Below are 261,681 nucleotides of genomic sequence, written 5' to 3'. Positions count from 1 at the left end.
TGTGTAACTATGGCAATGATTGATGTTACAGATGCACACATGAAAGTAGGGTAAAACATCATGAAGGCCACAGATTCAATCTCATGCATGTGGAATGTGTGCACCAGGATTCTGAATATCTTCCATTTAGACTGTGCTGTTCACAGTTTCAAAGATGACTGAATGTGTTCCATCTACCCCTGGCCAAGGAGCATTTACTGTCAGCTTTTCATTCAGCTTTTTGCCCCTTCAATTTCAGTAGTATTTCAAAGTAATTGAAATTGTGCATTTATAACATTACTTTCCCTTGCTAGCACCTATTTTATGCCCTGTCTCTTTTAAGTCTAGTTTTATATACCGGTAGGTTTCCTGTACGTGTTGTGACCTGTGGAATGAGGCCAGGTTAAGCAGTGACTGTCACTGTTGTAGTTGTCAAGACAGTTCATACTATACAGATTACTATAATCAAAGACTACAGTATTCAGTTTTCATTTACACAGCATGTACTGTCATAATGGTGTTTTATTGGCATCTGAAGGGGATTGGGAATGGGGGCTCAGAAAAGTAGTATACAGCTGAAGGATGATCAATATGACAGATATCATGCTTAAAATGTGATAAAGACTACAAATATGGCTGCTTTGTATGCTTTTTGTGTGTCAGCCTGTCACCATGGTAACAGCCCTGCCTGCCATGTTAAACTCAGAGGAGAGCTTTGAGCTTTGAGAGCCTGGTGTGCGGAAACGATTCAGAATTAGAAAATTCTGAATACAAGTTTGATAGAGCAGCAACTAATGAGCGTTTTAAGACTAAACTGGAGTCTGTAGCTTGAAATAGCTTGACGGAAGAAGAAGAAGAAGATACAGGAAAGTTTAATTCAGATTGCAGATTCTCCAGCAATTCAGAGCAATCCTTCACATCAGCATTCAAAGCAATGCTTCAGCTGCAGGAATCAGACTTTTTTCTTCAGGAAATGCTTTTCTAGTATCTGATAAAATTTCAAAATATACATAATGAGATGCTCAGAGTTTATGTTTAGCATGTATAAAGGTATAAAGGTATAAAAATATGTTCAGCATTAGTTTAGCATCTTGAAAACAAAGTACTTAATACGCTAATATTACTAATGTCATTTTGCATTTTTACATACTAGTGATCCGTGTCATAAACTGTTTGCTTCTCTCTCTCTCTCTCTCTCTGTCTAGACCTGCATGCTGACCTGCAGCCCGGTCCCTGATCATTCCAATGCTTATTGACACACTAAAGAATGTTTTTTTTTAGTTTTTTTTTTTACTTTGAAATACTTTAATAATCCCAGAAGGGAAATCGCGACTTGACACTGTCACGATTGACGGCGTGGCCGCATGGCTCTGCAGCGCCCCCTAAAGTGTCAAAATATTCACCGCAACTGCAACAAACTTGAAACTTGGTACACTGATGTATCGCCTTGTGACCAAAAAAAGGCTCTTGGGGGAAAATTCCACGACGTACAGGAAGTCCGTCATTTTGAAAAAACCTCGCCATGTTCCATTTTGCACTCCCTGCACTTTTGTGAACTCCTCCTAGGGGAATTGCTTTATAGAGCTGAAAATTGGTGCCCTTGCCCTTAAGGAGTGAGGGACCAAAAGTTGACAAAAACGCCGCACTTCGTCACACAGTCTGCCTGTGGCGCCGCCACGAAGTTGACCCTTCGCCAGCGCACAGGAAATTGATGTTTTTGTGTCTGTATCTCCCACATACTTCATCCTATCTGGATGAAACTTTACAGTCATGCTGACAGTCACTGCGCCACCTACTGGCCGGAGGACCTGTCTTTTGTATTTGTGTGTTTTGGTGTTCTCTTCTGCCCTGCAGACCACAGCTTGTGCTGGGATTGGGGACGAGAGGATGTGGGACGATAGGGGCCTGTCATTGCTGCTTGCAGCTTTCATTTTATCTTATTTTTTATCTTTGATGCTTGGATGAGGTTCTGCTGCTGAATGGACTGTAGGAACTGAATTGCCCTTTGGGGACTGACTTGTTTTTCATTCATCGCCCCAGAGATGGCACCAGCAAACAGGCAACGTCATGTTTAGGTGTGCATGTCACACACTGCTCTGTGTCACACTCTGGGTAGCCCTAGCATTAACAGGAATAATGTGTCTTGTGTTGGATTAGAAGGAAACACTCTTTTCAGCAGCTCACAGAATAACACTGGCCTGGATCGAGGGGAGGGGCGACACACACACACACACACATCTGTTGCTCATCCATGTGTCACATACCAAAGCTGACATCAAACACTGGTCAATAGTATGCCTCACCAGTGCATTCCAGTGTTACACTGACTGGGCCAAGGGCAAACTGTGGTCACAGCTCCAAATAAAGTGTTATATTTGTTAGGGACTGGTTTGGGTGAGGATATTTTTGACAGGTCTGTATTTATTTACTGTGTTGTGCTGGACTGTGTGTGAGTACCATGAAGACACAAATACAAATGTCAAGTGTTGGTGCTCCCTCTTTTTGTCATTTTTATCTTGTTTACCTTCCCATAAGGAGCTGGTTTGACACGTGGTTCCCTCTCCTGTGAGGCAGAGATTTAATATGTTTTTTCTCAGCTGCTGTTGGCACACACTTTAACACGTGTTGCTGAGAGTTTATATGGCTGCTGGGAAAGCTGTTATTTGCATCCTGCCAGTGTGTTTCAGTGTTATTTGTTTGAGTGTGCCAGCCATTACTTAAAGGTTAATGTCACATCACAGGTTGCTAAATGTTGAGTGTAATCCATGAAGTCTTCAGTTTTTACAAAAGAACTGTTTAGTTCCTGGGTTTTATCCACCCTGCTGCATATTAGACTTATATTACATGTTGTCACTTCCTCGTGGTTAGGTATTTGCTCCATCATTTCCTCCTTTCTTTGACTATTGTTGAGTTTTATGTATGAAGACAAAGGCAGCTTTGACTTTAAACAGGGATGTTGGTGTCTGTTATCATGATGGTAAAAAAAACATTGCTTAGAGAGGTGAGTCAAATTCTTTGGCTGTATGCAAATAGACGTTGATGGCCACAGGTTGTACTGAAGCAGTAGCTTTTGAGTCTACACTTAATTCCCATACAGCACATTAGTTCAGAATATATCACTGTTATGTCTGCAGGCCTACAGTACAGTACAGAGAGCAGGGAAATGGTGCAGCGTGGGGTAAACAACAGCTTCTATTTAGCATTCCGTGATGTAATTTTGGGGCTGCTCCTGTTACAAAAAGCACATAATTCCACGGAGCCAGGGTACATTCCTTATTTACTCAGCGTGTGGAAAAACTAGTCGGTGCTAGCTAGCTCTCAAATGCAAGATAGCTTAGCTCTGGTAAGTGTCCTCTATTTTCCCCAATATTTATTTATTATGCTAAGCTAAGCTAAGCTTTCCATCTCCTGTCTCCTGCTGTTACAGACAGATATTAGCGTGGTCTTATTATCTAACTCTTTGGTAAAAGCAAATGTATTTCCCAAAGTGTGAGGTGACCACATCTGTCGTCAATGAGTCAAATAAATATGTCTTTATATTTAAATGTTTTATATCTGCCCTCTTTCTAAACTCAGTCACCGCTCTGATGCCCTTGTTTTTGACCTCATCGGCTTCTTATAATATGGAGAAAGTTCTAGTAAACTCTCTCATTAGTTAAAGTTATATCCACGATTTTCAGTTTTTTTACCAAGAAGCCCTATGTGGCAGCAGTATATGTGAAACTAATGCTTAACCATACATTAATGGATACACAGATGTTTGTCCGTCAAAACAGTTAATACAACACACAGGCACAGCCTTTAACCTTAAAATGAGAGCACAAACAGCCCCTGGCATCTCAGAGCAGTGGAATAGTACGTTTCAGTGCCCCTGTTACCTGCATGGTTGGCCATTTGGTTGTATACTGTTCAGGGTTTACACATAACCCTGACACATTGTCCTGTTCATTTGTAGCTAGTAAATTCATATGTCAATGTATAGCCTTATTTTAGTTTAGATTTGATTTTTCTGATTTATTTTTCTTATTTTTTACCTTCATTTACATGGCAATAAACACAATTCTAATTCTGATTTTATGATTTGAAACAAACCTAAGCTAAAGCTAACCTTGGTGTAAAATAATCAGTTGGAAGAGCTGAGGATGCAGGATTGGATGCTCTATATACATTTGCTGCCTTTAAGATGTAGAGGTGTAGTCTGTTATCTGCCCTGTTATACTAATGGCTCTAAAATGTAGCTCTATGGCAGTCAGGAAGAGCTTGTGTGTGACCCAGACTCCTGAACAAGATAAAGGTGTATGATAAAGGACAAACACAGCTGGACAACTGAGCAATTGGAGACTGTCTTATCTTTCACTGCCTTGCACTTGCTGTACCCAAGGCCAGACATAGTGATAGAAGGCTCACTACAGGCTCTTCTGGCAGTGGAGTACTTTTCCATTACACACTGCCTGAGGAGAATCGCTGTGCCAGTGACAATACACTAGACAACGGCAAGGGAGACGTGGGCACACCTAAACATTTGGTCTAGAAAAGGCAGAGAAACTTTGGTATCATAACAAAGTATTTTCTTGCTGACTGAACAGAGGTAGTTTGTGAAGGACTGGTAGTCAGGCAGTTAGTCAAGGACACTGACTTCCATACTTGGCTGCCATGTGATGTAGTTTTCCCCAGTATGTGAGAGGGTCACGTCTCTGCACCTTGGGGTTAGGGAGAGGTCTCTCACTGTGGTTTCGGCCTATAGACCTTCTTACAGTCTCTGGGAGGAGTGCTGAATGGTGCTTTGACTGGGGACTCTGTCATCTTGCTGGGGGACTTTAATGTCTACGTGGGCAACAACAGTAACACCTGGGGAACCTGAGTGGTGTCTTGTTATTGGACTTCTGTGCTAGTCACAGTTTGTCCATAACGAACACCATGTTCGAGCAGAAGGTTGCCCACCGGTGCACCTGGCACCAGGACACCCTAGGCTGGGTGTCTTGTACAGTTGGATCCATTGGCGGAGGAAGAAGCTGTACAGACCTGGCAGGCCCAAACGTATTGTGCAGATCTGTTGGGAACATTTGGCCAACCCAACCAGATTCCGAGGGAGGTTGGGGACATTGAGTCTGAGTGGACTATGTTCTCTGCCTCCATTGTCGATGCGGCTGTCCGAACCTGTGGCTGCAAAGCCTCCGGTGCCGGTTGTGGCAGCAATCCCCATTTCTCGGGGTAGTTCCCTTACATTGTGTGTCTCAGTTTGTTTTGCTCTGTCATTTACCCTCCTCTGTGATTGCCTGCCTCATTGTTTCCATCTGTGTCTAATAAATATTGTGCATGTCACCTGCTTCAACCTGACATGTTTCCTAGTTTGTTGATCGCACCTTATTCTCACAGCTAGCTGTGTAAATATCTCAGTTTAGCACAAGAAACTGACACATATGTATATGTGTCACCCCAAAAGGTTCTATGTATTTAGGCATGTTTTGGGATATGTGTGTGCATTATCTCCTAGTGTATAGAGTATCCCAAATTTCCATGTGCCTGTGTGGGTTTATTGTATAGGTACTCCAGCTTTCTCCCACAGACCAAAGACATGCAATATCTAAAAACATATCCAGGGTACATTTCTTCCAGCTGAACAACATGACGTTGTGAGCTTTTGTACAGTGACACATCTTCATGATCAGGGGTTTGTCTCTGCCAGATTTCACATGTTGTGTAGTTTTCCATCCATCCATCATCTGAACCCACTTTGTCCTGCAGTGCAGGGTCACAGGTGCTCTGTAGTATACCATAGTAACATTTCAAATATAAAACTGTTGTTGTATATAGTATCTAGGGCATTTTTGTGTCCTGTGAGTGCTGCGCTGCACCTTGTTGGGTGTTTTCTATATCATGAGAAACTAGAAACTAAAATATGGGTCACAGTTAGATACCACACAATATGACAAGCACATGCTCTGTGGTGTGAAAGAGCATGTTTTGCTCTTCTTTTAGCCTGGGCCTGTGGGCAACAGACAACATTAACACACTGACAAGCCTTAGTACATCTCTAACACTCACAGCCTAGACCATCACCTGCAGGGACACCCAGTATAAGCGCAGAATAAAAGGTCTGACACTTCTAAAAACAAACACATTGCTTTCTGTGCTACCATTTGTGTCATTTGAAGGCTTCCAGGGACTGCAGCCATAAGCTCATCACAGCTAATGTGACAGAGACAAAAGTGCCACTGGAAGCATTGTGGTGTAACATTTCCTGCTAACAGTCACAATAACTGGAAACTTCAAAAGCCAGCTCACTATTCATGGATCCATTCAGCTCTCTACATAAACAGCCCATAAAACATCTCAATTATTCTGTGCTGTATTAACCACTGAGGAATCCAACAGCAATAATGATGCTTTTGTCTGCAAGCAGAGAAAGTGAGAAAACCAAAGGGAAGGCTGGGAAGCAGTAGGTCACTGAGCTCACCTTACACCTCACGTTCCCACAATGCTTTGGCAGTCTTTCCACATCACACACTTTTCTCTCCTCAGCTCCAGAGGGGGAAAACAAGTAAGCTGTTATTCTTCACTTTAAATCTCAACTGGCCTCTATTATTCGACACCGTAATTTTGTGATCACAGGACGAACACGAGTTGACTGTGTCAACATGAGTGCAGAGCTCCCTCCTGAGTCCTCAATGCAAAGAATATTTCCCAAGAGCCAACGACTGGGAACTGGAACACTTGGAAAGCTGAGGGTTCCCATCAGCCTACTGTTCATGTTTCCTCCCACAAAAATGTTGTTGTTTCCTTCTTCAAGGAAACTGCTCTGGTGGAATGCTCACTGTAGATTAGATCCCAAAATCATCTCATTAGTTGTGAAAGATCACTTCGTGGAGGAAGACACATCCCACAACATCAACTTGTCCATGCTTTTGTTACTTCTTGACTGAGTACTGTAACTCACTATTGTCAGGATGTCCACATTACTTCATTAACAGCCTGCAGCTGATCCAGAATGCAGCAGCTAGAGTTCTAAAAGGGATCATATAGCCCCCATTTTAGCTTCCCTTCACTGGCTCCCAGTGGGCTCAAGAATACTCTTCAAAATCCTTCTCCTTACCTACAAGGCTCCACATGGACTAGCTCCATTATATCTGCAGGACCTGATAGTACCATATGTTCCTAATAGATGTATATAATAAACACTCAGATCTCAAAGGGCAGGTTTACTTGTAGTCCCCAGTGTTGGGGAGTAATGGATTACATGTACCAGTGTTACGTAATTAGAATACAAAATATGAGTTACTGTATTCCATTACAGTTACAGACTTATGAAATCAGTGGATTACACAATGGTACTTTCATATGTTTATTCACTCTGCTGGATAAAACAAGTCACATAAAAAGCATTGCGTTGCATGCTTAGAATGCTCCTCGAACATAATGCCGGTACGCTGTTAGCCACACTTGAATGAATGAACTCATTAGCTATTAGCTGCTAGCTAACTCTGTCCAAAACTGAGGCTGATTAACATTTAAGTAGGAACATGTGGCTGCAGTCAGTAGCTTTATACATGGTAAAATGAAGAACCTCTGTTCCATGTTTGCATTCAAACACTGTTTCTGTGTGTAAAATGACCTTTGGTTTAATGTTTGAAAACATATATTATTGTGGCATCATTACGTTCTCTTTCTGCTTCTCTAAATAGAATAACATTGATGTGAATGCAGTCAGATGTAACAACCTTGACATGTTTTATTGAACGTTTTATACCGCCCTTTGTAGTAAGCAGGGGCTGACTGCTGCATTCAATCACTGCAATTCGATGTGTGAGTAATCCAAGTATTCAGAATGCGTTACTCAGATCGAGTAATGTAATGGAATGTAACACAATCTTCTTCTTCACCACGACAGACTGGTAGAGCGACCGCATTACTGCAGAAGCTGCACCAACTGCCTGTCAATCTCCCACTTCATTTTTCCCCTCACTTGTGAACGAGACCCCGAGAAACACAAACTCCTCCACTTGGGGCAGGAGCTCTCCTCCCACCCAGAGAGGACAAGCCATCTTTCTCCGGTCGAGAACCATGGCCTCAGACTTGGAAGTGCTGATTCTCATCCCCTCCACTTCACACTCGGCTGCAAACCGTCCCAGTGCGCACTGGAGGTCCTCGCTGCTTCTGACCACAAAAATTATGAACAGAACCAGTGTTAAAGGGCAGCCCTGCCGGAGTCCAACATACACCGGGAAAAGGTCTGGCTTACTGCCGGCTATGGGAACCAAGCTCCTCCTCCGGTCATACAGGGACTGGACAGCCTTTAGCAGAGGGCCTTGGCCCCTCATACTCCCAGAGCACCCCCCCCCCCCCCACAGACTGCCATGAGGGACACGGTCGAATGCCTTCTCCAAAGAATCCACAAAACCCATGAACCCTCTAGTACTCTACAGAGAGTATAGAGCTGGTCCAGTGTTCTGCAGCCAGGATGAAAACCAAATTGTTCCAAGATTCAACTATAGGTCAAATTTTCCTCTCCAGTACCCTGGCATAGACTTTCCCAGGAAGGCTGGCTTCACAACTGCTCTAGCCACAGCAGGCTTGTCCTGCCGAAACCTATCAGTTGCTTCAGGAGTCCCACGTGGTTTGTTTAGGTAATCATATCTAGTCTCAGGAATTGTGTGAAAATCTGCTGATATTATAGGTCATTGTTATGGCGTTCATGTTCTTTAACTTTTGCCTTTAAAACAGGGCTCCGCTTCCTTGACTCACACACGTTCCAGAAATGACAAACTGAAGCTCGGCTCAATCCATTGTTTTATTTGGCTTCAATTTGATTCCACAAAATTAAATAAAATTTACGTGAGGTCAAAAACCGTGTCGATGCCCCATCCTCCACAATGTCTTTCCCCGAGCAAACAAAGGATCTGTTCCACCCTCCTCACCTGGTGATAAAACAGCTGATCCTAATTTGACGTCACTTTGCCAATTACTAGACTTCATTTTATCGATATGGAAAACGTAAATAAAGAACATAAAGAAATGGCTCTAACACTCCAGCCCCTAATTGCTTAGTCTATGGCAATTACAATATCAAAAAATAAATAGAGCCAATGCTAATACCTAAAACAATATTTCATTTTCATGATACCAAAATATAAGTCCATAAATCAAAGTCCATTTTTGTCATATCTCTATTCTTCGGCCTCCAGAAGCAGGCATACTTTGTTGATAGGTCTTTGCAGCACGCTTGTTTTTGTTTTCACTAAGACACTGCGGACTAGTCCTTTACGTCCAGGTTGGGTCTTAAGAATTCGTCCGAGCACCCAGGAATTCCTGGGAGCCATCTCATCCACAATGATGACAAGGTCTCCAGGTAGGAAGTTTCTTTTGGTATTATTCCACTTGTTTCGCTGTTGCATGATTGGGAGGTATTCTCTAACCCACCTTCTCCAAAATAGGTCTGCTATATACTGTACTTGTCTCCATCTTCTTCTAGAGTATATGTCCTCCCTCTTGAACAGTCCCGGTGGCATGACAGGATTAGTTTTTAGTAAAAGTAGATGGTTTGGTGTCAGAGGTTCCAAGTCATTTAAATCATTGGTTACTGTGGTGATTGGTCTGTCATTTAATATTGCTTCTACTTCGCATAATGCAGTTTGCAGGGCTTCATCATCCAGAACCTGTTCTTTTACCACAGAGCACAAAATCTTTTTGAGTGACTTAATAAGTCTTTCCCATACTCCTCCATGGTGAGCACCTGCCGCAGGATTAAATGTCCATTCAATTCCTTCTTGAAGCAATTTTTTTTGTATTATGTCATGATTCAGTTCTTTTAGAGATTGTTTAAGCTCCTTTTGTGCACTGATGAAGTTTGTACCTTGGTCAGATCTAATCATCTTTACAGAGCCTCTGCGGCACATGAAACGACGTACAGCATTAATGCAGGAATTGGTGTCCAAACTACTCGCCACTTCAAGATGGACTGCCCGACTAGTCAGACAAGTAAAGATTACTCCCCACCGTTTCACAGTTGTTCTGCCTCGTTTTATTTCAAAAGGGCCGAAATAGTCCATGCCAACTGAAGTGAAAGGTGGCAAATCTGGAGTCACACGATCCTGGGGGAGATCAGCCATTTTTTGCTCTCCCACCTTAGATTGCATTCTTCTGCAAAAAATGCAGTTTCTGATTACCTTACGTGCTGTGGAATTAGCAGAAGGCATCCAAAATTTTTGTCCTAATTTGGAAAGCATGTAGTTTCTTCCAGAATGACCTACTTCCTTATGTATGTGTCTTAGAATGATATTTGATATGTGGGATTTTTTTGACAATATCATAGGATTCTTAATGCTTGATGGCATAGCTGATTTGTTAATCCTTCCCCCAACTCTCAATATCCCGTGATCTAGGATTGGATCCATCTTCATAATGGGGCTGTCCTTTCGGCAGGGTTTACCCCTTTCCAGGAGGGCGATATCCAGTGGGAAGTATCGCTGCTGCTCATGTGCCACTATGGCTTTTTCAGCCTTTTCTATGTCATCCAAAGTCAGATTTTTACTGAGTGTCACATTTAGCTTTGCAACCCGTTCCTTTAGTGCCTTTCCATTGCACTGCCGTGCATCAAAGGGTGTCATCTTTTGTCTTCCAGCAATTTCCAAGAGAAGCTGTTTTAGCTTCAGCATCCATGCTACAGTCCGTTTGAGGCTGTTCCAATCCGAGTAATGCTCAATCAGTTTGCTAGTTGGATCCTTTTCTTCAATATTAATCATGTTTACAGTTACATCCTTTCTCACTTCAGGATCATCCGGAGACAGAAGACTTTGTGATGTTTGGTCTGGGTTCTGTGGCCACTGAGATACTTCCTCTTTTAGAAATTCTGGTCCGTGGAGCCATCTTTTTGACTTTAGGAAGGCCTCAATGTTTAATCCACGAGAAGCATCATCTGCTGGGTTTTGTTTCGAGTTAACATACCTCCACTGGGTCACATTTGATAGATCATGGATTACAGCGAGTCTGTTAGCTACAAAGGTGTGGAATCTTCTGGTTTGATTAGCAATGTATTTAAGTACAGACTGGCTGTCAGTCCAAAAAATGGATGGTTGAAGTTGCACCTGTAATTCTGATTGTAACATCCTATCAATTCGCACTGCCAAGGTAGCTGCTGTCAGTTCAAGACGGGGAATAGTCATCCTTTTAAGGGGTGTAACCCTGGACTTTCCCATCACCAGAGCAGCATGAACTGTTCCGCAACCATTTACCAATCTAAGATAGCTGGCAGTGCCATAACCTTGCTCACTGGCATCACAGAAGTGATGCAACTGGGCTTCTTCTACTTGGCCAAAATCCACTGGTTTCCAACATCTTTTGATTTGCAGGTTTTTTAACAGATTGAGTTCAGACAGCCATCTTTCATATGGTTTGGAAAATTCACTGGGAATTATTTTATCCCATCCACATTTAGCCTGACAGAGAGCTTGGAGGATCTGTTTAGCTTTCAATATAAAGGGAGCAACAAACCCTAGTGGATCATATACTGAGCTAACAGTTGAAAGTACAGCTCGTCTGGTGAGAGATCTAGTCTTGATTGCAATCTGGAATCCAAATGAATCATTTTCAATGTTCCAGTGCATCCCAAGAGCTCTTTCTACAGGCAGTTTTTCTCTGTCGAGGTCAAGTTCTTTGATCTGCTTGGCCTTGTGTTCATCTGGAATGGCAGCCAAAACAGCACGGTTATTGCTAACCCATTTCGTTAGCTTGAAGCCTCCTTTGGCACACAATGCACTGAGATTTTTAACAAGATTGATAGCTTGTTCTTCGGTTGAGATTGATTTAAGACAGTCATCAACATAAAAGTTTGAGATGATAGTGCTGACTGTCAGTGCATCAAATTTGTCCTTATTGTCATTTGCTGTCTTTTGCAGAGCAAGGTTAGCACAGCTTGGAGAGGAGATGGCTCCGAACAGATGAACTGTCATTCTGTATTGCTCTAACCTTTGGCTTGTGTCCCCTTCAGGCCACCACAGAAATCGGAGAAGGTTTGAGTCCTCTTCATTTACACGAACTTGGTGGAACATACCTTCAATGTCTGCCATAATAGCAATGTATTCCTGGCGGAATCTTAGCAGTACACCCAGCAGTGAGTTGGAAAGGTCAGGCCCTTGAAGGAGCTGATTGTTGAGTGATGTTCCTTTATATGAAGCTGTGCAATCAAACACCACTCTGATTGTTTTTTTGCGTTTGTGGTAAACCCCATGGTGGGGTATGTACCACACCTTGCCATTATTTTGGTGGAGATCCTTCAATGGCACCTTCTCAGCATAGCCCTTAGCAATTACGTCATTCATGAAGGTCTTGTATTCCTCTGCATAAGCAGCATCTTTCTTGAATTTCTTAGCAAGGTAATGTGCTCGTTGCTCAGCCACTTGGTAGTTGTTTGGCATAGTAACATCTCTATTACGAAGTGGCAGTGGTAAGTAATAGTGATCATTTTTGAGCGTGGCTGCACTTGATACTAGCTGCATGAATTTGCGGTCTTCGGCTGACATTTGGGGTTTTTCCTCATACTCCTTCTCTGGGAAGTCATGGTGATACTGAGTTACAAGAAGGCTCTCTAGTTTTTCCAGTCCAATGCGATTTACTGATGCCACCGGCCTACCATATTTATCCACAGCTGAAGATGCAGTGAGTGGTCCATTTACCACCCATCCTAAAAGAGTTCTCACAGCATAGGGACCATTGCCTTGACTATTTATAATTTGCCAGGGCTCCATTGCCTTGGGAACATCTACTCCAATTAGGAGTTCCACGTCTGCATCAATTTCTTGTAGCTGTATCTCCTTCAGGTAAGGCCACCTGCTGAGATCCTTTTGTGAAAGAATGTTTTCCTTTGTCACTGGTATCCTTATTTGAGTGTACGTTTTAGGTAAATCAATAAACTTGTTTCCATCCAAATTGCCAACCTGTAGCCCAGTTATTTCAAAACTATTGACTGGTTTATTTTGACCCATTGTTTGCAGGATAACTTTGGTCTTTCTGCCTGTGGAATTTAGTTGCCTCATAAGATTCTCCGTACAAAACGTTGCTGTGCTACCTGGGTCAAGAAAAGCATAGGTTAGGATTGTTTTGTTGCCTTTAGCCATTTTCACCTGTACAGGAACTATTGATAATTTACAATCTTTACCAGCCCCAATATCTTCTTCCTTTCCCATGGCTACACAGCTTCTGCTGACAGTTTGCTTATCTTCAGCAGGTTTTTCGATGTGTAGTATGCTGGGGTGTTTTCCTTGGCAATGCTGGCATGTCATCCTCCTTTTACAGGTTTTGCTCATGTGACCTCTGTTTAGACAGCCAAAGCAGATCCCATTTTTCCTCAGCAATTCCACCTTAGCATCATGTGGCTGAGTCTTCAACATTTCACATTCATCCATCTGGTGACTGCCTGTATTGCAAATGCAACAGTTGTTATTATGTGCTTTGGTTAACTGTTTGTTGGGGTGCTGGTTCATTTCTTGACTTAAAACGTTACCATTCTTCATTCCGATTGCTATGGCAAAGCTGCTACTTTTACCTTTGAATTTAGCTTGTTGTTTGAACTCTGTTGTTTGTTGCTGCTGGTTACCCTTTGCAGTGGTTCTTTTAGGCCCAGAATCTTGAATGTCGCCAAAAATGGGGTCTTGTAGAATATGGGCTTGCCTTTCAATGAAGGTGACAAGGTCAGAGAATGTAGCCCTTTGTTGATTTTTCTCCAAGAGTTCGTAGGCTGTAGTCCTCCACCTTTCCTTTAATTTGTATGGCAGCTTTGATATAATAAGCTTTAGATTTGATGCGAGGTTCAGTTCTTCCATACTTTTCAATTCTTTCATAACATTACAACATCCTCTGAGGTAAAGTGCATAGGCATGTAGTGCATGTCCATCATCAGATTTAATAGTGTTCCAGCCAAGAGCTTTCTCTATGTAGGCATTTGCAATTTTTGCTCCATCTCCAAAATGCATTTTCAATAGTTTCTGTGCTTCAGCATATCCTTCATTTGTTTTCATATGGAAACAGCTCCTCACTAATTCTCTAGGATAGCCACTAGTATATTGCTCAAGATAATAAAGTCTGTCTTCATTGTTACTGGTTTTATTTTCAATGCCGTGTTTAAATGCCCGCATAAAAGTCTGAAAGCTTAAGGGATCACCATCAAATACTGGAACTTGTCTGGAGGGGAGAGAGGAATGTTTATGCTGTAACATCAATAAATCAGCAATATCATTTTGTTTCTGGATCACCGTCAATAGCTCTTTGGAATGAGTAGTCGAGTCAGTGTCTTCAGAACTGACACTCCTTGAAGGATCCGGTCCTCTCAGTTCCTGTGCTGGAGCTGAATCAGAGCCACTTGGTTTGGTTGGCTGAATCAGTAACCTCTGAAGAGGTGTTTTAGGTATAGCTCCTAATTCTTGGTATTGTACAGGGGATTCAGCTTCCTCTGAAGCACCTACTGCTTTCATGTAGGAATCCATATATTTATTCATGCCATCCTGTCCTGTCGGTTGAATTCCAGAACTTCCACAAAAACTATCCAAAACTTTTAATTTGGCATCAGATGCAGCTATGTCTGTTTCTAATTCCATTCTTTCCAATTTGGCTTGTAGCATATTTTTTTCCATTTCCACTGCTTGTCTCTGTTTTAAAGCAGACATTCGGGCTTGTAATGCAGCTTTCTCTGCAGCTATCTTTAAACGAGCTGAAGATATTGATGAAGATGCTGACTGTTTTGAACATTTGGACTGTTTAGAGTTTTCAGACACATTGGATATACTATCTTGAGGTGCCACAAGCATCTGAGGATCTAATGTATCAGCTTTCCATGTATCCACTTCCTGCAGAAATTTCTCAAATATTTCCATTTTGGGCTGATACCAGTCTATTTTTTCATTATCTTTTATGTCAGCAGGCAGAAGTGCCTGGACAGCAGCATGCGCTTCTTTAAATTCATTGAGTGACATTTTAAATTGTTCCACACAACTCAAAATCCTCCCAGTGTCTCCACCTTCAGCAATCAGCGCTCTGGCTTCATTCATTTTGCGCGTGCATGCGCCCAACTTCCCTCTGCGGGATGCGCTCAGTGTCTTTAGCTCATTGTCCATTTCAACTCTCTCGTGTTCAGCCGTCATTCTGTATCTTCACGATTACAGTTCATAACTCATCATGCCTTAATTATCTTCTCTTTTGTTTACTCACTGCCCTCTGCGGCTGGCTCCTCCCGTCTGCTGGTTGCGTTCCTACGTTCAAAGCGCGCGGCCGTTTCCAAACTTTCATTCATAAAATCCAGGCGTAGATTCATCCATGCGTTGTCGCTCCACAGTTCATCCATTACCAGTACCAATTCCAGCGATCATCTCAGCGGATCGAAGGTTTTTGACGATGTTATGGCGTTCATGTTCTTTAACTTTTGCCTTTAAAACAGGGCTCCGCTTCCTTGACTCACACACGTTCCAGAAATGACAAACTGAAGCTCGGCTCAATCCATTGTTTTATTTGGCTTCAATTTGATTCCACAAAATTAAATAAAATTTACGTGAGGTCAAAAACCGTGTCGATGCCCCATCCTCCACAATGTCTTTCCCCGAGCAAACAAAGGATCTGTTCCACCCTCCTCACCTGGTGATAAAACAGCTGATCCTAATTTGACGTCACTTTGCCAATTACTAGACTTCATTTTATCGATATGGAAAACGTAAATAAAGAACATAAAGAAATGGCTCTAACAGTCATATCTATGCAGAAATTTGCAAAGTTCCGAACACTAATTGCAAATGCCGCCATAGACGTCTTTTCTGTTAAATGTGTTTTTTACAGGTTAAACAACAGTAAACACTCTTTCATCTTTTCCCATCTATCACTCTTTCATCTTTTCCTCTTATATTGACATTGTTAGCAGCTGAAGACAAACGTATGGAAACTCACTGTGCTGTTCCATTAATCTGTGTTTTTTTTATCTTTTAATATCCTGTGGTTTTGTTTTAATGTGAAATGCCAATGGGATCTTTACAAAAGTTCAAATCCAACTTCAAACTAAACCAAAAAAAGTGTTCCTACAAGTCATATAAATCTGGCAGTCGTGGTCGTTTCCACTTCAGTGGCTTTCTACAAAAGAAACAGTCCCTATTAAAATTCCTGAGAATGGGTTCTGTGGATTATCTGGACTAACATGGATGTTGTTTCTGGAAAAACGTATTCATTGTTATGGAATTCACAGACACGTATATTTGTTTGAACCACAGTTTGGCATTGTGTACATATGCTATATATCACAACTTTAGGGTTTGTGACTTCTTAGAAACAGCTTAACAATAAAGACTTGGTCAGACAGAGCTGTGAAGGGTCTATACTGCACCCCTTGTTGTCTGACATGAAACGAGGCAACTGTTTTTGTCCCCGAGTGAGAGCAGCAAGAGCAGGCAGAGGCTCCCTAAAATAAACAGGCTATCTGTGCAGCCCCGGGGCTGGGTCAGGGTCACACTGCATGGTGCTCACTCGCTTGGTCTCTCTGCCCTCATCCAAACACAGCACCTCACTTTTCACTGCTGAGAAAAAATGTACTTGAGATAAAATACATAAAGTACAGTCCCTACCTTTATGAGGAAGATATAATATAAGATAAGATACAATGAAGATGTAAAGTGTTTGAAATTAAATTAACATGGCTGTATACAGATACCTATATATTTATGGAGTAGAGCAGTGCTTGTTTCAAAACATGCCTGTTCGTAGGGGCCTCTCCAATGAGAGAAGTCATTTGTCCCAGGTGTTGTGATTCCATGAACCTGTGTTCTGGTTCCCTGTTTTCTGTTACATCCTCAGTGTTGATGAAGATTTCAGTCGTAGAGAAGATTGAAGCAAGGCGCCTGGACTTTTTCTTGTAGCGTTTTCTTGAAGATGTTTCGCTGCTCATCCAAGCAGCTTCATCAGTTCTTGTTTGGTGGGGAAACATGGTTTATATGTGGTTACAGACCTCAGTGGGTGGGTCTGAATAAAACTGTGTGTAGTGTGTGTGTCTCATGTTTCCTGTTTTATTTTGAAAGTCCATGTTCCTCTTGTATTCCTGTGGGTTTTACTTCCTTCTTTTGGATTGCTTGCCCCACCCTGATGTGTCTTACCTCTGTCTTGTATCTCTATTTAAGTCCTGTGCTCCCCTTTGTTCTTGTCAGTTCATCTATGTTTCCATGCTGTTTACCCACTCCGTCATGTTCTCTGTGCTACCACGTCCCCCTGTGTGTTCTAGTCCTCCAGTTATAAAGCTCTTAGTGCATGTTCAATCAGGAAGACTCTGTTCTCTTCATCATTGATTAAAGCACAGGATTCACCAATCTTCTCTCTATCCGCCTCCCTGATCTCTCGCTCTCCAACCTTCTCTCACTCTCTTTCTCTCTCTCTCTGCACCCTTGCTCCCCCTCTCTTTAAATCATACTCTGGCCAGGTGATTAGTAGAGAGCACCTCCCTCACCAATCACCTGTCTGTCTGTCCATCCCTCACCTACCCAATCACGGCTTGGCAGGAAATTTAAAAGTCTTTCGTCTCCCCTCCAGCTGCCTTTCTGATCAACTCTGGCAACCCTCCTCCACCCCAGGTACCTCCTCTCTTCTGCTCTCCAGCCTTCTTCACCAACACCAGGTCTAGACCCGGAGGGGGCATCTGAATCTAGCGGCCTCTGCTCCTGCTTTTTCCCCCTTTAGATGTGGTCATTGTGTCAGGGTCTAAAATGCCAAAGCACATGCCAATTCATTGTATCACAATAAATTCACTCTTGTTCATTATTTGTGTTTTTGAACTTTGGCTTTTTAGTTGAAGCTCACCTGTTTTTAAATTTAAGTTTTGCGTCTTTTTTGAACCACACATAAAGGCAGGGGTAACGGGGCGAGGAGCAGAGTTAACATATGTTACTATCTTGACAAGAGGACAGTTATAATAATACCCTTACACAGCATTGTGAAAGCTACAAACTATTATCTATCATGGCAGCGGAGCAACTTTTCCAAAGGGCTCAGACAGCTTTGTTGTCATACAGATCGTTGCAGGAAATCTTTCCTGCCTCATGCCACACGACTGTATAATAACTCATCTCTGTGCCAGAGATAACACAGGCTGACTGCTGTAACTGACAGGTTTTGGCAGATATTGGCAGTGTCAGGAACTGGTAGCATAGCTGCTGTCTGCTCATGTCAACATGTCTGCATTGGAATTCCTTTTACATTTTAATACAACATGTAATAAGTGAATGTCACTACAGTACAGGTTTGATGTTCTCTGCACTTGATGAAAAATATGTGAATATATAGGTGTTGGCCAAAGGGGCTGAACAATATTAGCATAGAACTAACCAGAACTGAATAACAAAACATTCAATATTGCACATTTCTATTCAGTTTTTAATCAAAATGCATTTGTATCAGCAGCAGCAACATGAGAAATACTAAAAGAACAGTAATATATGTATATATATATATATATATATAAACACAGTATATGTATATGTATATATATATATGCATATACATATACTGTATATATATATATATATATATATATATATATATATATATATATATATATATATATACATACAGTATATATATATATATATATATATATATATATATATATATATATATATATATTACAGTGGCCTCTGCCTCTGAGAAGCTGGTATTGTGGGGGGATGGCAACATCCACTACTTAATCCAAACTCAGCAGTTTTGCTGCTACTGGATGTATCATTGACGACCCTATGTCCTTTAGGACTGACTGGCCAGGAGCAACATCTCCTCCACTCATAGTCTCTACTGTACAAAATATGTTCATCACAAGAATTTTTATTTATTTATTTATTTTGTCTATTTTTAGTAAGTTTTGCAATATACAGACACATTGTGCTCTTTTAAGTGTTAATAGCCAACACATACACATTCTGTTAAATACAGAAACTTTTTTAATCAGAGCTTAAATCCTTCTGTTCTATTGTGCTTTGCTCTCATAAATGTATACTTAGCTCTTAATTATATGGTGTCTAACTGCAGACTCCAGACAAAACTGTGGCTCCTCCCATAAACTCTAATTACAGCCAGTGTGAGTACTGTTCTGAAAGGATCACTTTTCATCTGACCGTAATGAAAACGTGTTGGAGGCAAGAGAGGATGGAGCAGTACAATATACCTCCTTGTGTTTTCCATTGCAGGAAGGAGCTTTCCACCACAGGGACAGTGGGTTTTCTAAGGGCAAGAGGCCTCTGAAGGCGTGCGGCTCGCCACTGGCCACTGGCTCAGGGGACAGCTGTGTAATGCTGTGGTGTCTGGCCCAGTTCCCTGAGACAGCAGCTGCCATAAACAAACAGTGCTGAAAGCCATTGGCCCAGTCCCCAGCTCTTTTCAAGACGGTCCCAAGAGCTTGCTGACCTTCAACCAGCTCACTCGATTAAGTTTGAATAGATCTGGAGAGTCCAGCTGGTCAAGAAGTTAAACACAAGTGGAGTGAGAATGAGAGCAACACTTTGTTTGCCAGTATTTGCTCTGTTCCTACTTAGGCTGACAGGCCATGAGATGGTTCTTGGGGAAAATAGATTTTATACATAAAAGTTCACAGAAAAGTTAGCCTTTATGTCCTGACAGGAAGCCGGTGTAAATTTAGCCAGGATAAAATACGAAGTAAAAAGCTATAAACATGGTCACATGACTACGCACAACCAATAAGTTTACTTCTCATTCCTAGGTTTATCCCATAACATTAGGTAATTTTGAACTTGTGTGTGATATTTGCACCTTCTGCCTGTGATCTGGCTTCCTCCTACGCTCCAAAGGCCCTAATGTTAGGTTAATTGTGAACAAGTTGGTTGTAGGTGTGAGAATGACTGTTTGTCTTTCTAGACTGGCAATCTATCTAGGGTATAGCCTGTTTTTGAATGCCTTACCCCAGCCACAGGAGAAAACCAGATGGAAGTGATGGTCAGAGCAGTCATCAAACCAACTTTCTCCTAAATGCATTTTCACTCAGGCTTCACACTGTGACAAGACAGAAGTGGATGATTCATGTATAATGAACAATAAAAATGTGACCATTGACCTTAACATTTGTTAGTTATATTTTGTTGCATTTGGCCGTTTTCTCATGTCCTCAGCTTTGTGTTGTGGCAGTATCAAACAGTGTTAGGTTCACCTCTGGCCAAAGGAACTGTTGATGTCATTATGGCTGAGTTTATCCTCCCTGCATATTTATGTCTATGTTCTCACATAGCTACATCATCCATTCTCACTCAATCATTGTATTCAATAACCTCAAGGCTCATTTTGCATTGCGCTTGAAACTAAACACAATAAAATGTTACTTTAAATACACAATGCTTTTCACATTTCCAAACAGTATGTGAATTTTGAAAACACTGGGATATTGCCCAACTGAACAAGACACCAATAAAGAACACAAAGACCCAAAGTTGAAGCAGGTGGGATACACTTTATTGTTTGCACAGCTCAGAGACATCCTTGCATTACTCCCAAATGTGGTAATCACTGATTACTTTTATCAGCATGGAGGCTGGTGCACTGTGTCTTCCACCACGAGCACCATATCATCATATGAGTTTGTTTAGGAAAGCCACATTGACATGCTGCCAAGAGGCTTCCTGTTCCTCCACAACTAAATAAAATGCTTAAATCTGTCCAAAGTGTTGGGTGGAGCCCAAATCCCCCAGTATGCCTGCTGTGTTGATGTTGGCTGATATGTGAATCTGCATGCGAGACTAATAAAAACTGTGGTTATTCAGGCATATTGTACAAGCCTGTGGTTGATCCTTTTATTAAAAGAAAATACATCAATGAAAACATGAACCAAATCAGGTATGTATGGTAATATGGCTTTGCTTAAATGAAGGCATTAATATGTATGAAAACCCTTTATGGATGTTATGAATGTATACAAATCTCCTTACAAGTTTATAAATTTTCAAAATCACAGTCAAAGTCTGTCATTCTGCACAGGATGTACTTCCACTGGCGATCTCTGAAACAAAAAGCAACATACCATCCTGTTAGTTCCACAGTCCACCAAACTGTGTTTCTTCAGCTTTTGTTGTCTGCTCCAATAGCCCTCGTAAAATTCACAATGCTTGAGTAGATCCTAGTTTCTAAACTCCTGCTGCATGAGATCACAGGTTTTACAAGTTTTAGATAAATAAACATATGTTTCGGACAAACCTTAGCACTCCACTGAAAGTGGTCTGGGCACCTCGGATGAAGTAACCATAACTTGGAACCACCAGCTCTCCCTCTTCTCTGAAGTAGTCAGGAATGTCTGTGGTCTTCCTGTGTAGCACAGAAAAAAAAGTTGCTTAATATGTTAGTGAATTTGATATTAGCGATTTTTTCATCTAAATGCATTTCTGTTCCTTTACTGAAAGAACGTACATGCAGGAGTATGGACAGCGGCGTTTGAAGTAGCAACAGTAGAACTGCCATTCACGGTCAAGAACGGATTCAAAGTACTTGCTTTGAACACCTGCCACCAGGCCATTGCGGGTGCACGTTGAAGTCCTGCAAAGAGACACGATTGTTTAAGTGATTTACTTAAGCACAATTTATACACTGTACACTTTCTCCTTGAAGTTGGGAGTTAAAATGATATGACTGTCTAGATTTTTGTTGGTGTTAATTCTAGTTTAATAATGGTGCAGTTTGTTTATGGCCCATACACTTCACTGTCACCATAACACATCCAAGAATACCAGGTCAAAGCAGCAGGGGATGCAGCATGAGTAGACCTTTGTCATGGCAACCTGGACGCAGCCTTCAGCCATTCAGCCAATGGGGTGGTTTCCCTGCAGGGTAATGTCCTACCCAGTGTAATTCAAACAGACAGCTGTGTAAAGGAGAGGCAAGTGTGGCTGTGATGAAGAGGTTCACCGTGTTTGCTGTTGAATCAGAGGGCAGCCAAGCCTAACTGGAAATACATTTAAAAGGCAACAATGTGTTCTGCTCTCCAAAGCAGAAAAGGTCATCTGAATGAGATCAGAGTCAGGGACCTGTTTTGTTGTATGGTTCAAGCTGCTTGATACACAGAGATGCCAGGCCACAACACTTCCTCCAAACACATCTTCTCAAAGTTAGTCCGAGTCCTTTAATTAGATCAACCTGTCGGTGTTGGTCAGTAACACATGTGGGGGTAAAGCATGCACAATGAGGTCAAATTCCAAGCCATGAGAAGGAAAGGTTTCTGTTCTTCCTTTTCAGTGGATGTGCACTCACTGGCTGTATTCTGGATCATCGTTGCTAAGTCTGTTTTGACTATCTGGTTTTTATGGACGACATGTTGCTGGAGTTCAGAAAAATGCTCTAACATGTGGCCTACAAAATACATTGTGATATCTCTGAAGGACCATTGACACAGCCTGTTGGATGGAGCTTGTTGAAATTCACTGGAGGAAGCGTTGTTCCCAGCAACTGTCAGCTGAAGACACATATGGTTGTTCTGGAGTGAGGCAGTGATTCATACAGGCCCCGGAGGGCCTGGCATTGTTCCTCTGAATGAGACAAGAGTGGGCAGACACAAAAGTAACACAAAAGATGCACATGTGGAAAGTATGAGGTGAAACTTTGTTTAGAGGAGACCAGCTGAAAGTTCTGGCAGGTTTTTATCACATCTGGCAAGCTGTTCAAAATGAATGGTAAACAGATATGTGTGTTTTTGTTTTCATCTGAAGTTCTGACTGGAACTGAATCCATCAACTGGTTTTGTTGATATCTGAAGTTCCTGTAATGTGCAGCATATGATTACCCATAAACTCTTCATGGTGAACAAAGTGCAGGAAGTCATTTTAAACTTTAGAATAGTAGAAACATTCTTTTTGATTCTATTCTGTTCTATATTTTATTGGTAGTCTATTTTATCATGTATATATCTTTCCTAACTTTGCTGTCTGTATCTGCTGTTGCAAAAATGCAACTTCCCCATTGTGGGACTAATAAAGGTTTCTTAATCTTAATCTTAATCTTAAATATCAATGGCTGTATCTAAAGAGTTGGATATTATACTTTACACACTTTACATAACTTTCTCTATTTGTTATCCTCAAACTTCTTAACTTGCTATTTTGAGTACATTTACAGTGTCAGGTATGGTGACGTATTACTCTGAGTTTAGTGTGTAATGAGAAGCACTTCTTATCATCTGTGGTTACCATTGGCTACGTAGCAGAATGAATAGGACCACAAAGCTATTTTTAAATGTGCTAAATTAGCGGCAGAATCAGCTGATGCAGTTGAAACAATACACGCTGTACCACAACATTAAACATGGCTGTGCAGTGTTTATCTTTCAATGAGGCCTACTACTCAGAAGCCATCCTTGTGTTTACAGGGTTAATTTACCTGATGCACTATGCACTGCACTGAAGACGGTGAAAACTGAGGAGTGCAAAATGCTTTACTCAACTGAACTAACCAGCAGCTACTGGGGTAAATTTCCACTTCCTTACTTCCTGCGTTTAGGTAACAGTGTGAAGTTGTAAAGGTGGTGACATGCTGAATCCTTTGCCAGGTCAATTCCACTCTGGATATACATTATATAAAAAAGAAATAAATCCCATTAGTGTCACCGTCCTCATTAAATTAATATGCACAGACAAGATACTTGTCTGTCAGCTGTCTTAGACATTCTCAGGTCACAGATATGGACTTCTTATTTCAGTGCATTTAGAACGCATTTATATTTTACTTATTCACATATAGCTGCAAACAGCTGGTTCAATCCCTGTTTGGCCAATGTGGTGTCAGACTGTCTGCAGTAAAATTATAACCTGAAGAAAAACCTACAGCAACACATCACTGAATTAAATCCTGTGTGTCTCTCACAAACTAGACATCCTTCAAGTAAAACTGCTGCAAATATGCGTAAACATTTTTTTATTGTTACTGTTTGTTCTGGACAGGTGTGAGGCACACACCCTTTTTCTCTTCTAACATACCTCAGCTCACAGCTGTAAATGAAAGTAGATAACAGGTATTAACAAGAGAGTAAAACACTGATATGTAACAGAGGACCTACCACTCCATCCCAGCACGGTTTATGTCATCCCACCAGCAGTCAGTGGGCTCCCCAAGTCCCTCAGGTGGGGGTTGGCACTCAAATGTCCACAAGCGATCAGAGCCATCCTTCTCACTATAGTAGCTCCTGATGGCCACAAGGACCTCTCGGTGTGGACACTGGAAGTTGAAGCTCTGGCGGTAGCCATTGACCCAGCCCATGTCATGGTGGTCTTGAGACTGAGCTGCCACTGTGGCCAGCAGTGACCATGCCAACAACAGCAGAGCGGGGTTCATGTTGAAGAGATCAGTCTTTCTGCTGCACTTCCTCACAGCTGCCTCGGTTTATACTGCTCGGAGCCTTTTGTGCTCCAGATGTTTTGTTTCCAGGAGTGATGTGTAATTTGCTGCTCACAGGACAAATCCAAGATTTGACCTGACTGCACATTTTAAGGTAGACTCTTAGACAGAGCACTGACACAGTCTTAATACAGATAAGGGTTTACCTTAAAAGACAGAACTTTCAGGCCACATATAATTCAGTATTTATGTGATGCTGTGAGGGGATTCATGTTTTAACCATCAGAACCCTCATATCAACTTTACAGTGTGATGATTTATGGAATTATATATTGTATAAGTTGGGTAGCATGGGAGTAGCAGAAAATTGTAGAGAAATATTTAGAAATATTTGACATGAAATTTTATTAAATCATGCTTAGCCCTGTGTCACTTTAAACCGGATGCCTCTGTATGACACAATGGAGTACACAGTAAACTAGGCCCAGAGAACTTCCATGTGTTTATGTTGTTCGTGATTTTCATGTTGCCAAGTGTGAAGCTCCCAGTTTGTCTGCAGGACATTGTGGCTAAATACAACCTTACATGCCTATTTGCACAGAAATTGGTGTCCAAGTCAAGGCTTTCCTCCTCAGATCTCAATACAAAAAAAAACTTGTGCCATATAATTCAGGAAAATGCATAACACACACACAATGTGTTCATCAAGGTTAAGGAATGCTCCAAAACTGCATTTCTAGGATTCTGCATCATCTAATTCCACAGAGGGATTAAATTCTACTTAAGGAAATGAGAAAACAATGAGAATGTTGCAATATAATGTACATGTGGATGTATGTAAATGGATTTAAATCACATACTCTTGCAAAAGTTTCAGACTAGTACTAGTACTAGAAAGGGGGTCCTGGCAGCCCAGGTCTGGAGTTTTACCACTAAAAGCACTTTGATTCATGATTTCACTTTAATTACTGCATCTTTAATTAGAAAGGTAAACGATATTTTAATGTGCTTGTCCACCCATTGGCACAGAAATGTGAATATTTACAGTCATGCACTTAAATGTGTGAATTTGTCATCTATCTATTTACGGTTACTTCTCCGCCTTCAGGGAACACTGGACAAGTGGTTAGTTACACTCAACATACATCGTATTGACATGACCAGCTGCGAAACATTGACACCAGGCAAAGTTGTAGATGTTTCAAAACAGACCCAAGAACACATTGGCATGCAGCCAGACCTGAAACCGGACCTCATGCTTAGTGGTCAACTAACTCTTTGTGCTTTTCCATTTATAAAAGGAGCCTCTGGTTTGGCCTTCCTCTGGTTAGAAATGTATATCTAATGTGCTGAATGTGCCACGGTCTGTGTGTGGCCTCCTTGATGGCAATTAAGACAGCTGAGTCCGTGGAGCACAGCTGTGTGGTTTGATGACTGAGAATCCTCACAAACAATAATATCGCTGTCTTGTTTTATGAATTTGGAATTCTAATTTCCGCTTCTGTCGCCTCACAGCAAGAAGGTTCCCGGTTCGATTCTGACTAGGGCCTTTCTGTGTGGAGTTTCATGACATCACCACGGACAGCTCTTCAGGAGTTCAAAGCATGGTGCGACAGCTCACATTTAGAACTGAACGTCAGTAAAACCAAGGAGTTGGTGTTGACTTATTCCAAGAAGCAGAGGGACCTGACTACAGCAGCCACCACCACCATCCACGGAGACCTAGTGGAGCTGGTCGAGGAGGTCAGACGTCTGGGCACCATCTTTGATAACCTGCTGAAATTCTCCTCCAACACTGAAGAGACTCTCAGCTGTAAGGTCTGATACAGACAGGTGTGTGTCTTTCCTAATCAAGTCCAATCAGTATAATCAAACACAGCTGGACTCAGATGAAGGTGTAGAACCATCAAGGATGATCAGAAGAAATGGACGCACCTGAGTTCAATATATGAGAGTCACAGCAAAGGCTCTGAATACTGAGGACCATGTGAGATTTCACTTTTTCTTTTTTAATACATCTGCAAAATGTCAACAACTCTGTGTTTTTCTGTCAATATGGGGTGCTGTGTGTACATGAATGAGGAAAAGAATGAACTTAAATGATTTTAGCAAATGGCTGCAATTAATTAAGAAAGGAGTTGGGATTGAACCACCAACCTTCAGGTTATTGGACAACCCCGCTATACCACTGAGCCACTGCTGCCCACAATATGTTCAATATAACAAAGAGTGAAACATTTAAGGGTCTGAATACTTTCCCTGTAACTACTGTTTACTGTTTACATTTGCACTTTAGTCACTTTATTTATACAGCCTGTTTACATTGTCCATGGACATTTATGGCATGGTAACTTTTACATTCTTTTGTATTTGTATCTTACCGAGATATATCCAACAACAATATCAAAGCAGATCAGTGCTGATCCATTTTCTTCACTGTATCACAGGTTAACAAAAGTTTTCCACAGCCTCACTTGTTCCCGTGAAACAGCTGGCTGCCAAGTAATTCAGACTCTGTTAGAAAATGTGCTCGTATTATTTATGGAGTGTGATGTTAGAATAATTTGTGCAGATGCAATTCAACTGCTGTCAATGTTGGACTTAGTGCATAAAGCAGTCTGTGAAAACACTAGTAGCCCTCTCTTACAGAACAGTGAAGAATGAGTTGTTAAATGTTTTCTATTTGATCAGAACAGACATTATAATTAAATAATACACCGTGACACATTCTACTTTGCGGACTGTGATTGTTATAAATACTTTCTGTTGTACTTTGATTAGTGCCAGTGTGAAATCTATCCTACCACTGTGTGCCTGAGAATCTGATCCCATGTAAGAGATCATCCTCAAAGCATCTAAAAATAAATAACAGCACATGCTCACGGACAGTGTGCGAGACGCTGCGAGAGGAGTTCCGCAAAAGTCAAAATGGAGCACATCTGTGAGCTATTTATAGACGCCACCATCTATTTAAAAATCTCTATTTAGATCAGTACTGATGGTGCTTTGAAAATGTAGGGCTTCATTCACAATACTTTGATCTGACTGTGACATAGGATCACACAGTGGAGAAAGCCAGGCCTCTGACTCTGAATGCCACATCACACAATGTCAGAGTGTGAGTCAAGATCTGAACTGCTTCTGTCACCTGATCCCCTGTTGATGATCTGGCAAACGGAACATTTTGTTGTTCTAATAAACTGCAGAAAGAGGAACATGAGAACAGGTTGACAAGCACTCCATTGATGAGTAAGTGTAAAAAAACATCTTTGTGTCAGATGTGCACAGATGAATACCAGTCCTTTCTAAGGTAAATATTTGGAAGCTACAGTGCACATCTGCTTTTCATCAGATCTCAACCCACTGTTCATATACTCCTAGAACATTGCTAACACTGCCTCGGCCCCATTCAACCTTCTTTTATCAACTTTGTGTAAAAGCACAAAAAAAAGCTTCCCTCTGATTGAAGCACATTGACTACTAACACTGGACAGTACAGAACCCCCTAACCCCCTTAAGCTCTTGTGAAATGCTCACAGTGACAATCTTACATGCTAATATCAGCTTTATTGTTCACCATACATGTTAGGCAAGTTGCATGCATATCCAAGGTGGTGATGTCTCAGGTGGCAGCTAGAAGTATTTTGCTGCTAATTAAATAATAAAACATAAGTAAACTCATCGTAGAAGTGTTTTTAATCAGATATTGTATCCTATGATGTCTGTAGTACTTAGAAATACTTTAACAGGATGTTTTTTTCTGCATATTAAACATTGGGTAGCCTATGTCGGGTTAGGTAGCTAGCTTTAGCCTTAGCATAATTAGCCACTTCACTGGCCATAGCTGGGTCATACCATGAAACATCGGTCAGTGATGCGGGGTTTCTTCAGAACTGAGGGACCAGTAGTTAAGGTGAATTGAACTCCAGCATGATTCTGATCTCTTGTCTGTTTGTTTTCTTGCTGTGGTGTATCTGAATCATGGCAAGTGAACAAGAGTAGAAGAGCAACTGGATTCTGTTCAGTCTGAATTTGATGTTCGGGGTGAAGCTGAAGATGGACTCATTGAAGGTTTTGACGTCGAAGCGATCCAAATAAACCAATACCCTAAATAAAATGAATAAAATAAGAACCCTCTGTCTCCTTATTGGTGATACATAGCTAAGGGTAAGATTTTGATCAAATATTTGAGCTAATCAATAAGACCTAATATAATGGTGGGATCCTTTTAAAGCAGCGAAAGCATTCAGATGCTTCGCTCCTTTTGACTTAACTTTGGAAAGGCTGATTTTTTTTAAGCATGCTAGAGCGTTCCCAGCAATGCAGCTAAAAAACAGCTGTTCCATTGTTAAGTCAATGGGGGAGCGAGGCGTCCAAATGCTTTCCTCGCTCTAGTGGAATCTGCCCACATAGGTCATTATTACGTCGGGTTAACATGTTCAGCCATCGTTCCAATCAATCCACACAAGATGAGGCACTTATATCTAGCAGGCACCCCTTACTCCATCGTCAGCAAGATCTAATTTGTCGTCTCTAGTGTGCCTGTGTGTACGTCTACTTTTGTTCTTGTTTTGTCTCTAGCTGTTTTTTTTCCAACCTACCAACCTACAAAGTATTCAAACAACATGATTTCGTGGTTTGGATACTTTTACTGCACAGACTGATACTGGCCTTGAATGTGACGATCACTGGCTTTCACACAGTGCGAGCGGACCATGACACCACTGCGGCTGGTAAGATGAATGGATGGGGGCTCGCTGTACTCGTAAACAACAGGTGGTGCAAACGGAGCATATCTACGTCAAGAAGCGCAGGTGCAGTCCCAACGTAGAACTTATTGCTGTCTGACTCCATCCATATTATTTGCCACAGGAGTTCACCAATAATATTGCCTATATTCCTCTGACTGGTAAAGCAGACGTCTGTGACATCATCCAAGCTGTCACATCCCGATGCTTCATCTTCATCACAGAGGACTTCAATCACGCCTGTCTCTCCTACATTCTCCCTACATTACATCAGTATGTCCAGTTCACAACAGACTATAAGACTTTGGATGTGTTATTTGCTAATGTCACCAGTGCATACACCTCACCTGCTCTTCCTCCACTGGGCAAGTCTGACCACAACCTCGTCCTGCTCTCCCCATCATACACACCTGTGGTTCAGCAGCAACCAGTCACTGTGAGGACTGTTAGGAAATGGTCTGATGGTGCCATGGACTGTCTGCCTGATGCCCTGGAAACCACCAACTGGTCAGTTCTGTATGAACCACATGGTGACGACCTGGATGGACTAAGGACTGTGTTTCTTATTACATCAAGTTCTGCACAGACAACTCCATCCCCACCAAGAAGGTGCGCTGTTACCCTAACAACAAACCATGGGTGAAATACGTTGTTAACCAAGATGAATGTTATCAGTCAGCATACAGACCGAAAAAGAAAAATGTTCCAGAGTGTTGTCCCTTTAAAATAAGAGTACTGTTTGATTTGAGAAAAAAAAGAAACAGAAAACTGTGATATTTTCATAGATAGACATGTTTCAACAGTAAACCCAAGGGAAGAATGACAGGTTTATGAGAGGAGTTGTGGTGCGGACACAAGCGCTCGACAGGAGGCAGTAGTAGAATTCAAAGACAAAGTCCATTACAGGCGGGGTTCGGTACACAGGAAGGCAGAGGACAGGCAGCAGTGCTGAAGGGGCTATGCTAAGGCTACTCAGACACTCTAAGGTCATGCATGGAAAAACACAAGGCTGGGGTACAAAAGAGGGCTAGGCTAAGGCTACTCAGACACCCCAAGGTCATGCACAAAAACACAAAATAAAAGCCCTGGCTCAGAGCTGACACCCTGACAGTTTATGATTACTTCTCACTGGCTTCCCTGAGAATGCAGGTGATCTATCAGTTGAAAGGTAATAGAGGGCAGTTTTTTGTGATGATTAAACAACAAACATCTAAAGCTTTGTGTGGGAGGCTGGGGTGTGAGCCTCATGGAAGATCAGGTGCCTGGTCAACTGTTTAAGGTGCATAGCATGACCCACAACATCTGGCCCATGGTACAGTCATTTCTAAACATCTCTATCTCAATTTATTGTCTAAAATTTCACTACTGATTACAGCATAAAATACTCAACACGATTGGATGGCTAACTGGGAGGCCTTCAGACAGCCACTTCAAAGCATCGGGAATCATCAACATAATTATCTTTAATTTTAAAGTGATTTTATATCAAAACATAGCATCAAAGCAGTTTAAACCTTAAGCAATGAATGAATTGCATGATACTTCACTTCTAAAAACACAAGTATCTCTGGTATGCAGGGTTACACAACTGCCACTGTGAGGATGTCAAAAGGTCCCTCAGCATAGTCCATTTTCCCATAAGCCCTTTGCTGTTTAATAGTGCTTCACTGATGAAATTAAGAGGCCAGCCAAAAGGCCACCATAATAACGTCTACAAAACAAATCACTTTGCTTCAGGCTGTAACTTCATTAGAACAATGCGTCGTGGTTGCTTGGAGGATGTGTCTGAGCCATGGCTGGCAAGGCAGGCAGGCAGAGATAAACCTCACTGACAGTAGTGATAATAGAGAGCAGGAATGATTGCCTAGAGAATAATCATTGCCCAAGCATTTCAGGCGCATGATACCCTGCTCTAATTTATTTGGCTACACTCTGATGCCAGAGTGTTCCCCTTTAAGATTATCTAGGAGATGACATGGTCACAGTGTTTAACAGATTGTTACAGAAAGTCACACTGCTGTGTTTTTTATTTACACTAAACAAACAGAAATGTCACATAATCACTACAGGCTGAACCTATCTTGTAATGATGCACAACTGCTCAAATCTGTGTTTTGTATCCACAGTTGAGGCTGCTGCTCACAGACTTAGTGATATATTAGTTATGCTTGAAAACCCATAACGGTTCCACAACTCTCGTCTTCTTTGACAGACCCTGGAAAGTCAGAGCTACCAAACTGAGGACAAAGGTATTTCACAAATGCCATGATCTCAGTAATGTGCATTAAAGTCCAATAAACATTCTAAACCTGTTCACTTTTTGTGTCTGAATAAAAGAGAACAAGGCACACCAGAAAAATAGCAGCTAAAGTATAAAACTGTTGATTTGAATTAAAACCTGTCCACTTGGTCCAGAATTTTCTAACTGTGATACAAACCATGCCTGTCCCATAATCATTGCACAATGTTGACTGTTTTTCTGTTTTTTTACTAGGCAAAGGAACTACTGGTAATTACAACCAACATTGGCAGAAAGCAGCAAAACCTACTGCAAAACACCCGAATGGCTAAAAGTGAGCGTGTAATAATGTTTACAGCCGAGTACAGAAAAGTCTTAGTCGACCTATTTTCCCTTCATAACGTCTGTTCAGTATGTCTTTTTTACAGTAAATAAATAATCAGTTTTTAGGAATTATATTAAAGATTAAGATATAACAAATGCTGCAAATAATCAAACTTAACTTCTTCTGTGCCATGGTGAAGCATAACTTTAGCATATATTTACAGATTCAAATATCAAAAGGTTCAGCTAAACATAACAGGTCAAATATATTCTATTTTAACATGTAAAATATTAAGCATTTCCATTTTTTTAAGTCACCTTTCAAATATAAGTAGTTCCATACAGTTCCATATAACTCTTCATAATTCTAAAATATATTCTAAGAACAAAAATGATAGTTAAAAAAATAAAAATATATATAAATATATAAAAAAATTATTTATTATTATGTTAATACATTTCCTGACCTTGTATTTGCACAGTGTAACCGGGATCCTCAGTTTAAGAGAAAGTCCCTGCCACTGACTCATAGACTCCCATATAAAATGAAATAAAGGTTTTCTTAAGAAAGCCAGATGTCACCTTTTTTAATCTTGCACTCAGCTTGACATATTTTACACTAGGAACATGAAATGGCATAGGTTTTAAGAGCCTTCAGAATCAGAAATACTTTATTAATCCCAGGGAGAAACTGTTTACATTCCAGGTGCTCCATGCAAACATGTAAAATAGCAAGTAGCCTAATACAGTAAAAGTAAATTCTAAATAAATTCTAAACAATAATAAACATTCTAGTCATTGTGGATTCATACATTTTTAAAATGATGAACGAAGGTATGGTTTGTTTCATAAGAGGTGGTTCAGGAGGTTGCCAAACCTAAAACCTCATTTCATCTGGCTTAGGAGTGATAAGGATGCGCTGCAGTCCCACCTGCAGGAGAATTTACACACACACACACATGGTGGCAGAGGCATGCACATACAGACACACACACACACACAGTAGCCTTACCTGCATATTGCATTTCATCCTAAATATCCCTCATACTTGCAACATTTTTTTCTTCTTCTCTTTTGAACATTCAAGCTCCATCTTTTTAGATTCTTCAGTGTTTTTCAGCAAATTCAGTTCAGGTTCCAGCTTCAATGCAGCAATCAAACTGGCATTGCCTTCAGGAAATGCTTTTCTAATTGGATTAGTTAGAAGCTAGCCAGACTTGGAGAAGATGGTAACACTCAGCCTTCACAATGTAGAAGGGGAGGGCAAATCAAATTATACTACAGATATCATCAGCTAATAGACAATCTGTGTAAGTGAGTTGAAAATGTGGAAAGTGACACTTACTTTGCTAATGGGGTTTTATTTTTCAGTCTCTATTGGTGTTCAAACGGGAGGGGATCACAGAGCAGGAACTATTTCACTGATAATTATTAATGACACCAGTTCTAGCAGACTAAGAAAAAGGGAAGGAAAGAAAATCTAGTTCGCTTCTAATTTTACCAATCCTGCTCATACATCCCAACATGCATCCCATTTTCAATTTACACACATAAGCTGTACATTCATGCCTGGGCTGGGTTTGAAGATCAAGGTAAGTGGATGCTGACTGAGACTGGATGATGGAGCTGCATGTCAACTCACTGCAGAAGGTGACTCTTATGTTGCACATGAATGTGACGTTAACTAGGTAGGTTAAGGTCAACACCATGATTTCCAATTCAGTTTAATTCAGTTTTATTTATACAGCACATTTTACAATCCGAATTGTCTCAAGGCACTTCACAGAGACCCAGAGCCTGAACCCCCTTAAGAGCAACAGTGGCAGGAAAAACTCACTTTTAACAGGAAGAAACCTTGAACAGGACCCGGCTCATAAGGAAGAACCTTCTTGCTGACAGTCAGCCGGGTAGAGGAGGAGAAGAAGAGGGAGACAGGAGAGAGAGGATGAAGGATTCTCATCATAAAAAACTTTGATCACCGCAGGGTTCAAGGTCAGTTTCAGAGAGATCCAGGATCGCTCCTCTGGAACGTAACCTTCCCAATCTACCAAGTACTGAAAACCCCGACCCCGGTGCCAAGCTTCAAATACTTCCCGAACCATGTAAGCTGAGTGTCCATGGATTTGTGGTATTGTGGAGATCCACCAACACTGTGTAGTGTCTCCATTACTTCCTGGAAGCATTGAGTGCCTTGGAAATGAGTCTGGATCAACTGGGTTGATAGCTTGGCTGGATTATCCTTTTACTACTACTACTACAGTTACTTTATTAGGGCCCGAGCACGAAACATGCGAGAGCCCTATTGAAATGCAAGCGTTTATTATTCCTTATTCTTGTTCCAATTCAAATTTGGCACAAAATTGTCCCCCGACGAAAATCGTGACTTGACACTGTCGCGTGGCTGCATGGCTCTGCAGCGCCCCCTAAAGTGTGAAAAATCTGGCATGCTGAGCCTGTCATTGTGAACAGATTGATATAACCATATGCATATGTGGGTGTGGCCACATGGCTCGGCAGCGCCCCCTAGGATTAAATATGGATGAAACTTTACAGTCATGCTGATTTTGCTGACATCTGACTGCACGCATTGATATGCTGATAAGCTACAGTCATTGTGCCCCCTACTGGCCGGAGGACCTGTCTTTTGTATATGTATATTCTGGTGTACTCTTCTGCAGACCACAGCTGGTGCCAGTACCAGGGTAGAGGGGGCGTGGGACGATAGGGGAGGTGGCGGCTGCTGGTCCCACATACCGCAGCGAGGGCCCGTCATGTCTTTTGCATGAACTGCACTATTAAGCAGGGCCTTTAAAACAATTTTAATAAGGCTTGTTTGAAAGATCCAGGCATGACAGTAGCACATGTTCATTCAGTATTGTTTCCAAACTGAGCCTGCTTGCTCTGTGTGGCTTTACTTTTTACCTTTTTTAACCATTATTTTACTTCTATCTCTGTGTTTTGACACACTGTTGTCAAACTACCTGCTAGTCAAGATTTCCTGTTATTCCAGTTACTGTAGGGTAACTTTGTCTGTTCCTGTAGTTTTACCTGTACCAGAATCCCTGTCAAGGAACAACCTACCTCAAAGACATTTTTGATTTGTTGCTTGTTCTTATTTTTTTCCTGATCTTAATCTAAATTTCTACTGTGTCCTGCAATTGGGTCCTTTTTCTGAATTGCTAAAGACAGATGAAAGCCTTATTAGAAACATTCCAGTGATGATTGTCAGGACTTGGATTCTGTTTCAGCTTGTCTTACTGTTTTTATGTTGTCCTCTTAGGTTTGGTCTCTGTGTTAACCTGTGTTTGTTATTGTGTCATTGTTAGCTGTAGGTAATGTCTCGTACTGTTTTACCTTGGTTGGTGTTTCCCTGTGTGTCCCTGTGAGTTTGATTCCCTTGTGTTTCTGGTGATTACCTGCTCCTCCCTAATGTGTGCCACCTGCGTCTCATTGTCTTCCCTGATCCTCTGTACATCTTGTGTGTCTTCCTTTCACTCGGTGTCAGTGTGTTTTGTGTCTTCGTGGATTTGTGTCGCCTCACGTCTTGCCAGCCTTTACGGCTTTTGTCCTTTTGTCTGGTAAATCCTTCTTTGTTTTTGTACTACCTTGAAATCCATGCTATGAAGAACTTTTGTGTTTGCCTTGAATTCTTAGTAAAGCCAAGCCATGAAGAACTTGTACTTTTCAATTAACTCCAAGTTCAGGAATTATCTTTGTTTCTTCACTCCGCCTGGAGAAAATAAAGACTTTGTAGACTGTGAACCACTCCTGTCCTGCACCTGTGTCCTCACCTCGCCGCTGAACCCCGACAATGATGTGACCTTTGACCAGCACTTTAATAATAATAAGCATATAGATATTCAGTTCATATTACATTATTATTATTATTTTATTTAGGGGCATGAAATCAGCCAGAAAACAAACTCATATAATATTTGTCATAACAAGTTATACTAAACACAGTTAGTAGAGCCGACCTGTGAAGTGACACAGAGTTGAACATTATTGCAGGAACTCTAATGATGATAAACGCAGACGAGCTCTTGCTGTGGTCACTGTATGGAAAATAATGTGACGTGCAGTTTATTGATTTTTGCTGTGTAACTCAGACAGCCCTGCAGGGCATACTCTCCTTCAATGCCCTCTACAGCAAACATCCTCCCGACACTGGCTCTTCCCTATGTAATTATAATAGTGAGATTTCATATAGCAAACATGTAGCATCCTGTTCTTTAGACACCTCTTCAGTCTTTTGCTTCTGGTTGGTTATTGAGAAATAAAAAGGAAAGCATTAGAATTATTTTAGCTTTTTTGTTGATTATTGTGAGCACAGTGTGGTCATGTGGTATGGCTTACTTATTCACCTGTGGAACAGTATAACGGGGAGGTCACCACACAGCGAGAGGGTTAACCCATTGGTGTAAAAGTCATGTGGCCCCAAAGTGCCCATGTGTTGCTGAGGAACACTTAGGGCCTTCCAGGAAACAATCCTGGAAATAATAAACTCATGACACCTTTAATGTGGAAGGTTGTGTAGAATGTCAAAAAGTTAAGTTGTATGTATTTATAGATTAGAAGGTTAGCTGAAGCTTTGTATGTATTTTGTTATCTTTGTAATCTTGAAGACTATGTTTCAACAGTCTATGAAAATGTGACGTACAGCTGCTAAAAGATGAAATACAGAAGCCTGAAACTCCAGAGCACAACTGCTGCGGTAAAACACATTCACAAAGCTTTTGTTTTGTTTTGTTTTGTTTTTTTGTTCTTGTGCATCTGATGTGATTACTGAATCCAGATAAGAAGAACACTTTCAGTCAGGCTGAAATAGATTGGCCTTCCACCTTAAATGACAATTCAACAGCTCCTTTTTTTCACACTTCAGGAACTGGAATGAAAGTAATGTGAATGTGACATATGCTGAAGAAACTGTAGAGCAGACAAAGAAAAAAAGATGTAAATGTTCTTCACTGACAGGTTTCTACTTTACACATATAATTTAAGGACATATTCATGTTTCATCTTGCTTTCTACAAGAAGGTCACATTTTTTGTTGACATTGTTAAAAATTAAAAAATAATATTTTAGGCTATTATGAATTCCTGTCAAAAACAGACACTAACTAAGACAGCCTGTTGAAATGTTAAATATTTTCCCTAAACCACACCACAGAAGAAGTGGGTGTCTGTGTGGCATTATTTTATAAATACACACTTGAGTGGTATGATGCATTTAAAAAAAAACACAATTTGCCAAACACTTGATCACACATTTAGAAAATCTAACCTTTTTAAATAATGTCAAGTGTTCAGTAGTCTGAGAACATTTTCGCCTGTTTCTTGCCTTGACTGTTTTGAATGGAGTTGTTTTGCTTCAGTGTCAGTAGGCTACAGATCCTCTGTCAAAGAGCCAGTCCAGGAGGCCGTTGGTCCTCCAGCCTGCTGCATAGACACACTATTGTTGATGAGCTCAGGTCCTGCTCACACGCTGCATACCAGATTCCATCCACAGCCTATCTCAGAATGCTGCACCTCCTGGTAATCTTGGCAAACCCTTGATCTATGTAAATAGTGGACTGCTATGTTATCATTGTAAAATCAATAGTCTCACCAAGGAGTGTATTACATTGTTTACTTTCAATAGTATGAAAGAGGACCAGACGAAAAAACACCAGCAGCTTTACCTTTTCACGCCGAATATCCCTTTTTTAAACAAAACTACTGAATTTTTCTTCATAAAACACTGCAATGTGCTTCCAACACTTAGAAATGTAACAGTAATCAGTACTGTCACACCTTATGACCTCTGCACATAATACATGTTTGTGTGTGTATATGTTTCTTTTTGTTTTGTTTTTTCACGGCTGCTAAGTATAGTTATGGTGGCTGCTGGGTTTGTAACTTTTTCTGTTACTGCTGTTTTTGTAAACAGAGGCAGAGTTGGGTCTTGCAAAATCTGATGAAAACCACTAGGCACTGACAAAGTGTGTGGACTGTAATTCTATGAACTAATCTGTACAAACTATTACAGTTTAATGGCCTAATGGCACTGAATCAGTTAATCATATCAATATTTACTGAGAAACGCTGCCAGCAGGACAGTCATTGGTCTGCGTAACATCCAGCACTACATCCAACATGGACTTCAATGTGGAATTCACATTGTTGGTTCATGATTTTTAAATAAATATCTGTGGGTATTTTATAATATTTGAGCCAGGCTTTTGTTAAATGTTTTTATCAAATGCAAAATAAAGTATTCATTAACAAACACAGTTAGTGCTTTGTGTGTGCAATCATGAAGCCGCCCTCTGACTTCCCAGCAGAGTGTCATCATCATTTAGTGACTCATTGCCAAGTGACCATGAGTTATAGTGCCAGAGCTGGTGATGAATAATGAAATGTTGCATTCAGCTACTAACAACAACAAAAGTCTATATGATACTTGCATGTTTTGTTCAGCAAGATAATCTTTGGAAATACACAGTACCATTATTATTTATGCCTAAACAATCGCTATAGAGATAAAACAGTTACATTATCCTAAAAAGATAAGATAAGATAAAACTTATCTGTGAATAGGACTTTTAAACACTGTGCAATAGTGACTCTAGTTCGTCAGTATTATGTTTTATAAATATGTGTGTGTGTGCGTGCGCGTTTGTATACCTATATATGACTTGGTATCAACAAAAATTTGTAAAATGTAAACTTTTAAATGTAATAATAATCTTTATATTAGTTTCAATATATATATTTACAAACTATGTAATATTGTATGTATATTTTTGGAGGTTTACTTCTAACATTGCAAACTTGCTACATCCAGTGCTGTAGGTTTAAGTTGTCACTTGGTGGCCTTGGCACTTGCCTGAGTGTCTGTCTGTTAGTAAGTATTCAATATGACAGTGTTACCTGTTAGCTATTTTACAAAGTCAACACATGTAGCACACATACACATGTATGTAGCACACATGTATGTGTGCTACATCAGCTGTTGCAACATTCAGCAAAGAATGAATAATTGTGCAAGAACTGTCAGGAGGTAAGCAGCATGGCACGTGTGCAGTTATTGAATGTGAATGTGTTGACTTTGTAAAATAGCTTCACTTTACTTATTCATAGTTTATATTTTATGTTTACTTTTTCATTTTCACAATGCCTGTTTTAATAAATTCCTTAACCCTTTCATGGCATTCAGCCCTGACAGCGGAGTAAGAATGTCATTGTACAGGGAACCTGTTTCCGTACTGTGCATATGACAATGAATGCTTTGAATCTGGGATTGTCATTGTTATATATATATATATATATATATATATATATATATATATTTAATGTGGTTTGAAAAATGTTCATATGCATGTTTATTAGCCACAAATTGATTTTAAAACACGGTGACAGAAACTAATTCCAAGTGAAACAACAGTTTTGTCAACCATACCGGTGCTACTACACTAACAGATGATACAAAGCCTCCATATCTGAGGCCTTCTCTCATTTACAGAGACAAAACACTGGCAAATCTCCCTCATGTCCACCTGATAGAGTTTCCCCGTCATCACTCACCTCAGCAATAGAACTTCCTCCACTGGCCCGACATGATGGCCCTGCCTCTGACTCACTGTCAGTACCAACCTCAAATATCAAGAGATGGAGAGACTGTGCTTTACTTTTCAATTAACAACCAATATAAGTGAGCTTTAAATATATATTTATCATCAATGAAATAACAACAGCATATGTTGATTTAACACAGTTCTCATCATCTGAGTTTCAAAAAGTTGTTGGACCATGAACCAAACTTAATGCAGATGATACTGAAACACTAAAAATATTACCAAAAAAATGCATGTCTTTATTTTTACTTGCTTATAAAATTCACAACAAACCTTGTGGATGTGTTTATAATGATTCGCTGCCTCATCTGCTGCATCAGTGTTTCCCTGTTCATATAATGCTCCACTGTGTCCTGACGTCCATCACGTTTATTTTACTCTTGCTGATAAGAATAGGAGCAGGTGGCTGTGCACTGACAAGGTGAGGCTGAAGCTAGCAGGCTGACAGGAGCTAACCTGCCTTATTACAATATGGGTTAATGCTGAAAACAACTCTAACTCTCCGTGTCTTTGTTGGAATCTCCTCATGTCCACTGTGTGTGGGGAGGCAGCAGAAAAGACAAATAAAACTACTGTAACTGAAGTAAACAGCAGCTTCCTCCCAACCTTTCTAAGTTGATTTAACATCAATTCACCGTCACCTGGGGCCACGTCACAAACAGTCAGGACTTTGTGGGATGACACTGACGTCACCTCCTCCAGCGTCGCCCAGCACTGACGGCTCTCTTTGAGGGCTCGCCAGAAGAAAGCCACTGGCTCTGTTAGCTCCGTTACTATAGTAACGGTGTTGCAGCGCTGCGGTAACCCGGTCAGGTTGTTCTCTTATTCTCGGGTGGAACGGACTTTTTCACGAGCGATCGAGACGGCGTTAGGTGGAGTTTCCTGCTCTGTGGATGTGGAGGGACCCGTTTGTTGCGGTGTTTACAGCAGCTTCCTTAAAACTTCAGAACTTTTCAGAGACCTCGGTAGTCCACGCTGCGATAACACATTTGCAGCAACTGTTGGACGCCTCCTGTCAGCGCCACCCGTGGACCAGCGTGACTGCCTGTGGAAGCCCCCCCCCCCCCCCCCCTTATTCCGCCTGTTACGCGCGGAGGGGGAAGGTTGTGATTTGCTGAGCCCCGCCCCCCCCCCGCCGGGCCAACTTATTAGGGAGTTTGCAGGCGGGGCCGCGCGCGGAGAGATAAGTGCCGTGGTACAAGTGGGGAGCTCGGCCACGAAGCTGTCTTTTCGTGTTTCCTGTGAGGGACAGTCAACAGTCTTGACTCAAAGTGCCCCAGACCAGCCGCTCAATCAAAGCACCGAGACAAGGGGGGACATCACCAGGGAGTTAATATGTCGGGAAACAAGGACAGTGACGGCGGGTGGAGGACATTTCTGTGGAATTCCGAGAAGAGGGAGTTTCTAGGACGAACAGGCTGCAGTTGGCGTAAGTACCTTTCCTTTCTTTCACCTGACTAACGGGGAACAGCAGGGTGCAGACGCGGGGTCAGTGCGGCAGTGTCGCAGGTGAATGTGAGCGGAAAGTCGCGGCTCCGTGGGGACTTGTCTCCGCAGACAGCACCTGTTGGAGCTCACCGCCTTCGACACGCTGAGTCGTGACTGGGTCTGTCACAGTGTGAATGCTGCTGTGTGAATAAAGTCGGCTGTGGATGAGCTTCCTCTCAGAGTGAACCCAGCAGACGAGGGAGACGTGGTGACAACATGAAGCTAATTAACGAGGACCACAGACCAATTAAGCCGCGGTATAAATGAACGGTCGCTCCGTCTGCGTGTCCTCAGGTGAGGACATGATATGAAGCAGTTATTACACCGTCATAACTCCAGCTGCGCCAGTCACTGACAGTTGTCCTTTATGAAAAGGTCACGGTGAAGGACGCTGTGCTGGGCCGGGACTCTGCTGGACCCAGCGGGTCAAGTGGGGTTTGGTTGAGCCCCCACTTTTTTATTTGAGCCCATCACGGAGAGATGACGGAGGACATTTTATCCCTCCATGAATAAGCCGCTAATCTGTGCTCCTGTATCCAGGCCCGGGTCTACTTTCACTCCAGCCCAAGATTAATGGATCCAGTTCTAATCCACTGTTTCCAATACTTTAAGACGGGGGGTGCTCGCCTAATGCGGTCAGCAGGCTGTTGATTTGATGGGATAATTACCTTGGATTATATAGTGCTCATTAAGCTGCCTACGCCTCGTTGTGAATAAGGTTCTGCTCCGGTGTCTGCCGGGTTCGTCCAGACTCTGCTCGGTAACGCGGAGCTGTGTCGGAGCGGATCACGACTCGCTCCTGTCAGCGGCCCTCCCCTTTCCATCTCACAGTTATTCATTTATTTCTTCTTCCCTGAACGAAAGGAGACAATTGTTGGTCTGTGTGTTGTTGCGTGAACCCTCCCCCAGTCCGCGCAGCTTCAAGTAAAGAGGAAGGAGGATGTTTCTGCCATGAAGTCACAGCGATGACTGAGCGCTGCGTAAATGGCGACATCAGAGGAGCTGCTGCAGCTTCATGTGGAAAATGTAAATGAGCACAGGGTGTTATTGTTCTAATGTTAGCAGCTTCTAAATACAGTCATGCCGAACAGACGTCCCCTTGTCCTTGGTGTGAGGAGAGTGATGTCGCACTCTCTAAAAGTGAGCCGTGTTGCTCTGAACGCAACAGGTATGTTGAATGTTGCGTTTGTGACGCAACGTGCTAAAAAGTTTCTTTAGATCACCGTGTGTGTTCGGCTGAGTTCTGCCGACGTCTCTGTGGTTCATGTGAACACGTGAACAACAGGAAATGGGCCGTGACAGTCACACGGGGCTCGTTTCCCGCTTCCATGAGTTGGCGTCGACATTTTGGTTTTTAGCGTTAGAAGGTTCAGCAGGCTCCGACAAACACGTCAGTAGGAGCCGAGGCGTGGGGACGGTCCCTGCAGCAGCAGCAGGCTGGTGGGGGAGGTGCTCCCATTCAAACCGCTCTCTGTCTGCGCGGCTGACTTCAAGCTTTAAACTCACACAACTGATGCACAGGTAACTAGCCATGAATTTAACAATGAACACAAAGACCCTATCCCCATCCTCACCAGCTTGTGATACAGTAAATGAAGTCACATGACTCAAATAGAATAAACAGCCTGACACTCCTATGTGCTTGAATTTCCCCAGGAAGAAGCAGAATGTTGCAAACGCTGCACACTTAAACTACAGCTGCTTCTTCCAACATTTTCTCTACTTCAGATGGCAAATCACTGCACATAATTGTAACCCTATACGTGTGTCAGTGTCTGACATGGCAATCCGTCCGTGGTTTCCTCTGAACAGGTGCTTTGCAGAGTAATCCTGCTACACGATCAGAAGAAAATAACTTGCCATGTGTGTATATTAGGAGCAGGTGGCTCGCAGACGTACAGCCACGATGGAACATTCAGACGCCCATGATCCAGGCTGTACGTTACATTTGTATTGGGAAACATTTCCTTGCTCTTGCAGGATGTTGCTGCCTGTATTACATGCACAGTGCCACTGATACAGTAATGTTGCTCTTGATCACATGTGTTGGAAATCGTCTTAACCACTGAAACAATATCTAGTTAACACAAAGTGGGGAAGGGCCAGTTAAATGCTGCACAGACCTCTCAGGCCTCATTCTGTAGGCAGGAGATAAGGTTTGTCGGGTTGAACCTCTAAACAGGCCGCCAAACTGTTTTTTGTGGTCATATGTTTGAACTGAGACTTATAGGTCTAAGAGGAGCGTGTAAAACTAGATAAATCCACAAGAATGTTATTGTTGTTATTGGTATGATCAGAATGTGAAAATACACCCTAAGATGTTTCAATTTCTTACTATGTCATCAACACAAACACATCACAGCCACAGAGGTACATTAGTACAGTGTAAGTATAAAAACGCATGTTCACAGAACATATAAAGCATTGCCTCGTGTCTTTCTTGGTTAACTAACTAAATTAAGCAGTGACTCATCCTGTTGTACTGGAAATGCAGCCCCCTGCCAGGGCATAATTGGGGTACATTTGAATTAGGTGGAGTGAAAAAGCCACAATGGCTTCCATGATCTGAAAAGAAGGGATCACAGTTAGTGGCAGCAGCGTGTGCACGAGCCATTAACTCCTGTTCTTAAGGTTTTCTTTACTTCTGTAGGTTGTAGAGACCAATGACAACAAACCTATTACACTTTTAAAATCTTAATCCTCCAGTTGAAGATTACTAACCTTTTTTGTGTCAAAATGTTAACTTTAAATGTCTTAAATGTCCTATTTTCTAACAAAACATCAAGATATTCAGGCAGCTTTTCAGATTATGTTGCAGCTTCATCAGTTGTTCTTATTATTTAATGTTGCACCATGATTAACATTGACTTTTTTCCCCCACTACAGTTAAAATCTTCTTGTTCTATGTGATATTCTATGGATGCTTGGCGGGTATATTTATCGGGACCATTCAGGCCATGCTGCTCACATTAAGTGACTACAAACCCACCTATCAGGACAGAGTTGCTCCACCAGGTAAATGTTGTTCCACACCGTTTTACTTTTGGACTTACAGTGTTACTATGCTGAATTAATAGATGCTTTATCGGTGAAAACCTGGGTCACTGTCACACAAATCAGAAATATCTGTAGCTGAGTGTCTGTGTGCAGCTGTCAGCATTTCATGTAGTTAAAAGTGACTGTTGGGGTGTGCCTTTAAGCCGCTACTCTATCAGGAGTCTTTCTGACCTTAAATAGGATCAGCCATTTTGTCCTTCACTCCTCTGAGCCAGTCAATGTTTCCCCCCTCAGGCTGCAGGGGAACTAAAACAATTCATGTGCGCTATGATCATGCATTACAACATGTTTATATGGAGTTTTCAGTTCAGGAAAAAGAGATTTTACAGTTAAGAAGCTTCTAAGCTTGTTTTTTTCCTGGAGAAGAATTCTAATCTGTAATCTTGTGAGAACATACTCAGCGTCACCAAACCCTGCTGCAGTCACACTACGGGCATTTTGAAATTTTCTGTGAGCTTAGAGACAGATTTGAAATACTCAACCTGTTTTTCTGCACCAGTACTTGTTTGCAAATCATAATGTAGCCGTGCCATATTTTTAGCAAGCATTGGAGATGACTGGTTTCCAGCGCCTGCTGCTCAGTCTACCACTCTTGATAATCAAAGATTAGGTCGGCAAAGCAACTAAGTGTGGAGAGCCGCAGAGAGTTTCCAGTAGTGGCATGATCAAGGAAGCAGAGAGTCGTTTTTTTTTTTAGAGCTCAAGCCCGCCTCTCACTCCGGGGCTAAAAGTTTCCATTGTGAGAGGGACACACGTGAGAGTGGATGGGTGGGGGCAGGGAATTGGTGAACTTTCACAAGGCCCTACTGAAAGTAAAACGTTACTTCTCTGTCTCTGTTGCACCAACAACGTGCCATCTCTTCATGTCTATGGCAGCAAATAAACAGTTCCAACAGTAAGGCTGGGTTCATGAATGTCATGTTTCCTTTCAGTCCTCTTTACGCATCTCATTCTCCTCATGCCACGCCTCTCTTAGGCCTTGTGTGCAAGGTCTGTGGAAAATTACTGCAGTTAAAGAGCTGACAGAGACTAGCTAAGGAAATCCCCAAGACCCCACATTGTCCTGAGATAATAGACCACAAACTCACAGAAGCCTGCATGACACAAGAGTGTTGCCTCTGTTAAGAATTTTACTGTTTGTAGTTTTCTTACCCAAACATTCTGTTTTTCAGGTCTGTCACACACCCCGCGTTCAGACAAATCTGAAATCTCTTTTAGCAAGAGTGATCCAGAGTCATATTCGAAGTACATCAACAGCATGAAGCATTTCCTTACTATCTATGATGACGGACTGCAGGCTGATGACACTAAATTTGAGGATTGTGGAGGCAAGTATAAGCCAATCATACTTCGTTTGTCATACTCTGGCTGATGGGTATGTAGTGATCCTCATTCAAATTGAGATTTGTCAGTGTTTCTAAAATATATATTTTAGCAAATGCAAGAATATGCTTTGATAAATAATGAAACTCTGTGTATGGATACTTCTCATTTATATTTCCATGTTTAACGGGTCTTTTTGTTGAGCAGGTGCAACTCCTCAGTCGTACAAGGAACGCCCTACAGAAAATGAAAAAAGCCAGAAAAAAGCTTGCAAGTTCTACAGGTCCTGGCTTGGAAGCTGCTCAGGGGAGAATGACCCCACTTTTGGCTTCATGTCTGGAAAGCCATGCATAATTGTCAAGCTCAACAGGATTGTCAACTTCAGACCAAAGGTAGGTTTGTAGCACAGTGGAAAGCACGTTTTCTGTAGCTCATACATCTCAAAGCTTTATGTAAGTTTTCTCCATGACGTGAAACTTTGCCAGCAGAATAGAGTACAGTGGTCCCTCGTCACTCGTGGTAGTTACATTCTAAAAATAACCTGCAATAGGCAAAATCCACCAAGTAGTCAGATTCATTTTTTACAATTATTATAGATGTTTAAAGGCTGTAAAAAGCCCTGACTACACACTTTATACACTTTTCTCAGACATTAACATTTTCACACGTTTCTCTCAACTCTTAAAGTTCCTTTGTACAAAGTCCAGTATTATACAATGAAACCAAAGCTGAATACATTCTGTACAGACATTGATTGACAATGCTCTACAGCCAATCAGGATGCAGAACACAATGCACTGTAAAAAAAAACAATATCAGTGAAATTGTGAGGCTGTGAAAGGTGAACCGCGTTATAGCGTGGGACCACTGTATAGCATAATCTTACTGTCAAAGATTTTGAATAAAAAGTACAAAATCTTTCAAAATCTTTCATGCAGTAACTTATACTCTTAACGTCATTATTAGAAAAGAACCAGGTAAAAATCTGTAGAGATCTCATTACTGTGAGAAATCTGCTACATCCGAGGTATCATGATGTTCATGAACCAGCTTCTCTTTTCATAGGCTCCGTCTAACAATCAGTCACTCCCAGAAGCTCTGCAGGCCAAATCCCTCTCCAACCTGATCCCTATTCACTGCAAGCACAAGGTATGTTTTAAACCTGTTAGGCATACTGGGAGAGCTTGTCTACAGCGCTGATGGTGTAAAAGTGACTCACATTAAACTGGTGTATCTGCAGAGAGAAGAGGATGAGGGCAAGATTGGAGAAATCAAGTACTTCCCTGTTGGAGGCTTCCCTCTTCAGTACTACCCATACTATGGCAAACTGCTGCACCCCCAGTACCTGCAGCCTCTGGTGGCCATTCAGTTTACCAACCTCACCTTGAACGAGGACCTGCGTGTCGAGTGCAGAGCATATGGAGAGAACATCGACTACAGTGAGAAAGACCGCTATCAAGGACGTTTTGACATAAAGATCAAAATTAGCTCGTGACCTTAGCCACAATGAGCACTCTCATTTTGAAAACACAAAATGTCGAGAGAATAAGAGTTCAGATAAAACACCACTAGTCTTTGAACATTCATAATATACAGGACCTACACTTAATCTGTGTGCTTTACACTAGCTTTTCTGTGTTGTCAAGGTTTAGAATGTAAAATACAAGAGTAGCAATAGCAAGTATTTATTCTACTGTAAATGAAAATATTCCTTGAGCCATGGGATGTGTTCATCTATTACTGTAAAACTGCAATTCCTCTACTGATGTGTAGCGAGTTGTGTGTTCTGTCCCCAAGGTATTTCATCCTCACGTGGTTTCTATATATTTTTGGAGTGTCCAGTGCTGTAGTCTAGTTCATGTTGTAATAATCCCTTTTGTCTTGTCAGCTTTAGTGGTCCAAGGTGTGTGTGTGTGTGTGTGTGTGTGTGTGTGCACGCTTGTGTCTGTTTGTAGGCGTGTTCATTTATGTGAGTGTGTAGTGTGTGTGTGTGTGTGTGTGTGGAAATATGCCCTGACTAACTGAAATACTAGCATGGTACTCTGAACCTTTAAGACCCCGTTATGAGTAAATAACTTCTCTTCATGGAATCTCTCTTTTTCTTCTTTTGTTTGTTTCTTTATCCAAGTTGGCTATGGAAGGATACATTTGTACACATTTTGTTCACCTTAGCTGTTAGATATGGTTTGATGACATTTCTGTTTGATACTCCTACATCTGTTCATTCTTGATTCATAGTTCGAGCTTTGTGGGTCCAGCCTAGAAGACTGTCACCTTCATGGAAATGGTGGCAACTCAGTGCTTTGAAATCTGTTTTGCTGGAGACATCACATGATGTGTGATGCAACTTAATATTGAATGTTTTAGCCATCTTCATGGTGGAAGAATTTTATATTTATGCAGTTGTACATTTTTTTTTCAAAGTGTAATGTATGAATCCAATACCAAAGTCACTGGTCAAAAAAAGTTAGAGAATATCAGAGGCAATGCAGTATCCCGCCTAATAAGATGTTTAGATGTCAAAATACTTAATTCTATGTTGAAAAACAAACACTTGTCAGGAGTCTGCTCTTGTCACTTTATTTAATCTGCATAAGGCTGAACCAATAAAAAGAAAAATGAGACAACTGTGAAGTCTTTGTAGTTTGCAGTTTAACATGTTTTTATCTATCCAAAATCTTGAAGAAGTACTCCACCTGGAAAGTAAAAGAAAGTATTAGATTATGTACTGGATTACTGTCTATCAAGTGTCAGCTTGACCTTCCTCCCTAGATATGAGAACAGTTCACACAGTAAAACCTCTGCACAAGCCCTTTCTTGGCCACTATGTTCCAGTCTTGTGAAAATGGCAGCTCAGTCAGTCACAGGCTAATGTTTAACAAGGAGGCATTTGTCCAGACTACAGATCAGGAGTTTTTCCTGAACAATGACGCTCAATGGGTCAGACCCACTCCCTGCAAAAACAATGGTTGTGTTTCAAATTCCTCTGCCATTCTTGTTCTCTTCAAAACCAGTGTGATCTAAGGTTGCCTTGGCCCACAGAGTGGAGTCACAAGACCAGACTAAGGACACGGCTTCACAGAGTCTGGGTTTTGTTCTTGGCCAAACACAAGGTACTTATATATGCATGGGCCAAAAGTCAATAAGTAAACCTATTTGTAGAATGAGAAGATTCATACAGATGAAACCATGTGGAGCGTGTGTGGAGCGCGTAATGTGCACGTGTCACCCACCTCCAGAATACCATCTTCAGGGAGGTCTGTGCAGTGTACTCCACTTTTTACTTTGTCTTTGCCGTACAGAGCACGCAGCGTGGTTGGACGAAGGTGTCGTGCAATTTCCTGTTGGATCAAAACATGACACTATTAAATTATTAAAATCTCAATGTTCAACTAAAGACAACAAAAGAACATATTATTCATTGAAACGTCTGGGATGGACGATAAAGCAGAGAAACTGAACATCCTGTTCTGTCGTGCGTTACAAAGACTGATTGCTCAGCTACTGAACATGTGATCCTTTAGAGGAAGTAACACTCAGCAGACATTTCACTCTAGACACAGATTATTGCTACACTTTTAGAGGGAGGATTGCCTCCACAGATGTACATTCAGCTAGAAATGTGGTCACACAATCATCATTCAGAAACAATTCCCACGGCGTCAAAGATGTTCTCATTTTAGGAAACGTTTCAAGCTTTAAGTCCCTTTTTTATTGCTCAAAAACAGTAGGCACTTTTTACAGGAAGCACATTTATCTTGAGCCCCTGTCTATTTCCTTTTAACATCAGACACTCCCAAGGTCATAGCGGGGCTCTGTTGCCCTCTGCGCCTCCAGGAAATGCAACCCTCCCACAGGTTCTGCCATCAGGGGAGGGAGCAACATCTGAATAATTAATTCACCACAACTATTCAATCAAAATGTTGCACAGCATCCACTGATATCTGATATGTTAGGAAGTCATGTGCGTGTGATAATATGGCGAGGTAGGAACACAAAGGTCGGTTTTGTCTTGTGTCGGGTACATCTCCTATGACAAGTCCTCTACCCTGCAGTGTTTATGAGGGAGCACACAAAAGGCAGGAACAAGTTTCAAGGTCATAACTCAACCCAGGCCTCTCCACAAACACCTTCATTGTCTTTTGAAACAAAACACTTGCTGAAAAACAAGTCTCTCAACTCAAATGATTCAACTGCCTAACACTCAACTGACTTTGATATAAACAAGGAAAAGCTGCAGTTTACTTGCCACTCTGTAAGACTAAGACTAAAAACACGTACTTTCAGTAATGTTTGCTGCTGACAGCATTCACAGGATTCAATTTAGAACAATTAACAGTATATACAATAAATAATTTTTAGATTTTTCCCCCAACATTTTGTCAACGTGAGATTCAAAAAGAGGTCAAAAAGCAATACCAAAACTGAACTGGACTGGGATGTATCACACATGAATTAACTTGGGCTGATGATGGGCAATTACAGGCTAAAATGCCATTAACTTTGGTGTGGTCCATTTGTGGATGAATGACCACAAATGGACCACACCAATAACTATGTTGGCTAATTTGTAACTCTGTTTCAAGAGCTGGCTAACCTATACACTCCTGATCATAATCCCCAGCCTCCTGGAAACACTTGCATAAAGCACGCCTAAATTCATTCATTGAATAACAATGGTGGGCCTGCTCTAACCTGAGCTCTGTTCCACACGTTGTAGATCTGTTTTTGATCTTTATAGGCTATAAGCCTAACATCAGCTGCTAAACAACCGCTTTCAGTTTTGATTACATACAAGTAAATTGCCTGCTAAAAATTGTCTGTCTCTTGCTCCTGTTTCTTCTTTTTGCGTTGTGAAGCTCTAATTACAATCTGGTTTTGATCCACCAGCAAACAAATTTGAATACTTGACAGTGTTGTATTATACAGTGTTTTATATATATATATATATATATATATATATATATATATATATATATATATATATATACATACTAGTGTTATATTTGTAAGGCAAACACTAAAAAGGAGAAATATCAATATCTACTTTCAGTATCGCCATTACATACTACAGAGTGTACTATAATGCAGTAAATGTAGCCCAGTGGCCAACATAGACATAGAAATCCATCTTTTTAAAACATCATGGGTCAATAATCAACATAAAAAGCAGGAGAGCAGGGCAAGAGTCTCAGGCCTGTTTGATTTTATTTTACAGTGTTTATGTGACCACAATGTACCGCTAATGTCTTGCACAGGGCTTAATTAAGTTTCCAATTTAGACACAGGGGTGTGTACTAAATAAAGTTTAATTGAAACGGGTACAGGCTGACAGAGAACTGCTGTGTCTGTCCAGTAATATCAGGACACACCACAAGACAGGGCACAGTCTCATGACTGGGTGAGTGTAGCTGAATGTGCGGAGGTGTGAATATGTCCTTTACTGTATGATACGCGATGCCCAGTTAAAGGCATTGTATGACCCACACTGTAAATCTGTTGCTCAGTGCAATTAGAAAAGACTGGATTAAATCTACCATCAGCTCCAGCCTGAAGAAGTGTGTTGTCAGGTCACTGAATCCAGCTGTACAGTCATGTGTTTATTCACACTAGACCTGAGTTGTTTATAGATTAGTCAGCTGGAGTTAATCAATGGTCTATTCTTACCACAAAATGACCTTACCTAATTATAGACACTATGTCTGGGGTTACATGGTTGTGTGTTCCAATCAGTCAGCCTGATAATGATGTCTGGAATGTCTTAAAACACACACTGTTCTTGACAAGAAAATGTCTCTGAGAGCTGCAGTGACGTTCTGCTAATCTCCTGGATCAAACAGCTGAACTCCACTCAGGAGGAGCAGTTCTAATGTGTAGGTAACTGTCAGATAATGCTGAGGTGAGTCTGAGGTCATGGAGTGATGAAACTGCTTGACCTCCCCTCAGTAAAGAAGCAATCAGAGATGTTGCTAAGACCTGTAAGGGGAAGGACGGCTGAAAAGAAGTGAAAATAGCTTCTGAAAGGGATAAAGTCTGAACATATCAAATATTAATAAAATGACTCCCTTAAAAGACACCATGGAATAACATAGTACATATTGAAATGGGAAAACATACAAATGCCTGGGCAGCTACTGAACATGTGATCCTGGGTTAAAAATAAAAAAACTAAAAAACCTAGCTCTCTTTGCTGCCACCATGACCTATAAATTCCTAGTTCCCAGGCAAATTAGACAGCAGTGAAATAAACGGATTAAAGTCATATGTGCTTGAGGTTGCAAGTTCTTGAGTAGCAGTGCACGAAGAGTCATCGGCACTGCAGTATGATGTTTTGGGAAATTTTTAAAACGATGTTAAGGACATCAAATTTAATTTCATAGGGACTGACATTGTTTCTTGCAAGAAACCACAGCAAAGGCACATGTGACCAAGGTACCCAAATGAAGGGCAGCTGCCAAGACTTCATTATTTTTGCATCAATGAGCAGTGTTGTGGTGTCATGTGACCTGAAAATCATTAGTTAATTAAATAACAATTTCCCTGCACTGTGGCTCAGTAAAATTTGGAGAATGGCCTGAAGGACTGATGCATGCTTACACAATGTAAAACAAGTCTGCATCAGAAAAATGAGACTAAAAGCATCTCACCCTTTGATATTTTTAACATCATCCAGGCTGAATCACAGGCTACTGCAGGTGTGTAGTTCCTCATTCTTTTGGTCACCAAGCTCATTAGATTTCACAAAACATCCTAGCACGGTACCCTGGAACCCTGAAACATGTGTTCACACAAACACATGTATGCAAGTTTTTTGTTTTTCCAGGCCAAGACATTGATCTTATCATAAAAATCTACAAACACTATGTCACTCAAAGGTCAAACAGTGACAGCTAATTTTTCATGTGGACATCTTTGCACCGATCAGAGAGTAACCTCTGAACTGCAAACCTGAATTACTTCTCAGCAGATGGATTCCAGACTTTACGACCTCTAGACACAGAATGTTTAGGATAAACAAACTTAATAACCACACTTAAGCAGCACCAAATATTTCCTCTCACCTCTAAATATTAAAAACACCTCACTGAGTTATGTTGAAAATCTCATAACAGCAGGATCTTTTTCAGAGCTGTTGCTTTACTTTAGGCTGGTTGGATATGATACATGTGAGGGTGGGATTTTCTGTGGCAAACTCCACAATAAGTAGGTTGATGGATGGATTTAGTGCATATCGATTTTCATCCCATTAAAACCAGCTTTTGACATTTTTCTTGCCGAGCAGCCTTTTAGTATTGAATAGAACGAGGTGGACTCACTGGATCTGTGGGCCCACAGAATTCTCTGAAGCTCTTTGGTGTGTCAGTACCATGGATCTCTAAGACCATGCAGGGTCCAGAGCACAGTTCTGTCACCATACTCTGCAGGGAGAGAATAAAAATACATTCAAAACTGTAAGAATGAATTGACTTTAAATATAATAAATATTCAGAAACTTAACTTTAGACATTGGACAATTGACACAATTAGTGGCATCTTTTTCCAGGCCTGTATTATACAAGGCAGTGCATATGTGCTGTAACATGGATGGATTGATTGATTGATTGAAAGTACTGTGTCAGAAAAATGTAGTGTTATACTCACAGGATATTCTTGAACAACACCTTTGTAAACTTCATAGAACTCTTCTGCGTTGGCCCGGTCAACGTTGAACTGTGGAAACAAATGATTGCTTATAAAAACTAAATATGCAATACTCATCAAATGAAACGCTTTAATGTGATGTAAATCATGACAGCAACTATTATTACAAAAATAGAATCTAAATAAAATATGACTAATGTATTTTCTAGAACACAGAGGACGTGAAACCACATCTGGGCAATGAATGTTAATATGTACTTATTTTATTCCTGTTAATGCACAACATGCTCTGCATGCGCTACAGTGGTGAGACATTGATTTATTGTATCCTGCTGCATCACCTCTAATGAGTGGACTGTGAGGGTCACTGGCCCTGAGTTGAATTATGATGTCAGGGAAGATCAGAGAAAACCAATACACTGAACATATGACACAGTAAAGCTCACACATATGGGCATAAGAGAAAGGATATCAAAGGATGTGACAGGCTTTACAAAACTATTGCACAATGGAAGGAGAGAATACATACCATCTGAAGGGCTGAGATTTCAAATCCAGCTGCAGATATGGAGTTGAGGATCTTCCCCATCAGGCCTGTAACATATTAAACATGTTCATATGTATCAGATTTTAGGAGCTTTCCTTTGAGTGTAAATAGATTGACTAGTACGTTGTTTATTGGTACAACTCTGCGTCCATAAAACCATAAAACAGTAGCAACAAACTAAACACAGGCTCATAGCAGATGTTAAAATAGATATATAATTACTACACATCGTATGCTGTACAGAGAGATTGTCTTGCAGATGCTTATGTATAAGAGGAGACATTATTTTTGCCTAGTCAACCCAGAAAACAAGCCAGACAGGGTAGTGTTACGGTAAAAGAGCTGCAGTGACAAAGGTGCAGCAGCGACAGCGAAGGTCAGACTGCTGCAGACACCAAATTAAATGAGGCTGACAGGCTCATAATCTCAGTCTGCCATCCTGATAAAAAAGGGGCATGTGTACTCATCAGACAGGACATTTTCCATCATTTCTAAATGCTGCAGTGTGCAGTCATGACTCTCACTTTGGTCTACTGACTATTTCATTTGTTTCTTCTTCAGTTACAGTCCAGTTGTGTATTAGGTAAGGAACAACCTCTTAAGTGTCCTGGCCCTCCCTAGGCAGCAGCAGCCAGCAACCTGCCTATGATAGGCACACACTCAACACAGCTCCCATAAGCAGCTGGTGCTGTTGCTAGGAGATCCTATTCTGGGTGCCTGGCAACAGTGGCTTCTCTATTCCAGTCATGTCTGGGTGCATTTCCAATTGCAACATGCTTTATCGTAATTGTGATTGGCTGCATCCTGTACACGTAGCCGTCACGTAAATTAGCCTCTTAAGTGATCCTCTCGGGAAATCAGAGCAAGCTACTGGGCACTTGTCTTTAAAATGACAGGCAACTCCAGTTTGGCCTTAGCCGGACAAACCAGCTTCTATTCTTAGTTCAGACCAAATATGTCACTTCACGTCTGAACGTAAACATTGTGTGGTGAAACAGTGAGTGTTGTCTTATGCGACAACTGTGAAGACTAAAAATGCACACTCAGTGTTCGGGGTAATGGAGCACACCATCAGTTGAGCATGACAGTTGCTCAAGAATTCAGCACAGGCAAACGAAGCCTGAGCATGCGTATGTTTGTTTGCTTCTTATCACAAGTCCTCTCCCATAGATTTTAGAAGGACAAACACGTTACTGCAAGAACAAGCACAATAAAGAATCATTCATGTTTGTAAAACCAAAGTCCTAATAAAACTATTTCTGCTACAACTCCGGATCTACACGATTCACGTAGCTCTCCTATTTTGGATTCAAAACAGCGAATTTCACAGAAAGGTGAGCGATTATCATGCCTGAATGATGGCTCCATTCCATTTAGGTGTGGCAGGACGTTATGCCAGAGAGCAGCATGCTCAGTACCCAGCTCCAGGCACACAGACATGTTAAACCATATACAGGAACTATTATCATATCTTTAGGTGAATGTCCTCCCTGAGAAAGGTCTGTACATGGAAGTAAAACAAGCCTTAATAAACAGACACTTCTTCTGCTCCCATTGGAAGCTATGATGCAACTCTTCAATCAAAATGTCATCTCAGCTCATAACATTCCAGGCTGTCTGTCACTTGTGATGGTCCCATGACGTTATGTAGGTAGGTGCTAACAGCACTGTGAGGCTGTGTTATGAGCTCAGTGCCAGCATGGTAACGTGCTTAAAATAAAAAGCTGACAATGTTCACCAGGGATTTAAATGCTGTCTAGGTATTTAGATATTTATTATATATTTCTATTTCATATTTCAATTATCTTTTCTTTTATTTGTCTGTAACAAACAAGAATTTCCCCTCGGGGATAAATAAAGTACATTTCTGATTCTGATTCTTCTTAGTTTGGCATGATATCATGTTGACTGTAATATCAAACGGATGACCGCAGAATGAATATTTGATAAATTATTATTTATCAATTAATCAAACCATTATTATTATTATAAAGTGATATATGATTTGTTTATTCCACATCTATACTTTGGTTTATATAGAGCACCAAGCCCAGGTCACTTCTCAGTCAACAGCTTTCTGTGTGCATACTTTGGCTCTGCCCAGAGAATTTCACATTTCACAGGTCAGAGCTCTAGTGGCATGCTCTGTGAACAGGGATCAGACCAGGGATTTGGAAAAATCCAAAAGCAAGTTTGGTAAACCAGTAGTGTCTGTGTGACACAAGCACAATAACAGCTATACATGGAAATTCACCAAACAGCAAAGATGTACATAGCTATTGATAAGGAAGACAGATCTCAGTTTCATTTGTAGGTGCTCTTTACCTTCTGATATGGCATGTGGTTTGATGATGCAACATGTGCAGTCTGTAAAGATGGCTGTGTTGGAGGGACCAAGACCAATTGTGGAAGGGAAGAAAAATTCGAGCTCCTAGCAAAACAAACAGAATAAAACTTGAACAGGAATAATAATTCAAGGAAGAGCAGAGGGTACACGTGGATATAAATATGAGGATTGAGAAGTAGCTTAACATCCTCACTCTTGCTGCTGCAGCAAGTGAATCAGAGCCATGCCCAACATTTTTGATGCCATCTGTTCCAAACTGGGCACGGACACTCTGCGGTGCCTCCCTCCGCGCCACAGCAGAGTCTGCAGGTCCCAGGAGCCTCCTCCAGATAGACATGGCCTCATCACCCATCAGCTCCATGGCAACCACAGGGCCCGACGACACAAACTGCACTAAGTTACTGCAAAATTCAGCAACATAAAGCAATGGTTAAATGAAAAGCCGTCCTCACATGTAATTGCAGTGTCTCTAGGATTATTGCTACATTCTCAGGCAAATCATTTACACAAGCACTCACTTGAAGAATGGCTTTGATTGATGTTCCATATAAAAGTCTGCGGCCTGGCTCCTGTAGTGTGAGATAACCAAAACTTAAAGAGATTAATGGTGGTGATATAGCACTAACAGTGAACTTTGTTTTGCTCTATTGACAAAACAGAACTCAATGACATTTCTGTGTTTCAATTAAAAAAACAAAGCAAAACAAACACAAAACACCCTTGGTTTTTTCCTCTTTTCCGCTTCTGTATTTTTCATACTCCTAACAACAACAATAAATGAAAAATAACTCATTTATGGGTGTAATGACAAATAGATGATATTGTGAAAGCGGCATGCATCTGAGATGACTTGAGTGTGTAGAAAACAAAACCCTTCTGCTTTCTCCCATTAAACTGTTCAAGACAGTGGAGAAATTATGAAATGTTTATTCAAATGCTTACAAAATAAGTGAGTTTATTGAATGTTCAGTGTTTTAAATCTAATGTTAAAATATCAAGCCGAGATTGGTTTGATAATATGATTACATAAATGAGCACCTGATAGGAAAATCTGTAGGTAATTAAATACCACCCTTGGTTGCCCCTTGGCATGCCATATGTTCCTAATGTGTGTGAGAAAGCTCAGCCATCCATCTGGAGCCTGTGCTTCTCTGTTTGGCAAGGGTCTGTCTGATACTTTGTGTGCTGTGTGCTGACCTTGGCCTTACCATGTCAGTGTTGTCATTTTAGCTTTGGTAACAATCAGGCTGGAGGAGTAAATCAGCTCAAGGATGTCTCCAATCTTGGTAACAACGTCTGGCTTTATCAAGGCAAGTGTTCTGGAGAAACAGCAAGAGAAAGGGAATGTTTCTGCAATGTTTGCACACCTGAATTTGGTCTCTACACAGAGGTTTTCTGGGGTTTAAATTTGGACATGGACTACTTAAGAAGAGACAGAGACTTGTCTCAATGGCCTCTACTCATCCCCTCAGTCCAGTCCCTCACTCCATGCAGCTGAATAGCATGATGCAGCATGAACGCTGCTAAGAAGACTCTAGTTCAACCTCATGACACCAGCCCTCTTACTCAGTTACTCAATTTGACCAGCTAACCAGGAAGAGCCCATGTGTCTCTAAACTTCTTTCATTTTTCAAGTGGTGAACTCAAAACTTTAGTAATTCCGTGCCCTGATCTTTACATACAAATTCTGATCAATTTGCAAAAAAAGGTATAAACATGGTTTCACATTACGTTATAAAATATTAGTAATACCAATATGAGTGCAACAACAACACTAAAGTACTATTGTTTGCTCAAATCTGAACCCAGTATTTAGAAAAATAAAATTTTTACCTTGTTAATATGGAGCTTGAGCTGTGAGGTACAGTATATAAGAGGAGGGGGTACAGTTTCATACCTTTCTTTTTTGCTGCCAAGTTTGTTTGCTGTGTACTGATCCCCATATTCTATCAGATTTAGCTGCCTTGAGAACACGTTCACTCGATTTCCCACAAACAAGTCCTCAGGATGTATGTCTTCATATTTGATCCGACGTAAAAAGATTCGCTGGTTCTTTACATCAAACTGCACAGTAAAAATAAAACATTTTTTACTAGTTTACAAAAACAACATCAAAGATTTTAAGAAACACAAAAGCTCAAGCAGCTATGAATATTATTATTACTGTATTAATACCATTTCCACAGAGCCATCGTCGGGGTAGTAGAACAGTTGGTAGCGCCGCAGGAGAGCAGCAGTAGGGTCATGCCACTCAGCAAGGAAGGCATAGCGGTCTTCCTGATAAAGTCAAGACATAGACAAGTTCAGATGTTTGCCACAGAATAACCCATACTGAGCTACAAAAAGGTCATCAGGCTATACATCACCTGATGTACAGGTATTATAATACTAGTACTTGAGTAAACCTTGTCTGAATTGCACGTTGTTTCATGCATCTTTTCAAACCCTTTCTGTAATTGTTTTGATTGTGAGCTCGATTCACAGAGGACTCACACGTTTGGCTCAGCTAACGCATTAATATATTACTGTTTTGTTATATTACTGGAGCAAAGTAATGCAGTGCATATTTCAAAATCTGACACACTACACCAAGCAAGTTTTAAGTCACTGTAAGTTGGATCCTTGTAAAGTAATTATGTTTCCATATTCAGCAGCTCACAGCAGATTATAAGGCCAAAACACATAGCAGAGGACACTACACTGGCCTTTTTGCCTGATAGCAATAAATAGCATCTGTGTTTGGCTTCCAGCACCCACTATGCAGATGGTCTCCACGGGGGCTGTGATTTTCTCCTACAGCCCAACCATACGAGCCAGGTGAAGGGGAAGAGTCACCTAACCACCAGTGGAAAAGACAATTTGACTTTCAATGTTACTGTTGGTGCTTTTTGTGTAAGAAAAGCCACAAGTAGTCTCCATAAAACACTGACCCGAGTATTCTCTGACATTAAATAGTCGCAAATTCGCTAGAAAAACTCATCCCATCATAACCCATGTGACTGAACAGCCCTGATCGATAGCCCTGCGTCTGTCTACTCTGCCGCAGCTCGTGGTCGCCTACACACATGCTATCACTTCATCTAAACTGGTGTGGGTCAGAGAATTTCTGAGTTTTTTTCTGGCAAAATTGCTTATTTATATTACTCCCCCTCTTCTTCCGGGTCTGTGTTTTTTTTCTAATACGCAGCCGCACAGTTACTTAGTACCTGAGGCGGCGCTGTTTACAGGCATCAGCAAGCGAGCATCAAAACACAACACGCTTAAACACACACCCGGACGTGGACGCACATTTTACATGTGAAATAAAACACGCTGCGTTGACGCTAGTGTGTTTACCAGTGTTTGGCTCTACACTGGCTAGAACCTAGCTGCAGCTTTAGCTAGCCGGAAACGAGCGAAACCGTTCAGTAGTAAACAGACGACGGCTTCCTATCAGTTGTTGTCAGCCTAGTTAGCTCACTGTTAGCTCACTGTTAGCTCACTGTTAGCTCACTGTTTGGTTCGCTCAAGCGTTTCGCACTATTGTTATAAAAAAGGCGAATGTTAACTTACCATTTTACCGGGTTAGGCTCTACATAAACACACACTGTTGTTAGGAAGCAATTATTTACTCTCCCGGGCTTAGTTGCGTTTCTATAGTAACTACAGTCACATGGCGTGGTACGTTCACGGGAAGTTGTACGGATTCTCTGCGGAAATTTAGTCAACTTATCCGTCATAAGGATTTTAAATGCGAAAATACATGAAAATACACATTTACACAATTTGTGATGTGCAATTTGTATATTTTACAAAAGATACATTTAAAGTATTCTTTTAATACCATACATTGATAATAGTTCACTCTGCACAATGCATAGCATAGATTATAGATGTGTTTTATAATAAAGAATGATTACAATACATTTCAGCGTTTTAGTCTTCTTACTAATGTTAACTATAACCACTTTATTACTTATTACTCCACCATTCTGCAGAAATTAAATATTCATTTAGCGCAAATGCCACCTTGGCTCTATTGATAGTATCTCATTTTAAACTCTAAACTCTAATTGTTATATTCAAAAAATGTAAATACCCAGCGTTACAGTATATTCTATGTTGTTTTTTTAACCTGATAAATAAATCGTAATATGTAATAATTACACATCTCTTCATTAGAAATTATGCAAAATGTTTATCAATATTATAAATCCGCAGTTTATTCGCCCCATTTGACCAAACCTACTACCCTTCATAGTCGTGCATCCAAAGTCCTCTTCGTGGCTGGCTTGGCCGAGTTTCTGCAACTGAGGGATTGTGTTATACGCCATCTAGTGGTTTCTATGCGGTACAGTAGTAAGTATATTGTTAAAATTCCGAGGGGCAGTAAACGCAACCTCTGACTTCTCTGTCACCCGGAACAGTAACACTCGAAATGAACTTGGAACGGTCGCATGATGTGAAGTGAGCTGGTTAGTGTTTGTCAGTTTTATTTCATGTAAACCTTGAGCAGCCTTTTCGTCATGGGTTCCTCTGTTGGCCTGAGACATTTTATTCGTGAGAATGGGCCATTGATTTTGGATGGTGGACTAGCAACTGACCTGGAGACGCAGGGAATCAAATTGCAGGTGAAACATCATAAACACTATTTAAACAAAGTCACACACTTCATCAAGTGTCTCCGTTCTACCTGTCAGAGTCACATTCAGTTTCCCAATATTACAGCATAGGCTTAAACTGCACAGCAAAAAAAGGTCAAGTCAAAGGAAAAGAACTTTTCTTTTTGACTTGAGTTATTGCTGCCCACTACGATCAGAGGAGTTTTAGTGTTTTTACACAACTTGGACTGCAGGAACCAGAAACGATCTTTCAGTTGAACATTTTTAAGTTCTGCATGGGCTGTGTGTCACAGGGGGATCCTTTGTGGAGTGCCAGACTTTTACATACTGATCCCCAGGCCATAAGAGATTGTCATTACAGGTAGGTCCATGCAAAATATCAGACCTTACATTATGATACAGAAGATACAGTGGTGCCAAAAATTTCAGGAAATGATCCAGTTTTACAGATCTGAGTGGTAAAAGTATGTATTAGTATGTCTTATTTGTTTAATCGGGTTCTTTTTGACTACCTTCAGAACATCTGATGCTTTGGGACATACACTGCTGCAAAAAATAAAGGGAACACTTACACAATACAACGTAACTCCAAGTCAATCAGACTTCTGTGAAATCGCTACCTCCTCCTTTGTACAAGGAGGAACAGGAGGAGCACTGCCAGAGCCCTGCACCATGACCTGCAGCAGCACCACCACTAATTTGCATGTTTCTGCTCAGACTGTCAGAAACAGACTCCATGAGGGTGGTATGAGGGCCCAATGTCCACAAGTGGGGCTTGTGCTTACAGCCCAACACCATGCAGGGCGATTGGCATTTGCCAGAGAACACCAAGATTGGCAGATTCACCACTGGCGTGCTGTGCTCTTGTGCCTCATGTGGCCTAGCATTGGCCTCACTGGCCTGCCCGTTCTCTAGACCTGAATCCAGTCGAGCACATCTGGGACATCATGTCTCGTTCCATCCACCACAGACTGTCCAGGAGTTGACTGATGCTTTAATCCAGGTCTGGGAGGAGATCCCTCAGGAGCATGTCCAAGCGTTGTAGGGAGGTCATACAGGCACGTGGAGGCCACACATGCTATTTTGAGTATGGTTCCAAATCCAGACCTCATGCGATAATAATTTTGATTTACATTGATCATTTTTATGTTGTTTTGTTCTCAACATATATACCACCATGTGACGAATGAAGACTTTCAACTTGCGCTCTAGGAGGTGTTTTGGTGTTTATACCTTTATTTTTTGGAGCAGTGTATTTATGCAGAAATGTAGAAAATAAGGGGGCCCACTAAGCACCACTGCAATGATGTATGTGTTGAATCAGTGTGGTCACACTTACACATTACGCGTCGGTCCAAAATCAATAGGTTCCTCCTCAGTGGTGCTGATATCATCACGACCGCCACATACCAGGCAAGTATTCCAGGATTTGTCAGGCACCTGGATGTGACCGCAGACCGTGCCAGAGAGCTGCTGATGTCAGGAGTCCTTCTGGCCAAAGACACAGTGAAGAGATTTGAGACGGGTAAGAAGCGATAAACTGAGCTGACAGTGTCTCTAAATGGTTATGCCACTTTCTTGTTTCTCTATAAAGGCCAGAGATGTCCCTTGGTAGCAGGCTCTGTTGGACCGTATGGGGCCTCTCTGCATGATGGCTCAGAGTACACTGGGGCTTATGCACAGGAGATGAGTATTGAAGTGAGTGCCTCCCTCCTGCATAGAGTAGTTTTAGCCAAGTTATGAGAAAGCCACTCACATTCAAAGCATGGCTCCTGGATTTGGCTTGATTATCTTTTTTCACATGTTGGTTATGGTGTTAGTATCCCTGTATTTGTATCGATTCCTTTATTGTGAAACTGATCTCAGACATCATTTGTCTTTAGGAGCTCAAAGCTTGGCATCGACCGCAGGTTGACTGCTTGGAAGCAGCAGGAGCTGATCTCATTGCTTTTGAGACCATCCCCAGTCTCAAAGAGGCAGAGGCTGTGGTAGAGCTGCTCAGAGAGTTCCCCAACTGCAAAGCCTGGCTGTCCTTCTCCTGTAAGGTAACAACTGCTGCTAAACAGTTCATTTTAAATCAAAGTTTACTGCTGTCACAAAACCACTCACCCACCCTCAGGATGACAGGTGCATATCAGACGGCAGCCCATTCTGCAGCGCTGTGCAGGTCGCCAAAACGTCCACGCAGCTGCTTGCTGTAGGGGTCAACTGCTGTTCACCCGCTGTGGTGGAGCCACTCCTGCACTCCGCCAGGTCCCAACTGAGCCCGGACATCAGCTGGGTAGTGTATCCCAACAGCGGAGAGGAGTGGGACACCGAGAGAGGGTGAGTCTGGACTGCTTGCTCAGGCTGGGTTTCAGTTCAGGGTTAAAAGACACTATCCAAAAGAAACTGAATTAACTCTGCAGCTAAGGCCCAAAAGTGTTTTCATCAAGATATTTTATGTTAACCTTTCTTGGAGCACACTTTAAATATCCACACAACAAAAAGCATGTTTCCTTTTCATTCAAAGTTGGCAAACATCCAGAAAGTCGTCAGCATCAATACCTGAGCTGAGTCACACATGGCTAAAGCAGGGTGCTGCTCTGATAGGTAAGAACTCCTGCTGTGTTGTTTGTTTTGCTCCTGTTTACAGCATGTTCTCTGAAGGACTGTCTTTGTGTCTGCTAGGAGGATGCTGCCGTATCAGTCCTGCTCACATAGCAGAGATAAGACAACAGTTAAAAGGATGTTTCAGAACAGCCCAAGGCCAAGGACAGCACGAGTGAGAAAATGAGAAGTGGCGACACTGGACAAGTGTTATAAATAAATGACTATCATGGGAGTTTATTAAAAAAAAAATTGTATTTTATTGTGAAATAAATAAATAAACAACTACATCAAATCCACTTGAGTACACAATCACGTCTGTGTTGGGTTGGGTCCAAACAAAAGTGTCAGGAACAGTTTATGTCTGCACATAAACAGGAAAACAAACCATGCAGTCTCCACTCTCAGGTTCACATTTGAAAGGTTCAGCTCCCATCTTTTTTTTAAAAAAAGCACTGGGACCATCTACACAGCGGGAGGTTTCACAAAGCACAACATGTCAGCTTCCACAGTTACAGTTTGACTGGACAGCATTTCCACTGAACTAACCACTGTACGCCAAAACAAGCCCATCTACTGCAACATGTAATGACTTATGGAGGCGTCATCTTTCAGCAAGTGTGTGTGTGTGTGTGTGTGTGTGTGTGTGTGTGTGTCCTAAGCAGAGTAAGTGGGATATAATCTGCATGTTTAAGATGATATGACAGAACTGTAATTGAAGGTATGTGCATGTGATACAGTAAATAAACATAATGCTGCAGTGTGGTTTTAGCACATGAAAACACCTCATCCTTTTCGACATACAGGGAAGGACTTTCATATCTAACGTTTCCTTTTTACAACTCTACGAGGTGTTGATACAACTGTTTGAGGCTGTGGTTGATGTGCTGGTAGAACGTGCTCTGTCAGGTCCTTTGGCATTATATGACTTTATTTTTGTGCTTGCTACATGTTCATCAGGACCTGGTGGTAAAACAACTGTCAGGTGCACATTTAACCATTGTTTTAATTCCTCCTGTTCACATTAACCATTTAAACATCTGTAAAATTACTCTCCACAGTTGAACCCAAGCAAACATCTACTACACAGTGTGCAGAGGCAGAGCTGTAGTGGAGCTCCAGGATACTCACAAACCATTTTTACATACGAATGTGAAGCAAAGATAGATGAGATACATTAGAGTCCATTGCCTATAGTTCTAACTCCTTGCACTCCACTGGACTCTGAGCATTTTCACATTTAAAGTGGAGTATGCATTACAGCAGTGCATTCATCTTGATGGTTGCTCCATCAAGGAGAAAATAACAAACTACAGAGAGAACATTAGTGTATGCATTTGCCTAATCACTGAAATATTCACTTTTGTCTAAAGCCTGCTGTGATGTTTAAATGAACACCTGACCGCTGTGTTACTAGAACACTACTACTACTAGAGGAACCGATTAAAATGACAAATGCTGCTACAGGGCTCGGTAATCTAAAGTGTCTTAATGGTATAGCTGCCAGGGGAATATAAGGTAGCTGAAACACACATGGACACTACTGAAGTACAGGAAAATGTGTCAGGAATCTAAAGAATATATGAATAATACATATAGACACTATGTGTCACTAGAACTGATATTTACTTCAGAGCACTAAAATGGCCTCAAAATGAGTTGAATCAACATGAGACAGCCTTAAAAAGTATCAAAGAAGAAGTCGTGCTTTTTGCTGTCAACCAATCCCATGAATAACAAAAAACACTGATGCACTGTTTGACATGTTCCTTCAGTTCACCCCACACCGTCCTGCTGCTGCAGGTACCCTCAATTGCACCAAAAGTATAGAAACTGGCAGCAGAAAATATTTCTTCTGTTAGATGTTTGCTAAAAACTACATTGCCTGGACACCTATCACTAACAAAATGTTTTTTTGGTTCATGGCATTTGTTGATGTCAAAACACCAGCAGACTTCTCCTTCAGTTGCACCTGTTCTGTGCTATTGTTAGTCCTCTCCCTGTATGCCCCCCCCCCCGAACCTTTTCAGTCTGTGACGTCCTCTTCGAGGTCGCTGTCAGGGGAGCTCCTCTGTCTGTACTCTGTGGTGTTGGACAGGTGTTTCCAGCTGGTGTCTTTCTGGCTGCCCATACTGTGTGAACGCCCTAAATGAGCGAGCCGCTTAGATGACGTTCTTTCCTCTGTGTCGTCTGTGACGCTCCCGTGGATCCGCTCTGTACCAGAGTGGTGGAAGTCGTGCCGCAGGTTCTCCAGATTTAGAGCCCAGGGGCCGAGCTTCTGCCAGTTCACCCTCTGGAAGGCCATGATGCAGTGCAGGTTGCCACCAACCTGAGAGGCAGAAATCACCTATTAGTCATGCAGCATCCAGGATACAGAGGCAGTAAAACCTGAAATGAAAGGGAACCTTTTTGGTTTTACGACGCTGAATCCCCCTCTCTGTGTGGCGGATGTCTAGGTATTCTGGATTTTGTGTGTTAAGGTCAGTGACAATGTCCAGCCATCTATTAAAAAAGAGTTTCTGTCAAACAGCTCATGGCAGTAGAGGATAAACTGTGGAAACACCTGAACAGTGACCTACTTTTTACAGTGAATAGCTGGATGCTTTCTGCTGGGTTCACCGATTAAGATCCAGTATTCCATTTCATTTGTGGGCAGGGGGCCCCTGTGCAGACAGGAGAACATTCTGATCAACAAATAGCTAAATAATCAATGAATCAATAAACAGTTGCATTCCTCTTCTCAGGGTGTGTAATATGTCAGTGAACGTTTTTGTAGAACATTAACTTCCTGCCGTCACTTTATAGCATGTCAGCTATTGACTGCAGCACTGCGGCGCTGCGACCTACCTATAAGCCTTTGCTGCTTTGAGTGGCGTGGCCTCAAAGCCCACTGGGCAGAAGTAGTGGTTCTGACAGTGGTAAATGTAGGCCATCGACTCATCCTTTAGCCCTTGTGTCAGTTTCATCAGCGCTCCCTCAGCTGAAAATGAGGAAGAGGCTATGAGCAGTCGTGCGGTGTGGGTGGGACAGCCTCGGGGCAGGGGCTCACCTGTCTCTCCTGCAGTCTTGTGTTTTCCATGAGGTTTGTACAGAATGTAGGAGCATCCTCGCACTCGGAAGTTGTCATTAATTTGTCTGAACCACCTGAAGGTAATTACACAGATGACAGATGCATTTCATCTGTGTACATTTGAAAGAAATCTGACAGAGCAGTGTGTATACCTCATCAGTGTAGCATTGCCCGTGAAGGGACCAAACTTGATTTCTTCAAAAGGCGGCTGAAACCCCAGAATATGCAGAGCCTCTTCCTGAGAGATAGGTGGAAGACTAGCAGGGGAAACACACAGCAAATGACTCCGGCTTTAGCCATCATTGTAAAGAGCTGTACAGACCAAAGAAGTATGGCTCACCTCCCTGCACCTAGAGTGCTGTATAAGAAGTTCCAGCAGGACACCAAAGAGGAAATCCCACAAGACGTCTTATACTGTGGCCGGCTGATGCAGTACCTGAAGGAAACAGTTCCACATCCTCCAGCAGTTAGCAGAACGGCTCTACAGGTTACTCATTTCTGAGTTAGAATAAGTAAGTAAAGATGTTTGTGCTTGTCGTTAAGCTTGTATATTTTGTGTTCTCTTGAACTTCCACAATGGAGCTGGAGTAAAACACACTTGTAATAATGACCTATATTGTTTAACAGTATTTAATAAGTAAACTTATTAAACTGAGCATTACTGTGTGGACAGAGGGAGCAAAGCTTTGTAAATGTATATCTGTACTTTTAGTTTCTGCACTACCTGTAAGGCTGATGTTACTGTGCTTTCCTGAGGCAGTAATATAACTTTACCATCTTCGGAGGTCGAGCACTTTTCTCTGTTTGATCTCCTCCAGCGAGGCATGAGGGGGGATGTCTTGCAGATTCCGGCTGGGTCTATCTAATGACTTCATCTTCTTGGTGGTGCTTTTCTTTCCATTGCCTAAAACAGAGTGTTTAACAACTGAGTCTGTGCAACGTGACTCTTAAGAAATGTGATTTAACACAGAATGAATAGTGTAGTTGAAGCATGTTCTTACTCGTTCTTATTTTTCTGGTAAACACGGTGTTGAAATCAGCTGTATCAATCTCCCAGGCTAAAACAGGCTTGCTGTGTCCAGAGGACACCTCCTCCATGTCACAGTCTCCATCCGAGCCCACATGGGCCCCACTAGTTTGAGCACTGCTTAAGGGTTTAGGCTTTACAAACAGGGGCCCACCATCCTGCGTGTTCGGGGTGCCGTCCCTTGCTGAGTTCGGGGGACAGTACACAGAGGCAGCCTGGTTCAGAAGGGCGTAATCTGAACAGACTGTGTAGAACTTCTCTCGGGAGTGTGTAACAGGGCAGGTCCAGGGCAGGTGCAGCTCTGCGCTGGAAGCCCGCCTCACTCTGGCGGCATCCCGGGTGATGGAGCTGAGCAGAGGGTGGTCCTCCTCCCCATCTGAAGGCCTCTGCAGGCCTGAGGGCTCAGCTGGTCTAGACAGGTTTGCCCCTTGACCTTCTGCTGTGTTAGGCATTAGACGGCCAGTTGTATGACTGAGGGGAGAGGTGTGGTGATGAAGAGGCGTCTCTGCGGAGGATGAAATGACAGGCTTCAGAAAAAGATGCAAGAGCAATGCCTGCACAGCGTGACGCTGTTTATTCACCCATTACAGCATCACACCTTTCACCTTCAACAAGTCACCTATCACCAGAACAGCCTGTAGTGGCTCTGAGCCCCGGAGGTTTCCTCTGCGCCTTCAAACTTACGTTTCAGCCGTGAAGCCAGCCTCTGCTGCGGGGTGAACGTTAGCCACACACGCCCAGCCGCTACGTTCGATGTCTCTTCATGGCTTGACGGTGTTCTTAGAGCCAGGCGGGCCGGGGAGCCGACGACACACCACACTAACCATATGTCAGTAAGACTAGCCACTCAATACCCGGGGACATGTCCACATTAATCGTTAACCATCCCGAAACACAAGCCGTCCTCCTGACCCGTGTTCACTTCCTGTGCAGGCTGCTGGACTGTACCATTCTGCGTCTCAGGAGGGGGGGGTCCACAATTGGACCGAATACATACCTGTGTTTGTATTCAAGTATTTATAGAACCTGTGTCCCTGAAACGATCGTACAGACCAAAGCGTCCACTGAAGTGACAGAAGGTGAGCTGCACGTTACTGAGTTTTTACGGTAAACAATGGTGGAGCTTCTTCTTACAACTTAAAGTGCAGCGGGTCAATATAGACCGTGGTGTTGAACCACAAACAACCACATTATTTAGTAGAACGTTGTGTAACTTTGTCGTTTAGACCGGTGGCCTGACGTTAAGGCATTTATGTAAATCATTAATCAAGCGATTCACGCTTCATAACAGGAAGCTGTGGAACTTCAGGGAGTTGTGATAAAGTGTGATCCAGTGTTTGACCCGCTGACAGAACAGCATGGCCAAGAAGCTGGTGGTCATTGACACGGACTGTGGCATCGACGACGCTCAGGCCATAATGATGGCCTTGGCAGCGCCTCACATCCAGGTCCTGGGCGTCACCTGTGTGTTCGGGAACGCAGCGGTGGAGAGTGTGTGTCAGAACGTTCTGAGGGTTCTCTCCGTCTGTGAGTGTGAGGGGGTAGGTTCTGCTGCAGCGGTACGAACAGCAGCATTTGACCTCTGTGCTGAACCTGCACACTGTTTGCTTACAGATCCCTGTGTTCGGAGGCTCAGCCGCTCCTCTGGTTGGATCTAGTAACTCTTTGAGTGACCACTTTGGAGGTGATGGACTCGGAGATGTGATCAAGGACAAGGTTCCACAGTGGGAGCAGAAAATCCAGAAAGAACATGCAGTCAATGCAATGATTAGACTGGTGTCTGAAAACCAGGAGCAGGTAAGATGTGTGCCTGTGGCCTGTCTGTAATGCCTGGCTGCTCTTACCATTCTTTGGTTGCACAGGTCTCCTTAGTGGCCCTGGGCCCGCTTACTAATCTGGCACTGGCTGTCAGACTGGATCCACATTTTCCCAAAAAACTCAGGGACTTGTATATAATGGGTGGCAACATGGAAGGTAATACGGCTTCCTGATTCCAGGTGTTTATGTTTTAAGGGGTGTGGGCTGAAGGACAGTGTTGTGTTTGCAGGAAAAGGGAATATGACACCATGTGCAGAGTTTAACTTTGTGATGGATCCAGAGTCTGCCTACATTGTTTTAGAAGAATACCTCTGCCCTACTTATATCGCGTCCTGGGAATACTCATGCAGAAATTCACTGACATGGGTAAGACATTTGGTCTACATACATTTGGTACCAAAGTCCTAGAGCACAATGAAGTCACACATTTCCCTTGTGCAGGAGTTCTTTGAGGAGCTGGTCAACCAGGATGCTGCTGCTGCTCGCTTCATGAAGATGATAACGTCCAAATGCTGGGCCTACTCCAAAGAGGCTATGGTGAATAAAAGAGATGTGTATTTTGGTCCAGGCTTTGTCTCTTATGATGCCTATGCAATGGCAGCCTGTGTGGACGGCAGCTTGGTGACAGAGAGCATCAAGTGTCCCGTCCGCGTGGAGCTGCAGGGCTCCATCGCTCGAGGCATGATGGTACTGGACCAGACGAATCAGCTGAAGAAGAGCCACTCTGTGTTTGTTCTGACCAAATGTGATGCAGCCAAGTTCAGTCAGCTTCTAATGGAATCCCTCAGACAACCTTGCAAAAAATAGAATAAAACAAAAAACATATATAGTGTACACATGTTTTTTGATAAAGCATATCAAATAAAACTGCTACGAGATCACAGCTATCGATGCAAAGGGGCAGCAGGAACATGTGATGAGCTTAGGAATGCCAGTTGCTATCCTATTAATTCTAGTAACTAGAAAACAAATCTCAACAGGTCCCTGCCGAGTCAGCGGATAAAGTTAGTAAATCACTATTAATTTATTATTTGCATTTGTAATAAAGTACTGAGCAGGCTTGTGTATTAGATTTGCATTGTTAATTACTCTGACATGAAGTCCTCACTGTGCAATGACAATAAGATGTATTCTACTGTATTTTATTCAGATCCATAATTACAGTAAAGTCAAAGTCAACAAAACCTTGTGTTGTGTGTGTAACTTTAACGTCACCCAACAGAGAGCAGCAGATATCTCTCCATGCCACAGCTGAAGGTGGTGCTTTTCATGAAGTACAGGCAGCTCTTTGGAAAGAGAACAAAGTCAACTTTGCTAAGAGGAGTGTGCGTAGAACCCTGTAGTGATATGACATAATAAACTGAGACAGTCCTGGAAGCTATGATGAGTCCTGAGGGCAGAGCTTTATGATCTGATTTATGCCAGATGATTTAAGAACAGTGACGTGGATGAACAAGGAAGTCTCTAATGTGTGATCACACATTGTATTTATGCAGAGGGAGTGTGTGCATCATTTACTGTAGACCCTATAGATTCTATAGATGCTCAAACTGCAATGAAAATTGTATTTTATTTTTTAAATGACCCCAAAACTCATACGCTAAAGAAATGCACAGGGAATGACACAAGCCAGCCAAAAGAGAGGAAGCAGTAACACAAGTCTCTGTGTAGGTCAGCAATCAAAATGATGCAAATGTGATCACTGACCATGGCATTCAAACCTGCTCTGAAAACATGGTCCAGCTTTGTTTAGACAGACGAACTTCAGCACAGAACACACAACAAAACCCAGTTAAAGATGGCTGCCTAGCAGTGACCAGACGTTTGGTTGCACTGAGACGTACCATGAATGGAGGAGACACCAACAACAACACAAAATAAAAATAAAATGACACAAAATATTTTGCTGAAATCCTTTATTTAAATTTGCTGACAAATAGAGGTGATGTACAATACAAACCTCAAACTTAAATATTCTTTGATCAGTCGACCAATTTATTCTCACACTGGGCTTTGATACTTGTAAGGCGGAGCCCACTTCTTAAAAAGGGGAACGCGAGCATTCTTAAACCTTTTGGGGCTGTTGGTGGAAAAATATTCAGATTAGAAAAGACCCTGCTGACAAATAAAAGCCAGGTGCCACCAACCTTTAGGATCAACCAATAAGAATCAAAACAAGACACATGACTTCAAAATAAGTCTATTCCAACATTAATACTGAACTTTAGAGATTCTGCGCCATGTACCAGCCTTTCTAAAACAGCAAACTGTCTGCAATGGCACCAGCATATACCATGCTATCAGCATTTTTTAATTTGGGGCACTTGTTAAAACAAATCCAAATAAAAGTTAGCATTTCTGTCCCCCATGAATAAAAAGCAGCAAAGAACTATATGCAGGGTTGGTGACCTACAGCACTGGGCTACCAGGTGCTCCAGATGACATTGCTTTCTGTTGGGATCCTCTCATTATAAAAAGTGCTTTAACTGCCATTGTCAGAGGAGCTTGGCCAGGGCTCAGAGCTGCGCCTGCTCAGGGTGGGGCGCCACATGTTCCATGGATTGTAGGTCCGGTTCATCTCAGTGGTAGCTGGTGGTGAAGGGGCAGGACTGTTGACCAAATCAGTCAGAGCTGTTGTGTTGGTTGCTGAAGGAAACGGGTGTAAGGTAGACTCTGCACTTGTTGACCATATGGAGCTGCCGAAGGGTGCGGTGGCAGACCATGGGTTTCGGGCGTTTCCCAGGAGTGACTAAAATAAAAAATATATAATAATATATATATAAAATATATGTGTGCGCTGCATGAATGTCACATTAGTTACTCTTACTGCAGTTGGGGCAGTCGGTGAGTTGGAGCTGTTGGGCCAGGGGGGCAGAGTATCACTGCTTGGTATGTCCCAGATGGAGGAAGGAACAGAGGGGACTTCGGCCCAACTTTGCTGAGGCTCAGACGACTTGGGAAGATTCATTCCACTGAAAACTAAAACCACCACACATAATTTAGTTTGAAGGCAGTGCGTGATACATTCAACATTCTTCTGTCTGTGTAACCAGTGTTACCTCCTGTCAGGTTGAATGAATTGTTGGGTCCAAAAGCAGAGAATGAGTTGGTAGAATGGTAGTTTGGGCTAATGGTTTGGTCAACTGGACTCCATAATCCGGAGCTTAAAGAGAGAATATTGAATATCAGAATGTCAGAATGAATATTCTCAACTACAACTCAGTGTTCAGCCCGGATGAAATGGTGGTCTTTCCCTCATTACCTGTCAGAGCTGTCACTTTCCACAGATGTCATGTGTGCCAGAACCTTGCCTTGGGGGTCGGTTTTTCCTGGACCAGAGCCACCTGATAAGAACATGAAATATTAGGTCCTCTCATAAGAACAGCAGTCACACTGGTTCATAGAGACATATTCACCTGGGCTTTTGTCATAACCAGCAGCTACAGCAGCAAAGGTGGGGTTCCCATTTTTACCCGGGAGTGGAGTGGCTGCAGACAATTTATTTCCTGGGGCCTTCTTCTGGTTTACATCACTGTGAAAAAAGAGAGATAATTACATAATTATATATAAATACATAATTTGTATTTGTGCAACCTCCACAAACTGTTTTGCACTGCACTGTAGATAGCAAGCAGATGTGCTACAAACCTGCTGACCATCAAGGACCACTAGAGAGTTTAAAGTCCTATGATTCTAGTTTTTAATTTCCTCCTGCTAGACATTGTTTAGCCACAGAACATGTTCATTAACGTGTTCTGACATTTTGGGAGGTCAGTTGTAAAGACTTAACACAGTTCTGTTTCGTTGACCTCTTTTAAAAACCAACTTGTCTTACTACTAAGAACAACTTGAAGTCTAAAATGTCAATGGAGGTCTAACATGCTATGTTTTAAATTAAGTTTCTTCATTTGAGCAAGTGTGTACCTGCAACTGTTGAGCACACTGCTGTAGGTGCCTCTGGACAGTAAGCTCGGGGAAGTTGGTGGAGGGGAGCAGGTTCCAGCAGTGACGGATCTCTTTAGGTAAGGGTCTGCGTTTATTGTCTGTTGTGAGATCAGCTGAAGACTATCTGCCTCTGCTTGTGAAGACAAAAGCAGCTCACATAAGAATCATCAGTGAGTGCTATGCACTGAAACACACACCAACAGATCAGTACTTACGGATGCTGTTTTTGGAAATCGGGACATCCCACTCCGGAGCAGCAAACTCCTTCTCACCTTCAGAGCTGCTGCTGTGGCCCAGCTCCGGCACTGAGCTGCTGGACAGCAGCTTGGCCAAAAGGGAGGGGCGCCCGTCCTCCAGCTTCCCATCTACTGCCAAAAAAAACACATGTCACAAACATGTCTGGTGCTGGAAACAAAGTGATGACATTTAAGTGAAGAAACTCACATCTCTGTTTCTGCATGGGCCTTGTCTTTGGGATGTTGTTGAGAGGGTGAAGAGCTTTGGACGTGAAGCTCTTACGTTGTTTGTTTTCCAGTGGTGTTACATATGGCAGCTCCAGGGAACTAAGAACAATACAGATTTGTTAAAAAAAAAAAAAAAAAAAAAAAAAAAAAAGCCGTGACTCGTAGTTCAAGAAACAAACCTGGACTTTTCTGCTTGGCCATCTTTCTTTGTGATTCCTTGTTTCTTGGTCTTGGGTTTGAGGAGAATATTGGAAGTGTCTTCCTTCACTTTTCCAGTGGCTACTGTCCTTCCTTTCTTTTTTACTGGCTCCTAGAAGGAGTGATGCATATTTTTAGTGGGCAGAATGGAGAGAAAATCTGAGGAGTGACAGAGGATTTGTTATTGTATGCACCTCTTTGATATTTGTCTCCACATCTGGATTAGAGGTCTCTGTAGTGGTGGAGGAGCTGTCGTCGTTGTCGGCCAGGTTATCTTTTAGCTCGTCTCCCTGAGTCTTCACAGTTGGTTTTTTCTCTTTGTCTTCCTTCTTTCTCTGGGCTTTTGTTTTACCGCGCAGCTTCCCTTTGGATTCTACGACTGCAAACAACATGAACACTCAATCACCCTATAACTCATAACGGAGCATTGTGAATGCTGTGTATTAAAACAGAAGTTGTACCTTTGCTTTGTATGGACTGAGAGCTTTGCTCCTGTAGAGCTTCGGCACTGACTGGCTCTGGACGGTCAAGGTCGTTATCCATGGCTCCTAACAAGTTGGCATATTCTGCGTCCTCGGTGCAGAGGCCTCTTTGAGGCAGGGATGACCCACCTAAACTTTGACCCTGAAGGTCCAGCTGTTTGGTGCTTCGAGCTTTCCGGTTTGTTAGCTGGCAGGCAGCAGGAAGGCCTTCTTGGCCTGATGAACTTCCTTTGGTAAACTGGGAGGAAGTAGCTTGCATAGATGGGCGGCTGAAGCCGATCCTGGACCTCTTATCTTGGGTGTCTGATTCTGATAAGGTGCGGCTGGTGGCCTGTCGGGCTCCAACCTGTGCTGTTCCATTGCTGGATGTGTATAATCCTCTGGAGGTCTGCGTTGAGTCACTGTAGTCATTCAACCTGAGAGTTGACAGAGTGTGTGCTCAGTTACATTGTAGATGCTGCACCTGCTCTCTGTGCACAAATGTCAAATGTGATTAAGAGTATGTCTTATTTATTTATTTACCCTTTTCCCATTAAAAAAACATCTAAAGCCATGTTTTGTCCAGTGCTTCAAATATTTCGTATATAGTTGTACGTGGCTTCAATAACCATGACACAAGTTCTTGTTACACTTACTTTGAATCACTGTGAATTTGCACCACATCCCTGAGATTGAAGGGTCTCCCAGTCTCTAAGGTGGAGTTGGATTCCCCGAACACGCGTCTCTTAAATGGCTCCCATATGCTCTGGGCCTCCAGGTAGGCGGTACCAATCACCAACAGAAACATAAAACTGCAAAGACAAAACAATTCTAAGTACACAATCAAAGCAACATGGAGTATGTCCTGGGTTTTAATTCTTGTGGTAGGACTTACCTCATAATAAGAGACACAATGACGTAGAGCTGTCGCTCCCAGCTGGGTCTGGGCAGGGTCTCTGCACAAGCAGCTAACATGTGGTAGGGCAAGGAGGCGTTCAGAACAAACACAAACTCCGAGCCCCCACATGTCACCAGCTTCAGCTCCCGGATGACTCGAGATGAAGTGAAGTCAGGTGTAAACCTGAAGGGGGAGGACATATAGTGAGGAGCCAGTGACTGGAATACCTGGGAGGTATCACAATCACAATCAGAATTCCTTTATTTAGCCCAGAGGGGAAATTCTTTGACTTGATTCCAGCCTTGAATGAGCTGTTTGGATGCATGATTCTAAAATGACAGGGTGTGGTTGGTTTCAAAGTCTTTTGTCTGGAATAATGAAGTCACACCACTCATCAGTGCCTCTGACATATAAAACCTCAGCAGGTGTCTGTCAGCATGTGAATATGTAAATATATCCTTTTTAAATACAGATTAAACATTACTAGGTTACGATTAATGTTCAGTACTTTTAGTATTACTGAACAGTATTGAGCTCTGCACTCCTTTGAGGTGTGTCAGTATAAGGGTGTTGCTACTGTACAGACTGACATGTCTAACTGGTCAAACCTCTTGAACCTCAAACCTCAACCACTATATATAATTATATAATAATAATTATTATATAATTATAATTATAATTTAAGTATCACTTAAATGAATGTGCTGTATATTTAACCTGTATGCTGAGAATACTTGTGCACAGAATTACTAATGCCTGCCTTACAATTTGGTTTTGAATGGAGATATCCAGATCCTAAATTTACTATGAAGAGTAATGTCAGCTCAGATGTTAAGTTAACCTTCAGGAAATATAGACAATTAGATGAAGGTATCCTCCTCTCCTATGCACACCCACAGATGAATCAGAGTCCCATTTTAGGAAGTGCGAGGCTCACAGATATAACTTTAGATTTCTCCTGTTATTTACCTGTAACTCAAATCTGACATGTGCCCTATAAAAAGGTTTGTGCACTAACAGGTGCATGTAATCCGTTCACATCACACCCATACAGTTCTAAAAAGAGCTCCGATGCAAAGTAAGTAAGAACACCTGTGCAGCATGTGCTTAAAAGGACGTTTTTGAACATTTAGACGTCTACAATGAATTTGAGTTACTAGAAAGAGTTACAAAGAACAGAACTGTGATTACTAGAATTTATCGAGCACAAAACTATGACGGAACTGCTGGCCTTAAAAGTAAAGCTTGACACACAACCTTTGTTTTATTTGCAGAAAGTGGTACTGGGATAAGTGCAAGTGTGTGTCTACTCATGTTAAAATGGGACTTGAACTTTAAGAGATGATTAAAAAAAATGAGACCTTGCGGCAGAAGCTACACAGAGAGCCAATTCTTCCTATACTAAAGGCTTACTCAGCAAGAGAGGTGAACAACAATTATTCATGAGTTTGTGGTTGAATAAGAACATACACCCGAATAAAAATTAGATTTGTGAAGAGAGACAAAAATCACAAATGGCAGTTTGTGCACTTACAGTATGATGAGGTCTTTTGAAGCATTTGGCTTGAGTGAAAACTCCTGACAGTTGAGAACTTTAAATCCATATCCTTCACAAGCTTGTCCATTGATTTCTGCTGATTTGATGGTGATTGGGAGCAAGCCTGTGTTCTCCACTCTAAAGGTTCTTTTGAGAGTGAAGTTTGGCTCTTTCACCTTTGTTTCTGTAGATAAAGAGACATTAAGAAATAAAAGTTAGTAAGAGAAACACAGAGACACACAGATATATGTGGCTTTAGCAGACTTATCTTGATGGGCAGGTTCTAGAATATTTACATTTCTGGAGTACATAATACATACTAATAAATAATAAATATAATTTACACACCCTCTATAAATAATGTAGTACATTCTGTGTTTTATTTCTCAAATGAAACTTTCTAATTTTGTTCTATACTTTTCTCTGAGAGAAATGTTTGACACTGTGGTATCTGTGGAAAGAGTGGTCCTGCTCATGCAGACAGAGCCCCTGTGAATGTTCCTTTTATACAGAATTGTGGCTTTGTGGACAATTATTTCTCTTTCTAATGCTATTTTAGTTCAATAAAAACTGCATTATGTCCTTCTACTTACATTGGGACTTGCCCAAGGGAGGGCACAGACAGCACTTACGCAAGAGAGAACTGTGAATGCTTTGTTACTGCAGGGAACTCCTGGCAAGTTCAAGCTGATGCATTGCAATTAAGCTCATAAAAACACTACAACACTAGACAACAAAGTCAGGCTGCCTACTTGTGCACAAGCAAATATTGGTGGGGAATGAATTGTCAATACATCAAAGGTGGAAGGAGCTCTAATATTCCACAGATATTGTTACTAGCTAATAAACAGAAATACACAAAATGCATGAACATGTGACCTTTTGGCTAATGTACATTTATATTGCCATAGAGAAATGTGAAAAAGTGGATGCAGCAATGTCAACACACAATAATGCAGAATGTTGTGCAGCAGGTGTTTATAGCACGGTAGCAGTTATTACTAAATGATCAATGCTTTGTTTCTTGTTTGTGCTTTAGATATTATTAACGATGCTCTGGCCAGGGTTAGGACTGATCAGCATAAATTGCACGTAGAGTTTATCTAGATATGAAGTGGAAACATGGCCCACTTTCACACTGAGCAGCACACACTCACTTTCTGTGCAGTCTTTTAGAAGGGCCTCAGTCATCTTGAACCGCAGCGAGCTGCCTTGTCCAGGAGGCTTCCCTGCAACTTTCAGGCTCTCTGTTGCACCTCGTCCATGAAGTATAATTGTGTCAATGACAGTCAGGTTATTCCTAAAAAGTTAGAGCACAACTTTAGAAGATGAGCACATGTTTATTACATTTTAAAAATGATTACAATTAATTAAAAACTGGGTTACCTGACTATGAGGAGGGAGGAGATGCTGTGGTTGCTGATGGGAGTGAACCTCACGTTGAATGACTTGACTTCTCCGGGCAGCAAGAGGAGGTTATACACAAAAGGTTTGGTGGAGCCCTCTACAAATCCTGTACTGCTCCTAATTAGAGAGGTCTGCCAAACAGAAAGCCTGTTAAGTGACAGCTTCCACATGTTGCCTCAAGCACAGACAAGAGGGCAGTAATAAGCATTGCAACAACTAGCTGATTTCTGTGAATTCCCATGAAGTCAGACTTTGCTTGTGGAGCACTCACTTGATTTCTGTGCACCTGGAACTCTAAGGTGTTTATATTAATGTTGATGTTGGACAAGTTTCCTAACGCCAACCTGTAAAAAAAAGGAGAAAATGAGTGTCAGAGGAGAATGAGGAATAACATGCAAAGCATATTTATTTATATAGCACATTTCATACACAAAGGTAGCTCAATGTGCTGCACAAAAATAAAAGCACCAGAAAATGATCAAAATAATACATTTATACAGAAAATTATTAAAAATAAGAACACAGAGGATAAAATACAATCAAATTAAAGGCATAAGATGATTAAATAAAAATGAAAGTGTACAGAATATAAAAGACACATATTGATTATAGTGAATCTTTTAGCAGAACGCATCTGAGAACAGCTTTAAGTCTGAACTTGAAATTGCCAACAGTAGGTGCATTTATGATCTTTTGTTGGTTGGTTCCAGAGCTGAACAGCATAGAATCTGAAAGCCGTTTCACCACATTTTGTTTTCACTTCACGTTTTACCAACAAGTTTTTCTCCTGTGACCTCAGAGGCCTAGGCTGTGTGTATTGCTGAAACATGTCAGATAGGTAATTGGGTCCTGTCCCATTTAGTGATTTTAACACACACACACGGAGCTCCTTCAGGGTTTCTTACCGATCAGACAGCTTCCCAGAAAACACAGATGGGTTGGGTAATAGTGCTAAGGGAAGAATTTGGACATAGACGGGGACGTCTGCAGGGTTCTGTAGAACCACCTCCTCATCCTGTGGAGAAACAGTTTTAAAGACACAACCTAAACAACAGCTGTACTCTCTCCTGCACATGCCTGTCTACATGTGCTAACACGAAGCATGTGGCTTCTACTTACAGAGGAGCTGTTTGTGTTGGTTAGACGGAACATGATTCGTTGTGATGAGTTAACAAGTGAAGGCCAGGTCAAATGTGCTGTTATTTTGGCCTGCACGTTTTTCTGGAGGTCTGTGTTGACTTCAAAGACAGCTTCGATCCTTCAGTAAGAAAAAAATACATACTTGTGATGTTCTGTAAATAGTCTAATAGATCCATACCTTTTAAGACTGTAGAAATGATCGCTGAATCACTGATATGCATACTTGTGTCCTGAGTGCTCCTTCAGGTCTTTCCATCGTCTGAGGAGTTTCTGGTAAAGATCTACATCAGCGTCCCAGATATCCTCCTGTAATGCTAGCCCATGAGGTTTGGACTCAGCTGAAGAAGAAAAACCTATATTAGCCATTTTTATTTGAATACATAGGTCCCATTCAGATGAGACTGACACAACTGGAGGAAGAGAAGGAGAATAAAATGAAGCAGCTTTCCTGAAGAAGGCCTATAAGCCATATAGCAATGTGAAAATACTGCACCTGATCATGACCAGTAATTGGCAAGTCAATAAGAGGTTGTGGTGGGATAGAGAAAATACTATATATAATATATACTATTACTTAAAATATAAATATATGTAGATGAATATATAGGTCCAGCAACAGAACAGCAGCACCTGTCTATCAACAGAATATTTGGTGAGCTTTTATAGGTCTCTATTATTTGATAGATATGGCTCGCTTCACGTTCAGATTGACCAATTAAAAAAACACATTCATCCTGAGAGGTACGGATGCTGCTCCTACAGGATGAAACTACAAGCTGCTAACAATCTTTAAAGGCTTAAAGTATCTGTTAGCAAATTAGTACTTTTCACTGTCGTCAGCCCTAAAACACACACTGCCGGTACTTCTTCACAGGAAGTTTGTCCAACCTACCACAAGCACATTGCTTGGAGTCTGCCCATAGGGAGTTGTGTAATTTGTATCTAAATGTTATTCTTGAGCGAATCCTCATACAGAAGGTAATCCCATAACTCCATATAGTTAGAAAAATCTAAACCCATCGTGGCATAAGTTATGTGACAAACACACACACAAACTTACATTTAAGCACAAACGGCAGGCCCACATAACAGTGATCACCACACTGCAAGCTGGCGTCAAAGTAAATATTTGCCACCTGAAAAACACAGAAATGAAAGTAAGTTTATGCCCGAGTGTCTCACTTTTTAAATTCCCTTAGAGGTTTTCCGACCTTAGATTTACGCCTGGGCTCCAGCTCATCTTTGTTGTTGCGGAGCCGTTTGTAATAAAACCTAATGTCTTCTGTCAGAGAGCGGATCTGCTGCAGCCTCACTTTCTGTGTAAAGGAACTCTGAATGCTGAAGCTTTGATGGACAACCTTTCCCTAAAGAAAAAAAACATACAAACATGTCTTTAAATAAAACACCACAGGAAGTATAGTTATCTCAACTTCTTCATGTTCCCCTTGCAGGGCAATGTGAAAGCTTAGCCATGGATTTAAATCACTTACTGGAAACGAAGGTGGCAAAATGATGTGTTTGGGAGAGCTGTTTAATGTGCCCACTGCGATGAGAGCTTTCACTGGAATGGTCAATATCTGAGGGTGGAAAACCAAGTCAAGGCATCATTAGATGTAATGCATGTCATGATTTCCTTTGAAATAGCTGCCTGAAAACCATGTACCTCATAATCTGTGGTAATGTGTATGGCTCCATCATATGTTCCCTCCAGTGCGTTGGCCACCAGTGTCACTCTGAATGCTGCATAATAGCCAGATGCTAATATAACCTGCAGAGGCAAAAATAAATACACAAATTATCCAATGAATGTGTCTTTAGTTGGGTAAAAACAAAGACGTTTATTGCATACATCAACAAATTTATGAACTTAGAATAACATTTTATCAGTAATCTGCATCGTTGAGACATTGATCCCTTTAGGTCATCATTGTCTTGATAAAATTAGTAACAATAAAACCAGACCATTTTACCATTAACAAGAACAGTTTAAGACAATCAATGGCACAACATTCACAACATTATTTATGATACAGTTCTTCAGGGTTGTTAAAGCTAGATTCCTGCTAACAGACATCAAGATGCCGTCTTCCTAATATTATCAAACTACAATGGTTGCTTTTAAAGAAGATGGAAAGATGGCCCAGTGTTGTGTAGAATCTGGAATCATCCGTTATAAGGGTGTCAAAACACTCGCATGTACAGATACATGGATAAGGACATTTCAGCTCTTCAGCTCCTCCATTAAAGAATGGATGCATCAGACTAAATAACTCAACGGCAAGAAAACATGGTAAAGGACGGAACATGGAATTGACACAAGAGAACTTGATATAATACTGTAAAGATCTAAAGTGCCAAAAGATTACACCTGTTAATGTGACCAGCACATAAAGCCTAACAAAGGTCCCACCCTCTGTCCCAATGAATGGGTGTGTGCCTTGCACAAGACTGCAATAGAAACAATACGTCGCTACAGTCGGATGTAGAACTTACTGTTCTGTGATGGGTAGCTGAAGTGTTCTGAAGCTCCCGCAGACAACTCAAGGCCACTGTTGTGTTTCCTTTCTCTGTCTTTAGCAACTCCATGGAAAGACTTTCTCCTGTAACTAACCAGGACTTAATCTCCAGCTAGAGAACAAAACAGACAACATTGTATCATTCTTGTTGGACTTGTAGTTTTTTTGTCCTTTGGCTGAACAATATCCAACTGTACTTCAAATCATTCACATTGTCAAGAACTACGTTGGAGATCTGTATATTGTCTGAGTGTGGCTTACACAAACATTTATATCATTGCAGACTGTGCCCAATTACTTATTAAAATCAAGTTAATTCCTGGAAAATGTTTCATTACGTCAGAGCTTCTCACCTCTATAGGGTTACTGTTCACCACCACAAATATGATGCTGCTGGTGTCGATTGCACTGCGGACACCAAAGTCTAGGAGGTTTTCCTTCAGACTGGGAGGCAGGACCAAGGGCTGTACCAGGCGGCAAAAAACACATTACACATGTGCACACTAACCCATGTTTACACATGTTTACACAACTCGAACAGATGTTTCTTTAACACTGAAAAATAAACAAGCAATGCATTTGTCTCTAGCACATGTTGTATAGTTACAACAAGTCAAGTTTGCGTACCTCCAAAAAGCCTGTGTAAGCCCTAACAGGCAGATGAAACTTTGATGCATTTGTGAGTAGCAGAATATTGCTGTCTATGTGAATGGATGGTCGGACTGGCCGGAAGAGGAGGGAGAAGATGTAACGTGACTCATGTGGAGGGATGAGGATAGGTGTGCTGAAGTTCTGCACCTGAAAACAGACGGAGAAAACGCAAATGTCATTTTCTTCTTGTGCCAAGCAGACTCTCCACGGGGTAACCCGATTCCGCTGACACTAACATTAAACATAGTTTTGGCCTCGTCAGGCAGGGACACATCGTGTATGCGGATTGCAAAGTTGAAGGCATTTGTGAGGAAGATGGCTCGTTCCACTGGGTCCACCGGGCTGTCCCTGATGTGGAACAATGTAGCAGTGTGGTCAAAACCCAGATAGCTGCCAAAAAAGAAATCCATGTCAAACTTCAAATATACCATCACAGGAACGTGCATGCATTTGGACAAAATAACTCACCCTTCTAAAACCTCTGCCTGGTATGGGATTTCCAGCTTGGAATAACTCTTCTCTTTTGCTTTAACAGTTATTTTACCAGAGATCTGATATGGTCTTCTTGCTTTTGAGGCTGCAACAAAAACACAAGATTGAAAGAGTGAATAAGTAAGCTGCAAAAAGATAAGGCCCTGCAAGGACAAGTTGTGCAACTGTGAAGCAAAATGTTTAAGAAATTTGAGGTTATGACCGAAGCCACTGACTAGCATGAGTGAGCGCCTCACTTTAGGAATGTCACCTGGGAGATCTCAACAGAAGCTCTGAAACACTACACCTGCCTACTGGGCTGGCATTAGTGACATCTATGTCTGTCAGGGTGGACCATGACCCTCCTCTTTAATATGATGACATAGTGTTAGTGGCCATTCAAACCAGCTCACCTCTTATTACGTTTCCATTGCAAGAAGGATGCTCATGCTCACTCATGCATATCAGAGAACCATGGTTGTGGTCATAACCTCAAGTTCTCTTTTATAGCACGTGTTTTGGGGCTCACTGTGGGTGAAATGCTGACTCCCAGCTTGCTAGAAATGCCTGTAAGAATGACACCTGTCCCTAGGGGGACCTCACATGCTCTGTGAAGACGCTACACAAAGGACTGAATGCGCCAGGGTTGGAGCTGTACCTTTTAAAACCTAGCAAAGGTGTTACAAATCTTATCTTTCCTGGAGAAAGGGCAAAAATAAGACAACATTGGTGAATCCCACATGTGTTTGGGTACGAACAAAGATAAGAGACAATGTAGAATAGGACCAAACGTAAGAAAAAAAATCCCAATTGTTTTGAGAAAGGTATGCCCACATGGGGCTTCCCACTGAAGCAAAGCAACTGGTCACCCTGTCAGAAAACAGAACTCTTGTCCAGATAGGTTTAAAGTGTGGACACAGCATATGTACGTGCCATTGTTCCTCAGGACAACTTACCATCAAAACTAATACTTGCAACTTTAGTATATCTGTTCTCTCCAGCTTTGAGTGTAACTGCTTTAAAGTCTATTGTGACGGCTTCATTGGATGGGGTTGTACGCACACTCTGAAAAGCCAAGCAAAAAATAATCAATTACATTGAGATGGGTATAAGTATTTGGATTTAAAACATGCTTAGGGTACGCACTGTGATAGGAACGTCTTTAGAGCCTGAATTTAAAAGGTGTAGATTCAGCATCTTTGGACGATCTGTAAAGAAAGGACAATGAAAGGCCAGTCAGGGGGTTACTTATGAAATACTTCAGAATGCAGCATTTTAATATGGCATACCTTGTGATCGCAGCGTACCAAAGTCAAGCATCTCTGTAGAGGAGTATATACCTGGGGCTGCAGACAATGAGTGAAATTCAAATGTTCAAATGTCCTGTTTGCGGTGATCTACAAAAAATACCAGTGGTTTAGTAGCAGACCTGATGTGACTTCCACCTCTACGGGGAGAATGATGAACTGGTCCTCATTGGGAGCATTGGTTTTGATTCTGATGAAAGCTGTGTGGTTGTCTACATCCCTGGATGAGAAGCTGGCTCTCATCACCCCCTTTGTCTCGAACGGAGGAATCTCCTGATGAGGCAGTGTCAGTTTTGATGACTAAAATGAGACTTGATACAAACACCTGGAGCAAACAAAGTACCTACCCATAATTTTCCAGTGCCTCCTTGTTGGCCTGTGGGAAGCTCTAGATGTAGATCCCCACCACTAGAGTACATCTCAACCACCTGGATTGAAGACAGAACAGGAAAAAAAAAACAAAACAAATCAATCACCAACAAACATGCACAAATATAAAAGTCAATTCATTATATTTACCTGCAAAGGCTCACTATAGGGGTTGTGAATGTTTATTAGAGGTGAGAAGCTGCTGTTTACTGGAACTCTTGCCCCAATGAAGGGCCTCAATCTGTAAGGGTTTGGGATGCCGACCCCGAAAACCTTCAAGGCAGAGATGGAAAAGGAACATTAGTCCTCTTTCCCTTTGCTTACACACAGACAGTGTTGTTTATTTGGTCTTTACCTGGTATGTAAACACTCCATGATGTGATGTATTAATAAATAAAGTGTTTTCTACATTCCCAACTACTCGAGCCAAAAACACGACATCAAATGATGTGTTCCCTCCTGGTGGAATAATCTGTTAAAAATGGCAGATAATAAAACCCATTAGCAGAAGCACAACAAAAAAGAGAGGACCCACAAAGAGATGGGCTAATAACCTCAAAGATCGTAATGCTCACTTCCACAACACCTGACCTTTGAGGTCAGGACATTACAGCTACATGCTAACTTTGGCATTTTGGTGGTGACTGCCACCAAATCCACAGAACTGGGAATTGTTCTGTGGATTTTTGGCTCCTCCTGCCACATTTACAGTAAAATAAGCAATCCACACAAGAGCATTTATACACGGAGAATGTACCGTTTATGTGTATAGGCTAGGACGACATGCATTAAAAAGACAGCACAGACTAACACAGATCTTCTGTAAGTGCTGTAGCAAAACCTTCAGAGAGTCTTGACAAGCAGGGAGATTTAATAAAATAACAGCTCATTTCATTTTTAAAATCTCCCTAAGCTCACCAAATAAAGGATTGGTGGAAATGTTAATTACCGGTAGGTAGGCTCTGTCAGAAGGAAATAAGTGAACAACCTTCAATATCAAGATATTTACTTTACTGTATCCTATGCAAAAAAATAACAGTTTTATGTTTTTATTTACCAAATATCACCATCACCGTCTTCTATACCAGGTTTACCTCATTACATTTTTGTTTATGCTCCCTACTATTGTGTGGTTATGCTTTTTAGAAAGTCTCTTTACTCTCTTCTACTCATCTATGCACTGATTCTAAACAGCTGGAAATAAGCCCCCAGATGTTCCATATGTTGTGTCAGTGCTGTTAAGTTGTTTACTGATGATGCCTGAAAAAGCAAAAACAACAAATAGAAAATGTCATCTGGGAGACAAGAACAGTATGACTTGTACTGAAGCTGCCACACTGATTTATTAACCAGTTAAATTGCCTCATGAAGCATAAAGTTCAAATAACATAGTGAGATCAACACAAAGCCACGTGACTGAACACTGAGGGAACTGTTCTCTTCTTTAATGGCGGGATGATTGAATTTTGAAGTACTAGATTTGTCATGACAAAAATTAAATCTGTGTCTCCGAAATTATTTTAAAATGAAAAGTACTTACCCTATTCTGGAAAAAGGACGCATGAAAATGTGCTGTTGTTGCTGATATTGATATCAAACTAATTTCCTCTGAACTAGGATTATGTAAATAAACTTTTTCCATTTTTGGCATTCCCACCGGCCTGCAAAGGAAGCAGAGAAGGCTTTTCAGACCAGTTGAGTAGACAGAGGAAAAGTGACTTGAAAGTATCAACAACTTTGGGCAGAAAGTTACTAGAAAAACTGACAGCAAGAGCGATTTTCCCGTTTAGCCAGCCATGAAAGTTATAGAGAGTCTAAAATCACATAACCATTCTGTGGAGACAATATTAAGTCATATCTCCACATATCCAAAGCACTCCATAAAGTGTTTTGATTCCTACCTCCCAGGCAGACTGTGGTTACTTTTATTACAGTATGGTATGGAAATGAACTCAGACGAAAAAAAGTTTGAAAAAACTGAATAATTTTATAGAAAAAAAAAGAAAATCTACACCTTTGGCTACTGTATATTTCAAGACCACAATAAATTCATGTGATATTTTTTTAGATGGAGTATAAGAATTTCAGATTGTTTCATTTTCAATGGAAATGGTCCAGTGGGAGGACAGGCTGAGGCAGCTGGGTGTTATGGCGTGACCTCACTCCTCTGAGGGCTAATGGGCGCCCTGGTCACACTGCATGGGTGTGCACACACAGTCAGTATGGAATGCAATCTAATAAGCCCAGTCAAGGTAAAGCTAGGTGCTGGCTATCCTGCTAAAGAATATGTTGTTTTGTTAAGAGCATTCCACAGATAGCTACAATGCTTCCTTAGCAATCCATTTATTGTTGACAGGCTGAGGTCTGTCCCCTTTACAGGAAGTTTCACTTGACAAGTTATAGAGAGGTATATATTACATGTTTACTCAGCATCTGTAAACTGCATTTAGGATAAAGGGTTTTTTTACAACTAAGAAAAAAACAACTCTCAAACAATGTCAGAACAAAAGCCTAGATCACACAAAACACAAAGGTGATTTCAAGAGTAAGATACTCACTGTTCATGAAAGTCCAACATTGGAGGTTCAAACCGTATAGGTCGACAGTTCCCACGGTGCGGGGATGTGCTGTAGAAGACAGGAAGCTGTGACAGCAGCAAACACAAGCTAGCACAAATAGCACCCATGTCGTGCATGTTTTAAACAACCGAGAGACTAAAGACTAAACAAGCACAGGCACACCACAATCTGTGTCAGGCATTTGTCTGCAATAGGAGCACTCTAATCTGTAGCACTCTATTTCCATATGTAAAGTCTCCATGAAAATCCTTTGACACAAAAAGGGCAAGAAAGTAGAAAAGTATGTGTGTCAGCCTTGGTGTGTGGCGTGTCTCTTACACAGCCAACAAGTTTTGAGCACTGGTTGCACAGCGCCTAGTCAAATAACTTACCAAACCTGTTTAACAACAGGTGTATCTTAACAATAGACAAGGCCCACCCCACACAGAGTCAACTCTTCTTTTGCACAGGTAATACACAACAGAAGTGTGTAATGAGAGCCTTCATGTAAACTCCACACAAAGAGAAGTTCATGTCATGACACATGAAAACGACATGCGATGAGAGCTGTGAGGAAATTACAAGCTGAAAATGTTTTATCATTATATGTACCGGTCTTGATACAAACACCATTCATTAATACACTACTCAAATGTAATTACTTTAACACCCTCCTGGAGTCAGACAACTTACAGGAGATCCATTTCACCCATTTACTACCAAGGCTGCATGTTCAGAAGCAGACAATAGTCATGGCAGTGCACTCCAACAGCTAGGCTCACTAGAGATGGGTGAATTTCCACCCCTGAGGCACAGTGATCCATCGTGTTACTTTGGGATAATCTGTCATCTGCAGCCTGTCCTCACTTCCCCCATTAATGTAACAACTACTGACAAAATTCTTCTGGGATTAGGGATTCAAATGGATCCTGGCTGTGAATTCTGCACCACCTTTCGCTTAGTGCTTCAGAGCTAATGTGTTGAATGTGTGAAATTGGAGTAGCCTGAAGAGGTCATGAGGATGGTTGTGTCTCTTGGCCTCAGATGTGTATAAATCCAGTGTCAGGCTAACCTTAAGATGACAAGTGCATATAAAAGAAATGTACAGACTTTGAAGAGCTCTTCAAAGTTCTTTTTCCTGTGGAAGGGATGATGACTTTAGATATAACAAATAAGAATTCCCTACACACTCAGTGTGATCAAAAAGGAGAAGTTAGATAATAATAAAACAGCAAAATACCTCCCCCCTCACAGAACTCTGCTGAGGGAGTGGCCATGCTATGTCCCTGAAAGATATCCTTTTTATGGATTAGAACACAGTGTACAAACAGCACAGGCTGACTGTATGCTGCAATCAGATAAAAACCACATGCGAAAGGTATAGACCAAAACATGATGTGTCAAGTCAACTTTTACATGCTTCCTGCCGCAGACAGTGTTTATTTGTTTAACAAGTTCTGTCTGTTGAACATTCCAGTTACACAAACTGCAAAAGCTTGTGCAGTGTTAAAGCATTCACTTTTAAACTACTGCGTTAGTCTGTGACTGATGCTAGAAAGCAAACTACAACTTCCCCAAGAACCTTCAGTCAGTTATGCTAGTGTCTACATTCACTTGGGCAATCCTGTCTTTTTCTTTGTGCGGGTTTTCACAATCAAGCCGACACCTGTGGTCTGCTATGTTAAATTTGACTCATTCTAGAAGCTGCAGTAATAGAGGGGCCACAGTGGCCATAACGCATGGGCAGCTGTGAACGTGTTAATACAACCGCTCGTTGGTTTGCCTTGAGGCCCCTGGCAGCTTCTGATTATAAAGGTGAAACTTTTATTATATCTGTTTCTTTCCTGACACTTTACAGGTGCAACAGAAACTAAGTGAGTCTTGAAAAAAGCTGTTTGTATTTGCTTCTTCGTATGACTGCAGAAGCTAACAACGCATTTGTTGCTGTAACGTTTCAGTAGCATATTTGCTTTTTTCATCAACGTGTGCTGCATAAAACCACTGATTCAAGTCAGTTCTTGCTCTTCAGGCTAAACTACTATCTTAAAAACAGCAACATTTGTAATCTGAGTTTTTACTATATAGCAGAAGAAATATTTTCATACCTTTGTTGATGATATAAACTAAAATTGATGTCAGAGTCCGCCTGCAAAAAAACAACAAATAAAAAAATAAGTGGATATTACATTCAAAGGCACTTTAGGCTACACTATTAACTGGTAATGGTGGGAATTTCAGTCTTCATATGGCGTAATGACACACTTTTTATGGTGACAACAGAGAAAACGTAAGGCCCTTACCTGTAAAAGGCTTCCCTCACCAAAATGCAGAACCTCTAGAATTGTGTCTGACTGAATGAATGCTACAAAAGAAACAAGAGGAAGATCTTATAAGTATCTATATTACCATCATATAAATAACCAGCTTTCAAAAGATGCAAGGAGATGTATCAGATAAAAAAATCTATATATGATGACAACTTCTGCCTCCATCGTTGCAGTACTTTGCATGGCAAATCACCTTTCACTACCAGTGAAAATGCAGAGATGATTCCAAATGCTACACTTTGATCATTCAAGGTGGGCAGCAGTAGTTAACTCTACATTAACCCATGATTAATATTTACTTTCTTGTACTGTAGAGCAGAAGAGAGACAAGGGAAGTGTTCAGGGTTTTTCAGGAAGTTATAAGGTGTCAGGTTGTAAAAAGGGTTGCAAATCCTTAGCATCAACTGCCACATGACTCACTCTAGCCTAAAATTAAACTGAAATTCACCAGATACAATTGAAAGCCTACAGCTTGTGCACCAAGATTGAACTTTCACACTGCATCTTCTGCAGGGATACCTCTTGTGTGCTGTAAAACATGATTTAGATTTCCTGAATTCCTCCTCAGGGATCAATAAAGTATCCATCTAAATGACTGAGCAGCTTCAGGTAATCTAAGCAAAACAATTCACATTCTTGTCTTCGCCTAGTGACACTGACATTGTGCAACAGCTAACATCTTCCCTCTCATGTCAAGCATCTGGTCAGAGGTGTCAGGGTTTATAAGGGATCATTTCCTACTGTGTTTAAGTATGCCTAAACAGGGCTAAACTTATATACTGAAGGTTATAGTGGTGTGTGGTTGGAAAACATACAATAAACATAAAACAAACTTCCTTAAATTTACATCCCCACTACTCACAACAAAGATAACACAAGTCAACATTTACAGTAGCTCTTTTGGTCAAATAAGTTTCTGTGATTCCTAATCACTAGTCTAAAAACTTCTATCCCTGATATCACATGTTAGACCTGTGTAAACCTACACAGATATTTAAATATTGTAGCCCAGTCTGCACCGATTAAGCACGGCTTGTTGACATGGGGCATGACAAACTGATTCCCCACTATCTGCAGACCAACCTGTGCAATGCTTTACATTGCAGCTTTCAGTTAGATCCACGTTTGGCTTGTGTTGCAAGAACTCAGAACCAGTGGTCACAATTCACAAGTCACGTTTCCAAGCTGAGTTTATCTTGTTGGTGGATGACAGCTGCCCCCTTGTCACTGTGACCTGACAGCGGGGCATTTGGCCCGTCAACTGAGAGGTGCCAAGCTGAAGACGACCAAGGGTCAAAATCTGAACGCTCAGCCACGTTTACAAACAGCCCTCTGCAGACTGAGTCAAACATTTCCTCCATGGAGCCCAGTATGAGGAAGTTATGTTCGGTGGTTGGCCTTCAATAGAGAAACAATGTTCCCATTAACGTTGCCAATGTGACACCTCTTCATTCCAGTGCATTAAGATCATACAGTGGCTGATGGAAGCTAACATAATACTAGCCACAACAACATGCTAACACTACGTTTCTACCTTGTGCTGCCTTACGTGTTTGAGAGGAAAGTAAGTTAGGCTTTGCTAACTTAGCCATATATGGGAGGGATGACAACATAACAACAAGCTATACACGAAGCTAACTGTAGCGTTTAATGCTACATACTAAGCTAACTCAGGGACTTCTTTCATTATGAGCTTGGTTTTTCAATTCAAATGTGGTTTAGCTCCTGTTCTTAACAGGCGCTTGTTCTAGTCAAAGAGACGATTATAATGCAGCAGTGTTAGAGAATATATCTTAGCAGGGTAGCTGGCTAGCGCTGACAAAGTTGGCCCATGAAGGTAACGTTTACCTCAAGCCACACTTCGCAGAAATGTCTACGGAAGTTAGCGCTAGCTAATGCGGACGTAGCCAGCTAAGTTACAAACCTTGTTTATTTGCCCGCGCCGTGTGAATAAAAGCAATAAATAACATCTTCAATAATCCGATACATGGCGTTCTTGTTCTCGTGTGTGAGCGGCGACAGCTCCGGGCTCTTTCTTCGCCGGCCATGCTGCAGACCTCTCTGTTAGGATAACAACCGAGCGAGTGTGCGGACATGCCCGTGTAAACCTCTGCTGACTCTGTCAATCATAGCCGTGAAGAAAAAACTCCAACTCAACTGAGCAGCAGCAGCTAACTACTGAGCAGGACGTCGGCCTGTCTTCTGTCTCCTCTTCCTGTTCCGCTCGCGGTGACGCGTCACCGGTTGCCACACGCAGCGGTCTGCTGCGGAGCGAACAGCTGGGTGCACAGCCCCGTTCATCCCTTTTTAGGATTTGCAGGCTGTGAACAGGAGCATTAAACTACTAATGGTAAATGTTTAAATGAGATGAATCCAGATGATTGCTGACAACTAATGTTTGCACACATAATAGGAGGAAACCTAAGATAAGAGAAGCCTCAGAGTATGATGAGTATGATAAGACCGTCCCCTTTGCATGGTACTGGAGGTTGCTGTTGACACCCTGTGTACTGTTTGTCTGTGCAGTTCACTGTTGAGCCTAAAAAACTTCCTACTAATGTCTTCAAAACTTCAATTTGGGTTCAAGGACCATATCCCTAAATAGCACTGCTGAGAACAGCACTAATAAACATGATTATTTGTTTGATACGGGTGACAAAGGTTGGCTTCTCTCCTGGCTGCTGTACCTCCTCCCATCCTCCCATTATCAGTACAACAGTCCATGTGTTCCATGTGCCTCTCAGCTGTTACAGCCCCATTGCACATGGTTACATGGTTAGAGATAAATTTAGCCGGTGTTGTATACAAACTGTGTGGCTTTGCTTAGTTTACATGTCAGCAGGGCTTTCTAATTTGGGTGTTTTTTCTCTGGGCGATGCAAACTGGGTGTGCCCATAAAACACTGTCAACTGCACATGACAGACAATCGTTTCAAGATCTGACCCAAGGGTCAGGGGTACTCATGATTTATTTACAGTCCAAATCAAGTAAGACTGAAAGTAAAATCTATTTGTGATGCTGTCTACAAGACAGCAAGAGCTATCTCTCTCTCTAATGGTTGGCTGTAGCATAGTTTCATGTACTATTCATTTTTTTCATTTAGCAAAACACAGGCCGGCAAACCGTCTGTAGTATGTTCAGTGGGACCATGATCATGGCCTGTTCTGCTTGGTACTGGCCAGTCCTTACACACAGTATAGTACTGTCTATTCATGCCACACTTCTTTCGTTAAAAATAAATAAGCAATAAAAAATATCTATGGCAATTGTGCTAGAGAAATTTATCAGTAGGAAATCAGTGTAACGTCCAAGTTTACCATTTAGTAGCATACTGGGATTTTAATGTGTGGCACAATGTTTGGACATGAACTTCAACATTTGCCATTGAATTATCTTTCACCAAACTAGGCGATTACTCTAGCTAAGTTAGTTAGTAAACTATTTTCTGTTTTCTTAGGAGGTCCTGGGGTTAGCAAGAGTCTATTAGCACAGCTTTCCCCGTGGGCTCTGGGGCCCTGGCTGTGCACGTGTAAGTGCTGAGAGTGTTGAAGCAATGAGCCAGAGAACAGGAGGTCTTTGCCTGCAGGGCAGAAACCCAGAGAGAATCAGTCAAAGCTGCCCTTTATGAACTTTTACGCAAACATGTGAAGATTATTTTACAGCATAGAGGGATGTTCACTTTGCTTCTGTGAAGCATGTCTGGGGGCAGGATGTGTTCATTTCAAAGCTGCTGCAGGAGCTATTTTTTATGTTGGGCTATTGTTTATTCGAATAATTTGTTTATTTTTGGGTTAGTTTTTTATTATTCAGCATGTTTATTTAATGTAAATTTGTTATTGATTAGTTTACTTTATTTAATTTATTGCTGCAGTTTAGCATCACCAGGGGGCACCACGGTTAAGCAGGTAGACCAAGGTAGACCAGAGTGCACCTGGGTGGGCTAATGGTTTTTACCAGTGCAGGAGAGACAGCAGGGACAAAGTTTGTCTGTTTGTTTGCCTGAGCATGCACAAAATAAACCCGCCACCAAAATTATTTTTAAGAATGAACACTGAGTTTTTTCTGCCTGTGTAAACAATACCCATGGTGCATATAAGTGATTGTTTGATTTCAGTTATTTTTTGACCACAGCTGCTTTATCACTGTCTGTTACTTCTAGAACAAGCTTCGCTTTAGTCATAATCGGGTCAGAGTGCTTAGAATATTTAGCAGGCACGCTACAAAAAAAGCGAGGTGTGAATACAGTTGTCTTGACAGCTGGTACACTGCATACAGTACTGTCTGGATGTCCCAGTGCAGACTGACACCAGCACATTTGTCATAACTGACAGTTATACAGTCTGCGTTGTTATGACTGGGAACACTGCATGCTGCTCATAGTTTCATAACACCTTGATGCATTGACACAACTACCAGGCTTCCTTTTGCTCTCAAAAACGATTGCTTCACCACATGATTCCACAACATGTTGAAGACGTTGCTCTGAACTTTTGGTACATGATGACTTTGGTTGTTAAGTTAAGTTGTCTTTCCTGTTTTACACCTGTGGAGGCCACAGCTGTCCACTGTCCTGTTCATGAAACCAGTTTGAGATGCATAATGTAATCACATTACCTTAGTGCAGATTCCTGGCACTAAGAGTAGCCCTTGATGACGAAATTCTAAAAAAGCATTGGAACGAAGACATTTTCTTTCACTTTGAAATTAGGAGAGGATTGACAAAGTATCACAGGCCTAAACAGAGCTTTGATGAGAGTCTGACAGGAGAAAATGGTGGAAACTTACGGACTGACAGCACATGAATTAATGACCTTTGGGCTCTATGGTTTAGATGATTTAAAATTAGTTGTTTTTATTTAGATATTATTTTCTATTTCCCTTGTGTTTTAACTAGTTCCTGACAAAATGTTGCCTAAAAAAGTTTGGATGACTAAATCACAAGTAAAATATGTGATTTTAAGACATTTTGAGCAGAATTATTATTGTTGGAGTGGAGGATTATGTGCTGAGCCTTTTCTGGTGGCACACGTTTTATTTGGCTTTTTGGAAGTATATGGATGAGAAAATATGTGGACCTAGTAATCAGAATCAGAACCAGAATTATTTATTTATCCCCAAGGGGAAATTATTTTTTGTTACAGACAAATAGAAATTAAAGATAAATTGAAGTATGACATTGAAATATATAATAAATATCTAAATACCTAGACAGCATTTAAATCCCTGAGTTGTATCTAAAGAACATATTTACTGCTGTATAAAAACCTTTACACAGTAAAGAGCCTGACATGAATGTACCAGCATGAATGTACAGTGTCTGAGTGACTGTGACAGTTCAGAGTTCAGTAGTTTGATTGAGACAGGCAGGAATGACTTCCTGTGTCTCCCAGTGGTGCATCGTGGGAGTCGGAGTCTGTTGCTGAACGAGCTCCTGTAGCTGGTCAGCACAGTGTGGAGTGGGTGGGAGGGACAGTCCAGTAGTCTTTATTTTGGACAACATCCTCAGTCCAGGTCCTCTCCTACATCATAGTAAGTGTATATTCACACTGCTTGAATTAGTATGACAACATGCAGTACTACAAACACACTCTGTGTACTAACAAAAGACAGAAATCATTTGTAGGTTGCAGCACAGCACCATGTACACACCTGCCACTATGATTTTGCATACAGATCTGCAGACACACCTGTAATAAACAGCTCTTTTTGTCGGGACGTGGTTGGTGTTCTGGGTGTAGTGTCAAAAGTTTCCTACAGAGGGCAGACATGTAATGGCACCCTGGCCTACAGCACACAACTGAGATAACTCTGACCACAATCCTGTTGTATTGGAGGTATTCAATAAAAAAGTAATCTGGTTAAAAAAGTATGGACATGGTGAAAAAGGCTAAAGCATTGTAGTTGTAAGTTTATTCAGATGATGACTCATGTGGGGCTCAACCAATGTTTTATATTATAGCATATTTCTGTGATAAAGGAGTGACAGTTATGAACATACAAGTCCCAAATTGAAACTGTTCTGTTGTATTCAAAGTTATGAGACTAACTGTATTTCAGGGATTGTTTACTGCAATTCAGCTTGAGGCTCTGGTTTGATGAAAGTAGATAATATAGAAGAAAGAAATCTTAACTGCTGCCCTCTGCTTTCTAAAACAGCACTCAAGTGTCAATGTTTGTGTTTTGCATTACATAGTTTTAATTACATAGTTACCCCTTATATCAACTGTGACATTAAAATGAGGAACCTAGAGAGACTTGACTACAGTGTAATTGCAGGTGAATCATCTCACAGTGAGAGCAGCTCTGTCCTCTTTTTGTCAATGGACTGTGTTTTGCAACAAAGATGTAAGATGGACCCAAATGAGCGAGAACAGTGCAACAGAAGAACAAGCAGCCAATGTTAAAATCCTGTCATCCACAAGTGTACAAAAACACACACACAAGAGCTGTTACAGTGTGGTCAACTGATTGCGAGTAGGATCAGAATAAATTGCCGTTGATTACAAAACAGATAAAATGATGGCATTTAAGAGGGTTACGAAACAAAATAAATACATGGAAAGCTAAAACCACACTGTGGCTGCTTTGTTTTGTTTAGATGTCTGTGGCCATTAACTTTGTCCTTGAGGTTGTTATAGCAACCATGTGTAAGTGTTTGGCGGGGGATAAATCATCTCCGCCATTTGGAATAAAACAATGACAAGGTATAAGTAATCATCCCCAGCATCCAGTGAACAGGCTGCAACTCATCAGCACAAGAGGACTTAGAGCACTTAAACTGATATTGGCTGCCAAGACACATCTGAGGGCCTGCTCATTATGGAGCTTGTGCACTAATTTACATCTCAGGCATGTATGGGCTGCTGATGAATATAATGTCGATGGGTTTCTTTTGTTCAGTATATATATTAAATCTGATACATACCCAAACTCACTGCTGTATCTGACTATCTACACACCGACAGTGTACACAGACCCATTTGTAGCTGTGATGTAACTCACAAATACTGATTCTTTTCCCTTTTGTCAGCAATAATTTGATACCACTAATAAAACTTGGCAGCCAAAGCGTTGTATATTTCCTTTAAGAGATAGTGTTGCCCAAAACAGAGTTCATAGGACAGTGACTATCAGATTTCCAATTGCAGAAACCAGAAAACAGTATTTGTGTGTTACATCACAGCTACAAATGGGTCTGTGTACACTGTCGGTGTGTAGATAGTCAGATACAGCAGTGAACAAAAATATAAACGCAACACTTTTGTTTTTGCTCCCATGTTTCATGAGATGGACTTGAAGATCTAAACTTCATTCCAGATACACAATATTACCATTCCTCTCAAACATTGTTCACAAATCTGTCTAAATGTGTGATAGTGAGCACTTCTGCTTTGCTGAGATAATCCATCCCACCTCACAGGTGTGCCACATCAAGATGCTGATCTGACATCATGATTAGTGCACAGGTGTACCTTAAACTGCCCACAATAAAAGGCCACCCTGAAATGTGCATTTTGTTTCTGCTTTATTGGCGGTCTGGGGACTCAGAACCAGTCAGTATCTGGTGTGACCACCATTTGCCTCATGCAGTGCAACACATCTTCTTCGCATAGAGTTTATCAGATTGTCTATTGTGGCCTGTGGAATGTTGGTCCACTCCTCTTCAATGGCTGTGCGAAGTTGCTAGATATTAGTGGGAACTGGTGCACGCTGTCGTATACGCCGGTCAAGCACATCCCAAACGTGTTCAATGGGTGACATGTCCGGTGAGTATGCTGGCCATGCAAGAACTGGGACATTTTCAGCTTCCAAGAATTGTGTACAGATCCTTGCAACATGGGGCCGTGCATTATCTTGCTGAAACATGAGGTGATGTTCATGGATGTATGGCACAACAATGGGCCTCAGGATCTCATCACGGTATCTCTGTGCATTCAAAATGCCATCAATAAAATGCACCTGTGTTCTTCGTCCATAACAGATGCCTGCCCATACCATGACCCCACCACCACCATGGGCCACTCGATCCACAACATTGACATCAGCAAAGCGCTCACCCACACGACGCCACACACGCTGTCTGCCATCTGCCCTGAACAATGTAAACCGAGATTCATCCGTGAAGAGAACACCTCTCCAACGTGCTAGACGCCATCGAATGTGAGCATTTGCCCACTCAAGTCTGTTACGGCGACGATCTGGAGTCAGGTTAAGACCCCGATGAGGACGACGAGCATACAGTTGAGCTTCCCTGAGACGGTTTCTGACAGTTTGTGCAGAAATTGTTTGGTTATGCAAACCAATTGTTTCAGCAGCTGTCTGAGTGGCTGGTCTCAGACGATCTCGGAGGTGAACCTGCTGGATGTGGAGGTCCTGGGCTGGTGTGGTTACTCGTGGTCTGCGGTTGTGAGGCCGGTTGGATGTACTGCCATATTCTCTGAAACGCCTTTGGAGACGGCTTATGGTGGAGAAATGAACATTCAATGCACGAGCAACAGATCTGGTTGACATTCCTGCTGTCAGCATGCCAATTGCACGCTCCCTCAATGCTTGTGGCATCTGTGGCATTTTGCTGTGAGACAAAACTGCACATTTCAGGGTGGCCTTTTATTGTGGGCAGTTTGAGGTACACCTGTGCACTAATCATGATGTCAGATCAGCATCTTGATGTGGCACACCTGTGAGGTGGGATGGATTATCTCAGCAAAGCAGAAGTGCTCACTATCACACATTTAGACAGATTTGTGAACAATGTTTGAGAGGAATGGTAATATTGTGTATCTGGAATGAAGTTTAGATCTTCAAGTCCATCTCATGAAACATGGGAGCAAAAACAAAAGTGTTGCGAAATACTATATTGATAATGAATACAGCTACAACTGTGGAACATTAGCATTTAGCTCGCAGCACATTTATCTCATGTTATAGTGGTTTACAGGACTGCTAAGATGGACTTGTTGGTATCCCATACAGTTCTCTGAATTGCTCCTCATGGATTGTATTTTTCATTGAATAATTCGAAAACAAAAAGACCATTGAGTCAAACTGTCACACACACACACAGCCCTTTGCTGCTGTGTGCACTTATTGTTCACCTGCTCCCTGATTAAGACCACATTTTGGCCTCATGCCATTGGAAGAGCGTTTCCTTGCTGCCACAGTGCTGTGCATCTTCTGCAGCAGTCATGCTCCAAACTATAAAGCTACTCTCTTGCTTTGACTCTGATCATGATCATGGATATAATTACTCCAGACATTCAAAGTCCACGGGCTGTTAGCTCCACTTTGCATTGGTGTATCTTCAGCACCTGTGCATTTAATGTGGGATACATGAACAAGCAAAAGGATTTCTTGAGACAATGTTGTAGGCAGCAGTTGCCAGGGGTGATGTGAAAACCGTGGAGTTGCTCAACTAGGTAAAATATAAATGAATATTATGATTGAATGCATTTAAATTGTACATAGGTTGATTTAAATTGTGTTTAGAAGAAAAACAGCCAAACAAATAGCCATGGTACTATCATTTACAAATATCTGGTCATAATGATCTGTAAACATGCTGAGGATGCACGACACACCCCCACCAGCCCAGTGCAGCAAAGCTAGAACAAACTGTTGGAATAATTAGAAGCAGAAGTAATGATCATGATCAACAACAGTTTACTGTTACAATGTTAATGGTTTTACTCATTTGTTAAAAGTAATTAGTAAACAGGTAGCAGCCAGGGAAAAAAGATGATTAAAGTGTCAACGGATTGGAAAAAAAGATGAAGGCGATAAATTGTCAGCTAAAATGAATAGATAAACGTGTTAAATACATAGCTTATAATTGCAATAATGTTTTAATAATGGTGAGAAGCTTGCTGAAAGAAAATAGTAATAGCTTAACCGATGATTAACTGAAGTTTAAAATGGTAAAATGTCAGGGTTGCAGAGAGGACTCGGATTCTGTTTATAAAATCCAGATTTAATGCAGAGGTCCCACAGGCAAAGGTACAAAGGGGCAGGCTAACAGGCAAGGGTCATACACAACTAGTCAAAAGGCTCGGAAAAAAAACAACAACAAGAAAAACATCTGAGACACAGTAGAATGGGGCAGGTAACCCGCCAGGAGGAAAGAACACTGACACAGTCGCAACAGGCCCGTCAAACAAAAAAGAAACACAGGATATCAAGGGTGCAATCAAAAACACCCTGAAAAACCTAATCACACCAAAATAAACAAGAAACGAAGGAATAAATCTGAAACAAAGCACAGGATCATGACATAAAAGGATTATAATCAACAAACCTATGAAATGTCATCTAATGTGGGGCAGTCAGACATGGGGCTGACGACGAAGCACCCATCTGATCATGAGGAACTGGCATCTTCTTCCAGCTCACAGTGTGTCCTGCCAGCTGGTTATCAGGCCTGCTTAGAGAGTCATCATATCAGTGAGGATTCAGCTCATGTTGAATGGCTGAGAGTTATAAATAAAGGGGATGCAGACGCTGATTGACTTGGAAATGCACAGTCAAGCCATCATGAGACAAGAGACAATTATACTCTAGTAAAGCCATGGTTTACGATGCAGTAATTACCATCTGCCTTCTGGCAGAGACGTAAAGACGCTTTCAATAGATCTCTATGCACCTGGAGGCTAACGCTAATGAGGTTTGTGGGGGGGCGGGAGGATTATTCATATCATTCATAAAAACATCCTTGATTGTTTTTAACGGCATCAAATGGAAATAATGCGGTGTAAAAACAGTGAGTGCATGTTAGGTGTCTGACAGCTGGTTTGAGTGATGAGGCCGTTGTCTGTGTACGGTAGTCTCTAAGAACCCTCTTCTGAATACCTGGATTGCCTTAAGCCCACTGTCAGTGAGGACAACCTTAAAGTCTGTTACATAGCTAATTCCCTTCAGTTCAAGATGGAAATAAAGGCAAAACAAATCAAACCTTATGACATTCTGCGGGTGTAATGTCCCAAACTAAATTACAGAAGAAAGGTTTTTTTTCGTTTTTACGATTTTTTTTCTGATGACAGCTACAGCATCTATGAGCGTACAGCACACAGCCTGTATGGGTAGTCAGACACTATATGCCAAGTGATCAAATATGACAAATCAGCAGGATTCTGACTCTGCTTGCATCTGGTGTAATATTTACACAAAAGGAAGATTTTCTACTGCTTTAAGTAAGAGGGCATTAGCTGGCTGAAATAGGTACTCAAGTCTAAGCTGGGATTAGTGCTGCAGCTCCATATATTGCCAAGGGATTTCTTCTTTAACCTTATGCTTTGCAAGGAATGGTGTAGTGAGCCTAATGCTTCTTCACTCTCTAATCACCCAAATTATTACTGATCAAGCCACAGACCATTCAAAAACCATATTACTATGAGTGGGTAAAATACTATACTGACAAACATGTTGGCCTAGGACTACAGAGCTGACAGTCTGTGGCCTTATGGCTTTAAATGCCTGGTGTGAAGCATGATGAAGAAATGCTTTCACTGTGAAAGGTAGCACTGTTCATCTTACTGGAGACCTTTTCTCTGTTGTGTGTACATTTCATTTAAATGCCTCTCTCAATGGCAATTATTTAAAACAGGAAAACATGGATTAAAGTGAAAGGACATTTTGACCATGGTGAAGTGCCCCAGATTAGAAGATACAGCCTAATAAAACCTTTTTGGTGTTTTTACTGTGCAAAGTGATTGTAAGGTCTGCAGAACGATTGCTTATCACTAGCTACCGTCCTATTGTTAGATTATGCAGCATCCTGTGTTACAGATGTTTGATGCAGAGCACAGTGTTCATGCCATTTGTGGGGTTATCAATAGTAATATCTACCCAGTTACCCAGTGCGAGCCCACCTGAAGCCAGAATCCACGGGTTGATGTGCTGTAGCAGCCACATATTAGTGACACATCTCATGTTATAGCATGGCTTTGTTTTTAGCTGCTTTCAATGACAATATACCCAACGTGTCTATTATAAAAAGTAAAAAGTCTTGAGACACTTGTATTTCAGTGGTGGACAAACTAATAATAATAATCAGTGAATTATTTGGAGGCTGGTTTATTTAAGAAAGCAGAATAAATTAAACCCTACAAAAAAAGAGTGATTTATCCTGTGACCTTGTAGCCTAATATATTTTAGGCTACTATAACGTGTTCATTATGTTTCTCCAGCACAGGAACTGCTGCTAACATCCCTGCGTATCGAATGTGTAACACAGCAACAATTAAACACAATGTGTGGATCATTCCGTGTGTGTGTGTGTGTGTGTGTGTGTGTGTGTGTGTGTGTGTGTGTGTGTGTGTGTGTGTGTGTGTGGACCGTGCAGTGACGGTAGGTGAATCCGTGGGCAGGACTCCTCCCCTTTGTCTGATGTGGGACCTGTCAGCTCGCTCCTCTGTCTTGCAGAAGAGCCTCTGCCTCTAATTATGGACTGGCTGGATCTCTATCTTTGGTGAATGCACTCTAGGACAAAGCTATTGGACAAATTTACCAGGAAAAACTAACAAAAAACATTTACAGCAGTGTCTGCAACAATGGGATTATACTGGAGGAGTCAGAGGAGTGTTGTTGTGATGAGCTCGCTAAATTGAAAAAGCTTCAAACAGGTGGGGGCTGATTTTATCCTGTATGTAGTTTGAAAGGTGTTTAGTAGACTATGTAGAGTCTTTACATAGCATGAATTTAAATGTATGATAATGTGAAAAGGCAATTAGCTTTTAGAAGCTTATCATCATCCACTCATCAAGTTAATGGACATGTTTGCATTTGAAGGCAACATCTATGATACACTTGATTTAAATGTGATTTTTGAAGAGCCACAAGACACAGCCATCATGTTCAGATGTCAGGCATGAGCAGATATGAGTGTACAGTGGTGTATTCTGTTGTTTTTCTTAATGAACTCTTATCTTGCCTGTATCTTCTCCTCCACTGTGTATGTATTGTGATCAACACAAAGAGACAGCATTCAATTCTGCTCTAGAACAAGAAAACATTCACATTTCATTTACATTTCTCTCTGATTTCTTATGATATTTGCTCTCCATGCAACACTTCATAAATCCAAATCTACAAAAGCACTGCGAGGTTGGCAGGTGAAGCTGACGATGACATTCAGTGCCCAGACAACACTGCTGCTTTTACCTTTTGTTACCCTTCAGGCACTCAGCTTCTTGGTGATTCTGCCAGTGTGATTTAATTTAGTGGTGTAGCTTAACTCTGTGGTATTAGCACTAATCTACACGAGTGCACATGTTACAACCATTGGTGTTACCCAGAGATCAGTGAGTCCTTATTTGCAGAATAAATAAACACATAAACAAACAAAAAAATCATGTAAAAATACATTCTATCATTATAAAGAAAAAACCCTCTATGGGGCAATTTATGAGTCCAAATTTCATAGAAATATGTAAAAATCCTAAAGTCTGTCTGTGTCTGTCTCAAATGTGCACAGGTTGGGTTTTTAATGCACATCTTAAAGCAGAATTGTATATTTTTCTAGACCCTGCCTTCAGCTACACACAGTCAGACCTGTTCTTTAAGTGTTGCCCTAATAGACTTAACCTGCTGTATGCTCCCCTTAACATAGCAACTACTGTCCACCTGTAAGCCATAGCTTAGTTATTTTAGAAGCCAGCTGATGGTTCACAGAGAGAAGGCTCTGATCCTGTTTAGTGTTTAAGGACATAATCAGGACGTATTTTTAGTCACTGCAGCAGCCAGACAAGGAAAAGTGGCATTCAGTAAACACATCAACAGCTCTCGTGGATCAGATGTTCGATGTTTTCAGGTTGATATAAATACCATCATGTTCCACTCTGACCGTGTGTTTTCCCTTCGTCTGTGTGCTTCAGGCCAGCAGACCTGGACACGACAAAATGGCAAAAGTATGCAGTGAAATATCATTTTCAGCCAGACAGCGGCTGTCCACCAACACATCTGACGAGCTCGCCGTCATTGAAAATGGAGACAGCAGGTCAGGACACCATTGTTGGTGGTGGGATCTCAGGGACAAACTGTACACTCACAGTGCTCTAATCGTTTTGTAACAAACTGAAATGAATTCTTTGGATAAACACGTTATTTTCTGCTCTCCTACAGAGCCCACTCTATTTGTGAAGACAATGCTGGGAGAGCTCTGTCCTCTGAGTCCCGCACAGAATCTTTCACAGGTGCTGGGGCCATGGCCAGGTAAACATTTGTATTATACTTCAAAGTTAATGTATATCTGTACAGTAGCTTTCTAAACTACTCTCTGTAGAAATATACTGCAGAAAGCAATACAGTGGTTATCAACCCCAAATGCAATATTATTTCTGCTACCATGAAGTGTCTTATGACCCTTTGAGGCATCCTGGTGCCTAGGTTGAGGACCACTGATAGCTAAACTGCCTGTGTGTGTTCTACCAGCCCTTATTCCCTGTATTCTCACTAAGATAACAACTCAAAGTTATATATATATATATATATATATATATATATATATATATATATATATATATATAGAGAGAGAGAGAGAGAGAGAGAGAGAGAGAGAGCTATAGCATTTATACCGTTCAAAAGTTTGGGGTCACCAGGCCAGTTCTACAGCTTCTCTGATCATCACAACAGTTCAGCTGTGCTAACATAACTTCACAGGAGTATTTTAATCATCAATTAGCCTTTTTAACATGATTAGCTAACACAATGTAGCATTAGAACACAGGAGTGATGGCTGCTGTAACGGGCCTCTGTACCTTTGAATATATTCCATTAAAACTAGAACAGTCATTTACCACATTTACAATGTCTGGACTGTAGTCTGATTACTTTAATGTTATCTTCATTGAAAAAAACACAACATTTAAAAAAAATAAAATAAAGACATTTCCAAGTGACCCCAAACTTTTAAATGGTAGTGTATATATATCACGAATACTATAGCTCCAGAGAGGCATAATGCCTAAAAAACTGTTGTCCCTATTCAAAATAGACTAGTGAACATATGTGGATTATATATGCACCTCTGTTCCTAGCCTAGACGGGTGTCACTTTGTGCTGTTTTACCTCCCACTGACCCTCTAGAGTGTCTTACTTCTTCTTCATGCTGCGGACCTGGGTATCTCACAGAATGAACCCTGAAGAAGAGAGGCATGATTCATTCCTTGAACGCTTTAGAGGCCCTGCGCTTCAAGATGAGTCCAGGCGAGAAAGCAACACCCAGTCTGGGGGTCATAACAACACACTCTGCAAGGGAAAGTAAGCACCGTGTGGCTCCACTTACAGTGGTCGGTTTCTTGAGAACTTTTCTTTTGTTTGATAACTTGCAAACAAACCTATAACAAGCAACCTACATTATATTATACAACCATTCCTACACTAACACATGGAATCTGTCTGTATGGATCCTGAAACAGTAGAACAGGAGTAAGCATCTTTATCTTTAGTAATGTGACATACTCACTCCTACATCCTCACCTGCCGAAGAAACAGAAGAAGGTGTACAATCACGTTAGGTTACAGTCAACTTAAATCCAAACAACTCCCTTAATAATAAGCACCTCAAATCAACAGCAAGGTCTCTCCTGATGTCAAGACGAGAAGTCAACAGGTTTCTAGGGCTGACTGTACCGTTTTACTCTTTTTCTCTCAAAAGTCTTTTTAATAAGTGGCCACTCGCCACTTACAACATGAATAACTCCAACAACACAGACGAGTAAGTACATGCAAATATACATCAGAAAGTAGCACAAACATTTGCCATAATAGACTTTCTTAGCATCTTATTTTGTGGCTTAAGTAGTAAATAGTGCCAAGTGTGTAGTGTTCCTGGATTAGACAGAATAAAACCCTCAATGGTTTATTAGAGGTAACTTAACTGTAGTATGATGCCCTCTGGTGGACACCAGACCTTCTAATAAAGCCTTAAAATCTACACCTCTAAGTAGCCCCTTAGCCCCCCTAAATGTAGACTGATAGCTTTTTGACAGTCCCTAATACCTCCATTCATTTTAACCCCCTAAAAACTAAACTTATGGTCCATAGCAAAAAAGAGGACAAAAAAGAGGAAATTAAAAAAGAGGAGAAAAAAGAAGATAAGAAGGATGATGACAAGAAGGAAGAAGACAAGAAGGATGAGAAGAAAGATGAGAAGAAGGAAGAAGAAAAGAAAGATGAGAAGAAAGATGAGAAGAAGGATGAGAAGAAAGATGATAAAAAAGATGATAAAAAAGATGATAAAAAGAAGGAAGAGCCTCCGTAAGTACGGATGTGCACTAACTGTTGAAACCGCAAAGACAATACATGTCTGTCTTTTAAAATTTGTGTAAAAAATATGGTTTTTGTTGAAATGTTTTCAGGAAAGAAATCTGGATTATGGATCCTGCCACAGACCAGTACTACAGATGGCTGACCGTAATTGCAGGGCCAGTATTTTATAACCTGATGATGCTTGTAACGAGGTAATGCCCACTTCACATATTACCAATACATTCTTTGCTCAGTTGGGTGAGAGAGTTTTGTCTCCTTGCTTTCTAGGGCCTGCTTTAATGAACTCCAGAACACATACACAAAACTCTGGATTGTCTTGGACTACACCTCGGACTTTATCTACTACGCAGACACATTTGTCAGATCAAGAACAGGTCAGATTCTTAAAAATATTTGAAGAAAGATTTTTTTATGTAGAGACTATTAAAGCAAGGCATCTGGACTTGTAGTTTTCTAGAAGACAATGCTTCAATCGTCTCTATGAATATGACCTGGATGACTGAGAATCCTCATCAACATCTCATATCTTACTTGTATTCATTACAGCTGGGATATTACTTTTTGTCTCTTCCCCAGGTTACCTGGAACAAGGCCTGCTCGTAAAAGATTCAAAAAAACTGAGAGATAAATACAGAACAACACCTCAATTTAAATATGACATGATTTCAATGATACCCACTGATCTACTGTTTCTGAGATTTGGATACAACAACCCTGAGTTCAGATTCAACCGTCTGTGTAAAATGGCAAGGCTCTTTGAGTTCTTCGAGCGGACTGAAACCAGAACCAGCTTCCCTAACATGTTTCGAATCAGCAACCTCGTGCTTTACATCCTTGTTATTATCCACTGGAATGCTTGTCTGTTCTTTGCACTTTCAAAAACCATTGGTTTTGGCACAGACACTTGGGTGTACCCTAATATCAGCCACCCAGAGCATGGACGCTTGGCAAGAAAATACATCTACTCTCTATACTGGTCTACACTGACCCTCACCACCATTGGAGAGACGCCTCCACCAGTCAAGGATATTGAATTCCTCTTTGTGATTGCTGACTTCCTTACTGGTGTGCTGATTTTTGCTAGTATTGTCGGTAACGTTGGTGCCATGATCTCTAACATGAATGCCTCTCGTGCCGAGTTCCAGGCCAAGATTGACTCCATTAAGCAGTACATGCAGTTCCGAAAGGTCTCCAAAGACCTGGAAGCCAGGGTCATCAAGTGGTTTGACTACCTCTGGTCTGAGAAGAAGACTTGTGATGAGAAGGAAGTCTTGAAAAACCTTCCAGACAAGCTCAAGGCTGAAATTGCCATCAATGTCCATTTGGATACACTGAAGAAAGTGCGGATTTTCCAGGATTGTGAAGCTGGTCTGCTGATTGAATTGGTGCTCAAGTTGCAACCACAAGTGTTCAGCCCTGGAGATTACATCTGTAAGAAAGGGGATATTGGCAGGGAGATGTACATTATCAAGGAGGGAAAGCTGGCAGTGGTGGCTGATGATGGAGTCACTCAGTTTGTAGTCTTAAGTGACGGTGCATACTTTGGTGAAATCAGTATCTTAGGTATCAAGGGCAGTAAAGCAGGCAACAGAAGAACCGCCAACATCAGAAGTGTAGGTTACTCCGATCTCTTTGCCCTGTCCAAAGACGACTTGGTAGAAGCCCTCACTGAGTATCCAGAAGCCAAGAAGGCTCTGGAGGAAAAAGGTAAAGCCATCTTGATGAAAGATAACTTGATTGACGAGGCTGTTGCAAATGCCAGCGCTGACCCCAAAGACTTGGAGGAGAAGATTGTCAAACTCCAAAGCAACTTGGATGAAATGCAGGTCAAATTTGCCCGGCTGATGGCGGAGTTCACATCCAGTCAAACAAGGATGAAACAGAGGGTCACTGAGATGGAGACCAAAGTGAAATCCATCCGACCAGAAGACCTCTGTGAAGTGGTGGCTGACAAAGACAAAAAAGTCCAGTAATATGATAACTTACAGAAGATAGAGAAGCAACACTTTTTAAAGGCCGTGTTTTATTTATACATCATGTTTATTATCCTCATAATGTGTCAAATTGTGTACAGTGTATGCAGCAAATTACATTTTTGCGTATGCTATGACAGCTAATTTCAAGTTGTCATGAAACATCTTGTGTATTTGAATAAAAGCAAATGTGTACGCAAACAATGGCTGTTCATAGCCTTAGAGTACTATGAGTAATACTGAGATTTCCCATTGAGATACACTGAGCACTTGCAATTTCCATTTGATACTGTGAGAATGTACATAATAAACCAAAATGCCAGTTCTGTTTATAAGTTACTGTCAGCGTGTAAATCTTATTTATGTGAATAAACATTAAACTGTTCCTACAACATACACTGTTTGGGTCTGTCTGTTGTAGGTAATAGATAGTGGATAGCTGATTGGTGAAAAGACCAAGACTTGATTTTCTTTAATAATGGCAACCTGTTCTGGCACATATGAAACAAAACAGGTCCAAACCATAACACTACCGCCACCGTTTTACAGATGGGATGGTTCTTCTGCTGGAATGCATTCTTTCCTTTCACCAAACATAACACTTCACATTCAAACCTAATACAAATGATATTTTGGTTTCATTTGTCCACAGAAAGTTCCCCAGCAGCCATCTTGTCTGTGAATAACCCAATTTATATTTTGCCTTCTTAAGAAGACAGCCCTGATAAATGATTATGCTGTTATTTTTACAGCATGTTTGCATCCTGGTTTAAGCTTATATTGTCTTATATATATTGTCTGGAGTTCCGCTAATAACAGAAACAGTATGGTGATGGCAAGAAACGGGCAGAGTATTAAAGCGGGAATGTTTCATGTATTAGCAACCCTCCGAAGAGGCACAAGGTTCGTATTTGTTGATATTGTATGTGTCTTAAGTTAAATTTGAACTTTCTTAATGATTGTTTAGTTAAGTTAGCATTCGCTAAATATGAGCTGTTGTTCAGCTATGTTTATGCAGTGAGACTGAGGAAAGTAGCTGATGTATCATATGTTGTTGTTTTGTGTTTGTAAGCAGCTCTTACGTTGGTTTTGGGATTTTCATTAAACCCTGAGATCATCAGTTCAAGTGAGAGACCATCTTTCGTGGGATATGCTACATGCTCCACATGATCTTCAGTGTTTTGGAGAGCAGTAACTTTCTCCTTGCAGCAGTGTTCTCCTGATGCAGGGTCCATGAACATTATCTGATGTGTCTCACTTGTTTTTAAGTGTAATCTTTGCTAGTCAGCCATTTTTGGGAGGGTAGCAATGGACTTTAATTTTCTCCATTTGTACACAGTCTGTCTTTTTTTGTGGAGTCTTCTGTAACCTTGTCCAGCTTCAGCAATAACACCCTTTTTTGAGCACCTCAGAATTTCCCTTTCATTCTACACCTTCACAAACGTGTTGTGACCATCACACTTGACAGTATACACAGATACCGCCTTATCCCAGAAGTTCACCTACTGTTACCTCCGACAGACATGTAACTTCATATTTTTGAATAAACAAAAGACCAAGAATATTACTTATTGTTATTCTAACGGGAGTTTGTTTAATTAGGTTCTTTTTGTCTACTTTTAGGTCTTAACGTTATCTTTACTGGTGGAGATGAACTACACAGGCACAAAGACTAAGTATATCATGCCCTACTAAATCAACAAAACCTCTACAATGTTTAATAGATGCATCCTGTCTTTGCAACAACTGGCTGCTATAGCCAGTGGTGTAGAGCTGAGGCACCCCCTGGTGTTGAAAAATGGCTCTGCAGGTGTCTTGCCCAAGGACACACAACAGTGACTAGGGAGGAGTTGGGATTGAACCACCAACCTTCTGGTTACGGGACAACCCTGCTATACCACTGAGCCACTGCTGCCCACATATATATAAATATATATATAAATATCCATGACATTTTGTAGACTGCCATGTTTGGGCCATGGGGTGAAGAAATGGATACCTTTAGTCATTTTAAAATCATTTCATCTTCAATGTGTATTGGCCAATCAGATTTGACTTGTTGATGCAATTGCAATTCATCCCATTGCATTGTCTGCATCTGCCTGGTTTTATAACACACTTATTGGGGGCACATGATTGGAAGGGTGGATGAAGTCAAGTGTGATCCACAAAGATGAAAAGAACTAGTCATGTGGTAACTCTCTGTGGTGACTTGTTCATCTTTATTTAGTTTGCATAATAGTAGCTTTACAGAAGATTTTCACATTCTTTATGTACCTGAGATATTTGGCCAGATAAAGCATTTCACTAGGACTCCTTCATGAATAGGTATTGCACATTTGTCGAATGAACTCACAAGCGTGCCATCTGTAACTCTTGGGAAACAAACCAAGAGGAAAGAAACGCTGCTTTTCAAGAGATTCTGAACTGACAAATTAGTGTATTCTAAGTGCTGCATGCTGCTGAAACCAAACTAACCAGCAGGTCACAATAAAAGTTTTCATTTCATTGAACACAGAAGGCACAACACAAAAATAAAACTTCTGAAAGGAAACAGTTATATAGCTGAATTTGCAGTCATATAAAAGGCATCCCTTCATTATACTAAATTAACAATCGTACCCTAGGAGCACCATTAAGCCCAGTGCACTTGTGTGTAAGGACTGAATACTGCTACGTTTTCACAACAAAATGAGTAAAGTCAAATAAAACACATAAATAAGCTGTGCTTTGTGTAAGTGCACTTTCACAGTATCAAAATTCAAACACTGCTCTAAAAACAAAACACACGTAAAAAGTTACTGTTTCAGTGCTGTCTTAACTCTTTGGGGAATTTGGGAAAGTGGCTAATTGGAGCAAGGCCTCGTGTGAAAGGCCAACAGAGTTTCAATGCAAGAGCTTAGTAATTAGGCACAGGGTTATTGCAGCATTATTTCATGGCCAACTGTAGTTTCCCTTTTTTATTCAATTAGTTTTTTTTTGTCACAGCATCCCAAACCCTTTGGCATACATGATGGCCTTAAGGAGTCTCTCTCTCAGTTTTTCCTTTGAGGAGTATTCAGGGAGCAGCAGTGCATTGAAGCAGGTGTGGGATGTTGGAAGCCTGCAAAAAGGGAACACAAGTGGGCAAATATGAATGAAGACATACAGGAAACTCCAAAACGTATGTGTCTGGTTCAGATTGCTTCATACCTGTCTGTGTCAGAACCATTCTTAGCTATGATCATTTTTAATTTTCCAAGGCCACCTACTGGTGCTCTGTCTGTGCCAGTGGTAAACTGAAGAAACAGCCTCTTCTGTTCCTCTCCAAAGGAGTGTAAAGTTTCCCAGAAATCTCTGTGAACCAAATAAAGATTTTGTAAAGTCACATTATGAACTGACAGTTCATTATTTTGTTAGCTTCATCAAAGTTCTACTTTTCTCCATTATGGAAACGTGTACCTGCAGCTGACAGAAAAGACATGAAACATTTTTTATACCTACTTGATTATTTGACTGTCTTTGCTATAACCTCCGTCATATTCTGTTGCCTTTTCCAGTGCTTCAAAGTCAAGTTTCTGTGAAGATAGAAGATGATGTAAACCTTTAAGGAAACACAGGCCAAGACTGAGAAATCAGTGTCTAGAATAGGCGTTTTCTCACCCTGCTTCCGCAGATGAGCAGCTCTACTTCCTCTGGTCTGAACAAATATTTCAGTGGTGACTCATTTGTGACCATCAGAAAACCTTTTTTGAAGGCATTAAACTGTCTCTCCACGCTCTTGTTTAGGATGTAGTCAACATAAAGATCCACAAACTCCTGTGATTTACAGATGTGAGCAGTAGAAACAATGTTGAAATAAATAATAATCTTTAACATTCTTTGTTTAACAAATATTCTGCAGTTAAAAAAGTCAGTTATTCATAAGATTCCTGTTGACACACTTGTGAGATGTACATTTCAGTCAAGAGGAACAAAGGAACATTTATTCTGCCCTACCTCAGTGCTTTTAAAACTCAACACTGAATATCTGTATATCTGTATAATGAAAATAGGCACACAACGTAATAACTAAGCCAGGCAGCAGAGGGTCACACGTTAATGCATAATATTTCCATCACAACTGAACAGACTGGATAACAGTGGCTGTTAGGGGTGAAACGGTTCACAAAATCCACAGTTCGGTTTGTATCATGGTTCGGAGGTCACAGTTTTTGGTTTGGTTTACAGTGTTGAGGTATTAACACAACAAGTAACCACATATCAGCATAAAAATATATAGCTTAATTATCCAACATTTACCAGATCTAGGACTCAGTTATTACAATGTGTTGCTGCTGCCCCTCTGAAGTTTCCATTCTATCGCTGCTTGTGCTTCAGAGAGATGCTCCAGTGTTGCAAACAAAACACACGGCTCTACCTGAGATACCGACTGAACTGTTCAGTTTTTTCCTGAACCATCCCTTGGGTAGTGGATGTACATCAGAATATGACTGATTACTTTATTACTCATTGCGTTAGCATTTATTTTGGGCACCTGTCAGCTAAGGTGCTTGGGCTCACAACTCACCTGTCTGTTCTCCTTAGTAACAGGAATCTGGTCCCCCTGGTCCTTCAGGTCATACAATACTGGGTTTCCAAAAAGGTCTGTGTGTGATATCTGGAAGGTGAGCATCATGTCTTCTTCCACATTGCCAGTATATTCAAACAATCCCTTAAGACTTTGATAGAGATCCTGCAACAGGAGAAATGTGTAAAGAATGAAGGGGAACATACAGCAAGTCAATCATTGGCTTTAATTAATAGTTCTAACCTAATAATGTGTTTGTAAAGCTTTACTCTACACATTGATATGAGCAGTTAAAAACATGCTCAGACAGACAGCTGTGTGCAAGGAATTATTAAAAAAAACCTGCTCTTTAATATTGTTTTTTTTACTGTGTTTTGAATTCATTAGGAGAAAGTTACTGTACTGGGTGTGAGTCTGACAGGTCCAAGAAAGTCCCTTTTTTTCCCATGAGTTTCCTGTAGACCACCATGGGGAAATGGACATCCAGGATACAGTTGTTATAAATTGCAAGTCCAAGGACAAGTCCAATGAGAGTGTACTGCGCTTCAGTCTCCAGCGAGGACGAATTAAACCAGAAAAGTTTTGTGTCATCATCATAAGTGAACATACCTGTTTAGAAAGTCATTTACAGAAAGAAAACACAAAGGAAAAATGAGTTCATCAATCTCTTGCCAGGAGCTAAATGACTGAGATCAGTAATATAATGTAATAAATATGAAGCTACATCTATTAGCTATCTGCCATTTTGCAAAGGTGTTAAATATTTGTACATGCTACAAAAACAGCATCACCTATGTCAAGATTAAAGATTTCCTCAAGAACCAACTGAAAGAACTCCTTTGAAACTCCTCCTTCATCTACACCTTGCTCCCCCTCAAATTCAACAAACAGCTGCTTCTTCAGGTCAGATGGGTTCTCCATGCAGATCATCTCCAGCTACAACACAGAGGAGATTCAATAACACTCACTCTCATGACATTTCTGTCATGCAAGACATAAAATGGAGTTCTGCGACTTACTCTAACTAGAGCGTCATCAATGATGTGGTCTCTTCGGACTTTAAGTTTGAGATAGGGGTTGGGCTGCTGGCCCTGGACCATGCTGTAGAGGGCTGTGAGGCGACGCTCGCTGTACATCCGGATCCTGTTGTCATAGTACAGTCCTTGGTTCTTGGTGATGACATCGAGGATAAAAGGGCAGGTCTGAAAAGAAAACTTTGTTTCGGCATCGACCTTGAAGAAGGTGAAATCTTTGTCCATCTCCACCACCTCGTTCAGTGAATCATTAATAAAATCCTCAAAAGGGATGAGGGGTTTTATACTATCTAAAGTACGGATGTTCAGTTCTTTCTCCAGTGGGTCTATGCGGGGGCCCTTCTTGTAGAGCCGCTCCTCACCTAACAACTCGTGAAGTGTGAGCTCGTCTGAATCTGGGTCTTCCTCATCCTCCTCATTGTGCTCTACATCCACATCACCTCCCAGGATACTTGCATAGAAAATGATCTTTAAACACTGGGTTGCAGCCACCACAGTCTCATCGTCATTTACCAGATTTTCCGCATCATATTCGTTGCTAACAACTGTAAAAGTTATGAGCTGCTGGAAGGTCTCCATCATACGACGGATGTGTGGGAGACCATACATTGACCAAAGCCTTGATAGCCTACCAAGCGCTGAAACTGGCAGTTTGCTCATGGCCTTGCAGAACTGAGGTAATGCCACTTCAAGGTACTCAGGGCTGTGAAGGTTTGTGTTTTCCATCACAATGATAAAGATATTCAGGTAATCTGGGTTTGTTTCATACACATCAAGATATTCCAGGTCAAGTTCCACGTTTGGAGTGAGGTAAATAAGAGCATTTACAAGAACTGCCTCCACCTGTTCAATGGACAGAAGTCTGTTGTAGACTCTCCTCACGGCGTTGACGTCCACCGTTATATCGCAGAAGTCCGTTTCACTCTGAGACTCGTCGGGTAAAGCAGCTGCAGAGGAGGCACTCGTCTTCTCTAAAGTTTTAGAGTCCACATCTGTTGGCTTACAAGAGTCAAGGTTTTCAGTAGCTTTTGGTTCATCCTTTCTGAAACTCTTTATCAGGGCGTCTGCATTGGAGAAAATCCTTCCGATGACACGGACGAGAGCAGAGTAATCCCCTTCTCCTTCACAGAACGTCAGGATCATACACACTGTGTTTTCTGTTAGGAAATGGACATCTGTAACAGAACAAAGGAAAATTAAAGCTGCAAGCAGCATTGCGGGCCCTCGCGCACCTTGCGATCTGCGGGGTCATCGCAGTCTTCTCTCCTATGCTCTCGTCTCCTATACTCTCCTGTGCTATGCTCTCCTCCTCTCATTTCCACAGATATACAACAAACACATGTTTACAACCAAACTTTCCTGCTACCAGTAGGTGGCGCTATGACCGTATCATCCTATTAGCATATATATCTGTTCAGACTCGGGTCCATAGCAGTAGTGTAAGATTTTGTCCACATTGCATAAAGTATATCGGTAGTACTGCATAAAACACAGCGAGTTCCTTTGTAATGGCGAATGGTCAACTTTGAGGCCACTCCCCCACCACACGGTAATACTTTTGAAAGAGTTTTGGAATGCGTCTATTCCCTATGGTGTCCTGAGTGGACACAGTGAATTTCAGCTCAATTGCATGAAGTATGCGAGGCATGAAAAGTTTTATAGCAGGGTCAGAAAACGGTAAAAATTACAAAAAAAAATCAAAATGGTGGACTTCCTGTTGGGTTTGGAGGGGGGGTCCAAGAGACTTTTTTGTGCGTCTTGGGGTGATACACATGTGTGCTAATTCTCATGATCCTGTGTCAAACTGGCCAGCGGGGCTACGCATTAGGGCAATAAATACAGGGAGTTCCTTTGTAATGGCGAATGGTCAACTTTGAGGCCACGCCCCCACCACACCGTCAGACTTTTGTAAGAGTTTTGGAATGCGTCTATTCCCTAAGGTGTCCTGAGTTGACACAGTGAGTTTTAGCTCAATTGGATGAAGTATGCGAGGCGTGAAAAGTTTTGTAGCAGGGTCACAAATTGCCAAAAATTAACAGCAATTTCAAAATGGCGGACTTCCTGTTGGGTTTGGAGGGGGGGTCCAAGAGACTTTTTTGTGCATCTTGGGGTGATACACATGTGTGCCAATTTTCATGACCCTACTCAAAACAGGCCAGGGGGGCAGGTAGAAAAACCTATGAAAACACAACATTTTGTGTAGCCAGTAGGTGGCGCTCTGTCAAAGCCTCAATATTGTTGTATAGATGTGTTTAGGGTCAGACTCTGATCATACATGTGACATTTCGTACAGATCGGACAGAAAACGAAGAAGTTATAGAGACTTTCTGTGTCCTCAGAAATGGTCAAACTTTGAGGCCACGCCCCGGCCACACCGTCAGATTTTGTAAGAGTTTTGGAATGCGTCTATTCCCTATGGTGTCCTGAGTGGACACAGTGAATTTCAGCTCAATTCTATGAAGTATGCGAGGCGTGAAAAGTTTGGCAGCAGGGTCACACATCGCCAAAAATGGCCACAAACCTTCAAATGGCGGACTTCCTGTTGGGTTTGGAGGGGGGGTCCAAGAGACTTTTTTGTGCGTCTTGAGGTGATACATATGTGTACCAATTTTCATAATCCTGTGTCAAACTGGCCAGAGGGGCTACACGTTGGGGGCGCTATAGAGTCATTTTCCTATGTGCGTTTCAAACGTCAGCAAATTTCAAAATTTTTCGGGCGAATGAATTTTTCTACCAAGTTTGGTGAGTTTTTGGGCATGTTAAGGCCCCCAAAAATGCGATCTAAGGGGGGGAAAGAAAAAAAAAAATAATAATCCTAAGGGTTTCAATGGGGCTCTTGCACCATTCGGTGCTCGGGCCCTAAAAATCAAGTCAGGATTAAGACCAGGTTCAAAGTGAGCACCTGTAAATGTGAAGTTAGTTTTACAGTACCTGAAAAGTCTTCCTTTGAGGAAGACGGGTCTTTATTGCTCATGTCACTGTCCAGCTGAGTGTTCGGGGCAGTGCCGGATGTGATGGAGGGGTGATAATCACAGAGTTTGGCATTAACCTTAAACAACTCAAGAGCTTTGGCAGCTGCTGAGTTGTTATCCAAAGGACGAAAATCACAACAAGATGCGCAAAACTCATTTGTGCAGTTGCGATTTCCACAGCCTTCAGTTAACTGCCTAAAGTAGCGCTCAATAAGATGCTTTGCAGTCACTCTGTTCCTGTAAAACAGAAAATCAAGTGTCTGCAATAAAAAAGCTTGAGACATACATAAAGTTTTATATACAATAAACTTTATCTATATAGAACATGGGATATTTAATTCATTGATTTTTATTATTCATTTTCATTCTGAGAAGCTATAGCCACATATGGTAAAAGCGATGGTGCAACTTTTTGTTTGTGTCAGTGCAAGTATAGATCATGTAACTTACATTCGGCTGGATTCAGGTGCAGCTCTACAGGTCTGGAGGAGTTCTCTGAAAGAATGATAGGACAGAACTGTAGCTAAACTCATAAAGTCTATTGTAAACTATTGTTACAACCGGCCTAGGGGAAACCTACACACTATAATAGTTTGACCCATATAATATAGTATTTTCTTGCTTTGGGGAAGATGGCCCTGGCCTGTTAATTACATATATAGCATATAACAGCATAACACCCACATAACAATACTAAGTTAATAGTAATAAGAATCACAGTGTTATATATTTGATGTTTTGTATTTCATGGCTGGATCGAGCCCTGCCACAGTATGATTACACCATCTACTGCAAATAGCCCACTTGACAGCGGACCGTCGCAAGCTGTGGTCGTTCTGTGGGCTAATTCACGCCAGTGTCACCATCAGCATACAAGCTCCAAGCAAGCTAACAAAGCGGACCCGACACGGAGCAGCGTTACACTCAGCGACATGTCCCGTCTCACTGCACTTCTGTCTCTTCCATGCACCAACCTGTGATTTGACGGTCAGTCCTGCGTGTCCGTCGGTCAGTGACAGTGCAAAAAACCCTCCTCGGTCAGTTTGAGCTGCTGTTGAGGCGACATTCACTGCAGCAGAGGCTGCTCCGTAAATAATGATGTACGAATATTTCTAAGACGCATAAATACCACTTTCAGCGTGACTGTACAATTAAGAAATGTGTTTTGTCACAGCAACATTCCCCCCTCTACCATCTTGTAAACAAGAGCGCGATATATCCCAGCATGCAGCGCGAACACTCCCCTCCCCCGAGAATAAACAGCATACTGGGCGAAGTTTACTCTGTCCGCCATGTTTGTAGGGGCCGTGATTTATGGTAATGCACTGATTTCAAGGGACTGTTTATTCTTAGACTACTCCTGGTACAATTTAGAGAGTACACTGTATGTTTGTGGTTTATACACGTGTTTACCAATATCAAAAATAAAATATTGATAACTCAGTGAATTTAAAATGATGCTTGCTATTGGCAGGCGTTATGAGAAAATACAGTTTTATTATGCTCTTCCTCCTAACTGGGGTAAAATCCTTGAAATAATCTGACTAGCTGCCAGTCCAGTCAGATCTAATGATTGAACCGTACTGCAGTAAGCCCACCATATATTGCCTACCCTTTAGTTCCTGTATGCTGAGTTACCCATAATGTTGTAGTTTTGAATTCAGTGATTTGTAATGATATAATGAGACTATAATATTTATTTTGAATTTAAATAACCAAATCAAAAACTATCTCCTATTTGGAAAAACATTCAGTCCCTTTGTTGAGGCCCTCTAGACTGTAATCAGATTCATGTTGTTTGCTTTTACTGTTGTCGTCGAGATGACTGAATGGAGTCAAGAGAGATTAAGCCAATTAGACGTAAACTGTAAAAGACATTTACTAAATTCCTAATGAAGTTCAAACTAAAAAACTCAAAACTGTATAAAAACAGTTCAAAGCAGCTGATTATTCAGGTCAAGATCATCAGAAACTCAATCCACCTGAAAAACACACGAGATGAACACACCGGCCTCCCTGTAGTATTAATGGAGGACACTCATTCATAACCTTTAAATCATATTCATAAACCATAAATCAAACCCGACACACAAAGCAGGTACTTCAGTGGCACCGTGTAAATTATGTATGATCTAATCCGTGCATTGTTATTCTGTCAGCATTCAGGCCTGATACAGGCTTTCAGACTTTACACTGTGTGTTACTATCAGAGGAAAGCTGCACATGGAAAGTAGCTCAGAAAGACAGACTGAATATTTGTACATTCTTATCAGGACTTTGTGCTTTCAGAGCATGTAACTAAGAGCTATAAGCTACCCTCTGCCTAAGCCTTAGGATTGATGAGGATTCCATAAAAGTATGCAATGTAGAAAAATAAAAAAGCATGCAAATTATTAATTGCTGTACTTGGTCTTTCTTCAAATACAAGGGTTTAACGTAAGGACTGCAGTAATCATTTTAAACACTGGGAGTCACTGTAGGCACACAAATCATCAAACATGCCCTGCATCAGCACAGACGTATTTCTATACTGTAGAACAGGAAACATTGTTCTTTTAATGCACTGCATATATTTGACAGCTTTAGATGCTTGTTGATAATAGATTCAAACGATTTCAGATCTCAAAAAATCTGTATTACTTAATGCTGTTTTAATATTAATGGTGCTTTACCTAGATCTCATACAGCTTTATTTTATAGGAAAGTAAAACTTTGTATTACTTTATATTACAGGATATTTCTGTTGTTGGTCTACCATTGTGTGACTTGGGTGTTTTAACACATTCCTTTGGATGAGAACTAACATATTAACACACTGGTCACACACTGGTCATACAAACACAATATGATCCATCAAAGCTGCAGTAAACCTATAGCTCGGAGTTCTGTGGGGTACAATTGTAGTTTTTGTCAAAGGAATCTGCTTGGTTTAACAATAGGCCTATATAATGGCTTCTCTATAGCAAAATACAACAACTTGGTCCACTTTTCTTGTGCAGTGAGTTAAAGTGTCTTTTATTGCTCTGGTTATGTTTCAAAGGAATGAATGGGGATCTAACATTTTAACATTTTCTACTATAAATGATCATCTAAGACATAATCATTTTGCTTCCAGCTATCTGATATAGATTAAGTGTGCCTAAAATGGACATAATCAAGGTGTGGCTTTTTCCCTTTAATGTATCAATTAGCCTCAGCAATAGTATTAGCAGCCTGGGACTGTGACTGCAGGGTGGTGCAGAGTTCAGGAGAGGACACTGAAGGTTGCATGTAGGACAGGCCTGTAGGATTATTTTTATCATGGCTGTTAAGCGATTGCTGGAAGTGTGCCATACAATACAACACGGGGGTCACTCAGGCAATCAAGACAGAGCTGATGTCTTCTATGATCAGGACACTTCAGAGACATCCTCACATCTGGCTCATAACCCTAGATTCTCAGCCCAGGGGATTTTCAACACTTCAGCACAATGTGAATGTAAGCATCATCACAACAAGCAGGCGAATGGTGCAATGAAATGTTTATGAGGCAAAAACAGGAAATAGGCTTAGACGAAGGTTTATGGCTCACAAGGTTTTCACAGGAGGAGGGTTCTCCTATAAGGTGCCCCTATTCTTTTTAGTCTAGACAGTTAATAGGAGATAAGAAATAGGCTTGTAGTGGATAACATCGTGTATACACATCTGACAATATACTTACAGGGTTTTGATTGACTATGACTCCTTATCTGGGACGACTACTGACAATATACCATATCTCATGGTTCAAAGGTTTTTTGATTATATTTTGTTTTTGTTTTGTTTTTATTCAGAATGATGTATTCACATAATCACATCAAAGATATTGTGGTGCAAAATAGTCAAAAGAGTTTTACACTATTACAACGAACTGAAAATAAAAACAGAATGTTTAACGTTATGTACAACAGGTCAGCCAAAGAGCCCTGAGACCTCAAGTGGTGTTCATTGCATAACATGACCTGAATGAATGAGAGCATCCACTGAAACGGAAAAGTACACTGCTCAAAGAAATAAAGGGAACACTAAAATAACACCTCCTAGATCTCAATGAATGAAATAATGAAAATCTTCATTCATTACATAGTGATATACATTAAGAATAAAATAACAAAATTATTAACCCATGGAGGTCTGGATTTGGAACTATACTCAAAATAAAAGCAGAAACTCACATTACAGGCTGATCCAACCTGAGTGGAAGTTCCTCAAGACAAGTCAGAATGAGGCTCAGTGGTGTGTGTGGCCTCCACGTGCCTGTATGACCTCCCTACAATGCCTGGGCATGCTCCTGATGAGGCAGTGGATGTGTTCCTGAGGGATCTCTGGAGCAAAGCAGAACTTAACACTGGAGTCAAAGAAGGCATCAAACACACATTGAAGACAAATCATTCTATGAAAGTTTGACAAGTCAAGCCAACCTTCAGTTGCAGAGTGAATTTGTTCATTGCAATACCATAAGTGACCACTAGGACAAAATAGCATCAAGACTGTAAAACCTTTTTTCTTGGTGTCATCATGCTAAACTGATATAGTGGATTTGGTAAACATAACTAAACCTCAATATTCTTACAAGAATATTAGGCCTGTTTTGTTTCTCTTTCCTCCCACAGACAACCATCCGGTAAAACAAAGACCCCAAATCACCTGTAGGTGTTTGCCTTTTTGTGTTATTTGTTCAGCATGTGTCCCTGCTGTCTCTGTTGGCTGGCAGCCTGTGTCAGTGGGAAGTTAGACTGAAAAGTGCAATACTGATTTGTCTAAGCCTCTCCTACGTGATGGAGCAGAATGGAGCCTTACAATGCCTCCACCAACTGAAGACAGATGGCCCTGGCTCACAGGGGGAGAAAAGCCTTGAGTTATCATTGGGAATCAAGTGATGCAACGCACATCTCTACTGGTGTAAATGAGATAAACGAAAGTCTACTCAGCAAAACGCTAAAATTTAGAACAGGTGAGGATGCAAGGTTTGTGAAACAAACACTTCACCACGCAGCTATGTGGTGGCTTTAGTGGCTTAAGGCAGCTTATAAAACATCCTGATTTAAGCTTGTGTCACAATGGGTCATGAAGCAGCTCATTGAAAAAATGTAAATTAAAGTCCATTAACTTGTGCCGATTTAGTCTCCTGTCTGTCTGTAGACTGTGTGGTCATCCAAAAAGTAATTACAGGATAATCGGAGACAACTGTGAGGATTTCTTTCTTTTCTTTTTTTTGCTGGAGCCTGTTCAATTATATCATCAATCTTTTACATAATTTCTCATAATAGAAAAATCTGTATGCATGTGCTGCTTCTCTACTGTACACATTGTAAGCCCATACATAGAACACAGCGTGCATAGAATAAAGCACTTTAGTGTAGACTAAAGTGCGTGACTTTGTGTGTACTTGTGTAGACTACAGCGTACACACCGTATGCAGAAAAAACAGCTGATCAGTCCGGCTGCTTTGCACTCTTTGAAAGAGATGGAGCGAGCAGCCCTGCAAGGGAAAAGGAGTCATCATTATTCTGGTGTTCGGACAACAAAGCTCTACATGCAACGTGCACTGCTGATCAGTAATTTGAGGGTGAAAAGAGCTGAATGTATGCAGACACTGTGCTCTAAAGTGTGGACACAGGGGCGACAACTGGCCGGAGCCAGAGCTAACCCATGAAGCGGTCAAAGGGTTAGGCCATGTGGAATAATAAGTCACCCTGCAGTTGCAAAGTGCTGTTTGTTTTTGTCCCAGGTACATTAAAGCAGTGTGAGGAGTTACATTTTTAGCATGTTAGCCGCTGTGGGAATAAGGCTCCTAACTGTGACTGATGATCTACCTACTGGGCAACACACAACTGTGGGGCTGACTTTGAAACTAATCCAAAGATGTCAATGTCCTATTCTAATAACAGTCAGTCAGTCAAGAACAGTCTGCTCGATGCTTTCCAGTCTGGATTCAGAGCCCATCACAGCACAGAAACAGCACTGCTTAAAGTCACCAATGACATCCTCATGGCATCGGACCGTGGACTCGTCTCTGTACTCGTTCTACTGGATCTCAGTGCTGCCTTCGACACCGTAGATCATCGCATCCTGTTACACAGATTAGACCACGAGATCAGGATTACAGGAACAGCACTGCGCTGGTTTAAATCATATTTATCTGACAGATTTCATTTTGTTCACACTAACGATGTGTCTTCCACAGGTACAAGGGTTAATCACGGTGTTCCACAGGGTTCTGTGCTCGGACCGATCCTGTTCACCCTCTACATGCTCCCTCTAGGAAACATCATCCAGAAGCACGGCATAAACTTTCATTGTTATGCTGATGATACCCAGCTGTATTTATCCATGAAGCCTGAGGAAACGCTAGTCAGACTACAGGCGTGTCTAAAGGACATAAAGGACTGGATGTCCTTCAACTTTTTACTATTAAACTCGGACAAGACTGAGGTCATTGTTTTTGGACCTAAACATCTCCGATCTAGTTTACCAGATAATACTTTCTGTCTGGATGGCATTACTTTGGCCTCCAGTACGACTGTGAGGAACCTTGGAGTTATCTTTGATCAAGACATGTCGTTTGTCTCTCATATTAAGCGTCCTCTCTCAGAGTGATGCTGAAAAGCTCATCCATGCTTTTGTCACTTCAAGACTGGACTACTGCAACTCTTTATTGTCAGGATGTCCACATTACTCCATCAACAGTCTGCAGCTGATCCAGAACGCAGCAGCTAGAGTTCTGACAGGAAGCAGCCAAAGGGATCATGTCTCCTGTTCTAGCGTCTCTTCACTGGCTCCCAGTGGACTCAAGAATACACTTCAAGATCCTTCTTCTAACCTACAAGGCTCTTCATGGACTTGCTCCATTATATCTGCAGGACCTGATTGTACCATATGTTCCTAATAGGACACTCAGATCTCTGAGTGCAGGTTTACTTGTAGTTCCTAGGATTCATAGAAGTAGAATGGGAGGACGAGCTTTCAGCTATCAGGCACCGCTATTATGGAACCAGTTACCAATCTGGGTCCGAGAGACAGACACTGCCTCCACCTTTAAGACTAGACTTAAAACTTTTCTGTTTAGTAAGGCGTACAGTTAGCCTTAGACCTAGTGTGTAGCACAGCTATGCTGCTCTAGGCCTACGTTGTCGGGGGGCACAAACATGATCCACTGAGCAGTTTCCCTCTCACCCTCTAACCTCTCCTTTTCTCTCCTTAGTCTGGCTCACACTGGTCTCAAGACCTGCATGCTGACCTGCAGTCCGGCCCGTGAAGTCTCTCTTGCTCTACGCTGTCGGGGGCACAAACATGATCCTCTGAACACCCTCTGACCTCTCCTCCACTCTCCTTAGTCTGGATCATACTGGGTAATATCGTCTCATAATCTGTGTTAACTGTCTTCCTTGTAGTTCTGTGCCTCGCTCTCGCTCTCTCTCTTTGCAGGTCTCAAGACCTACCTACTGACCTGCAGTCTCTCCTGTGCTCATCGACTTCACTAGCCCCTGCTGCTCATCTTTGCTACCAAATTACTATTCCTACTTATGGACCGACGATATATATAGATATCTATTGCAATATAATCACTGTTTCATCTTGCTGTCATGTTTGCTCTGTACTGTATCATGTTTGTATCATGTTTGCTCCTCTTTCTCTCTCTCTCTCCTTCATCCTCTCTCTCTCTCTCTCTCTCTCTCTCCCCTTCATCCTCTCTCTCTCCTCTCTCTCTCTCTCTCTCTCCTTCATCCTCTCTGACTAGCAGCAGGACTGGTTCCCCCTTAAGTTGACGGGTCCTGCTCAAGGTTTCTTCCTCTTAAAGGGAGTTTTTCCTTGCCACAGTGCTCTTAGGGGGGTTCCTGTGAAGCACTTTGAGACAATGTCTGATTGTAATATGCGCTATATAAATAAAACTGAATTGAATTGAATTGAATTAATAAGAAACACAAGTATAGTCAACCAGTACTGTAATATTACATTTAAACTTTAAATAAGACAATAATGCAAAACTAACGAAGGTCATTTGTTCAAAGGTCAAAGGTCAACAGTGAGTGAAGGTCAACTGTCTTTAAACTTGTTTCCCCTCTCAACCTTTAATGTGATCAAATGTTCTGCTATTAAACTTTCATGTGGATGATACATACCATACACAATGTTGGAGAGCATGTTCACACTTTAATATAATGGCTGTGGATTGATCACGACCAAGTTTATTTTAGCTGCTGTGATTAAATAGTATGTGTTCTGCATGCTGGAATACTTGAAGAGAGAGAGCAACTGTAAATGTTAATGCTACACATGTTTCCAATTATGACAGAGGACGCGTACAATTCCAGACAAAATGTGCAAACTGTATTGCATGTAACTGCTTTAGGAGGGATTTTATTTGAATTTTTTAAAGCTAATGTGTCAAACTTTTAAAAAAGTACCGGTAGCTAAAAGAGGATTCATATTTTTGTTTCACACCTGCTTTAAATTACTACTAGAATTCAAATGAAGTCCACAGAATATACATGGATGGGCCCGAGACATTTATCAGACAGACAGATAGCAAAGGATATAGGAATACTTTATTATCATTTTTATTTTGATCACAAGAAGCCATGATACAACAAATTACTCAAAGGACAAAGGACTGATACAAAATTTAAAACAGGGTTTCTAAACTCCAGCATTCCCCCTCTCTACAACAGATTTCCTTAAAGACGAACTTGGTTCCATTAGGTATATAAACCTTCACATACACTCATTTGAAGAGCAGAATATTTTCCTCTTTTAATGTTAAAATGTGGAACTTGCAGAAGGCCAACCTTGTAAGCAAAAGATAAATGAAGAGCGAACAGAATGAGCTGAAATATGTTCAAGGTTGTGTGCAGTGACATTAGTGAAGGTTGTTGCGAGGAATGTTGGAAAGCACCAGTGAAAAGGCTTGTGCTTCATCCTGACACACAAAGTGTGATGGTAAAAGCACAGAACAGAGAAGTTAACCAAACGCAGCGTCAGAATGTGAACAGCATGCCAGATTAAAGGCACCGTGCAAAAAACAAAAACAAAAATTAAATAATACACAACAATAAAAAAAAGTCAGGAGGCAGGAGGGTCCAAAATCCACACACAAGCATGCAGGCTCCTAAATAATATACATAAACACAAAACGCAAAGATGTTCAGCCATCTTTAAACAAATATATTCAGCTGCATGAGCAGATTTGTAATTTCTTATTCCAGTGTTAAGGCACAAACTATTGCTTAGAAAATACAGAAATATAAATGATCTTTGGTAAAAACATACTGTAATGGAAACGTGATATAACAATCATAACACGGTCAAGGTGCTGCTGCTTTAAATCTTACAATAAACAAGCATGTTTCCAATTTTCCAAACGTGTGCATGATAATGAATACAACATATTGTTTGCAAAGGTACAAACAGAACGCAGCCGCCCACTCTTTGCATCTCAGCATTGAGCAAGTCCCACAATACTCTGACAGCTCTGACATCATGCTTTCAAAGTGCAAATGTAGACATGTAAGCTGCATTTTTTTGTATTTGGAACAGGCCTTCAGCATTTGGTTTAAAGCTGAACAAGGGCAGAAAAAAGTTGATAAGTCACCTTCAAGTAAAGTTTGTTTCTGAAACCAGATGGTAGCTTGTTGTCAACACAGTGTACAGTGCTCAAAGGAGTAGTTAGATAAGGTTGTTGATGACTTCTACATTTGAGACAGCTAGCTTAGTGTAAAAATCTGCCAGCCTCTCTAAATCTAACCCCAGTTAACATGCTAAAGGAGATATGTTTAATGCCTATGTTTAAGGGGTCATATGCTATGCTTGTTAATCTCAGTGACAGGATTTGAAACAAGTCATGAGTAAGCTACTATCAGCTTTGATGTGGACTAAACTGATGCTAAGATCAAGCCAAACAATGGTTAGTTCAGCATAAAGACCGACAAACTTTGTCACATTTGGAGTTTTTGCCTCATAGATAAACAAACAATGATCAGAAATGTATCATGAATTTGATTTTTGGTGTGCTGGCAAGGAAAGCGAAAAAAGGTTCAAAATGCCAATCCATGTCTTCAAAGCCTGGCTCTGTGAAAAGAAACACCGAACACAGACGACAGACAAACACACATCAAACAGCATAATACCTGGTAGATTCTTAGTGTATACAGACTGTAATGAAATACATGAATGCATAATTACAGCTCTTATACTTGTAATGTATTGTGCAATGGGAGAGCTATAAATAAACCATCTTTCTTTAAGATTGAACAAAAATGTATATAGATCCAGCTAACAGATGTGCACCAAGCCAATGCCACTGTTTCTGCCGCATGTGACTATAAAACTTTAAGAGTCTGTCCCTACACATGAACCGAAACACATTTCTGCGGGAACATATAAAACAACTCTTCTCAAGAGAAATACCAGCAGTGGCATCTGATCTAGGACTTGATGCATTTACAGGCCAAGAATCGACAGGGTACCATATCAGAGTAACCCAGCAGTGGAATGTCTACACTCTGCTCCTCCTCACATTAAAACCTAAACAAGTACTGAGATGCTTCTTTGTGAAAGATTTCCCAAAAATAAACTTCCAACACTCTAAAATGCTTTACATCCAAAGTATAAAGTACCATTTTGTATCTTATATAAAAAAATCTCCCCAAAAGGTACAATAAAATTACAATTTTAAAAAACTATTGTGCAAATTGAAGTTTGAGTAAGACATGTCATAAAACGGTGTGCAGTGACTGCTCAGCCACATGCTCTGTCCTTTGTGCTGGGTAAATGGTGGGCTCAGGTTTAAGTCTCTCCTCTGAGTTCCTTGTGTATTTGACACACTGTGAAGCAGTGTCAGGGGGAAGGTTCAGCTGGACACAGTCTGCCTGAGTGAGCAGGGGTGTGGAGGTGATCCAACTGGACAGACTCAGATCTGATGGCTCCGAAGTCTTATCAAGACCCTCCAAGTTTTTGGTCAAAGGGGGCTGCGGCTCCATTGACAGCGAAGCAGCATCTTTGGTGTAGGGAAGAGTGTCTATTTCTGAAGGAGCTGGAGTGTAGAGACCTGAGAGACTCTTCTCACTGTCTATGGGCCCCAGTGGTCTTTGCTGGCCCTTGTCCTCCTCCGTTTGTAAGATGGGGCCCTGGTTGTCTTTTTTATTGCAAGCACGCGGTGAGGGCTTTCTGTGGGACAGGAAGGGATTGAGTGGTGACCCCAGCTTGACCCCGCTCAGGCTGAGGATGTTTCTGCGGGTGTCAGCGGGGAGTTTATCCAACTGGCTTCCCATTTGGACTGGGCTTGGAAAGAGCGTGCCTTGACACGCCCTGTACAAATATCTGCAAAACAGGACAGGATGAATGCCAGGCACTTCAGATAAAAATGAAAGGCATCTGGTATTAATAACAGACACAACACATATCATAAATATTTAAGAAGCTGGTTTGTGCATTCCGTCAGCTACAAATCAAACGTTGTGTACCGGGGCAGCAGTGCAGCTACAGGCGTGATGATGCAGAGCAGGTAGAAGAGAGGGTCCTGCAGCAGCCTCTGCATGGTCCAGTAAGGGTTGGAGGGGGAGTAGCAGGTGGGGCAGGAGGCATTGTAGCACAGAGCTACAGTGAAGAACAAGACTATACTAAATGTGATTGATAGCCAGTTCATCCAGGTCTACAGGAGAGGGAAACAAGGACAAGCAATATCAGGACAAGCAGTGACTTTTTGTTGTTGTCAAGTCTAAACCATCAAAATAGAAAAACACTAAAACTACTTGATGCACTGCAGCTGGTAACTGGAGGATTCTTGTAAATGAATCACACTGTGAACAAGCCTTTATTTGGTCAAACAACCTGATGGAACTCCAGTAGTAAACAAATAATGCTGAAAAACTAAAGCTGTAAAAAAGCGTTTTTGCTGCTAATACTATAAAGGGGGGCTTTTTGTCGCCATGTTGCATTGATTATTGTCAGGGATTGGGGGTGTGTGGAGTGACCCTCTTCAGCATGAAAGTACCAGGACAGAAAAAGAACAGCAGGACCAACTTTATGCCACTGACTGGAATGTGCTGCAGGGGCTTCCTGCATAACCCAAAGACTGAAGACAGGGTTAGTAGCTAGCAGCTAACCAGAAAAAACACACTGAATGCCACAGGAGGACCACATGTTGTGCCAAAGGCTATGGTCTGCCCACACACACACACACACACATCACAGCTGAGGTAGCAGTAAACCCATGTGTCTGTGACCATAGTCACACAAACTTTCAGAGCTTTTCAGAAACATGTATTTTCTCAGAGTGGGGTGTCCAAGTCACTTTCACCGTTTTTATATATATAATGTTGCAATATACAGTTTGTGTATGTACAATTGTGTACAGAAACACAATTAGCTTGACCCAATATAGCAACGTTTTGGGACCTTCTGAGGAAGCTTGGAACGCTTCACACAAATGATGTTTGTGTGTCTAACGTTTGGCTCACAAAGCGATGTAATAAGTCAATACTTCAATATGCCTCTGACTTCATAAACAACATAATAAGCTGATGGACTTTTAGATAATAAGCTTGGACTTCCATGTTGTGTTTTTTTCACCTTTATCTTTTCCTCACTGTCACTTATCACAGATACACATGTGGGCTTAGACATGGACTTAGACACAGATAAGGTAATGTATGTCTATATCACTATGAGAAGTCTGAATTCAAACCTGCACACACATGTTTCATCCCTTTGTTGACTGGCTAATCTGGCATCTGAGTGGAGCATTGTCCTGACACACATAATTAATTACAACCTCACAGTACAGTATAGGAGATGAGACAGGCTGTCTGCCCTCGCATCACATACCTTTAATTGACTTTCATAGCCGATCATGTGTGCATTATCTTCCTGAGCAACAAGAGAATAAAGTACCTGCCAGCAGAGCATGTGAAAGTGTTTACCTTTGGTCGATGTTGTTAACACTCCTCTGCACGAGCGGCAATCGTGCCCAGGAAGGCACTTCCTGAAAGGCCATTCTTTATGTATTAAAAAAACTTGTCAGGCTAAATTTACAGCCTGGACATAATGGAAAAGACTGATTCAACACAAGATCATAAATTCTCAATGGCTTGTGACCAAGACCGGTCTGCCATTTATCAGAACCACAAAAGGATACCTGAGAATAAAAGTAAGGCAGTCGGGGGAAAGCGGCCTTTTTAAGTTTTCTGTGCTGTAATACAGACTATTTGTAAACTGTAAACTGCATTCTTACCCAGGTTTTGGTCTCAATGCCCAAATGCAGCAGAATGGTGAATAAGGTGAGGGTGGTGATGGGAGTTCCCCACGTAAACAGATCCACCTCAGAGTCAGCATAAGTCTGAGTGAAAGCGAGGGGGGGACAACAGGGTAGACAGGGAAAATGTGAATCAGTAACAACTACAAAGACCCACTGAGTGAAGATGATGGGAATGAAAAGCAGACTCACAAAGTAAGGAATGAAGAAACAGATCAGACTTTGGTAGAAGGCATCAATCATGTTCATCCAGAACATATATGGCTTATACTCCTAAAAGAGAAATCCAGATATTTACAGTGAGTGGGGCTGGACACAGGAGACATCAAAAACATTGAAATCAAATCAAAGTGGACTTTTCTGTTGATTTCAACATGTGGTGTTATCAATCTACAGCTTATGATTACTATTAAAGTTCAGAAACTTTGACGTAATTATGGTACTACAGGACCAGTCGGGAGATTATTGTTAGAAATAAGACTGTGCCATTTCAAATGGATACATTTTAATATATGGAAGCCTGGTGGCACTTCAAAAAAAAAGTTCAATTGCCTAACATACAAATGTGTAAGAAAACCAACTATTTATGTATAATAATGATCAAATTTAACAGAGGAAGTGGTGATAAATAAATATCAGTCACACTATGAATGGCGGTACTAGATGTTTCTAAGGGACAAATAAATAAGCAGACTAGACCTCAGAGTTCTGGCCGTTTACATAGAGCTGAGGTAGTTGTTGGAGAGTCTCTCCTGACACGTCCTTGTCTAGAGTGCCAGTGATGAGTTGTGGGAAGGCCGAAAACATCAGGTTGAAGAAGATGAGATACCACTGGTCAATCATGGCTGAACCTGAGAATCCACAGTAGAACTGATACCAGAAGATGAGCGTCACGAACATCTGTGGTAACACGAGAGATGGATTCACACCGACAGAAGACGCCCACGTACACTGGACGGGATCAGTATGAACAGTAGATTAAAGCGGCTTACAGCATTCTTGTAAAAGAAATAGAGGATCATGTTAGCCAGACGAGAGTAGCACCAGTGCCCATGTACCAGCAGGAGCTTCTGGAGATAGCGGAAACGTGGGAGAGCAAAGTCGCTTGCCATCACTGCCTGTAAAACACCAGAAGCACCCAAGACTCATTCTTCTCCTTCCTCCACAACGTCTCTCACTTTGGACACATTCGCATCACACAGGCTGTCATGTAAATTAGACAGCATGTGATGTGTGGAACTGTGTTGAAAACAGCTTATACTTGTGTGCAGAGTGAACCTGTACCCTTTTATGATACATGCTTTAATGTGTGTGTATTACACATTTATGACCATGTTAAAACCAATCTTGCCATAAATAGCTGTAATATCAAACCATCTTGCACTGCCTCTGTTTAATGAATCTTTAGTGGCCTTGATCTCTCCAACATAATAACCTGTAAATGAGTTGTTTATCTTTTGGGATTACTGTTTCAGCGGTGGGAAGCTGTTAAGCTCATCTATTAACATCTAAAACCATCCAGGCAGTCAGGAAAATAGTCCTGCAGACCCCCCTGTGACATGTCTTGCTGTCAATGTTATCTGTCAACATGACAAATAACAGGGGGCACCTCATTTTGTTTCCTCTGCACCCTAATACCAGCCTATTAATGACTACATGGGGAATGCACTCCTAATGGAGGAAAGGTGCTTTTTCATAATGCAGCATGTGCTGGCCTGAGTGCACAAATGTGCATCTCAGCAAACTGTGGAATCCCAGGGAGTGACCACTGTCTCATTAGGAGCAGATTTGATTAAGAGTGATTAATTCAGCAGTTCAGTAAAGACAGGATACTGAGGCTTTAACAGATGTGCTACACAGCAGTGCACAGGTGGAGCTTCCCCTGAAAGTTAATTGGGATCTCCATCATTTCCACATAAGATCATAGTTCTGGAACAGGGTGCCACAGGTAAAGCACAGAGGCGGAGGGGGGCAGAGGTTTCTTTTTTCTGACAATCAAAGATGTTTTTGGTTGTGATCTTACATCAGGGACAGATGTTGGTGCGGATGGAGTCCAAACTAAAGCACCCATAAAGTGTGCTGGTACATTGCAGGACACAGGATGAGTTCCCCGACTCAGCAAAATCCAGGCAATCCTATTTAGAGGATATGTAAGGTTGTGGGCTATAACTTGCACTTAAGACTAATGAAAAGCCATTAACTATGCTAAAGGATGCTAGTGAAGGACTCGGGACCTCTGGTAACTCGCAGGATCTCTGAGCTGATTTTTTTATAACCACTGTAAATCACCATCCCGACTCCACCCCCCCCCTGTTTGTGTGTCACTCTCTCCATGTGTCCAGCCCACATATCTCCTTACCTGCATGCCCTCCTGTCCTGAAATCCCAACACCCACATCCGCTACCTGGATCATGCTGACATCATTAGCCCCATCACCTGTGATCAGCGTGGTAAAGAAAGAAACGATTAGGCACATTTTTTCTTTATATTCAGTTTGGCTCCACATTTTGTCACTACAGGTGGTGGAGTGGGTGCTGATGAGTTGGTGGGCACCGAGCAGAGAGGGTTTTTTTTTGTCTCAATGGCTAAGACACTGCAGTGGGTGTGCAAGCTAGGTGGTGGTAGAATAACACATTGACAAAGCTTAAAGAAAGCTTAAAGAAACCACAACATTGCAGAAATGCTGCTGAATATTTTACACAGTATTATTACATATCTATAATTAGCATGTAATCCCCATTCGTCCTATTATTATATTGGTGTACATGCCATGACATTGCGAGCATTCAGTGTATATGGGAAAGACAGTTGTAAGTCACCCTGACATTCTCATATCACCTCTGTTATGCTACGGCTTCATTATGCCTTAGTGTGTTATTACCAAGAATAACACTGCTTCAACTGCAGAGGTGTAGAGGGAATGTGCTGTGTGATAAATGGAGCATGTCACCTGCATAAATCTCAGAGTTTGTACATATTGACACTACAGGACGAGGGACACCCTGGAGCTTCATTACATCTGTGTTATTTTTATTTTAGGTATTCATGATGAAAGAGAAGTGATTTAGGAATACATGTAAATTAGGGGGTAATATGTTCATGAGGTCTAAATACAGGCCTGTGACTGTATGAACTCACTTAAATATTTGATGCCAAAACAGATGGTAAATAAAACAACATCACAGAACTGACAGGTTCGGATAAGGAGGGCACAATTACTTTTAGGAGAGCCATCTTATCTTATATTACTTTCCAGTTTAAATTCAGCCTGGTACTGGACAAGTTTGCTCAGCATCCTTGTGAAGTGGAGTCTGTGTAAAATGACGGGCCTCAGGCTGTGTGTGAGGGCTCAGGTGGGATCTGCTCTGTTTGGATGTTGCAGGATCTTATATGCTGGTGAGGCCTAAAGGTTTACTATATTACATGCTAAGAAACATTTATTCACAAATTCGGGTCCTAGTAGGCTCTTTTGTGTTTACAACCTAAATCACATGCTGGATGAGCCTAACGTTCATCTTTGGATAGATAACTGACACTGGACACAGCTAGGTCTAGAGACCAAATAAACAGGGATGTTGTGTCTAATACTGTACTTACCTATGGCCAGAGTCATAACCTTCAGCTTGTTTCGCACTAGTTTGACCACCATGCTCTTCTGCAGCGGTGTGGAGCGGCAGCAGAGCACAGAGCGGCAGCTCCGTGCAACAGCCAGAAACTTATCTTCCAAGCTTTTATCCAGGGCATAGGCCAAGGTCCGCCCATCAATTACCAGGCCCAGACGGTGCACCAAGAAGGGAGAGGTGTGAGAAGAGGAGGAGGAGGATGGTGATGAAGATGAATAGATCTCAAAAGGTACAAAGTTAGGGTGGAAGGCTTTGGCAGCTTGATCTGTGGAGTTGCAGAGGAATTTGGCCTGGATGTAGTGTAAACTCTCCTCCAGCAACAGCGCACAGGCCTCCTGGTTCAGAGACAGGCACAGAGTGGGCTGAAGTTCAACATCAGAACAGTACAATATTTAATAATCAAAACTGACCTGCCTTACACCTGGCAACCAGATGCTCCTCAAATGACCACCTGACCCTATTGCTTTTACTAAAGGGATTTTCAAGATATCCACACTTCAAGTGATAGTTTTTCATTTTAGAACATTATTTGTTTTGTGGGTCAATACAACTCAGGGAACTCTGCATTTTAGATACATTTCAAACAACTTCTTTGTGCCTGTAGGCCCAGACATTATGTTAGTTTATTATGATACTGTATGCTGGAGAGATAACAAAAGAGCAAATGAGCATATTAACTGACTATATTTCAGTAGTTAACCCAGGTGTTTTTAACCATGTCAGGACTTCAGTGTAGTGGGTTAGTCAGAGGAGTATTAAAGTCTGGCTGTTGATGCTAACCTGAGAATCAGCATTTAGTGTCAGGATCTCCTCCTCAGGGTCCAGTAGCTTACAGGCATACGCAATGTTGACGGCTGTTTCCTGTTTGTCCCCCGTCAGCACCCATATCTGCAAGCCAGCTTTCCGAAGAGACGCTATAGTTTCAGGCACTCCGTCCTGCAGCCGATCCTCAATGCCAGTTGCTCCTGTAGGTGAAGATACATGTCACAAAGCATTCAATATTATTGTTCTCTAAATAGGTATAAATAAAAAAAATCTAAAGAGGCTGATGTGATGAATGTAACAATTACCCAGTAGTTGGAGGTTTGTCTCTAGTCGCAGGGCCGACTCAAAGAGCAGCTCCTCTCTGCCCTGAATGGCAGTCTCAGCCTCCAAGTGACGCTGCAGCCAGCAGGCATACTCTTCTTTGCTCAGAATCTGGCACATAAACACAAAAGTTCACACACACGTACACAGTCATCTGTTAAAGTACTGGGGTAAAACCGAAGTGTGGAGCAGCTTCTTCTTTTGTGTATTAAGCCAATGAGGAGCCACTAGAGAATGTGAGACCTTGAAAAGGTGTTTTAATACTTCACTTCAGTGATGGGCTTTGCACAAGCAGGAATATAATGAGCCCAGTATAAATTAACAGCCTTGGAAAGAGGCACAGATTGCAGTTGAGTCACAGAGAACGTCACTTTTGGAAGAGCCAGCACATGTTATATCTGTTCAGATATACAACACAACCTACCCAAAAGCCAGTGAAACACAGCATCTATTTCACCTTCTGAAGCACTTAAATGCAGGTGGCAGTTCAGAGGTTTATGGATGCGTGCTTACTCACCTTTTTTGCAATACACAGTGTGCGAAGGCCATCTGCTGCATACAGGTTCAGGTAGTTTTGGGTCCTGCAGACAATCTTTTTTTGACGTTTCCCTTTCGAGTTACCTTAAAACAAGCAAAAGGCAGAAAATAATGAGGAATGTGTGGTTTAATATCTTAGTTCCAAATTACCAAATTATAAAGACAACTTCCAACGGGTACATGAGAGCCATCTGTCTGCACATAAATAAACTATGTCATTTACCATGTTCCCTTATCATACATTGCATTTGGATCACATTATAAAATGGTTTGCTGTTTTGTCTTACAATCAAACAACACAATTTCAATTATCGGTGTATAGAATATGAATATGTTAAAGATTTTCTTAAAGTATTATTGTGCTTGTAATAGAAACTCGCTGAAGTGTCTCTTGGTGCAGCATCTTGGCTGTCTTTCTGGCAGGGGGACAGCACACAAACAGATTGGCTTTATGGGTCTCCAGACACAGATGCACCAGCCAACACTTTGATTGCCAGCCATGTAATCTCACTAATAACACAACAGCTTGGCAGGCACAGCTACACATGCATTACCACATAGAGTTATTTTTACTGAGAAGAACAAGTTAACACAAAACTACCAGAGATCAGAATCCACAGAAAACAGGATGTCTTCCTAGTCATGATAAAGTATAGATGGTCAAACTGCCTGTTTATTAAAAACAATTCTTCTATTCAAAAGTACTTAGTTGTTGCATAAAAGAAGTTTACATGAGTAGTCTCTTTTGCTATATAAAAAGCACAGCATGAGTTGTTCCTGCTTGCACCACACAGCCTTACAGAAACAGGTGGAACTTTGGAAAAATAAACACTGAGCAAAGCCCTGAAAAATGGGAAAATCCAGCATAAATAGAAAGTTGGTGTTGAGTGTTAAAGCTTTCCAATGTTTTGACCGCTAATAACACCAAGCACCATCCTCATGATTGGCTTCCTGTTGTGTTACATATTTTTACAACCAATGGAATTCATGGCAGTATGAAAAACATGACAGTACACAATATACCTGATGCTAAATGCTACAATGTACAACATGTCTGTTGATAACTAATGTGTTAGCAAACAGCTGCCTTTTCAATCTTAGAACAAATACAGCCTTCATTAGAACTGTGTGACAACTGTAAGTCCAATATTCAGTATGTGAGGCTCTATAAAGTAATAAGTAATGTTATACAACAGCATGCAAACTGCTGCCTACATCCACTGAAACACTACCATTGAAGTAAACCAAGATTGTAAAGACATGAACCAAAAATCAAAATGCTGCTCTGGTGGATTCATTATTTCAGAGTCATTTGACCCAATTCTTCTTTGATTTAGTTTTGTTGCACAAGCAACCTGCAGCAGGAGAGAGACTGGAGTCACATCATGAGACACTCTTTTTCCTTCTGCAGTCCAAGTCCAGGCCCTCCACATGCATAGAGAACAACTCCCTTATTGCCTGAATGGAGTCATTATGGAGGTTGGTGTTATGAGGAGGCGCGACTCATACTCCGCATTAATTAGCTGCTTGTATCCAGTAGCACCAAGTTGTTTCAATGAAGACACAGCTAGGGAGCTATTAAAGCTGCTGGAAACACAAGGTGAAGGTGGAAGTGGGGGGTGCATATGACATCTGTCCTGATGTTTCTCCTCTAGTGAGCAGCATTGCTCTGAAATCTAAGTAAGTGAAAAAACTACTGAACTAAACTGGCACACTGTGGCAGCTCAATGCAGCTAAACGTAATGCATTGCCCAGCCCCCATAATGGAAAAATCAATACCAAAATCTGATTCAGAATTCCTTCGAAGAACAGGAGTGGGTGTCAGCAAGAAAACATGGCAAAACACGATGGGTGCTGATATGTTGCAGTTAACAAGTTGTCATTCAGTGTAGGAGGATCATTTGGAGACCCATTTATGCACAAAGCTGAACTGCCCTGTTAAGATTAACTACCTGCCTCTAATGAATAGGAGGGAAATAAATGAAATGTACCTGAGAGGAAGTCAAGACAGCTCTGCAGGTGATTGAGTCTATGCAAAAATAAATATGTAGATTATATATAGGGCTACCCAACTAGCTATCAGCAGGATGGTTCCCTCATATGAGCAGGATCCTGCACAAGGTTTCTTCCTGTTAAAGGGGAGTTTTTCATTGCCACTGTTGACTTCTCAGGGGCCAGGCTCTGGCCTTCTGTTGTGTGCCCAGTAGAGACAATTGTAATTGTAAAAGATACTATACAAATAAAATCGAATTAAATTAAGAAGTAGATTATAGGCATTTACACCAAAGAGAAGGTTATGAAAAGAAATTTGCATATTACTAAATCTTGGCTGGTATGTAAGGGAGGACACCAGTGATTAAGCATTGCACTTAAAAACACAACACTGACCCCCATGTAGATATACAGTCACCGATTTAACAAAACACAATATTTGATTTGTAATGAAAGAGTGCGATCTTGTTATTTACAAACACTGATGTCCTGTAGTTGCCTACAGTTATGGTGCATACAGTGATGGGAACATGTGATGCCAAGCAGCTGTATTAAGTTACAGCAACAATTTAGAGTTACAGTTACATTCTTTAAACCAATAGACTACAGAAGAGGTTTAGATTTACAGCTGACAGCCTGTAACAGACAAGTCCTTCAGAAAAATCAAATCACTTAAGGTTTCCTAATCTGGTTTGCTCTGATCCATTTCACACATTTTCTTTGGGATGTGGATTATTATTATCATTATTTTTTCAGCATTTTTATACTGAAGGTTTATAAACAAAATAATGGAAATAGTAATTAACTGCAGCCACACAAACAGCACATTGTGCCAAGGTTTCATGTGGGCTGAAACTGTCCTTGCTAAGCACCAGTGGACAAATGTCTACTGACTGTGTACAAAGCATTAGTGAAAAGTGCCTGTGTAGCTCTTTGTGTGCCTAGACTACTAACAGCCTGCTACACCTTTGCCATTACAACATGAAAGAACATGTAGAATATGGACCAAGGAAGTTTTTAAGAAGCCAGTCAAGGCATTTACTTTGGTGTAAAGTTTGGAGGTAACCTTGATTGCTCTTAAAAGACAAAGACCACCTCCCTCTGCTGGCATTCATAGACATCACAGCCGTAAATTAATCTAATCTAATGAGAGCAACCACATTTAGGAGCATGTCACCACTTAATACAAATTCCTAGCTGCACATGACAATCAAATAAATAAAAAAGTGTTTTTTCTACCTGTGTCGGGGGGTCTGATGAGGTCCATGATGACAGAGTCTGCTCCTTTAGTGTAGACAGTGATCTGATCTGTCAGAGGATGTCTGACCACCACAGACATGCGTTTCCTGGTGGAGTCAAAGCCCAGAGTGTGTAGCAGCTCAAAGTTCAATTTCCCTAGGTGAGGCAGCTCCACAGTCACCTGGTCAGGCAGGCGTCCCACGAGAGAGCACTTGTAGGCCCTGGCAGCATAGACCAGTGCCGCCTCATCCGGAGACTCTGCCTCGTAACGCAGCTCTCCTTCCTCGAGATTCCACGAGGCTTTCCCGGCGAAGCAGGGTGGGACAGGGCTGAAGGCATGCCGCACATCTCCAGAGGGCTGCTCCTCATGCAGTTTGGTCAGTGTGCTCTCAGCTGAAGGTGAAGAGAGCAGGCTGGAGCATCCCTTGTTGGAGGAGCGGTTGGTGATGAGGCTGGAGGAGCTGCTACTGTTAGAGCCTGAAGTTAACCGGCTAGGGGTGAAGCGTTTGATGAAGTCCTCAATGGTCTTAACTGGTGATTTAAGCTCAAACCTCATCCGGACCTGGAGGAAAAGGTGAAGATAGTCAATGCCACCCTGAGCATAAGGTAGCAGAGCAGAGGATTTCAGACCAGATACTGATATATTTTGCTGCTTTTTTTCTTAAGTTTAAATTCACAAGATGGATTTTATCATCATTTTATTTTATCTTGTTTTATTCCAGCTCTCCTGGTAGAGAAGACTTTTTATCTGATGAAAATGCCCCTTTTGGCCATAGGCCTGAAACTAATCCTGTATCTCAAGGTGGTGCTGTACAACAGCAGAAAGAGTGACTCACTTTGAGGTTTCTTGGCAGCAGGAGCACAGGTTTTCACATATTTACAAGTATAAATCATTCTGCTGCCCTGTTAACCACAAGGGCATCATAATAAAATGTGAACAATTACTGTAAAACAAAGGACAAAGCAGCAAAAAAAGAAAAATAATAATATAAGAAAAGTGGAAGGAGACTGCATCCAAGCCAGTGCTGTTTACATTTCCCTTCATCTTATCAGATAACCTACAAAGAAAAACAGACTCACATAAATAATGTGTCACTGTGTATAGTTTATTCTGAGCAGATTTGTGCCTCTGACTGGCAGGACGGCCAGCAAGCTGGTGTGAGCTGTGTGTGGTAGGGAGAGGATATCACCTCTGAACAGGACAACCACACCCAGGCTCACAGAAGAGAAAAACAAAACACGGATACACAGCTGTGACTGGACCGAGTACATCAAAGATGCAGGCAGCACAACAGTGAAAGCTACGTGCAAATAGTGTTGTATTTTTGACTTTTGAAAACTGTGCACCATGCAACTTGAATTTGAATTCTTGTTTTCAAAAGATGGAAACTACTCCCATTTGTTCAAAAAAAGATAAACACAAATCTCAGCATTAAAAAGGCTCTCCTGTTTGGAGTGTTTTGGAAGGATATCAGATAAAATGTGATGTTCAAACTTTAGAGATACTTATCTTGTTTTAGATTAAAAAGGAATAGAAAAAAACAAAAAACAAAACATAGCTTCTACCATGGCTTTATGGGAGACTGCATTGTTTAGAGTCAGTGCATCTTTATCAACCACTGTTACCATGTGTAAATACATTAATCAAAGATAAAATACATAATATATATATACATATATATATACATATATATATATATATATATATATATATATATATACACATATATATATATATATATATATATATATATATATATATATATATATAGTATATATATATACTATATATATATATACGTATATATATACATATATATACATATATATATATACGTATATATATACATATATATACATATATATATATATATGTATATATATATATATATATATACACTCAACAAAAATATAAACGCAACACTTTTGTTTTTGCTCCCATGTTTCATGAGATGGACTTGAAGATCTAAACTTCATTCCAGATACACAATATTACCATTCCTCTCAAACATTGTTCACAAATCTGTCTAAATGTGTGATAGTGAGCACTTCTGCTTTGCTGAGATAATCCATCCCACCTCACAGGTGTGCCACATCAAGATGCTGATCTGACATCATGATTAGTGCACAGGTGTACCTCAAACTGCCCACAATAAAAGGCCACCCTGAAATGTGCATTTTGTTTTCTGCTTTATTGGCGGTCTGGGGACTCAGAACCAGTCAGTATCTGGTGTGACCACCATTTGCCTCATGCAGTGCAACACATCTTCTTCGCATAGAGTTTATCAGATTGTCTATTGTGGCCTGTGGAATGTTGGTCCACTCCTCTTCAATGGCTGTGCGAAGTTGCTGGATATTAGTGGGAACTGGTGCACGCTGTCGTATACGCCGGTCAAGCACATCCCAAACATGTTCAATGGGTGACATGTCCGGTGAGTATGCTGGCCATGCAAGAACTGGGACATTTTCAGCTTCCAAGAATTGTGTACAGATCCTTGCAACATGGGGCCGTGCATTATCTTGCTGAAACATGAGGTGATGTTCATGGATGTATGGCACAACAATGGGCCTCAGGATCTCATCACGGTATCTCTGTGCATTCAAAATGCCATCAATAAAATGCACCTGTGTTCTTCGTCCATAACAGATGCCTGCCCATACCATGACCCCACCACCACCATGGGCCACTCGATCCACAACATTGACATCAGCAAAGCGCTCACCCACACGACGCCACACATGCTGTCTGCCATCTGCCCTGAACAATGTAAACCGAGATTCATCCGTGAAGAGAACACCTCTCCAACGTGCTAGACGCCATCGAATGTGAGCATTTGCCCACTCAAGTCTGTTACGGCGACGATCTGGAGTCAGGTTAAGACCCCGATGAGGACGACGAGCATGCAGTTGAGCTTCCTGAGACGGTTTCTGACAGTTTGTGCAGAAATTGTTTGGTTATGCAAACCAATTGTTTCAGCAGCTGTCTGAGTGGCTGGTCTCAGACGATCTCGGAGGTGAACCTGCTGGATGTGGAGGTCCTGGGCTGGTGTGGTTACTCGTGGTCTGCGGTTGTGAGGCCGGTTGGATGTACTGCCATATTCTCTGAAACGCTTTTGGAGACGGCTTATGGTGGAGAAATGAACATTCAATGCACGAGCAACAGATCTGGTTGACATTCCTGCTGTCAGCATGCCAATTGCACGCTCCCTCAATGCTTGTGGCATCTGTGCATTTTGCTGTGAGACAAATCTGCACATTTCAGGGTGGCCTTTATTGTGGGCAGTTTAAGGTACACCTGTGCACTAATCATGATGTCAGATCAGCATCTTGATGTGGCACACCTGTGAGGTGGGATGGATTATCTCAGCAAAGCAGAAGTGCTCACTATCACACATTTAGACAGATTTGTGAACAATGTTTGAGAGGAATGGTAATATTGTGTATCTGGAATGAAGTTTAGATCTTCAAGTCCATCTCATGAAACATGGGAGCAAAAAACAAAAGTGTTGCGTTTATATTTTTGTTGAGTGTATATATATATATATATATATACGTATATATATACATATATATATATACGTATATATATACATATATATACATATATATATATATATGTATATATATATATATACATACATACATATATATATATATATATATATATATATATATATGTATGTGTGTATATATATATATATATATATATATATATATATATATATATATATATATATATATATATATATATATATATATATAGTATATATATATATATATATATATATGTATATATATATATATATATATAGAGAGAGAGAGAGAGAGATATTTTACAGGTATCCTGCACACACAGCAGGATACCTGTAAAATACATAAATAATACACATATATATATCTTATGTATTTTATCTTTATATCTTTGTATTTATACATGGTTGTATTCTTCAATCGATATATCTATATTCTTGTGTATTTTTTCTTATGCATCAACCAGATCACATGCAACAGTACATATTCTCAGCTAAAGATGGACTCATGCAGAGAGAACTGTGTAAGTTGTATAAGTTGTATTTACACTACCAAGGCAGCACCTACTCACCCACTGAGCTAAACAGCATCACTGATCACTGATATGATGTTAACACTACATTACCAGCTTAGCTTCTTCACTAGTCAAACAAACATGTCTATTACTGTAATGTCAACACAATTTGTACTTAGCCACAGACACATGCATGTTTGAGAAAGGCAAGAGAAGTATGAAATATAGTTAACAGAAAATCAATATAATAAAGGTCGCATTGCAGTAACTATTGTGGCCACATCTAAAGGTAATCCCTTTCTAGCCTGGAGAAGATTTGACTGACTTAGTTAAGGTGAGTTTTACCTTGTGCCTGGGCTGGTTGGGAGAGGACACCACTACTGTGTTGCAGATGGTGAGAGCGATGAGGAAATCAATGATGTCAGAGAGGTCAGAGGGCAGCTGGGACATGGGCTGGCTGTGGAAGCGCATAAAGTCCATCTGACTGCTGCATTCATTGACTTTGTCCACGAGCTGAGGGTCAGGTGTGATATCTTTCTCCTGCAGGACAGAAGGGGTATATTATCAGAGCGAGGACAGCATGAAAAAGAGTATCAGGATGTTGTGCCACTGAAGCAGGCTGACCATGGGGCTACTGAAGGCTGTATGCTTCGACAGAATGCTGGCTCTCTTGGCCTCGGCTCTGCTGCCTGTCCTGCGGTGTGACTTGGTGCTCTGGGAGCGCAGCACCACACGGGCACTCTGGTGACTGGTCACACTATCCCGTCTAGGGAGGGTGCCACCATGAGATGTACACTCTTCTTCCTCTGAATCCATTTCCTGATACATGGCAATTCTTTTAGCTTGATACACACAAACACACAAACCATTAAGAACAACTTGCAACAACAATGCCTTCTAAACTTATTTCTGACGGGGGGTGCATTTGCTAGCTTGTCTCACCATTGGCATCATGGGAGTACTCCACCCCTGCCACAGTGCAGCGTCGGAACACCATCTTGTTCTCTGTCAGTGTGCCTGTCTTGTCAGAGAAGATGTATTGCATCTGGCCCAGATCCTCAGTGATATTAAGTGCTCTGCACTGCAGGTGAGAGTCTGTCTCCTCATCGTACAGATCCATGTCTTGATGGATGAAGTACACTTGGCAGATCTTAACAATCTCAATGGACACAAATAGGGAAATGGGTATCAGCACCTAAGAGGAAAGAGTGTTATAAAACAGAGTTAGAGCTGCTTAGAGCTGGATGGATAGGTAATAGGTACAAAAAATACTTAGCTAAAAGATAGGAATAAAGCATTATATATATATATATATATATATATATATATATATATAGTTAATAACAAACACAGGTAGGTAAATAATAATAATGACGTGAGATAAATGGCTGAGAGCACGAACAGCACTCGATAAAGGATGAAATAAACTGATAAAAAGAACAAACAGCAGTGAAACTCACTGTTTTCACTGCTTTAGTGAAAACTGCACTGCTGCCCTCCAATGTCTTACTAAACACAACTTATAGGTGTTTTGGGCATATGTTTGGTTGTTGAAAAGTCATGGTGTATTCTGGAGCAGGACAATTCCAGGCAACATTCCTGGAAAATAGTTCTGGAGAAATGAGTCAGCTTTTGGAAGGCTATTATGTCTGCAGCCTCTCCTCGTGATTCTGAACAGTCATGTGTATCGAAAGTGTATCAAGACCAGTGCACCACTGGTAGTTCTCCAACAACACAAATATTTACTGTGTCTACAGTACAGACCAACCAAACTCTGCCACCCTCACTGGCCAAAGACTACTATAAGGGCAACTTTACTGCTAAAATGGCTGACATAGGACATTGTGACATTTTTACTGATAAATATGCCTGCCAGCAAAACAACCTTACACAGATCAGAACATCAGTTGTCTTTTCGTCTCGGATCCTGTTTTGCAGAGATGTTTACTCAGTGTAAAGCATCTACTTTCTGCTTGCTTCCAGACCTAATGTGAGGATAAAGATCTAGAGGTCACATGTCCCGCAGAGTTGAAAATCTACTGCAGCTGTGCTTGTGTTCCGTCAGATACAATATTTCAAACTCTGAATCTTCTTTTTATCTCTCTCTGCCTTTGTTTCTTTAAGTTTCTCTCCATTTTGTACCTGAAAGACGATGATCATTGTGAGGAAGAGATAAATGGCTGACATAACGGGTGACAAGTCTGTCCCCTCTGGACTAAGAACGTCAAACACGGGTCTCTTATCTCCATACTGAAACATCCACAGCCCATGACCTGGAACAAGAACATCACACGGTCAACACGTACAAACACAGCAATGAGAAGATAGAAATAAACATTGCAGTAAATTTAATAGAAAAATTTGATCCAATCCAAGAAAAGTAAATAATTGAGGCATCTCAACTGGACAACAAGGCTGCCAAGCAGCTCTTTATATAACTCAAATTGTTACATACCAACAGCAGCAAACAGGCACATGACCAGCAGGATGATGACACACCAGAACACATCTACATTCATCTGTCTCTCCAGTTTGCTGCGTTTGTAACGAGGGCCGTTGTTGTTAAGCATGGCTTTGGTCTCATGACCTGCAAAGATACATGGCACTTTAGTCAAGAGGTCAAATATGGACTGTGACAGCTGCCAACACGATTATTTTGGGGGCTGACCTGCGTAAATGACTATCCCCACAGCCTCCTCTGTGTTGCGGATAGTGCAGCCTCGCAGCAGCAGGTTTTCTTTGTAAAGTGCATCTCTCCTGCCACTTCGATGGATTCTGTCACATCAGAAAAAAGATGAATAAAAATGACTCAATGTGCCGGCAAAATGGCCATGGCTATACTGGGGTGAGAAATACTTATGTTCTGAGAGAAATATAGTGTCTCTATACAAAAGCCCAAAGACAACAGTTTATTCTGCTAGGCACCTCAATCAATCATGTTTTAAAGCATTACGGTCCTGTTTCACAAGGACCCCTTATCTCAGCACAAATTCCAACGATATAGAACCAGTGACTGTGCTACTGCTGCACAGTAAAACCCCTGGGCTTAGAGTCAGACAATTCACTGCCTCATTGCTGACCCTCAGACCTTACTCAAGACCTGGCTGTTGGAAGCTCATCAAGCTCTTTAACAGCATCAATGTTCAGCAAAGAAACTTCTGCACTAAGAACGCCCACCGACACACTTCACCACTATAATAGATTAATAGTAGCATTTCAGAGCTTGGAGCAGTTCACACAGTTTGTCTTAGTTCACAGTTCGCCCTGTTCACCCTCTGAGACACGGAGTGCTTTCTCTCCCAGAAGGGGAGTTAGATTAGACCTGGTGTCACTGGCCGTAATGTAATAAAACACTGCTGAGACAAGGTCCTGTGCTCTTCTGTAGCCTGGCAACTGAATACCTGCAGCATCTGGTCTCCTTCTGAGTAAAGAATACAAGTCATAATCATGGGCTGCTTACTTCTCATCCTCTGTCCCACACTCTTATCCAACATGCCTGTAAGGATGGCATGTAGACACAATTGGCATAAATCCACGGTTCACATGGTGCCAGAAAATAGGTCGCATACTACTAACACATTTAAATAGTTAGTAGTTAAAGAATAGTTACATTTTTGTTTGCTTTGTTGCTGACAATAGCAAAACAGGGCTACATGTAGGATGGCTTCAGCCGTCAAAAAGCAGATGTAGGTTTGATTTAATCTGGTCTTAAGGAAGGATGTGCATCTTCAAATGTGCCCCATCAAAGCCCTGAAACCACATCCCAAGAAGGCAAATCGTAATCTTGACTTGGAAAAACTGTTTAAATCATAATTATATGTTGGAAACTCCTGGCTTGTCAACAAACCACAGTTCCACATTATTTCCAGTCTGAAGCTCAGAATTACTTCAGATGTCACTGCATTTATTTACAGTAAAATGAAAATCAAACCTGAAACCCATAAAGTGAGTTAACACGTAAGAAAGCAAGGTGGTACTCACATATAGCCTCGGAATCTGTTCAGGTCATTGTTTGGCTTTTCACATTCAATTATGCTGTTGTACTTTAATGGGTCAAAGTCGCAGTCCTGCAGACAGAAAACAGGGTTTAGAGACTTATCCTGACAAGTGTTTGCACTATTCAGCCCAACCCACTGATATGGCTGAGGTAGACAACATTTAGAAATATCACTAAATATAGTGTATTATTTTTACACAGCATCATCACATCAGCATCAAAAATGCATTTTAATCAAAGATCAAGCTGTAAAAAAGTATCAGGTAAATGATGTTTATCAACAGCAGAAACTAACAACCCATTTAGGGCAGTTCAGAGTCACATCTTTTTGCATGATAAATGCCCCAGTAAGGAAATGTCTCAGAGCAGTGTAGTAAAGTTTACCATTACACTTCTGTCATCATTTTAGTACTACTGCCCATAAAAAATGTCGACAGTTATTAATGTTAATTAACTATAAACCCATGCCTTCATGAAAACACAGATAAAAATAACCACAAACACACAGATCACAAAGAACTTCTGCTCTACTTAAGAACTCAAAGTTTCCTTTTGACAGCTAGAATCCCTGTTAAATAACCAAGGTTCTGTAAACTGTTGCTTCACATTTTCTGAGTGAGGCAGAGTAGAAGTGGGGAGACTCTCTCTCACCAGGTCAAAGAAGCTGCGGACGACCTGCCTCTGCTTGAGGTTGGTCTCTCCATCCAGTGTGGCGGTCTCAATGTGGCACAGGCGGTCTGGGTCACTGGAGCTCAGCAGCAGGACGTCAGCGGGGAGGATCTCATTACATCTCAGCCTGATGAAGTCTCCCACCCGCACCTCTTTCCAGTACTTCTCCACATAGCGTCTCTCCACTCTTTCAAAACAATTGAGAAAAAATGGCTGTAAGCCGCAGGATGAATGATGTGGAGCTATTGTTTTCAACAACTGCAGCTACTATATACAGAAACTTCAGCCCACCAGCCATAAATCTGCATGGGACAGCAAATATGTACTGCACCAAAGACGACAGGCTGTTTGTTGATGCTAAAGCTGGTGGGACCAACTCCTGCGTTCTACTCAGCAGAACATATCAACCTAATTTCTTCATTGTGTCCATCAAGCTACACATAGCGTACACGATGCCAAGTCTCAGACAGTGATAACAGGTAACAGTCCTGGCATCAAATATGCTAAATAATGCATACCAGCTATAAACAGTCCAGACGTGAAAGGTAAACACTCAATTATTCATTCATAACTCCCCTACCCTTAACAATAACAACTTAAAGCATAAAAACATTCCTATGAGCACCAATCAGTCAGTTCAGCGTGGACTTTGTATTTAAGATCTGGGAAGCTAAAATAACTAAATCTCAATAACAAAGCAAAGTCCTGGGGGCAATGAATAAAGTTAGAACCAAAGTGCAGGTTGCATCTTGTGGCATCATCCTTAATCAATCAATACATTTCATGGGTAAATTCATCAATGACAGTAGTTATTAGCAACTGCCCAAAGCAGTGTAGCAGCAGCTAACAGATAACTGATTAATCTATTAAAGAACTAAATATATCTATATATATATATATAAATATTTTTAAAGGTTTTGATCACTTAAATATATTTGTTTGCTTTGTCTTAAATAACTGAGTATTTCTTCATGTCTTCTGGTTGCAGGACATAAAAATAAACATATTTCTGGGCTATTAATCAAAAGGAAATGAAACTGAAGCAGTTCACCATAGGAACATTTTAAAAATGAAAAGATTTTTGTAATAAAAAAAATCTATCAGGACCTTTACATTGAACAGTACGTAGCAAAAACACACTGTTAAAATAAACAAATACTCGTTAGAACATGGCTCATGGTGTAGCCCACATTACAGCTTACTGTATCCATGACAATACTACATACTACTTAGTCCTGCATCAAATACTGCATCAGAAACTCCACGTCATCCTCAACAATATCACATTTTAAAAATAGAATGTTAAAGTGGAATTGATTAATTAATTACAGAAAGAATGTACGTCTGACAGATGAAGACCATGGGGTCCTCTGAAAAAAGCCCACAACCTTAAACTACTGATAGCCAAAAGGTGTCATTGTGAATGGAAATCACTTCCACAACAAGACCTGAAACATGTTTACAAGAAGAAAGCTCACACATATGGAGGCTCAGGAAGTGAACTGACATCATAATGTGTGTTTCTGAAGGACAGACTTCACACCTGTTTAAATGCTCCTGGTTGACAGATTCCATGAGACACAGAGACAGACTGTGCATACTGTGTGTTGGACACAGCCAGGAGCACCTAGAGATGTTTGTTTAGAAGCTCACAGCTACTGCTAAAACTGTAAATACTGTATAACAGCAGACTCTTTTCCTTTGAATAAGGATTTTCTATACATTCATTTTCAAATCAAAGTCTTTGCTCAGAGATTAATTTATAACTAGTTGATGTATTCTAAGTAAAAAAGTATGACAAAACAAAGACAGTGTAGAATTGCCCTCTCCCTTTGTACATGACACTCCACTCTAGTTAATGAAGAATACACCAGGTTCCACAGACAAGAACAACTAATGTGGCCCGGCTGTTCAGAGACCACAGCAGATGTTGTTAAATGTAAAGCAGCAGATTCAGTGCAAACTATTCACATTCCATGACTGACAAAGGTTGAGTACATCTTAGTAGAAAAGCCATGTTAATTTGCATAATGTGTAGCTGTATGAACATTCCAACAGTGGATTAAAATCTGCAGAGTAAAGGTGTCATTTATCCAGATACAGTACTCTTAGATCGTGTGCGTGACATGCCAGCCATTCTTAGAGAAGAATAAAACTGAATCAGCTGGAACTCAGGACAGAAAGGTGATGTTTTTCACAATACTGCCACAGCAGAAGAAAATTCAATTACGTCCAACCTTGATAGAACAACTCTGGTCAAGACTTTGCTTAAAAAGTGTGGAGCCACTAAACACAGAGCCTTTTGATAACCGTGAATTATGCTCTGTGCACGGGCGACAGTGCTGCTTTTCATTAGGAAAATACAGTCTGTGCACACAGGCTGGGGAAATGGTCAGCAGCAGGTCATCAGATCACACACTGAGTCGCAGTGACAGCAGAGAAGTCATAGGTGTACTATCAGTGAAAGTGTTTGACATGTGTGTGACAGACCGGCGGCCAGGAAGATGTTTCTGGACGGTTTGTCTGAATTCCTCATTCTCCTCATGTGTTTAACTGTGCGGGCTAAACTTCTCTGTCCACAGTCAGGACTCAGAGGGGACAGCTGGGTGTATGCAACATGGCCACTGTATGGCAAAAACCCAACCTAATGTGTTTTCATTGTTGTTTTTCAGCTGCCAGTGTGTGTGATGCAGAGGACGCCATGTACATTTACCAGGTGAGCTGCTGCTGCTCACAGCTTTAGAGAACAGCTGGACACTAAGGTTAGACCTGGGGCCCAGCTTACCTGCTGTAGACCAGACAGTCCATGTGATTGATTTCTTTGTCGGACCTGTGTCTTCTGTAGTCCTCCCACAGGTCTTTGATGGCTGTGACAGACAGGATGAAAACTACAGGAGCCAGAGCAAGTTCTGGCTGAAAAGCGTTGACAACAGGAACAAAGTTCAGCAAAGCGATGAAAACAAAGTAAACATTAGCAAATCTGTGAAACTGTTCAAAAAGGTTCTTTGGCAGGAATGACAGCACAGTGTATTTGGTCGTCTTAATCTTGTTGTTTGCATAGAGTCGGTTTGGGTTCTCCTCCCCTTTGGCGCAGTCATACAGCATGTTTGCGTGGACAGTCCTGGTTTTGTTCTCCTTACTTTTCTTCTTTTTTTGCCGTTTGCTTTTTGGAACTTTGGAAATCCCGGCGTCTTCGCCCTGTCGCGCCATAGTCAGCCCTGCTTCAAACTTTCCCACAGTTCAGCTTTTCACGTCCTCTCACACAAAACGCCGCCCAAACCGCGAGCTAAGTGATCATTCTTCTACCGTGTGAAGAGAGTGTCCTCGCTGCTGCTTCTGCACTCACACAAACAGCTCCTTTCCATCCATGTCGACCCTCTTTCCGCGACTCAGAGGAAAACTTTTGCTTGTTTAGCTTCTTTTTTTCTGCTGCTGGGAAGGATGCTGAGGTAGTGGGGAGGGATAACTTGGACTTCCCGCAGCTCCTCCGACGATCTACACATGATGCGGATGGGACGCTAACAGCGGCCGCGCACCGCTGCGCTGCGCGGGGATCAGCGGCTGCGCGCAGCCTGAGCACAACTAGGATGTTGGCCAGGGGCCCACGGGTCGCGCTGCGCTGGAAACCTGACCCGGAGGCCCCTCCTCGCTCCAATCTGGGCTTTTTGTCTCTAAGTGCCACGCGGTATTACTGAGTTTACGCTGGGCCGCAGGAAGCAGCCAGATATTCAGTGTGTGACGATGAAGCGCTGTGATAATAATAAAAATCAAAGGATAGACAGATTTCAAACTACTGAATGACCCCTTATTACCTCCAGTTTATTTATTTATTTTTTATTTAATATTATTGTCTTTATCCAGTTGTATTTAATTTTTGCATTTCTCTGCATATCTTTTGTTACGTACCTATTAACTATTTTTTAGACCTATTAAGCCACATTTTTAATTGAATTGAATTAGGATTTTGATTTTGAGAGCCTAACATCAATAATTTGCAACATGTAGTCCTATGAGCCCACTACTGATACTATACTCACCAAAGCATCAGCTTGTTTTTCAGATTACTAAAACTCGATGACATGCTAATGTTGTTTTGTGTCTGCTGGATGTGTTTGGTAACATGTTGGCCACATGTCACATTGTTCTCTGACCCATTTTAATCCTAACAGTGTAACTCGGGCTCCTGAAATGAAACCATATGTTTATCATGTAGGCTAATGATGAAGTTATGTAAATATAACACACATGAATATGCTGTGGCTGTAGCTATAGGCTCAGTGCAATAGACCTTTTAAAACATTCCTACAATGTTTCTTGCGACGCTAATAATAAACATGAGATTTGAAGCACTGAAGTATAAGCAGTCTAGCATCTCCAGAGGCTCACAGGTTTCTAAACAGCAGGTTCCCTGCAGGTCATAAATCAAAGGCCTATTCCAGAACACTCTACTACAATTTTGTACAGGAGCATCCAGCTGTTGGTCTAAAAACTAATGGCTGCCTGTACACTGTGACATCTTGGCATGAAGAACAATTCAATTTCCACATGATGAATCACCTGAAAGGTAGATGTGGAACAAAAAGCCAACAGCGGTTCCAGAAATTTAGCTACAGCTCTTAGAAAACAACAAGAAAAAAGCAAACTAGGTTTGTTTTCTTAATAAAATAAAATACAATATTTTTCTTTCATTTTAGAAAATTAGATTTTGTGTTCCAGGTCCAATGTGGCAAAAGAAAATCTGCTCTCATATTTGTGCCACTGACAGAATTGTGTGTGTATATACTTATTGTATATATACTGTATATGTGCACATCTTAAATTACTCTGTACGTTGCACATACCTTCTACCTTCTAGTGTTTATATTGCATATAGTAAAAACCTCATATATTTTTGCACATCTGATGCTGGCACCCAGAATCCAACAGCAGTTTATTCCCCACCCATTCGCCTATGTGTAGTTCATCCTGTACATACACTGATTTGCTTTTTATTTTAAGTACTTTATGTATAGTAGTATACCCTTATGCATGCTATGCTGTCTGTTCCAGTGTTGCTACTGGGATCAATATAGTCTGTCTGTCTGTCTGTCTTGTGCATGGAACACAGTGTGCAGACTGGAGGTTAACACATCCAGTTGCAGTTCATCCTCACAGCCAGCAAGCTACTTGCCAGAAGAGGGCATGATACTCCAAACAGTCCACTGCTGCACTTTGCTTCAACTGTGCTTCAAAGGGGCAGACTGTAGGAACTACCATACATGGATCTGCCACTTTTTTTTTTTTTTTTTTTTACATCTGTTTTAATTTGATCAAAACTCTAATAGGTCATACAGAGCACGTACACATTTCTGTGCTCATTTGATTTTGAAAAAGTCAAATGTGTTTCCACTGTGAAGGTAAGTGGAAGCCCTGGGAAATCAGTCGGTCTGTACTGAGACAGCATAGTTGTGTTGCCTAGAGACAGTGAGATGTTTAACACTTGGTAGGTGTTCAGACTGCACAGCTAAGTCATCAGCGTAAAAACACAGACAAATGCAGGATCAGCTCCAACTTCTTTTATATTGGATGAGGAAAAGATGCTAACCTTTGCAGTAGAGTTGCTGTGGGACACACTAGAAAAACAAAATATACATCAACTTGTCACAGTCTTTCTATAAATCAATGCAAATGTGCCAGCAAAACTCCAAAGGCCTGTCATATTAAGTGGTTACATGTCAGTGTATGAAAATATTAAGTCTTATGTTACCAGCAAAACAAAGCAGCTCCCTGCAGACTGATGAACACAAATACACATATGCACACCCACACAGGTAAAAAAATGTAAATGAACCCCTATATCATTGACTGCAAATAACCATGTTCACCCCATCTCAAAATGAATCCACAAGATGAATATTGTGTTTGTCACAAGGAAAAGCAATAGTTGCAGAGCCCAGTGATTTCCAGGTGTGCCAGGAGTAAATCTGCTGATGCTGTTGAAAATGCAGATCAATCTGTTGGGATGATGTACGGTGGCTCAGGACCACTGTAACAATGATAATCAGTTACTCCTGATATCATGCACAGCCCAGGACCACACACACACATGCGCACCTTCTTGTGAACACAGCTCTGCTGCAGAAACTGCAGATCTGAGAGTGTGTCTACATAGGCTGCAGTGATCCTGCTTCAATCACATAATAAAATGATCAAATGCACTGTATGCTATGAAAATGCATAACATGATGGCAGAGACCCTGTGACCCTGTACAGGACAAAGAGGGTTCAGAAGATGGATGGATGATGCCGGAGAGGGTTGAGTCAAGCTTTTAGATGTTGTCCACCAAAATGATAAATAGCAGGGCTGTATATTTGCCAGGATAGCTCAAAACAATGACAATCAACTGACTCTTCAGCCACTCCCCTTGGTCCATTACAACCCAAATCTCACTCCAGAAGAACAGCTTCTTTTGTTATGTCTATAAGTTAACATTGTTTTCACTGTGTCCTTTTAACCACTGGATGTAGGCTGAAAAAAAGACCCATGAATTGGAATGGTTCACAGAACACATTAACACAGTGGACAACAACATTAAGCTCACTCAGGAGGACACCAGGGACAACAATCTGGCCTTCTTGGACTGCACAGTCCACATTAAGGAGAAAAGAGTTTCACACAGCTCCACCCACTGAGATCCTCCACCTCATATAAACCATGTTTCCCCACCAATCAGTCCAGAGAACTGATGAAGCTGCTTGGAGGAGCAGAGAAACGTCTTCAACAAAACTCTACAAGTCCAGAGGGCTTGCTTCAATCTTCTTCTTCATCAACACTCGAAGCACTGGTCAGTGCTACGGGTTGGTAGTGGGGCTTCTTTAGTATTGATATTATTGTGGTGGCTTTGAAACACTTGGGAACAACTAGGAGATGTTGAAGCTGTCCCCCCCAACAACAAACAACAATTTAATGAGTAAGACATGAATTCATCATTTGATGTAAACTTTAATATGTGCAACCAATGTACATATTTTTTCATGTGACTGTAACCTAAAATAGCTGTGAGACAATGGAGAAGCGTGTTTGTGGAGTCTTGGTGGGGAAGGTCTGATTAATGGCTGGACATTACCTTTATTAAAGTCAGTAAGGTTCTTCATGTTAAAGCTGCCGCAACATGCTTTCATAAACTGAAAAGCAAAAAGTAAGAGTCTGTGCAACAAGCACAGTGAGTGATCAGTGTTGAGAAAGGTCATTGAGACATTTCTCTGTAGAGTTCTGGAGAAGAATCTGTTTTACTTAAAAACACGCTGCCATTTTGATGAAGATGTGTGTAAAATGAGTTCCTTAGCTGTACTTAAGCATCCTAACTATGAATTCTGCTGCTTTACTTTTGATTGATTCGTGGAAAACATCACTGGCAGAGAATAGGAGGGTTAACGTGTATGTGACACATGAGGGAGTCCAACCATGGGTAAGAATACTAATGAGTACTACATGTACTTGAACGATCACTGCCACAGACCATGGGTGTGGATAGCTTTGGCCATGCTAAAGCAACCAACGTCTGTATAATACTGAAATACTTTAACTGTCCAAATGTTGCTTTGTTTTCCAACACAAGCTTCACACATAAGGATTTGAAGGCTAACTCAACTGCATTTCAATCAGGCTCATCATTTTGGCCTCTTATCCTACACCTTCTTCAAATAATACAGATATTAATAGAAACATTCCTCTCATTCTTAGCTGTACTTTGTGCTGTGTAATCGTTCACACTAGTTATTTACAATGCCTCTTGTTTGTTATCTCTGTTGATCTATGGTACCAAAATAACACCAGCTCCTCTGTGCTCTGCATGCATGATGTGGTTATCAAAGGATTTAGCTGACTGCCTCTTGAATGTATAATGTTCACTGTGCAGAGGCCCGAAAAAGTCATTAACTCAATAATTGATCTGATCATTTTCTCTGTGAAATGGGGATAGTTTTACAAAATCTGCAGCTCAGCGAAATCACTCACAGATGTATAAACAAGTGGCACATTGTGCCAGAGGGTAAGGCACTTTTAATTACCAGACACTAGAACGTGCAGCTACAGTTTGACCCTTTAATCTGTGACTGGTCCGGGATGGATGCATTGCCAGAAAGATGTAAAAATGAAAGATGATCTACAGATTGGACAGCACTTCCTGTCAAGCAGATAATAAGAAATGAAGCCTCCGTTCATGATTATCACTGTAGCATGCTGCAAGCTAATAAAGCATTATAACAATGTGTTTTATTATAGAAATGCTTCAGACTGGGCTGAAAAAAAATGATTGTGGCCACCACCTAGCACCTAACCTAAAACCTGGAGCAGATGGAATGTGATGTGTGAAGTGTTAAATAAATTACTGCTTTCAAATAAAATCTTGTTTCCCTGCTGTTCTTTTTTCCATCATATCTCCCATTCACATCTGTTCTTTGCTTTTCTTCTTATTCATCTTCCTTCTATGTCCTTCCATCATATGTACGATCTAGCTAGTGTTTGTTATGCAGTTCATAGTAATCCATTGGTCACCTAATGCACTCATTTGTGAAAGGTCATATCTACTAACTGAAAAGAAGAATCACCCAAAGCTCTCCCTTTTTAACCTGATCACTGGTGTCAGAAGTTATGCAGGTCTCGCAAACACAGGTGAACAAAATGTAGGTACTGATATTTCATTTATTTAAAAGGTTTCTGGGCATCCTGCCAACATCGGCACAGTGTATGCCAAGGTAGTGGAGCATCACAAGATCAGAGCTGATATTATTTAGAGATGGTACAATGATCTACAGTAAGCCTCATTAAATGCTAAGTGTTGTACAGGCACTACTTACTTTTGTGTTGCTGAAACTCCTAGGGAGACATCTGTGTATCTGCAGTGTTAATGTGTTCATTATTTGATTCAAAAATCATTAAAACATACAGTGAGAGGGTTGAACATTTCAAGGTTCAAGAAGTTTATTGTCAAATGCACTTCACAGTTACACCGAGCAATGAAATTCTTACTCTGCGAGTTCCCTTCATATGACTTTATACACAACTAAACTAAGATAAAAAACAGTAGACTTGTTTTAGGCATAAAAATAAATAAAAATACGAATAAGCAATAAGAAAAATAAAATAAGCAAAATGTGCAGTTCTATGTACAGAGGGTAAAGTGTGATCAGTGTTTAAGGTGCATTGTTTATGCATTATTGTCAGAGGTGTTTAGAATGTGCACATATGTTTACAGATTGTACAGCAAAAACAAATATGTGCAATTTTTGCATTGTAGCATTGATGTTACCTGATCGGTCAGTGTTCAGCAGCCTGATGGCCTGCGGATAGAAAGTGTTTTTCTATCCGCATGATGTTGTGGGCCCTCTTTGTGACCCGGGCATTGTAGATGTCCTGTAGAGGTGGGAGGTGAAGGTTTTCACCCTCTCTACCTGGGCCTTGTTGATGAAGAGTGGGGCGTGCTGGTCTCTCCTCTTCCGTGGGTCAATAATCATCTCCTTATCCATTCAGCAAATAAAAGTACATCTGTCCCATTATAGACTCAATATTTGTATCAGACCTATGATGAGACACAGTGCTGTGAGTAATTGAAGTCATTGTGCACTTCTGGCTTCATGATTGACATACACTTGACTGATTACATTCATTTTCTACAGCTTCAGCAAACACACACATAAACATCTTGGGAAAACCCACTTAGCTATTAGTGCTGTAAAAATGACTGAGTCCCCCGATGCAAAGTCAGTGAGGATGCTGTGAAAAGTTCAGACCTTGACCATGTCCAAACACTGCTGCCAATAGTAGCACGTCAATATCAAAGAGGACAATGGGATTTTCCAGAATATTGTCACTACATTCATTCTAATCTATTAAAATGCATTTAGACACCTGAGTGGAAGGCATGCTTCCTCATCACTGGACTCATTATACTTCTAATTAAAAATCGAATTGCTGTGATGGTTACTGACCTACTGCCCTTTTTCAAATGGGTGTTAATTTCAAAAACCACTGATATTTAGTTGTCATGCCAGACTACTCAAAAACATTCAAACACAAATAAACAAACAATGCCCCAAGCTACCTGTACTGTACTTTCCCTCATACATAGCATACAGTGGCACTGACATCCATCCCAAGTCACACTTACGTTAAATTTCACCACCACAGCTTCCTACAGTCTCATAGTAATTAGCCAGCTTGGAGCCTTAACAAACAAACAGAATAACCAACATAGGTAAGTATGGAGACTTTTAGAGCTATTAACTGACCTGGATGACTGAAAAAACCTACATGGAGCTAATCATTTATTCACTATTTAATCTGTGTATTAACTGTTCTATATGACTACTCTGCTCTATAAGACTACTCTCATTAAAAATAAGCTATGGTACTTAAAGATGAATTCTCTAATGTATGTGCAACCAAGTGACATATTTGTATGTTATAAAGATAGAGCTATCATCCACTGTATCAGTTTCAGATTGTGTGTACGATGAAAGACAGTTCAAGATGAAGAGCCCTTATGTATTGTCTTTTTGATTGCAGGATACCATTTGCATATAGATATCAGCTGACAGACAAAAATGCAAAGACACAGAGAAACTAACCTCACATTCAAACTGTACTGACCTAATTACAATGGAGACCCTTGGAAAAAGTCTGAGATTCCATATGAAGCTAGCTGAGTCACAAGTCTCCTAGCAACAGTAGTGGGTGTGATGGACGTCTTTTGGAGGGTTTGTTGAATGTGAAGATACCAACACATCCTCATCAAAAAAAAAAAACATCTAAATATAAAAACCAGGCACAAAAGAGGCACCAGAAGCATCTTTTTAACTATTCTCCGCCGTGAAGAGCCAGACACTTTGTTCTGTTTGGTGCATAATGTTTTTGAATTTTTCCCCATTACAAAATGGCCCATTGAACATGCAGCATGAGGCTGATATCATACATCTTCTTTGCTGAGAGCTCACTCTCTGCTGGTTGATAAAGAGCTTCTTTGATGAACCTGGAGAATTAATTTGTGTGGGCAACCTTGGCATGTAGATATGAGTCCACCTGCTGTGAGGGGATTATTCACACTACAGCTGCTGCTGCTGCCACCTCCGATTGCATTATCAAATTTAGATGTATTATCCTGTATGAACAAATAGACATTTCAGCTGTCTGTCTCATATAAGATAGAAATGTGTTACTGCCTTTGTCTAATTATCTTCCCACAGAAGCCCGATCAAGCCTCTGATTAGTTTTTATTACTGTGTGCACCCTCCGGTTTATTATTGGAAACTCTAGGGAGGTGAGAATTTTTTTTATGCAATAACAATTTCCTGGATTTTAGGTTTTTTGGTGAAAAAATATGTGGTGTCATCAGCTGTCTCACTTAACTGCAGAACAGCAGTTTTAGTAGCATCAAAGCTTAACTTTGCTATTTTTTCTCTATACACTGAGTGATTTCCTGTTACTTATTAAGATTACTTGACACCAATAGTTAGTATTAATTACCAGACCTCACAGAGTGCTGCTGAGACCCAAGTTCTCCTGATTCATTAAGCTGAAAAATGTTGGTATCACAATGCCAGACGATGTACAACTTGTGACAAAATACTACAGGTGTTGGGCGGTGGTGCTGACTGGGACCTTTCTGTGTGGAGTTTGCACGTTTTCCTTGTGTGGGTTTTCTCCGGGTACTCCAGGTTCTTCCCACATTCTAAAGACGTGCTTGTTAGGTCACTTGGTTACTCTAAATTGCTCATAGGTGTGAGTGTGAATAGCTGTTTTTCTGTTGCCCTGCGATGGACTGGTGACCTGTCCCGGGTGTACCCCGTCTCTCACCTGTATAGGTGGGATAGGCTCCACCCACCCGTGACCTTGCACTGCAGGACAAAGTGGGTTCAGATGACTGATTTCAGGTGTTACTGTATTTTTTAATTCTTTGAACAAGCACATAAACCAGAAACTGGTTCACTAAAAGTAATTCAGCAGCAATGGTAATTAATGTCTGTGTCAAAATAAAACAGCTGAGGAAATTCAGCCATCAGGACTTCACTATAAAGATCGTATGTGCAATTTGCCCTGATGAGGAGTGTTACCAAGAAGACACATTCTGAGGTGGGCTAACTTTGCTTTGGATTCTGCCATGTGTGCCATGGAAACCTGGGTAACTGCCAATGTCAAAAAGCTATAAAACCACATATCACAAACACAATCTCACGCACAAGCATTAGTAAAGTGTTGCATAAACATTGGGTGGTAGATAGGGCCAGTTTTACAAATGTAACTCTCAAGAAGATTGCAAACCTCATTGTTGTAGAATTTGTTGAGTACACTTCCTAAAATGTCATTATATGAATATGATGAGGAAATGAAAGGGAAGTGTTTAGTGTGCAATATCCCTTTTTCATTCAATCATTATTAGTCATTAGAGCCAAGAACAGTTCCAGAGGTTTGATTAATCTCATGTGTCACCAGAACAGAGCCATTTAATCAGAGTGCAAGAGACTGTGGGCTGCACAGTTCTGATTTCATGCTAATGAAAGTGTGAAACTTTAACCTGAAAAAAATGTGTGGCCTCTGTGTCACATTATCATAATGTACAGCACACAGCCAAATGCACACCTGCTGTCCATTTATCTAAACCGCAGCACTATCAATCAGCTGTAATTTACAGATTGAATTATTGCAGCTCTGGCATATCCCACAGCCCAGTTCTCCAAACAATTCATCCCACAGTACACCAATCATAACACTGACACAAACCAGGGAATAAGGAGCTAACAGTGACAAAGATGAGATTAGAAAGACCCAGTGAGTACAGCTGAAACAGAGCAGACAATGCACTGGGAGGGTAAATGATGAATGCAGATGACTAATGAATGATTAAAAGCCTAGTTACAGTTGTCTTGCAGGTTATGAAAATGACATCAGTGTTGCTCACGAGAGAGGAAGTCACTGGTGTTGACAGACATGCAAAGATATGTTGTGGCTATAGTTTCAGTCCTGTTAGTGCCTACAACGTTGCTACAGACCAACCTTACTGCTTTGGCTTTATTGAAATGTAACATAAAATTAAAGCTGCAAGCAGCGCACTATCGTCCAACGACCTCTCTCCCCTGGTACTGGCACGAGCTGTGGTCTGCAGGGCAGAAGAGAACACCAAAACACACACATATATAGAAGACATGTCCTCCAGCCAGTAGGTGGCGCAGTGACTGTAGCATATCAGCATATCAATCTGTGCAGAGTCAGATGTTCAGCATGACTGTAAAGTTTCATCCACATAGAATGAAGTATGTGGGAGATACAGCCACAAAAACATCTATTTCCTGTGCGTCGGTGAAGGGTCGTGGCGGTGCCACAGCCAGACTGTGTTTTTTAAAAATGGCGGACTTCCTGTACGTTGTGGAATTTTCGTCCAAGAGGCTTTTTTTCTTGTCATGAGGTGATACATCAGTGTACCTGAGCACCTTCTTTCATCAGAATATTTGCTGAATCTAAAGGGGGGTTCTCCTGAATTAATAAATACCCAAGTCTAATACAATGCTCAAAGAAATAAAGGGAGGCGGTGAATGTTGTCCTAAGGGATCTCCTCCCAGACCTGGATTAAAGCATCAGTCAACCCCTGGACAGTCTTTGGTGCAACGTAGCGTTGGTGGATGGAACGAGACAGGGCCCACTGCACCAGCATATGGTCTCACAATAGGTCTGAGGATCTCACCTTGTACCTAATGGCAGTCAGGGTACCTCTGGCTAGCACATGAAGGGCTGTGTGGCCCTCCAAAGAAATGCCTCCCCACACCATCACTGACCCACTACCAAACCGGTCATGCTGGAGGATGTTGCAAGTAGCAGCATGTTCTCCATGGCGTCTCCAGACACTGTCACGTCTGTCACATGTGCTCAGTGTGAACCTGGTGAAATGGTGAATCTGCCAATCGCCCTGCACGGTGTTGGGCTGTAAGCACAAGCCCCACTTGTGGACGTCAGGCCCTCATACCACCCTCATGGAGTCTGTTTCTGACAGTTTGAGCAGAAACATGCATATTAGTGGTGGTGCTGCTGGAGGTCATGTTGCACACAGCTCTCATTGATGTTCCATCCTGGATGAGCTGCACTACCTGAGCAGCTTGTGTGGGTTGTAGACACCGCCTCATGCTACCTCTAGGGGTGAGAGCACTGACAAAATGCAAAAGTGATCAAACACCAGGCAGAAAGGATGAGAGCAGAGAAATGGTCTGTGGTCAGCACCTGCAGAACCTCTCCTTTATAGGGCTGTCTTGATAACTGCCTCTCATTTCCACCTGTTGTCTGTTCCATTTGCACAACAGCAGCTGAAACTGATTCACAATCAGTGTTGATCCTACCTGGACAGGCTGATTTCACAGTGTGTGTTCAAGTGTTCCCTTTTTTTGAGCAGTGTATTTCCATCTCATCTTTTCGATGCTTCTGCATCTGCTTAAAGTGCATTTACAATGTGTAAGGAGAGTTTGTTAAACACAAGTCTGTCTTGTGTGCCATACCTCTAATGTCAGTAAAGCCAAATGAAATTCATGTTAAAGGAAACTCTAGTACAATAAACCTTTCATGGCCTTTAACTGAAAAAGTGTTTCTGTGAAATTAGTTATGCGTTGTTCTTTGATGTGTTGGGCTCTGTCAGGCGGGTGCGGACGGGTGTTGCTGAGCTGCGTGGACTTCTGACAGGTGGTGTCACTCCTACGCGCTGCACCAGCAAGCAGTGCAGATGGTGCGCTGCAAGCTGTGTCTTTTTTTCCCAAGCTACTACATACCCCCCAGTTCTTTCTTCATTGGACAATTTCACATGCTTCCCTTTGGGAAAGAATGTAAATGATCACAAGCAGTGACATAATGATTTATATCTTCAATCACAAATAGGAAATTTACAATGTTGTGCAAAGACTAACAAAACAAAACACCCAGGTGAAAAATCACTGAGCAAAGTACTGTTGACAACACAGCCATGCAATTAATGTGTGTTACAGTTAATGTGAGCATACAGAGTTACAGTATGTACATCATGAGCATGAAGAGTGGAGGTGAGAGCTGCAAAAAATCACTCAGTCCCCAAACCACATGGTGTTTGAAAAAGAAAGTTCCATATAAATTTGTGCAGAATGCCTCTTTCAAAAAAACCTATAAAAGTTTGTGATGGCAGTACAGAAAGCACAATGACAATAACAGAGTAAACAGGTATTGTACAAGTTTACTTATGAACCTTGGTTGAAGATTATTTTGAATACTGGCATAGCAGAAGCAGATGGGCTGATGTTCATATTTAAGAAACAGTTTGATATTTTAAGAAGAGTGAGTGTGAATAAGAATGTCCTAAGCAGTGAATGAGACAGTGAGGATTTTCATAAGACGCTGGTATGGATTCCATCAGCCTCTCACTTGATAGTTAAAACATGACATCTTTACACAGTGTTTTAGCCCTGGTTAGACACAGGTGCCAGGTCAAAGCACTTCCAGTGAGCACTTCAAAACAGCAAGAGAAAAGTGACATCAAGTCCAAGGCAAATTAAAGGAATCCTCTGGGAAATACACTTGGCTGTTTACCCCTGTTTATACTCAACTTTGGACCAGAATTGTGATAACTAAACTAAAGCAGTGCAAATAATATTTTGCAGTCTGTGCTTCAGCCTAGGCAATGCAGTGTCCTGGGTGTTCAGTGGTGCAGAGATTATTGGACAGTACATATGAGTCTTTGTAAAATGGATGGTCAGTAGATAAATCCTTGCAACTGTGCACAGGCACAGTTCTGCACGCGCTCAGTTAAAAAAAGGTAAGCATTTACCATTTCAAGTTTGTCAATTACAGGGGTCCTCTCTCATTCAAAAAGCAGAATGAGACAGAGATGGATTTAAAAAAAATACAGCGCATTAATTGACGTAGTAAAGCCAGTAAACAAGGTTGAAAAAGGAGAAGGTGAAGGGGAATATAATCCGTGACCATCTGTCAATGGCGTTCACGTCGGTGAGGTCTGGGATTTTAATTTTGAGCTGCGAGGATCGTCTACGCAGGTGGGTTTTCTTAACATGTGCATTCCTGTCCAGGCTAAGGCGGCCGATTTCACGCGGTGCACTCGGCTTCCTGTACTGGACCCCTGTGCTGTCGAACACCATGGACGAGGAATTGTGTGTCTCACTCACAGTGGTTGTGATCTCATTTCCTCCCACCTCATTGTGGATCTCCAAGGTTGTCAGCAAAATGTTCCCCTGGGAGTCAACCTAGGAACAACAGACAGCAGCAGAGTTAAAAATGGGCTGTGAGCCGAGGCTTTAGTGACTGATGACACAGGACCAGCCTCTTCCAGCACACTGACAGATTACTGCCTAGGAAGCAGAGAGGAGCCTTCAAAAGCAAGTTTTTCGGTCCCAAAGTTAAATCACTTCTCACAAATCAGCTCAAGGTTGGACTGGATAGCTCTATTACTAATATCATGACAACTATTGCTTCGCACACAAAAACATATAAATCAATCTGGCCTGTGTGACAAAAATAGAGGCACAAGGCGAACACAGTCATATAGGGATAACGTTACAACACATAAGAGGGAGTGACAAGGTGAGTATTTATTTTCTTACTCAACACAAGCAGATCTTAACTTATTTTGCAATGTAAATATAAAATATTCTGAATCACCCAAGACCTAAAAAAGTATCACACAAGAGTACTAACTTTACTAGCATGCTATGGTTGAAAGACAACAACTGGTGCATCAACATGTTCTGGTTTTGTTCCATTTAAGAGTTGCACGGCCCATGCTGCTGTAAATACTTTGTAGAAAATTAAAAATAATTTTTATCACAGTCTGTGTGGTGGAGAATAAACAGTACATGTGCCCACATTTCATTTGTGCCTTGGACCTCATGAAGACAATGAAACAATGCTGGTACTCTGATAAACAGGCTGCTCACTGGACACAGTTTTTATTAATGAGTTAAATAGTTAGGTTCCTAATGACAATGAAGAACAATTTGGAGCTGCAGGCAATCACCTTAGTGATATGTATAAAAGAAGTGTATCATTGTTCTAATACCATGTGACCTTTTTGCAGCTCTGTTGTAAACTCTTTTTGTTAGCTGTTCAAGCTGTTACTTAGCTAATCTGAATTGCTCTTTTTTGACCTGCAGGACCTCATCTATCCCTCTTTTACAGCTCGTTTACAGCTTGCTAAGAGGACGACAGAATGCTTACACATTGTTGTATGTAACGTCAGGGAATCATTAAGTAGCTGTGCTCCATGATTTTATGTATTGGTGTTTCTGCGTGCCTCTCTTTAAATATTTAAACGTACAATGATAGGTAGAGTGGTCTAGTTGTACATATAATGTAGGACATGACAAACACATGGAAAAGAATACAAAGGTGAACCACAGAAGGTAAAGCAGTGTTGGGAGGAATATAGGCCACATACGAAGGGTTAAGGGAAGTGTTCCTTTGTTAAATTACGCGGTCAAACTGCACTGCAGCAGCAAAGTTTCAGCAGAGGTTTCACAGATGTGACCAAAACAGGCAGTCACAGACACTCACCTGTTGTGAGTGACGATGCCCTTGTACCTGATTGGACTGTTTTAGAGATGCAGACTTGCAATTGCCTCCTTCCAGAAAGGACTAGCCGGGAGAAACACAAACACAGAACCCTTTGTCTGAGCTTTGGTTGGAAGTCACAGTCCGTTCTGTGTGGACTGTAAATGTGACTAATGTCCTGTTTGTTTCCATGTCTGAAAACATATCATAATCGAACTGCTCAGATCAAAACCTTCAGATAATGACCATGCCTAGTTATTGGACTTCTTATACAAATGTAGCTCAGATTAGCTTGTAATGCATTTAACAGCATTCAGTTTTGAGTATTTCTATAAATAGCTTGTGATTCTTACCTTGGGCCTTTCAACCTTAATGCGGTCATTATTTGCCTTCTGTGCCCTCTCAGCCAGTTTCTTCTGCATCTGAGGACCTCGTCCAAAGAAGATATAGTTGACAAAGGCATATTCCAGCAGAGCCAGGAAGACGAAGACAAAGCAGCCCATTAGATACATGTCTATAGCTTTGACATAGGGGATCTTGGGAAGTGTCTCTCTCAAGTGGGTGTTGATGGTTGTCATGGTCAGCACAGTGGTGATCCCTAGAAGGGAAAAAAATCCATTTCATAAGAATACTACAAGGTCTGTGAAGGTCCAGTGACAATTGGTACAGTAAGGAAGAGTCACAAAAACAAAAAAAAAGCTGGTGAGCTTGACTTCTCTTTGTTTGAATAATCATAAAACCCTCCACACTGTGTATGGTTTACAGCTCATCGCAGCACATGAGCAAACAGACTCAGCAAATATACAACAAACAGCAGTGTAGCCATTCTCTCAATGATATGCACCATCAACAATATCCTGTGCTGCTTTCGTGTCTCCAGGCTCACCGACCTGGACGATGTGCCTATTTCTGTTGATTCAGGCTTACATAATTAAAATAAAACTGTTATTCTGTATAGTGTGTGTGTGTGGGAAACTCAAGACAGCTGTGGGTACTTGGCATCGATTTCTGCATAACAAAGGGACAAGCCCGAATCTAAACTCTCAGAGCTCTGTGGAGATGGTTACTCAACAAACACTTCAATACACCATGCAGCACTGAGGTGATGGTTCATGGCTGCACAATATGTGCAAAACATATTTTGAAAGTAAACCGAACTAAAGTAGTTACATACTGATAGAATTTAGAAAACATGCACATAAATACATTTGGCAGCATTCTGTTTGTTTGTAGTCTTGCTTTGACGACACCGACGACAAAGAGTTGTTGAAATACTCACCACAGCTGCATTTTAGCTGCAGTCACTGCTTATATACAAAGCCTGATAGGGCTACCTGCAATGTTAGTTTGTCACACAGCACTTTCACACCACCATAATCGCAGCGAAAGGAAACCTTTAACTAATCATCATATAGACAGTGATTAATTATGTACAAGACAGTTGTGAAAATGCTTATGATGGCACAAAGCCTTGGACAGTGGTCTTTTCAGTGAGGAGGCATTATGGCAGATATCCATGTGCAATGAAATGTTAATACTTGTAATGAATGCTCTTTCTTTCTTACAGGTTTATTTACAAAATAGATCAAAATAGATAAAATAGACCTTCCACACATGTGACAGCAGGGAAAGGCACAGCCGATCACATGGCCATATGTGTTATAAGCCCTTGATATGACCCAATCAGAATCAAAATATCAAGGGCTTTGGGACAGGAGGACATCTATTGGTAGGACGCCGCAAAAGAACGGAATTTAACCCTTCCTGCACCCAATGAGAATCAGTTTTTTTGGAGGGGAGCAAATTATTGGTGGGGACGCGTCCCTTCCGTCCATGCTAAAACTACGCCCTGGATTGCGTTGTTTCTAGCCCCTTTGATCAGTGGGAAGCGTGAGTCTCCTGTTACAATACAAGACACATCCTTGTTTATATTTCACAAAAGAAGTGACTTTTCCAGATTCACTGACACACAGAGGTGCTCACACATCATTTTACTGTATGTGTCTGTCCTTCAATAGTTAGCTGCAGCAACCATAACACCATATCAAGACTGTAGCGTACGTTTTATGACCTAGACATTATTTCACAGCAAACTGTGCAGCCTCTCTGAAGGAGGGAGAGGCCATCAGTCACAGATATATCCCATATAACAAAAACAGTGACATTTTCTGCTGTGTACAACATCCTCATTGCCTCCACTTACATGCCTTCTATGTGTCTTACTCCCTGTGTGAGTAAGACAGGGTACAACGTGAAGTGCCTTCACATAAGTAATTTAAATTTTAATAAAAGCTAGATGTCTATGTAGGTGGTGTTATATTTTTCTCCTGAGACATGGCATGCACTACCATATCATTTGAGTGAAATCCTCCAGATGTAACCAATAATACAGCAGAAACTGATCAAATGTAATGCATTATTCAGCTTTAAAGCATTTTATTTATTGTAGCATGAAGGCATATAAAGACTGATGCCACATTTCAAGCCACATTCTCTATCAATACCAACTCCCTGCCAGCCCAATCTATAAAACACAAAAGTCATTCGCATCATTCATCTTTGACCAAACTAAACCCTGGGGTCAACTAACTGCATGGGACACATCATACCTAATGCAACTCTGGCAGCTGAGGCGTCATAATTTATCCAGAATGACACCCAGGATAAGATAGTGATGAGGATGGAGGGCATGTACGTCTGCAGAATGAAGTACCCGATGTTTCGCTTCAGCTTGAAGCTCAGTGACAGTCGAGGGTAGGCACCTGCAGGACAAGACAGAGACAAAGAGTCACCCCTTTTATTCATTTCTAGGAAACATAGGGATACCACTTTATTTGGTTCCTTTGGTGATGGGCTCATGAACTGATTTCATCTCCATGGAAACAAGAAAAGATGGTTGCAAATCACAGGTGGAATTAGTCTTGAGAAAATGAGTTCTGAAAGTAATCGGTGAAACTGTATGTTTATGTGTACTGTGAACATGTTGACAATGATCTTAGTAAGTTCTATTTATTTGTTTTTTCAGAAATGTTTGACCAGTATTCAACCAACACATGATCATTTCAGCACACAAAAATCATTGTTTAGGTGCCTCAGAGTGGGGGCATCATTAGAGAATAATCCAAGCTGCCTCTGTGCTGCCTCATGTATACATTACACCACTTTATGTACAGCCCCCATTCTTTATCAAGACACAAACAACCAAATGTGGAGAGGTAATTGCTTCTCCATTATTACTGAAGTAGGATGAATGTTGTAATTAAGAATGCTAACACTGTACATAGAAGACCCACATTAAAAGAAATGTAATGATATTTGTAACTCTGGAGGTGATGATGCTACGTTGTTTATCAATATGAGATCTGGACAGGGCTCAGGAGAAGAAAGGGGGAATTTATTGTTATCTGTATGCAGTATAGAAACAGCAAACAGCAACAGTCAACAGTCAATAACACTTGTGCAACATTATTTATAATTAAGTATATATCAAGTAAAAACAACTTGTTAATAGTAATTAACACAATATCTACGCAGCTGACAAAGCAACAAGCCTGTAAAGGAGCACCCAGAGCACAGTGCTAATGGCAAAAGGTGCAAAAGAGGAAGATGAGAATAGATTCATATATATATATATATATATATATATATATGAGAATCTATTCTCATATATATATATATATATAATTTCAGGTCATGAAACTAGAAATGAGCATCGACCCTTCTGTTGTGCTCTGTTCTTCTCACCTGTGGAAAAGACCACATTCCTGGAAACTAGTTTGTAGTCCACTATGGAGAACTGCGGGAGCTCAATGCGTGTGACCCCAGTCACCGCAGCATCTCCTCCTTTCCAGTAGAACTCAATATCATCTGTAGTGTAGCCATCTGTAAGAAAACAAGACGGAAAAGCGCTGAAAAGTGCTGCCATCAAACTTTTGGATTTAATGAAATTAATCTTAATCTTATGAAATCTGAATTCTAAAAAAAACAAATAACACTGCAGATCGTATGAAATGTAAACCTCAATGGAAATGTGTGTCAGCCACACTTAAATCAAACACTTGGCATCTGTAACTGTTAATGGTTTTATGACAGTATGGATGGACAAACATGAGGCTGATGAAATCAAATTCATTATCACTGTGCTCTACTATGGAAACACTTTCTGCTTCAAATCTTGTGCACACACAGCTGTTCTAACTGAAAAGGGTGCAGTGAGCAATCTCAGAGATACGACAGGTTAATAAATCCAGAGCAATTCAGCTGTCCGTGCACTTTCTGTCTCCACAAGATGAGAAGAGCAGAACTATTTTTCTATGAGAATCACAGTGCTGCTCATATTTTTAAGTGATGAAAAAGTAGAGCTGTCTGCTGTTATTCTCCACTAAGCACAAGATGCAGGGCTTAAACTTACAACTCTCAATTTCCAGAGTGCAGTTCTGCTCGTCCAGAGGGTATCGCCTCAGATCCATCATACAGGCTGCTGTCGTTGTGATTCTGAAACAAAGGAGGACCAAAAGACTAGTATAACACAGCTTTTGCTAATTAATTTAATAATAATTTGTTTTAACTTTCAAGCAAACATATCAGCTATGAGCTGCTGTGTTTACATTATAGACCACATACTACACAGAATGTGGAGTGAATTAACATACAGTATCTGAATCTTATCAGAATGACTGACAAATGGCAGACGAGGTTTAACCTTAATGCTCTATCAGGAACACTCATATAAAACCATGTTTTCAAATACTAAATCTCTCTTTCTACAGCATTACATGCGTTCATATTTTCTGCTGTAGTCTTGAGCAATGCAAACACTTGCTCAGGGAGGCTGTCTTCTAGCTCTGTATGTTATATTGCTTGTTGGTGTGGTGCTTTCTTGGACATTGTTCCTTTTATATTGAAAGTATGTAATTCTTTGTTTACAGTATTTTACATTTGAAACCTTTCCTGTATAGTAGCTTAGCATTTTAATGGACAATGTGCTGATATTTAACAGCAGTGCTTACCTGAGGCCGTACAGAACAGTCCCATCTGGATGGAGCCGAATCATGCGGTTCTTAACAGTGACACCATGCACAAAGGACTTCTTGTCATTAAGGAAGTACGTGTCTGGAACCCAGAGCTGGTCAGCCACTCTGTTGTCCAGTGTGAGGTTGAGAGGGATCCCTGCGTAGGCCAGCCTCTTATCTCTCCAATATTGTTGGAAGTACATAGTCAGTGTATAGTCCTGTTAAAAAGAACAGAACAGAAAGATTTAGTGCAAATAATATGATTTTGGTTCAGACATTTGCAGTTTCTCATTCTCTCTATCTAAACTGAACCAACACATGTTATAAGGTTATCCAGTTCAGCACTCAATACTTGCTGCCTGAAGCTCTATATGGATTTTGTGTAGCAAAGGTGACATTTATAGAATTGTCAGCCTGCCCCGGGTGACCATATTTCAAGAACGAACTTCCAAGCTGTTCTCTATACTAGCCCTCAAACCATGATCACTGCAGGCACAGGACATCAACACAATACTTTAGCAACCGAGCACTAACAAATAGATAGATATCATTACGTATTAGCAGCCATACATGCAATGACATTAATCATTTATTATGCCTTCATTCGCAGCTTTCTCCACAAACCAATCCATCAAACACTAAAGCTTTTCCGGCCCTTTAATGGAGCTCTTTACCAGTTCACTTAGCTTTGTTTTGCTGACTGTTCTCTTAAATAAATAATACATACAGAAATAAACAAAAACTTGACTGTGCTGAAAATGTCTAGCAGTGGCATGTCCAGTAATAAAGTGTTCAAAATACCTAGCTTGAAAATCAATCCTGGCATTTCTCTTTCCGACTGTACTAATTGCTGAATCTGTGTATGTGGTTCCATCTTAGAAACTGCAGACCTGACTGAGCATCATTTCAGTTGATTTTCTCATTGCTCTTTACAGAAACCCAGAGCCTCAACCCCGTGTCAGGAAAAACTCCATTTAACAGGAAGAAACCTTGAACAGAAAGTGTCTCAACTGCCAAATGACATCACATACACATTTACATACTGACATGCTAACATAATAGCATACATTGCAATTTCATTCTTACTGTACTGAGTGTACAGTGGGAGCATTGGCAAAAGTAATTGGGATTCATAATGGAACCATGAATGGCCATATATTATTTAAATGCCTCCAAAAGTTGCTTAGTGGTGGATTTAACTAGTCAGCAACAAAAGCTCATTGTTTTCTTTTAGCTTCAAAAGCTTGAAGCTCAGCAACTGGAACTGTGATGCATAAACAAGTCCAGGTGCCTTGCTTCATAACCTAGGTGATTGAGAATCATGTTTTCCTACTAAAATCTTTGCGTGAAAGTCGATTTGAACTTTCAAAAGCTATTCCATATGAACCACACTAGCTCACTATACATCTGAAAAAACATTGCTGAGCAATTAAGATTTAGAAAAGGAAGACAACCTTTATTTGTCCCACAATGGGGAAATTGTGTTGTTGAGGTACGGTAGCAGTAAAAATAAGACACACATGATAACACTAGTGACTTAAGTAATAGTTTTAGCTGTCCTCACTGGACTCGTCATAAAATAATGTCTGTTAGCATCGTTGCTGTCTGCTTGTGATAACTCTGCACTGGTATTCCTTTAACACAACTCAGTTTAAATAGATTACTGAAGCTATTTTTTCTACAGGAAAAACATGTAATTACATATATGGGCTTTGAGCAACACATCCTTGTTGCACATCCATGAACGTGTCTTCAGACACCTAAATGTCATCATTTTACAGTGTATTATATTTGCTTTGAAATGCTTTAAAAGGGGCACCCAAAGGAGTCAGGCAGCAACACAGATTCTCATGTGAAGATCATTATATGGATGGTTACAATCAGTGAAGCCTCTGATTTGAGAACCCATTCTAAAAATACCTGTGCTGCTTTTATGCTATTTGTTGTCACATGTACAGACCACAAGAGACACAAAGAGTTTGTTCTCAGCACTAGTGAGTAAATTAGGCCCACTGGGATGACGTGTCATCTTCGGCTTGGAGAGATCACAGTGTCATACTTAGACATGGTTACTATCTGCCAGTCAAACGTCTATGTCAACTTAACACCAAGATGTCTGCTGGGAATACAGGAATAGAACTTAGAGATGGTTCCCTGTGCAATACAAGGGCTTTAGATCACTCCATAAGACAGTTTAAGTTTCCCAGTAGGATTCACAAGGATACTAGATGCGCTTGACAAACTATGTGTTTAATAATTTCAACCTGCGCATCCTCCCACACAGCATTTAACATTCTTTCATTAAAAGATTCTATTCCTTCCAACCATTAAGACATGGTAAGACACTTCTGTTATATATCATTACCTGAGACACAAAGCACACTGAAAAAAGTAAAACAAAGCTGCACATTATGTATTTTTTCCTCATTATAATAACTGAAAATGATTAGCTTGATTGTTTAATTTTAAACGTTCTGATTTATGACTGTGGTTGATTTAGTTTTATATCCGGAAGATTTAAAATTGCTCCAGGACTTTAAACTGGAATTCTCCATTTGAGCAATGCAGTGTTTTTTTTTTACATTGAGCATGGTTTAAGGATGCAGTACACTTAATTTGTGGGCGGTATTGAGCCAGAACACTAGTTGGACCTGCCTTTGACCAGAAGAGTGCAGAGGAAGAAGCAGGATCATTAGGGAGACGCAGAAAGTGGTAAAACATGTTACTGACTTCGTGCCAAAGTCAAGTTGCTGAGCGCTGCTTGGAGCAACTGGTAAGTAAAGAGTAGAAACTGCATACCGTTGACAATAAAGGTTCCACTAAATATATTTCTGGTTCTCTGTGTTATGTCAGTCCTTGTGTTTGACCCGTATTGTTAGAACACTCTGCTTAGCCGTCTTAAGGTTAGAAATTGATAGATTGCAAAAACTGTCATTACATTATGTTGTTAAATGACTCAAATGAGCTCTGAACAGTTTATCATGTGTTAGGTCGCGATTTTAAGCAACCCAACATGCATCGAAAAGTGGCACCGGCGATGTGGGGTCAGATAGATGGGCTGTAGGTAAAAGCATTTTAACAGTTGTTCAGTACAGTGGGAGAGAGGCAGTGGGTTGATTAAGTAAGCAGCCAGAGTTGGGCCATGCATCTGTTTAAAAAGCTGTAACGTAACTCCTTGCCTTGAACATTTTGGAGGAAGATTAGCTCAGTTAGTAAGTTTTCATGACCCAGATGCATCTTTCTCTCTCTCCCTCTCTCTTACGCACGTATACACACACACACACACACACACACACACACACACACACACACACACACACACACACACACACACACACACACATACACAGTACTGTGATAATTGTAGTCATGAGACATGGGCCCCTCTTTACATTAAATTATATTAATCAATAGGGAACAGAAGTACCTGCTGTCATCCTTTGACGAAACTAAAAAAAAATACATACAGTCAAACTAAATACAGCAATATATTTCCACATAAACCATGTATTGTTACAAGCTGAATCAACATGGGTTTATTCAGTCAAAATCACCTTTTGTTACAGTGTGAGGATACATTTTTCAATGTCTGAACTGGGCAAGCCATCTACTGCCTCTGACCTAGGTGTTAGACTGGGTCCTCGTATCTGACCACACGAATTTGCTTGGCTGGCAGCTCCAGGTTGGGAGCTGCCAGAACTGCTGATATCAGGGCTGGAGTCTGGAGTGATTTACGTTAATGTATACTGTGTCCATGTCATTCTTTTGATATATTTTGTAGAGTACGAAGGTTTGGGAAGCCTCAAAAAGGGGCAATAGCTAAAGTTGTGTGATTATGCTTTGTATACAAGTTTGCATTGGTTCAGAAGGGGCACCCACCAGTGTTCGCCCTGGGACCGTAATACTTCAAATTAATGAAATGGTATCAAAACAATCAATTGAATCAATCTGACATCAGAGGCTGTAAGCCCTCGGCTTTAGTGACCTCAGTTCTCATATTTCAAAAGAATGCACGGAACAGCTGGTTCTAAAGGATAATGTATTTATTAACTACAGAATAAAATATGAGATCAAATGCAGAATAAATAATACCATGTACACAAAGAGGAAATAAAAATTAAGAAAATAAAAGAACAAATGAAATGAATGGTGTTGGAGTGATCGTAATAAAGAGAATGCAGTTAAATTAGGAAAATAAACTATTCCTAAACTGTAAATTGGTGTTTGAATAAAATTATTAGAATTTGACACAAACCCTTATCAGCCTCCTAAAACCTGCACCTTGGGTTATCCTGTCCATAACCCTTAAATAGGTCGTACTTGGGTTTTAGCTCCTTTTAGCAGCTTATAAATTATATATTAAGGATTTATCGTGTGATTTTTGCTAATTATCAGCCTTGGAAAGTCCAATTTTCATTTCATAGTGATGAGGAGAATGATTCTGCTGTGCAGTGTTTATATTCCTGTCAGGTCACATCCCACTAAATGCAGCATTGGTTCAGCAGTGTGACAGGTGCTTTTTGTGTAGGTAACATCTAAAGGAGGGGTTTCTTAAAAGATGTACAAATCCTGCATGTTTCCCTTCTAGAGTGCACTTGTGTAATGCGACCACTCAGGGACCCAAGATCATTAAAGATAAAATCAGAATAGAAACAGACACAGAGCAATCCTAATTTCCAAGCTAAAAATAAGAGAATGGAGTGAGTAAAGTCAGAAATATATTAATAACCACATCTCCTAGACAACAAGCTCTGCAGCTCGCCCACACAGGCTATAATGGGCTAACACCTTCATGCTCTCTGATGGAGACAGCAAGTTTTTCTGTCAGTAAAGAAATCAAAACAAAGTCTCTGTTAGTGATTTACTAAATTCAGTATTACAGTAGTCCGTATTAAGCAAAAAGAAGATACGTTTATCACTACATCTACATGTCTTGCTTTTTGATGTGAGCTAAACTATTCTGTTTTTTTGTTAAACACAGCAAATGGTATTACACATTAATTTATTTTCTGAATAAAAAAAACACATATACAATACAATGATTTTCTGGATCTGAAATGTGCAGGATGATGTACAGTCAATCCATAGAAATGGATAGGATTTCAGCACAGGACTGTGCAAAGTTTGCTCATAGACTATAGACTATAGATGATAACTGTTGTACCTACATAACATTTCCACTATATCTTCACTTGGTGGTCACCCTTTGCATGATCAGTCATTTTTATCTATCTAATGATAAAAGAGTTGAGATAATGTATTTAAAAATAAAAGCAGGAATGCGGGCTATTATTGAAAAACATTGGTCATCAGCTCTCCTGGCAAGGACTAAAAAGTGCACTACAAATAACATGACGGAGAGTCATGACTCTCCTGCTGCTCTAAATGAAGTCACACCACAAACCGCACCTTGCTGAAGCATATGAAAAAAGAAAGACATTCACTGCATTGCAGATGTAGTCTGTCTTCCCACCCTTCCTCTTGAACAGTACAACTCTCGAATCAGCACCAGCAATGGACACTGATTTACTAAATGCAGTCTCTGATCCAAATAACAGATTAACTGCAAATAACTGATGTACACACACGTGTACAATCAAACACACCTTGAAGCAACTGACTCTAGCCCAAGCTGATGCTTTTTTTATTGTGTTGTAGTAAGGTTCAGTCCACACAGGACAGATTTCTCCCCAGTCAAGACAACAGATGACTGACTGTTGTCATCTTCACAATCATTTAGGCCTTCCATTTGGATAATGCAATAAGTTACAAATTTACAATCAGCTACCACTGTTCCATCAATCATTGCCAATCATTGCCAACACATTTGTCAAAATGCACATTTGCAGCACACATGTACACTGATTGAAGAACCCATGTGTAGTAGATAGTTCACACCAGGAGCCGATGTATGTTTCTGTTGGTGTGTGCTTGCAATGCGCGTTGATTCCTTGCTATTATGATGCGCATGTACACACATACACACAGTCACACATGCTCTCTTTCACAAAAACACACAGGGTCGGGTCGTTGGATATTTTTGTTATTTTTATCACAAATTTGTCCATTTTGTTGGCTAACAACTATGCTAGTTTTAGCATGGTAGATAGGTAGCGGGGGAGTGGTCTTAGCAAATCAATGACAAATGTAGACTGGCACACGTGGGTGCTCGGCAAGCTCCATTGGTACATCGACCCTGGAGCAGGACTCCAGGCAGATAAAGGACACCTTAGCATACATCTAGCCAGGGTAGGGTAGCATTAAAATGATCAGTTTTTGTTTCATTTTTCAAAATACAATAGCCAACAGATTGATCCCATCACCCATTCTACCTTTCATGATGTGAACATGCCATACACTATGCTATCCTCAGCACTGGTTTTACAAAATGAGTAAATCTAAATCATAAGACAAAGGTGTATTTTTTATTTTATGGTCAATTTTATAAGTACATTTTATTTCAACTTTTGTTTGTTAGGTATGTTTTTGCAGGAATAACACACTAGCCATTAAACCCTGGGCCACAAGTCCATTAGCATAACATAAAGGACTGAAGCATTTGTCGACACCCTTCAGGAATTCTGAATTGTTTTCCATTATCTCCCCTCTCCCTTCTCCTGCCTTACTAATTGGCAGGGGATGTGTTGCTTAAGCTAGGCTGATTGAGACATTTTCCAGACTTTATCTTTATCAGACTTTGATCATCTTTAAATTATAGGCTGATTTTTGGGGCTACATTTAGATTGAAGATTTAAGATTCAAGAAGTTTATCGTCATATGCACAGCAAAGGTTACACTGAGCAATGAAATTCTTATTTTGCGAGTTTCCTTCACATGACTATAATACACAACTTAACTAAGATAAAAGAAATACGGTAAACTTACTTTAAGCCTAGAGAGAATGAATAAAAAAAGCAGCATTGCGATCCACGGGGCCATCGCAGTTTCCTCTCCTATACTCTCCTGTCCTATGCTCTTCGCTCCTGTCATTTCCAGAGACGTAGAACAAAAACATGTTTAAAAGACAAATTTCCTGCTGCCAGTAGGTGGCGCTATGACCATGTCATTCTATTAGCATATATATATCTGTTCAGACTCGGGTCCATAGCAGTACTGTAAGATTTTGTCCACATTGCATAAAGTATGTTGGTGGTACTGCAGAAAATACAGTGTTTCTTTGTAATGGCAAATGGTCAACTTTGAGGCCACGCCCCCGCCACACCATAACTCTTTTGAAAGAGTTTTGGAATGTGTCTATTCCCTATGGTGTCCTGAATGGACACAGTGAATTTAAGCTCAATTGGATGAAGTATGCAAGGCATGAAAAGTTTTGTAGCAGGGTCACAAATCGCCAAAAATTATCAGAAAATTTGAAATGGCGGACTTCCTGTTGGGTTTGGAGGGGGAGTCCAAGAGACTTTTTTGTGCGTCTGGAGGTGATACATATGTGTGCCAGTTTTCATAATCCTGTGTCAAACCGGCCAGAGGGGCTACGCGTTGGGGGCGCTATAGAGCCATTTTCCTATGTGCATTTCAAAAGTCAGGAAATTTCAATGAATTTTTCTACAGAGTTTGGTGAGTTTTGGGGCATGTTAAGGCCCCCAAAAATGCAATACTGGGGGGGGGGGGGTAATAATTCCTAAGGTTTCAATAGGGCTCTTGCACCATTCGGTGCTCGGGTCCTAATAAGCAAAAAAAGCAAATATGCAATTCTATGTACAGAGGGTAAAGTGTTATCAGTGTGTAAGGTGCATTAGTTCTGCAGGTGGAACAGCAAAGTGAGACACACATCTCCCTCAACTTTTTAAGTAGCTTGGTTGCTCCATTGGCTGCTGGCTGTGACAATGCTTCCTCCTCTTTTTCACCAACAAATGCAAACAAAATGAAAAACAGTCAAAAATGATCACTTGAACACAGACCAGAATCAAAAGTACTAGGTAAAAATACCATAAACCATAACTAGGAAAAAAGAGTACTTTTTGTTTTTAGTTCAGCCCATGTGTGGGACAGGGCGGAGGCAGGGTTTATGACCTGTAGCCATTTAGGATGTTTTGGTCTCACTTTGGGCAAACTGTCATGTTGTCCATCTCTATATAGTAATCATTTGTGTCATTGTGTGTTGTGTGCATATGTATTAGCATAAATGATTGTGAGAGTTCTTACCGTTAATACATCAACACAAGTGTTTGGCCAGATAGATAGATTGCCATGATCCTGTGTTTTGTTTCCTTATTTAATTCATTGTTTCTTGGTTATTTTGGTGTGGTTGGGTTTTTCTTGGTGTGTTTTGATTGCTCCCATGATATCCCGTTCTCCTTGTGTGTCCGTGTTACTTCCTAGTGTTCTCCCCTTGTTGTTGATTACCCGCCCAGCACAGCATGCATAAAGGGTAAAAACATAGGGCACCCCTGATTTAGAGCAGGGGTACCCAAACTTTTTAGACCACAACCCACAAAACAACGACCCCCCCCTTACACAAATGCTATAATAGGCCTATAATAAACACCTGGGTCCTGAGATCCCGAGGCCTATAACATATTAAAGGTTAACCCAATAATGAACAAAAATAACAGCAAAATGAATCATTAGTAAATGAAAAACTGAACAGGTGAACACAGTATGCAGGAGCAGGACAAAATTATAAACATGATACATTAAGCCTAAATGTGTGTCTGTGCGTCCATAATGTGCTTCTGACTCCTGTACTGTGTGCAGAACTGCTCACCTAATGTGATGGATGGGCACTGTGCATGGAGCAAAGCAGGTCCATTCTAGATTTAATTTTGCAGACGTCCACTCAGAGCCCATCCTCCATGTTAAACATGACGTGTATCTATTCTTCATGTGAGGCAGAGCCGAAAAAATATTTTCACATAAATACATAGAACCAAATGGCATTATGTGCTTTCACATCAGTCTCCAAAACACCAGAAAGTCTACAAGAACCTCACTAAAACTGACAAGTTGGCAACACTGTGGTGCTGTAAACCCCCTGTCAGGGTCTCCCAACCCCCACTTTGGGAATCCCTGATCTAGAGCATATATTACATGAAATCAATATCACAATTAATTGAAGCTTTTTTCTCGATAACAATTAATGAATGATTACTTTTATTACGGGCTGTATGAGGACTACACACACGTTTCTCATGAAGTATAGTTTGTTTTGTTCTTGCCACCCCTGGAATGCAAACACATTTCTCTGCTGTCTGCAGTATGTTACAAGCTCTACAAAGCACTTTTATTTTATTTTTTTACAGCAAGGGGTCAGCACAGAAAAGTACCCAATTAATCGCTACGAGTAACATTACCTCGGTTAGAGGGTCTAAATGACGGTTTCAATATATTTTCGGTTAATTGCCCAGCCCTACATACAATATATACAGTTGTAGCAACATAAACACTGGCCATTTCAATCACCTTGAAAATGTGACCACTAAGCCACCAGTTTGGTCAGGCTGCCGCTTTTTCATCACTTGATGTCAACATATGTCATCTTGCATTCATTTGTTGGTGCTTCGCATCCTGTTGAGTCTGAGGTTGAATTAAAATGGCAGTGACAGTGCAATCAATCATGGTAGTGATTTTAAATGTACCATATTTCCTTCTTTGAAAGGAAGATTCTCAATGAGTGATTACATACGAGTGCTCACACAACTTAATCTGCAGTCTTGAGATGCTCAAAATATGAGAGGAAGTTACAAAGGCCACTGTGTGTGGCAGAGGCCTTTAAGCACAGGGACTAAATAATGTTGCTGTGCTGCAGATAAACTTGCACAGTGTTTTGGCTCCTCAGAACACCCTGATAAAACGGATCTATGGTTACTGGCCTTAAAAAATGGAAACTGTGATGTGGGGTCACTTTGCTTCCTAAATCATGGTCCTAGCAGTCTGATCAGTATTCTTGTGTGTTTAAAACTACAGGCTACTCCAACATTTTTTGGCTGACTGACAAATAAAAGACTTTTCCTTTAATGCTTCATGGAGACAGTGCCCCATCATTTGTACCACAAGCAGATTATTTCTAACACATCCTCTGTGAGTACTGCAGGGAGTGTTTACTTTCTAGATGTGTCCTCTGATCTGAGGAGGAGAAGTGATTCCTCTGTCTCCATCTGCACGCCTAGAAGCATTAACACAGACAGTCTCATATAACGCAGCAGGCCAAACACTTCCATACAGTATGGACAGGGAGACAGTGTGGTCTGAAATTTGCATTTAGCCTTTAAGTGCTGAGATTTAGTTAAGAGATGAGAAATTTTTAAAGATAATGATGCATTTCTATATTTATGTGTAATAATTCCATTTAAAGCAGTTCAACTTGAAGTGTTGACACGTCAGATCCAAACCCTAACTTAACTGTTCTAAAGAAAAATCCAACTATTATCAACAACAGTAAAATATACTGAATCTGCATACTAATACTAAGCACACTAATTAACTTGACAAACTACAGCCAACTCATTTACAAATCTCAGTTGTCATGGAGGCGAGTGTTGGGCTTCTCTGTGATTTTAAATGAGCCACACTCAGCTGCTGTGTGGTGATGCATTAAGATGCACCACGGGTACATTTCATCACACATACTTGTCAGGACAGCATGTCAGGGGCTATTTCCTCTGGTACTATGTGTCTGAGTATCGAGCTCAGTCAGCAGTTCAGACCACTGATAGATGGCAATGAAGGTGTAAAACTGTGTAAAATAAAACAGAGCATATGGTGTGCCTCAACACACATGCACACAGACCTGGAATAAGAGAAGATGGTGCAGCATCCCTTACTGATCTCATCTTCTAACAGGAGTATTAAAGCATTTCTATAATCTGTTACAACAGATGAACGGAACTCTACAGACAACACAGCAACTTCACAAATGCTCTTTTTCCTCTTTTTTTGTCTGGTTACACAAACACAAAAGAATAAGCTAAGGGTTTGGGCAGGCTTTATAACTGCTGGTATAATGCATCATTTGCTGGTCTTGAAAGCATGATGGCTTTTATAGAGATGATAAGGTTATGAGTTGCTAATGGGTTACAAGCATTAGCAAAAGCACATTAAACACAATAATGATTTTCAATAACCCCGGCATTTTGGTTGTAAAGTCACTTATGTCTATAGTCTTGATAAAAACATAAATGACCGTTAATTAAATTATTTCTAACTTGTGCCTCGTGGGAAAATGAGACTTAGGAAGTAAAATGTGACCAATTGCTTTAACTAAGAAACACCCCAGGACTCCTGTCTGATGGAGGTCTGTGAATAACTTACCATGTTGACTTCTGACACCATGTCTATGCTTGCCACGTCTATACTCATGCCAACAGCAACCGGTGGACCTTACAATGAAACAATGTAAAGTTAAGCATGGAACCCAACCACTGAAGTGAGAAACAATCAGGGAGCAAAGGTAACACGCCCGAGCTGTACCTCCAAAGTCTGGCCGCAGACGGATGTCATATCCTTTCAACAGTTTATCCACAGTCTCTTTGACGAAAGACATGTTCCCTGGTTCGTTGACGCTGAAAAAGAGGACACCAAGGCTGGTAAATATCGTAAGACCTGGATCAGTGTAAACCCCCTGGACACACTCACCTCTGGGCGCAGCACATCGCTGCCACGAGCAGCGGCAGTGAGAGAGTGTGAAAAAGCCCTGCTTTCTGGGCTCCCCTCATCCCCTTCGCGCGGTCGGGATGTACGGGTTCAATGAAAAGGCAGCCACGGTGCCGCCCGCTCAGCTCTGTCCCACATGATGCCTGCCCCACGTCAGCCCGCGCTGACAGGCTCCACGCGCCACGGGCGCGTTGATTTGGATGTGAGATGTGCTCGTGCAGGTGCGGTGAAGCCTGGCGCATGCCGCCCCTCAGCCCCAAGCTCCAGCCCATGAGCCCCATGCTCCAGCCCCTCAGCTCCAGCCCCTCAGCCCCATGCTCCAGCCTCCAGCCCCTCAGCCCCATGCTCCAGCCTCCAGCCCCTCAGCCCCATGCTCCAGCCCCTCAGCCCCATGCTCCAGCCCCTCAGCCCCATGCTCCAGCCCCTCAGCTCCAGCCCCTCAGCTCCAGCCCCTCAGCCCCATGCTCCAGCCCCTCCACAGTCACTCATACTACTACCTGGCTGCTCGTACACATCCACAGCTCCGCTGTCCGCGGTGCCGCGGCGGTTAAACTCGCTGCTTGGTGTCACAGTCCCTGTTGCTTGTCAGGTGTCGGTGTGCGCGTGGCTGACCTGACTACTTTGCACGTGACAGTGCGCGTTGACAGGCAGCTTTTTACAGGTTGTCCCTGACAGAGCACGAGTTCACTTGTGTTGAGATGCAGTGGCGCGCAGAGGCTAGGGGCCAGGGGGCCTGCCCATAGAAGGACCGCACTTAAGCCCACCACACTGGGGCGCTGCATACTGTGGGCAGGATTTAGGACAGTCTACGATTTGTTTTTTTTCGTTTCGTTTTGTTTTCCTTGCTTATATTGAAATATATTTGTGTGCCACCAGAGTGCTGCATTTCTGGTTCCCTTGTCCAAAATACAAAGGGTTTTGATAGAGTATTTGGTCAGGATGTCTAACATTTACACTTTATTCTCAGACATAAAACTCTTTTTTAAGTTTTTTAATTGTCTTAAAAAGGTGCCGGCTAGAATTGCACCTAGCTGCTGCAGTTGACATCTCTAGCCTCAGTTTATGGGGTGTTTTGTGCCCTGGGACTGCAGCGATATTGCAGCTCAATATGTCTGATAGTTCTTTCAGTCATTTACATATCCATTACTTTAGATATTTATTTATTAATTTAGTATTATTTTTAGAAAAATCTTCACAGCCAGGACAAAAACTGAAGAAATGGTTGCAATTGACATAATTTACCATATCATTTTACCAGAGGAACAAATATGGAATAAAACACCCATTACATTCCCCAGCATGACAATGCTTTGCAAGGTCTTTTGTTCTTTCTGGCTTTGATCCACATTCAAGAATAAATTCTTCAAAAACTTTTTTCTATAAAGTCTTTCAGAAAGCAGTGTTTTGGGATTGATTGATGCTTACCTGGTGTCATAGATGGCATACAGCTTCTTGTTCCCATCAACAGCATTCCTGCAAACACAGAGACATAGCATCACTTTCTGTGCCAGCAGTGCTGACTTTGTTTCATTGTGAGTGTGAATTCATGAAGAGACTGCACTTTCACAAACAACTCCTTCTATTTGCATTAATGTTGTAAAATGTGGTAGATAACTGAACGTGACTTGACACCAGCCCTTGTAAGTGTAATGAAGCATAGAGCTCTGTTTGTGCTGCTGGAGGATGTGCATGACATATTGTCTCCTCCTGCAATCTGGACCACTAACCACAAAATCAGGACTGAAGGTTTGTGTCCTACTTATGTCAGACCCACAACAGGGACAAAAACTAGAAGAAAATGTTCATTCTCAGGGCAACATGTTCTTGTGTGATCGGTTTGTCAGATGTCACATTTCAGCAACATTTTATGGCTAAAGGCTGAAGGTTACTGTGACCGTGAACTAAATATGACCAGTTTCACATGAAATTTTATGTCCAAAAAGTCAATGGGTTGGTTTGCAAAACACTTGCAAGATGGATCTAGATGAGTCCTTATAACCCTGCATGAAACCTAGGTTTATTATTTTAGACACACAAAAATGTACAAAATTAGTTTTTTGATGATTTCTGATAATCCAATAATATCCCATGGTTGCTGCTACCAATGTTGGAGCATATTTTTTTAACTAACTGCAGGCTCACTGTCCTGTAGTGGAATGAACATATTAGGATGTAAGTTTGTTGTGCAGAAGGAACGCAGTAGGGCTCCTTTTTTCATGACAAATGCTCAGCTATCACGAGCAAACAGCTACTCTGTTAGCAGTTTGTGACAATTAAAGGTCCACACTGCAGACATACCCCTCCCTCATTTATGGTCAACCACACACTGTTCATCATGTGCACAGTAGAGACACAGTGACTATTAGTCAGTGTCAACTTATCCGCCTGTCCCGTTTAGTCAAGAGGCCTTTGTGGATGCTTTCATTGCTCTGACTCGCACTAAAATGATGAATTGTGAGTGTTTTCTGCCATTGTTTCTGCTCCTACTCTAATTCCTTCCTCTTCTCCTCCCTGCCAGCACTCCCTCCCCTCTCCGTCTCTCCATCTATCCTCAGCATCTCTCCTCCGCTCAGTTGGCCACACATTCTGCTGCCTTTCTGCACGCTCTCTTGCTCAATTCGCACCCAAAACGGTTTTGCGTCGCCTTTGGATGCTGAACCTAATTTTGTGCTAAGCTGGCTGCGCGGGACTCCTCGGAGACCAAACTAAAAGGATGATCAGTCAGCAGAAGTGTTGGGAAGCCCTTATTTTTCGCTACCAGCCTTTAAATCGCTGTGGGGGAAAATAAAGCTCATTGACACAGGGATTACACTTTCTTTAACCATCTTTTTCAGACTTTTTCCCAGAATGCGGTCATTGTGGTGGCGTCTCTGCTGTCAAATAGGCTGTTAAATAGTGCAATTGCGTGTGGAACATCTACGGAGAAGTTTGACTGCGTATCATCATGTGTGGTAAGCTTTGACATCCGCAGCTCGGCTGTGCAGCCCTCATAGGCCAGCACACGGAGATGTAGTGGACGTGTGGGCATTGGGGGGTAGAAAGAAATAGACTACAGTTGAGAATAGCCGAGGTCTGCTGCTGCTGCAGCTGCTGGGAAGGACCTACACTGGGCAGACGCGGTGAAAATATCCGGAGCAGCTGGAGGTATCCACACCGTCCTTGTAGGGGTTTGTGCATGCGTTGAGGGGATGCGGTGCAGGGTGCGTGTACGAACACAGAGGTTTAAAAGAGTGCAGCTGCGGTGCAGAGGGGCTGTTTCTGTATGAGAATCTTGTACGAGACTGCAGCAGCACAACTAGAGGTATCTCACGTGTTTTGGATGAGCGCCTGCGTCCGGTGCAGAAGTACAGCTGCGGTGCGGGAAGGGGTGTTTTGTGGGGGCGCAAGTAAACGTAACTGACAGTGTTTTGGATGAGCGCCTGCGTGCAGAAGTCATTAATTAGTGGAATTGAAAAAAAAAGCCTCTTGCAGTGTGATAGGCGGGCTGTATTGGAGGGGGTTCCAACAAAGAAGGGACACACTGTCTGATCTGAGAGAAAAGGCTTGGCACCCAGCTTTGTGTGTTCAGGACGGCAGGCGGAAGCTGGGTTTGGACATATGCAGACATATAAAATATTGTCAGTGTATGTAACAGCAGCACAGCGTGTAGGTGCAATAACACACTATAGGTATGCAGACTTTCTATGCACATCAGAATTTGATAGTATTTTGTTTCCGTAGTAAATTTGGAAACACTTTTAATATGGGCTATGACAGTAAGTTCTGTGTTTCCTCAGGAATGGGCGATGGAATGTACTTTGCAATGAGACGTCTGTGGTTCTGTGTCTGGCTTGTGAGCATCACCTGCCGTCTGAGGTAAGGAACTGACTTCTGTAATGTAAGGACATGTAAAGGTACGTTTTGAATATAAAGCGCTTATTATGAATCGAAAACTTTTCTGTAATATTTGTTTTAATGACTGAAAAATGTAGTTTTTCCACAAAGTATGGTCTATATCTATATCTAAAATGCCCTTCCATCTAGCCTCTCCCAGGATGTAACTGAAACTCCCAAAGAGGCAGAATTAAAGGACAACATTACCATCTTCACACGCATACTGGATGGACTGTTGGATGGCTATGACAACAGACTTCGCCCTGGGCTGGGAGGTAGGTTCACTTCACACCTCTACCACTTGGGTAATGAATAGAGTTACACGTAGACACACTAACTAATAGGTGAGAATTGACTATGGCATTATGGAAATGTCTTGGGGAATTCTCGTTTAATTCACAATTGCAAACGGCTCTGCGCTTTGTTGAAAGAAGAATGATCCCACATGTCCCACATGAAGATTCACATTTCACACTCTGCAAATGTAACATCCAGACAAAATGTGTCTGTATTTCCTGAAACAAATATTCACAATGAGCTGGTTGGACTGCATCTAGTATGATTTAATGGCAGTGTGAACACTCTCTAAGCCACACATAGTTCTGGTGTGACCTTGAGAAGGCCATTATATCACTGGTTAAATTGCAGGTCCATTGTTCTGCAGCCACTGAAAACTTCTCATCATAAATGAGAAGTATAAAGACGTATTCAGTTACAGAATACAGATTACATGTCTTAAAATGTCATTTGCGATGTATTCCGTTACATTACTCAATCTGAGTAACGCATTCTGAATACTTGGATTACTTACACATTGAATTGCAGTTTAAGTGATTGAATGCAGCAGTCAGCCCCTGCTTACTACAAAGGGCGGTATAAAACGTTCAATAAAACATGTCAAGGTTGTTACATCTGACTGCATTCACATCAATGTTATTCTATTTAGAGAAGCAGAAAGAGAACGTAATGATGCCACAATAATATATGTTTTCAAACATTAAACCAAAGGTCATTTTACACACAGAAACAGTGTTTGAATGCAAACATGGAACAGAGGTTCTTCATTTTACCATGTATAAAGCTACTGACTGCAGCCACATGTTCCTACTTAAATGTTACAGCCTCAGTTTTCAGTTAATAACTAGTTATTCATTTAAGTGACGCTGACAGTAGAACAGCGTCATGATTGAGAATTCCTCATCCTCAAACTCTGAACCCCATCAGCACTGTCCTCTCCGTGCACCGCTGCATAAGCTTTCTGTTCAGTTTGCTGACATGGCCCAAAAACTTTAGCTTCAAAGATATTGTATTGATGGTAAGAGCTGTCACTCCAAAGACTATTCACCGTCATGTACATAACCACACAACGAGACAAGCGATCAGCAGAAAGTCAGACATCAATCAATCATTAAATCAACATTTATTTGTATAGCCCTTAACAACACAAGTGACCAAAGTGCTTTCCAATTAAATTAAAATAAAACAATTAATGCAGTTTAAGGACAATAAAATTTTATAAGAGACAATAAAATGTAATAAAATACAGTATGTGTCACTGCTTAAAGCCTGTGTTAAAAGCCAGTCTGAATAAATATGTTTTGAGCCTCGATTAAAAAAGATTCAGGTCCATGATAGTCTGCATGTCGGGGGGCAGTGTGTTCCAAAGTCTGGGGCCAGCGACGGAGGAGGCCCCATCACCACAGTGCCTGTTCCAGATAGCCAGCATCTGCTGTAAACAAGATCTTTGTTGCACCGAAGACAATGATTTTTATGTGACTTATGTGACTAAACATGTGAAAGTACCACTGATCCACTAAAAAAAATCTTTCCCCTCGCTCTTTTGCAGCTGAGGTTTTACTGCAATTTTACCGACAGCAACCTGGAGAATCCTTCTCAATAACAGGGGCTCTGCTGCTGCGTATTAGGTGTACTACTACTTTTAATTGACTTAATGAAATTTAAAAATCTATTTAAAAAAATGATATTAACTCTATTAAGAGAGCCTTGTTTAGGGATACATCGGCATGCAGTCAGGGCCGTCCCATATGAAAAACAAATGTCCTGCAATCATGTGTGAACTTTTGTGTCCTACAGCTTAACAATATTCTATCCTTTTTACAGAGAAAGTGACAGAGATTAAAACCAATATCTTTGTCACAAGCTTTGGTCCAGTCTCTGACACTGAAATGGTAAGAGACTGTTATTACTATTGATCCATTCATTCATTTACATTTTAAGTATTTTAATATTACAACTCTTTTGGAGTTGTAAAATGAGAGACTTTGTCTCCCATTGTATATATGCATGACATATTTTCTTTATATTTATGGAACTGAATTGTTTTCCTGCAGGAATACACCATCGACGTCTTTTTTCGTCAGAGCTGGAAAGATGAACGACTTTGCTTCAAAGGCCCAATGGAGATGCTTCCCCTGAATAATCTTCTGGCCAGTAATATCTGGACACCTGACACTTTCTTCCTTAATGGGAAAAAGTCTATCGCACACAACATGACAACACCTAACAAGCTGCTGCGGCTAAAAGATGATGGGACTCTTCTCTACACCATGAGGTCAGACCTTTCATTCTGCTTTGGACTGCAGCAGTATCAACAGTTCTTTTACTATGGATAACACTGACTCATAGGAGCCGCTGTTTAGAAATGTTGTGTAATCCAATTAGAAAAGATGACTAAAAGCTCCATCAGGCTGCTATATTTCTTTGGTAATGTTTTTAAGACCCCTGCTGCTCTAATACAGCCCACACGCTCATAGTACATGTCTACGTGGTGCATTGATGCGTCATCATGTTGTGCTCATACTATACACTGCAGGTCAGGGGAACTTGAAATATTTGCTTTGACCTGGTGCTCTGTGTCTAGCTCAGGCTGGGATCCTCTGCTGTCACCACATCGGCAGTAAAACAGCACATACTCAGCTTACTGCTGCTACACTCTGTCAGTGCCCAGAGTCGTCACTTTACAGTCATTTTAAAGAATGTAAACTACATCTTGTTTCTGTTACCATAAAAGCTACATTTCTTGTTAATCCTCACATTGTCATTGCTCAGAAAGGCTTATGGGTGTGTAATACATTAGTCCACACTCCTGACAGAGATACATCCCAGATAGAAACATCTCAGTTACATCCACTTTCATCTCAGTGCTGTCATCAGTTCATCAGAACAATAAATCATTCAAATCCAATATTAACAGAGGAAGTATGAGGAAATGGACATGGCTGCATGTCAAAAATCATTATTGATCCACTTACTTTAAAATGACTGCAAATCTGCAGTGCATTTGTCTGTGCTACCAGCCAGCCACCAGTAATAGCTTTGCAATGGCCCATTAGTGTGCGTTCTGGGAACAAGGTTGTTACAGAAACATTTTATGCATGCATCACTTTCCCCTCCTACAGAGAACAAGTAGTGCCTCTCAGAGAAAACACGTGTTTGGATCTAGGCAGTACATTGCTTTGCAGAACAATATTTGGATCACAATAATTTCCTGTTCACCTAAAACACAGCATGTACCTGTGAGAAACAACCTGTATGGAGGCAGTTGTCCTTTTTGTAAAGCACCTGCTAGTTTGGGTCATTATGATTAATTAAGGAACCAGTACTACATGTATGTGACTAGTCAGAGCTGCCCATTTGCTCTTAAGTCCCCTTTTGGACATTAGTCATGCTCAGAAACATGTCAGAGCAATGCAAAGCAAGAATAACACCCCGGGAGCCTGTGAAGCAGCTGGTAGTTGGGCACATTTATAATGTGTGGAATTCAGCTCTAATAAACACTGTGCTGCTATCATGGCAACTACCAGCACCACAATCATAGAACAAAGACAGAATAAATACAGAGGTGTTACAATGAGTGAAACTTATAATTTCCAACAAAGAATAAAAACAAATTTTTATTGGACCAAAAGTCTAAATTCCAAGTACATTCAGATAACAATTTGCTTACTGAAAACAGAGAATATCAGTGAAATACTCTAAGGTAAGGTAAGGTGTGTATATACATCTATAGAATAGAGTAAAATAGAATAGAATAGAATAGACGTGCTTTATTCATCCTAAGCTGGGAAATGTCACTATTGCGCCTGCAATATACAGGCACTCAGCATAGTGAACATATATTGTCTTTCCCACCTTTGCTCAAACAGTTTTACTAAAACAGCTGATAGCAGATGCTCTTTGATATACTGAATTTCCTGTAGTAGCATAGTGTATTAGATACACCATATGCAACTTTAGTGTCTCATTAGTTGGTTTAGTTGACAGGTTATACTGCAGTGTAGAAGATGTGCAGCTGATCTGTTTGCATAATTGATTGATCAGATATCTGATATATTTTGACATTTTGTGAACAAACCAGCTGAAAAAGTCCTGAAAATGCTCCTGTTTCTAGAGCATCTAATAATAATACAGTGTTTAGCTTCCTTTTTCAACATGGCACAAAAAAGCTCAAAGAAATGACCTTCTAATTTTGAACTGGCCTGTCCTGACAGTAAGGTCCTGTGATGCCTGACCAGGGGAACTGAAAAAGGCCAGCAAACACATATGGTCAGCGGGTGTTCACGTACGTTTTTTTTTTTGTCTGTACAGTGTGTGTACTAGACATTTTTAAAAAGTTAAAGCCCTTGATTCAAAAAATGTCCAGAAATATAGGTTTATTGAAGCTACATGATGTTTACACTTGAGTCATGCATGCTATCTTAATAAACCTTTAGATCAACGTTTGTGTGTTTTGCTGCAGATATGACTGAATATTTAAATGATCTGTTCTGATTTTAGCAATTCTGACTGTACCACTGTGACCAGCAGAGGGCAGTATTACATAAGGCTGTTGCATCCCTTAGTGTGAATGGTTTGCATTCACACATTAAACTCACACATTAAGCTTATTTGTTTTCTATTTTGTATCTACTAAACATGTGTGCTTCATTGTGCTTCTAGACAGGTGGCATCCAAGCTCACCTGGCTGCTGTAACACTGTGAATTTCTCCTTTAGGGGACTAATAAAGGATTGTCTTATCTTGTAGTTTGGAATCGCAGGTCCCTCTGGTGGTCCAGTTGCTTATTGGTCTCACTGAATAAATGTATTCTTCTCTGCTGTTAATGTTATCTGAGATCCACTAGCTATGATTTGTTAATTGCCTACAAAGTAATGAAATAATGATGTGTCATTTGGAGTTCAAAGTGATGTTTCTGACTGATGTCTCACTTGTTTTAGGCTGACAATCTCAGCAGAATGCCCCATGCAGCTGGAGGATTTCCCAATGGATGCCCATGCTTGTCCACTTAAATTTGGAAGTTGTGAGTAAACACACGACTCTAAGCCATTAATACACTCAGCAATAAAGAAAAGAGTGTGAATGTTTCACATGAGCATCCCAAACACAATGTCAAAGAAACATGAGCTAATAGAATGTAGCTCTGACATGGCACCGGTGTCTGTGTCCTTATCCACATAGGGAATGGATGGAATGTACCTTGGTGTAATTGACAGCCTGTGTCCCACAGGTGCAAAGTCGTTGTGTGTACAAGGGATAGCCATATCTGACTCTGACACACCACTCCTGATAAAGCTGTTATCAGGGCTGTTCTCTTGCATCCTTCACTGCCTTTGTTACTTTTAATGGTAATATTTAAAACGATGCAGCCAGTGCAAATAAGATAAGATAAAACTTTATTAATCCCGAAGGAACTTCTTGAAAAAAAATGGCTTGAGGCATGTTGTATACACACACACACACACACACACAAGATAACCATTAACAGCCTTTTGGCCTGTGCTCTACCTTACCCATGACTTTTAATCTGGGTAGCTAAGCTAGCTTGCCTCACTTCGGTAGTACAAATATATCTGGGGAGCTTCTGTCATGTAAGCTTAAGATTAGCATTTAAGGTCTTCCCTGCTAATGACGTACAGCAAGCTGCAACACTCTCCCACCTCCGAAGCAGAGCTGCACTTGCCATGTGCCAACCCTTCGCCACTCCGTGAGGTGACTGCTTTGGTCAGGGATAATCAGAGCACCTGACTGAGACTGCTTTGGCTGTTGTTCTTGATGCCGGGTTACCTGTTGTTCATTAACTTAGCAGGGATCCCGAAAACCTCCTTGAATTAATTCAATAAAGTTTAAATACAGAGGCCTTGGTGTAAAGTCTCATAGTGTATTTGTGACTGAAATTCGCTTACTTTATGATTTTTTTAATACCTGCAAAGACAATTGTATGCAGCACCAGCTTCATGATATATATATATATATATATGTGTGTGTGTGTGTGTATATAAGAAGAACATGGATATGTTGTCATTCTAAATGTATTTATAGAGTTATGCCCTGAATCTTCTTAAGCAGCTTTGGTGGGCAGTGCACTATTACAATAGAGGTAAAACCTCTCTGGGTGGACCTCTCTGAAACTTGCATGGCTACAGCTGCCCATTCCTTACCTGTTTTTCTATGCTGACTGGCTAACAAATATGTAACAACTGTAGGACTGCCAGAGCACTGTCTTGTACACAGTTCAATGCAGGATTAAGTTCTCTGAACTGTACATCAGTTCAAAAAAACAGACAAATAAATAAAGAAAAACACATATAGCCCCAAATAGGCCCCTTGAACAGTGGTGGTCTGTTCCTCTCCTGATGGTTCTCTTCCACCTCCTGCTCATCTACAACTTGCATTTAGAGCACTCTGAATTGCCTTGTGTATGAATGGTGCTGTATAAATAAAGCTTGCCTTGCCTTGCCATGCCAATGCCATGCTTGCAGCTGAAACTCAAACCTTACCCGGCAACAAGATTTCAATCAATGTCAATTTTCTGATTGACTGGGAAATTCTTTTTTTCTGATTGGTTGATAGGTTGCTCGCTGGTCTGTGCAATGCATCATGGTACATATCGTTATTTGTAGTGACCATCATGATGGACACTACACATCCGGACAGCACTAATATATCCGGCCATATTTTTAGTGAGTGATTTAGGACACAGCCATGGTCTGAGCAGAACTTTTTTTCTTGGTCATGTCCGAGAACTATTGTGTGATTGGAGTGGGTGTAGTGAACGCAGAAATGTGGAAAAGTTTCTTCAGGTGCACAGAATCCAAACAGGTCAAACAATACAGTAGAGTACTGTCAGGCCTATTGTTCAGTCTATTGTCATGCTATGAGCACATACAGGCCCGTCTCTCTGAACATTACCTGCTCGTTATCATCTCTCATTCAGGTCAACAGATATTCAGGCAAACAAGTAAATAGTAGGAACAAATCCTTTCTGTGTATCTATGTATCTGTTTGTGGGCGCGGTGTGCGCTGCAGTGGGAGGCCGTATGAAGAGCTCTGCATACGTTTTTCATGAATGTATGAAATGTCCCGGCCGAAACCAACTTAGTTTCTTCTCTTCTGATGATCTGTTCTTGTGGAGTATGTAACAAGATTTAGCAGTCCATTTGATTCTAAAGTACAACCTTTGAGGACAACAAAGTACACATTTTAGCCAGAGAGGAAGCCACCTATGTCAAGTTGGAAAAACCTTCACTCAATCAACAGAGAAGGTAGCCTCAGATATCAAATCTTACCTCCCTCCTCGGGAAGCTTCCCCTTATTCACACAGTGTCTCAGCTGTTCCAGAGCTGTTGGCCTGTTGTTAACCAGATTAGAACAAAGACATGAGTCTAGCTGTATTTCTGTAGCTGTCATTCCAGCTGATTGGAAAATTTAAGAAATAAACAGTGGCTGAAAAAATAGATAAAAAATAAAGAAGGTTGTATATGTGCAAACAATGGCAGTGTTTTCACATATACAACATAAATGCAGAATTAAGGATGTGAGAAGTGAGAAGTTTTCAGACAGATAACTGCAGTTTGATTTTTAGTAACGTACAAGAAGCAGTGGTGGAGGAAGTACTGAAGCTTGGTGCTTAAGTAAAAGTACAAATAACCCGCAACATATATACTCAAGTAAAAGTAGAAGTGCTACATCAACAATCCTACTTAAGTAAAAGTCTTAAGTACTTTTAAATGTACTGAAAGTATTAAAAGTAAAAGTACTCACACACCGAATACATATTATTGATTTCCATTGCAAAGGATCTGAACAGGTTAAAATAATCAAAGAAATCATTTCAAATGAAAATGGAGCATGTGTAGTTAATGTACATGTTCAGTCCAGAAGAAGAAGAAGAAGTCATGAGGCAGGCTGTGGGCATCAAGTGAACAGAGAGGCTGCTGATAACAAACCGGCATTCAGCATGTTTACTGTGTCAGTGTTCCTGCTGTAGATTCATGTTATGATTCATGTTCATCAGACATTAATGGATGGACCTGTGTTAGCAGACAGCAGCTAACTAGTTAGCTAACTGAGCCAGAGCACCAGCATCATGACTGAGGCTCATTATAGAATGAGGCTCATTATAGAAACACAGCTGAAGCACAGACTCCATGCAGAGTCTGACCTCACATCAGTCCAGCACTGTGTTCATCACATGGAACAAGGAACTACACTGTAGAAATGTAGTGGAGGAGAAAGTACAGGTAACAGCTGCAAAATGTAATGGATTAAAAGTATGCACGTTATTTTTACTTAAGTAAAGTAGAAATACATAAAAAAATTACTTAAGTACAGTAACGAAGTACAAACACTTAGTTACTGTCCACCACTGACAAGAAGCCTCAACTAGCTATTAAATGAAGTGACGAAGAGTAGATATGATAGGTAAGTATAGTAGGTAAAGTAAGGATTTAAACTAAAAATGTGTTTCTTCACTTTCATTGTGAGACTTAAATAAAAGATAATTTCCACACGCATGTCTAAAATATGACATTAGAGCAAGCAGCAAGATTAACTTTACTTGTGCATCAGCTGAGTTCTACTATTTGATTGTGCCAGGTGGACCGACCGGCATTTTCTGAGAAGGAATTTGACGTTTTACTGTATGTGCATATTTCCTATAGACTCATAAGTATCTTAAAAATGAGACCTTATTGGTTTTCTTATCTAAGTTAATCAATAACAAAACAGCTCATTCTTCTTTGCAATATGTCCAAAAAGCAGCAGCAAAGTCGCCAATCTATGTGACCCTACATCACTTTTAAAGCAACAAATAGCTTAGCTATTGCATAATGTGTCTTATATTCTCCAATGTGCGAAGTGTAGCTGTGATCTACACTAATCTCTCTGGACTGTTCAAGTGTAGGCTAAATCTCAGTAAAAGGTATTTGTAATGGGGTTTGTTTATAGTTTGGTTATACAAGGTGAGGTAAGAATGTGTGCTGTAGCTACATTTCTACAAAGACTTGCTTGAGACAATATAGAGTGTCTTTGAGATGATAATCCACAGACTGGATGATCAGGGTCAATCTAAATTGCAGCGAAGTCTTCTAACACCACAGTTGCTGGATTAGTGCAATGCTGTCAGATTGGATGCTGCACTGCAGTATGATTGGGAGAGAAGCGACACAAACACACACAGATCATCTACTGTACACAATGTGTGCAGGTCGTGCTGCAGTGTGAGCGAGTGAAACTGCTTTTGCATATTTGCAGAGCGTGCTTGTTTCTAGAATGAAACTGTGAATGAAAGACTGAGTTTAAAACACACCAGCATAAAGAGGCAGCAGCATCACTTACAATCAGCTGTGGCTCACACTGAGACAATCTGTCACTATGTGCCAACATTCACACATAACATCATGCCATTAGTAACATTGTTATACACTCAACTGATTACATCAGCTCCAAACACTTGCTCTTAACAGTGACACCAAGTAATCTCTGTGTAATGAAGCAAAGTGGGTGAAAGGTCAAGTATTGTATCACAGCCAGGCCATACTTCTTGCTAGTTGCTTAGAAACTAAAGAATTCCATCTGACTAACACTATCTGCCTCCACATAATCCATCCATATGAATTTATTGTGGCACCTTCAGTATGACTTGCACGAACCCTAAGGCTACATTTTGGATTTCTGGTTACTGAGCATGTGCAGCGAGAAATAAAATAGGGTGTTAGTGTCCTTTGCAGCACTAAAGGGTGACAGAATAGTGGAACTACATTAGTCTGCTTAACACAGGTACCTTTTCTGATGTTAAATATGCCAGAGCACCTGTACCTGAAAACTAACATGACTCTTACATAATTGCATTCATGTAACATGTCATTTATCAAACTCATCTTTGCTTGAGAGGAAGTAACATTAAAAGCAGGGAACATGAAAGTAATATGCTGAACATGCACTGTGGGTGAAGGGCTGATGGAGTATTTTAAGAGCAATTTATAGAGGAAGAAATGAAACCAGCACATCACAAGTTTGATGTGTTCTGTACACTAATCTGGTAAAAGAGAGGAGCTTTGTCATGATATTGATCTCCTGAAGTCCAGTTTGTTATTTTCAATGGAACACATCTCTTCCTGATGTACTTCCTGAACCACAAATATTCATTTTTCAGTGATGCTTTTTTGTGTTTTGTTTCTTTAGATGCATATCCTGTTTCTGAGGTGGTCTACTCATGGACTCAGGGAGCAGCCAAATCCGTGGTGGTGGCAGAAGATGGCTCCCGGCTCAACCAGTATCATCTGATAGGTCAGACAGCAGGGACAGAGGACATCTTTACCAGCCGAGGTACAGACACACACAGCCCTGTGTTATTAATGTGTATGCCATCCAAAGATGTTGTGAGAAGTAAATGTTTTCAAATCAAGCTGGATAGAGACAATGAATGAATCACAAGGATTTGAGAATGCCTCCCACACATAGCCAGCTGTCTCTAGGGCCGCCAAGAGAAAAGAGAGGGTGGAGCAAGGGGGGGCAAAAAAAAACACTTATCCGTGGTCTGAGCCACTGGGTCTGTAGGGTTAATCTGTATGCAGGCCCATCAGTTGTGCTTTTACCGAGTGACGTCACAACGAAGGGATTGGCTGTTGGAGCTGAGACACATTGAGGGGGTGGGGTGTGTGTGTGTGTGTGTGGGGGGGGGGGGGTGTCATCTGTTTAATTCTGTTATGTAAAGAAGTGCACTAATACATTTCTGCTTGTTGGAGTTTGTGTCACAGGAGGCGTTCCTATAGTATAGTTGGATAGCTTTATCCTTTATCTGGCAGCTGAAGGTGGTGTTTGCACTGCACAGTGTAAGAGAACTAAACGGTTACAGATAAGCTGGAGGAAATTCACAATTGCTCACACTGATGAGGAAGATTTAAATACACACAGTAGTGTAAGTCTGTCCACACTACACTCTAGAGCTGTTAAAGATGGAACACACACAGAGGCAGCATGACCTTAATTAGCATTGCTAATCTGAGGTACAAACCCTCTTTAAAGAGCCAAGAATAGCTCAGCAAAGTGTTAACACCGGGCGGACTTGACCTTTGACCTCACAGGTTAAGCCAAAGAGGATGAAAATATAGACACAGGAATTGAACTGCTGGTAGGCAAACCTTGTAATTTCATTACATTACACACGCCAGTGAATCCAGATCATAATAGGAAGTGGCAAAGCTCAACAGATGGTTTTGGTCTTTACTCACCAGTTGACCAACATAGCTGCGTTGTTTTCCGCTATGAATGGCAGTTCCCCGCAGGCACTCCAGAACCCAAACAGTAAAATCCACCACAAACACATTTTTCACGCCTTGGAGATTTCCATCCACTTCTAAGCCCAGCAGGCGCTCAGATCAGAGTGCGGTTCACCTGGCCGTGCCTCCACAATGTAGGGCTGCTGGCTAGTAGTCCTCGAAGCAAAAGCAACACAGGTGCCCTCTTTATTAAGGACATGATGCTTGTCGTTGCATTGCACAAACCATCCAAACTTTTCCACCGGTCGCTCTCAGCCCCCCTCTGTTTCAGTCATCTGTGCACCTGCTTGTAATCACCGCTGATCCAGGTCTGTTTTAGTGTTCTCGCTCAGGCAAGGCAAGGATGTACGTCTCCAATCAAGGGTGGCCTGGCCTGACAGAATGGGATGGACTATCTGTTGCAGACACATACACACACAGACACACAACCACACACACTCATGCACATAGAAAGAGGGAGAGATAGAGACAGAGGGAGAGTGAGCGAGAGCGAGAGAGATATACAGGATGCAGATTGTGACAAGGGATTAGTGAGACAGAAAAATCCGATTTTGTCAGGAGAAAGCAGCAGTCATCTGTGGATTTTCTATAGTTTATCAGACTCCATGGCTCGACAGGGTATTTGAGAAAAAAAAAATCCTTCAAATGCAATCTTCAGTTGGTTAACAGGATATGATGATTTCCTCACCAACCTGGTTTTTCAGTAATTCAGCTCACACATTTAAGTTTATTTGTAGAGCACTTCATCACAAATACAACATGAGGGAACAACACAACACCTGCTCCCAGAAGAAATAAAACAACACGGACCAAAACCCATTATTAAAGGTAGACCTTCTTAAAAAAATGTCTCAATGATAAACCAACTCTTTCAACTTGAGAAACTTTAAAACAAAGGACGAGGAAGCTGGGCTTCCTGTATCAGCATCGACACGAGCATAAGCGGGTGTTGTTCTGTCCTCCCCATTCTGAGTTTCAATACTGCTCTTTTTAATCAAATTACACATTCAAAGGCAACTCTCAGCAAGTTTGGTAAATAGTCCACATGAAGTACATGCCTGTAAACGTTGATTTACAGTGATCATAGAGGAGAAGTGAAAACAGAGAGACATTATCAGGGTTCTGAATTTACTTTCTACTGTCAGCTGTTAGAAGTATTGGTTAAAGAATAGCTGCATCTTGCATAAAAAGTGATGTATAATTCAACACTAATTCACTGTAAGTTTTAGAACAGATTAAAGAGCACACATGCTATTCTTGTGCCTTAGGGCTATCAGACAAAATTCACTTTCACAAATAGATCTGGAAAAATCTACGCTTTGTTGATCCTAAGATTACAAAACAAAAAGAATAAGTGTCATTATTACAGAAATTACCATTTGATTTCTTTTGTTATGTGCTATGTACCAATGATTTGATAAACAAAAGGAGAAGCCTCACACTATTTCCAGGGTCATTTATGACCTTTTTGTTTAGACATGTGTTTATTTCCAGTAAGTAATCTGTCATACGGATATGACCACACATTAAAGAGCAGCATGAAAATGAAAACATTAAGCTCATGTGTTCTGCTGTGTCTACAGGTCAATACACAGTGATGATGGCTCACTTCTACCTGAAGAGAAAGATTGGCTACTTTGTCATCCAGACCTACATGCCTTGCTTCATGACTGTAATCCTGTCGCAGGTTTCCTTTTGGCTCAACCGTGAGTCTGTGCCAGCACGCACTGTTTTTGGTGAGTTAGAAATATACAGATCTATTAAATTATGATTACCATAGACTGCAGGGTTTCAACCCGGGGTCTGATTAGTGTGCATGAACATTTCTCTGCCACTGCCCAATCTGTCTATAATGCTTTAATATGTGGCCTGCTTTTTTCTATGACTTAATCTGCTGGAATAAAAAAAAAAACAATAGCAAGTGTGGTGAGTAAGACTGACCCAGATTTCTCCATCACCAGGTGTGACCACAGTGCTTACCATGACCACTCTTAGCATCAGTGCCCGAAACTCGCTCCCTAAAGTGGCTTATGCTACTGCCATGGACTGGTTCATCGCAGTGTGCTATGCCTTTGTCTTCTCTGCCCTCATTGAATTTGCGACAGTTAATTATTTTACCAAAAGGAGCTGGGCATGGGATGGAAAAAAGGCGATGGAGGCTCAACAGCCTAAGGTATGTTTCCTCATTGTGAACATAGAAACCTGGCAACACATTTGTTGGTTAACCTGCACTGTACTAGAAGGCTGCTCTTCTAAATCCAAGCAAGGATCATAACCTGATCCTCATTTCATAGATTAATACGTTTTCTGCTGCATATAACAAAGAAAAACTCCCCTTTGACTGGAACCTTGAGCAGGACAGACTTATAAAGGAGAGGAGAAAACGACACAGTTTGTGTCTTTCAGCAGTGTAGGCCTATTGCAGCATATGTAAGACAATCGCATATGCTTAGCCATACCTACCATAACTACAACTGTTAGAATAGGCCCTATCAAGCTACTGCCCATGGCTCAGGCTAACTGTGGGCTTTACAAACAGGAATGTTTGAGCTTAATGTAAAGGTAGGGGGTCTGTCTCCCAAACCCATATTCAGAGCTGGTTCCATGGCCTCCTTCTACTACTGTTGAGTGGAGTGTTTTATTGGGAATATTCAGTACCATTGGGCCCTGCAGGTATGATGGAGTATAAAGTTTTTTTTCTGGATTTTACAGGGAGCCTGTAAAGAGAACTATGCTCCTGATCTTAGCAAAGACTTTTTGAGGTGCAGGTTAGAGGACATATGCTATTCAAAGATTGCTGTGAGGTTCATCACAGTTATCATCACAATATTATCAGCTAATTTGTTCCTTAAGAATTTGTGAGCAAAACATAGAATCAAACTAATATTTGTCTTCTTGCTGTATACATGAATGTAGCTGGGTGTCATCAGTGTGGTTCTGAATAGTATTTCCAAGGTGTGAACAGAATTGGCCCGACTCCAAGAGTTTTTTGTGCGTCTTGGGGTGATACACTTGTGTACCAATCTGGTCAGAGGGGCAGACAGAAAAACATATGATAACACAACATTTTATGTAGCCAGTAGGTGGGTCCAAGAGACTTTTTTGGGTGTCTTGGGGTGACATGTGTACCAATTTTCATGAACCTAGATCACACCGGCCAGAGGGGCTACACGTTGGGGGCACTATGGAGCCATTTTTGCATGTGCGTTTCAAAATTATAAACTTTTATAAATTTAAACGAGTCTCAGTGCCACTTTACCAGGGACATCATTCACCAGCCATCATGTATTGTTGGGGTTTTGTCTGAATGTGCACCCTCTTAACTACCTGTATTATTATGCAATGATCACATTTTTTCTTGTACCTGCTCTTACACGCTTCCTTCTCACCACAGAAAAAAGACCCTTTAGCTTTGTCAAAGAAGCCAAACAACACCTGCTCAGCTGGCGTGAATTACACAACCAACCTCACAAAGGATGCATCCATCTCAACCATTTCAAACAGTACTACTGTTCAGCTCAAGCCATCTGAAATCAAGGCTCCAGACCCCAAAAAGACGTACAATAGTGTGAGCAAGATCGACAAGATGTCCAGGATAGTGTTCCCTGTGCTGTTTGGGACCTTCAACTTAGTCTACTGGGCTACGTATCTCAATAGGGAGCCAGGGATCAAAGAAGCTGTGTAAGTTCTGTGATGAGTTTTCTTCATTTTCCTTCAGGATTTGGATCGCTATCAAAAACAATGCCAAGCACTTAGTCTTTGTATCATAGATGTGTTTTTTTTTTGCTGCATGTGTGTGTTGCTTCAGGAAAACATTGCAGTGTTTGCCTTGAGTTTGTACATGTGTGAGTAACAATCGTCTTTTCAGTTACCGTTGCCAAAATATGATCTTTGAGAATATTTGCATTGGCATTTGCATTTTCTCCTTGTGTCCACAGTAGATGATGGAACAGTACTGCAAGGAATGATGCTATGCAAACAATATTTCTACTATGTTCTTACTCCAAACCGGCTTTTATCTTTGTAACTCGCACATTGTTTAAATGGGCTGGAGGTCCAGGAATGTAGAGCTGGGCCCAGGCACATGGAACTTTGCTTCCTTGTTAAAAGCAGATGAATAGCCATGCTAAATGTGCTGCCTTCAGAGTGTAATAACTCATTATGAATGCACTGAAATCTCCTGCAATAATTTTTTTCAGAAGCCAGTTGTATACGTTTTTGTTCATTTTTGCTACTTTTCTGAAATTTGAATGGCCAGTTTGCATTATGTGTATGCCTTTTTGTGTTTGCAGTTATGTAGAGCTTAAACGCAGATAGACTGAAGCTAAAGTGATTGTGGCAGCTTCTGTTCCACCATGTTGAGAATCATGTATGTATGTAAGTATGGAAGTAGTTTATGAAACATGTACATTATATATGCTCGCTTTCAGAAATGCACCAGTGCGTTAGTAAGGTTAGTTTCTATGTTATGTATATATAGCAACAGCGTTACTCTAGTCTATGCTAGTGCTTCAACGAATGGATAGTGAGACATGAGCCAGGTAGCTTTAGCTTTAGCAGTTTTGACTGAATAGATAATGCTTTTTTAAAACGAGTTTGTTTTAAGATGAGTTTCTATATGCGTTGATGATAACTTGCAAATGTTCTTGATATTTAGCTTTGACCATAGTTATTTTCATGTAGTTAAGCTGACTTAGGTCATTGAGGGTTACATTAAATATTACATAGTGTTCCATACTTTTCAGCAAAACTGTACATGGATGGACTTTTAATAGCATAGTGATACCTTACAAGGAATACTTCTGACATTTTAGAAATGTTTCATCCCAAATTTTATGAAAAGATTGGCAAGTGAATATGCTTAGCATAAAGACTAGAGACACAGTCACAGTGAATCTGATATACAGGATTTGCCCTGCATCCAGATGCATAGGAAGTACAGTTTGCATCATTTTGTTGTTAAAACAAACACAAGACTCATGTGCTCATTTAACCAGACATGCACTGAAACATGTTGGCACACTTGTTATTTTGTCTTTTGGATACAATAACTACTCGTTGCAGTCAACGGTTTGTGTTGACTTTACACTTTGAGCAATTAGTTCAGCAGTTCAGCAATAAGTCAAACCGGGATTTAGTTTGCATTAGACATTTATTTGTGGACTTCAGAGATGCAGAGGCATACTTAAAAAAACAACTTTGCCCATTGCCCAGCTAGCTGGTTTTCTCTTTATAGTCTTTATATTATGCTATGCTAAGCTAAGCTAAACAGCCTCACAGATATGTCAAATCAAATTTGGCAGAAAAATCAGCATATATACAAAAATGCTATTGATTTAATGGTCAAACCATGTTTAAAGGTGAAATATGTAGAAAATATAGTTAATAAAAGTTTAAACATAAAAAAGCACAAATGACCCATGGCCCTGAAATGTGCATGCTAAATCAGCCCCCTGATCCACTGTGTAATCTCACTAGATACTCTAGATAGTATCGTACTGTCTAGTCTATGTTGTTAGCTCTCAGGCCAAAAAGATTAAAAAAAAACAGAGAAGGTGAAGGAGAAGCAGCAACAGAATATGGATCGGTCTATGCTGTGAAAGCTACCACGGCAGAATCATTTGGCAAATCACGTGTATCGCCCACAGCTCTTGTTCTGGATGAGAAACCACAGTCTGCAGCCATAAAAAGAAAAACTGATCAAAATAATAGAAAATACATCTAGAATGCGACTAGTAAGTACTAGAAAGTAGTGCTAATATTTCCCTTTATTTTAAATCCTTTTTAGTCATTTCTCCTTTTTTGGCCACAGGTTTCTTGTCCAGAGTGTGAGCTCTGGGCTTTTTGTAGTCACTGCCATCCCTCCCTTTTCCTCGCCTACCTTCACCTGATCTGGATAGTTTGGCCTTACTCTGGCTGGGCAAAAGGGCTGCATAAGCATTGTTGTTATTCTAGCGAGAATACCCTTTTACAACGGGTTTTGGTGTAATAAGACGGTAAGAAATATTGGGATAATGAACAAATCTGTGATTTGTAACATGCACTAACAGTTTGCTGTAGACTATAATCAATGTTAAAGGGAAGGATACACACTGGTGGTGGCAGTGCAGCAGTGGGGTGGGTGAAAAGTTGGAAACTATTAATTTTGACTACATAGTTCACCTTTAAAATACAACTGCAATCTATTGACATACAAACAGCTGCAGTATACTCACTTCAGCAGAGGTCGTTTTGCAGCCTAGTTATGTTCATGTGACTTTATGACAGGAGGACTTGCCATTATTTAACAAGTTGTACTATGTTATTACATTTACATGGAATTTTCATGCTCTTCTATACATGCAACTATCTGAAGCAATAAATAATGCTTATTTAAATATTGACTTCTGTTTTATTTGTTACTTTTGTTGAATGCATCCATTTTTAATATGTAGCTGTAATCCAGTTAGTTACTTCCCTTTTGGAAAAAGGCCAGATCAAACCTGCAGTGGCCTCCAATAAAGCTGCACTGGCTCCATTCACTTGCTTGTAATGGTCAAAAAGCTCTTTATTCACGCTGTAGCATGATGCTTGTGGCATGCAGGCCCATTTTGTAAGTGTAAGCTCACAGCTGACAGATTTCCCTCAGGATAAATGCGACACATGATGTGATGCAGTAGATATGAGCCTACAGTTCATATTTAGATGCATTTATGTGGTCGATGTGATAAAACACCAGCTTAATCTTCCTTGATGGAACAACAGGCTGCATGTGCTGTTTCTCCTTTGATTATACACATGTACATCCAGATCATGCAGTTGGTAGACTGTTAAATCCATCTTGGGGGTCTCTGTGGCAATAACATCTGGCTCACATCTGTTTGTCAAGGATTTATCTCCATTTAAGTTGCTTTTTCCATTCAGCAGGACCATACTCTACGCCAAACTAAGCTGTCACTGATGGCACCAAATGACATCAGTCATAGTTCATGGCTTGTGAAGCAAAGATGGGTTCAGTAGATGATGGTGGAGCGTTACCATCCTCTCTTAGCCAGACCCTCAACATGCTCCAAGCTATCTGAGTGTGCTGTTGCTTGCTGACCTTTATTTGACCTGCAGATACAGTGGAACTGCTTAACATAAACATGTAAATTGTTTTCTAATAAACACATGCATTATACGTCATGTTCTTTATTAAAGTCATCATATTATCACATGTATTATTGTTATGACCTTTGGTGCAGGTGGATTCATTTTTAATTAGCTGTGGTTTAATTGTGTTAAGTTACTAGTTTCAGTGGAAGCGTAACCATTTTCAATTTCACCTATAAAAACTCATTTGCTTTAGTTTTATGAAGTAAATGTGGCATGATAAGAATTCTTAGTAAATAGCCTCTCTCTCTCTGTCCCCACATCAGGTTCAGAATGAACAGAAAATTTCGGTCTCACACAACCTCATATCAATACCATACTGTATACCTGCTGGATACAAAATTCAATTCAATCGTATTTATATAGTGCAGAAATCAGAATGGTCTCAAAGCGCTATACAGAGACCCAGAGCCTGAACCCCCTTAAGTGCAACAGTGGCAAGAAAAACTCCCTTTTAACAGGAAGAAACCTTGAACAGGACCCAGCTCATAAGGAGAGCCTTCCTGCTGACAGTCAGCCGGGCGGAGGAGGAGAAGAAGAGGGAGACAGGAGAGAGAGGATGAAGGAGAGAGAGAGAGAGAGAGAGAGAGAGGAACAAACATCATACATTACAGAGAACAAACATGACAGGTTGTTATAATTGAAAAGCTGAAACTATTGTGTTTATATTATAGCTGATATATCATGAGTTATGAAAACAAAGAGGAACAACAGAAGTTGGTGCAGGCACTAAGTATTAGTTTGATCAGGGGCCAAACCAAAGTGCATCCCAAAAAGCAGGAAAGAGCAGGTTAGAGAGAGAGAAAGATTCTAGAGAATTTTTATCATTTTGCTCACCTGGACCATCACATCACCCAGTCCAGCTCTGAGCATTTTGCCCCATTATGAAGTCAGAAGCGGGCAGAAAACAGGGAAACATGGAAGCAGAAACAATATGTCCAAAGTTTAATGCAAGTTTATTTTATGTTTTGGAATATTTAATTCCATAGTTTTGAACATTTCTCCTTACAGAGGCGCATTATGAACTGTGTGCACACCTCACTTGAGATCATACAAAATTGTGAGCGTACAACATGATGTGATGATAAAGATACCTTCCCTTTGTACTTCGAATATTACACATCTTGGATCTTCTCTCTGCAAAAAAACTGCTGAGACAATCTGGGTGATATGGATTATATATGTGCAGTATTTGATGCATGTTCCAACACTTAAAGGACATTTTTTTCTTAAAAAACATACAACCATGACTTCCTTAAGTGTGATTATCTTCCTCGATCATCAGCAACCTACTGACACATGCCACATGGCTTGTGTTTATCATACAGATGAAGCGCAGAAGTTTCTTCGTCTCAGACGTCTCTCCTGCCTCCGCGACAATCCTCTGGGATGCAGCTCTTCAACAAGGAGCGCACCCTGTTTCCTCACCTGCAGTCCGTGTTACATCCGACGGTACCCGTGCAGCTGTCCAAAGTACTGCTGGGTACTAATAGGGTACACTAAGTCCGACAGTCCCTTTGCGCAAATAATTCTGTTCAAATGTCTCTGACTTATGTGAGTAGCGTGTCTGCCGACTGATGAATGCCTTCGTACCTGAGACCGATCTCAAAATAGAATTCTATCAACCTCTCCCACGAGTGTGTGCATTCCATCTTTCCTTTCAGCCCAACTGACCCGGAAGTAAAACTTTCATAACGATGAAAGAATCTTGGGATCTGACATACAAAAAAATTAATCTGACCAAAAAATGCTTCGTTCGTTTGTACTTTCCTAAGAATCACAGACATGATTAATTTCCACAGTGCAAATAAGCAGAATTATGGGGAAATCATGTTTTTTTATTGAGCTATTGAAAACATAGCCTACATTCTTAGAAGATTATGACAAAATACAATTGAAATGGGGTACAATATACAAAATTAGGACTAGAAGAATTAGGGGACTTCATGTAACAAAAAAAGAAGAAGGCAACAGACTTAACTTCACATAAAATCGAGGTGAAAATGTGAAATAAAAATACATTGGAAATTAGAAAAGCAGAAGACGGGAAAGGTTCAGGTTTAATTTCTTAGCATTTTTGTTTTCCATCTGATTAAGCGAAGAAAAAAAGCATTTAAATTCATTAAGAAATCCGGGGATGAGGATATCACGTTGCATGCTCTACTGATTAGATCAGCTCCGTTTCCAGTGTGTGCAATTCTTTTTCTGACCAGCAGAGGGCGACAGAAGCCAGCCACAGCAGCAGCACACCAGTCAGCATGCTGACCACACCGGTCTTAATGCAACCGTGTGGGGCTGTGTAGCTGCTGTGTCTAAACAAATATACACTTCGTGTTCCTTGGACACAAATGACCCTTTGAGGGCTGCTGAAAGTGACAGCCTCATAATACTGAAAAATGGTACTGTATACACTGCTCAAAAAAATAAAGGGAACACTTAAAGACCACAATGTAACTCCGTCAGTCACACTTCTGTGAAATCAGCCTGTCCAGGTAGGATCAACACTGATTGTGAATCAGTTTCAGCTGCTGTTGTGCAAATGGAACAGACAACAGGTGGAAATGAGAGGCAGTGATCAAGACAGCCCTATAAAGGAGAGGTTCTGCAGGTGCTGACCACAGACCATTTCTCTGCTCTCATCCTTTCTGCCTGATGTTTTAGTCACCTTTGCATTGTGTCAGTGCTCTCACCCCTAGAGGTAGCATGAGGCGGTGTCTACAACCCACACAAGCTGCTCAGGTAGTGCAGATCATCCAGGATGGAACATCAATGAGAGCTGTGGCAAGAAGGTTTGCTGTGTCTGTCAGCACAGTGTCCAGAGCATGGAGGAGACACCAGGAGACAGGCCAGTACACCAGAGACCATGCATACTCTGAAACAGGCTAGAAATATAAAATAAGGTAAAATAGCAAGTAATAAAATAAAAAAAATAAAATTCTAAACAATATTAAACATTCTAGTCAAATCCAATACAGTCAGAACTGGTAGTCATAATACCACCTGAATACTGTGTGCAGCAAAATGGGACAGTGTCTACGATAAATCCAATATGGATATATTGTTAACAAGACAGTGTGTTACATCAGACTGTCTGATCTCAGAGGGAGGAGTTGTACAGTTAGATGGCCACAGGAAGGAATGACCTCCTGTGGTGCTCAGTGGTGCATTTAGGAGGGATCAGTCTGGCACTGAAAGTACTCCTGCACCTCAGCAGCACGTTGTAGAGGATGGAAGCAGTTCTCCAGGATCCCCTGCAGCTTAGACAGCATCCTTCTGTCTGACACTGCTGTCAGGGAGTCCAGCTCCACCCCCACAACATCACCGGCTCTTCGGATCAGTTTATTGAGTCTGTTTGTGTCCGCTCCTTTCAGTCTGCTGCCCCAACACACAACAGCAAACAAAATGGCACTGGCAACCACAGACTCATAGAAAATCCTCAGCATGGTCCGACAGATGTTCGTGTAGAGGGCTTCAGTGTTCGTAGTCCAGTCAAATTTATTGTCCAGAACCAATCCCAGGTATTTATAATCCTAATTTTAATCCAGGTATGGGAGGAGATCTCTCAGGAGAACATCCACCTCCTCATCAGGAGCAGGCCCAGGCGCTGTAGGAGGTCATACAGGCACGTGGAGGCCACACACACTGCTGAGCCTCGTTGTGACTTGTCTTGAGGAAAGATTGCACCAGAATATTTTATAAAGGAAGCATGATGGTGGAAATATTGTTGATGTAGTGAAGACCCTGATGGCTCAACTTGGGAGTTCTCCTTCTTAGACAGGCAACTGTTAAAGTCATTCCAGCCTTAAATAAATTACAGTGTCAGAGGACAGGGACCCTCTATTACATTTACAAACACAACAATTAGTGTCACTGCGTGACAATTAGTGTCGCTACAGAGGCTGCTGCATCGCTTTGATACACATGCTTTCAAATTCAAATGCGGCTGTCACTGTTGTCAAAGTACAGGTGATTAATAAGACAGCCACAGAGGAAGAACATTCGGTCACTGACTGACAGAAAAGTTTTTTAAGTCCACTTTAACATGCTTCACTTTTTTCAGCCTAATGTGTCCATACATTCACCACAGTTCACTGTTTTGTTTACACTTAGAACGCGCATGGTCAACAGGTGTGTCTAATCGGCACATTTTACATGTCATAAATTGGCAGCATGAAAAAGTGTTCTCGGGCACGAGCTCGAAGGTGCAGCATGGTCGTTAGGACAGTGGAGTGACGCAGACTTGGACTGGACTTGGTTTTTCATGGATTCGGGGCTTTCAGTTGATGCTTACTGAGTGTGCGCACCGGCGTAAAAGACCAGCCGTGTCCGCAACGGACCAGCTGCAACCCCTGAACAAGTGAGGAGAGGAGAGGCTCCGTCTGAGGAAAGACAATTAGTGTGATCTGTAACAATGAGGGCACTCGCTTTTTCCTCCGATCAACAGTGACCGTCGCGTCCAGACTCTGATACTCACACACCCATTAACACATTTCCACTTGTCCACCTGCGAGAAACATGACATCCAAATTACTGGCTTACGCGTTACTTCTGTCAGTTCTTCATGCCTGGTAAGTGGCGCAGTTTAGTTGAAAATGAAAAGAAGAATTACGCATGTTGGTGATCTGTCCGTGTTTCTAAAGGGAACTTGGCTGGTCTAAGTTGCTCTGACTCGGTGCTCCTGCTGCTTTCAGACACATTTTTAATGTTTACCTGTTGTAGCTCTCTAACAACTGAGTACGAGGAGGACTACGAGGATGTCACCGTGAACCAGATGCTGGCTCCTAAATCCCAGGAGACTGACACCACGGAAATACTCAATCATTTACTGAAAGAATATGATAAGAAACTGCGGCCGGATATTGGAGGTAAGAGTGACTATTTGTTTTATAAATATGTACCCGCTGTGTAACACTCCTGTGCACTAAGTAACTAATTACTGTGATAGAAGTGCGATTCAGTTGGTGTTATAATGTGATAATATGCAAATATCTGCCGCTAAATGTTATGTATTATGTATTTTATGCAGCAATGTAACCCTGAACCTACATTATTTACTCTTCACATAGAAAGTTTATTTAAGCTATAAACATTAAAAATATGAAAATATTTCAAAAAGACAAAAGCAGCATTCAATGTCCAAAGCCATTAGATTTCAAAAAGCAGAATGACAATAAAGTACAGATGGACAGCAATATTTTGCTAGTATTATCACAGTCATAGTGCAGGAATAAATCGGGAAGAGAATGTTATAAATAGCACATTTCTGTACATGTAAAGTCTGAGGACACTAAGTGGAATCCACCTGAATGCTGCTCCAGTGGTTTGGTTCCTTTTTCCTTTACGTGTTACTTGGCAGTACTTGTTGTCAGTAGCATTTTTTTGTTCCAATCATGATAAAATGATCATGTTTTTCAGCATCAGTAACTCATCAGCCTGTCCTCATGAATATAAATTGCATTTGAAGGTTAAAACTTTAGGTGGAATGTTAGGAGTCCATGTTGTGTTCTGATGAGTCCAGTCCGTTCCTTTGTCAGGGTTACTAAGGCAGCCCTGCTGGAGCAGCATTGTCATACGCCTACAGTTGATGTATAACAAACGTCATGTAAAATGCATCTGTCATTTATTGCTTGTGAGTTTTTGTTTCAGACAAAATGTAGTTTGTATCATTTTTTAGGATAAACAGCAGGAATTGTGTTACAGTCAGCTCAGTGCAGGAGGCTGGAGGTCACATGTCCATTCATTGTTTCGGCCACGGAGGAAAGAACAAAATATAAATGCTACACAGGTCACAAGTGATGTCTCACTTTCCTCATTTACTGTAACACGTTTCCTCTGCATTGAGTCACCCTTTAGCCAAATCCATGTGCTTTTATCAGTCTCATGTGATCCTCTCATGTTGCTTATAAGTCAGTGATCACAGTTAGATTTACCAACACATGGAACACTTATGGGCTTTATGGAAAGAGACCCCCGTAGTATAGTAGCATCATAGTTTTAGCTATAGTCATCATATATCGCTGGGTCCTCCTTTCTTCCTGTTTGAAATTAAGATTAAGATTAAGATTTACTTGATCAATCCCTATGGGGAAATTAAGATTAATTCATTAATTAAGATTACGAAAACCTTTATTTGTCCCACAAATTGCATTATTGCAACAGCACGGATACAGAATCAAAAATAAGATAAAATAAAAAACTATATAGCCTACATTATAACGTAATCTACCAATAAAATATACAATAGAGTCAACATAAGAATAGGATACAGTATACATATTAACAGGTATTGCACAGATGAATGGAGGTTGAAGTGGTTTGTAAAGATATACTAGTGCATCAAAAGAAACTAAATAAATAATTTATTGTACACTGTGGTGTATGAATATTGCACCTATCAGGAAGTGTTCATTGTACAGTCTGACAGCAACAGGAAGGAAAGACCTTCTGAATCTCTCCTCCACCGAGAGCAGTCTCCCACTGAAGCTGCTCTGCAGAGCTGACAGGGTGTCCTGCAGGGGGTGGGACTCATTGTTCAGCATGGATGTCAGTTTTGCCAGGACCCTCCTGCCCCCCCCCCTTTCCGCACTGTGTCCAGAGATCAGCCCAGGACAGAGCTGGACTTCCTGATGACTTTGTCCAACTTCTTCCTCTCCCTCTCAGTGATGCTGCTGTTCCAGCAGACCACACCGTATACAGGGTGACTGATGCCACCACAGAGTCATACAAGGTCATCAGGAGTGCCCTTTTCACTCTAAAAGACCACAGTCTGCTCAGTAGGTGGAGCCTGCTCTGGCCCTTCTTGTACTTTCTAGTACAAGTACAAGTACAAGTACTTCTGTACTTACTACCTACTTGTCTGTGTTCTGAGTCCAGTCTAGTTTGTTGACATTAAAAGGGGAGTCTTCTTGCCAGTGTTGTTGCTCAGGGGTCAAGCTCTGGGTTTCCAAAAAGGGCCTAGACTCAAAGTTCAGTTTAAAAGATGCTTTGAAGTTATGCACAAATTCCCTTAAAGGTACTTACATTCAGCTTTCCAGAATACAGATTACTTTTGTGGCATAAGTAGTTTCTGTCTTATGATGGCAAACCAATTTTCAGCAGCTGTATAATGTGATAATATATTTCCTGGCTCCATTATTCCCATGTCTTAGAGATAATTCTGTTAGACATGATTTGTGATGAACATAGCAATCAATCCAGGACATCCACATTTTATGGATGTGTGTGCTATGCTGCTCCATTCAACTGTCAAATATTTGATGTAGCAACTATGGGCCTGTGTAATAAACACAGTGACCTTTGTGCTGAGCTCCTTTTTTCTTGCTTCTCTCTCTCCTCTTCTACACACACACACACACAGAAAAATTATTCTATAGGGTATAAGAGATCTGTATTAGTCCCAGGTTGGCCAGTCAATGGATAATTTTAAAGGAGCAATGATAAATGCAGTTACCCTGACCACAGACAGAAGATAAGTAAATTAGGAAGCCATTTGTTGTGATGCTAGCCCTTTGATGGCAGATGGTGCTGACCTTGTCCTCTTGGCATTAATGAATGTGACTTTTTAAGCTCATTGTTAAACAAGAACATGGCTGACACTGCATGACTTGAATTTTAAAGTGATATTTGTGTTAATAATGGTAATGTTCATGTTCTCATGTCTGTCAATTACAGAAGATTTTCAGATTTTCAAAGGCTGTAATTCTACAATAGTAACAATAATAACTTTATTAAGTTAATTAAGTTAATTTAATAAATATAACAATGATTCAATGTCTATTACTCCTGATGCCATACTTTCTTTTTAATGATCCAATATTATAAATGTGAGAGAGGTAAAAGCATGTGAACATTTGCTTTCTGTATCTGCTGTGACCTCCATTTGCAGCAATAACAGCTGGTCATCCACAACAGCTTAAATTGAGGCAACTGAACTCATAGACTAAAGATGTTTCACAACTCTTGGACATAATATGCAGGATGAATCAGACTGCATCAGACAGCAGTGTTCTTTTTGGAGAGCAATGACTTTCTCCTTGCAGCTCGGCCATGCATACTATGGTTGTTCTGTCAGTGTTCTCCTGATGCTGGATTCATGAACATAAACAGCAAGAGAGAGGCCTTTAGTTGCTTAGACGCTACTCTGGGTTACTTTGTGGCCTCACAGACTATTGCCTGACTTGTTTTTGGAGTGATCTTTGTTGGTCGATCTATAAACCTTCGGCCCAGTCTGAGGTTCTGAGCACTCTGGAGAAGGTTTTCATCCAGGATATCCCTGTACTTGGCTGCATTCATCTTTCCTTCGATTGCAACCATTCATCCTGTCCCTGCAGCGGAAATACAGCCCCACAGCATGATGCTGCCACCACCAGCAGTGCCTGGTTTTCTCCACACATACCACTTAGAATTAAGGCCAAAAAGTTCTATCTTGGTCTCATCAGACCATCTTATTCCTCACCATCTTGGAGTCCTTCAGGTGGTTTTTTTTTAGCAAACTCCATGCACGCTTTCATGTGTCCTGCATTGAGAAGGCTTCTGTCGGGCCACTCTGCCATAAAGCCCCGACAGGTGGAGGGCTGCAGTGATGTTTGACGACTGCATCTCTGGAGCTCAGCCACAGTGATCTCTGGGTTCTTCTTTACCTCTCTCACCAGATCTCCCCCTGATAGCTAAGTTTGGCTGGACGGCCAGCTCCAGGAATGGTTCTGGTCATCCTAAACGTCTTCCATTTAACGATTATGAAGGCCATTATGCTCTTAGGAACCTTAAGTGCAGCAGATGTTTTTGTAACCATAGCCAGATCTGTGCCTTGCCACAATTCTGTGTCTGAGCTCTTCAGGCAGTTCCTTTGACCTCATGATCCTCATTTGCTCTAACATGCACTGTGAGCTGTAAGGTCTAATATAGACAGGTGTGTGTCTTTCCTAATCAAGTCCAATCAGTATAATCAAACACAGCTGGACTCAGATGAAGGTGTAGAACCATCCCAAGGTTGATCAGAAAAAATGGACAGCACCTGAGTTCAATACATTAGTGTCACAGCAAAGGCTCTGAATACTTAGGACCATATCATATTTCACTTTTTAATACATCTGCAAAAATGTCAACAATTCTGTGTTTTTCTGTCAATATGTGGTGCTGTGTGTATTTACAGATGTGTTGGATGTTTTCCAACCTTCTCAGGAATGTCTTTAAATGTGTCATTAGCACTTGATCCATTATATTCAATTTTATCCACCAATAAAATTTAATATAATAGATCCAGCTATTTGTCGAGTGGTATCGGCCACAATATCTCTGATAAATATAACGTTTTAAAACAGCAAAATGACAGAACCATGTTGTGGTTGTTTAATTTGCATAGTTTGTCCACCAGAGGGCCATCTGCAACTCCTTCTGAGGCCAGCAACACATACGGAATTCCAGGTGTGTGATCAGCTGATCAAAACAGAGTCAGGCCTCAAACGGACACTGCACTCATTCTGGCTATGGCTATGGAAAGTTTGCCTTTGTCACGTGAATAACATTGCTTTAATAACAGTAAGAACATCCATCCATTCATTATCAAACTGCTTATCCGGGGCCGGTTGTGGAGGCATCAGTCACCCAGACTACTCTCTCACCAAACACTTCTTTCAGCTCATATGGGGTAATTCCAAGGCATTCCCCGGCCAGCCAAGAGACATAGTCTCTCCACTGCATCCTGGGGTCATCCAAAACAGATGCCCGAGCCATCTCAGCTGGCTCCTTTCGATGTAGAGGAGCAGCAGCTCCACTCCGAGCTCCTCTGGAGTGACACGGTCAAATGCCTTCTCCAAATCCACAAAACACATGTGGACTGGTTTGGCGAACTCATATGATCCCTCTATTTACCCTGTGGAGGGTGTAGAGCAGGTCCAGTGTTCCACGGCTAGGACGAAAACCGCATGGTTCCTCCAGAATCTGAGGTTCGACTATAGGCCAAATTCTCCTCTCCAGTACCCTGGCATAGACTTTCCCAGGGAGGCTGAGGAGTGTGATCCCCCTGTATTTGGAACACATACCCCGGTCCCTCTTCTTGAAAAGAGGGACTACCACCCCAATCTGCCAGTCCAGCGGCACTGACCCCGATTGCCACTCGATGTTGCTGCCATGACAGGCACCGGAGGCTTTGTGGCCACATGTTCAGACAGCCGCATCGACAATCGAGGCAGAGGACATGGTCCACTCAGACTCAATGTCTTGTTGAAGCTCTCCCCAAGGTGTGAGTTGAAGATCTCTTTGGTAGAGGGTTTGGCCAGACGTTCCCAACAGACCCGCACAATACTTTTGGTCTTGCCAGGTCTGTCCAGCTTCCTTCGCCTCCAACTCACCACCAGATGGTGATCAGTTAACAGCTCAGCCCCTCTATTCACCCGAGTGTCCAAGACACATGGCCAAAGGTCAGACGGAGCACCGTCACATCGTGAGCTGTAAACAAGCCCAGTGAGGTGACATCCCAGAACCAGTCCCTGTGTCCAGTGATCGAGTTGCCGAGGACCCTACCTTCTACTTTGCACCAGAACCTTGCGGTTCCTCTTGCAGGGGGTGAGTTCACGGGAGGTTGGCCCCAAGTCACTCTTTGGGCTGAGCCTTAATGCCATGATGGCGATGGTGTTCCACTCTCCAGCTCTTTGCCAGTTTGCCAGGTCCCAATGGACCGGCAGTTTATTGAGGGGCCCACTGACATCTGCATCGCACACATCATTGTGTTTGTGTTTATTCCGAGTGAGATTAAGTTAGATCACAAGTTTACTGACAAGGTTAAGAAGACAGCAAATGTGTGTTCAAATGATGAAGAATAATTGTGTCATTAAGGAATAGAATGAGGCTAGGTTGGAGTTTTGGTGAAGGCATAAACAAGTTGACACTGTGACAGAGATGTTCACAAGTCATATTGTCCAAGTCAAGTCTAAAGTCTTTGTAGTCGAGTCCAAGTCAAGGCTCAAGTCTTTGAGGGCAATGCCAAGTCAAGTCTCAAATGACTGAAATGAATGTTCTCTTTATTTTAAATTTATTTAAATTTATTTAAAGCATCCTGTACCAAAAAATCCATAATCGAAGGCACCACCACCATGTTATGCAGTAATGTCCTTTCCCAAGAATGCAAGAAGTGTACTTGTGACCTTATACGTTAGCTCGCTTGCTAATATAAATAAATCAAGACAAATAACAAATGGCTCGTAATTGACTCATAATTACTTAACCCTGTACACTGTAATGACATATCGGATTTTTACATCGCAAATATTTTTATTGGTCCTTAAAATTCCTATATTGGTTGAGCGCTACTCATGATACTTCCACAAACTTGTGTTGTGAAGCTCAGGCATCAATAGATCACTTTTGTAAATTCCATTGATATATATATATATATAAAATAAAGCACTCAGTGACATGTAATTTATCCCATCTCATGTGTCATCATGTCTTGACACTTGATTTTGATTAGTTGAAGTCATACATGCAGATTCTTTTAAATGTAAATGTTTTTGTGAACAATTGTGGTTACCTAAAGCTACAATGTATGACAGAGTGCATGTGACTTCCAACACTAGTGACTTGGGTGCAGCAAAATATGTACATGAATACATGTGTAGCATTCTAATGGACTTTGAGAAAAGCTCCTTATAATTATCATCTGTGCTTTTTTCTCCATTGTGCATAATGTCAAGGCACAAACAGTTTTAAGCTGACACCATCACAACACAACATGCTGGCATAAAAGAAGAAAAAAAGACAAAAGGAATGCACTGCTTCAGATGGAACCTTTTCACACAGAAAAATGACAGGCTTTTGTTTAGACTGTTACCTATAGTAACGTGATGGTTACTCTGAGGATATGTCAGACTTGGCCAATGAATGTGAGTGATTGATCTGTGCATTTAGTGGACTGTAATTTTTCTGTAACTTTAAGTTTAAGTAACATTTTAACTGGCTTTAAAAACTTTGTGTAAATACTCACTGTTGTGTCAGAAATGGCTGAAGAAACATCAAGGAGTCAATACAAATGTTTAACAAGTCTTCAGCTTTAGTTGTAGTCATAGTAAAGTGATTCTCCCTTGCAATCATAAATGAGCTTTGGTTCCTACTTACTGGGACACACTTGATTGGCTGTCATACACTTAGCCAGAGGGGAGTAATCTGTTCTGCCTTTTGAATATTTCAGAACCCTTTGGCATTTCCTTTAGTAATAAGCCTGGACAGTGAGAGAACAGTTGAAGCCTGTGTGCCATCAGTCATTATGCTGCAGCACAGTGTGCAGACATGAATACCATGAATAGGCTCCAACATTTAGTTATGTCATTGGGAGTTCCTGCTAGCCTTCTGTATAAAATGAATGGACAAAAAAGTGCAGCAGTGAAGACCAGTCAACCACTTACAGCCATAGGGAAAGGTGAGAAATGCAGAAAATGAAAACGTTCCACAAAAAAGTGTTAAAAAAAAATAGTGTATCTCAAAATCACTCAATTGTAAAGTTAAAATCAACTTTTTACTTCAGGTCTGAATGAACACTGGCATAATTTGCTGCTGCTCCTCAGTTTTAACTTCCCTAGTGAGAACCTTGGCCTCTGATTCAGAGGTGCTTATTTTCATCCCTGCTGCTTCACACTTGGCAACAAACTGCTCTACTGAGAGATAGAGGTCATTGTTGCCTGAAGCTGGCAGAACCACATCATCTGCAAGAAAAAGATCCCGAGGCCACCTAACTGGACCCCTTCTGCTTCCTGGCTTTGCCAAGAAATTCTCTCTGTAAGGATTATAGAAAGAATGTCCAGCCTCCACCGTCCTCCTCTTACTGCCAGCAAAGCAAACCAAGCTTCTGCTAAACTTGTAGAGGGACTAAATGGCAAATAGCAGCCAGACCAATAACCCCATAGTCCTCTTGAATCTAAGAATCAACTGTTGACTGAAATCTCTTTTCCAGCAACCCACATAAACTTTATCGAGGTACAATATCAAAAATGCTCTCACAAAGAACCTTACTTGCCTGGATATACATCCATCCATTAATTTTCAACCGCTTATCTGGGGCCGCATCACAGGGGCAGCAGTCTAAGCAGGGACACCCAAACTTCCCTCTCACCAGACACCGAACGACCCTGAGGCGTTCCCAGGCCAGCCGAGAGACATAGCCTCTCCTGCATCCTGGGTCTTCCCGGCGGTCTCCTCCCAGTGGGACATGCCCGGAACACCTCCTCAGGGAGGCGTCCAGGAGGCATCCGAAACAGATGCCCACCCAGAGAGGACAAGCCATCTTTTTCCAGTCGAGAACCATGGCCTCAGATTTGGAGGTGCTGATTCGCATCCCAGCTGCTTCACACTCGGCTGCAAAGGTCCAAGAAACAGGACAACATCATCTGCAAAAAGCAGAGATGAGATCCTGTGGTTCCCAAACCAGACCCCCTCCGGCCCCTCGCTGCGCCTAGAAATTCTGTCCATAAAAATTATGAACAGAACTGGTGACAAAGGGCAGCCCTGCCGGAGTCCAACATGCCCGGGAAGAGGTCTGACTTACTGCCGATAATGCGAACCAAACTCCTGCTCCGGTCATACAGGGACCTGACAGCCCTTGACAGAGGGCCTCGGACCCCATACTCCCAGAGCACCTCCCACAAAATGCTGCGAGGGACACGGTCGAAAACAGTGTTGGTGGAGTACTGCTTCAGCGAGGTGACATTCCATGTCCCCAGAGCCAGTCTCTGTGTCCAGTGATCGGTTCGACCACCACCCAATTCACGCACCGGCCCCTTACGGTTCATCCCACAAGGGGTGAGCCCATGGGGGGTCGGCCCCACATCGCTCCTTAGGGCTGAGCCTGGCCGGGCCCCATGGGGAAAGGCCCGACCACCAGACGCTCGCATTTGAGCCCCAACTCCGGGCCTGGCTCCAGGGTGGGGCCCCGGCTGGGCCATACTGGGTGACGTCACAGTCCTTGATAGTGTTCTCTTCAATATGGATATGCAGTTAAAATATAAATATATTAATTGTTTTACTGGTGTCTCTCTTGCTGCTGTTACTTCAGATGACCACATGTCACTATCTTTTATTGTTGATTGTTGATCATTATCCAAAACCACTCTGCCACATGTAATTGCTTTGTGAAACAATAAGGACCTTTGTCTCCAACAGTATAAGCTGCACTAGCACATCTTCAGATCAGCTGTAATAAGTCTGCACTAAAGAAGCCCAGTCCTTCTGTACTTAAGCCCCAGCTGTAACCTTCCTTTTAAAAACTGGGGAAAAGTTACTTCTCAGATCCACTCTGACCTCTGTGATTTTGACATCTTTGATAAGTCTGAGTTTCGGTCTCCTTAATAGCACAGAAACTGCTTTGGAACAAATCCTAGTCACTGTTGTGTGTCCTTGGGCAAGACACTTTACCCGCACTGCCTCCAGTGCACTCACTGGTGTGGTGCGCCTTGCTGGTCATTGTATGACACTGCTTGGCAGCAGCCCTAAAAACGATTTCCCTCTGGGATTATTAAGGTATCTAAAAAAAAAAATTGTCCTTATGGCAGCTGACTCTGGATTGTTATCCATCCTCATTGTCCTTGATCTGAGTGCAGCGTTTGACACCATTTATCACAACATCTTCCCAGACAGACTAGCTATTGTTAGCTTCAGTGGCACACCCTTGAATTGGTTTAAATCTTATCTCTCTAAATTCAGTTCACACTCACTGTTTTTGGTCAACTTTCTGTTGGCTGTATCTTCAAAAAAATTGAATATATATTTCCATTGTTGTGCAGATGACACACACCTCTGCCTTGATGACACAATCCTACCTCCACCCTTTCACTCACATCCCTTTATTAATCATTTCTGCCTGTTCCTCAAACCCAAACTGCCATTTTCATTCTCTTCTGTCCAGTTCAGTCAATCTCTGCTACTCGCATTATCACCAGAACCCCCCTCCATTAATAATAATAATCTTTGAGGCCTTTGAGGTCACAAAATCAAGTGTGTAAGTAGAAGTAGCTTTAAATATGTAACTTTTAGTATTTTTTCTCAAATGCATTTTTACAGCCATGGGCTTCCATACTTTGGGGCTAGTTTACTAAAAAAAGAAATTGATCTTAAGACCTCAAAAATAGGCTTTGGGTGAAAAGGGTTAATACTGTGGCATTGATTCTACTGTGTTCAGTCTTTTTTGGTCTTCAAATAGCCAAGTTAATCCTCTTTATTCCAGCACCGGCTGCCCATCACCACGCACTGCATTATAGCTTCCTGTGACTGGTGAGGAACTATTGAAAATCAAAGGTGGATTACCTTCTTAGCTGAGGAGTCATTCTGAGAGAATGTGGTAGGAAGAACCATCCCACTCAAAATAAGGCACTGCCCAGCAGAGGTCAAAAGCACTGGTCAGTTGTGACACTTCACATCAGTAGTAGTAGTAAGTTTATTTAGCTCATCAAATATTTCAGACTATTGTAAACTGGGAAAGTTCGGACAGCGAGTAAGCTCTGCGGTGCTGTCTGTCAGTCAGTGGGAAAAGAGAGGTGGGAAATAATATATTCAGACTCCATGACATGCAGTATCACATGTGACTTTTGTTATTTGTTTTAACCAAGACTATTTGAGGGATGACAGGCTTACGCTAATCTAATTAGGAAATTTCTACTTTTATTTTACCCAAAAAAGGCAAATGATGATCAAACATCAGTGTTAGCCACAGATGAGGCTGTGCTTTGTGTCTGTTAGCAAGTGCAGCTAGTACAATGAAATTCTGTGCAAACTAAACAGAAAGATTAGCTAACATCTCCATGGTCTTGTTCATTATCCTTTGTCCACCATGATGACAAATAAATCTCAAGAGGTCTCACTAGAGGCTGTGCGCTGGACGCACAGGGTAAACAAACGATTTGGTTGGCTCAACTGAGTCAAGCTATTGTCGTTTTAGTAGGAGTAGCAACTGTTGTGGAAATTCTCATATTCTGGTGAAAAGTGAAATAGAGACTACTGGCGGCCGACAAGGTTTTATTTCTTTGCAAAAAAAGGTCAGTCGACACGCAAGCAGTCAAAGTGAAGAAAGACCCCAGGCATGGGGAGAAAGGAACATTTATACCTGAAGAAACACCTCCCAAGCTAGGCGCAGACCCCTTTGTTTGTTGAACATATTTGGCATTGACTTCCTGGGATGTGGGATGTTAATTCACACCTGGAGTGTCTTCCTGGACTTACATGTTGGAGAAGTTGCCATTACACAAAGCCCACTGTGTAATGCCCATCGGACAAAATGCTCCATGAAAATGATATATTCTTGTGAATTTATCAGAAATTTGTCACAGGTTTGGACAGAAAAATCACTTGGTCCAGTCTCCAGTATCTTCCAGGTTTTCCAGGAGGTACCTTCACTGTTTGCAGCCAGGGAGGACAACATTCTTGTCATTGAAGGATGCACAACCATTTTGCCAGTGGTCTTACCGTATTCAAAAGGAAATTGAGAGCATGTTGGAGAGAGAAGTAATTACATTCTCAAACTCAGAATGGTGCAGTCCAGTTGTCATTGTTTTCAAGAAGTATGGCTCTCTGCGGATCTGCATTGACTTTTAGAAGCTTACATTTTGGAATTTGATGCCTACTCCATGCCTTGAATTGATGAACTGCTGGGGAGGATTAGGTCTGCTATGTACTTTATAACACTGGATCTGTGTATGGGGTACTGGCAGGTGCCTCTTGAATCCTCCTGCAGACCTTATACTGCATTTCAAAACACCTATTTTACTTTATCAGTTCACAGTGATGCCTTTTGGCCTGCAGGGAGCACCAGCCACTTTCCAAAGGCTGATAAAGTTCTCCAGGGCCTTGGGGAAGATCCAAGCAGCAGGTCTAACTCTTAGCATCATTAATGTGAGTGGGCAAAGCAGTAAACAATAATATTTAGGATACCAGCCAGGGAGAGGAGACGTAGAAGTCATCCTGAGCCATTGCCATCTGTCTTTGCAAGCCTTGAAGTTTGGAGGGAAGAGTAGGCTATAATATGTAATTGTGGTTTTTGTAGACGTTGTTTCTCTAACGGTACACCAAAGGTGGGGCGAGACCAGAATGAATGATACAATGTAGCGGGTACTTGCTTGCACCTATCACAGATAGGGCTGACTCCTGAAAAGATTTTAGATAGTTTGACCTTGGACATATGAAGCCTATATACGACCATAATTGAATGAGGCTATGCCTCGCACAAATGGATGAAGAGTGAATTCTCTGAATTATGCTAGCCCACTGATCCTCAGTTATACTGGCATCCATATCCTTTTCCCAGTTTTCTATTATAATGGATAAAGAAGATCATTCCATCTCAAATATAAAATATTTGTATATAGCCTCGATATGGTTCCTCTCACTTGAGGTGGGGCCTCAAGAATCAGTTCAAGTGAGGATTTTGGTGGTGGTGAAGGAAACTGAGGGAAGCAATTCATTACAAAATGCCTGACTTGTAAATATCTTTAAAAAAATTGGTAAAGAAAATTCCTGACAAACCTGAACAAATGACATGAAGATGCCATCCTTGTATAACATTTTTATATAACTCACTCCATTTTTAAGCCACTGAGTGAATGTATGCTACTATCTGAGAGAGAGGTCAGAAATAAGTGGTTAGCAACGATAGGGGAGTAGACCGACATGGACACTAATCCATAATGTTTCCTAAACTGAGACCAAATTTTTAAGGAGTGACACTACTGGATTCTGGCAGGTCTGGGGAAAATGTAAGGGGATGGAAGAACATGAGAGCTAAGAGAGAGATGGGCTGACAGGAATCAGATTCGATTTGCAACCAGTTAGGCAGGGTGTATCCCAACGCCAATATAACAAGCTCCTAATATTCGCAGCCCAATAGTAAATTTGGAAGTTAGGTAACGCCACAACCTGTATTTTATGCCTCTGTAAAAACAACTTCCTAATCCTAGGTGTTTTATTATTCCAAATAAAGGAGGAGATGAGACTATCAAGTTTAGTGAAGTGCTTTTGGAAGGAAGTACAGAATGCTCTGAAATATAAAGAACAATATAAACAAACATTTTTGTTATGCTGATTCGTCCAGCCAACGTCAAGGGCATTTTGGACCAACACATGAGATCTTGCTGAGTGTGCTGCAAACGTGGTGTAAAAATGGCCCTCAAGAGTTGGGAGTGGGACTTTGCAACACACACACCAAGATAATTACATTTATTATGGGTCACTCTAAGGGTAAAGAATGGAATGAGAGCTGACTGGAAGTGGAAGTGTGTACTTATCTAAAAGGAGGCACAAGGTGAAAAACCAGAGAGCCAATCCAAATATTATCATTCATTAAAATCCTCACATGTCCATGCCCTTCATGGCAAACGCTGCTACACACACACACTGCTCTGTGAGTAATTTTGCAAATATTATGAAACTATGCTGCTGCTGTTGTGTTTGAAAATCTTTATGAGCCAGTTTAAAAAGAAAAACATTATGTGCAATGAAAGACAAAGAGTTTTTTGGTATGAGGACTGGCTTGAGATCTTATTAGCAATAATTTATGGAGTCACACACTTAGGCAGGTATCGCATGAATACACTGCTAAAAAGAGGAGAGTTGAAGACCAACTATTGAACTAACTGATTGTCTCCAGTTAATTTATTGTTTTGGTGGTTGCCTGCATCCTGTTCCAGGAACATGGCATGGAAAAAGGAGTGGATTAAACTGATTTACAGACATGTATATAAAAAAAGATTTTATGCCAAATGTTCAATTTGGATCGTTTTTCAGATTTATACAGTTGATTCACCAGGTGGGTGATTGTGGGTATAAAGATAGTGCTGTTGAAAAGCTGTCTCAGCAGGGACTCTCCACAAATGTTCTCCTGCTACATTGTTAGCATGTAAAAGCAGGTGGATAAATTCTTGCTGTGGATGTAATTGGCTGGGACACAAAGATTTCAAAGACAGGTAATGCAAATGATGGGGGAGCACTATGCCATGCAAATGTGAATGTATGTGGCAACAGTGGGTCAGAGCTGTCAGGTAGCTGTTCAAGTTGTAGCTTTAAATGGCACTGTTACACCTAAGCAGAAAAACAACCCAAGAGGAAAGGACTGGACAAATATAAATGGATCAGGGTTATGATCAGGAGAGAGCTTTACACTGGCCAGGCTTTGGAGAGATCTCATGTGCTCTCAGATGGATGGTGAGGCTGCTCTGGTACAGTTTGATAAAAGGGCACAATCAGTTTTGCTGTTTGTCTCAGAACCTGCTGATGCTGTGATGTTGTCAGGGTTGTGGTCTTGACTTCTGAAGAAGAGTTTTTTGCATGTTGCTGTTAAAATGAAATATAAATATTAATAAAGGCTTAGTGCACCTTTCACTACTTTTTGAATGTCACATCTTTATATGAATTGCCTGAATTTATGAATGCCCCTTTACATAGTAGTGTAGGAGCTCTGTGACAAACCACACAAATGATCACACTTTTGATCCATTTTTGGACAGGATTGTATCAATAACTTAATATACAGTATATAAACTTTGATATGAAGTTTCGGTTAAAGCAAGCTTTTTCATTTTTCATGTTTGTTTGTGCAGCCCACAATTTAACACTAAATTGATTGTTAAAGCTTAGTTAACCCTCCTGTGACATGAACAGTATAATGTGCATTAATCATGCCAATTATTGGTCATATTTTAGCCAAACCTGAACATATAAGGCCAAATATCAGACAAACGCATCTGTGGGCAGCGCAATGTTGTTGTGTCACCGCCCCTTGGGCCAATTAGCTATTCTCCCGGCAGACTCAAGAGGATGTTACCTAGTTTATTTGGTTACATGTGAAGTGTTATGTTTAGCACTGTGAGGAGCAGGCCTTCAATCTGCTGTGATTACAGGTAGGCTGGGCACCGAAAACTGGTAAAGGGTCATAATATGGTTTGACAATGACATTATTGATAGTGGAGAATTTACTCTCCTTCAGACAATCATGGCATAACAGAATACACGACTGAAAATAAAATAATAAAAATAAAATGGCTAAACAAAACCAAACAGCAGCATTTCACTGAGCAGATTTCAGTTTTTCCATCCATAGCTCCCTGAGGTCAGCAGCTGCTAAATGCAGTTTCCATCTGTTAGTTTTACATCTGTTTAGAATGGTGCATAAATAAGTTCATGATCAGTAATGCTTTGCTCCTTTTTTCCACAGTTAAACCAACAGTCATTGATGTCAACATATTTGTCAATAGCATCGGACCAGTGTCATCAATAAATATGGTAAGTCAGTACTTCATTTGTTAACACATTCATATCGTAGAGGTGTCTGACCACAAACTGTGTGGTGTAAAGATGGAAGCATATGGATGGGATACAGTGCAGGGGACTGTGGTAAATTGTATGCTGAATGCTTTCAGAATAGCATCTGGTTTGATCTGAAAACACCCCAAATATAGATGGCATCAAACTTCACTAAAACAGAAAAGTAATATTTAATTCTTTCAACATAGTATTGTTATAGGCTTTTTTTATTCTTTGTGTCTGAGTGTATGTCAAGAATGGTCAAGTGAGGGAGAGTTCTGAATTTTGAGGACACCTTTGAGGAGACCTTATGAATCTATGAATCTATCAAGCGCAGAGCAAATTTCGTACATATTTTAATAACTGATGACAAACTGCTATGGTCATGCATACGGGCATAAGTATTGATTTATCAAAGCAAGGAGCTGGTGGTGCTCATTCTCCAGTCAGTCAAAACTGCAGAAGAATTTGAGTGTTGCCATTTGCTCTCTCTTGCAGTGAATGAATGGCTGTCCCTGACAAATTTGCTCATTTTTTAATTGTGTTGAATTAGTTATCGGAGAAAGTAATGCCACAGTCAGTAGCCAATGGAGCAGCCTTTAATGGGCTGGCTCCAAAAGTGTGCTGCTGCCTGGATGAGTGTTTGGGTGGAACAGTAATGGTCTGGCTTCACCTCTTGACTTCTACTGTGCAGACTCTGGTTTCAAGATGATGGAATTTCCCAACATTGTAGCACCTGTAAGTTAGATATTTAGGCCTTACGTTTGTGCAATGGGCAGAGGTTGAACCATGTTATCTATACGCTATACAGCCAACGGCAACTATGTTGCAGTATGACTGTTTTGAGTGACAGGTGGGTGTTGACTCACAGCAAAAGCTTCCTGGTTTTGTGACTACTTGTACTATGACCCTGTCAACATGGAGACATCCTGAGCCTCCCACAGGGGGAAGGCTGGGCTGGGTGACGTCATAGACATGTTAATGTACAGAATCTATTTTATAAAACAATTTCCTAAAATTCATAATGATAAGACTGATACGCTTTTACTCTATAACTGCCTGTCTTTTAGCTTGCATGCTGGTTCTGCCCACTTCCTTGTCTGAGTGCTATCCAAGCTCTCTGGTCAAAGCATAGTGCAGCAGCACACATGCAAATGTTTGGGCTATACAGCAGTATAACAAGAGCAGAAGATAGACAAAGAAACATGATGTTAAAAGTAGCTCTCAATAGTCCCAGATCACACCGGCGTGATTATATTACATGACATTTTCAACACGTCGTAACAGAAAAACCCCTGCCATCTACAATGCTGTCCATCGATCTTTCCATCTTTGGAAGGTGCAGATTTCGAACGTTCACCCAGCTTTTATTTTATGTTGATACACCCAGTAAAACCAGAGATACGATACGTTTTAGTTCGAGTATTTGTCAGAGCATAAAAGTGCGATCAGAGCGCTCGGCAGGCGTTGGATTTCTCTCGCCGTACTCGTCAATTTTGGTCTTTTTACAAGTCGGTCAGATATAAATAGTAGATAAATAGTATTTTTTTCCATTCGGATTTAGTGATTTTTGTTTGTTTTGGGGCCCAATATGTTAATAGAGTAGGTTAAACCTAAAAATAATGATCAGATCTTATAGGTGAGGTTGTGCTGAAAAAAAGGATACCAAACATGGGTATGGTAATATTTTCAATGTGGGATATTAAGACAAAACCAAAAGCATTCATAAATGGCCAGAATAGGCCCAGACTTGTGAAGGTTAAAAAACTCAAGTGTTCCAATCATGTTCTTTGAGGCACAGGTCAAAGAGAAGGAGTACCACTCCAGATTGTTAGTTAATCCTAAATCTAGTTATGGTTCATTTGAAAGCCTTACTCTTAGCCTCTGTCAGCTGACTCTAGGTTTGTCCTCAGTATAACAACATCTGCAGTCATGTAGATTATATTATAGTTTTAAGACTGCCTTCTTTCAAAAAGTGAATAAACCAACTAATTGTTTTAATCACACTCTTGATCTTGTTCACACATATGGGATGAAAGCTAAACATTTGTGTCATCCTGTAAACTACAGGATGACACAGGGAACAGGAACAGAAAACCTAAAAATACAAAGATAGATAACCAGTTCATGACAGACCACTCCTTAATAACGTCTGAATGTACAGATATGGACTTTATGGCATATGGAAAAAGCAAATGTCTATCTGTTATATTCAGCAAGTTGATGTCTTGTTGACAGTGCTGCAGCCTCATTGTATACAGCTCTCAATACTCTCTGGAAAAGGTCAGGAACCAGAGGAAGCTATCTCCCTGATATAATTCACAATTCCAGACTTTGAAGTAGATATTATAAAAGATGGAAAGTCTTATTCCCCTAGTTAGAGGAATTCTCATCTGTAGCTATTTAAATATCATTTTACAAACAGGGTTTAAAAAGCCCCTCTGTAAGGCTACATAAGCATATTGCTCATGATTAATAGAGAAAACCAACAACCCCCACTTTCTTTTCAGCACTGTAGTCAGACTGACCAGAGGTGAGCCATGTATTCCCTCAGCCCTCGACTGCTGTGGGTGTTACAAACACCTTCTAGTCCTGATTCACCTCTGGGCAGCTTCTTTCCTGTGGATCTTTCCAAGCTGAACTCCAGTATTATTAAATCTAATCCATCCACAAGTCTTTTACACCCCTCTGATTGACAGTTCCATACAGGGCTGTGCAGTGTCCTTTGAAGGGGCAAGAAACTGGTTGAACCCCTCTTCATAAAGGAGGTGTGGAGGTACAGCCTATATCCACAAAGCCATAATTCAAGCTGTACATTTATTAAGGACGTATAAGGATAATGTGGATAATGTGGACTGTTTAACTGTGGCTACTCTTTCTGGAGTCATTGCTTTTTAGTTTTAATCAAATGGGAGGGCAAAAATTAAACAATTCTGACAACTCATTATTATTATTTTAATTTCACAGCTTTATTTTCTGTTTTCTAACCTCAGTAAAACCAAATGCAACCAAAGTTTTGATACAAACATTAACTGAAGTGTATTTATTAACAGACATGCTTTCATTTAACTAACTGTGTAACTGTAATTAAACATTCACATTAATAATGGGAGAAAGAGAATAGAGGAGGGGGTGTAAATGTTATAAACAAGTACTGATATGTTTAAATGATAGATTCTGAAAATCACAATTTAAATTCTTAAATGTTTATTGTTGTGTTATTTATACTGTAATAGTCCAAAGTTATGTGAATATGCATATTGAATAGTTTTAGCTCTAGTACCCCCCCCCCCCCCCACACACACACACACACACACACCCAGCCCCCAGTGAGCGTTTTATTTGACTCAGACATTTTAGCAAATTATAGACCAATTTCCAATCCCCCACTTATTTCGAAAATGATTTACAAAAAGATTACATGAGTCAGTTATGTGACCATCTGTAAAGGTTGGTCACATTATTACCTGGGCTGAAGTCGCAGAGGTAGTCAAAAAGCTCCTGGGCAGCAAGGCACTGGGGGTGGATGAGATCCGCCCTGGGTACCTTAAGTCTCTGGATGTTGTGGGGCTGTCTTGGCTGACACGCCTTGGCAACATTGTGTGGCAATCGGGGGCAGTGCCACTGAAATGGCAGACCGGGGTGGTGGTCCCTCTTTCCAAGAAGGGAGACCGGAGGGTGTGCTCCAACTACAGGGGGATCACAATCCTCAGGGAAAGTCTATGCCAGGGTACTGGTGAGGATAATACGGCCTATACTCGAACCTCGGATTCAGGAAGAACAATGCAGTTTTTGTTCTAGCTGGACACTGGACCAGCTCTATACCCTCCGCCGGGTGCTAGAGGGGTCATGTGAGTTCGCCCAACCAGTCCACATGTGTTTTGTGGATTTGGAGAAGGTGTTCGATCGTGTCCCTTGTGGTATTTTGTGAGAGGTGCTTTGGGAGTATGGGGTCCGGAGCCCTCTGCTAAGGGCTGCCCAGTCCCTGTATGACCGAAGCAGGAGTTTGGTTCACATTGTCAGCTGTACACTGGGTTAGTTTGCAGCCGAGTGTGAAGTGGCTGGGATGAGAATCAGCGCCTCCAAGTCTGAGACCATGGTTCTCGACCGGATAAAGATGGCTTGTCCTCTCTGGGTGGGAGGAGAGCTCCTGCTGGAGGAGTGAAAAAAGTTCAAACAGCGCAACTGTATACAAATCCTGTTGTATACTCTTTCATTGTTGCTGGGTTTTGTACTGGTATTTTCAGTTCAATCCCATTTAATTTACAATCAGAATTGTCTCAAAGCGCTTCACAGAGACCCAGAGCCTGAACCCTCTTAAGAGCAACAGTGGCAAGGAAAAACTCCCTTTTAACAGGAGGAAACCTTGAACAGGACCCGACTCATAAGGAGAACCTTCCTGCTCACAGTCGACGGGTAGAGGAGGAGAAGAAGGGGGTGACAGGACAGAGAGGATGAAGGAGAGAGAGAGGAACAAATATGACGTTGATGACGATTTTGATGTTGATGTTGTCAAGCTGAAACTATTGTGTTTATATTATAGTGGATGTATATATCATCAGTTAATAAATAATAGTAATTAAAATAAAAATGAACAGAGACTGGTGCAGACAATAAGCATTGGAATGATCAGGGGCTGCAGGACAAAGTGGGTTCGGATGATGGATGGATGGATGATCGGGGTCGGACTGCAGGTCAGCATGCAGGTCTGGAGGCAGACAGACCTACAGAGAGAGAGAGAGAGAGAGAAGAGGAAGACAGCAAACAGTTTATGACATGAATCACTAGTATGAACCAGACTAATGAGAATAGAGGAGAGGTAAGAGGGTGAGAGGGGGATTTGAGGGAACTGCTCAGTGGATTATGTTTGTGCCCCCGACAGGCCTATAGCAGCATAGCTATGTTAAAAGTTAAGAATTTATTGGCCCTGTATCAAAGAACCTTTTCTGTGTGGCAAGCTTATTGTAAGAGCCGTTGTCAGGAGACTTTACATAGTCGTATCGACTGTCATGCTTATGTTTCTTAATTACAATGCAGTGTATAATTTAAGGTGCCATGACTTCTCCAAGAGATGAATTGCTTTCTGAATAAACTCACCATACAATTTTATTACACAAAGAACAATCAAGTAGAAACCCACTCTGCTCACCTGCAGTGAAATGTCAATTTCATTTTTTAAAGGAGATGGACTCATTAAGGTTCATTAGCCCAGTGATATATTCTGCAATTTCTTTTTACATAAAGCTGACACTGCCTACATAAGTACCTGTATACTTTGAGAGGAGAGACTCCAGGAGCCCAAAGTGCAGCAACAGTAACGAGAAAAAACTTTCTTTTAACAGGAAGAAACCATTCCAAATCATTATGATTATTATTAGGGCCCAAGCACCGAGTGGTGTGAGAGCCCTATTGAAATGCAAGCGTTTATTATACTTGATTGTTGTTCCGGCCACGGTATCGCGATTTTGACCCCTTGGACGTGCTCAAAAACTCACCAAATTTGGCGACAAAAATTGCGACTTAACACTGTCGCCATTGGCAGATGTGGCCGCATGGCTCTGCAGCGCCCCCTAAAATGTGAAAATATTCACCGCAACTGCTAAAGACCTGAAAATCGGTACACTGAAAATAGCCTCTTGGGCGAAAATTCCACGTACGTACATACAGGAAGTTCGCCATTTTGAAAAAAACCACGCCATGTTCCAATTTGCCCCGCACTTTTGCGAACTCCTCCTAGGGGAATCGTTTGATACGGCTGAAAATTGGTGCACTCGCCCTTAAGGGGTCAGGGACCAAAAGTTATCAAAGCTATCAAGCTGTGGCGCCGCCATGAAGTTGACCCTTCGCCAACGCACAGGAAATGCATGTTTTTGTGGCTGTATCTCCGACATACTTCATCCAATGTGGATGAAAAAAATCAGCCATGCTGAACCTGTCATTCTGAACAGATTGATATGCTAATGAGCTGATACTCTCATAGCGCCACCTACTGGCGGTATGAATTGTGTTCAGACTGATTATCCATGTTCCACACCTCGTATTTGAACGAACCTAGGGAAATACTCTGATAGACCTGAGATTTTGTCACATGGTTCTGAAGACATGGCTGAGCAAAAGTTATCAAAAACGCAGCTCGATGTTACAACGTGTGGGCAGTGCAACGCCACAAAGGTGACCCTTCACCATCATACTGAAAGCTGCTGTATTTCTTGATTTATTAATCCTACCTGCCTCTTACTCTATCATGACATCAACCCCTGTGCACCTTTTCATATCACCTTATCATCACATGGCTCAACAGCGCCCCCTAGAATGAGATCTGCATCCCCATTTGACCAACTGACATGAAAATCGGTACACATATGTATCACCTCTAGACGAAAAAAAAAGTCTCTTGGAGGTATCCTCTAAAACACACAGGAAGTCCGCCATTTTGAAAAAAACTGCGTCATTTTGCATTTTTCATTCCTCGTACTTTTGTGAACTCCTCCTGGGGGATTTGTCCGATCCACCTGAAAATTGGTCTGGTTACTCTTAAGGCATTAGGGACCAAAATTATCAAATACGCAGCACTTCGTCATACGGTCTGGCTGTGGCAACGCCACTAATTTGACCCTTCACCAACGCACAGGAAATAGATGTTTTAGTGGCTTTACTTCCCTCATACTTCATCCTATGTTGATGAAACTTTAGAGTCACAGAACCACAACATACCTTCAACATTAACAACCCCTCAGAATTTGAGAAAGAATACACTACAGTGTCTGCTAAGACCTTCGCAGCTTTATATAAATTTGCATATCTGAAGAGACAAGAACACTTCCACTGCTGTGAACTGTTTTTGTCTTAAAGAGAAAGATGTTTATGTCTACTGTTCCTGTGGTCATGTAAAGAAGGATAGGAATGCTATTATCTGACTGAGCAAGTTACTTACTTACTCATAGATAGAGGTTTGTTAAGGTTAAGAGGACAGCATCTTTACAATAAGTTATTTTTATACTAGTGAGGTCATGCTATGTCTGCTATCACCTGTAATCTAGGAAATCCTCCAGAACCAAAGCTGCTGCCAGTAGGGTCGCTTGATGCTATTCTCACTCTGTGGAGACGGCTACCCACTCACAGACATGCCAGAGAAATGCAATATTCATGCCTGCATAGGTGAGCTGCTGGCATCATCCTGGTTTTCTTTAGCTCCCAGCATAATGTTAATTTGTAATGTTCATGCAATTTGCAGCCTTCTGTGATTGTTTTTTTTTGTATCTCCTTTTCAATATGACGATGACCTTTTTTTTTTTTACCTAAAATATAACGCTTTTTTTAATAATAGTTGGATCAGTTTGTATGACTCAAATACAGAAAAGGAAAAAGTGTGCTTTTGCTTAATAAGACCATGCACTGCATTTGAATTGTTTTATTTCTCTGGTAGATTTGGGTAATAAAGTCATCAGCATGAGAATCATATAATGAGCCTCCTGGTAATGCCATAAACAAAACAAGTCTCAATGGAGTTTTGATATTCTGCTAGTGCATGTAATAAACCTACAAATATATTTCTGTTTTACTGCTATTCATTACTTTTATTACAACCCAGCTCAGCAAGGGAAGAGGGAAGTAACACAAACCAGGTGGTAGTAGTTTTAACGTAACTTGTTTACTCATTTAGCTCCTCAAGGGAAACAATAAGGGCAAAATGAAATCACCTCAGGGCGCGCAGGCTCCTGGAATTCAAAAAAGAAAGAAAAGAAACACCAAAAGAAAATAACTGGGCCAAACGGGCACCAGCGCAGCAAGTCCAACAAACAAATAAATTAAAGGGAAACCCCGGATCACAGTCTCGGGTCAGACAAAAGAATCAGTTAAAGATAACAGATAGGGAAGGGCTTGCTAAAAGAAAACAGGAGAACCAACTCAGGCCTCACGTGAACTCGATCTACTCAGATCAGATTTACAGCACAAGTTAACACACACGGGTCGGTCAGCACACAGCCGCTGCCGCTTCTGCCAAGCTCCTCTCTTAACTGTCCTCTCTTCTCCCTGATTGGTCTGCGTTCTGGCGCAATGACGCACCGGGGGTGTGACGCTAAATGAGTGACACTAAGAGGGAGAGAGAGAGAGCAACACAGACTGGAATAAAAAGAACACAGACCGAACTGGCCTGGAGCCGTAACATCTCTTAAAAATGCCAGTCATGGGGTTCCAGCATGGGGTTCCATGGGGTTTTCACAGTAAATGCAGGACAAGGTATCTGCTAAAACATTTTCAGATCCTTTCTTGTGTCGAATTTCAAGATTGTAGTCTTGCACCAGCGCCGCCCATTGCATGAGACGCTGGTTATGGTTTCGCATCCTCTGCAAAAACACAAGTGGGTTATGATCGGTGTACACAACCACAGGTGAAACACTGGAACTTATATACACCTCAAAATGCTGTAACGCCAACAGCAGCGGCAACGTTTCCTTTTCTATTGTGGAATACGGAAGCTGATATTTCAAGAATTTCTTAGAAAAAAAACACACTGGGTGATCAATACCACTCTCGTCCTCCTGCAATAGGACTGCGCCAGCTCCCACAGCACTGGCATCAACCTCTAACTTAAATGGCCTCTGCAAATCAGGGGCAGCCAGCACTGGGGAGTGACAGAGGAGAAATTGTCGAAAGCTTGTTGACATTCTGGACTCCACCTAAAGTCGGTGGATGGGCTAAGGAGACTAGTCAGTGGATGCACAATGGTAGAAAAATTTCTACAGAAACCTCGGTAGTACCCAGCCATCCCTATGAACCTTCAGAGGGCTTTCCTGGTAGTGGGCACAGGAAAGTAAAGGATGGATGAGATTTTGGCCTCTATCGGCCGCACCTGTCCTTCCCCCACCTGTTTTCCCAGATATGTTACTGTTGCCTTCCCAAATTCACATTTGACCAAATTCAGCGTGAGGGAAGCCTCTGCTAGTCGGGTGAAAACTTGCCTCAGCACCTCTAGGTGTTCCTCCCAACTAACCGTGTACACCACCAGATCATCCAGGTAAACGCTGCAGTGGGGCAGGTGAGCTAGCACAATGTTCACCAGCCTCTGAAATGTCACGGGTGCATTACACATACCAAATGCCATAACCTTATACTGCAAAAATTGATCCGGAGTGACAAAAGCAGAAATCTCAGAGGCACGGTCGGTGAGGGGCACTTGCCAGTAACCTTTCAGTAAATCTAGTTTAGTTACCCGTTTCACGGCACCAACACTATCCACACAGTCTTCCATACGGAGTAGTGGGTAGGGTTAGGGTTTCAGGAAACTGAATTTACTTTGCGATACCTGTATGAACACAACTTCAGTATTTCTTTATTATGCAGTTACACACACAGCAACTCTTCTCCTACATATATAATTTTAATTGTTTCCATTAGAAAAACTTGGCAGCGGAAAACGTGACTGGCAGGTTTTCAGTTTACCGGACAAGTGTTTTTATTACCATGCGTAACTTCTAACATAAATACTGCACAAGGCTGCACTCTTAACATGATAAAATTGCAAAAACAAACAAAAACACATCGGGACGGGCTCATACCAGTTTAATACCGCAGCGTGCTGCCAGCATGAAAATGAGAAAAAAAGTCAGTTCGCTATATGCGTTTTTATAGCCTCAATAAAAACTATATAAACTGAAAAAGATCTGAATTGACATGTTTCATGCAGTTTATAATACACCTCACCTGCCGTGAATTGTAGGCTACAGCAGTTGAATTAAAATTAAATGTGTGAGGTGTCTCTGCAACTTGTAATGAGTATATGCGCTGTTTTGATGAGGCTCTACGCAGACACACCTCCCTCTGTCTCTGCAGGCAGTGGAGACTAAGGGTAGATTTAAGCTGAAATGAGGAATTCATGCTGTTGGGAAGTTCAAGCCTGTAGTCAGTTTGAGTTAGTAGCGCTGGCAAATTGTTGCGCTGTATGCAGCGGACCTGTCTTCGCACGGCACTGTATTTACGTATACCGGGGCTAGTTTTACTAACTTACCACTAATGTCCAGTGATAATTGTATCCCCTCCAAAAAAAAGTTAAAAAACAGATTCTCATTGGGTGCAGGAAGGGTTAAATTTCCTTCTTTTCTGGCGTCCTACCAAAAGATATCCTCCTGTCATTGGTCCTACCCAACGCCCTTATGATTGGGTTATATCAAGGGCTCTGGTCCTACCGTAACACACATGTGTGCAGCTACATTGGTTGGCAGCTCCAAAACGCATGTGAGACCACAAGTGCAAGACAGTTGTTGGAATCTTTGGTCCCCACCAATGTCAAAAGCAAATCTACTCCACTGAGAAGGAGTAAGGATGGCAGGGAAACTGTTAAGCAAGAAATCAAGTCACTAAAATAAATAGGAAAAAGTTGCTTTGCAAAATCCAACCAAGTAGATGTAATTCTGATGGAATAAAAACTTTAATTTATGCTGTTAACAGTAATATGTTCCTCTCTTATGTCATTATATTGTATCACTTCTAAGCTAACAATTTAACCTTTGCACATCTACATCTTATCTAATAGATCTAATAAATCTAAAATAAAATAAAATAAAATAAAATAAAGGTGTTAAGTAATGATCATGGGTTTTCTTAAACACATTTTACAAGCTGTTCCCTTCTGGCATCATCATTTTCATCTACCATGACTACACAAATGCATTCGCAGATGTATACACACACACACACACACACACGTTCCTTTTTCAAGGACTGAAATACTGACCTCATGTTACATTTTCCTGGTGAGGACAGGCTGTATTACCCTTTTGTAGTTGTATCTCTGATTTTGCAGATATTTTTCATTTTTTTTCTGGAGTTTTTCTAATTCACACTCTGACCAGGTGATCAGAGGAGCCTTATTCTGTTCCAACATTTCAAAGCACCACTCATCCACACACAGAGCCCAAGGTCTTTCATTTGCTGTAGAGGTTTTTAGTGAAATAACACAGTGGTGTTTTTGTGCTGGAAATTTTGACAAATAGCTTCAGCTCTGAGGGATCAATAAAAAGATTCTTTTAGCATACATTCATTATGAGTTTACTTTGCTGCAAGAGAATGTAAATGGCTCTAACATGCAGCAGTATGTTGTAAAAATCATCTTGCTCATCCAGCTGTGGTTTTGCAGACCTATGTGATGAGGTGTGTGATTAGATGAATTTTCTGCCTATTTTCTAAGGTTGCAATTTGGAAAGGCTTTTATAAACTTTACTAATACTTTACCCTTCCAGCATCACATACTTACAAACTTAGAGGAGTCTAAGTCTTTGGCCAAGATGACTACAAATTTCAAATTGCTTGAACATTTCTGCAGCCCAAAGTTGAGAGTAAAGTACAGGTAAAAGAAATGGAAGTCAAAGTCAAAGTCAGCTTTATTGTCAAATCTGCTATATGTGCTGGACATACAGAGAATCGAAATTGCGTTACTCTCAACTCTGCAACATATAACATATAACTAATAACTTAAGTTAAATATAAAGTGTAAAAAATGTACCTACAATGAGGCACACAATGAAGGCACACTGAGTGAGAGTGCAAAAGATGTAATGCAAGACAGTTCAGTTGACATAATGTAAACAGTCCAGGTGATAGTTTAACTTATTAGCAGCTTCTGTGAGACTGGTGTGACATGACTAAGGTGCAAAGAGAATGCACAGGGTAAAGTGGCTGGAAGCAGTGAAGTCTGGATTAATAACTTATTTGTGTGGTTACTCTCTAAATACTGTGTCTGTTTCGGGTTAGTTGAGTTAATTGAATTATTAAATGTATAAAACACAATATTAATCAACAAAATCCTTTCATTCAGTTTTTGTTCTATAACTCTTCTTCTATAACTCATCCTGTGCAGGTTCATAGAGGGCTTTTCCCAGCATGCCTTGGGTAAGAGGTTGAGTACATTGTATTGGCAGTTCAGAGTTGTTTTTAGTCTACATTAGAAAACTTCCAGTTTGTTTATTCTATGTAACAAAGCTCAAAAAGCTTTTTATGTATTTTAATTAGGGGTGGAGCGGTTCACAAAATCCACGCTTCGGTTTGTGTCACAGTCCTAAGGTTACGGTTTTCCGTTCAGTTAAGTGTCAATTTATTGTTATATATATAACATAACAAGACTTTATTTCTTCAAAAATGTACATTGTCATGTAGAAAATCAAGGCCAATGAAGTTACCATATTTGGTTCCTTGCCCGTTAAAAAAAGAAAAGCTAAATATTTGAATAGCACTAATTTTTCTATCTACTCAAAAGTACACAAATCACTTGTGGTTGGGCAAGAAAGGATGGAACCACTCTGAGGACATGAAGACAGACCTAAAGCCAGCAAATGACTATGATGAGATGTCTCAAAGCACAGGAAAGATACAGAATGTGTTATGTGTTTCTGTATGCATTTTAAGTGCCAGCTTCGCACTGCAGAGCTAGAGTTGTATTTTTTGCTGTAATTTACAGAATCTAGTGCAATGACCAGGGCAACCTGTAGTAAGAGCCACCTCCGCAGGACAAGACTCAGCTGTTCACCTCCACCTCAAAGACAAAGGACACTCCTTTGAGGACAACAACGTTCACATTTTAGACAGGGAGGAAAGGTGGTATGAAAGAGGAGTCAAGGAAGCCATCTATGTTAAGCTGGAAAAACCTTCCCTTAACAGAGGTGGTGGCCTCAGACATCATCTTTCCACCACATACAATGCAGTGATTCCATCCATTCCCAGGAAGTTTGCACATACTCACAGTAAGAACAAAGGGCTGTCAACCAGTCCCCCTCCGGCAGTTTCATAGTCGTTAGCCAGTCGTTAGACACACCTGGCCCAGTCAGCCAGAACATCACAGGTAAGTATGGAAACATTTAGTGCTATTGTTTTTAAGTTTTTTTTAAGTTTAACCCAGACCCACCCACATAGGTCTGTAACCACATATAAACCATGTTTCCCCACCAAACAGTTAGAACTGATGAAGCTGCTTGGATGAGCAGCGAAACGTCTTCTAGAAAACTCTACAAGTCCAGACGCCTTGCTTCAATCTTCTCTACGTATGATGACCTGGATGACTGAGAATCTTCATCAACAACCTGTAGTAACCTTTAGAATTTGCTGCAGGTTTTAGAAAATGTGGTTTATTGACTGAGCTCCACTGTTGAACTGCAGTAAAACAGATGTAGAGTGTTTTCTGTTTAAAAAGAGTTACTTCAGTTCAGAGAGCTGAAAAATAGTTCAGAGTTATTAAAGTTCTTAAGTTCACAGTGTAGTGTCAAGAAACTGCAACTGCAAAGTATTTCAAAAAAACAAGTATAAAAATACAAAATGTTGTTTGCTTATCGTATATCTTCTCTATCTGGTCTTTTCTAAAAGTTTGTTTTATATCCAGCATTTTGCTTTTATTAAACTCACATCACAAGTCCAGTCCTGTTCTATTATTGATGTATACAACCTGCCTTCAAGTCCTCAAAGCTGTGCACATGTCATACTGTAGACCTGCCACTACCACAACAACTCATATACATTTCAAAACTAGCTAAATAGCTTAATTAGCTCAGTGTATGTTGCATTAGCTGGTGTCAGGGTTTGTGGTGTGGGAGGAAAAACTAAAAATCACACTAGCATAGCAAAACGTGGCGTGGCAAAACAAGGACAAAAGTATAACTTCAGGCAGACTAGATCAAAAAGCCTGGCAAAAGCAAAACGAGATTAAAATACATGGCATGGCATGAAACCTGGAGAACACGGCTGTAGCAAGACTTGGCAAGGCTCGAAGACAGTAACAAACCCCCATGAGAGATGAGACAAACCGGCACCCGGTACAGGGAAGACATAGGCTGTATTCGAAATCACTCCCTGCACACTATATATGGCCCTATATAGTGCCTTCGCCATTTTGTAGTGCTGTCCGAATTCTTAGTGAGAAATTATAGAACCCATATAGGGCCCTCAATGTATCCCACAATGCATCTTGAAAAGTAGTGTCCATCCGATGGTTACCTGTCTTATAAATATAATGATGGTTTAAAGAATGTAGCATGACCGGTTGTGTTTGTTTTATTTATGTTTTGCCATAAAACGTTTATTGGGCTATAAAGGCACAAATTATAATTGCTAACAAGAGAGTTTGTTTAGCCGGCAGAGATCGGCTTGTTTAATTTGCAACAGCAATGACGTAATTAACGGCGACAGAAAATGATGTAGGTAGTGTCTGAAATGTCCAAAAATGCTTTCACAATGAGTTCACTATATGGTGCCCTACATTGAACTCCCCATATGGGGAGTAGGGAGTGAGTGATTTCAAACACAGCCACAGACTATATACACAGGGATCAGGGCAGACAAAGAGACACAGGTGAGACACATTAAGAAGGAGCGGGTAATCACACGGGAAAGGCTTGGACAATACACAAAGTAAAACAGGAAGCACAAGACAAGGCAAGACAAACACCACAAGGACAACAAGATACAAGAGCTAAACAAAAACCCAGAGAACTAAACACCAGCCCTACAAAAATAAAATAACTGGACACAGGATTAACCAAAAACAAGGAAAACAAAACCAAAAAGAAACACAGGGTCATGACAGGAAGGGGTTGTCACCTGAACAAGTTGTCTCATTTTTACCTCTGAACTCTGAACTGGCCTTGGGGCTGATGTACACAGCTATAAAGGCCATCACAATCTGCCATACACACGTTATTTAAATTGCCTTGAAAAATTAACAAATTAATGTTTACGGTAAAAACTATGAAAAGTGCTGATGCTTCACTTACCACACAATAATGTGGGTGTTTGCTAATGACTTGACAGTATTTGGAATAGTCAAAGTCAACCAATTTAACTTATTACAACTACATTTACATGAAAATGTAAGATTCTTAACTACTCCATTCCTCTTCCTATTTATTCTTTATTATCATTGTGTTTTTCAGAATAAATTATTAAAACCTTATTTGTATAGGTGAAATGAAAAACTGCACCAGTGAGTGGCATTGTGTGTGTAGTTTTTGCTAGGCTGCTTCACGTTTCACTCTTCCATTAGTCAGTAAACTGACAGAATAATTCTTCATGCCTCAGAGTCTGCATTCAGCCATGTGCAGATTTTCAATAATGAGTAATATTTCCATTTGTCCACATGATTTAAATCCTGATGGGGAAACGCTCAATTATAAGAGTAGATCTGTTCAGCATGGCCCAACATAACATCTGCCAGACAGGAGAGAATGATGAATGATGGAATTAAACGTTTCACTTTCCCCAGTGTATCTTTAACAATAAATCCACTCTTACTGATACACAGAGTGCATCTGCACATGTTCAGTCTTTTAGCAGGTTTTCTTTCAGTTCAAGTGATCATTTATACCAAATTTGAGTAAAGTCTGTCTAAGTGTTCTTAAGATGTTGCACTCACAAGAACTGAATAGGTAAACAGACAAACACAAATGCCTTTTGCCATAGTTGTTGCTAGCAAAGAATAGGTAATAAGGGCCAATAAGGTAATTGTGGGAAGCTAGCAAAATTTGAAAGTATCTCTTCAGGGCATTGTTCAGAACCACCCTCTCCCATTGAGGAAACTTCTAAAGCCAAACAAAAAAATGTCATCTGCTGGCTGCAAGAAGACACTCTTGTAGCTTATAAAAAGCTGTTGTCACAAACAAAATGTGGAGTCATTTTTAAATGAACAATCTACAAAGGGGCAGAAACCTATCTCGAAGTTGGCATTACAAGTCATTAAGACATAAAATGGAAAGTCTGTTTTTATGACTTTGTGAGAGAAGAAGAAGAGTTAAATCAGAGAAAAGCATTTGCCAAGCTGTCAGCACAAAGATAGATGCTCAAATTTTGGTCTTTTAGTTTACAATGGTCCATTTGTTTTTTTAGGCATAACAGTTGTATACACTTAATGTCAGTATGCACATCAGCCTTAATAAAGCTGCTTGTCAGGCCCACTTTTTTATTAAAACCACCTGCTATGGTGACTAGATACTGCTGTGATCAGTGGGGAGGAGAAGTGGAGTCAATATTCTTTTATAGTAACAACTGCCTTCTTAGAGACATAAGAATACTGCATGTTTTGAGGCTGTGTATATGATTTACCTCTCCATCTGCAGCTAATTGTTTCCCACTGTAATTGCTTTAGCTCACATTAAATCTATTTATTTGATCTGCAGCATTTTTCTTTCACTTTATTCGATCCTAGGTAATGTTTAGGTTTTTTCAAATCCTCTGAGCTCTGCACAATTAAAGGTCATGAGCAGCCAGTGGTTCCCTTGATTATAGACTGCATTCTAATTGGTGAGCCATTCAAACTGGTGCAGAGGCTGGGTAAAAGGTCAAATGTATTTCAGGCTGTGGCAGCAGTATGAAAAGGCATGGGTTCCTGGAGGAGGGCTGGCTGTCATTACTGTATATCTTTATATGAATTGTTGCTAAAAGAAAAAAAAAAAATTAAATTGTTGCTGAGGAGATGTTGGCACAATGCTGACCTTGAATCTGGTGTATTGATGTCAGGCTGCACAGGTTTAGGTCTTTGAATAGTTTTTTCACATTTTAGAGCTGCATATATGATAAAGATTAGTCATTGTTTCATTTTTTATTAATTTAACATTAGCATAACATCTTAAACAGCCAGTAATGTTTAAGGGCAACACACACGTCAAATGGTGCTTCTGATACGAGCCAAGAGTCAGATCAATTGATTTGGATTGAGCTCCCTGCACAGATTTTCTATGGGATTAATGTCTGCAGACTGACTAGGCCACTGCAAGACCTTAATATGCTTCTTCTTGATCAATCCTTTGTTGCCTTGGCCATGTGTTTTGGATCATTGTCATGCTGGAATACCCACCCGCGACCCATTTTCAATGCCCTGGCTGAGGGAAGGAGGTTCTCACCCAAGACTTGATGGTACATGGCCCTATCCATCCTCCCTTTGATGCAGTGCAGTTGTCCTGTCCCCTTGGCAGAAAAACAGCCCCAAAGCATAATGTTTCCACCTCCATGTTTCACGGTGGGGACGGTGTTCTTGGATTCATAGGCAGCATTCCTCCTCCTTTCAGTCTTTCATGGTGTAGTGTGTTACCAACTGTTTTCTTGGTGACTATGGTGCCAGCTGCCTTGAGATCATTGACCAGTTCCACCCGAGTAGTTCTGGGCTTATTCCTCACTGTTCTCAATATCATTGAAATCCACAAGGTGAAATCTTGCATGGCGCTCCAGACTAAGGGAGGCAGTTATTTTATATTTCTTCCCTTTGTGAATAATCACACCAACTGTTGTCACCTTCTCAGCCAGCTGCTTGGTGATGTCTTGTAGTCCATTCCAGCCTGTGAAGAAGTAAAATATATATATATATATATATATATATATATATATATATATGTACAATGACAGAACAGTCGAGTGATATTTAATCAAGCTAAATTAAATTCAAATATCAATAAGACAGGGATGTCCAGTGGTTCATGCATACTGTAATACCACAACATCACTGCATCATCTGTCTGCTTCTGGAGTTTTTACAATGAAATGATTAATTCAGAAATGACATAATGAAATGATCTGTCCCATCAGGACTGTCTGACAGTGGATGTTTTCCTAAAAGCAGGAGATTGAACTTATGTGATCAGTTAATGTAAACCATCAGTCCATCAGTGTGGTTCTCTCTTTGTCTCCAGGACTAACGGAAAACTCATCAGTAACTATACCGTGTGGCCTAGTTGTCAATGTATCACCTAAAATGTAAATGTCATCTAATATTTGTCAACAAATTTAAAGAGTTGTACAAATGCAAGTATAAGCTGCAGTCTTGGAGAGGTTGCACTTGTGTGTGTTAAGCCGATCACTGAGGTGAGGGCCCTTGATATATGGACCAAACAGCCAAACAGTTAAATGATAAATGGTCCTGTGGGTAAAACTGATAAATGATAGATGGCATACAGTTTGTTGTTTCTGAAACACAAAATCCTCTTATTCACTGTCATTTAAAACAAAAATCAATACTCCCTAGGTGCTCCCCCATATACACTTAGTCACAGTGGAGCATTTGTAACTTTTATATATATATATATATATATATATAAAAGTTACAAATGCTCCATATATATATATATATATATATATATTTGATCCTGTGCAGAATGTTCACTAACGTGTATTTTAATTTAATTTAATTTTATTTTTTTAGGAATACCAAATTGACATCATCTTTGCCCAGACATGGACAGACAGTCGCCTTAGCTACAACAGCACAATGAAAATACTGACACTGAACAGCAATATGGTTGGACTGATTTGGCTGCCCGACACCATCTTCAGAAACTCCAAAACTGCAGATTCCCACTGGATTACAATGCCCAACCAGCTGCTCAGGATATGGAATGATGGGAAGATACTTTACACCTTAAGGTAAAAACAGCCTTCTGTTTTAACCCGGAAGTGTTGGAACCAGAGTTTTCCGAGTGTTGGAAGCCTATACTTATACATGCTGTGTTTAATGGTGATGCTATACTGAATGTTTACCAGTTTTGTTCACAACTATACAAAATATTCACAAATGACTGAATAAACATGGCCTTTACTTGCAGCCCTTGTTTATTGTCTTGGAAAGTGATTGCACCAAGTTACTTGCTGTAACATTTGATGGACATTTTGATTTAAAAATAAAATAATTTCACTTACAAGACCTAATAAACCTTATGAAACAATAGTCTATACTATAATACTGAAACAGATGCATGTAGTGATGGAATTTTGTTTTTAATTTTTTAGCTTGCAAAGTAATATCCCAATTAATATTTTATATATTAACACTATAAAGGTTCAGAATCAGTTAAGTGCCATTTTTTTTATGGTGGACACCTGTCCAGGGCTCTAGACTAACTTTGCACTGGTGCACCTATCTCTGTTTGTTAGGTGTACCAGCACCAACCCAAAATTGATCTTTATTACAGGAAATATGAACAGGCTAAAATAATCACATCATCCTAAAATTAATTTGGACCATGTTTAATGAACACAATTAAATTAAAAACATATTTGCTATGTACTCATATACTCATACTCATATAAATTATGGGCAAACTAGTTAACAGGTCTGCATGTCAGATTAAGTTAATACAGCATTCTTCATTTCCCTGTTTGCTTTCTCTTTTTCTCTGTATTTTCTGGTTGTCGCTCCTCACTTATCTCATCTGCCAACATGTATTAAAAATGATTAAAATGACACATCTTTATTTAAAGGTAGGGTAGGAGATTTCATTCTGATGCACTTTTTGTTAAATTAGTGTAACTTCTCTTTACAATCCGATAGCAACCCATTAGTTCGGCAGTTTTGCTTTAAAACGAAGAATATGAATCATCTGTGGAAGCTATAAAACACTAAAAACATCAGCCAATCCTACGAGGAGCACCTGCGCGGAGTATTGGCTGGTTGTCACTCTCTTCCTGCTCTGCGCGCACCAGAGAGGTACGTGCATGATGGCCGAAGTCACAGACTGGTTGGGAGGCATGGCTTTGGGGTGAGCTCGAGAGAAAGGGGCGTGTGTTTACTTTCAAACTCTGGCTGACTCTCACTGGGTTTTCAAAATCTCCCACCCTACCTTTAATATTTATGATTGAGATTTATATTTTGCTTTTTTCAACATAAACCCATTTCTTATGTACATTACTTTGAACTTGAAGTAATCCAGCCATAAAGTGATCTTTGGTCTGACTGCAGCGCACGCATTTTCAAACCACAGGGAGAATTGTTTTTCCTGCGATGGCTGGTCGCAGCGGTGCAACCTCTGAGTTTTTTTTTTTTTTTGGTCACACCATTGTGAAATTAGGTCGCATGTGCAACCAAATTGGTTGCACTCTAGAGCCCTGCTGTCCCATGAAAACAGTGGATCATCCAAAGTGAAAATTAAGATGAACTAATATCGAGACAAATTGTTGTCCTACACAAGGACTTTAGTCTGCAGGAGGACTTTAGTCTCCTATTATGTAGATCTTTCAGTATCACCTTCAAACACCCACACATCAGTCAGTCAGTTCATGTTGTTGTATAGTATTAAGTTGTTTGTTAAATTCATGTGCAACGTCAACATTATCTCATGTAATTAGCTCTTTCACCAGTAGGGCAAATTGGCTGCTTTAGCTTTAAGACCAATTTAAGGCGGCCACCCTTGTTGCCAACCCTCTTTAACAATAAACAACAATAAGCATCTCTTCATCTTTGAATCTAAGATGCTTTCAGATGTTTTTTAATAATAATGTTGGTTTACATTTTTATATTCCACATGTGGACTATAGATTTATTTGAGCACTGTTCATGGCTTTTTTAAAAGGTAGGATAGGAGATTTTGAAAACTCTGAGAGTCAGCCAGATTTGGAAAGTAAACACACGCCCCTTTCTCTTGGAGCTCACCCTGAAGCCACGCCTCCAATCACATGGACGTGCATTACCTGAAGACGAGCTGCGGTCTGTGACTTCGGCCATCATCCACATACCTCTCTGGTGCGCGCAGAGCAGGAAGAGAGTGACATCCAGCCAATACTCTGCGCAGGGTCCACCCGGAGGATTGGCTGATGTTTTTAGTGTTGAAGCTTCCACTGATGATTCATATTCTTCATTTTAAAGCAAAACTGCCGAGCTAATGGGTTGCTATCAGATTGTAAAGAGAAGTTACACTAATTTAACAAAAAGTGCATCAGAATGAAATCTCCTACCCTACCTTTAATGTTTGTCTGCACCAGGAAGAAGAAGTTGCAGAATATCAATGTGCAAGTCGAGTCACAAACAACCTTCCTGTGCAGTTGTTGTTTTGACTGTTTACAAGCGTGCAAACTTTGTGTAGTAATATCCGCTGATAGAATGAATGGAAGACAATGAAATGTCATTTTGTATTAATTGTTCATTGGCTTGACTGGAGTAAACAGAGATGACATTTTCTGATAGACATGGCTCTCCCTCATGCATAGTATTGTTCCAGTTTCTTTCCTTAATGAGGCTGAAAGATCAGAATTACAGTACAAAGATTGTTTTCTCTGATTTCTTCTCCTATTATTCGATCTTATGTGTTCACATTCAAACATTTGATTTATAATTTCTCTTATTGTTGCTTCGATATCAAACTCTCTTTTATAAGCATCCCCAGCACTTCCTGTAGCCTCTGTTCCCAGTGAGAGAAATGATACTGCTTTCTTTAACTGGTTTATAATTGAAGGTCAACACCATACTTGCTTCGTAATGACATTTTGTTTGAAATTGTTAGTGATATGTCAGAAAAGAGTGAAAAGAGGAATACAAACAGAGTTGTTGTTGTGGTTTGATCTTTTGGGTTCTGTTTGTCTTCTGTTTTTGTTGTATTATCCCCCCTGCCTCGTCCTTCCTTGTTTGTATCGTTGTTACCCTGCCTGTCCTTACCTTCTTCATTGTCGTTTTCTCCTGTCCTCCCTCATGTGTTGTAATGTTGTTTCATGCTTCCTGTTTTCCTTTGAAGTCCTGTCCTCCCTAGCTGTGTTCCAATTCAGGGTCTGCATCCTTCGGAGTGTGCATTTTTAGGCCGCTTACATTACAACGTTGCGCAAAGGCTGTCCCAATTCACCAAAATTCGAAGGGTCCTTCAAATGCGTCCCCCTTTTGCCTGAATATTGCCTGTGCTCCCCTTTGTCTTTGTCAGATCATTGTTTGTCACTCCCCGTGTCGTGCTCACCTTCTTACCTGCATGTCTCCCGCTGTGCTGTGTCCTCCGTGTTCCTCCCGCCCTCCTCTGGATTATCACTTATTGTTTGGTTGGTTTGTACTTCGTTTTCATTGTCTTATTTTTACTTAGTCGTTTGGAGTTCAGTTTTGGATTTTGCCACCTCCTTGACTGTGATTGAGTTTTTCTCTTTGGCTTGATTAAACCTCACCTTTAGTTACTTCACTTTTTGTCTGCGTTTGGGTCCTGTTATTGCACTGCACATGACAGTTGTGCATGGCAAAGTGGAAGCTCTGAAGCTTAGAAATACACAACCATCAAAAACTGCAGTTGCAAAACTGAAGATTCCTTGTTGTCTTTTCAGATTGACTATAAATGCAGAGTGCCAGCTGCAGTTGCACAACTTCCCAATGGATGAACATTCATGTCCACTGATCTTCTCCAGCTGTAAGTATTCACCTTTCTTATGGTAATGAGAGTATATTTCTATGATGTATTTTTCTATACAACTATACTTTATACTATACTTTATACTTTGACATACAGATAAATGAAGCCCTTGCTAAACCTGTACAGTAAAGGTGGTGTAAATGTAGCCTGTCAACAAATATTTCACACAGTGGAATTTTTTTCTGGCTGGCTAATATTTGGAGGTGAAAGTCTGTCAGTCCATCCAGCTCTCACCCAGTGAGTGAAGCCTTGTCGCTCTCTGCTGTGGATCTGTAGTAGCCTCTCAGATTAGAAGGTTAGAGTGATTCAGTGTGATGAAACCTTGCACCTTGTGCAGCCTAATATAGCGTAAAACTTACTTGCCAGACTGCCTTGCCTGTTCCTACTGTGATCTATTAGGGTAATTTCCTTACCACAGGACATTACACTGGTTTCCATGACAATGTTTCTGCTTTCTGATTAAGTCAGATTTACTTATCTTTAAAGTCATCATGCCACGGAAGACTGGAATAACATGGTGCACAGCTCAGCACAATGCAAAGTCAGAGATAAAGCCAGACTGTGAACTCAATATTACATATCATATCAACATATCATTACCTGGGAGAAAACATTTGATGAAAGCATGATGTCCTTTAAAAACATTATTAGTAAACACTAGACTCAAGGATGAATAGTTGACTCTTAGATCAAGAGGAACAATGCAGTTCTTGTCCTGGCTGTGGAACACTGGATGAGTGCAAATGTATGTAAACCTATCTATTCAGGGGTGGTTTTTTTACCAGCACAGGAGAGACAGCAGGGAAGAAAGTTTGTCTGGTTGTCTGCCTGAATATGGACAAAATAAACCTGCCATCAAATGATTTTATGAATGGACATTTGAGTTTTTCCTATCTGCATAAACCAAATACCCACGGTGCACAGAAGTGACTGTTTGATTAAGTTGATCATTTTTGTTTAGTTAAAGTTTCAAATACTTTTGGACAAATAGTCACTACAACCCAGGTTCTAGTTTACCCTACTTTTTCCAGACATAACATGAAGTGCTTCTCCTGCTTATCCCCACTCTCAAACATGACCAGACTACATTTTGATATTTAGTTACAGTTTATTTTTGAGAAAAAAAAGTCAAAATTAGCTAGTATAAGTATAATCTTCCTAAATGTTCCTTAAAAATGACACACACATGCACACACTTTTTTTTCTTCTTTTTTATACACAATGGCCACATGGGACCAGAAATACTAAAGGTATAACAATGCAACAACATTTCATACTGGCTTTTGGTGATATATTCCAACATGAGTTCTGACCAGTGTAAAAGTAGTAGCATATTTTATCCACCTGTAACCTTGTTGATAAGTCTTATTTATTTAAAGCCATTAATGTTTAATGAAAATCTCAGAAAGTCTCAGAATGCTGACAACCTGATCTACAGTTGCAAAAAAAAAAAGTTAAAACTGTTCACAATAGTAAGCTATTATTTTTGACGGCAGATGTTGCTGTAGATTTACTGATATTTGTCAGGGTTTGTGGATGAGAGGACACAGGTGCAGGCAGAGAGTACTGTTTCCAGACCATTTTATTCTAAGACCCTGTTTACACATAGCCGGGTATTTTGAAAAACGAATATTTCCATCCCTCCGTTTTCCAAAATAACATTGTGCACACATCATCGGTTTCAAAAAAGTTTCCGCTTACATTAACCCACATAATTACGCATGACTACGCCGAGCCTGTAGGTGGCAGTGTAGGAAGAAGGAGAAAGCCGTGCAAGCCAATCAGAAGCCTCATCGATGCAGTCTGGCTCTTTGTGTCAGAAGTTGTTCCAAAATTGCTGAACCTGGAGACCTCACATGTCTCTGCTCCTCTACATAGTAAGAGTTGGTGCTGACACCAACAGAAATGCAAACACTACCAGGAATGCTTCCATTACTAGACTACAGCTGCTCTGGCAGCTGTCGGCAGACTGCCGCAATCTCAGTTTTTCTCAGTTTTTGTCGGTTCACATTTAAGCGCGAATACAAAGTTTTCCAAAATCTCCACGTTTGCCGGAGTTTTTATAAAGATTCGTTTTCAGAGGCGAAAACTCCGTTTATGTGTAAATGAATAAACAAAGGGAAAAGTCTTCGTTTTTCAAAATACCCGGCTATGTGTAAACAAGGTCTAAGTGGAGGTCCAACCAGGCAAATGAGAAACCGAAAAGATAACAAAAAAAGGAAAAAACATGAAACATAGAAAAAACTAACATGAACGCAAAAAACCAGCAGAAACTGAGAAACAGAAGCAGAGATGCTAGGAAGTCTGGGTACTGCGTACTGGGTATGAACAACACATTCTGGCACAAACAAAAAGGAGGACAAGACCTAAATAGACAAGGGTGACAAGACACAGGTGAACACAATCAGGGCAGGGCAGGTGGTCACACAAGGTGGAAAACAGAAGTGAAACACATGGAAATACACAAGAAAGCCTAGAAAAACTTAAATAAAACAGGAAATAATACTAAACCATAGGAAACATGACTAAAATACAGCCAGAAACACTGAAAAACAGGGAAAATCAAGAACACACCATGAAAAACCCAAAATAAGGGTTAGAGGTACATAGTAATGGAATTTATTCATCAAGCATGTGTTAAAACAATTTAGTTTAGCCAACATTTCTTACTTGGCAACATGTTTTTGGTCATTAGAAGTCTATTACACCAAACTGCTATGAAAGCAAGATCATAACTCTGTTACTTAAAATTATTACGTGTTTGTTAAAGACAGGCTACCAGAAATGAAATCATTAACCCATCATTAACCTGACTGACTACAAAAGAACTCCGAGGCTCTGTGTGTATCATGTGAAGGTCAGGCCAACGTAGTCAGCTTTCTTTCTGCCTCTGTCTTCGTTCCACACTGTCTTTTCATTAGCCAGTCTCCAGTACAAGACAAATGTTGCTGTGGGTGGCCCTAGGTCTGTCTGCACAGGTCATCCATCATTAGGATGTGCCAAGTAGCGCCAAGGGTCACAAACACACATGCACGCGTGCACACACACACACACACATGCTCACTCTGTGTAATTGCAGATGGATACCCACAAGATGAGATGATTTACAAGTGGAGAAAGAACTCGGTGGAGATAGCAGACCAGAAGTCCTGGCGTCTGTATCAATTTGACTTCATGGGCCTGAGAAATACCACAGACATAATAAAGACTACAGCAGGTAAAGAAGCATGCATCTTTCATTTAAATATGTAGCTAACAAGCAGGGAATGTGTTGGTATTTAGTGTGGGCAGGCATAAGACATTTCACTTAAATTATCATGCCATCATTTTGGGTTTGAGATTCACAGCAACAGCAGATTGGTACTGATGTTTAAAAATATGAAATATAGGAAACTGTTATGACACAAGAAAACTGTCAGCAAAAGTAACTGAAAACTGCCGTCCACACATGAACTATGTAGAGGGTATAGCACATTTTCATTTCATTTATAAATGACAAATAACTCAGTTGGAAGCATGTTTATAATACTGATCCTCTGTAGTGTTGTTTTCTTATCAGTAGGATAGCTATCAACTCAACAGAGAAATAATTTATGAGGAACCACCTTAACAGGAAACTGTATGTGATCTGCATAGTGCAGACTCAGCTGCTGTATTTTAAGAATTGCTGTATAGTGCTGTTAAAAAAGTTTCGGAGTAAAAATACTTTAAAAATTAAGCCTTACACATTTTTATCAGTATGACTTCACTTCAGAACAATAGCACCAAAGAGAAAATTAGACTGATGAGACTGATAAGCACCCAGACAGTCTCTAGTCTTTGATACTTTGTTTCTGTTCAAGCAATTACAGATGGATTCCATGATATATAGACGGTGTATCAGATTTAAGGCTTAAAATAAAAAACATTAACCTGCACTGTGAGGCTGATTATTAATTACCTTCACACATACTGCTAAGAGGCCGGTTAGCTTTTTAGGAACACTAGTTAATTTGGCTGCTGCTTTAAGAATAAAACATGAAATACTACTTTGTACTACTTGTACTAACTGTGTAAATTGGTTTTAGCTAGGGCCATTTCACACTGCTACTACTACTCTACTGACAAGTAGCAGACTTCAGCAGAAAGAAGAGCTGCCAGCCAGGAATGTCCTTACTTTTTGTTTAGACTGTATTGTTATTGATTGTTATTGTATAGTACTGTTAAACTGGTGATTCTTGGGCACTTTATGTATCTGCAGTATCACTGAAAGAGTGAAAAGCAATTAACAGAGTAATAATGTGAAACAGTTTATTGAGATCTAGAAGGTTAAAGTCAGATTTTGTCCAGTCCAACTGGCTGAAACATTAGGGCAGCAGTGCACACGTTAAAGGAGTTTTTATGTAGTGTTTCTGTAAGGTTTGACATTGCTGTGTTGTTTTCACTGACAGGTGACTATGTGGTGATGACTGTCTACTTTGATCTGAGTAGAAGGATGGGCTACTTCACCATACAGACCTACATCCCCTGCATCCTCACTGTGGTCCTCTCCTGGGTGTCCTTCTGGATCAAAAAAGATGCCACTCCAGCCAGAACCGCTTTAGGTACTGTGTGTGATGATGTATGGATGCTTTTTAGCTAAAGTTGCTAGCATAATTAGACAAACTAAGGAATAAATGTTCCCAAGATAATTCTACTTGTAACCATGCTTTCAACATTGAATCACTCCACCTGTCTCCTCTGGTTTTCTTTTTCTTTTCTTCTTTTCTGTTGTCATGCAGTCCTGTGGAGCATTTCTGTGACGGTAATTGATTTTAGTTTCATTTTTTCATTTTATTTATTTTTTTCCTTTTTTAAATGTTATTGCAGTGCCCAAAATATCAACACAAGTCCTACAAAGATACAACCCAATCAAACAAAAAAAACCACAAATACACTTCCACAAACACAGTAACTCTTCATGACCACAGAAACTGGTTGGTTTAAATGGACATTTATTGTTTTGAAACATTAGCTTCTTTCCCACACTCTCATGCTATTAGGCCCTTAAGCCTTCACACCATGAACACAAAGCACATAAGTACAATATGCAGTGCAAATTAAATGCAACAAAGGATGGCGCTCAACACAAAACAGATTCAGATGAATGCAGTAAAATACCTTGTTGACCGCTTGTCATAAAAAGAGTTCTTTTGAGTCCTTCTGACTGTCCCTATGTTGTAATCAAGCACTGAAGAAGATCACACTTAGATAATTCCATGTTGTTTAAATGAAACAGGCCAGCACCTGGTTCTCATCGCAGTGATGGAAAAATGGATGGATGTTCACAGACTTTTACCACTTACAGATTTGTAATACTGTATTTGATTTTGATTTTGATTTTTCCTCATTAAATCAATTTTAAGGTATAATATTTCTGTCCCATTTGTTTGATGGTATTCTACCTTTAGGACTGTGAAAAACTCCTGAAAAGGTACTGTAAAAATGATGTAGATATATAGAAAAGTATTAAGTACCTTTCTGCAAGGGATGGACAAAACCTACAGGCCTATGAAACTCTATAGATGTTATAAGCTTTTTTCCAGTTAATGACATTTATTTAGATTTTCACTCTGTATTTGAGATAATGCTGCATCAATCATTCTTAACGGGGCCCTGCATCCTCCACCATTACACGCTCAATACTGTATGTTCACACAATAGCAGAGAATGAACAAGTAGAGCATGCAGGGGAAGAATGGAGATAATGAATGGATTTCAGATGTGGGCTGATTGTAAAAAGATGGGTCAAGTGTGGGAGTCGGTGTATAAAGCCCCTTTCAGATGTATCAAATGATTGGGGTGAGTCAGCTAAGGGAAGCAAACCTTTCAGCTCAGGTTAGTGTCTTAATATCAAGTAGTTACAGTACCACCTAGCAGTACACTTTCTCTTCTTTTATACATACAGACTATTGTACCTTACAACCATTTATATTCCATTCCATGTAGAGCTCATCACAGTTGCACCCACATTCAGCTCATTAAAGATGAATGCTTTTGAGAGTTTCCCTGCTGTCCATTGTATTGCTCAGAGGAAAACCTCTGGAATCTGCAGCACAGCATCAGCAGAAGGCAGGTAAGACTAATCACAGTAGCAAGCAAGGGCTAAAGGAAAAGTGTGACGTCCTCCTGAAATAGATGGGGCTAACCTGTTACCATAGTAACCTCAGTGAAACAGAAACAGATGTTTTTTTCTCCCTTTCAGGCATCTCTTTAAACCTTATTGAGAAGGGAGAATCAAATCACACAGCAATGCAAGAGGTCTTTCTTATGTCTGTGAACCTGAGTATTTCACAGTTTGTCACATTAATGATATGCTGTTAGTCAAAATGAAAATGTCAGTTTCTAACTTAGTAGAGTGACACTGTCACAATAAGTAAGCCTCTTTTAGAATGAACAAAATAATAAAAAAATGGGAAATGGATATTGCATGATTTAACATGGTCGGAAACTGCAAACGCTGTTCTAATAAAACAGTGTGTGAGTAGTAGGTGTAAGTGCACAGACTTAAGTTCTTACTTTCTGACCTGGCTGACTAGACACATCTGTAAATGCTGAACAGCAAATCTTCATGACGTCCATCACGCCTTCTTTCTGTGGTCACATGGCATTTGTTGTGTTTCGGACTGTGGCCATGAAGGATCTGTAGTCAAACACAGATGCACAGATCTGTCAGTGTTCACAGAATCCATGTTGTCTTACCCTTCTCTAGCTGGTGCTCTGTTAAACCGGCTCAAACACTGATGAGATTATTCTCTTTGTGTTGTATGTCCACAGCGCTAATATAATCCTGTGCAGTTGGCTCAGGTCTCTCCAGAAATAATGTCAAAATATCAAATGTTTGGTTTTGAGCTGTGCTAGCAATTTGACACAACACACCACAGCAACACAACACCTTCAGTCTGAGTTACCATGTGGGTGATTACATTTTCCCTTTTTCCTGTGTTTTAGGTATAACTACAGTTCTGACTATGACCACACTCAGTACTATTGCCAGGACATCACTACCCAGAGTGTCATATGTTACAGCCATGGACCTTTTTGTCACTGTCTGCTTCCTGTTTGTCTTTGCTGCTCTAATGGAGTATGCAACCCTAAATTACTATTCATACAGCGTCCGAAGACCCAGCTGCATGGAGCCTAAAAGATCAGTAAGTTGACTGTGTTCATTTTTCAATCTATTCAAATCCAGTAAATATCTGTGCTGCAGCATTTGTTAACCATCATCAGCTGAGCGAGCTTGTAGAAAAATGATAAAAGTAGATCTAGTTGATGCCCTTATATAGAGGGTAACGGTCACATTTTACATAAGTAGCTTTGCTCTGATAGTGCTTTGGGGTTGTTTTCACAGGATTGAAGTGAGAAAAGTGATCAGGATTGAGATGATGTAATTTTGCCCTCTATAAGTTCTTCTGATAAGACTGTTACTGTTTTAAGGGACACTGCATCAGTCAGAACAGAGTACAGACTGTCATTTGACGTCCAAACCAAAAATATATATAATCTGCTGAGACTGTAGACTGAACAGCCCAAAACAAGGACACAAACAGACAATTACAAAAGAACTGGATCATCATACATACAATACTATTCATTAAAATCCTTCCTACCCTTCCTGTGGTTCAAATGTTAGTCTGATTGCCTTTTTCTATTTTCAGAACTACTCTGTCCTGGAAGTGAGACCTCCTCCACATACTATCATCGCTTTAAACAACTCCATGTACTGGCAAGACTTTGAAGATGCTTGTGTCTATGAGTGTCTGGATGGAAAAGACTGCCAGAGCTTCTTCTGCTGCTTTGAGGAGTGTAAAGGAGGTGCATGGAGAAAAGGACGTGTCCACATAGATCTACTTGAACTGGATGCATACTCGCGCGTCTTTTTTCCCACCTCCTTCTTGCTATTCAACATTGTCTACTGGGTAGGATATCTTTACCTTTAATGTACTGAAACTATTTTGTTTCAAAGGTAAACCAGCAGAGTTTAATGGAGGAAATTCAATATTGATGAAATCTAACACCAAATAAACTCTTTCCTGTGGCTCCTGAAGAGATGAAAGCTTAGAGGACGGTGTGAATCTGGAGGCCTGTGGCTGGCACAGATTTCTGCTGTATGAGAATACAACATAGTACTGATTCATGTGCTGCACACTGCTGTGCAAGTCAGGATGGACTGTGCCAGTGACGATTTGAAGACAAAGAAGAAAATGTGCTTTGGACTCCTACCACAGACTTCTCAGTCAGGAGGATGATTCTTGTTGTAGGGTTTGTTGTATTATCCAGCCATCAGTCAAATCCAGTTGATAAAAAAATCCAAGGATGTTAACACCATTTATAGTGCCTTCCTCTGGATGGGTAGATATCTGCTACAATAATCAGGGAACAATGATTTGTAAAATAGAAGAGACTGTCTTTCACTGATTATGGCTGTTGTCAGTCAGAACAGGCATTTGTAGGAACAATGACATAGAGAATCATTAGATTCTCACCTCTCCATTATGCTTTTCAGCCAAAGCATGACTCATCCCTGCTTATTGCACCAGGGTTAGTAGCCTGTATGACATGATGAACAGTTCAGAAGTAGTTCAGAGGGAAGACGATGATTCAAATGAACCCTATAACATGCTTTATTGTTAGTAGCCCCATATCAGCTGATGACAGTGGGCCTAAGTATTAGGCAAAGACAAGTTAAGATGAACAACAACATATAACTTTTTTCACCATGTCAGTATTTATTTACAAAAAAAAGTCAAAAATAAAATAAAATGTGGGTAATAGTACACCTTTACAGCATCCATAGGATTTATTTGTGTGAGCTGCAGCAGGTGCTGCTGATGATTAGTCTTTGCTGAATTGATCATTAGCAGGTGTACAGACCTCTATAAAAACGTTTTTGTGGTTTGATGCTCTAGAACAGCGGTCCCCAACCTTTTTTGCACCACGGACCGGTATCATGTAAAACAATACTTTCACGGACCGGCACAGAAAAAAAAGTGCATACAAAGACAACTTACTCTTATGCTTAATTAGTGGGAGCCTTTGAGCTTTCTCAGCAATGAGGCGGTCCCATCTGGGGATAATGGGAGACAATGACACCCGAAGTGTGTTTCTTATGTCCAGTCCACTCCGTAATTTTGTTTTGGCCGTCATTAATTGCTTCAGTCGTTCTTGTTCATGTTTTCTTCCATGGCTTGTCTTTTAATGCAGGGTGCTCGGTCTCGCAGTTTTGAAGGCTTCGTTGCCTCATTTGCGAGTCTGTCGCCACATATCACTCAGAGCGGACTTGATGTGTGAGAATCACCTGTTGCAATAAATCCGTATTTTAAATAGGACTCCTGATATAGTCTTTTAAATGCAGGTTTCTTATTCATTTTTGCTGCTTGTGGGCTTAATTTTGGGGCCGTATCCCGTGACCGAGACAAGCGTCTGGGCAGGTGCTTAAAGGCACAGGCAGATGAATCTGATCGATTTATAAATGAAACAGCTTTCAGACTCAGATAATGAATAATATATGTTTTGCTCAGTCTTTCTGTGCGGCCCGGTACCAAATGACCCACGGACCGGTACCGGTCCCCGGCCCGGTGGTTGGGGACCACTGCTCTAGAATATTCAGGTGTGTGTTAATACAATGACAAGATAGAAAGATAAACAATGGTGTCAGAGAAGCAACTGTTGCTGCACATCAATCTGGAAAGACTTATAAAACCATTTCAAACTATTTGGAGTTCAATGTTCTACAGTGAGAAAGATTATTCACAAGAGGAAAACATGCAAAATAGATCCTAATCTAATGAAAAACTCCTCTTAAGATCCCACCACAACATAAGTGAATGTCCAAAAACCTAAATTAACTGAATCAATGTTAAAGAAGAATGGACCAAAATTCCTCCACAATGATGTCAGTAACTGATAAGTCATACATGAAAACCATTACTTCAAACTACACAGCTGAAAATACAGTTTCAGCTGCTGTTGTGCAAATGGAACAGACAACAGGTGGAAATGAGAGGCAGTTATCAAGACAGCCCTATAAAGGAGAGGTTCTGCAGGTGCTGACCACAGACCATTTCTCTGCTCTCATCCTTTCTGCCTGATGTTTGATCACTTTTGCATTTTGTCAGTGCTCTCACCCCTAGAGGTAGCATGAGGCGGTGTCTACAACCCACACAAGCTGCTCAGGTAGTGCAGTTCATTTGCTGAGTCTATCAGCACAGTGTCCAGAGCATATAGGAGATACCAGGAGACAGGCCAGTACACCAGGAGACAAGGAAGGGGGCGTAGGAGGGCAACAACCCAGCAGTAGGACCGCTACCTCCTCCTTTGTACAAGGAGGGACAGGAGGAGCACTGCCAGAACCCTGCAACATGACCTGCAGCAGGCCACTAATATGCATTAGGTACCAGGATGAGATCCTCAGACCCATTGTGAGAACATATGCTGGTGCAGATCCCTCAGGAGAACATCCGCCTCATCAGGAGCATGCCCAGGCATTGTAGGGAGGTCATACAGGCACGTGGAGGCCACACACACCACTGAGCCTCATTTTGATTTGTGTTGAGGAACTTCCACTCAAGTTGGATCAGCCTACAATGTGATTTTCCACTTTTATTTTAAGTATGGTTCCAAATCCAGACCTCCATGGGTTAATAAATTTGATTTACATTGATCATTTTTATGTTATTTTGTTCTTAATATATTCCACTATGTAATAAATGAAGATTTTCAAATGGAATATTTCATTTAATGAGATCTAGGAGGTATTATTTTAGGGTTCCCTTTATTTTTTGCAGTGTATTTTTTTCTAATGGATCTACAAGATATGGGGATATTTAGTATTTTTTACACATTTAGTTTTTTTGGCTTTTAATTTTTGCTTAATAATGGCATGCTGAAAGGTTGTATTTGTCTAACAACTAATGAATATTATATTTTTTGTTCTTTTTAGCAATAAGCTGTGGAAGCTTTAAGGCTTGTAAATCTTGGGTTAAATATAATTACAGACAAACCCAGCAGTTTTTTATACCAGCTGCTTTGTCACAGAATCGGGTCCTCTGAAATGAAATACCCAGGGAGCGAAGGCAGCAATGTTTATAATTTAAGTGTGTGTGTTTTTCTAGAATTTGCATTGGTTAACAATATCTCTTTTTTAGCATAGTAACCATAACTGTTACATGGTGTTAAGAATTGTGTTAAATACAATGGGTGTCATTTGTACATTACTGTATGCAAAAAAATCATAATCCCACGTCATGTGTGTTTGGCTGTTGACATTTGTGTGCATACAACTGTGCATTACACTAATTAGGATGTGGTAGAATACTTACTATGGACTAGTTGTATGATACTTTGATATTCCTTTGTTTAAACTTGACAATAGTAGCCATTGAAATGCCTTAGTGTAGCCCACCCAAAGCTGGGTTAACCACCATTTTTACCTTTGATAATAATCTCAGTGTGGTGGAGACTTCACTTCAGCCTCTTTGTCTTGGGCAGTATATATAGTGAAATATAATAGAACTTTTCCTTTTTTTTCTTACGTTTGCTATATATGTGCCAAATATGTCCCCTGTCATGTTTTCAGGCAACCTTAAAAGGTTTATAATATTTGTTCTGGGACGTGTGTCAGATGTTGGAGGAAAAAGATTTACATTATTTATTACAGTGGCTTTTAAATTGCGTATCAGTCTTAACGCTGCATCCACGTTGGTGTGAAGTTGGTGTTAAATTGAATGATTATTATTTGCAAGAGGAAAACAACAACTGTGCCTGCACACAAAGAAGATGAACTAGAAACAGATGCAGCTATGTGGTAGTACACCTGCTCATTCCATGTCCAGGACAAAAACACACAGTTCTCACTGTTTGTTTGCCTTTTGTCCAGTTATACACTTTACATTATTTTAATGACCACAAACTGCCACGTGTGACATCCTAGCCACAATGTGAATGCAAAATACATTATTAATATAGCACATGTATAAAGTCTTTGTTCCGCAAGGCATCTTATTTCTGCAGTGGTCTGACCTTCTGCTGAAAGATTTATTAAGGTATTATTAAGGAGTGGTGCTATACTTTTCCCCATTGTGGGACTAATAAAGGTTTCTTAATTTAATTTCTTAATTTACAATTTCTCTTGCATTATACTGGTCACACAATTATTTAAGTACATATATTCAGCATTATATGAAGGAAGGCTAACAAGCATTGTCTTCCACCAGCTTGGTCACTAACGTACCATTGTTTAATATGCATGTTTTTAGGTTTGTACTCTGAGAAAATGGGCCTTTGTATGTCATACTGTCAACTGTTTCATTCTTTATTGTAAAACAATAGTGTCTAAATCACACAGCAACAGATACAACAAAAAAACTGCATCTCTGAAAAGATATCAGGACTTATTGTGGGCATGGCTCTGGAAGTCTATGGGAGAAAAGTTTCTTTAAAATGTGTGCTGATGACTCCATTTGCCATGCACGTGCAGAGAATCCGAATCTTTCTAACTGCATTAGCCTCCAAAACATGACTAGTAAAACAAACCTGTAATGCATTAGTCTCTACCTACCAGTAGATTCTGTTCAAGCACCATTCACAACAGATGAGTAACCTCCCATGCTGTGCAAAAACCAAGGACTCTCCCCAGAACAATGGAGGTTGTGTCAGGTCACTTTCATATTCAGTCTCTAAATATTTTCATGACTGTTAAGATATCTCCTTTAACAAATCTCTTCAGGCAAACTTCTTCATTTTCTGAGCTACTATAGTGAAGAACCACAATAGACACCAGCATAAAGTTATTTGTACAGCAGTTTGGGCTACTACTTGCATTCTAATAATCAATGAGCTGACTTTCATATGACCTTCCAGATCTTTCTGTATACCAGACAGCAGTAACAGTGCAGGTTACAATAAGTTTTTTGCTTTGGAACAGGTGAGGGTAAACCATGTGATTAAGGAAGGGATCAACCCTCTATGTTGTGCAGGTACCAAGGTACAGGGCTGCGCAGGTACCACTCAGAACTGTTGTCAAACAATCAATCCAAAAGTGATCAATAATAAAACATTGTTGGAAAAAACACATTACGCATAATCTTTTTATGAGGGGTAAAGTTTATGATTTATACTGCAAGCCCCTACAAAGCACTAAGATTCCGATATTTTGGCTTCAATTCGGGTAGCTGTCTTGCTGTCCATATCCACACATACCTAGAACATGAGGTGACAGGATAGGATTTTATTACACAAATGAAAAGATTTAGATTGAATATACTGAATGTGCCTTTTTTTAATTGACACAAATGATTTCCCATGCCATTGTGTGCCATTTGACATCTAAAAAGTTACCCTCATTGACCATTGATTTTCCTTCTTGCCAGCTTGGACTTTTTTGCTATTCTTTCTAGTCACTGGGACAGCAATGAGCTGGGCTAGGATTTGATCCCAGGCCAGTATTCACAAGTGCACAGCTCCAGACTGAAACAGTAAACCAGCTCTGGGCATCATTCTATCTGTGCCAAGGATATGGATCTGTCTGTCACTAATGTCCTGTGTAAACCTCTTGCAAGGAATGTTGTGTTTGGTGATCTGAAAAGGTTTGTCCCTTAAACAGACAAAATTTTCACAGCATCAGTGCAGTTTTAGCGACTTAAATTTCAATACACCCAGTGCAAACACTGCACTGACTCCATGCCACAGTCTGTAAGTATTGTGACCAAACCAAAGACATTTCTGTTTTAGTTTTCTATTTTTTAGCTAATATCACATTCCAGGAAGTTGTTAAAGGAAAATAAAGAAACATCGTATAGCCTGAGGTGGTACATGTTATTTGCCAGTTCATCCAATGTGGTGGCATTTGTTTACTAACTGTGTGAACAGTGGTGAGTCTCGTTTCTGTTTGAAAAAATATTCTCTGCTATCAGACTGTATACATGATACTCAACTGTACACGTGCCCTCGCTTTTCTGTTTTCATGTCTGTGGGTGCAGTAGATATCTCATTATTCAATGCTACAGTCGAGTGGAAGTGTTGAGATTGTACTCCTCAGCAGTGCAGTGTCCTGTGAGTGGCGTGGTTTGGATTTGCTCCTTTTGCTCTGCCATTTACAAACCATTTCTAACACTCATGCTATTTTCATTGCTGGTTCTTTTGATATCTGAAATGTGCATTATTATTGAGGACCAGAAACTATGGAATAAAGTTTTTTTTCCATAAATGTCGATCACTGGATTTTATTCATGCTCTTGTTTACTTGCATTTAATGTATTGCTGCTCTACAAAACTATTGAAATCTTGGTAGAGAAAATCACAGCGTTTAGATAAACCTCAGCAAGCAAATAATTTATTTTTGTCCACTTTAGTTTTCTCTAAAAATAATCTGCCCTTGTGTTAGCCTCTGCAATGATCTGATCTGATCGAGAAAATTACATTTTACTAACATGGCTGAAAATATTACATTTGATTACAAAACATTTTGCTTGTATTCTCCTACATGAAACATTAAATACAGTGAGGTGTAAAACCAGTGGTACTGAAGCTTGGTACTTGGTACTATCCAGCAAAATATGTTATGATTTAGTAGAAGTTTGGAACCCTAAAGCAGACAACAGACAGAGGTTTAGGTTGATAGTTCATTTAATTACCTTGAAACAGAATGATCTTAGTCCTCGTGGCAAACAAGCAAGTGGCTGGACAGGCAGGCAGGCCATCACAGGTAAGCTTCGGACTTGAGTTCCTGAGAAAAACACGGAGACAGGGAGTTACGTTCAGTAGCAGAGATTACACAGGTACACTGGAATAACTGTTAAACGAGCTAACAGCGGCCAAAGAGTTACCACAATAGGCAGATTATCCAGCGATAAACAGAGGCCATGTGGAGACATTTAAGCCTTAAGGAAGAGAGAAGCCAACTCAGGTGCGCCTGCTGCCAGCCACCATGAAACTCCACCCAGCCATTCTAAAAGAAAGCACCTCACCTGCTGGGAGGCAGAACAAACACAGAAGCAATCAGAGTTTATAATACAGCAAAATATCTACGTAAAGTACAAGTGTTGCAACAAGAATCCTACTTAAGCAAAAGTCTTAAATACTTGATTTTAAATGTACTTAAAGTATTAAAACTAAAAGTACTCACACACTGAGTTGTCTGTCAATGTAGGTGGTGCCATTTTGATAAATGCAGATAGAGCTCCTAGTGATACTTCTGCCTCTACAGATGTCACTACTAGTAAATCCCTGCCAGCAGCTCTTTTATTTGAGGCCAACAAATGCTCTGCTATATCCAATTATCTATATTAATTATATAAACAGGATAAAAACTAAAAAAAAAATCAAAGAAAACATCTTGACTCCTAGCTAGGGTTAGGGTTAGGGTTAGCTGTCTTTAGACAATTTTTTTCACACGTCCTTTTCCGTCTCCTGATTCGTCCCTCCCTTCGACAAACAAAATTTGCTCTGATTTCTGATCTCTCGTCTCCATCAATAATTTCGTCTCGTTTTGCACCGTGTGCAAAAAGGTAGTTAACGAAAACAATGACGAAAATGGTTCGTCAACAAAATTAACACTGCTGGTTGCAGGTTTCTATCAGGGTGGAGCTGCATTGATTGCAGAGGCAGAACACCTGGCCAGTGTTCTGTATGAAGTATTTAGCTCCACCTGATCCTGCACTGCAGTCTCTTCTCTTCTCCTGCATTCACCACCTGCCTGCTGCTGCGTCCTGTGTGCTAGGCTGTCTCAGTGTTCGTTTAGGTTGTTTTGCTTTGGTCAAATAAATTGTTTTATTTAATTTAATAGCGTGTGTCCGACTATTGTTGTGATCAGAACAAGCGGGTCATAACACCCTATAATGAGGACATTCACCATGTAGCATCCAATTATTGTGACAATTTTTTAACTAACTCCTTGCAGGCCATGAACCAACGTAAGAGCTGCATACAAAATACATAACCATAACATGTTACTACTTACACAAAATTACTGTTTTCTCAATTACCACATAACTCGGTACAATTGAATACAACGTACCTTGTTGCCACTTTCAACTGACTCTATAAATCTTATATCGTTCTCCGTTTGACTTTAGTTACTGATTGTTCTTGTCTTTATACTTAAATTCATCCTTGTTGTTGTGCTCTTTTTTAACACTCAGGCGTCACTTTAATTTACTACCCTTTTGTGTCATTAGGGGACAAAAACGTCCACTTCCAAAAAACTGCTATAAAAAATTAACAGATTAATATTTTTTCGGCATAAATATTGTGGAAATATATGGTCAAACCTGGTCAAAATATATGTTTGTTTGC

At 41.0% G+C, this 261,681-nt stretch overlaps 13 protein-coding genes across 26 annotated transcripts; 6 read left to right on the top strand and 7 right to left on the bottom strand.

Moving 5' to 3' along the window:
- Positions 1-20,435: 20,435 nt before the first annotated feature.
- On the bottom strand, positions 20,436-24,357 carry dpt (dermatopontin). The gene is made up of 4 exons (XM_028404149.1): positions 24,026-24,357; positions 21,391-21,516; positions 21,181-21,288; positions 20,436-20,986 (listed from the first exon to the last, which is right to left on the bottom strand). The coding sequence occupies exons 1-4, from the start codon at positions 24,298-24,300 to the stop codon at positions 20,920-20,922; spliced, it is 576 nt and encodes a 191-aa protein (XP_028259950.1). The 5' UTR covers positions 24,301-24,357; the 3' UTR covers positions 20,436-20,919.
- A 16,040-nt stretch (positions 24,358-40,397) lies between these two features.
- Positions 40,398-47,721, top strand: atp1b1a (ATPase Na+/K+ transporting subunit beta 1a). Its single transcript, XM_028403490.1, has 6 exons — positions 40,398-40,658; positions 43,604-43,732; positions 44,947-45,102; positions 45,305-45,489; positions 46,163-46,246; positions 46,338-47,721. Exons 1-6 carry the CDS (start codon positions 40,565-40,567, stop codon positions 46,590-46,592), a joined length of 903 nt encoding a protein of 300 aa, XP_028259291.1. The 5' UTR covers positions 40,398-40,564; the 3' UTR covers positions 46,593-47,721.
- nme7 (NME/NM23 family member 7) lies at positions 47,663-59,314 on the bottom strand. The gene is made up of 12 exons (XM_028403488.1): positions 59,185-59,314; positions 57,808-57,909; positions 57,530-57,696; positions 56,841-56,951; positions 56,151-56,201; positions 55,826-56,033; positions 55,611-55,716; positions 53,268-53,332; positions 52,739-52,807; positions 52,414-52,515; positions 48,331-48,438; positions 47,663-47,793 (listed from the first exon to the last, which is right to left on the bottom strand). The coding sequence occupies exons 1-12, from the start codon at positions 59,185-59,187 to the stop codon at positions 47,761-47,763; spliced, it is 1,125 nt and encodes a 374-aa protein (XP_028259289.1). The 5' UTR covers positions 59,188-59,314; the 3' UTR covers positions 47,663-47,760.
- A 714-nt stretch (positions 59,315-60,028) lies between these two features.
- On the top strand, positions 60,029-63,121 carry LOC114434343 (homocysteine S-methyltransferase 1). Its single transcript, XM_028403489.1, has 8 exons — positions 60,029-60,242; positions 60,527-60,594; positions 61,601-61,758; positions 61,828-61,931; positions 62,117-62,278; positions 62,353-62,558; positions 62,746-62,825; positions 62,904-63,121. Exons 1-8 carry the CDS (start codon positions 60,138-60,140, stop codon positions 62,999-63,001), a joined length of 981 nt encoding a protein of 326 aa, XP_028259290.1. The 5' UTR covers positions 60,029-60,137; the 3' UTR covers positions 63,002-63,121.
- LOC114434340 (basic immunoglobulin-like variable motif-containing protein) lies at positions 63,067-67,850 on the bottom strand. The gene is made up of 10 exons (XM_028403482.1): positions 67,604-67,850; positions 66,894-67,424; positions 66,667-66,796; positions 66,233-66,328; positions 66,045-66,149; positions 65,872-65,966; positions 65,670-65,802; positions 65,402-65,485; positions 65,228-65,324; positions 63,067-65,151 (listed from the first exon to the last, which is right to left on the bottom strand). Exons 2-10 carry the CDS (start codon positions 67,369-67,371, stop codon positions 64,849-64,851), a joined length of 1,521 nt encoding a protein of 506 aa, XP_028259283.1. The 5' UTR covers positions 67,372-67,424; positions 67,604-67,850; the 3' UTR covers positions 63,067-64,848.
- Positions 67,842-69,884, top strand: LOC114434341 (inosine-uridine preferring nucleoside hydrolase). 4 transcript variants are annotated; one of them, XM_028403485.1, is made up of 6 exons: positions 67,842-67,998; positions 68,272-68,460; positions 68,534-68,716; positions 68,782-68,893; positions 68,967-69,103; positions 69,179-69,544. In XM_028403485.1, exons 2-6 carry the CDS (start codon positions 68,278-68,280, stop codon positions 69,542-69,544), a joined length of 981 nt encoding a protein of 326 aa, XP_028259286.1. In that variant the 5' UTR covers positions 67,842-67,998; positions 68,272-68,277. The 4 variants fall into 4 exon arrangements, with proteins under 4 accessions (XP_028259286.1, XP_028259288.1, XP_028259287.1 ...); XM_028403487.1 differs by having other exon boundaries at positions 67,846-67,998; positions 68,277-68,460; XM_028403486.1 differs by having other exon boundaries at positions 67,857-67,998; positions 68,211-68,460.
- A 765-nt stretch (positions 69,885-70,649) lies between these two features.
- Positions 70,650-91,227, bottom strand: tmem131 (transmembrane protein 131). 4 transcript variants are annotated; one of them, XM_028403478.1, is made up of 41 exons: positions 90,911-91,227; positions 88,960-89,021; positions 88,765-88,805; positions 86,660-86,728; positions 85,642-85,762; positions 84,457-84,573; positions 84,252-84,374; positions 84,080-84,160; positions 83,855-84,005; positions 83,715-83,771; positions 83,572-83,633; positions 83,382-83,490; positions 82,423-82,531; positions 82,191-82,344; positions 81,931-82,101; positions 81,657-81,767; positions 81,281-81,415; positions 80,451-80,555; positions 80,278-80,364; positions 79,999-80,151; positions 79,848-79,923; positions 79,011-79,125; positions 78,767-78,905; positions 78,553-78,662; positions 77,919-77,991; positions 77,627-77,778; positions 77,398-77,540; positions 76,238-76,424; positions 74,701-74,886; positions 74,462-74,617; positions 73,806-74,242; positions 73,539-73,723; positions 73,326-73,456; positions 73,127-73,245; positions 72,898-73,050; positions 72,662-72,815; positions 72,154-72,269; positions 72,000-72,081; positions 71,797-71,900; positions 71,565-71,716; positions 70,650-71,486 (listed from the first exon to the last, which is right to left on the bottom strand). In XM_028403478.1, exons 1-41 carry the CDS (start codon positions 91,080-91,082, stop codon positions 71,220-71,222), a joined length of 5,427 nt encoding a protein of 1,808 aa, XP_028259279.1. In that variant the 5' UTR covers positions 91,083-91,227; the 3' UTR covers positions 70,650-71,219. The 4 variants fall into 4 exon arrangements, with proteins under 4 accessions (XP_028259279.1, XP_028259280.1, XP_028259281.1 ...); XM_028403479.1 differs by having other exon boundaries at positions 72,662-72,812; XM_028403480.1 differs by having other exon boundaries at positions 72,898-73,047.
- Positions 91,228-102,875: 11,648 nt separating this feature from the next.
- On the top strand, positions 102,876-107,219 carry cnga3a (cyclic nucleotide gated channel subunit alpha 3a). Of its 2 annotated transcripts, XM_028404132.1 has the most exons (8): positions 102,876-102,973; positions 103,099-103,188; positions 104,062-104,235; positions 104,633-104,692; positions 105,022-105,234; positions 105,336-105,437; positions 105,514-105,620; positions 105,823-107,219. In XM_028404132.1, the coding sequence occupies exons 1-8, from the start codon at positions 102,876-102,878 to the stop codon at positions 107,217-107,219; spliced, it is 2,241 nt and encodes a 746-aa protein (XP_028259933.1). The 2 variants fall into 2 exon arrangements, with proteins under 2 accessions (XP_028259933.1, XP_028259935.1); XM_028404134.1 differs by lacking the exons at positions 104,633-104,692; positions 105,022-105,234.
- A 2,190-nt stretch (positions 107,220-109,409) lies between these two features.
- On the bottom strand, positions 109,410-117,012 carry ube3a (ubiquitin protein ligase E3A). Its single transcript, XM_028404300.1, has 11 exons — positions 116,749-117,012; positions 116,225-116,269; positions 115,734-116,011; positions 112,788-113,977; positions 112,560-112,704; positions 112,172-112,377; positions 111,769-111,933; positions 110,862-111,017; positions 110,703-110,776; positions 110,412-110,555; positions 109,410-110,322 (listed from the first exon to the last, which is right to left on the bottom strand). Coding segments are annotated over exons 2-11 (2,481 nt in total). The 5' UTR covers positions 116,227-116,269; positions 116,749-117,012; the 3' UTR covers positions 109,410-110,201.
- Positions 117,013-124,337: 7,325 nt separating this feature from the next.
- Positions 124,338-149,660, bottom strand: atp10a (ATPase phospholipid transporting 10A). Its single transcript, XM_028404477.1, has 21 exons — positions 149,018-149,660; positions 146,215-146,419; positions 145,548-145,633; positions 144,235-144,341; positions 144,022-144,153; positions 143,709-143,839; positions 142,509-142,761; positions 142,191-142,408; positions 141,912-142,106; positions 137,522-138,083; positions 134,271-134,374; positions 133,738-133,864; positions 133,448-133,632; positions 132,642-133,002; positions 131,404-131,480; positions 130,037-130,162; positions 129,744-129,944; positions 129,237-129,317; positions 129,024-129,128; positions 127,255-127,442; positions 124,338-127,111 (listed from the first exon to the last, which is right to left on the bottom strand). The coding sequence occupies exons 1-21, from the start codon at positions 149,440-149,442 to the stop codon at positions 126,505-126,507; spliced, it is 4,476 nt and encodes a 1,491-aa protein (XP_028260278.1). The 5' UTR covers positions 149,443-149,660; the 3' UTR covers positions 124,338-126,504.
- Positions 149,661-161,513: 11,853 nt separating this feature from the next.
- Positions 161,514-195,897, bottom strand: gabrb3 (gamma-aminobutyric acid type A receptor subunit beta3). 3 transcript variants are annotated; one of them, XM_028403387.1, is made up of 11 exons: positions 195,803-195,897; positions 181,825-181,872; positions 180,217-180,308; positions 180,058-180,125; positions 168,787-169,007; positions 168,189-168,271; positions 167,522-167,659; positions 166,387-166,539; positions 164,131-164,375; positions 163,781-163,861; positions 161,514-162,474 (listed from the first exon to the last, which is right to left on the bottom strand). In XM_028403387.1, the coding sequence occupies exons 1-11, from the start codon at positions 195,895-195,897 to the stop codon at positions 162,127-162,129; spliced, it is 1,572 nt and encodes a 523-aa protein (XP_028259188.1). In that variant the 3' UTR covers positions 161,514-162,126. The 3 variants fall into 3 exon arrangements, with proteins under 3 accessions (XP_028259188.1, XP_028259189.1, XP_028259190.1); XM_028403388.1 differs by lacking the exons at positions 180,058-180,125; positions 180,217-180,308; positions 181,825-181,872; positions 195,803-195,897 and having other exon boundaries at positions 163,775-163,861; positions 164,146-164,375; XM_028403389.1 differs by lacking the exons at positions 163,781-163,861; positions 180,058-180,125; positions 180,217-180,308; positions 181,825-181,872; positions 195,803-195,897.
- On the top strand, positions 182,796-202,227 carry gabra5 (gamma-aminobutyric acid type A receptor subunit alpha5). 4 transcript variants are annotated; one of them, XM_028403391.1, is made up of 10 exons: positions 182,796-182,853; positions 184,176-184,254; positions 184,423-184,547; positions 186,394-186,461; positions 186,624-186,844; positions 189,509-189,591; positions 194,754-194,897; positions 197,434-197,586; positions 197,812-198,023; positions 199,245-202,227. In XM_028403391.1, the coding sequence occupies exons 2-10, from the start codon at positions 184,178-184,180 to the stop codon at positions 199,533-199,535; spliced, it is 1,374 nt and encodes a 457-aa protein (XP_028259192.1). In that variant the 5' UTR covers positions 182,796-182,853; positions 184,176-184,177; the 3' UTR covers positions 199,536-202,227. The 4 variants fall into 4 exon arrangements, with proteins under 4 accessions (XP_028259192.1, XP_028259191.1, XP_028259194.1 ...); XM_028403390.1 differs by lacking the exon at positions 182,796-182,853 and adding an exon at positions 182,986-183,350; XM_028403393.1 differs by lacking the exon at positions 182,796-182,853 and adding an exon at positions 183,506-183,543.
- A 4,944-nt stretch (positions 202,228-207,171) lies between these two features.
- On the top strand, positions 207,172-253,328 carry gabrg3 (gamma-aminobutyric acid type A receptor subunit gamma3). 2 transcript variants are annotated; one of them, XM_028403592.1, is made up of 9 exons: positions 207,172-207,549; positions 207,701-207,846; positions 223,164-223,231; positions 241,422-241,642; positions 245,285-245,367; positions 248,450-248,587; positions 249,801-249,953; positions 252,340-252,539; positions 253,047-253,328. In XM_028403592.1, exons 1-9 carry the CDS (start codon positions 207,497-207,499, stop codon positions 253,326-253,328), a joined length of 1,344 nt encoding a protein of 447 aa, XP_028259393.1. In that variant the 5' UTR covers positions 207,172-207,496. The 2 variants fall into 2 exon arrangements, with proteins under 2 accessions (XP_028259393.1, XP_028259392.1); XM_028403591.1 differs by having other exon boundaries at positions 249,801-249,960; positions 252,296-252,539.
- The last annotated feature ends 8,353 nt before the right edge of the window (positions 253,329-261,681 follow it).

Source organism: Parambassis ranga, chromosome 4 (assembly GCF_900634625.1).
Source record: "Parambassis ranga chromosome 4, fParRan2.1, whole genome shotgun sequence".
Lineage (NCBI taxonomy): Eukaryota > Metazoa > Chordata > Actinopteri > Ambassidae > Parambassis > Parambassis ranga.
Note: the sequence above shows the minus strand (reverse complement) of the source record. Positions and strands in the feature narration are given on the sequence as shown.

Coding starts and splice junctions, on each gene's coding strand:
- tmem131 (XM_028403478.1), bottom strand. CDS start 91,082: ATGTCCGCACACTCGCTCGGTTGTTATCCTAACAGAGAGGTCTGCAGC. Junction 86,729..88,764: donor AGTTTATATCATCAACAAAG/GTATGAAAATAT, acceptor TGTCTTCTACAG/CACATCCCCGCACCGTGGGA. Junction 78,663..78,766: donor CCAACACAAACAGCTCCTCT/GTAAGTAGAAGC, acceptor GTTTCTCCACAG/GATGAGGAGGTGGTTCTACA.
- gabrg3 (XM_028403591.1), top strand. CDS start 207,497: ATGACATCCAAATTACTGGCTTACGCGTTACTTCTGTCAGTTCTTCAT. Junction 207,550..207,700: donor CTGTCAGTTCTTCATGCCTG/GTAAGTGGCGCA, acceptor TACCTGTTGTAG/CTCTCTAACAACTGAGTACG. Junction 241,643..245,284: donor AAGATACTTTACACCTTAAG/GTAAAAACAGCC, acceptor TTGTCTTTTCAG/ATTGACTATAAATGCAGAGT.
- atp10a (XM_028404477.1), bottom strand. CDS start 149,442: ATGGCGCGACAGGGCGAAGACGCCGGGATTTCCAAAGTTCCAAAAAGC. Junction 145,634..146,214: donor TCCGCAGCTTCTTTGACCTG/GTGAGAGAGAGT, acceptor TTCTGTCTGCAG/GACTGCGACTTTGACCCATT. Junction 129,129..129,236: donor GTTTCTTCATTCCTTACTTT/GTGAGTCTGCTT, acceptor GCTTTCACTCAG/ACTTATGCTGACTCTGAGGT.
- nme7 (XM_028403488.1), bottom strand. Junction 57,697..57,807: donor ACGATGGCTCTGTGGAAATG/GTATTAATACAG, acceptor TTTACTGTGCAG/TTTGATGTAAAGAACCAGCG. Junction 53,333..55,610: donor ACCACATGCCATATCAGAAG/GTAAAGAGCACC, acceptor AATATGTTACAG/GCCTGATGGGGAAGATCCTC.
- gabrb3 (XM_028403387.1), bottom strand. CDS start 195,897: ATGTGTTTGTGGTGGATTTTACTGTTTGGGTTCTGGAGTGCCTGCGGG. Junction 181,873..195,802: donor GCAGCTATGTTGGTCAACTG/GTGAGTAAAGAC, acceptor CTGTGTTTGCAG/GAATGCTGTTGATGGGAACA. Junction 168,272..168,786: donor ACTGTTCTGTACGGCCTCAG/GTAAGCACTGCT, acceptor CCTTTGTTTCAG/AATCACAACGACAGCAGCCT.
- atp1b1a (XM_028403490.1), top strand. CDS start 40,565: ATGTCGGGAAACAAGGACAGTGACGGCGGGTGGAGGACATTTCTGTGG. Junction 40,659..43,603: donor ACGAACAGGCTGCAGTTGGC/GTAAGTACCTTT, acceptor CCCCCACTACAG/TTAAAATCTTCTTGTTCTAT. Junction 43,733..44,946: donor GGACAGAGTTGCTCCACCAG/GTAAATGTTGTT, acceptor TCTGTTTTTCAG/GTCTGTCACACACCCCGCGT.
- LOC114434341 (XM_028403483.1), top strand. CDS start 68,278: ATGGCCAAGAAGCTGGTGGTCATTGACACGGACTGTGGCATCGACGAC. Junction 68,461..68,533: donor CCGTCTGTGAGTGTGAGGGG/GTAGGTTCTGCT, acceptor GTTTGCTTACAG/ATCCCTGTGTTCGGAGGCTC. Junction 68,894..68,966: donor AATGGGTGGCAACATGGAAG/GTAATACGGCTT, acceptor TTGTGTTTGCAG/GAAAAGGGAATATGACACCA.
- gabra5 (XM_028403390.1), top strand. Junction 186,462..186,623: donor CAGTCTCTGACACTGAAATG/GTAAGAGACTGT, acceptor GTTTTCCTGCAG/GAATACACCATCGACGTCTT. Junction 189,592..194,753: donor TCCACTTAAATTTGGAAGTT/GTGAGTAAACAC, acceptor TTGTTTCTTTAG/ATGCATATCCTGTTTCTGAG.
- dpt (XM_028404149.1), bottom strand. CDS start 24,300: ATGAACCCCGCTCTGCTGTTGTTGGCATGGTCACTGCTGGCCACAGTG. Junction 21,289..21,390: donor CGCTGTCCATACTCCTGCAT/GTACGTTCTTTC, acceptor TGTGCTACACAG/GAAGACCACAGACATTCCTG. Junction 20,987..21,180: donor ACTTTCAGTGGAGTGCTAAG/GTTTGTCCGAAA, acceptor TTTTTGTTTCAG/AGATCGCCAGTGGAAGTACA.
- ube3a (XM_028404300.1), bottom strand. Junction 111,018..111,768: donor TTACTAAGGAGAACAGACAG/GTGAGTTGTGAG, acceptor TGTAAATCACAG/GAGTTTGTGGATCTTTATGT. Junction 110,777..110,861: donor TGCTCATCTGCGGAAGCAGG/GTGAGAAAACGC, acceptor CTATCTTCACAG/AAACTTGACTTTGAAGCACT.
- LOC114434340 (XM_028403482.1), bottom strand. CDS start 67,371: ATGCCTAACACAGCAGAAGGTCAAGGGGCAAACCTGTCTAGACCAGCT. Junction 66,329..66,666: donor GTGCTCGACCTCCGAAGATG/GTAAAGTTATAT, acceptor TGTTTCCTTCAG/GTACTGCATCAGCCGGCCAC. Junction 65,152..65,227: donor AGCGTCGTAAAACCAAAAAG/GTTCCCTTTCAT, acceptor TCTGCCTCTCAG/GTTGGTGGCAACCTGCACTG.
- LOC114434343 (XM_028403489.1), top strand. CDS start 60,138: ATGGGTTCCTCTGTTGGCCTGAGACATTTTATTCGTGAGAATGGGCCA. Junction 62,279..62,352: donor GGCTGTCCTTCTCCTGTAAG/GTAACAACTGCT, acceptor ACCCACCCTCAG/GATGACAGGTGCATATCAGA. Junction 62,826..62,903: donor GCAGGGTGCTGCTCTGATAG/GTAAGAACTCCT, acceptor TGTGTCTGCTAG/GAGGATGCTGCCGTATCAGT.
- cnga3a (XM_028404132.1), top strand. CDS start 102,876: ATGGCAAAAGTATGCAGTGAAATATCATTTTCAGCCAGACAGCGGCTG. Junction 104,236..104,632: donor AACACACTCTGCAAGGGAAA/GTAAGCACCGTG, acceptor TTCTCTCAAAAG/TCTTTTTAATAAGTGGCCAC. Junction 105,438..105,513: donor CTGATGATGCTTGTAACGAG/GTAATGCCCACT, acceptor CTTGCTTTCTAG/GGCCTGCTTTAATGAACTCC.